Source organism: Pongo abelii, chromosome 13 (genome assembly GCF_028885655.2).
Source record: "Pongo abelii isolate AG06213 chromosome 13, NHGRI_mPonAbe1-v2.0_pri, whole genome shotgun sequence".
Taxonomy (NCBI): Eukaryota; Metazoa; Chordata; class Mammalia; order Primates; family Hominidae; genus Pongo; species Pongo abelii.
The window spans coordinates 121,595,935-121,863,739 of record NC_071998.2 but is presented as its reverse complement, the minus strand read 5'-3'; the positions used below and the strand labels follow the sequence as shown (position 1 = coordinate 121,863,739).

General features: G+C 54.3%; 2 protein-coding genes, 1 long non-coding RNA gene and 1 other non-coding gene across 4 annotated transcripts; 1 reads left to right on the top strand and 3 right to left on the bottom strand.

The window, feature by feature from the left end:
- The first annotated feature begins 34,929 nt into the window (after nucleotides 1–34,929).
- On the top strand, nucleotides 34,930–57,298 carry LOC129048026 (uncharacterized). The gene is made up of 4 exons (XR_008510026.2): nucleotides 34,930–35,070; nucleotides 36,604–36,770; nucleotides 55,493–55,618; nucleotides 56,719–57,298. It is a non-coding gene; the product is annotated as an uncharacterized LOC129048026 (long non-coding RNA).
- Nucleotides 35,467–91,767, bottom strand: ASS1 (argininosuccinate synthase 1; the record flags this gene model as incomplete). The annotated part of the gene is given in 15 exon segments (NM_001133340.1): nucleotides 35,467–35,742; nucleotides 37,112–37,177; nucleotides 41,736–41,892; nucleotides 47,314–47,445; nucleotides 56,325–56,389; nucleotides 56,983–57,067; nucleotides 59,817–59,907; nucleotides 65,264–65,294; nucleotides 65,877–65,947; nucleotides 69,985–70,059; nucleotides 72,584–72,640; nucleotides 78,213–78,401; nucleotides 82,361–82,429; nucleotides 84,402–84,511; nucleotides 91,733–91,767. Coding segments are annotated over 10 exon segments (831 nt in total). The 3' UTR covers nucleotides 35,467–35,742; nucleotides 37,112–37,177; nucleotides 41,736–41,892; nucleotides 47,314–47,445; nucleotides 56,325–56,331.
- LOC112135063 (small nucleolar RNA U13) lies at nucleotides 86,790–86,889 on the bottom strand. The gene has a single exon (XR_002916376.1). It is a non-coding gene; the product is annotated as a small nucleolar RNA U13 (small nucleolar RNA).
- A 10,662-nt stretch (nucleotides 91,768–102,429) lies between the features above and the next one.
- Nucleotides 102,430–266,783, bottom strand: HMCN2 (hemicentin 2). The gene is made up of 98 exons (XM_054520713.2): nucleotides 266,116–266,783; nucleotides 253,084–253,154; nucleotides 252,454–252,612; nucleotides 251,461–251,583; nucleotides 242,750–242,921; nucleotides 241,996–242,102; nucleotides 240,975–241,095; nucleotides 238,480–238,743; nucleotides 234,756–234,900; nucleotides 234,128–234,249; nucleotides 232,737–233,009; nucleotides 231,468–231,609; nucleotides 230,669–230,796; nucleotides 230,035–230,148; nucleotides 227,534–227,683; nucleotides 217,434–217,634; nucleotides 216,704–216,799; nucleotides 216,253–216,380; nucleotides 215,224–215,368; nucleotides 211,483–211,595; nucleotides 211,220–211,379; nucleotides 209,716–209,881; nucleotides 199,104–199,231; nucleotides 195,775–196,029; nucleotides 194,732–194,818; nucleotides 189,434–189,628; nucleotides 188,127–188,257; nucleotides 187,682–187,829; nucleotides 187,150–187,276; nucleotides 185,259–185,413; nucleotides 183,651–183,929; nucleotides 181,858–182,139; nucleotides 181,048–181,156; nucleotides 180,645–180,814; nucleotides 178,981–179,135; nucleotides 178,483–178,579; nucleotides 177,390–177,485; nucleotides 176,297–176,473; nucleotides 174,715–174,872; nucleotides 173,889–174,012; nucleotides 172,000–172,175; nucleotides 171,163–171,259; nucleotides 170,883–171,002; nucleotides 168,429–168,590; nucleotides 167,009–167,290; nucleotides 165,725–165,892; nucleotides 164,449–164,562; nucleotides 163,739–163,825; nucleotides 162,182–162,373; nucleotides 161,134–161,307; nucleotides 160,882–160,995; nucleotides 160,187–160,329; nucleotides 159,047–159,197; nucleotides 157,229–157,447; nucleotides 154,375–154,488; nucleotides 153,806–153,993; nucleotides 153,072–153,168; nucleotides 152,120–152,281; nucleotides 151,856–151,969; nucleotides 150,893–151,095; nucleotides 150,131–150,212; nucleotides 148,100–148,231; nucleotides 145,587–145,730; nucleotides 145,344–145,503; nucleotides 145,133–145,257; nucleotides 144,584–144,767; nucleotides 143,328–143,425; nucleotides 142,632–142,895; nucleotides 142,065–142,255; nucleotides 141,532–141,613; nucleotides 141,304–141,440; nucleotides 140,587–140,728; nucleotides 140,358–140,502; nucleotides 139,013–139,140; nucleotides 137,963–138,119; nucleotides 136,946–137,067; nucleotides 135,629–135,793; nucleotides 133,620–133,727; nucleotides 133,188–133,322; nucleotides 132,640–132,774; nucleotides 131,459–131,649; nucleotides 130,349–130,562; nucleotides 128,825–128,959; nucleotides 127,618–127,808; nucleotides 125,939–126,020; nucleotides 117,529–117,798; nucleotides 113,860–114,009; nucleotides 111,649–111,786; nucleotides 111,432–111,553; nucleotides 110,517–110,754; nucleotides 109,071–109,133; nucleotides 108,827–108,949; nucleotides 107,952–108,086; nucleotides 106,756–106,884; nucleotides 105,927–106,247; nucleotides 105,063–105,182; nucleotides 103,990–104,116; nucleotides 102,430–103,193 (listed from the first exon to the last, which is right to left on the bottom strand). Exons 1-98 carry the CDS (start codon nucleotides 266,702–266,704, stop codon nucleotides 102,848–102,850), a joined length of 15,570 nt encoding a protein of 5,189 aa, XP_054376688.1. The 5' UTR covers nucleotides 266,705–266,783; the 3' UTR covers nucleotides 102,430–102,847.
- Nucleotides 266,784–267,805: the final 1,022 nt, after the last annotated feature.

The window sequence follows — 267,805 nt, the reverse complement described above, 5'->3', positions numbered from 1 at the left end:
TAGTTTGCTGAGAATGATGGCTTCCAGCTTCATCCATGTCCCTGCAAAGGACACGAACTCATTCTTTTTTATGGCTGTGACACAACCACCCATTTTACGGGGAATAAAAACCGAGGCTCAGCAGTGAGGTCACTTGCCAGACACTCAGCAGGTACATATTGGAGGCAGTACTTGAACCCAGGGCCCGTGGCTCTGAAGCCTGCGTTCAGGACCACCTTCCCAGTGGGCAGAGGGTGGGGGTGGTCTGCCTGCAGCAGCTGTGAACAGCCCCTGGCCCTGAGGCCCTCCAGGAGGCAGGGCAGGCAGGCAGGAGGTGTCCTGTGGAGCAGAGGGAGGAGACGGTGGAGGTCCCGGGGCATGTCGAGGAGCAGAGATGGGGGAGAGCACAGTGACCACCATGGGACCCCCAAGCCCAGCTATCTCCAGGAAATGTCACTAAACCCACAGCACTGGTGTGGGTGACTCTGTGTGGTATGGTGGGGGCTGGGGATGGGAACAAAGCTCCCGTTGGAGCTGCCAGTGTGAACCAAGGTGGACCCCAGAGACAGCAGGAGGTGGAGGCCAGGAGGGAAGTCCTCAGGCCCCCAGCACAAGCATCGCATCCCAAGACTGGGAGTGACTGGCCACAGTCAACGGTGGGCAGGCAGGGAGCACCTTCACAGTCCAGCCAGCACCTGCCCTGTCCCTTCTTCCAGTGGGGCCTTGAACTTTCCCTTCCTCAGAGACGTTTCCTGGTCACCTTGACATCTGAGAGCACAGCAGCCTGGAGGGCCTCAGGGGTGGGGACCATTCACGGCAGCTGCAGGCAGGCTGCCCCTGCCTTCTTCCCAGTGGCGGGTGGTGCTGAAGGCAGGATTCAGAGCCATAGGCACTGGGCTCAAGTCCTGTCTCCAATATATAGCTGCTGAGTGACCTCACTGCTGAGCCTTGGTTTTCCTCCCTGTAAAATGGGTGATTGTGAAGCCTCAATGCGGAAGAAGTGCCTGCAGTACTGGTTCTGGCGGTGGCTGCTATGGTTGTCATGATTCTTTTTCTAATCTGGGAGGCCCATCAGGAGCGCACAGCTGCCCTGAAAAGAACTGGCCAGGGTAAGATTATTTCTGGTCTGTAGCCATAGGCATGGGTCAAGTCCAAGGCTGAGGGCCAGAATCCTGAGACCCAGAGAGGGGGAAATCCCCCTAGTAAGTCTCAGGTAGAGCTGGGACTAGAACCCCAGGATTCTGACTCTGGGGCCATGACACAGGTTCCCCAAGGCAGGCACAACAGAACACACCCTCCCTAGAGCCAGAAGTCAGGAGGGTAGAGGGTGAAAGCTCTGCTAAGTTTTTTGTTACTGTTGTTTTGTTTTCGTTTTTGTTTTGAGACAGTTTCACTCTTGTTGCCCAGGCTGGAGTGCAAAGGTGAGATCTCAGCTCTCTGCAGCCTCCACCTCCCAGGTTCAAGTGATTCTCCTGCCTCAGCCTCCCAAGTAGCTGGGATTACAGGTGCACACCACCACACCAGGCTAATTTGTATTTTTAGTAAGACAGAGGGTTTCACCATGTTGGCCAGGCTGGTCTTGAACTTGACCAAGTTTGAAAGGCTGCATAGGAGTTAGCCCAGTGGAAAGTAAGTGGAAAGCATTGAAGAGGAGGCAACAGCCTGTGATCAAGCCAAAGCTGTGAATCAGTTGTGGTGGGAGAACCACTGGCCATTCTGAGTGGAAGGTGCAGGTACACACAGAGCAGGGCAGGGAGGTGGGGGAGAGGGCTGGCCAGCTGGTGGCACCATGGTGTTATACGCTCTAACCAAGCATTTGGACCTGAGCTTTAAGCCAGTGGTTCAAACTGAGCTCCCTGGAATCCTCAGAGCCCCGTTGGCACCTGAAGGAAGGTGAACCGGAGGGAGGGAACGGACGAGATGATGCAGGTTCTGCACCCAGCCCCACCCCGGGTCTCAGGGAAGCTGCACTTTCATTGGTTGTTCATTTAGATTTTCAGTGTAAGATTTCATTTGAATGGTTTTCAGCAAATGCATTTGAAACTGCTCCTGCAAGCTGGGAGAAGTCTTAAGCCAGAAGTGACATGACCAGCATTTTATGATTCATTTGTTCTTCAAAAAACTTGGCAGAGGCCGGGCACGGTGACTGATGCCTGTAATCCCAGCACTTTGGGAGGCTGAAGCGGGTGGATCACCTGACGTCAGGAGTTTGAGACCAGCCTGGCCATGATGGTGAAACTCCGTCTCTACTAAAAATACAAAAATTAGCTGGGCGTAGCGATGGGCACCTGTAATCCCAGCCACTTGGGAGGCTGAGGCAGGAGAATCGCTTGAACCCGGGAGGCAGAGGTTGCAGTGAGCCGAGACCGTGTCACTGCACTCCAGCCTGGGTGACAGAGAGAGACTCCGTCTCAAAAAAAAAAAGAAAGAAAGAAACATGGTCAAGCATCAGCCCAGGACAATGACACTGTCCTTCCTGTACCAGGCATTCCTTGCTGAGAGCATTTGTCCCCTGCCCTGTGCCATTACTGAGCTGTACAAGGAAGCAATCCCTGTAGCAGCTCAGAACTCAAGTCTCAGTCTCAGAGACTCAGGTTCAATTCCTGACTCTCAGCTCACCCATCGTGGTTCCTTGGGCAAGCCTGTATAAACTCAGTTTCTGTACCTGAAAAGTCAAGCTAATAACAACACCCACCTCCCATTGTCAAGGTGAGGATCACACAAGAACTTTGGTGCCCGGCACATGCAATCCACAGCACCTGCCCTCCCTGTAGGCAGCTGCGAGGTCCCTCTCAGGAACAATATGTGCTAGGGATGGGGATACAGAGACAGAGCTGTAGGTCTGCCCGTGGGGACCTGACAGTCCAGGCTGGGGAGCAGGAGTCTACACACCAGGCAGAAAAATAACGAAAAACCAATGAAATGCAGGCAGAAGTGGATGAATCCAGATGGCCAGATCCTGTGTCTTGGCTCAAAGTAGAGGCTCAATAAATGTTTGTCAAAATGAAAAGGATTGCTGGGCACGGTGGTTCCTGCCTGTCAGCACTTTGGGAGGCCAAGGCAGGTGGATCGCTTGAGCTCAAGAGTTTGAGACCAGCCCAGGTAACATGACAAAACCCTGTCTCCACAAAAAAATACAAAAATTAGCCAGGCATGGTGGCACACACCTTTAGTTCTAGCTACTCAGGAGGCTAAGGTGGGAGGATCAAGATTGCTTGAGCCAGTGAGGTTGAGGCTGCAGTAAGCCATGATTGCAAGCCATTGTACTCCAGCCTGGGCAACAGAGCGAGACCCAGTCTCAAAAAAAGAAGAAAGAAAGAAAAAAGAAATGAAAAGAATTGAAGTCAGTGGAAAGAAAGATCGCCCTGGGCTGTGGGAGTCTAGGAAGCCTATGGGGGGGAGCAAGAACCTGAGCTGGCATTTAGGCAGTGGGCAAGATGTTGGTGGCTGAGGGTTGGGGGCAGGTGGGGAGCACCCCAGCTTTATAAAGAGGGGGCCTCCTTATCCTAACTCTGCTACAAACTACTGGAGGCTGCTTTAAAACAACCTCACTGTTTTTCCTCTCGTTCTACCTTTCTGTGTTGTCTGGATGTTTTTGATAATGAGCATGTGTTACTTTAAAAACCAGAAAAAGCAATTAAGTTATTTTCATTGGCAAGATTTTTTTTAAAAAACATTCACACACACAAAGGATGGTTAAAATAAAGTTCACACAGAAAAAAACAGAAGAGGCATCAGGAGCAAAACCGAAGAGGGAGGTAATTATATCAGGAACCCTGGAAGAGGAAGAGTGAGTTATTTTGATGAATGATTCACCCTGACTTACAGCCTCCAAGATGAGGCCAAAAGGGAAGTCAGGAGGGGTGGAAGATGGGGTGAAAAAAGAATGCATGCTTTGCAGGGTGGAGAGGATTTAGGGCCATTGGGGAATAATGATGGCAACTCTGGTTTGCTGAGCACTTACCTAAGCCGAGCACCCTGCTGAAACATTTCCATGCTGTTCTGGGGAGGATGTTATCTCTGCCCACACTGTGCAGATGAGCATCGCATCCGAGGTCTGGAGGCGGGAAGTGGCCACTCAGACCTCTGAACCCACACATGCTAGTGCTAGCTGTGCCCACGGCTCTCCCTCTTCTGCCGCAGGGGCAGGAGGAGGCTGCAGCATCAGCCAGCGGACAGAGCCGTCCTCAAGCGCTGTTGTAGGGGTGCAAGAACTCACCACCCTCGAGACCGCCGGCCTGAACACTGCAAGCTGCTGCCTGAGCCTCCCTAATGGAGTCCTGATACAGCGCAGTGACAGTCGAGCCCAGAGATGGCGGGGTGCATGTGTGACAGAGGGGACAGGCCATGGAGCTTAACCCCTGCCTCTCCAGTGGGGCCAGCGACGAAAGGGGCCTGTGGAGCCTGGGCAGGAGCACTGGTTCGGCCGTCTCATCCTTGTCCCTCTGAGGGAGGGTCCATCACTTTTGCCATCCAGCCTGGGCTGTTGGAACAGGGTAGGAAGAGCGCCTTGCTTCTGCTCTTGAACCCTGACCACCAGCTTCTTCTCCACCTAAAACCAGGAAGGGTCTTTGAAAAAGGTACCTGGCTGCTCCCCTCCCTCCATGTCTCCCTGCGCCCTCAGGATAAAGCCAAGCTCCTTACCACGACCTACTGGGTCCTTCTCACCTGGCCCTGGCCACTTCTCTGGCTCCTCCCTTGGGACTCCACTCACGCTGGCCTCCTTTCTGGTCCTCCAATTCAGCTCTGCCTCAGGACCATTACATATGCCGTTCCTGCCCACTGTGCGCCGGCCCCTGCCTGTGCCCACAACCTAGTCTGGTGAGGTTCTTATCCTTCCGGTCTCAGCTTAACTCATCCTAGTTTCCAAGTCTGGGCCAGGGTGCCCTGTTATGAGCCCCAGCAGCCCTGTCTTGTGCTGACTGGCTCCAAGGACTATCCAGGCACCACCTCATCCTGCGCCAGTCATGACAGGCGCTGCTGGTATCTCATTTTCCCAATGAGGAAACACAGAGACCCTGAGGCTACAGGTCAAAAGGCAGAGCCGGGATTTGAACCCAGGTCTGTCGGAAGCTCCCAGGGCGTAACAACAGGCAGCCTTTGGGAGCTGGAAGAGACCTCAGAAGCCACAGTCCAACCCGCTTATGGGGTGGGTGGGGAAACTGAGGCCCAGAGATGGCCAGTGACTCCCAGGGAGCTGGCAGAGAATCCTGCCCACCTGGCTCCCCAACCCGGCCCCCAGGCCCGAGTTCCTCACCTCCCCGCCCTCCACCCAGAGCTGCCTCTTCTCTCCTTGCAGAGCCTTGCGGTGCAGAGGCACGGGAGGGAGGCAATGGCTGGGCCGGGCACCCTCCCCAGGAGCCGGGTTCTGGCTCGGGGAGCGGAGGGGCCTCCAGCTTCCTTCCCCACCCCGCCCCTAGCCCTGCTGGCAGCTGCTTAGCACAATTAGCCAACAAGTGGCTGTTTTGTGGAGTTACTGCTGATGTGTTTTAAGTGGCTTTCTGAGTGGGAAATGTTCGGGAGGAGAATCAGGCAGACAAAGGGGCGCGAGTGCATTAGGTTTTATCGCTCTGTTTTGCACACGTCTGACATCACTCTTTAAAGCAAGTTCTGTTCGGCCCTGGGAGAATGATAAAGAGACAAGAGGGAGGGAGTGCAGGCAGGCAGACACACGCACTCTCTCCCCTGCTCACTTGCATGAACGCCATCCATCCCGTCCTCCAAGTGGAGGCATAATGGCCGGAGACGTTGGAGCAAACTGTCCGACAGATGGGGCCTGCCCTGCTCCGAAGGGGATGCTCGGCTGCAAATAGAGTCTTCAGGTGAAACAGAATAACTGAAGTAGCCAACTATTGTGCGGTGAGAGGGTAATGCGTCTGCCTCTTGCTAATGGCTGCCCAGTTGCCAGAGAATGAAACCTCTTCTGATCACGCAGGCGATCCAAGGACAAAAGTCAGCGAGGGAGATGGCAGAGAGAGCGGGGAGGAGGGAGCCCCCCAGCTTCATTCCCCACCCCCACCCTCGGGCTGAGGCTTGGACAAAGGGCCCATCCCTGCTTCCAGCTGCTCACTCAGGGCTTCGGCTCTAGGTTTGGTAAAAAGTAATGAGCAGGAAAGTAGCTACCTTTGAGGGGGGCACTGGAGGGGATGCTGGGGGTGGGGAGCAGGGGTCCTGGAAGGAGGGAAGACTGGCGTAGGCAATGATCACGCAGGGTGGATGGCGAGAGATGGTCTGAAGGTACAACGGCTTTCTTTTTGCCTCAATGCAATGCAGTCATCTTCAGGAGCCCCCTTTCTCTCCAGCCCTCGGTTTCTGTTTCCTTAATGGGAGGAGCTTTGCTTTAACCTGTTGCCCATCTGCCTGTCCGTCCAACCACCCTTCCAAATAGTCATTCGTTTGGTAAGTTTTTGTCTTTTTTTTTTTTTTTTTTTTTTGAGACGGAGTCTCACTCTGTTGCCCAGGCTGGAGTGCAGTGGCGCCATCTGGACTGACTGCGGCCTCGCCTCCCAGGTTGAAGCAATTCTCCTGCCTCAGCCTCCGGAGTAGCAAGATAACAGGCATGTGCCACCCCACCCAGCTAAATTTTGTATTTTTAGTAGAGATAGGGTTTCCTCACGTTAGCCAGGCTGGTTTCAAACTCCTGACCTCAAGTGATCTGTCTGCCTCGGCCTCTCAAAGTGCTGAGGTTACAGGTGTGAGCCACCACACCCTGCCATAAGTATTTTATTTATACATTTATTTACTTATTCTGGTGATTCATGAATTGGGCAGCCCCCAGACCAGAATAGGTTCAGAGAGACTCCCAGTATTTTTTGTAAAAAGGTTAAAAATATTTGTTTTCCGGGCACTGAAGTTGACACACACTTTCCTGCTTCTCTTTCTTCATTCATGGTGAGCTCTCCCCCAGGAAACCTCCATTCTTCCATCTTCGCTTAGTGAAATTGTATCCACTTTCAAAGCCCATTTTGCATGCTAGCTCCTGTATGCCACTTGTTCAGATGCACTCATCTTTGTCTGAGTTATATAGGATTTGATTTAATAAGTATCTTTTCAGCATCAGTTATGGGTCAGGTCTTCTGCTAGGGGCTGAGAATACTGAGGTGAACGAGAAGCTCCCAGGTTAGCACGGGGGATAGATAGTGAATGAAAAATCCCAGAAATCATCATTCATTACAGCCATGACACTGCTCTGAGGGGAGCCACACAAGCCTGTAACAGGCCCCAAGCTGGCTGGAAGGTCTGGAGGTCTCCTGGAGGCAGAGACCCTATGGGTGGGGAGACTGTTGGGGGAGGGGGATGAGGGGCCCCAGGACACTGAGCCCTGAAGGAGGCCGAGCCCCAGGTGGGCAGAGAGAGAGGGAAAGGAGGAGTCTGGGTAACAGAACAGGGAGAAGGTTCTGGGACATCCAGGGCAGTGGCTCTCACCTGTAATCCCAGCACTTTTGGAGGCCGAGTGGGCAGATCACTTGAGGTCAGGAGTTTGAGACCAGTTTGGACAACATGATGAAACTCTGTTTTTTTGTTTTGTTTTTTAAGATGGAGTGGAGTCTCACTCTGTTGCCAGGCTGGAGTGCAGTGGCGCGATCTCGGCTCACTGCAGCCTCCGCCTCCTGGGTTCAAGTGATTCTCCTCCCTCAGCTTCCCAAGTAGCTGGGACTACGGCCGCGTGCCTTCACGCCCAGTTAATTTTTGTATTTTTAGTAGAGATGGGGTTTCACCATGTTGGCCAGGATGGTCTCGATCTCTTGACCTCGTGATCTGCCTGCCTTGGCCTCCCAAAGTGTTGGGATTACAGGCGTGAGCCACTGCGTCTGGCCACCCTGTTTCTACTAAAAATATGAAAAAAAATTAGCGGTGTATGGTAGCACACGCCTGTAATCCCAGGTACTCAGGAGGGTGAGGCAGGAGAATCTCTTGAACCCGGGAAGTGGAGGTTGCTGTGAGCCAAGATGGCACCACTGCATTCCAGCCTGGGCAACAGAGCAAGACTCTGTCTCAAAAAAAAAAAGGAAGATTCTGGGGAGGGAGGGGACCCCTGAGGGGCAGGAGGGACCACAGCCAGGGCCAGTGAGGCCACAAGAGGCTGGGCACAGGAGTGAGACCAAGAGAGGCCCCTGTTCTGCAAGTCGTTCTGGCCTAAAGTCCATCCTTGCCCAGAACATGCCCAGCTGCCTGGGCTGAGAATCCAGTCAACAGGGGAGAAAGACGCTCTTTTTTTAAAAAAAAAAATTTGTTTTAACCAAAGGCAAGTCTTTCATTGAACTTCTTGAACCCCTCATCCACCCCCACCCAGCCCCAGTGCTGGCTCTTCCCCGTTGTCCATCCCCGCAGCACCTGCTCAGGGGCTGGAGGACAGGAGGGACGTACACAGTGGGAAGAAGGAGCAAGAGACAGAGACAAACCTCGTGCAGCAGACGGGGCAGACCACCGGGTGAGCGGGGGCACCTGGGAGAGACGCGTGGCTCCCCTTGGGAGAGGAATGGAGAATGCTTTCAACACAGAGAATGCCTTCTCCCCCTCCAGTAAAAGGTATGTCTTTTTGGGGTTTTCTTATTGCAATGGTAATGCACACCTGCTGTAAGAAAAAGCCAAGTGTCTATTAACTGGTTCTCAAAAGGAAAAAAAAGGAAAAGCCAAGTGTCTCGGAAATCAACAGGCCAGAACTTTGGAGCCCTCCTGGCTCCTGTCTTCCTCCCAACCCCAGGTCTCCACCTTTAGAGTAGCTTCCGCCCTGACACTGACGGCCACCTCCACCCTCGGCTCTGACCCGAGCCCCCACCGCAGATCTAACGGGCTCTTCACTCAGCAGCCAGCGGGGCCCTTTATCAATGGCAGGGCAAGGCACTCCTCTGCCCAAACCATTTGGTGTCTTCACTTTGCTCACAGCAAAAGCCAAACCCTCCTCTCAACCCTCAGGGACCTGTGTGATCCGCTCCCACCCTGTCGTCTGCCATCCCCTATCTTCTCCCTCAGGGGGTCTTCAAGGATCTGGTCCCACACTCCACTCACAGGAGCTGCTCTCTGGAAAGCCTCAAGTCGTCTTGTCCTGAGTGTGTGCCCCCCAGGCCATAGTCAAAGACTTGCTTAGAAACCCAGCCTGAGGCCGGGCGTGCTGGCTCATGCCTGTAATCCTAGCACTTTGGTAGGCCAAGGTGGGCAGATTGCCTGAGCTCAGGCATTTGAGACCAGCCTGGCCAGCATAACAAAACCCTGTCTCCACTAAAAATACAAAAATTAGCCAGGCTTGGTGCATGCCTATAGTCCCAGCTATTTGGGAGGCTGAGGCAGGAGAATCGCTTGAACCTGGGAGGTGGAGGTTGCAGTGAGCCAGGATGGTGCCACTGCACTCCAGCCTGGGTGACAGAGCAAGACTCTGTCTCAAAAAAAAAGAGCCAGGTGTGGTGGCTCATGTCTGTAATCCCAGCACTTTAGGAGGCCAAGGTGGGTGGATCACCTGAGGTCAGGAGTTTGAGACCAGCTTGACCAGCATGGAGAAACCCCGTTTCTATTAAAAAATACAAAATTAGCTGAGTGTGGTGGCATATGCCTGTAATCCCAGTTACTGAGGCTGAGGCAGGAGAATTGCTTGTATCCTGGAGGCGGAGGTTACGGTGAGCCAAGATCGCACCATTGCACTCTAGCCTGGGCAACAAGAGCGAAACTCTCTCTCAAAAAAAAAAAAAAAGAAAGAAAGAAAGAAAGAAAGAAAAAAAAGAAACCCAAACCCAGCCCGGGCATCATCCTTTCCTCCAGCCCTGCAGACCCGGCGGCCTCAGTAGCTCCCTGTCCTTATCTCTGCCTCCCAGCTCAGCAGGATGACTGCAGCGTGGATCCCTGCTCTCTGGTCTGTGGCTGGGAAATTGGCCCCAGGCAGAGATCTGGTGATTGTGGGGCTCACCTCATGGGTTTCCCTTCTCTCAGGGATTGTGGTCTTGCACAGTCTGAATCTATGATCTTGCATTGAATATAGTAGCCTCATAGATTCCGTCGAGGGCTAGTTGTATACCCACCACTCCACCGCAGCCTGTAGCAGATGTTTGCTGTTAGCTTTATTTACTTATTTTTATAAAAATTTTTAGTTTGGAATTATTTTATTATTATTTATTCTGTACAGACAGGGTCTCACGCTGTTGACCAAGCTGTCCTTGAACTCCTGGCCTCAAGTGATCCTCCAACCTTGGCTCCTAAAGTGCTGGGATTACAGATGTGAGCCACCGTGCCCAGCCCCAAAATAATTTTAGCTTTATAGAAAAGTTGCAAGGATAGTGCCAAGAGCTCCTGTATACTCATCATTCACTTTCTTCTACAGTTAACATCTTCTATAACCATGGCCCATTTGTCAAAACTAAGAAATTAACATGGGTGCAATATTACTAATTAAACTACAGACTTTGATTTCATCAGTTTTTTCATTAATGTCTTTGGATTGTCTAAAATCTGATCCAGAATCCCACGTGCTAGCAGCTCTATTTCAATAGCCAGAGACTGGGAGCAACCCAAATATCTGTCAACAGAAGTTGTGAAATAAATTGTGGTGCATTCCCATAATGAAATATAACGCAGGCCGGGCGCGGCGGCTCACGCCTGTAATCCCAGCACTTTGGGAGGCCTAGGCGGGCGGGTCATTTGAGGTCAGGAGTTTGAGACCAGACTGGTCAACATGGTGAAACCCTGTCTTTACCAAAAATACAAAAATTAGCCAGGCATGGTGGCTGTGCCTATAATCCCAGATACTCAGGAGGCTGAGGCAGAAGAATCGCTTGAACCTGGGAGGCAGAGGTTGCAGTGAGCTGAGATCGCACCACTGCACTCCAGCCTGGGTGACAGAGCGAGACTCCATCTCAAAAAAAAAAGAAAAAAGAAAAAAGGAGTCTGACACAATTAATGAATGAATTCATAAGTTTTTAGTAAATGATTTTTAATTGGGGTTGAAGAGGTTAGAATTGTCGTTACCATTTGTGGCAGACAGACCCTAAAGTGACCCCCATAATTTTTTTTAAAGGAATGGAGTCTTGCTATGTTGCCCAGGCTGGTCTCGAACTCCTGGGCTCAAGAGATCCTCCCTCCTCAGCCTCCCAAGTAGCTAGGACTATAGGCATGAGCCACCATCCCTGGCTGACTCCCACTAATTTTTAACCTTTGGTATTTATACTCTTTGTAACCCCTCCTTTTGACTGTGGGTGGGACTAGGGATGTGCTTTTGGCTGAGATGATAAAGCTGAAGGAGTTTTGCAATGTAATTTAGATCTCAAGGCAGTTCATTTTGAGTTCATTGAAAGGGTTAGGCTGGACTTAATTAGGTAAAACCTTAAGTCTGGGCCCAGTGGCTCACGCCTGTAATCCCAGCACTTTGGGAGGCCGAGGTGGGTGAATCACTTGAGTCCAGGAGTTTGAGACCAGCCTGGACAACATGGCGAAACCCCATCTCTACCAAAATACAAAAATTAGTCTGGCGTGGTGGTGCATGCCTGTAATCCCAGCTACTTGGGAGGCTGAGGTGGGAGGATCCCTTGAGCCCTGGAGGCTAAGATTGCAGTGAGCTGAGATCACGCCACTGCACTCCAGCCTGGGCGGTGACAGAGAGAGACCCCATCTCAAAAAAGTGAAACAAACAAAAAAAGCTGAAGAGAGACTTGCAGAAGCAAGCTTCTATGGGGTGAACTGCCTTAGAGATGGCCAGGTGGCACCAGGTGGCCACTGGCTGACAGCCAGCCAGAAAACAGGGAGCTCAGTTCTACTTGTGCAAGGAACTGAATTCTGCCAACCAGTGCAAGACCTTGGAAGACAACCTGAGCTCTGAAAGAAGATGCAGCACGGCTGACACCTTGACTGCATTTTAACAGCTGATCCATGTGCGCGCCAAGGTTGAGAGTGCTGGTGTTTAGAACCTCCCGGAGTGAAATGAGAAGGGGTGAGTGTGCGTGTGTCTGTGTGTGTGTGTGTGTGTGTGTGTGTGTGTGTGTTGACTGCAGCCTGATGAGACCCTGAAGACAAGACCCATTCAACTGTGCCCAGACTCCCGAGCCACAGCCACTGTGAGATCAACGTGTGTTGTTTGAAGCAATAGGTAGCTAATGCACCACCATAGCCATAGTGACCGGGAGCAGCATGGAACACTCCTGAGGTGCAGTTCAGATTTGTGCAGTTGACTATATGTAACTTACACCCAGGCTAAAGTGATCCTTCCACTTCAGCCTCCCAAGTAACTGGGACTACAGGTGCATGCCACCACACCTGGATAATTTTTAAATTTTTTGTAGAGACAGGGTCTCACCATGTTGCCCAGGCTAGTCTCAAACTTCCGGGCTCAAGTGATCCTCCCGCCTCAGCCTCCCAAAGTGCTGGGATTACAGGCGTGAGCCACTGTGCCAGCTCATATGTCTTTATTTGAAGAGCCCTCATTCCTCATCTCTAGTCCTGCATCTCATCCTGCTGGTTTCCTTCCCAGGGCTTTTCATCACATGTAATCTTCTTACATTTTTGTTTGCTTGTAACTTTTTGTCTGCTTATTAGTTTGTTTTCTGTCTCATCCTCTAAAGCAGTGTTGTACAACAGAAATGTGAGCCTCATAATTTAAAGTTTTCTAGTAGCCTCATTAAAAAAAAAGAAGAAATATGTGAATTTGTTTAATGCAATATATTCATAGTATGATCATTTCAGCATGTAGTGAATATTTTTAAAATTGAGATATTTTACATTCTTTTGCTTGCACTGTTTTTTGAGACAGGGTCTCGCTCTGTTACCCAGGCTGGAGTGCAGTGGCAGCGTGATCACAGCTCACTGCAGCCTTGACCTCCTGGGCTCACATGATCCTCTCACCTCAGCCTCCCTGGGAGAACAGGCTGGGCTAATTTTTGTATTTTTGTAGAGACGGAGCTTTGCCATGTTGCTCAGGCTGGTCTGAAACTTCTGAGCTTAGGAAATCCTCCTGCCTCGGCCTCCCAAAGTGTTGGGATTACTGGCATGAGCCACTGCGCCTGGCCAGTTTGCACTGTCTTTGAAATCCAGTGTGTATTTAACACTCACAGCGCATCTCAATGGGGACTGGCCACAGTTCATGCGCTCACACGTGGTGGGGCTACTGTTCTGGACAGCATAGCTTGAGACCGTAAGCTGTGGGGTGGCGGGGCGCATGGGGCTGAGGTCTCGCCCATTTTGCTCGCTGCTCTACCCCAGCGCTCTCAGCTCAGTTCTTAGCATGTCTCTGATGCTCAATAAATATGCAGTGAAGGAATGGGAGGTGAATGAAGTTACTTCAAATACTTTTTGGACATCAGCAGTGTATCTTTTTTTTCCTCCCTTCCATTCTACCTTCCTTTTTACCTCCCTCCCTTCCCACCTTCCCTCCTCATCTCAGGTCCTTTCTTTAGGGTAAATATCTTAACACACACACACATGCACACTCACCCCTTCTCATTTCACTCCGGGAGGTTCTAAACATCAGCACTCTCAACCTTAGCGTGCACATGGATCAGCTGTTAAAATGCAGACTGTGGTCAGTAGGTCTGGAGCAAAGGGGCCCAGATTCTGCCTTTCTAGTGAGCTCCCAGGGGCCCCTGTGGGTCTATGGCCCCTGCTTGAAGGCAGGAGGCTGTAGAGCCGCCCGCTCTTCCTGCTGCCTCAGGCTAGGGGTAGGGGGTCACACGAGGACCGAGGAGAATCTGGACGCAGAGCCCTCCTGCCCTTGTTAAACTTCCTCCCTAAATATGGGCTACTGTGCTTTCTGGGGAGAAGTGGGTCCCAGCAGGGGGTGGCTTGGTGCCTCTGGCCTCTGCCCTCGTTGGGATGTTGTGACTCAGGCAGGACACTCTGTTGAAGGTGGAGTTTCTGCCCCACACAGAGTCAAAGGCAGGAAGTCCCACCTTGGAGGCACACTGGGTCCACTGGTCCTGCCCAGAGGCTGTGGGACAGCCAAGCTTGGCCTTCCAGGGACCTATGATACCCCCAATACCACGACTGCCTCACCAGACTAGCCACTGCCACCTTCACCCACAGGAGAAGGCAGAAGCTGAGCAGGGAGAGCTCCCCCTGGGGAAACTGGGGACTTCCTTGAACTTGCTCTGTGACCTTGAGAAGCCCCCCAGCTTCAGTTTCCCCATCCAAATTCTAGGGGCTGGACTCAGTAATCCCAGCTCCTGCCTGAGACAGTCAGCGAGCCCAGCAAGGTCCTGGGGCCGTGCGTGTGCACAGAGGCTGGCTCCGCAGCTGTCCGGGTGGGATTTCTGGCGGCAGGGGTGTCTCCCTCCTGTCCTAACTGGCCCACATGGGGCTGTTTTTCACAGCACCATTGATCCGGCTAAACCAGGGAGATGCATTACATCTCCTCCGGAGGTCAGGGGTTGGGCAGCCCAGCTGGTAAATCGCCCGCTGGCTGTGTTTTAAGGCCCTGCCCTGTGTTTTGGTTCCTTGGACCTTGGGAGAAACTGCTGAAGTTTGATATGGCTCTGGGGGCCCGTGGGGGCAAAGGGCGCCAGCCAAGGGAGGGACAAATAGATCGATGGGAAACTGCCATGACCTCATGACCTCGGAGATGGCTTCAAACTGTGTCTTAACATGCCCTAGTAAATCTGAGGGTGGACCTGCCTCCCCTGGGGACAGTGGAGACAGCGAGGACAGGGCAGGCGGAGGCAGTGAAGGGCATGCCAGGGAAGTGAGAGACCACGGTCTGAGCGGCTGGATTCTTAGCGTTCGCCAGCTGCAGCCAGGCTGGGTTTGAGCTGCTCTCCCTTGTCGTCACGTAGCAGGGGCACCGCACTTTACAGTGTGCACCACACGCGCTCCATATTCTGTCCTTGCGGGTGCAGACTTTGATGGGGGGGAAGACTGGGCTCAGCCTGGGCCCAGGTGGCCCGGTTTGCAGGTGGCAGAGCATTTGAGGGACTGCAAACGGGTCCATCTAGCTGGGGGACAAAATCCAAAGGGAGTCCAGACAGGCGGGGACAGGGCTCCAGAGGTGGCCAGGGACCAGCGTCACACTTTAAAGAGCCTCAGGAGGGCTTCAGCTCCGGCAAGGGAGGGAGGAATAACATGGAAGTGTGTTCCAGAAAGCTCACATGGCTTCAGCGCAGGGCCAGAAGGGAAGCTGGTTTGGTTGCAATGATTCCTCATGGGCCCCCACCATCTTCCTAGGCACTTCCCCGCAGGGCCTGGAGTCACAGATCTGGGTTCGAATCCCATCTCTGCCCCTGACTTGCAAGTGACTTCTCTCTGAGCTCCAGTTTCCCAGCCTGTGTCTCTAGGAGTATTAGAGGTTTGGCTGAGATGCGTTCAGGCACAGTGCCTGGGGCCGAGCTGTCAATGCGGCCGCTGTCACCATCCCACTTCCCCTCAGCCAGGCAGCCTCAGTCTCCCTCCCGATGCCATAGCCCTCCTGGGGTCTGCAGGAAGGAAAGCCTGCACACCTGCCCAGTCCCTGGTGCCCAACCCAGATGGGCTGAGGGCACACAGTATGGAGGCAACCAGCCATTTCTTCCTTTGCCTTTACCCTCTTTCCTGGGGTTGGGGGGGCAAGATCCAGGGGGTGCCTTGCTGTCCTCCCAGCGGCATTAACTCCTTGCTGGTCCCCTTGTGACCCCTGGGGTGAGGCACATCCAGAGGCTGGTGACCGCAGGTTCCAGCCTGGATGTGACTATGACTGGCCCTGCATCAGGGTGTGCCCTTCTCTATGGGTCTCAGTCTCCCAATTTGTGCAATGATTGGCATTTCCCAAATGCAAGAGGCATAACTGGTGGCCCAAAAGATGATTTGGGCGGAAGATTGCACCCGCTGTGATAAATGTATCCTCTTTTTTTTTTTGAGACAGAGTTTCGCTCTTGTTGCCCAGGCTGGAGTGCAATGGCGCGATCTCAGTTCACTGCAACCTCCGCCTCCCAGGTTCAAGCGATTCTCGTGCCTCAGCCTCCTGAGTTGCTGGGATTACACCCACCACCATGCCCGGCTAATATTTTATATCTTTAGTAGAGAAGGGGTTTCACCATGTTGGCCAGGCTGGTCTCAAACACTTGACCTCAGGTGATCCACCCATTCGGCTTCCCAAATTACTGGGATTACAGGTATGAGCCACCGCGCCCGGCCTAAATGTATCCTCCTTTTCATTCTCTTCCATTCCATCCCACAAATTCTCACTGCATCAGAGAGACTTGGGCTGGTGTCACTTGGTTTAGTGCTACTTGAATATTGGCTAGAATCACTTTTTTATGTTTGAACATTTAAAAATTTAAATTGTGGCAAAATATGCATAACATAAAATGTACCATCTTAACCATCTTTCAGTGTACAGTTCAGTCATGTTAATTAACTACCTTTTTATTTTTTGAGAGAGTCTCACTCTGTCACCCAGGCTGGAGAACAGTGGTGAGAACATAGCTCACTGCAGCCTCAACCTCCTGTGCTCAAGCAATCCTCCCACCTAAGCCTCCTGAGTACCTGGTACTGCAGGTGTGTGCCACCACGCCTGGCTCATTTTTAATTTTTTTTTTTAGATGAAGTCTTGCTCTGTTGCCCAGGCTAGAGTGCAATGGCACAATCTCAGCTCATTGCAACCTCTGCCTCTCTGGTTCTAGTGATCCTCCTGCCTCAGCCTCCTAAATAGCTGGGACTACAGGTGCACGCCACCATGTCTGGCTAAGTTTTTGTTTTTTGTTTTTTTTTTTTTACTTTTCGTAGAGACGGGGTTTCGCCACGTTGGCCGGTCTGGTTTTGGACTCCTAACCTCAAGTGATCTGCCTGCCTCCCAAAGTGCTGGGACTACAGGCGTGAGCCACCGCACCCAGCCTAATTTTTAAGTTTTTTGTAGAGGTGATGGCTGGGGTTCCTCCCACGTCTTACATCCAGGATGTCTGCAGCCAGGACAGAGCTGACGTGGGGCTTCTGGACACAGCATTGGCAGATGGGTGGACCCAGCCAAGCTGGGAGGCACAACATTCAAGGCCTGGGCTCTGGCATCAGACGTTCCTGGGTTTGAATCCTGGCTGGGCCTCTCGCGTGGCTTTGGGCAGGTGGTTTAGTCTCTCTGGGCCTCTGTACCTGTCCCTGTAAAATGGGGCTGCTGCTCCTTGCCACAAAAGGTCATTGTGGATGGTAGAGGTAATCTCCATAGAAGCACTTGGAATACATCGTTGTTGCTATTATCCACATTAAGCAGGGCTAAGCAGGGTGGCAGAAACCTGGCCGAGAGGCACCACCTTCCGTGCACCCAGGAAGAGGTGGCTCAGAAATATCAGCCTTTCTGGCCTTTCTTCTTTCTGCTTCTCATTCTCCAGTTGGCCCAGTGATGGCTTAGGGCATCGATCTTTCCTGAAGCTCCTTTTCATTTGGAAAGGTACCGTCCTTGACAAACCGTTCCCACCCTCCCAAAGCTTCCCAGGACCAGAGAAAGGGAACGGGAAGCAGGCCCCAGGAGGTCCGATTACAAGCAGCCCTGCCTTACCTGCCTCCTTCTCCCCTGGGGCAGGGGCTGCACAAAGGGCCATGTCACTGACCACTGCGATCAAGTGACCAGATTGCGGGGGAGGCGACAGGGCGCAGGGGAGCCTGTGTAGTCCTCTTGTCTTCCTCTGGGGTCGAGCTGATTCCCCAGGGCACCCTTTTGTCCTGGGCTCTCTCTGTGTCTGCAGCCCCAGGAGTCAGGGCTGAGGCTGCTGCCTGGCCCCATGTGCCAGCCCCGGCCACTCACTTCCCAGCAATCTGGCCTGGGATGCAGATAAAGCCTCCTTTCAGAGCTCAGAGTAGGGGGCCTCGGGAGGAGTGTGGGGGTCCTTGGGGCTGCCAGACAAAGCCGCCTTGTTGAGAGGGCTCGGAAGGAGTGGGGACCCCAATCCCTGGTGAGCAGCTTCCCCTCAGGGGCTCACCAGGGTGCACAGGGTCAGCTGCTCCCAGGAACGGGGCCCTGAACCTCACTGAGCCCCAGGCCCATGAGGTTAGGGAGGGTGGGGCTGAGGGGCCTGGGATCTCTGACAGCAGGACTCCTGGGTCCTGGAGTTCCCTGACTGCCATTTGACCTGGCTTTTCTCAATCACTTCAGGCACCCACAACTTCCCAGTGCTCTTAGAATCAACCCTATGCCCGTGCCCTGCCCGCCTCTCCAGCCCCTTATTCTTCTCTCTCTCCTGAGCCAACTCTTAACTCCTTTTGGTTCCTTGACCCTCTGGCCTTTGCACATGCTGTTCCTTCTGCCTGGAATGCCCTTCCCTGCACTTTTCACATGGCTGCTGTTGCTCTCCCTCCTGGGAGGACCCCTGACTCCCCTCTCCAGATGCTCCCTCCTGCGGCACACCCAGGAGCTGGTTTGTTTCCTTCATCTTCATATCCCCAGCACCTCGAACAGTGCTGAACACAAAGGGCAAGTGTAATCAACAATTTCTGAATGAATCAGGTGTCCCTGTCCCTCCAAGGTGGAGTCAAGCCCCTTCCCAAGTAACATAGTGAGTGGGAGGAGCGGCCAGGACTGTAGCCCTTGGTACTTCATCCCAGAGCTTTTCTAGGGCCACTTCATCTCACCCACAGCTGTAGCGTGTTGCCCTCTGCCACTCCCATCCAGAGGAAGGGGAAGGGGGCATAGTATTCCTACTTCCATCTCTCCACACACACCCCCCCTACTCCATCCTACCATTGGCGCCCAAGGACGGGGGCTGCCTCCATGGAGGCGAATGAGGCAGGAGCTGGGCCTGCGAGCAGGTTAACACAGACATAAATAAGTGATTGCAGCTGGGCACAGTGGCTCACGCCTCTAATCCCAGCCCTTTGGGAGGCTGAGGCGGGAGGATCACTTGAGCTCAGAGAGTTTGAGACCAGCCTGGGCAACATGGTAAAACTTCATCTCTACCAAAAATAAAACAAATCAGTCATGCGTGGTGGTGCACACAGGTAGTCCCAGCTACTGGGGAGGCTGAGGTGGGAGGATCGCTTGAGCCCAGGAGGCTGAGGCTGCAGTAAGCCTGAGCCATCATCACACCAGCGATGAACAGCTGGGCGGGGGGCGGCATCCACACGGCGGATTCCCCAACCTCAGGCAGGAGTCAGGTCAGCTGGGATCCCAGATGGAAAGGCCTCTTGTTTCACAGCTGCTTCATTACCATCTTAACTGAGCTGCTGGCTGTGTCCCTGCAAGCCCTGTGGGGGTGGGGGTTGTGTCATGATTAGTAACAACTGGTGCCTGCCACCCCTCCAGGGTCAGGGTGTGGGGGAGGGGCTCGAGGATGAAGCCAGTGCATGGGTGATTTGGTTTGGCTCTGTGTCCCCACCCAAATCTCATCTCGAATTGTAATCCCCATGTGTCGAGAGAGGGACCTAGTGGGAGGTGATTGGCTCATGGAGTGGTTTCCCCCATGCTGTTCTTGTGATAGTGAGTTCTCACGAGATCTAATGGTTTGAAAATGTGTGGGAATTCCCCCTTCTCTCCCTCTCTCCTGCCACCATGTAAGACGTGCCTTTCTTCCTCTTTGCCTTCTGCTGTGACTGTAAGTTTCCTGAGGCCTCCCTAGCCATGCAGAACTGTGAGTCAATTAAATCTCTTTTCTTTGTAAATTACCCGGTCTCAGGTACTTCTTTATAACAGTGTGAAAACAGACTAATACAACAGGGTCAGGGCAGAACGGTGATAATCAGTAGCAATAGGACAAAAGTTCTCATTTGTGGAACAGTTACCCGGTGTCTGCCCTGTTTTAAGATCTTTATGTGCATAATATATTCCTCAAGACAATCCCGTAAGATAAGTACTATTATTGGGCCCATTTTACAAATGAGGAAACTGAGACTCAGAGATGGAGTAATTGGCATGCTCCAGTTCTGCCTGAGTTCCAACTGGGGCTTATGACTACTTGGCTCCCCAGAATACGTGGGGCTCTGCAGGGAGCCCTCAGAGGCTGTGGCAACTGTGATCGTCTTTTCCGGGGAGGCTGGTGAATGTGGGCTTATGGGTGGGGGAGGCCCGAGTGGGCAGCATCTGCACAGTTGGTCCTGGCTAAACATGCAGATACTCAACCCGCCCAGATCCTAGGAACCAGCCCGGATCCTGGTCATCAGGCAATCAGCTTCTGTGAATGCCATTGGCCTCCATCTCTCCAGGCCTGTGTCCTTCAAATTTCAGCGAGCATCACAATCACTCAGGCAGCTTGCGAAACAGGTGGATTTCTAGGCCCCAGACTCAGAGAGGTTCCAGATTTAGGAATCTGCCCATTTATCAAGAAACACCCACTTCTAGTGCACACCGCTCCGCCATTTCAAAAGTCACAAAGGAAAACAGCCCAGAGTCCTTTTTGTATCGGCATGCCCAAGCCCATCCAGAACTCTGAGAGGTGAGCTGGAACTACTTGTCTCAAATTCTTTTTTTTTTTTTTTTTGAGACAGAGTCTCGCCCTGTCGCCCAGGCTAGAGTGCAGTGGCGCGATCTCGGCTCACTGCCAGCTCCGCCTCCCGGGTTCACGCCATTCTCCTGCCTCAGCCTCCCGAGTAGCTGGGACTACAGGCGCGAACCACCATGTCCGGCTAATTTTTTGTATTTTTAGTAGAGACGGGTTTCACCGTGTTAGCCAGGATGGTCTGGATCTCCTGACCTCGTGATCCGCCCACCTCGGCCTCCCAAAGTGCTGGGATTACAGGCGTGAGCCACTGCGCCCGGCCCACTTGTCTCAAATTCTACGGCCTGCCCCTCCCAGCCCTCCCATGGGGTCTTACCAGCAGGGTCCCACCCCTCCCCGCCCCTGGAAGCCTCACAGAGGAGAATACCAGAGGGGCTTTCAAAATTGCACAAATTCTAAAAAAGACATTTGAAAAGAAAGGGAACCTACCTTTTTCAGGAGTCATTGAGTTCAAGCCTTTTGTTTTACATTTGGAGAAAGCTGGGTCCAGAAATGTTCCGAGCCCTGCCCAAGGTTCTGGCCTGAGGAGCCCTCTGCAAGCTCATGGCAGAGTCAGTTCAGTCACTTCGCACGACACCAAGCTGCTTGGGGTAACAGGTGTTTGGAATTCCGCCACGAGAGGGTCAGTGCTTACTGCTAACTGCTGGGAGGGCTCTGTAAAGGAGCAGCACATGAAGTCGTTAAAATAAAGGGCTTCTAGCTGGGCATGGTGGTGTACACCTGTAGTCCCAGCTACTTGGGAGGCTGAGGCAGGAGGATCGTTGAGTCCAGGAGTTTGAAGCTGCAGTGAGCTATGATTGCGCCACGTGCTCCAGCCTGAGTGACAGAGTGACAACCTGTCTCAAAATGAAATAAAAAATAAAGGGCTTTGCGCTAGCTGGGCTGATGAGTCCCTGGAGCCTGGCATACAGCAGCTGCTCAGTTAATATTTACTGAAGTTTGTAATAAGCATCATTCACAGCAGTGGGCAGCAGGGCACACAGCCTGCCAGGCTCCGTGGCCTCCGGGACAAAGATACCAGATCTGGAGTCCCACTCTCTAGGGGAGAAGGCTGATTCCCTTTCTCCTCACCCCCGTATGTGGAGACCTCGGTTTTACTGATGCAAGATCAGATAGATGACAAAGTGAGTAAAGCTGGCTGAGTGTGTGACATTAGGGAGTGGTAAGGACTGTAGCCAGTATATCGATGGCATTTGAATTCTGGTTTTTTCAAGAAGCATTGAGCCGACCAATAGAAACCCTGGCATACCTAAGGGCCGAGTTAGGCCCCTGGCCATGGGTTAGTCATAGTCAGTGTTCTGTGTGATGCTGGTTGGGGAGTCTGGAGACTAGCGTTTCATCCTGGCTCTCTCCCAGTTGAGTCCATGGGCTTGGGCAAATCACTGGCCTTGGTATCCCCACATGTGCTTGGAAGGACTGGGTCAGGATCAGCTCTGAGGCTTTGTGCCAGGAAGGTGCCAGGAAGACTGGAATGGACACCAGCATGACACCAGGCTGCTGTGGCTTTAAACATGCTGCCTCGATTTGATAGGTCACTGGATGTGGGCTTAAAAAAAAAAGAAAAAAAACTGCCTCGATAGCCCCATCAGCGGTGGCAGTGACAGCAGTGATCCGCTGAGCGGAGCCTGCTGGCACGTGGGCCACCTGCAGAGCCCTCCACAGCTGGGAAGATTAGTCTCTTCCACTAGACAACACCCATTACCATGTTCCAATAGCCATCACTTCCGCTAGGAGAGCCGCAGATGAGATATCGATTGCGCTGACCCCAGACGAGCCCTTTCCTCAGCCTGAGAGGCGTGCAGATCAGCTCAGCACCCGGCTTACGGCCCGTGGCTCCTGGCTCCAGGCAGCCAAGGCCCTCTGGCCTCCTCCATGCGGCCAGGAGCTTCTGGATCCAGGTGGAGCTGACAGCGGCCCCACCAGGTGGGCTGGTTTGGGCTGGCATCCTGAGGTTCGGAGCAGGCTGAGGCCTGGGCTCTGAGCCTGTATTCCCCATGCTCTTTGATTTCCAGATCGGAGATGGGGAGGAGGTGTTTCAGGGGGGTGGCAGCAAAAGTGTGAAGATGGAAAGGAAGCCGCGCCTGGCTGGGTCTGCATCGAGCTTCAGGAGGAGATGCCTGGCTGGGTTGTGGGGAGTGGAGAGGAGGCTGTCTCGGACTGGGGATGGCCTGATACCAGCACTTGGCACTCGGGAGGACAGTGGAAGCTTTGGGGCCAGGAGGCAACAGGACCTTAACACCCCCTTTGTCCTCCTGTGCTTTAGGCCTCCTTCCCAGGCACCCCCACCTGCTGGCAGCTCCTAGGTCATCTGTGGCTCCCTCTAATCAGGCAAGTTTAGATAAAGGATTATTACACACAAAAAGTAAAATGTTATTATAAATGCATTTCTTTTTGAGACAAGGTCTCACTCTTTCACCCAGGCTGAGGTACAGTGGCACAATCTGGGTTCACTGCAGCTTCGACCTCCTAGGCTCAAGCCATCCTCCTACCTCAGCCTCCTGAGTAGCTGAGACCACAGGCATGCACCACCACACCAGCCTAGTGTGTGTGTTTGTGTGTGTGTGTGTGTGTGTTTTCTGTAGGGATGGGGTTTCGCCATGTCTTCCAGGCCAGTCTCAATCAATCCTCCCACCTAGGCCTCCCAAAGTGCTGGGATTACGGGTGAGCTACCTCACCCGGCCTATAAATGTATTTCTTAAGGAGAATAAACGGGGACAAATGTAAGCCATTTTTTTCAGCTTTCAGAGTTAGTACCTCCTCATTCTTCCACTTGGGTAGGAAACTGGATTTTCTGGGAGTGTTGATAGCTGCTGGAGTTGGATAGGGAGTTCCCTATGAGCAGATGGGGCCTGATCCAAGTGTGTGTGTGTGTGTGTGTGTGTGTGTGTGTGTGTGTGTGTGTGTGTTTTCTGTAGAGACGGGGTTTTGCCATCTCAAGCACAGCACCTGGCCTGGGCCCTCCCTGGCATCGTGTGGAACATGCTGGAAGGCCAGGGAGCTGGGCATTTACCCCAGCTTCCACCACTGCCCACCTCTACTTCTTGTTAAAGAAAGCACTTGGCAGGAAATGGGGCATCCAGACCTCTGCACCCACCTCCCTTGGTGGAGACAACTCCCTTGTGCTTCCGGGGTGCATGTGTCTCAGAGCAAATTTCTTGGGTGCTGGGGAAAGGTGTCAGGCAGAAAAGAAGTGAGCTGCAGGTGTTCTCAAGTGTGCCCAGGACTTTCTTTTCGGGTATGGCAAGATGGCAGACACAGAGACAACTGCCCAGAAGGAATTGATTACTCACAGTTTCTAGAGGAGGGACCCCACACCCCATGGGGAGGCACCAGGGTGGGTCGGTGTTGGCAGGAGCGAGGGCAGAGCCTGGCCCAAAGCCTTCACTGTGGTTCCTGTGGGAAGGAATGGGCAAGGGAGGGTAGGTGCGTTTCAGCAAGTTTGGGATGGCTAGTTTGAGAATTCTGGCAGGCTCTGGGCTGTAGGGGTGGCCTCTAGTTGTCTGGGAAATGGCCCTGGATTGATTTAGGGCAGGGGAAATACTGGCTTGGGGTATGAGAGTTAGAGGAAGGAGATGCTTGGGTACACAGGCTCTGGATTGGTTTGTACATGAAAGGCAGGTTTGCAGGCGTGTTGTTTGCTAACTCTAGGAATTAGCCAGCCCCGGGAGGAGCAGTCTCCCCAGGATGAGCAAGGCCCCAGGATGAGAAAGCATCATAAAATACGGGAAATAACAAACATGATGAGTACAAGAGGGGCTAGAGGGAGGATGCTGTCAGCATGCTAGAAACTTTCTACTACAGCCACTGGTGAACTTCGGGGGCAGAGTGGAGAGGGTGGGTACCAATAGCATCTGAATTCACCTGGACTCTGGCTGTCGGGAACTGCTCCCTCCTCACCTCCCCTCCCCAACCCTGGGTATTTACTGAGACCTGACTGAATACTGGTTCTAGCACAAAACCATGCACGGCATGTATTCCCCTTGACATTCACAAGTAAGGTGAGCCCTAATGTTATCCTGGTTTTATAGCCGAGGACATGGAGGCCAGTCAGATGCTAAGGAAGTCACTCTGAGTCATGGGTTAGGAAGTGACAGAGCCACGATTCGGACCCAGGTCTGTGCTGCCTGACCTGAAAAATGGGTTGTTCGTTCTACCTCCTTTCCTCTCTGTGATGGTTGTGAGGCTCCAACGGCATAAGTAAGGAGGAGAGAGCGCCTTCTGAGCTGTCAACCCCGTGCACACGTCAAGGCAGGTTTTTAATTTTTCTTTATTTTATTTTATTTTCCGAGACAGAGTCTTGCTCTGTCTCCCAGGCTAGAGTGCAGTGGTGGGATCTCAGCTCACTGCAACATCTGCCTCCTGGGTTCAAGCAATTCTCCTGCCTCATCCTCCTGAGTAGCTGGGATTACACGCATGTGCCACCACGCCCGGCTAATTTTTGTGTTTTTAGTAGAGATGGGGTTTCACCATGTTGGCCAGGCTGGTCTCGAACTCCTGACCTCGTGATCTGGCTGCCTCAGCCTCCCAAAGTGCTGGGATTACAGGTGTAAGCCACTGCGCCTGGCTTATTTATTTATTTATTTAGAGGAGTCTCACTCTTGTTGCAAGGCTGGAGTGCAGCAGCACAATCTTGGCTCACTGCAACCTCTGCCTTCTGGGTTCAAGGAATTCTCCTGCCTCAGCCTCCCAAGTAGCTAGGATTACAGGCATGCGCCACAAGCCTGGCTAATTTTTGTATTTTTACAAATATTACAAATTTTAGAGATGGGGTTTCACCATGTTGGCCGGGCTGGTCTCGAACTCTTGACCTCAGGTGAGCCACCTACCTCAGCCTCCCTAAATGCTGGGGTTACAGGTGTGAGCCACCATGCCTGGCCAGGTTTTTTATTTTTTGAGACAGGGTTTCACTCTGTTGCCTAGGCTAAAGTGCAGTGGCACAATCATGGCTCACTGCAGCCTGGACCTCCCAGGCTCGAATGATCCTCCTGCCTCAGCCTCCTGAGTAGCTGGGACCACAGGTGTGTGCCCCCACGGCTGGCTAATTTTTGTAATTTTGGAAGAGACAGAGTTTCACTATGTTGCCCAGGCTGGTCTTGAACTCCTGGGCTCAAGCGATCCACCCGCCTTGGCCTCCCAAAGTACTGGGATTACAGGTTTGAGCCTGGCAAGGTCAGGCAGTATTTATTTATTTATTTAGAGATGGATTCTCTCTCTGTCGCCCAGGCTGGAGCGCAGTGGCATGATCTCAGCTCACTGCAACCTCTGCCTCCCGAGTGCAAGTGATTCTCTTGCCTTAGCCTCCCGAGTAGCGGGATTACAGGTGCCCACCACCACGCCCAGCAAATTTTTGTATTTTTAGTAGAGATGGGGTTTTGCGATGTTGGCCAGGGTGGTCTCAAACTCCTGACCTCAGGTGATCCGCCCACCTCGGCCTCCCAAAGTACTGGAATTACAGGTGTGAGCCACCACGCCCAGCCAATCAGGCAGTTATTTGTCTTGACCAGCTTCCTTAATGCTGTGGAAAGCCCTGTGAAATAGAGACCGAGACCAGGCTCCCGTTCCTGATGGCCCACTGTGGGCCTCCTGGAACCTCCAATAGCCCTGGAAGGAAGGGCCATTACAATCCCATCCTACAGATGGAGAAACTGAGATTCAAGAAGGTAAAGTTCTGGCCCAAGTTCTCACCGCGAAAGAGGAAGGAACCAGGATTTAATATGTGTAACCTAAGTCTGGTCCCTGAGCTGGGGCTCTCCCCTTTCACTCTGCACCCCACGTCACCTTCCTTAAAGGCCAAACTGCCTGTGCAGCATCCTGCCCCTTCCCGCATCCCAGCTGCCTTGCCCACAGTTGCCTTGGAGGATCCCCGGCTCCACTCTGCCCAGATGCCTCCTCTCCTCCCGCTTCTGCTCCAGCCCAGCACTTTGCTAGCCCAAGCTCTTCTCAATGCCTTTCTTTAACATTGGCCATCTTTTTCCCGCTTATATTAAAAAATTATTTATTTATGTTTTTGGCTGGGTATGGTGGCTCACCCCTGTAATCCCAGCACTTTGAGAGGCCAAGATGTGGGGATCGCTTGAGCACAGGAGTTTAAGACCAGCCTGGGCAACATGGCGGGTGGATCACTTGAGGCCGGGAGTTTGAGACCATCTGAGCAATATGGCAAAACCTGTCTCTGCTAAAAATACAAAAATTAGCCGGGCATGGTGGTGTGTGCTTGTAATCCCAGCTACTCAGGTGGCTGAGGCACAAGAATTGCTTGAACCCGGGAGATGGAGGTTGCAGTGAGCCATTTTTCATGTCTCTATGAAAAATACAAAAATTAGCTGGGTGTAATGGTGCATGCCTGCAGTCCCAGCTACTTAGGAGGCCGAGGTGGGGGATGACTTGAGCCCTGGATTTTGAGGTTTCAGTGAGCTGAGATCACAGTGCACTCTAGCCTGAGTAACAGAGCAAGACTCTGTCTCAGAAAAAAAAAAATCAACTTTCATTTCTGTCCACAAAGGACTGAGGTGGTCCAGAATTATACTCCCACTGTAAACAACAGATAATTGTACAAAACAGAAGGAACCACTATTTTCAGACATTCAACAACAGGTAGCACAGGGCTGTGATTCCTGAGAAAAGGGAAACTAACAAGGCAAGCCCTATCATCACCTAGCTTTCTGCTTGGAGGTAATTCCAAAACTGCAAAATAGGGAGGAGACACAGAGTCCAGTGATCATGCCAAGCTGAGAAGACAGATGGGGTTTGGGGAAGCCGACACAGCTGAAATCTGTGGGACTCACAACCAGCACGGAGGGCACTACAGGAGAAAGACCTCCAGCAATCTGTGAAGTGTCCATTTGAGTCTTTGGTGGATGCCAATCTCCTCATGTATAGAGTAAAACCCCATGAGACCAGACAAGAGCAACTTTTTTTTTTCCCCCCGAGATGGAGTCTTGCTCTGTCGCCCAGGCTGGAGTGCAGTGGCACGATCTCGGCTCACTACAACTTCCGCCTCCCAGGTTCAAGCAATACTTCTGCATCAGCCTCCCGAGAAGCTGGAATTATAGCTGTGCACCACCACACCTGGCTAATTTTTGTATTTTTAGTGGAGACAGGGTTACATCATATTGGCCAGCCTAGTCTCAAACTCCTGACCTCGTGATCTGCCTGCCTCGGCCTCCCAAAGTGCTGGGATTACAGGTGTGAGCCACCCTGCCAGGCCAAGAGCAACTTTTGAGGGGAAAAAACTTACTGAGAATCTCATACAGGACTGAGAATTGTTTTGAGTTTCCCCCAGCCAGAGTAGACAGACTTCACTGAATATAAGAATCATTAAGCAGAAAACCTAGAAAGGGCCAGGAGTGGTGGCTCATGCCTGTAATCCCAGCACTTTGGGAGGCCTAGGCAGGTGGATCACTTGAGGTCAGGAAAATTATAAAAAAAACTTTCTGCGAATAAAATTGAAAACCTAGATGAAATGGTTAAATCCCTCAAAAGATACAAATTACCAAAGTTGATCCAAGAGGAAATAGACAACTTAAATAGCCTTACATAAATCAAAGAAACTGAATATTTTATTTTATTTTATTTTATTTTATTTTATTTTTATTTTATTTATTTTATTTGAGACAGAGTCTGCACTGGCAGAATCTCAACTCACTGCAACCTCAGCCTCCCAAGTAGCTGAGATTGCAGGTGTGCACCACCACACTTGGCTAATTTTTGTATTTTTAGTAGAGATGGGATTTCGCCATGTTGGCCAGGCTGGTCTTGAGCACCTGGACTCAAGTGATCTGCCCACCTTGACCTCTCAAAGTGCTGGAATTATAGGCATGAGCCACTGCACCTGGCCAAATTTATTTTTTAAAAGCCTCAGGCTGGGCACAGTGGCTCATGCCTGTAATCCCAGCACTTTGGGAGGCCGAGGTGGGTGGATCACCTGAGGCCAGGAGTTTGAGACCAGCCTGGCCAACATGGTGAAACCCCGTCTCTACTAAAAGTACAAAAAATTAGCCAGGCATGGTGGCAGGTGCCTGTAATCCCAGCTACTTGGGAGGTTGAGGCAGGAGAATCACTTGAACCCGGGAGGTAGAGGTTGCAGTGAGCCAAGATCATGCCATTGCACTCCAGACTGGGAGACAAGAGCAAGACTCTGTCTCAAGAAAAAAAATAAATAAATAAAAATAAAAAAATAAAAGCCTCACACACATAAAAATTTTCAGGCTCAGATGGCTTCACTGGTGAATTCTTTTTTCTTTTTCTTTTTGTTTCCTTGCAGAGATGGGGGTCTTGCTATGTTGCCCAGGATTGTCTTGAACTCCTGGGCTCAAGCAATCCTCCCACCTCAGCCTCCCAAAGTGCTGGGATTACAGACATGAGTCACCATGCCTGGCCTTCCACTGGTGAATTCTATGAAATGTTTATGAAATAATATTACCAATCCTACAAAAAAGCTGTTTTAAAAAACAGAGGAGGTGGAGAGGCATTTCTGAATGTATTTTTTGGGGGGCCACTCTCTCCCTGACACAAAAACCAAAGAACCACAAGAGAACTACAGATCCACATCCCACATGAATATAGACACAAAAAATCTCTGACAAAATTTTAGCAAACTAAATCCAGCAATACCAAATGGTATTTTTCCCGTGAATGTAAAATTGGTTTAACATTCAAAAATCAATTAATGTAATTCATTGTAGTAACAGAATACAGGAGAAAACATCTCAAGGGATGTTGAGAAACATTTGACAAAATTCAACTCCCAATTTTGAGAGAGAGATATATATACATATGCCAAAAAATTAACCACAGTAATGAGTTCACACAAGATCTGGTTGTCTATTTTTAATTTTTTGGAGACAGAATCTTGCTCTTTTGCCCAGGCTGGAGTGCAACGGTGCTATCTCAACTCACTGCAACCTCTGCCTCCTGGGTTCAAGCGATTCTCTTGCCTCAGCCTCCGGAGTAGCTGGAATTACAGATGTGCGCCACCACACCCAGCTAATTTTTGTATTTTTAGTAGAGACGGGGCCTCGCCATGTTGCCAGACTACTCTCTAACTCCTGACCTCAAGCATCTTGGCCTCCCAAAGTGCTGGAATTACAGGTGTGAGCCACCGCGCCTGGGATCTGGTTGTTTAAAAAGGAGCCTGGAACCTCTCTCTCTCTCTCTTGCTCCCTCACTTGCCATGTGATACAACGTTCTGTATCCCCCTTCACCTTCTACAATAATTGGAAACTTCCAGGAGTCATGATTGGAAGCCTCCTGAGGTCTCACCAGGAGCAGATCCCAGCACTATGCTTCCTGTAGAGCCTGCATAAAGCAAAATAAACCTCTTTTCTTTATAAATAGTCTCAGGCATTCCTTTATAGCAATGGTAATGGACTAACTCAGATGACAATTCTCTTCAAATGAATCTGTTGTTTTAATGCAATTCCAATGAAATCTTAGCAGACTTTTTGAAGAAATGAATAATTTGTTTAAAAAATTTATATGGGGCCACGCGCAGTGTCTCACGCCTATAATCCCAGCACTTTGGGAGGTAGTGGAGGCTGAGGTCAGGAGTTCAAGACCAGCCTGCCCAACATGGCAAAACCCCATCTCTACTAAAAGTACAAAAATTAGCCAGGCGTGGTGGGGGGCACCTGTAATCCCAGCTACTCAGGAGGCTGAGGCAGAAGAATCGCTTGAACCCAGAAGGCGGAGGTTGCAGTGAGCTGAGATCGCACCACTGCACTCCAGTCTGGGTGACAAGCGTGAGACTCCGTCTCAAAAAAAAAAAAAATATATATATATATATATATATATATATATATATATATATATGGGCTGGTCAGGTGGTTTACGCCTGTAATCCCAGTACTTTGGGAGTCCGAGGTGAGTGGATCACTTGAGGTCAGGAGTTCAAGACCAGCCTGGCCAACGTGGTGAAACCCCGTCTCTACTAAAAATACAAAAATTAGCTGGATGTGGCGGTGCACACCTGTAATTCCAGCTACTCAGGAGGCTGAGGCAGGAGAATTGGTTGAATCCAAAAGGTGGAGGCTACAGTGAGGCAAGATGGCACCACTGCTGTACTCCAGGCTGGGTGACAGATGGAGACTCTGTCTCAAAGAAAAAAAAGTATATGGAAAAGTAAAGGACTCAGAATAGCCAAAACAATCTTAAAAGAATGAGGTTTAAGGTTTCCTATAAGCTATAATAAGAAAGTCAGAGAATTTTTGGTGTAAGGCTAGACACATATATTAATGAAGCAGAATTGAGAGTCCAGAAGTAGACCCATACCCATCAACTGATTTTTTTTTTTTTTTTTTTTTTTTTTTGAGACGGAGTCTCGCTCTGTTGCCCAGGTTGGAGTGCAGTGGTGCGATCTTGGCTCACTGCAACCTCTGCCTTCCGGGTTCAAGTGATTCTCATGCCTCAGCCTCCCAAGCAGCTAGGATTACAGGCTTGCGCCACCATGGCCGGCTAATTTTTATATTTTCAGTAGAGATGGGGTTTCACCATGTTGGCCAGGCTGGTCTCCAACTCTTGACCTCAGGTGATCCACCTATGTTGGCCTCCCAAAGTGCTGGGATTACAGGCGTGAGCCACCATGCCCGGCCTAATCAATTGATTTTTGACAAAGATGCTGAGGTAATATAATAGGAAAAAGACTTTTTAAGAAATGGTGCTGGAACAGCAAAACATCAGTATTTTCAAAAAATAAACTTTGATCCTGAATCACCAACCTACACAGTAATGAACTCAAAATGGAGCAAGGACCTACTTGTAAATGTTAATAAAATTTTTTCAAAGAAATAAAAGCTGGGCCTGGTGGGGTGGCTCATGCCTATAATCCCAGCACTTTGGGAGGCTGAGGCAGGTGGGTCGTTTGAGGTCAGGAGTTTAATACCAGCCTGGCCAAATGGTGAAACTCCATCTCTACTAAAAAATACAAAAATTAGCCAGCGTGGTGGCGGGCGCCTGTAATCCCAGCTACTCGGGAGGCTGAGGCAGGAGAATCGCTTGAACCCGAGAGGCAGAGTTGGGGTTGAGCGGAGATCATGCCACTGCACTCCAGCCTACAGAGTGAGCTTCTGTCTCAAACAAAACAAAACAAAACAAAACAAAAAAAACAAACAAAAAAAAAGGAAAGAATTAATCACTGCACTAGAAGAAATACTTTTAAAAGTTCTTCAACAGAAGGAAAATGATATATATAGAAACTTTGATCTATTCAATGGAATGAAGGGCATCAGAAAAAGAAATATATGGATAAATATAAGATAAACTTTTTTCTTATTTTTAATCTTTATTTATTATTATTATGATTTTTTGAGGCAGAGTCTCATTCTGTCGCCCAGGCTGGAGTGCAGTGGTGCAATCTCAGCTGTTTATTTTTATTTTTTGAGACAGAGTCTTGAGATGTTGCCCAGGCTAGGTTACAGTGCTGTGATCACACCTCACTGCAGTCTCTACCTCCCAGACTCATGGGATCCTCCCACCTCAGTCTCCTGAGTAGCTGGAACCACAGGCATGTGCTACCACACTTGGCTAATTTTAAAATTTTTTGTAAAGATGGGGGTCTCCCTATGTTGCCCAGGCTGGTCTTGAATCCCTGGGCTTAAGCAATCCTCCTACCTTAGCCTCCCAAAGTGCTAGGATTATAGGCATGGCCCACCATTATTTTTCATCTTTTAAAAATTTTTTTAATTTTTAATTTTTATTTTTAATCTTTTAAAAGTGATATTTGACTGTCTAAAGCAAAAATAATAGCAATGTATTATGGGATTTTGTAGCATATCTATGACAACAAAAGCATAAAGTGAAATGTTCTAGGCTCGTACTGTTACAAAGTTGTTATGTTACACTCGAGGTGGCATACTATTAACTGAAGGTAGGCTGTGGTAAGTTAAAGATGTATAAAATAACTCTCAGAGAGGCCACTAAAAAAGAAATAACTAATAATTAAGTATAGCTAATAACCAATTATTAAAAACATTCCATTAAATTCAACAAAAGGGCTGAGCATGGTGGCTCATGCCTGTAATCCCAGCACTTTGGAAGGCTGAGGCAGGTGAATCATTTGAGCCCAGGAGTTTGAGACCAGCCTGGGCAACATAGTGAGACTCTATCTAAATTCAACAAAAGGCAGAAAAATAATTTAGAATATGGAAAGAACTAAATATATAAATGGGAAAAGGTTAAGTTAGGGAGTATCAATGTAACGAAATATTATGTAATTGCTGAAAATGTTTAAGGAGTTTTAAAAATTTATTTATTTATTTATTTTATGGAGATGAGGTCTCGCTATGTTGGTCAGGCTGGTCTTAAACTCCTGCACTCAAGCAATCCACCCACCTCGGACTCCCAAAGTGCTGGGATTATAGGCATGAACCACTGCGCCCAGGCTTAAGGATTGAGTTTTTAATGTTATAGGAAAGCATTTATGATATGTTAAAATTTTAAAAATAGGGTGCAAAGTATATACATTAAAGCATAAATATATAAAGTTTATACTTTATTATTATTTTTTATTTTTTTATTTTTTGAGACGGAGTCTCACTCTATCACCCAGGCTGGAGTGCAGTGGCGCAGTCTCGGCTCACTGCAAGCTCTGCCTCCTGGGTTTACACCATTCTCCTGCCTCAGCCTCCTGAGTAGCTGGGACTACAGGCGCCCGCCACCACGTCCGGCTAATTTTTTGTATTTTTCGTACAGACGGGGTTTCACCTTGCTGGCCAGGACAGTCTCGATCTCCTGACCTTGTGATCCGCCCGCCTCAGCCTCCCAAAGTGTTGGGATTACAGGCGTGAGCCACCATGCCCGGCTAAAGTTTATACTTTAAAGTGTAAGGTATACATTTAAAACTATAAAATATAAAGCATTTATACTTTAGCCTAAATAACTACAAAAATATTGTAAGCATAGGAAAAAATATAGTGGATTATAGGATGTTTAGCCAAAAAACAAAAAAAGAAAAGAAAAAGACAAAATATGACTGATAATATACCAAATGTGGCTGGGCGTGGTGGCTTATGCCTATAATCCCAGCACTCTGGGAGGCCGAGGCCAGGCTGGTCTCAAACTGGCTAGTCTTGAACTCGTGACCTCGTGATCCACCTGCTTCAGCCTCCCAAAGTTTTGGGATTAAAGGGGCGAGCCACCGTGCCTGGCTAGTTATTTCTTTTCTTAAAGACGCAGCTTATCACTATGGTTAAAGACATAATGGCCAGGTGCAGTGGCTCACGCCTGTAATCCCAGCACTCTGGGAGGCCGGAGGTGGGTGAATCACCTGACATCAGGAGTTCGAGACCAGCCTGACCAACATGGTGAAACCCCGTCTCTACCAAAAATACAAAAATTAGCCAGGCGTGGTGGTGGGCATCTGCAATCCCAGCTACTCAGAAGGCTGAGGCAGGAGAATCTCTTGAACCTGGGAGGCGGAAGTTGCACTGAGCCGAGATTGTGCCACTGCATTCCAGCCTGGGTGACAGAGCAAGACTCCATCTTAACAACAACAACAACAAAGGGTGACAGAGCAAGACTCTGTCACCATCTTAAGAGACTAGTGTATCTTTTAATTGTCATTTCATAGCTCCCCACCGCAGCTGCTCCCCCACTCTTCCCTTCGATGACAACATTTGCAGGCTTCAGGGGGACCAGGGAACAAAGCTGGGGCCTGGCAGCCCCACTACGCTGCCAGCCGGGGAGAACAAGTCACAGTTACAAATAATCACAACAATTGGCGCCTGTACTTGGGGGATCTGCAAATTGAGGAGGCCCCAGCTCCTCATTGTACAGGGGTCTATTTGGCAGTGACCTTGCTCTGGAGACGATCTTAACAACAACAACAAAAAGACAAACGCACAAGATTTGGGGACTCAGCCAGGCCGGGGTTTGGTTCTTGGTTCTGTCACTTGCTAGCTGAGTGGCTTTTGGCAAGTCAATTTATCTGCAGCTTCGTTGCTACCTCTACATAATGGAGATGAAAGTGTCCACTTCCAAGTGTGGTTTTGAAGACTCAGTGAGATAATGTGAATAAAGTGTGTAGCGAAGTGTTTGGCACAAAGCTAATATTGAGTCATTTATTATTACCACGGACATTAATAATCAGAGGAAAATAAGTTTTAAAGGTAAAACTTCTTTTGCGAGAAACCCTCATGGACACAGGCAGCGGAGTGGCGAGGCGATCCCTGAGGTCAGGTTCTGAGTTCAGAACCAGGACAATGCACAGAGCAAGTGGCACTCAAGTCTTCCCAGTGAAGATGCTTTTGGTTGCAAGGAGCAGCAACTCTCTCACTGAGCTGGAGTCCTGAATTCGTTATGATATCAGGTGTCAGGGAAACCAGGCCAAGAGATGCCACCAGCTTTCATGAAGCACCAGTATAGAAATACTGATGCCAATACCATGACCCTCTCTTCCCATCCCTTCCCTCTCCTTTCCTTCTACACCTGCTCTGTGCCCCAGGTCCACAGCATCCCAGCGGTGAGTGCCTGTGTTACATGCCCTCACTTCCGGCCACGTGCCAAAGCCCAATTCCTGGGCGTGCTGATTGGCCAGTTCGAGTCAGGTGTCCATCCACGGTCCAATCAGATATGACCAAGGCGGGGGGGCGGGGGCCACACTACAAATATGGGTGCTTTGGGGCCTGGTTTGTGGACCGTGAGAAGTGCTGCCAAGTTCCGGGCTTGCTCTTTTCTCCTCTCTGCTCAGGCCTCTCCCTCCTGCTTCATGATTTAGGCCGCTTTAGGCCATGCAGCTGTGGTAAGTGTCCTAGGGTCACTCATGGCCGCCCTCTATAGAAGCTCCCTGTGGGCTGTGAGTAAAGGTGAGCTCCAGAGAAAGGGCTGTGCGTTGATGTCCCCAAAGGGCATCCCCTAAATTTTATTTGGTTTCCTGACATTTGCCACAGGACCACAGTTGGTGACAGATTCCCAGGCTGCTGGCTAGGATCTGACCCAGGCGGCACTTCTGGATTCCTAGTTTTTGCTGGAGAGGGGTCGACTGCCAGATTAACAGGCTGTCTGGCAAATGGCGGCCTTCGGCAGCACTTAGGTCCGAAAACACAAAGATTGGCCTAAGAAAACCATAATTAACTACACACACACACACACACACACACACACACGGTAGAAATAAAGAAACAAAAGACTAGTGTATCTTTTAATTGTCATTTTATAGCTCCCCACCGCAGCTGCCCCCCACCCTTCCCTTCAATGACAACGTTTGCAGGCTTCAGGGGGACCAGGGAACAAAGCTGGGGCCTGGCAGCCCCACTACGCTGCCAGCCGGGGAGAACAAGTCACAATTACAAATTATCACAACAATTAGCGCCTGTACTTGGGGGATCTGCAAATTGAGGAGGCCCCAGCTCCTCATTGTACAGGGGTCTATTTGGCAGTGACCTTGCTCTGGAGACGATGATATTCCTTCAGCCTGTAAACCAGATTCAAAACAAAGAAAAATGTAAATTAACAATAACAACACACACTGGGTTCAATTAATTCAGGCAGAACTGGGGTGGCTGGGGCAGCTGTTTGTTAAGATGTGTGTGAAGTTGCCTTTTTTTCTATTCTCTCTCCCGCCCTGGCCCCTCCTGCCCTCCAATCAGGATAATGTAATTAATTTATCTTAGGGGGAAAACATTGTTTGTCATTGTTGAAGACAAAGCGTTTAACTGGCAATAGGAGAAATGAAGAGGCCATTATGTAAGCCCTGTTTGTTCTGGGCCATTTAAAAGGGTTTATAGAGTCATAAAATACAAACAGAGGGCGCAGGAGGCAGGGGAGGTGGAGGTGACAGAGGGGAAGGGAGAGGACCCTGGGCAGATGGGCGGGATTCAACATCTCTCGGGGCATGAGGTGCCTCCAGGGACAAGAGACTGGCTCTGGGAGAAAATGGTGGCTCTGTGCCCAGGGCATGTTTTTAGCAAGAGGAGACAGACTTGCATCTTCTTCTAGATTCCAATCCCCATGAGAAGGGAGCTGGTGATGGAGAACCCACAGCAGGATAGGCCCTCCGGACTCAGCTCCACCACCTCCTACCTGTGTGACCCTTGGAAAGTTACTTAACCACTCAGCCTGTTTCCAGGGAGTTGCAAATTTTGTGTAAGAATTAAATGAGACATCCTAGGAGAGTGCCCCAGAGCAGTTTAGTCTATGTTAGCTGCTGGTGACAAACGACCCTGTTTGCCCTTGAGCACACCAGCCCTGGGCTGAGAGTGCTTGCTGCTGGCACTGCCCCTGGCTCTTCTGCATGCCAGGGTCTAAGCCTGAGCCGCATGCTTGATTTCCACAGGCTCATATTGAACCTTCACTGCATCTGTGAGGCAGGTACAGCTGACACCCTTACTGGTGACTCACAGAGGATCAAAGGTCTGAGTGACTTCAGATGACGTGCACCACCCTCCTGGGCCATGGAGATCCACTTGGCTAGGATGGCTTCCAGCTAGACCTACAGCTCAGGTATGATGACAGAAAACAAAGGCTTCTCTCCACCTCTACGCTGTTTCCTTATTTAACCTGCCCTGCAAAGGAGCTCATAATGGAGTCCCTGTGGCTTAGGGGGAGGGGAGGGCAAGTATCAGAGGCACCGGGTGGGACACAGGAACCTAGGACCCCAATGCCTAGGACCCTCTGTTGCTGTCGGCTATCAAAGCATGCCTCTGAGGATGCTATGGGCAGATGGACAGGAAAGTGAGGTTTGTCTAGGGCAGGGCAGGGCAGGGCAGCAGTCAAGGTCCCATCAAAGCCTACCCTTTACACCTGGGGGCTCTGAAGGCCCATCAGGGCCCTGAGCTTCTCACCTGAGGGAATTGATGTTGATGAACCCGGTGGCATCAGTTGGCTCATAATCACCCTGCACGTTCATGCTGCAGGGAGAGTAGAAGCTTGTCAGCTCAGCCTGGCCCTGGCCTCTGCTTGAAGGGAGGATTGCTGGGGCCAGAAGCAGCCCCACCTCCCAGATGCCAGGGCATTTCCCGTGTGGGTCCAAACCCTCCCTGCACGTCAGCTTTCCATTGAATTTCTGTACAACTCAGGGAACCCTGTTCTGGGCCAGGCACCAACCCAAAGGTTGGAGAGCCCTAGTGGAGCACACAGCAGCCTCTTCCCTGCTAAACAATGTGGCAGGAGGCTAGGAGCAGCCACCCCAGAACTAGCCCTATGAAATCCCACCAACCAGAGCACTCTGTCTGTAAATGGATAACTCGTCCAAGCCAGCTGTGCCCTTGGGACTGTGTGGATGGCATCCAGTGACCTGAAGGCTCAGGAGGCCTTAGGGCGTGAATTGCAATAGCACAAAGGCATTTCGCAAGCTGCAGGGAGGCCTCCAGCATTCACAGCAAGATTGGCCCACCAAGTCACCTTTCCCCTCATGTGTCCAACCAGTTAGACCTTACCTAATCCATCCTGAAACCTGGGCATCCACCGCCAGTGTGTCATGGAAAATGCTGGGTTGACTGCCGCTGTACTCAGCAGAGCAGATTTTACCTCTCTACAGTTTCCACCTCCCAGACTCCACCAGCCTTCTGCTTTGGGGCTCTCCACCCTTAGCTGCTCCTCCCAACCTTCCTAACCATGGCAGTCACTCCAGCCGGCCGACTGGGGTTTGCGTCCTGGCTCCGCCACCTGCCACCAGAGAGCCCAGGCAAGTATTCCTGCACTCGGAGCCTCGGCCTTGCACTTGTGAAATGCGTGACGGTAGTTAGCTCTCAGCATCACATTTGGCCCCACATGAAATAATGTAGCTGGTGCCTGGCACATGGTGAGCACCCACTAGTACTAACACTATTCATTCACTCATTCATTTGTTCAGGCATTTATTAAGCCCTTGCTGCCTGCCAGGTGCCGGGCCAGGTGCCGAGGAAGGAAGAGCAAGAGTGGTGTCCACAGGGAGGGGCCAGACCTAAGCAATCAATCACCCATTGCCTTCATTAATTATGGTTGTGCTAAGCACTTAGGGCACGTGGACTCAGATGCCTCCTACTCTACAAGGCCAGCCTCTGAGCCTCTGAGAGGATGGGGTCCCTTGTCATGTCCTGCTCTGAATCAGTCCCTTGTCTGCAGAATTCCAGCCTTGGGACAAAGCTGACTCAAGGTTCTCAAGGTAGGGGTTGGGGGTGGGGGTCGGTGTTGGGAGGCAGGAGGATCTGCTGCTTTGAGACCCTGAGGCTGGACCTCTGACTGGTTCTTTGTAGACTGTGGACTTTTTACAAGAACAAATGAGGTCTCTGCATCTGCCTGGCCCCAGTGACTTGTTCAGGACCCGGGCCCTGACCTTCACCAGGCCTTAAAGCCGGTGGGTGCGTGGAACTCTCTGCAAAGTCACTCCCATGCTCCTGTACGTCCTTGGTCTCCCTTCGTCTGCACCTCCACGGCCCCTCCAGGGCTCAGGCACTGAAGCCACCAGGAGCTTGCATTCCCTGGAAGAGGAGGAGATGCCAGACTTTTGCTGGCCACCCCTTTCTGTGCAGAGTCAGTGCTTAGGAAGAGCTAGACCAAACTAGACCACCAAGCTCCTCAGATCCCTTTAACAGACCTTGTTTTAGAAACCGAGCCTCAGACCCGCTGGCCCCTATACTCAGCCCAGGGAGCACGTAGGACACAGAATCCCCTTACCTCGGTGTCCATCTGTCCCTTCACCTCCATCTCTCACAAGTCACAACAAACTCTCCCCATCCCGTTCCCCAAGGTGGGAACTTCCCAACTGCCCTGGCAGCCCCTGCAAAGAGGGCCCACATACATCCAGGGACAAACTTGTCCCACGAGGCTGCTGGGAGTTCCAAGAGGGGTTTCTCAGGAACTAAAAAACCTCTTTTTAAAATTGTGGTTTGAAGTGAGGGGGGAGGTGGAAAAAGAGTTTACAATGATTTTTTTTTTTTTTTTTTTTTTACCTCCCCTGACGGTCTACAGAAAACCTCTGTGCTTTTATTTTTGCTCATTCGAGTGGCTCTGACCTGCTCTATAATTACGTTACTTTCTACCTACTGTGCCGCGGCATTTCCAGTTCTGCTACCTCTCACGGCTTCCTCGCTGGTCCCTGTGACGCTGTCACTCAAGGGCTTTCAAGTCAGCGATGTAGAAATCAAAAAGAAAAGGGAAATGGTCGGAGACACAGTGAGAATAAATGCTCCTGCTTTTCTCTCTTTTTTTCCCCTTTCCCTTTTTACTTTATTCATTTAATCTCCCTGAGCGAGACTGTAAGGCTTAATGAAGGGTTGGACAGATTATTAGAGGCTGTTGATTTGGAGGGGGAGGGAAGAAAGAGCCAGAGAGAGAAAGAGAGAAGATAATTTGACATTTACCCCGACTGATCTAAACTGACTCAGTTGTATTTATGGCTTATAAAGTGTTTAGAAAGATTGAAGAAGGGAGAAACTCAACATGGCAAGGAGAAGGGAAAGAAAAAAATAATATTGACTGCCAAACAAGACTCGTACTTTAATTCCCAACCAGCCTCCAGGAGGGAGGGGCTGGCCTTAGCCTGAGCTAAGCTGGGCCTTAGGGAACCCACGTCTAGTGGGGACTGACTGTCCCACAGGGGCCTGCCCCATCTCTAGTTTGGCCAGGTGACCTCTGGAGGTGACACCTCGTCCCTTGGTGCAGGTCACTCTCATCCACTGGGCGGACACAGGAGTGGCCATTCGTTACCTGCCACCTTTGCCCTGGCTCACCAGGACCCTCCTGCCCCTCCAGGGGCTCCTCCTTGGCCACCTTCTGCCTGGTCCGTCAATGAGAAATCTCCTCATGGTTCCACTTGTGTTTCCTTTTTTTTTTTAAGAGACAGTGCCTAGCTTTGTTACTAAGGTTAGAGTGCAGCGGTGCGATCCTGGCTCACTGCAGCCTCCAACTCCTGGCCTCAAGTGATCCTCCTGCCTCAGTCTCCTGAGTAGCTGGGACTACAGGTGCATGCCACCACGCCTGGCTAATATTTTATGTATTTACTTTTTGAGACAGCGTTTTGCTCTGTTGCCCAGGCTGGAGTGCAGTGGCATGATCATGGCTCAGTGCGCCCTTGATCTCCCAGGCTCAAGAGACGCTCCCACCTCAGCCTCCCAAGTAGTTGGGACCACAAGCACATGCCACCATGCTTAGCTAATTCTTTTATTCTTAGTAGAGATGAGGTCTCACTGTGTTGCCCAGGCTGGTCTTGAACTCCTGGCCTCAAGCGATCCTCCTGCCTTGGCCTCCCAAAGAGTTGGGATTACAGGTGTGTGCCATCTTGCCTGACTAGTTCCCTTCTTGTCTCACTCCACACTTTCCCCTAGGCAGTCTCTCTTGGCCCAGGGCTTCAGAGAACATCAAAATGCCTATGATGCTCCAGGATCTTCAGCCTGGGTTCTCCTCAACTCTACACCCAAGTGTCCGACGGCCTTCCAGTTAGTTTTCCCAGCTATCTCAAAAGAAACCCATGCTCATGACACCTAAATCCAAATACAAGATCCTTCCTCAAGAGCATTTCCTCAACCCAGGGACTGCACCCAGCTGCTTATGACCCCAGACACCAGGGTGATTCTGGACCCTCCATCTCCCTCCACATCCAAGTCATTTCAATCCCTCCTCCTAGATATGTGTCACATTCGCCTGCTGCTATCTAGTCCGGGAATCATCAGCATGGTCCAAGCTACTGCATTTCCACAGGTGCCCTTCCACCTCCCACCTACTCAAATCCGTTCTCCAGAGCAGCCAGGAGGACCCTCTAAATGGACAGATCTGATCTTGCCCTTCCCTTTAAGATCTAGCTTCAGCTCCTTCCCCCGGCCTCTTTTGCCCTTCCACCCCTCCCCCCATTCACCTGTTAACTCCTTCTGCTATTGTTTGAATAGCAAAGGAGCTTCTCCACAACCCCAATTATTTTTTATATATATATATGTGTGTGTATATATATATACACATATATATATACACACACATATATATATGTGTGTGTATATATATATACACATATATATATACACACATATATATATGTGTGTGTATATATATACACACACATATATATATATATATTTTTTTTTTTTGAGACAAGGTCTTTCTATGTTGCCCAGGCTGGTCTTGAACTCCTGGGCTCAAGCAATCCTCCCACCTCGGCCTCCTGAGTAGCTGAAATTACAGGCATGCACCACGCCTCCTAGCCAATCCCAGTTATTATACCCAGCCGGACTATCCTGCATTCCTCACAGCCTGCTGCTAATTCTACATTCTGTAACCTTGTCTAATTCTACATTCTGGTGATTGTTTGATCCATGCCTTTCTCCCAGCTAGCCTGTAAGTTCCACGGGAGCATAGTGGTGTCTGTATCCTCTGTGACCATCGCTCTGTGCTCTGCATGATGCCTGACATGTGCTCAGGCACAGGTGTCTTGAGGATCCAGTCAAAAGATAGGCTCCGTGCCCAAGTGGGGGTCAGAATGAGGTGTGGGGCACCTACCTCACCAGCTCCTCGTTGTAGAGAGACAGTGGGGACTCCCGGCCAAGGATGTACACCTGGCCCTTGAGGACGGACACCTGCACTTTCCCTTCCACTCGCTCCTGGGACTTGGTGATGCAGTGGCGGACAAATTCACACTCAGGGCTGTGCCAGAAACCTACGGGGAGGAAAACGGGATACCACTAGGGAGGCCTCCTGCACCGCGAGGATACACGGAGACCTGGAGCACAGGAAGGGTGCCCCATGGTTTACCCCGCCATGCAGACCATGACTGCCTCCCGTGAGTCTGGCACAATGTGCACTTGCCAGTGGCTGAGTTGAGGACCATGCTTTCATAGCCCTGCCCTCTAACCTTGCAAAGGGCCTGTGGGTAAGGAGGTGACCACCTAGGTCATTTCCCTAAGGGTCAGGAGGAGGAAAGTGACCCACTGCTTCACACCATAGGCATTCAGGAAGTGCCACAGGCCAGCAACTGGGACACAGTGGTAAAGGGACCCCATCCCTGGCCCAATGGAGGGTTTAATCTTCCGGGGGAGGCAGAAGACCTCAGACAGGACTCAGAGGCACGTGCTGCTTGGGGCTTGGTGATATGGGTGTCCAGTGCAGGCAGCTGGGTGGTGGTTCAGACCATGGCCATGCATAGCCTTCCTCTCTCTATGCCTCTGTTTCCCTATCTGTTGAGTGGGGATGTCACAGTAATATTTCATGTGGATCCCCTAGCCCTGAGCAGCACCAGCCTTAGAGGCTACTGTGAACTGGAGTCCTGGCCGGAGCCCACCCCTTGGGGTGGGCAGGCCCCTTGGAATCAGTGAGCTGTTTTCTGCACCTGCTACTGTTTTCCTGGGCAGATAGAATATTTCTGCATAGATAAGCAGCACTGCGCTCAGGCTTTGATCTGGGCTAGCTCCCTGAATCCTCATAGACAGCACTCTGAGAGAAACTCTCTTAGCCTCTCCCCTTTCTGGGTGAGGAAGGGAGACTCAGAGAAGTTAAGAAACTTCTCCAGGATCACACAGGCTGGAAGTGGGGAGCCTCCATTTGACTTGTGTTGGCCCAAGTTGTAACAACTCTGCTTCCTATGATAAACCTGGAGCTTTCTCTATGGCTGAAACATCCCTTGGTGTGTAGGTGGGGGCAGGAGGTGCCTGAGAAACATGTTCCCTCCCCTCTCCCCCAGAGCCCTAAAGGCCAGGGAGGGGTAGCGCTCAGACCGCAGTCTGCCCCAGGCCTCTCTCTAGCCTCTGCTGATGGAGGCTGGGACCAAGGGGCAGGCAGGCAGGCCATGGCGGGGGGAGGGACAGGGCAAGGCTAGAGTTTCCTGAAATGGAGCCTGGAAGGTGAGCCCACCTGGGCAGCTGCGGGGCCAGATGGCGCATGATCTCCTGCCCTGATAAAGGGCTGGGTCAGCCCAGGGGCTGCGGCTATTGTGGGAGGCCCAGGCCCCTAGGGGCACCTGCTGAGGCCCTCCGTGGGAAAGGGGACAGGCCTCTGGGATGGGGTCCTGGGGCTTGCAGAGGCGGGAGAGGGCCAAGCATAGAGAGTGGAGGTTGAGTCCTTGCTCTCCAGTGTCCCACCCTTTGAGTCCACATCCCAGCCACACCTGGACAAGTGATGTAACTTCCCTGTGCCTCGGTTTCCTCATTTGCACAGTGAGAAAACATTACTAACCAGAGGTTGTGTGGATGCAGTGAGGGAATGCACAGAGCGCAGAGTGTTTTGCATTTGCAGTTTGAACACCATGCTCTGTGCCAGCCCTCACTGTACACAGGGAGAGAGGCCCAGAGAGGGAAAGAGCCTGTCCAAGGCCACACAGCAAGATTGTGGAAGAGCCCAGGTCTGACGAAGCACTCCTAACTCTGGCCCAGGGCTTTTTCCAACACATCCCGAGACCCTTGTGGAGGGGGCCACTGATGTTCTCCCAGCCCCCCATGCCCTGGTGTCCAGGGCTTGGCCATCTTTCTGACGGAGCTGCGATAATTAGCCCATTAAGTTTCCAGGCCAGAAGACGGGCAGGAGATGGAGCCAGAGATAGGACAGAGATCTCTGTGGGAGCAACTGACCTGGGCTTTATCTCAGAATTTTCTACCTCTGCCCCACGGGGGTCTTCTGCTCAGATTTCTTTTCCCAGCGGACCCAGCCTGGGTTGGGGGACAGCGACCCTGGCATAAGCTGCATTGGGGGAGACCCTGCATCCCCCAGACCTGCAGATCACTGTGGGTGGGGCTTAGGGCTGAGCTGGAGAGGGACCCCTCCCCCCTCCCCCGTGCTGCTAGGCCCAGCCAAACACACGCGATCCTTTCTAACTGGAGCAATTCTGTGTGAGTTGCACATTATACCCATTTTATTGCTGAAGAAATGGAGGTGAGGGGAGAAGAGGTGAGCTATACCCCCTAGAAGAGATGCTCCACTGGGCCCTGCCAGGGTCCTGAAGCTGGGGTCCTGCCAGGCTAACCGTGGTTGCCACTCCTGGAGACAGTCTGCCTGAAGCTCACACAGCCAGACCAGGAAATTTGGGAATGGTGGGAGAGGAGAGGGAGCCAGCCAGCCACATACAGACACACAGATGCAGGGTGGCAGTGGTCACAGAACCTAGGGCCTCTCGGAGTGAGGCTGGGGCAGGAGGGCTTTCCCATGCCTCAATCTCCCTACCTGTGCTGAGACCACAGGGGCTCTGAGGAAGCCAAGCATTACAGCAGAATGGTGGGCTTTCCACCCAGGAGCTACATGGGACTGGGAAGAGACCCTGGCGTGCCCTCAGCCTGGTGCCCTTTATTTGACAGGAGGGGAAACTGAGGCTCAAGGAAGAGACAGCCCTGCTCAAGACCATTAACCCAGCCAGAGGCAAGACTCCAAGTGCCCTGCCTCCATACTGGGAAACCACACCAGGCGCTCGCAGTTATTTCACGCACTGGAATAAGCACTCGTCTGCCAGACATTGTTCCAGGTGCTTCACAAATACTCATGCTTTTAGTCCTCACCCACCAGACAGGTAGAACTGTTATTCCCACTCTTCAGATGGGAAAACTGAGGCCTAGGGAAATTAAGTAACGTGATCAAGCAAAGCCCTGGTCTATACCATGTCTGTATTCCTCATGGGGAAAATCGCATCAAATAGGCCCTCTGAGCTGTGGGGGTCAGCTTGCTGCCCGAGGCCGATCTTGATGTTTATGGGGCCCTGGATGTCAGAGGACCAGGGCAAAGTTAATATTAGTGATAACTACCCAGAAGAAGCCCCTACTCTCCCTCGCCTCCACTCTGAGGTTTTGTTTCCTTTTAAGTCTCCTAATCATTTTACCTCAGTTTGGGATGTAGAGGGCTTGTCGCTGGCTGACAGAACAGGGACTCAACCCAGCCAGTCCAGTGTAGAGGCATCGTGACCGCAGCCAGGAGCCAAACTGTGCCCTACACCCAGGGTTCCCCTGTCTGTGCCGCCGCGCCCCTTGATCACGAGCATCCTGGAATCTGTTGGAGTAACTGGGAACTTGGCCACTACAGCTGGCCTGTCCCCGGCTCAAAGCTGCCCATCACCAGCCAGGAGAGCCTGGGCGAGTGTCTTCACCTGGGGGCCTCCGTTTCTTCACCTCTGCGCAGCTAATATTAGATAATACCCCATCAGGTGCCCAGCTCAGAGCCTAGCAGCAAGACGGCAGGATAAGTGGCAGCCGTGGCTGCAGCCATGGTGGGATCAGCCTTCATGGAGGCCCCGGAGCAGTCCGGCCAGGTGCTCTCTCCTCCGCCACGTCTTAATGACTCTCTCACTTTGTAACTAAAATCCTCCTTTCGGGGTTGCAATCCCACCGGGCTGGAAAGCCCGCAGGAGACAATGGTATTTAAGCACCTGTCTGTACCTGGGAAGGGGGGCAGAAACTCGGCTTCAAAGCTGCCAGGAACAATGGCAGGGAGAAATAACGCCAGCCAATAACCATCGAGCCCTCTTGAAATCCTGAGATGAGTTACAGTAATTAGGAGGCTTAAAAGGAAACAAAATCTGGGAGTGGAGGGGAAGAGGCGAGGGGAGGAGAGCTTAACCCAGGTAGCTATTAGATTAACTAATACTAACTTTGCATAGGTCCCCTGATGTCCAGGCCCCCGAAGATGTGAGGGTCGTCCTCAGGCAGCAGCCTGTCCTCCCACAGCTCAGGGCAGCTGTTTAATGTAATGCCCCAAATCGGGGCTATGTGTATGTTGTGGAGGCGGGTGGGAAGGGCCAGAGAGTCAGTATTTTAGGCTCTTTGGGTCCTACGGTCTCTCTCAAAATGGCTCAACCTACCCTTGCCGCTCCAGGGGAGCCGCGGACAACGCAGAAACAGCCGCCTCATCCGGCGTGAGCCACCGTGCTCGGCAACACTCGACTTTTATATAATTTCTCATGAAATAGCATTAAAATTTTTTCCTCCCAACCATTTAAAAATGTAAAAACTGGCCAGACACAGTGGCTCACGCCTGTAATCCCAGCACTTTGGGAGGCCAAGATGGGCGGCTCACCTGAGATCAGGAGTTCGAGACCAGCCTGGCCAACATGGTGAAACCCCGTCTCTACTAAAAATACAAAAACTAGCCAGGCATGGTGGCGCATGCCTGTAATCCCAGTCACTCGACAGGCTCAGGCAGGAGAAGCGCTTGAATCAGGGAGGCGGAGGTTGCAGTGAGCCAAGATCGTACCATCGCACTCCAGCCTGGGCAACAAGAGCGAAAGTCCGTCCCAAATAAATAAATAAATAAATAAATAAATAAATAAAAAATGTAAAAACTATTTTTAGCTCATGGGCTGAACAAAACAGGTGACAGGCTGGATTTGACCCAGGGACTGTAGTTTGGGGACCTCTGTTACACCGCATGAGGGTTGGATTTTGGAGTCAGGAGGCCTGGATTCCAAGGCATGGAAACCCAGGCTCCTCACCTGCAAAACGGGGATACCCCCCACCAGGTGCTCATGTCACCCACCGGTCCTTCCACACATGGGCTGGGTGTGTGACAGGGCTCAGGCCCTGCGGTCACCCTGGTGGTTTCATGGTCAAGATCTGGCTCCTGCAGTACTAGGGTCTGGGGCTGAGTTCCTGGTCCGGGGAGCCTCTCCCTCAAGTTCATGGAGTAGGTCCAGGTTCTGCCTGGAGACAGCCTGACTTGGGGGTCAAACCCAGCTAGGCCACTTCTGGTTTTATGCTTTCCTTCTGAGCCTCAGTTTCCTCATGTGTACAGGGAGCTGCAGACCTCCTGGGAAAGTTGTGAGGACCATGTGGGGTGATGCATGTCACCGCACAGTGCCCAGTGCCTGGCACGTGCTGGAGTCATGCAAACTGTAGGGGGTGGAAGCTGCTGGACACCTTGGGAAGCCGGTACATCTCCCTGGACACACCCCATGGCAAGGCAGGTTCTAGCATCCCCTTGCTCCCTCATGCCCTGTACCTTCCCTCAACCCCCTTTGGCCTGCACCTTTTGGGGCCTCACATGAGGATGGCAGTGAGTGGCAGGGGAGAAAGGTGCTGATACGGAGGGGAGGGCCAGGCCCAAGAGCCTGATGGTGATTTGGGATCCCTTGTGGGGCGGTTAGAGGGGGCAGCCATATAGTCTTACGCACCAGTATACACCAGCTCAGCAAATTTCAAGCCCAGGCCTTGTTTGATTTTGCGCACTTCCCGGTCCATGGTGAAGGCCTCGATGTCTAAATGAGCATGGTAAAGGATGGTGCCTGCTGGGGTCTCGTAGATACCTAGCCATTTTTCCAGGCAGGGGGAAAAGGAAAAAAAAGAGAGAAACGCATGAAACCCAAACTGTCAGCAAATGACAAAAAAAATAATAATAATAATAATAATGAGTCGTCTGACAGGAGACAAGCCAGTCGGACCCATTCACTCCCAGCTTGCTGCAAAATGCATCTGTCATTATGTTCATGCTGGGGCCACGACAGTCCACTCTGCGGCTTGTGGAGAAAATGTCTAGATGCCCCCTTTGAAGGGGCCCTCAGACGCTAGAAAATGACAGGGTTTCGGAGCAGCAACCCCTCCCTCCCCATGCGTGCCCACCGGCCTGAGGTTGAAAGCCTGTAATTAAAGCGACTACGGTAGAGCCCAGAGCCCCAAATATCCCTTCCTCCTTTCCACCAGGGAGCCAGGGGAGAGGGACGGCTGTGCACATACATGTACACATGTGTACACACATGCCACCTTCAGCCCGTGGGGCCCCTGCGGCCAGGTCTCTCCAGAGGCCACTGGGGTGGCAGAGGGCTTGGGCAATCACCTAGGCTGACCCCACTGTACAGATGGGGAAACTGAGCCCAAGAGGAGCAGGAACTTGCTCTAGGTGGAGCTGGGAACTGAATGTAGGCCCCCGAGTCCCTCACCAGTGCTGTCTGCTGCCCTGTAAGTCACCTGGCCATGGAGGCCCAACCGTGGAAGGTCAGGGGAGAGGGGATTGCTCAAGTCCTCTCTTGTGACCTCAGGCCCAGTCCCTCCATTTGGAAAACAACCTGCTTGGAACAGATGATCTCCGAGTGACACAGAAGTGCCTGGCCTTGGGCTGAGCTGGGTCTGGGGGAAGGTCCTTCCTACTGCATTGGAGGACAGTGGGGCACCAAGAGGCAGGACTGCCCACAGCACACAGCCCAGGCCCCCTCTTGCCCCAGGAGTGCGACCTCTCGAATCAACTTCAGAGCTGGCCTTGGGCAAGCCTGCCCTGCAGCTGCTGTCTGGGTGGAGCAGGGGCCATAGCTCCCCCATCTCCATGGATTCTACCCCGAGAGCTTCCTTTCTTCCACCATACGTTACATCGCTAAAGGGGCAGGTTCTCAGTTATCCTGAGAATTTACTAACATCTTTCTACAGTTGCTGCTTGAAAAAAACCCAGAAAGGATTTGTACACTCATGTTCATAGCAGCATTAATCACAATAGCCAAGAGGCAGAAGCAACCCAGGTGTCCATCGAGGGATGAGTGAAGAAGCAAAATGCGGTCCATCCATACGATGGAATATTATTCAGCCTTAAGGAAGGGGGCCGGGCGCAGTGGCTCACACCTGTAATAATTCTAGCACTTTGGGAGGCCGAGGCAGGTGGATCACCTGAGGTCAGGAGTTCAAGACCAGCCTGGCCAACATGGTGAAACCCCGTCTCTACTAAAAATACAAAAAAATTTAGCCGGGCATGGTGGTACATGCCTGTAGCCCCAGCTACTTGGGAGGCTGAGGCAGGAGGATCGCTGGAGCCTGGGAGGCAGAGGTTGCAGTGAGCTGATTTCACACCACTGCACTCCAGCCTGGGTGACAAAGCAAGACTCTGTCTAAAAAAAAAAGGAAGGAAATCCTGACACATGCCACAGCATCAACATAAGGCCGTGATGCTAAGTGACAAAGGCCAGGCACAAAAACAAACACTGTATGTTCCACTCATGGGAGGTCCCTCGAGTCATCAAAATCATACAGCCAGAAATGGTGGTTGCCAGGGGCCAGGGTAGGGAAAATGGGGAGTGTTTCATGGGGCCAGAGTCTCAGCTTTGCAAAATGAAAATGTTCTGGAGGTGGACGGTAGTGACAGCGGCACAGCCCTGGGAAAGGATCTAATGCCGTTGAGTGGCACACTTATGCATTTTAAAATGGTTCATTTTATGTTACATGTATTTTACCACAATTTTAATTTAAAACAAACAAACCATGAAGGATATTGGTTTTGACTCTGAAGCCCACTGGGGATCTGGGGAGGCTGAGTCTGCTGAGCCCTCGTGCACTAACCAGAAGTTTCCTCCTTGGAGAACTCCTCCAGTCTTTGATCTTTAAGTCTTAGAATCACGGAAATGTCAGAGCTTGCATTAGGATCAATCCGGTACCGTGTTCTCCCAACTGTTAGCTGCCAACCTAACATTCAAACAGCCTGCGGCAGAAGCCCAGCATATAGAAGAGATGGCAGAGGCTGTGCTGGGAGGAACAGAGGCCCCTCTGCAAACTCTGGACTCACCTTAAATCTAGTCCCACACACCAGTTTTACAAATGAGAACCTGAGGCCTGGGGAGGGAGTGCCTTGCCTAATACCACCCAGCCAAATGGAGGGGGAATGGGTCCAGCACCGGGTCTCCCATCTCGGCTCCAGGTGGCCTCGAAGGGCCTTTGGCAAAGTGATCAACTGCTAACCAGAGCGTGAGAGAAAAAGCCCAAGTCCGGGCTGTTGCTGTGGAGGAAAAGCTTGGTTCTCACCACGGCTCCGTGTTCCTGGGCAGAAGGGAACCTCTCTGGGGGCTTGGTTCGCTCATCTGTAAACCCCTGATATACCGGTGTCAGGTGACATGCTTGTGAAAGCCCCTCAGAGCAACCAGGTGCAAATATCAGTATCGTGTGCTGTGAAAGAGCCTGTCCGGCTTCATTGGTGGGGGCTGCAGCTTTCGGCATCTCCACCGTCTGAATCTAGTTGTGACCTCTGATTAGGAAATGGCCTCTCTCCAAGTTTATGCAGTGGTCCAAGCCCTCAAATCCCTCGGGAGTTCCTCAGGCCTCACCTTGACTCTTGTAAACACAGTTCAAATGGGTCCGTCATCATTTTCTGCAGAGCAGCTCAGAGCCACAAACCAGGAAGAGGTAAAAAGGCTGATGGCAGCAGAAACAGAGGAATGACTGAGAAAAGTCATTATAGACAGCCTGGAGAACAGGGACATAGAACTTAGCACAGGCCAGGTATGCGGGGGCTCACACCTGTAATCCCAGAACTTTGGGAGGCCAAGGCGGGAGGATTGCTTGAGCTGAGTTCAAGACCAGCCTGGGCAACATAGTGAGACCCCATCTCTACCAAAAAATTTAAAAAATTAGCTGGGTGTGGTGGCATGTGCCTGTGGTCCCAGCTACTTGGGAGGCCAAGATGGGAGGATCGTTTCAGCCCAGGAGTTCAAGACTAATCCGGGCAATGTAGGGAGACCCCGTCTCTACAAAAAAAAATGGTAAATTAGCTGGGTGTGGTGATGTATGCTGGGTGGGAGGATTGCTGGAGCCCGGGAGGCTGAGGCTGCAGTGAGTAATGATCGTACCACTGCACTACAGCCTCGGTGACAGAGCAAGACCCTGTCTGAAAGAAACAAAATGTGATGACCCCAAACAAACATGACAGCACCAAGAAAGCCACCAGAAAGGGGAATGGTTCAGCAGTGTGTTCAGAAAGACCAGTGTGTGCAGAAACAGGAAATCTCTGTCTCCAAAATGGCAGATATAACGATAATGTTCAAGGAGCAAGTTTTCAATTAGCCTAGAAACCTTATTACCAGAAATAAAGCAGTTTCCCAAGAGCCACCAAGAGCACGACACTGACAAAGTCCTGCTGGTCCTCCCATCCTGGCACATACTAGAACTTGATACATATTGGGTTGGAAACAGGCCTTCTAGTGATTAGTTTGGGTACATTTTGGAAAATTCCAGAAACTTGCAAAGCCCATCCTTACACTGGCCACAGAGTCGTATTAGCGCCATCCTGGGCAGGCCGGTAGCAGCAGCCCTCCTCATTTTCAACTCCTAGACACCTAGGCCTGCCTCCCTGCTTTTCTGTCCTCAGTTTGGCCAACTGTGGGGCAGTCCAAACTATATTTGCAGGGCTGGAGCTGGGCACCAGGAATCCTACAACCATGCTTTACAGAAAGTGCCCAGCTTGGCCTTTACAGAAGGTGCCCAGCTTGGCTTTGCTGTGTGACTTTGGCCGATCTCAGCCCCCTCTCTCAGACCCAGGCAACCCACCTGGAAAGCAAGAAGGCTGCAAGTTCCTGCTGCTCTGACATTGCAACTTCCTTTGGGACCTACCTCAAAGGTAAGTGTTCAGAGCGTCCTCCAGGTGTGCCCTACTTACTGACAGTCTTGTCTCGAGAACACTCGAGGTCACAGCATCTCCTCCCATCAGTCCAGAGAGGGGAGGGCACAGCTGGGGCTCAGGGCTCAAGGAAGAGCTGTGACTTGCCCAAGGTCCTCCAGCTACTGGCCCATCACAGGTGTCCCCAGGAAAATGAGGCCAGTGCCACTGGGAGCAGAGAGTGTCTGGTGGGCAGAGGCCAGGCAGAACCCTCCTCTTCCTGAGCCCCCAGCACCGGCTTCCTGGCTGCTGCCCTCCCAGGCAGCCTCCGGAGGGCTCATAGGCAAGGGGAAAGGCTGCAGCCACGAAACACACCAGTGCAATTAATATTCCTGCTCCTTTTCTTTGAAGGTGTTAAAGTTAATTGTGACGGATCAAAAAGCTTGTTTTTAGGTTGCTGCTGACACGCGCACGCGCGCATTTTAAAGCTCTTCCCTCTCCTCTCCACAGGGGTAGGGGGTAGAGATGATTTCTGTGTGTTTCTTCTGGAAAAAAAAAAAAAAACAGTGACAGAAACCTGATGCTAAAAGACTATGGATTTGGGGCTTTTGACAGTTGGCATACAAACCGCTGCGCAGAGAGAAGGAGGAAATGACAGCTGAGTCTCTGTGTTGCCGTGGAAGAGACAACAGACATCTTTGGAGTGACACGCACAGCAGCTCCAAGTGTCTATTTTCATCTCCCCGTGTTTACAGGAAAAAGACAGAGGTGTCAGCAGTTCTCTGTGGAGCAGCTTCAATCACACCATAATTACTGCCAAGAAGGGTGCAGCGGGGAGTGGGGAGAAGGGCAAGGAGCTGGGGGTGGCCAGGGGTGGCTCGGGGGAGAGTGGACCAAGCAGAAAGAGGTGGGAACCAAACAGCTGCTGTGGCTCAAATTCTTCTCGTCCGTCCCTGAGGCTGCCAGGATAGCCGGAATGAACAATTTTGCAGAATTGAGTGGGATCCGCCAGCTCAGCTGGGGCCTGGGCTGGAGGTGAGGGCACCCGGACTAAAGGCTCTGGTCCTTTGGGGAAGTAGAAGAAGTGATTTGGAAGAGGTGGGGCATGGGGGTTGGCTGGAGCCCAAGGGCTCCCTTCTTAGGTACCAGGGCCAAGGTGAGAGGCAGTTGCCATGGTGATGGGAGGCAGGACAGGGTGGGACTCTAGCCATCCTCTATGCTCCTGGTGCCCGGCAGGCCCCATCCTGGGTGGGCCTCTGGGGCTAAAAACCTCTTTGCTTCACAGGTCTCCCTCCATTCTCCATCTGGAATGTTCCAGATGGTGGGTGGGCACGTTGGGCAAGTGGGTGGCAGCCCTTGTTCCTTCTGGGCCAGAAAGTGGAGGAGTAAGGAGGAAGGGAGACAGGAGGGGAGAGTGGGGAAGGGGAGGAGGATGTGCAAAGAGGGAAGGGCAAGGGAGGAAGAGGGGAAGGAGGAGGGAAGGGAGAGAGGGAGGAGGAAAGGGAGAGAGGGAGGAGGGAAGGGAGAGAGGGAGGAGGGAAGGGAGAGAGGGAGGAAGAAAGGGAGAGAGGAAGGAGGAAAGGGAGAGAGGAAGGAGGAAAGGAAGGCAAGGAGGAGGAGCAAGGCGGGGGCAGGCAGAGGTGAGACGGGCAGGGCTGGGAGGAGAGCAGAGAGGGGAGAGTGGCTGGAGAAGTCTGGGGCCAGAGAGGAGAGAGAGAGAGAGAGAGGCTGAGCACAAGGACGTGCACTGGCTCCTTCCCGGCCTCCCTCGGCTTCCCTCCGGCCTGCCTTACCCCCCTTCTCCTCCCCACTGATTTCATTTACTTCACTTAATTAGCCCCCCTCCAGAGTTAAAAAGATAATGTGATAATGACATGTGAACAGCCACAATACGGAGAAAGCTACTCCAGCCGCAGCTTCCCCAGCCCCCTGTCCCTGACCCTGAGCGCCGCTGACTAGGCCACCCCAGACCCGGGGCACTGGTGCTGCCCAACTCCCTACCCGCCCCCGCCCCCCAGAGAAAAAATCAGCCCTTGACGAATTTCAATTACGAGCTTTGTAAAATCAATACAAATGACATTTTCCCCTTGTACACCGAGATGCGGACAATAGCATCTTTCTGTTCTGCCCTCAATATAATTGACGATTAACAGCTTCTCTCATTACTGTACACTTAATAAAAACCTTGTCATGGGGGAATCCACAGCGCCCTAATTTACCGTCTCTCCTCTTTCCTTCTCACATGAAATATTTGGAGTAGAGAAATAAAAACAAGACACCACCCTAAAATTACCTAGCAACTTTCTCTTCTCTCCCCAACCCAAAGCAAGAAAATAGGCAAGTGAGGACATTCAGAGGGAGATGATACGACCTCCTCATCTGGCCCCTTGACAATTGGAGTTCCAGAGGGAGAAACTTGCCTAAGATCACACAGCAAGTTCTTGCCGTCAGCATCCCGATTTTCTTCCTTGTACAACACTGACGAAATTCTGTGTTATTGGGGACAGCCTCCAACAGTACACACAAAGTACCAGGGCAGAGTGAAGGCTGGGCTCCAGGAACCTTTCCCCAGGTGGGTGGTAAGGAGTCACGGGGGTTAGAACAGACTGTTGATCTCATGGCTCTGACCTATGGGGATGAGGCCCCCATTCTGGGAAAAAGGTCCGGCCTCCCTGGAATGCTCTCAGCTACCATTCCACATTCAGAATAGTGCAGTCCAGGTCTTCATCACTAACCACCTCCTTCAGTTCATTTTTGCTCAACTCTGCTTGACTCGCCCCACCTCGCGGGATGCAATTTCACAGTGACTTCAGGCCAGTCCTTATCTTTCCAATAGGGAAGGCAATACATTTCATCACGTATGCCAATCCTGATCGTTTGGTAGTGCCTGCAAGCAGCCCTGAGATACCTCTGGAGTCAACAGGATAGTGCCAGCATTGACTGGTGATGCCTGCCACAGGCATGGCAAGGGCATAATAAGACAAGTGCAATACTGGAACCCTCCCCACCCCCGCCACACTGACAGCTCCCAGAGGGTGGGGGCTGCTTCTGTCCTCATTCCACATGCCCTGGGGACTGATGGCTATTTATGGAGCACTTCCAGTGTACCAGTTCCTGCCACCATACATGAGTTTGAACCCAGATCTGTCCAACTCCAATCTAAGCTCTTAGCCCTCCACTCCATGCCACTCTGGGCCCAGATGGCAGTCCTGGTCCTGCCACTAAAGTGCCTGGGACTTGAAGCAAGCCCTCTATCCCACCCCTTCCCAGCCCTGGCTTCCCCATCTGTAAATGGGGTGATGGTCTGTGGCTCCTGAAGGTCCCTCCCAGCTCTCCCTGGAGGGTGCACACCACGCTGGCTCCCAAGGGCAGGCTGCGACAAAGGGGCATCTAATCACATGTTAATATAGGTAAGAGACAAAGGTAAGCCAGGATAAAAAGGAGCAGTTAATTAGTAACATTGTTCTCAAGGCCTTCCCAGAGCTTCAATTAGGTTGTTTCTCCTGAATAACAAACAGCAAGCAAGGAGCTAAAACCACAAGAAAGGGGCAAGCCTGCCTCCCTCTTCCGTGCTCCCATGTCTTTCCAGGTAAATGCAAACAGGTCAGAGCCAGAGTGATGCAACTCCCAGCGCTCACCGCATTACACTTGGGGAAACTGAGGCCTAGCGATAGATGACAAGTCCAAGGTTGTTGGGCAAGGCAGGGCAAACCTGGGACCAGAACCAGGCATCCTGCCCTCCGGACCACCACCCTTTTCTTCTGGCCCACATGGGGTGATCGGCTGTCTTTGGATTTTAGAATCTTAGTAAAAATAGCCTGAGAGACATGGGGCTGAGACTATACCATGGCCAGGTGTTATTTGGCTGTGGTATCTTTGCAAATCAACCCTAAGCAAAGAGATCTGAACATTTACCAAAACGGGGAGCCCTGACCCCACCACCAGTATTAAAAATTCAGTTGCCCAATTCAGGGACTCCAACTGCTGAAACCTTGCTCTTTCCCTCTTAGGGCCCCCAAGAAAGAACACAGCATGGCTTTATCGCACACTGGCAGACCCTCAGGGAGCTGAGATCCCCTTGGTGTATGAATGGGGAAACTGAGTCCTGGAGAGGAGGATGTGGTCAAGATGAAATGGTGAGTGACTGACAAAGGGAATCATGGGCTTTGGCTGCTAAGAGAAGACAGAGGCACCTGCTTGGGGACCAACCGCCCTGCTCCTGGGCCCAGCCACAGGCGGATACGAGGCTAGGCAGGCTAGAGGCCAGCCGAGGTGGCAGGTATGTCACACCGAAGCTCAGCCTCAACTGCTTGCATGTTGAAGCACAGCCCCATCCCTGGAAAAAGGGCCCGTGAGCCGTCCCTGATGCTGGGACAGGCCCTTAGGCCCTGGCCGGCTCCCAGCGCCTGTGCAGCCACAGCGCCCACCCCCGGCAGGATTTTGGCCCTGCCTGGCTGGCGGCCTCCATGCGGCCTTAATGACCACGAAATCGGGCCTGCACGGTCTGCCTCCAAACCTGGCCTGCCCGCCCCAGACACAAGACAGCCTGACCTCCAGGCCTGGCCCTGGCCTCCCTGCTCCTCGGAGACTCCCCAGGCCCTCCTGGGCCTCTCCCAGCCCTTGGACAGCTCTTCTCATAACACCCTGAAAGTCAGTGGCAAAGGGCCCACGATCCCCACTTGGCAGGAGGGAAACTGCAGTCTCAGGGGGTGTGGTGAAAGGACGTGCCCAAAGTCGCCCACGTAGAATGGGGGTAGTAGCGTCCAAATGGGACAGGGTCTCAGGGATCTCTGGGTTTGTTGGGCCCCGAGGCAGGCCCTGAGGGGGGCTGAGCAGACTCACCTCGGGACTTCATTCCAATGAAGCGGTTCTCCACGATGTCAATACGGCCCACGCCGTGCTTGCCCCTGTGGGAAGAACCGGTCCGTTAGGCTCAGGCGCTACCGCAAGGCTCAGAGTCACCCACCCAGCTGGGCTGTCCCAGGGTGGGCACAGCTCAGGCCACACATTAGGCAGCATTTCAGGATCTAAGACTCTAGAGGACATCTGAGCCGGGTCACCTATCCAGGTGGCACCTGGTGCCCACTGGACACGTGGGGAAACTGAGGCCCAGAGAGAGCAGGGATTGCCCAGGTGTGAGTTCAAATTGTTCCTTCTGTTACCTGTGTCCTGGGACCCTGCTTAGCACCAGAGCTAACTACTGCTCCCTTTCCTTCTATCCTGGCCTCGCATCCAGCCAAGGGCCTGAGAGCCCCGGCCTAATGACCCCTTGGAGGCAGGAGACCCCCTGGGGTTGTTATCTTCCAAGGCTAAGGACCACAGAGCCTCTCCTGCCAAATGGGTCCCCCTGGTCCGGGAAACTCTGTGGCTATGGGGAAGGGACACGGCCTGTGCTCCGCACCCCTGAGGCTCAGCCACAACCATTAGCTGCAACGGTCCAGGCTCGTGCTCGCCCGAGACAGCGGTTCCCAGGAGGCCGGACAGGGCTGCAGACACTCACGCGACTTCGTTCAGGTACATGAAGAGCTCCAAGGAGGTCTGGCGGGTGGTGCCATCCTTGACGTTGGTCACCTTCACAGGGACCCCTAGGGTGGGAAGAGAGGGCAGTGGGCCTCTGGGCCCCGCTCAGCAGAGGAGCCTGCACCCGCCACCCCACCCTCTCCCTCCTCCCGCAACGCCTTAAATGGATGTGACAGATATGGACTCCAAATGACTCCTTCAAAAGCCCTGTGCAGGTTGAGGCCTGCTGCAGGGAGAGAAGGGGCGAGAAAGCCCCCCAGAATGAAAGAGAAAATGCAATAAAAACGCTCTCCCCCACCCTCCCATTCTCTTTGCCCCTTTTGCATTTAGGGGCTGTGAAATTGGAACCAGGCCCTGAACTAATTGAATTTCACGCTCCACCATTGTCTTACGCCGGGAGCACCTTCTGTCCCACCAGTCACCCGGGGGCCGCCTGGCCGAGGTGTGGCTGGGCTCAAGCACACACATACTCGCTCACGCACACACACACACACACACAGCACCCTGCCACGTCTGTCAGGCGGACCCCGAGCCCCGACCCTGTACCCCAGACCCACACGCAGCCATCTGATTGATGGGGGTGACACGGTACCCGCTCCAGCAGGCGAGGTGTCGGCAGCGTCCCTGAATCCGAGGAGCTGGGTCTGGGGTGGCAGGAGGGCAGGAGGGAAGGGGTTGGGGGGGTGCAGTGGGTGGGTTCGGGGTTGACTTTGAATAGCAAGGGGCACTTTCTCGAGCGGTGTGAAATGAGCAATAAATGTATTGGGGCTAACAAGAGAGCTGAAACAGTGACAAAGAAAAGCTGTTCAAAGTTGGCGGCTAATCCCCCACCCATCTGCCCGGCTCATTACCATGGAGCGAGCCATCGGGTGCCAATCAGGCCTCAATAGCGGCTTTCGAGGCTTTATTAGCCAGGCGCCGCTTGGAGGGGCTTCACTCAAGGCGCTGTCAGCCTCGCCATTCTTAACCCTCATTTCCAGGGGTTTTATAACTTGGTTGTAAATTGCTATTAAATGTAAGTCTGCCCAATAATGAACCTTAAGCCCCTCTCGCCACCCCCCGCTTCTCCCCTCTCCCTTTCTCTCCCTCCCCGGTCCTATTATCGGCCTTCACTGGGGCCTTAGATGGGGCCTGCCCGGGAGAAGAGGTGACATTGTTGGTGCTGCTGCCGGAGAAAGCCTCTTAGCCTTTAAAATAGTTAATAATTAGATTAAAACTTCAAATAAATTAACTAGAGAGTGAATGGGCACTAGCCAGGGGAGGGTTCCTCCGGTCTTTTTTTCTTCTTCCAGACAGTCCCCAAATCATGACAATAGGTCACGTTTCTTCTCCAGCTCAGCCTGTGGAGCTGCCCTGGTCCTCGGGCAGGGCTGCCGGAGTCTGGTGCCCAGGACCCTCCACAGCCTGCCACCCGCTTCCCACCCTCACAGCTCTCCAGGCTCCTGGGAGCCCTGTGCAGGAAGCCAGGAGGTGCTGCTGGGGCCACTCCCACCATCTTCTCAGAGATGATCCTCAAGGGAGGCTCTGTGCCTGCAAACAGGCCTGGGGGCCCAGCTGCCTTTGGGGTCCTCTTTGGCCCTCCAGTAGGTTGGGACAGATGGAGGGGAGCGAGGAAGACAGTCGCTGGCTTGGCCAGGCTCTTGGGAAAGGCCCAGAAGAGGCAGATTATTAAAGCACTTAGCCTCCGACGCCCCATTCCACACACCATGCTGGGCACCTGTGAGCATCATGCCTGTGGTCCATTTTTAGACGAGTGCACCCAAGGCCCAGCGTGGTGAAGCTGGCTGTCAAGGTCACACCAGCAAGGGGGAGAGTGGGGTCTGCAGCTCGGCTTCCCCACCGGCCTGAGGCTTCCCCACCCTATCCTCCTTTCTGTGGTACCCGGGGTAAGAGCCGAGCGCCAGAGCCGGGCCAGGCCTCTCCACGAGCCTCTCTCCCTCTCATCCCAGCTCCAGTGTGGGCAGCCACTTTGTGGACGAATGGGCCAGCCCCCCGCCTGGTCCTTGGGTGCCCTTGTGCCCAGCACCACCTCCTCCAGGAAGCCTCCCTGATCTCTCCAGCATCCTGAAAAGCTACCCCTTCAGGCCCTCTGAGCCCTCCCTCTGAGCCCAGGCAGGTATGCCTCGCTTCTCCATCCTTCCTCCAGGCCAAGAGATGCCCTCTCCCAATCTCAGGCACCCAGGCACTCGGGCCAGGCCAGCAAACGCTTCTTGTTGACAGCAGTGAGGAGAAGGGAGCGATCAGGACAGCCTCCACTGCTGAGGGGAGGAAGAGTGGCTCCAGCTTTGAACGTGGGGTCAGCAGGGTGAGGCCCAGAGCGGCTCAGTGAAGACTGGTGAAGGCTTTCCATGTGGGGTCCCAGGGGTCCCTGAGGCCAGCTCGCCAACACTCACCGTTTACTGAGCACCTTCCGGGGTCAGGGCCCAGGGTTGGATGCTCCTTTGCAGGCCTCATTCTACCCCGGGAAAACAGCAGATACTCTTTCATCCTCAGATACAGGTGAGGAAACTGAGGCCCAGGAAAGTTGAGTGGCTGTTCAGGGACTAGAGCGCTCTCATTCCAGCCCTGGTGCCCATGAACCCGAGTGATGGGTAGCCGAGGGCGTGTTCCTCCCAAGCCTAGAGGCATCCATGGTCCATGGGTCGTACTGTCCAGGGAGGTGGGCTGTGCGTTACCTTGAAGCCCCTGCCTGAACTCCAGCTACCAGGAATGCAGGGCGGGGGTAAAGGGGGCCTAGGTTCCCAGGCAGGGAGGGGAAAGGAGCCAGGGCCCCAAGAGTCAACCCCCTTCGAGTCTCAACAGGTGGGCACATACCTTTTTTGAACTCGATCTCGAGAATGTCAGGGGTGTTGGGGGCTTTGGCTGGGTCCTGGGTCTTCGTGTAGAGACCTGGAGGCGCTTGGTTCTGACAAAAGACAGAAAGAGGTGGGAGGATGACATGCCAGTCCCCGGACACCCTCCAGCCCACCTCCCCCAGGGATCTGCACCCCTCTCCTCTGTCCATTTCCCCACCAGCTGGTGGGGTCCAGCAGATCCCCCGGTCCCCAGCCCTCAGCCTAGCACCAGCCCCGCTTGCCAGGGGCCTGGGAAACAAAGGGCTGGAGAAATCAGACAATTTTTCCCCTCAACTTGATCTCATCTTTTTCTTCGACGCCCCCACAGCTGGAGGTAGAATAGCTGGAGAGGAACAAGTCAGGCAGGAAAAAGTGTGACTTTGGAGGAGTGAGGCAGCGTTCTGAGGGCTTCCCAGGAGCGGCACGCACGCTCTCGCCGGCTCGGGATTGGGGTTTATTCTGCACTGACCGCAAAGCTAATGACTGCCTGTGACCCCAGCAGGTGCTCTGGCAAGCCGAGCCATCCCCGGGGTCCCCAAGGTTAATACTCACAGGGAGAAAAGAGAAGAGCAAAGCAAAAACCCATTTGAAAACACATCAACCTTTATGTATATTTTTTCTTGGGCGTGTTGGAAAATGGGCCTCTCGTCTGATGCAGTGGTGGAGGGGCTGCGTGTTGCCTGCAACTCTCAAAATTCCCTCCCACCTTCGGAGGCCCCAGCTCCCCCAGGCTGTGGCTTGGACACTTGCCACTGTGGGGACTGGGGCCTCTTGGGCCTGACTGCTCAGGTCCCTCCTGTGGGCATCCTGTGCCTGGGGTCCTTGTTCACCTGCTGACATCTAGGAACTACTGTCTCATCTTTGCTTTAAAAACCTTGCAGACGGCTGGGCGCGGTGGCTCACGCCTGTAATCCTAGCACTTTGGGAGGCCGAGATGGGTGGACTGCCTGAGCTCAGGAGTTCGACACCAGCCTGGGCAACACGGTGAAACCCCATCTCTACTAAAATACAAAAGAAATTATCCGGGTATGGCGGTGTGCGCCTGTAGTCCCAGCTACTCAGGAGGCTGAGGCAGGAGAATTGCTTGAACCTGGGAGGCGGAGGTTGCAGTGAGCCAAGATTTCGCCACTGCACTCCAGCCTGGGTGAGAGAGCAAGACTCCGTCCCCCAACCCCACCACCAAAAAAAAAAAACAAACAAAAAAAACACCTTGCACACATTCACATATCACTTCCCATCTGCAGTCTGAGTTCTCAGCAGCCCCATTTGGTAAGAAGGTCAAGTGCTCTTACCCCATCTACAGATGAAGAAATCGAGGCTGAGTGGGAGGGACTGGAGCTGCAACTGTGAGTTCTGTGCAGGCAGAGACCACGTGGGACTCGTTCCCTGGCACTCAGTTCAGGAGCCCCGCGAGGTCCTCGCCAAATACACATTGGATTTTAGAGTGATGGGCAATACCCCCGTGCCAGGATCAAGATCTCAGGCTGTGGGGCCTTGGGGAAGCTTCACTTCCTCCAGCCTCAGTTTCCTCACCTGTAAAATGGGGAAAATGATACCTGCCCTTGGCCATCTTACCATTTAAGTATATATATATTTTTTAATTGGACGTGAAAACACACAAGAAAATGTCAGGGAAGGCCTGGTACAAACTGGAACATGCTCTGCAGGTGGAAAGGGCAGCTGAAATTCACTCTGGGGGTACATGCTCAGCCCAGCCTCCTCCTTCTGCATGGGATGGGGCTACATAAGTGCCTTGGAAGCTCACCTGTGGTCATTTGCCTGTGGCTCTGTGTTAGAGTGACCAAGCGCCCTGATTTCTCCTGGTTTTAACACTGAAAGTCCTTTGTCCCAAGAAACCTCTTAGTCCTGGGCAAACCAGGACAATTGATCGTTCTAAGACAGGGACCGTGGTGGATCCTCCACCCCCACCCCCAAGGTATGATGTGACTCAGGGCCAGCTGTATCCCTGCATCAGTGCCCATTTGTGGGGCAGGAACAAGAACCCAGAACTTTCCCTAAAGACAGACTCCAGGAGGTAGGAGGGGCCCTGAAGGACCCCCAGCCTGATGCCTCTATGGACTACAGGGAAAGCCAAGTCTGAGAAGTGGCTTCTCCAAACCATGCTTTGGAAGCTAAATGTAGGGACTCTTTCCGCCATCTTACGCTGGTTCCCAGCTGCTGTAGTAACCTGGGCTGAGAAACAGGGTGAGGCTTGTGGCCAGAGCCAGCCAGCATCACAGCCACAGGCAGGCATCAGGGCTGGCCCACTGGGCCCTGCCAACTGCAGCATTCCCTGGGCACAGACGGTCCCCAAGGCTCATCCTCAGCAAAAAAGTAAAGTGAACTGGACTGGATTTGGGGTGACTACGCAACTCCATAGCCCCATCTCCAGCTGCCTGGGACTCCCCCCAAGCCTCCAACCAGGGTGCCGGTACGAGGGCCCCACTCCCACCCAAGCCCAGCTCTCTCCCACCTCCACTTGCGCTGGGCCCGACTGTCAACTGTTTTCAATGCGTTGCTTGTCACTTTCTCTCCCGCCACACTTCCTAAGGGAGCCCCAGACCGAAGTGGAGGCTGACAGTGTGTGCATTTGGAAGGAGAGAGGATGGGAAGACTGGAGGACGAGTTTCTGCAGACTGCAGCGGAAGTCAGAGGCAGCTGTCGGGCGGGCACCTGACAGCGCCGATTAAATAAAATAACTAAATAGAAATAAAATGACATTTGCTTTGCATTCCGCGGTGGCTCGAGCGCCTGCCTTCTTTTTACTCTCCTTCCTAAAAGCCCAGTTCAAATGACAAATAGTTTGTTGCCGAGTATCAATGCCATCTATTTATCCCTCCCAGCGGGAGGGCTCACTTCCAATGTCATCTGTGGGGTGGAGGGGGGAGCGGGGGAGGGAAGAGAGTGAAGAAAAAGAGAGAGAGAGAGAATCGGGGTGGGGGGTAGGGGAGAAGGCGAAAGAAAGCATGAAACAGGCCCCGAGAATGAGAAATTGGAAGCAAATGGCCCATGAACTAAACCATGATGTAGAGGCATGATCGATGCCGCAAATGGTTTATTCATCCATCAGCTATGGCGGGCCGGCGACTGAATGAACTCTTTCACTGTGGACCGTATGAAGTTAAAGCAAGTAAATTTCTATCTTTCTTCGCATTAGCTGCCTCATTGCCCTTCAATCAGCCCTCACGGAGGCAGAAAATGGCTCAGCCATCTGCCTTCAAGCCCTCCCTTCCGCAGGTCTCCTGGCTTTTTTTGGAGAGGGGGAGGGGCATGGGTTCCCCAGGCTCTGTCCCCCTGAGCTCATCCCAAGGGGGACAGGGCTGCCAGGTCCAGGGATGCAAGGGTGCGTCCTGACGTTGAGCCCCACCCCCAGCACAAAGCCCTTGGGGAGTCTGCATGGCTGGGGCAAACTCCCTTCCAGAGTGACTGGACTCTGGGTGCCTGGGTGGGACTCTGGGTGCCCCAGGCCTCTCAGCAGGAATGATGATGATGTTTCCCCAGCTCAGCCCAGCCCAGCCCAGCCTTCTTTGAGAGGGGTCCCTGAAAGGACCTTGGACCCTTCCTCCCATGAAGAGGGAGCATGGGACCCCCAGCTCCATGACTGAGGGCTTGCCCTGAGACAGGCCGAGCACTTTAGATGCCCCAGGAGGGAGGTGCTGTGTTTTCCCACTTTGGGCAAGGGGTACTGGAGGCTCAGAGAGGTTGGGTAACTTGCTCGAGGTTGCACAGCAATAAGAAGAAAAGTTGGGATTTAGACTCGGGTGTCCTGTCTCTGGGACCCAAGTGTGGGTGAGGTAGCAGGATCCTTAATCCAGATTCTCTTTAGCACTGACTTCTCCACCCAATGCCCTCATGAGACAGGAGGCCTGGGAGGACGCAGGACCTGCCCACAGTAGCTCAGTAACCTGCTCCAGGCCCCGGATGCCCTCCTACACGGTCCGAGGGGTGATTTCCCTCTGGCCTCGCTCTGCTCTCTCAATCCTGAGGTCCTCTATTCTGGGGGGCCTCCTCTCTGCCCCCATAGGCTGCTTGCAGAGGCCATAGGCTGCTTGGAGAATGGCCGGGAGTGGTTGCCCGGCATGCTTGGGGCCCACGGGCCTGAGAGGATGCCCTGACTGGAAGCCACTCTGCAGGGTCGGCCTCCCTGCCTCCCTTGGAGCTGACTGACTGGCTAATTAGGGTGGCTGGCCTGAGTGTTGTGGGGTCAGCAGAGCATGAACTAGAAAAACCTGTGACCAGCAGGCAGCAGCCACACACAGGGGCCATCAGCCCCCAGGGGGCAAGGGTGGCAGCTCTCCTGAGTGACAGGTTTGGACAGGGAGGGGGCCGTGGGCAGTAGGGGAGCCACAGAGCTGGAGGGCACCAGCCCCAGGGCCTGTTCCCTCGCTTCGAGCAGCCAGTGCCCTGGGGCGTGTTGTGGCTCCAGGCCTCAGTTTCCTCTCCCATAAAGTGAGGATGCTCCCAGCCGTTGTCCTAGGAACTGAGCCAGCACAACCCCCCGGCCCGCTCCCCAGACATGGTGGCTGCCATGTGATATTACAGCCAACACCGACCAGGGGGCGGCACGCAGGCGTGAGAGTGACAGACGCCCGGGCCCTGGGGGATCCTGGGCGGGGCTCTGGCGCTCCCCAATTTCACCAAACCTCCTCGGGCACCCTCCCCTCCAGCTGGCCTTCTTGATTCCCCCAGGCCCAGCTGCACCCCCTCAAAAAGCACACTTTTCCCACCCCCAAACCAGCCTCCCCAGGGTGTGGGGCTGGGCCCGGGAACTAAGACACATTCCCTCAGGGACAAAGAGATTTTTCTCTTCCCATGATAGATTTGGCCCTGCCTCCCCCACCTCCCACAGTGGGCAGGGGTAGACACAAAGAAGCCCCCTACCCCCGGGAGAGAAACCCGAAACTTCAAACAGAGCTGAGGGCCCAGCCTGGCCTGCCCGGGAGGCCTGGGACAGGATCAGGGTGGCCGGTGGTGGCGGGTGTGCAACATGGATCCAGACAAATGGGGCCTGGGGCTCTCAGCCATGCCTCCCCCCGCCCCCCACAACCAAAACTGCAGCAGCACAGCCTGGGAGCTGGTGGGCACAGGCTGGGCCCTCCCCCAAGTGTCTCATCTGCCTAATTACTTCTTTATTGTTTCACAATCACACTCTCTCTCTATGCTGCCCTGAGATATTTCCTTCCCCTGTTCATCCCAGCGGCAATTAGAAGAGGAAGGGCTGGGGGAGGTCTTCAAATGCAGCGAGGAGAGGGCGGGCAGAGGGGGGCCAGTGCGGGGGTCGGGGAACACAGGCAGGGCTTGGCCCCAGCCCCATGGCTGGCCCCCGTGAAATTTCAAATTAGGCTACAAATACATCAGACAGCATCGGCATGGAGCTGCTACCACCAAAGGTGGCCGGCTGGGAGGAGACGGGGTTGGGGGGATTACCTTGGGGTTCTCCAGGATTCCAGCCTCGTAGCTGCGGAGGGGAGAGGAAAGACAGGGTCAGCTGGGGAGGGACGCGGCATGCCCCCATCCCCGAACACACACACCCCATTGTGCCCATGAGCCTGGTCTGCCTTTTACTCTCTGCCAGAGCATCTGCTGCCAACCTGCCTGAAACATTCTGGGTCCACCACAGTCTACCCGTGGAGCTGCAGGTTGTAAGAAAGAGCCAGGGCCTTTACCTCAGTCTTCTGGGGACTGCCCCGGGGCTCTGCACATGGTGGGGGGGCTTCTGCCTCTGCCTTAAACACTCTTCCCCTGTGCCCCATCTGGGCTTCTTCTCCATCCTTGAATGCCACCTCCTCTAAGAAGCCCTCCTTGATACTCCTGATGAGGCTGGGTCCCCATGATCTCTCTCCCCAACAACACTCAGCAGAACTGCAATGAGGGCAGTGCATGAGCTGGGCACTTTGACCTCTGTCCTGCCTGAGGCCTCTCAGCTCCCCGAGGGCAGAGACCACTGGTGTGGGTGTCACCAGCACATCCTGGGGCAGCGCGTGGCCATCCTTTGGAATGAGCCCGGGAGGATCAAGGATGGGTGGAGGGTGGGATTTACCTGATGTGCATGAGGTTCTCGTCCATGCTCCATGGGTTCTTGGGAGTGACCGGGATGGGAATCCCGTGTTGCTGCAGGAAAGAGACAGCACAGGCGGAGGTAAGGCGGCTGGAAGGAGGCGTGAGGTCCGTCCCAGGGGCCCTGCTTTTTCAGAGAGCCCCAAACTCTGGCCCCCATTCAGACAAGACCCCGGCTACCTCCTAGTGTTGGTCACGGTCACCTCCCTGGGGGGACCCTATTGCTGGACATGCCCCAGAGAAACTGCAGGACCGTGTGTCTGCGATGCTGACCTTGGAGGTTCCTTCCAGAAGACTTTGAGTCTACATCTCAAGGACCCCTGAAGCACTGAGCAAGCGCGCAGGTGCCATGCCCAGGTCTCCCGGCACCAGCCAACCAACCCCGCCACCAAACCCTACGAGCTGGGGCTTGCGTGAACCCACTCGCACTGTGGACCAGGGCACCTGGCACCAGAGCCCACGCGGTGCTTCCTGTGGACTCCAGGACAGGTGGGATGCAGGGAGAGCTTTTAGCTCATGGCCCGCACCTTCCGGGGACACCCCTCCCTGGGCCTGGCACAACAGCCGCACACATCACTCTGCAGACCCTCGAAGGGGAACGCCCAGCAGATCCCGTCTCCACGGGACTCGGCTCTGGCTCTGTTTTGCTTCCTAAATGGCCCAGTCTGTTGTTACAGGAGGACACCCACCTCTGCCCAGGAGGCCCAGGCTAGGAGGGCTGCAGGTCACACATGGAAGGCCCACCTGACTCAGCCTTAAGAGGAGGAGGAAGATGAGGCTTGTTGCCCTGGTGACCCACACCACCCTTGATGACGCCCGACTGGAATCCAGTGCGTGCACTCCAGCCTCCTCCTGCACTCGGACACCAGGCACTGCTCTCCTGGCCCCACGCTTACAGGGCACAGGGCGCAGTGAAGGGACCCCATCCAGCCCCTCGGAGCCAGCGAGACTTGATGCTCTGCCTCTGAGCCCCTTCAGCCCCTCAGCCCCACTGGGTCCCCGTGGGAACCACAGGCAGCCCCCACCGGGTCACCCCCCCATCTCTCCCCTGATGGGGTCGACCCCACTCAGGTTCATTCCCAAGATGGTGAGATTCTAGTGGCCTCCTGCAGGGAGCGGCTGTTTCCCCATCGCCACCTTAACATTAAAATGAGGTGAAATGCTCTGGGTTCGGGGTTTTCTAGAAAGCCAGGAGACTCATTTTAAAACAGCCTACAAGGCCAGGTGCAGTGGCTCACTTGAGGTCAGGAGTTCAAGACCAGTCTGGCCAATATGGTAAAACCTTATCTCTACTGAAGATACAAAAATTAGCCTGGCATGGTGGCAGGCGCCTGTAGTCCCAGCTACTTGGGAGACTGAGGTAGGAGCATCACTTGAACTTGGGAGGCGGTGGCTGCAGTGAGCTGAGATAGTGCCACTGCACTCCAGCTTGGGTGACAGAGTGAAACTCTATCTCAAAAAAGAAAAAAAAAAAGAAGAAAGAGAAAAAAATCACTGAGGGCCCCTAAGAGCCTTAGTTTGTGTAGATAATCTCATCAACAGTTACCATATTACACATGAAAACTGAAACTTAAAAAAACAAAACACAGCCCACGATCTACTCCAGAATTTGAGGACTCTTCAGCCCACACACTCGCCCTGTGCCCTTGGCCAGGCATGGGCACCTGGACCTTGTGCAAGGCAAGACTGGACTCTCCAGCAGAGATGTCCTGGTGGCCTGCTGGGCTCCATCCTCGCTCCTCTCTCAGTTCAGCGGCTGGGTGCTAAGAAGAGCAGCCCGCCAGGCTCCGTGGAGCCTCTGTTTTTGGGGGGTGGCGTGGAAAAACCTTTGCCTCCCTTCTCAGCGGACCTCCATCCAGGAGCAAGGAGAGGCGAAAGGGCGGGGAGGAAAGCAACAGGGGCCAATGACAATGACCCTCCCAAGACCAAAGAGATTTGTGTTTCCCAGCCTCTCTTGGTCTCGAGGTGCCCCCCTCACTCTCTCATTGTAATTGAGGAGAGAAAACAAAATGATCTCCAACATGTAGACAACGTGAGACCATCCTGTTTCTAGCTCCCACCTTGTAGTCTGGCTTTAAAAATAATAATAATTATAGCCAGGCTGGGCAGTATAGCAAGACCCTGTCTCTACAAAAAAAATTTTTTTTAAATTAGCCAAAGCTGGGTGCGGTGGCTCACACCTGCAATCCCAATACTTTGGGAGGCCAAGGAGGGTGGATTACTTGAGTTCAGGAGTTCAAGACCAGCCTGGGCAACATGGTGAGACCCTGTCTGTAAAAAAATAAATAAATAAAAATATAAAAAACAAAAATTAGCCAGATGTACTAAGGCACGTTTGTAGTTCCACCTACTCAGGAGGCTGAGGTAGGAGGGTCAGATGAGCCCAGGAGGTTGAGGCTGCAATGAGCTAGGATTGTGCCACTGCACTCCAACCTGGGTGACAGAGTGAGACACTGTCTCTAAAATTTTTTTTTTTTTTAATTATGGTGACAGTGACAAGGATGGGGTGGTTCTGAGTGTTTTTCCGTTGGACGATGGTTTGGGAGAGGATGGCCAGTGAAGCAAATGCATGTTTTTTATGAGTCCTCTGGTGCCTTTTTGCCTTGGCTACTGAAGGGTCTTGAAAGCAGAGATTTTGAAAGCCCCATTGATTTTTGTGTCATCCATCTCAGATCCTGCCTGGCTTGGAATTTTGGAGAAGGCCTCATCGCTGCTCAGCCATTCTGACATTTCCTGGGTGCAGAAACACTGCCTCTGCCGCGTTCTAGAACGTGCTCAGATTCCCCACAGTCATTTCTGATGAAACCCGTCTCCAGGAGAGGGTAGGTGGCCGAGGGAGCCATGCTCATCTTTCCCCGGCAAACTTTTCCGGCTCAAAAGGTTATTTGGGATGGAAGCTGAGCCCAGCACCTTCCCCTCAAAACCTGAGAAGGAAGGACAGCAGTGTGCTCCTGAGACTCATCTATGCTAGAAAAGCCAGAAGCTGCTTTTGTCTGGGGACTTAACGGAAAGAAAGGGCAACGTATGGGTCAGCCCTGCCCCTCTCTATCCAGGACTCGAGGCATGAGGGTAGAGCTGGGTGGGGGCTCCAATTCATTATTCTTAAAGATGAAACACGCTTCATATTCTATATCATCAAGGATACAAGGGGGAGAAACCTCGCCAACCCAGCTCCCTTAATAGCTCTGCTATTTGACAATTTGTTTGGCAACATATGGGCTTGCTCTTGTAAACTCCCCTCTTAATAATAAAACAACAGATGGTAGAGAAGGTCTTCCCTCCCAGCACTCCAGGTCTTAATGGGTTGCTGGCGGCGGGGGCAGGGCTGCGTCCCTGCCGCGTCCCCTACCACGCGGCACCTTGGCTGCAATGAGAGCTCACAGCCAGCCTTGGCGACTGCTATTTAAAAACCTGAGCAATTTTCTGGTGTGTGCACTGAGTTGCTTTTCCCCGGCCTGATTGATTGAGGCTGTTTGTCAAGGGCTGCCATCGAGTCGCTAAAAAGAAAGGTGCCCTGGGGAGCGGCTAAAGATCTTGATGCAAAACTTCTAATATGTTTTATTGCAACTTGTACTTCAAAAAGGGCTGGTGCCATAAAAGGCTTTGTCTGCGACTGTCCCTTGGAGCACCTACCTGTTCCCGGGAAAGCGCTAGGGGCAATTAGTATCCAGGGAACTGGGAGAACAGCTCCTGATCACATCCCCCCCGGCCGGCCGATCACATCCCCCAGCCATCCCCCGAAGTGACACACACCAAGGGACACACACTGTGGAGGTGGCAAGCAAGGCTCTGGTCTCTGCCTCCCAGGGAGCAGGAGAGAGAGTGAGCCCTGTGTCCTCTGGCTCAGGGGACTGGGAAATGGCCTCAGAGCGGCTCCGCCCTGGCAACAGGCTGGCAGATGACCACACCTCTGTGGGGTTGGCCCAGGGGACAGAGGCCACATGTGTAGGCAGCTGGGGTGGAAGTTCAATCCCCCATCACATGGGGTCAGTCCTGGCCTAGGCCACTGGCTCAGACAGCCCCCAGCAGGGACGCGCCCGGGAAGGGGGCTGTAGGGAAAGGTTGGGGGTGGTGAGGAGAATCGGCCATACCTTTGCGTATTCCATCAGGTCATTGCGGCCCTTGAACCGGTTGTAGAATTCGGGCATCCTCCAGGGAGCAATGACCTGGACATAGGACAAGGGGTCAGAGCCGGGAGGGCTGAGCGGCGGGCTTCCCCTGGCCTGTAAGCTGCAGAGCTGGCATCTCTTGGGAGGGGCCCATGGGGGTCTCCAGCATGTCCCCAGAGAGGATGCCGTTGTGGACGGTGAGAGGGAGCCCCATGAAGGAGGGGAAGGACACAGACCCCCTCACTGGGGCCAGCTGGACGGAGCCTGCACTCCATGGCAGAATGGTGGTGTGTTGGGGGTAAAGGGGGTCCCTGTTCCCTGGGCCTCAGTCTCCGTAACTGAGACCTGAGAGTTTGAACTAGACAGGGTTCACGGTCTTTGCCAGCACCTTCAGCCACAGGGACACTGCCATGACCCAGGGAGAGTCCACAGAGCTACCGCTGCTGGCCTGGCCCCACGTGTGGTCGGGGGCCCAGAGAGGCATAGGCTGCCCCCCACCCACTTCTCTGGGTGTGGAAGGAAAGAAGTGGGGGAAGACTCTGAGCCTGGCTGAGGGACCAAGCTCATTCCACTTGAGCCCCTTGGCCTGAGCTGGTAAAAAGAGCCCCCCACTCAGCCCTGGAGCTCACCAGGCCCCTGCCACTGAGCAGGACTCGGGGGCATGTGTGTGGTGAGGGGTGGAGATGCCATTGGATTGCTGGGCCGTGGAGCTGATGGTGGTGCAGGGCGATGGAAGGGGCCTGCCACCTCCTCAGCCCCTCAGAGCAGCCATGGGAAGACCACAGCCCTACTCCTAGCTCCTGGAGCAGCTTGGCCCCTGCCCCAATCCCATCTCAGTGCCTGGGCTTGGCCTCTGCAGACAAAGACCTCGAAACTGGACACCTTGGCCCCCCAAGCTGCTGTGGGAACCGAGGGAGGGCCCCGTCCTGCAGCCTCGCTGGCAGCAAGTCAACAAGCAGCTACTCTCCCAGCCACTCAGCTGCCTGGTGTCTGGGGTCAAAACAGATCATTAGAGCTCATTACGGCTCACCTCCAGGCCATGCATCCCAAGCAGCTACCAGCTGGTTAAAGGAACAGGGAAAGAGATTCCTCTTAGAAAGAACAAAATGGAAACTCCTGTGAGCCCCTTGGGGGCTTAGGAGGGGGCAGCGCTTCCGGAGCTTCAGCCCAAAGCAGCCTCAAAAGAGCTCAGTCCCGGCCTGTGCTGCCCACAGGTGGCCACAAGCCACGGGTGGCCATTCAGAGCACCTGAAATCCGGTCAGCTAGCAAGACATGCCTGCATGCAGCACATTCTGGGTCTTGAAGACTCAACACAGAAAAAAAACCAATGTAAACATTAATAATTCTTTTTTTACATTGATTACAGGAGAAATGATAACATTTTGGATATATGGGTTTCGGTAAAACATGTTATTAAAATCATGTCACTTGTTTCATTTTTCTATTTTTTAATACGGCTACTAAAGCTGGGCGCAGTGGCTCACGCCTGTAATCCCAGCACTTTGGGAGCCCAAGGTGGGCGGATCACGAGGTCAGGAGTTCAAGACCAGCCTGGCCAACATGCTGAAACCCCAGGTGTGGTGGCGCATGCCTATAGTCCCAGCTATTCAGGAGCTGAGTCAGGGAGAATCGCTTGAACTTTGGAGGCAGAGGTTGCAGTGAGATTGCGCCACTGCACTCCAGCCTGGGTGACAGAGCGAGTCTCCAGAAAAGAAAAAATATATATATAAAATACATATTATATATAAATATTTATAAATTATATGTATGGCTACTAGAAAAATTGGGCAGCTTGCAGTGGCAGTGTGCATCAAACTCCCACTGCTTGGCCCTGCCCTGGGCCCTGCACACAGCACTCCTGGAGCTGAGTGGGTGCTCAGTAGACACTGGATGAAGTATGAGCTAGCGAGTGAAGGAATGAGTGTGTCCATTCGTTCCTGCATGGACACAGGCCAGGTCCAAGGTCAAGCTGGAGAGGTGGGGGTGGTAGTAGCAGGCTGGGCAATACCCACAGGTGCCCTCCTGCCTGGGTGACATGCCACGGGCCAGGGCGGTTGATGCCCTAAGATCCTGGTGATTCCCACCCCAGGAAAGGCTCAAGAGATGCTGGGGACCAGGCACAGGCAGCCTGGTGGGGGAGCCAGGCATAGCTGGGGCCTCTGACTGGGGCTCGGAGAGCTCTGAGCATCCCGGACACCAGCAACCACGTCTCAGAGCCATCCCCGCCCGCACCTGGGGATGCCAGAGCCATCCCCAGCCACACCTGGGGTGCCAGAGCCATCCCCGCCCACACCTGGGGTGCCAGGGATGTGGCTGAAGAGTGGCAGGGACTTTCTATCCCATGCCCCAGCACCTGGACAGCCCCTCCGGGAAAAATGAATGGCGGGGAATAAAGTGTGTCCCCTGGAGCTGGCCCCAGCGAAGGGAGCCTCCCCAGCAGGCTGTCCACCCGATGGGCACCCCTGCCACGGAGGAGATTCTGTGCCTGTCCTGTGGAATCTCCCAGAACCCTGAGCCCTCCTCCCCATCAGGTGCTGCAGCTGCTAGTGCTCCCCGCTAAGGGGAGGAGCCACATCCTACCTTTATCTGGGGGGCCAGTGAGTAGCAGCTGAGCTCAAACCGGACCTGATCGTTCCCCTGCAATGCAGAACAGAGGGCTGTCAGGAGCCACAGGATGGGGGTTCTGGAGTCTGGGGGAGGAAGTGAGGACAAGGACAGCCCGTGGCAGAGACAGAGCTGGGCAGAGTGTGTATACATGTGGGGTCATGCAGTGTAGGTCGCGTATGTGTGGGCACGTGGCAGGAGGGAGATGTGCACGTCTGGGGACATGGCAGAGTATAGGAGAGGGCATACATGTCACGTGAGTGGGTGCAGGACACATCTGACCCCTTGGAGCTGGAGGCCCAGCCACTGTCAAGACCTGGGGGGCCAGGCGCTGTTCCTGCAGCCCCAGAGCTCACACTATAGTCTCTTCCTCAAGGCTCCCACGTTGCTGACCCTGCCCTGCCCCAAATCAAGCTCACTTCAGAGCTGGGGCACCAGGGTGCTTGGACTCCCCCATTTGGGAACGCTGTCACCTCTCTGAGCCTCCGTTTCCGCATCTCTTCAATGGCTGGTTTCAGGGAGGAGGTGGAAGTAGGTGACTACTGAGGGCCTTTTGCTCCTCAGCTCTTCTCTGCACAGAGAGGGAAACTGAGGCCCAGAAAGGGAAAGGAACCAGTTCAAGGACACACAGCCGGGGCAGGCCCAGGACCCAAGCTCAGGTCCCCAGCACCACGGCCACCCCCTTGGGCAGGTTGCCTCGCCTGCATCTTCTGTGGGCAAATGGAGACACCTCAACACCCCACTGAGCTGTGAATATTACCCCCGACACAGCTGGGACCACCGTCCACACTGATGCCGAGGAGGAGGCGGCCAGGGTCAGCGCAGGCATCCGCCAGCCCAGCTCTGTCCCCAGAGAGAAAATGGCTGCGCACGTCTCCTGCTTCCCCGTGGGCTCGGCAGCCCAGAGGGAGACTTAAGCGCTGTGGAAATGACAGAGGGACCTTTTGCCTACTGTGAAAACTGCATGGGCGCAGCCAGGCAGCGGTGGGAATTACATGCTATTTTCCAGACTCTCGTCAGGTGGCACAGAATCCAGGGTTCAGCCTCTCTGCAGAGCTGGGAGCTGTGTGTGCGGCACAGGTCTTGGGCTGGCCTCACTCACCCTCCATGCAGCCCCTTTAGTGAGCACCTACTATGTGCTGTCACTCAGAGAGGCCCCAAGGGCCAGGGGGATTTTTAGCCCTGTTTTATGGATGAGGAAAGTGAAGCTCAGAGAGGTGCAGCCACTTGCCCAGGGCCACACAGCAAACACACTCATCCTAATAGTTCACACTCAGGCTGCCGGGCTGAGCTCCATGCATAATTAACTCACTGAATCCTTCGAGCAGCCCCAGGAGGCAGGTTCTATTAGTCCCATCTTACGGATGAGGACACTGAGGTGGGGGTGGCCGACCCCCAGCCAGCCCCGTTCCTGGAGCAACTAAAAGACAGCCTCATTTTAGATGGTAAGGCACGGTCCGACGTTGCATGGCCCAGCTATTTTTCCCCCACAGCTTCATGTTTCCCCAACACAAAGACGGCTTGTGCCTCACCAGCCAGGCACGGCCGGGCTGCTGTCTGCCCATCCAGATGCTGCCATGGGGACACCCATCTGTTCAGGAGCCAGAGACCCTCGAAGAGGCCAAACAAACGCTTCCTTGGTTCAAACTCTGCCCTTGTCTCAGGCAAGAGCCAAGGAGGCCAGTCCAGTCCTTCCCCTTCTGAACCCCAAGACCCCAGCACCAGGGCAGCTCCTGGCAGCTTTCCGGGGAGAAGGGGGATGTAGTGTCTCACACACAAGTGTCCGCATGCTGATATTTGTGCACACGTGTGTAAACATGCATGTAAACACGGGCCCACTGGGACTGGGGGGCCTGGGGTCTCCCATCTGCCCTGGGGCAGCCACACAGATGGTGCCATTTACAAAACCCTCGCTCCCCGGCCAGAGTCTCAGAATCATATTTCCAGGCCCCTCTCCCAAAACTAGGGGGAGAGAGGAGCCCCGCAAGGGCCACCCCAGCTTCGGTGCAGCTCTCTGGGTGGGCAGGGGTGGGGCTGGCAGCAGGGCATGGGAGGGGAGAGTGCGGCTCAATTTCTGCACCAGGTGCTGTCTGGACGGGGTGCTGGGAGGGAGGCTGCCTCCGCCTCTGCCTTCAGGGCTGGGTTCAGGCGGTTCCAGCAAACAGGATGCCCTTCCCCCTCACATCCCAGGCCAATCCGTGCTCCCCCACCCCCCCCACCCCCGACATTTCATTGTCACCTTCCCTGAGCCCAAAGACCCGACATTTCATTGTCACCTTCCCTGAGCCCAAAGACCCGAGGGCCTCCACCTGGCCCGTCCCCCGTGATGGCGCCCGGGGCGGTGCTGGGTGGATACTCATGGGATGGTGGTGCTGGGTGGTTACTCAGGGGGTAAATGCCTGAAGGCTGGACCAGCACCTCCAAGGCCTTGGATCCGCCTCGCTCCCAGCCTTCCTGGTTCCCCACTCACACCCCCAGTTCTCGGAAATTGTCTCCAGAGGCTGTTGGGGGTTTCCTGGGTACTGTCATAAAGGGACACTGAGGCACAGAAGTACGCCTTGCCTGTCAACCCCAGGAAAGAGGTGGCTGTGCCAGGTAGCACCTGCTCCCTGGCATCCCCGGAGTCCGGCCCTCTTGGGTCTTCTGAGTGTGAATGCAGGGACGCCCCCAAGTCCCGAGCGGCCACAGCACTACCCTGGGGGGCGTTCTTCTCAGAACCACGCCCTGCAGGACCAGGGTGGGGAACAGAGGACCCCGGTGGTGCCGCCACCTCCTCCCGCCTTGGTCGGCCCCCAAGGCCTCAAACCCAAGCCTCTGGCGCCCTCTGGTGGCCACATGGAGGAGGGGCGCACACGGCTGCGGGAGGCTGTTGCAGGCTAAATGTGGGCTGGTCCGAGGTGGGGGTCTCTGCATGGACCCGGTAACTACCTGAGCCAGAGCCGACCCACCCACACTCACTCACCCACCCATGCACTCCACCAGACCTGAATGCCGCCCTACTGAACCTTAATGGTACCGTTGGAAGGACCTGAGGGCAGGACCCCTCCCAGAATTCTGATCCCCTGCCCTCGGCTTGTATGCCTTCTGGGACAGGAGGCTCAAGATCCAGCTCATTCCATTAAGGCAGATGGGTCGGGAGCTTTTTTGTTTTGTTTTGTTTTGTTTGAGATAGAGTCTCGCTCTGTCGCCCAGTCCTGATCCTCTGAGTTCTCCTCCTCTGCCACCACCTTTGCACAGATGGCAGAACACACATGATCCTGCCCAACAGCCCAGGACTGCCCAACCCTCCTTGCCTGGTTTCCTACCATCCCATCATCCACAGCTGGAGTGACAGTAAAAACCAAGGCCGCAGTCTGTGAGAAGCTCTCCCCTGTCTCTTCTCCAGCATCTCGCTGGGGGAGTCACTGGCCACCTCCATCCAACCTGAGACCTCCTTCCAGCCACTAATCAGTTGTCCTCAGGATGAAGCCAAACCTCCCAGCATGGCCTCAGCCCAGTCCTGGCCCTATTGCCTCCCCCACAGCACTAGCTCCTGCTCCACAGCCCCGGACAGACTGTCCTTCAGGGCCTCTTGGCCCTAAGCCTTTGCACAGGCTGTTTCCTCTGCCTCTCACACTCTTCTATGCCATTATTCACTCCTCTAGACTCATCCTCAGCCCCTGCCTGCTGCCCCCGCAGTTCCCTGGCACACCCCCATTCCCCATCACATCCCTGGCACACCCCCGGCCCCACTCCCATTCCTCATCACATCCATTTTCTCTTCTCTTGCCAGGAAACGGGCTCTCTGAGGGTACGCAATGAGCCCAAGAAGTTCAGCACTGTGCCAGCACCAGCAAGTGCCCAACTCCCAGCAGATACCCAGTGCAAGCTTGCTGAACCAGTGCTCCAGTGAAGAAATGAACACTTGGACTTTCAAAGACGTGACAGGTGCCATCCTGGTGGGTGGCTGTCTCCGAGGCCACCCTGAAATCAACCGTGTCTCCTCCATCATCATCTTAGCTGTGTGTGTCCCTGCACCACAGTGAGCCAGGACCTGTTCCCACCATCAGCACCCTGACCAGCCCAGGCAGGTGAGGTAGTGAGCTCCCCGTCACTGGGCAGTTTCTGAGCCTTCTGACTGTGGGGTTGGTAAACAGTCAATTCCTGTACCAGGCTTTTGGTGTGCTGTCCACTGACTGAGAGCTCATGACTTGGGTCTTTATAAAAACATCGGCTGACAGTTGCCAACATTGTCAGCAATCTGGTTGCTCAAGGACTGCTTTCCGAAGAGCAGCAGGCAGGGGGCTTCCTGTCTTGCACTCCATGGGGTCCCCACAGTCTGCACCGGGACACACGGCCCAGAGGGAAGGGGTGTGGGACGGGTTGATTTGTGTTTCCACAAAATGATGGGTTCAAGTCCTAACCCCAGGCCCTCTGAATGTGGCCTCATGTGGTCTTGACAGAAATAACCAAGTTAAGGCTGGGCATGGTGGCTCATGCCTGTAATCCCAGTGCTTTGGGAGGCCAAGGCTGGTGGATCATTTGAGGTCAGGAGTTCAAGACCAGCCTGCCCAACATGGTGAAACACCGTCTCTACTAAAAATACAAAAAATTAGCCAGGTGTGGTGGGGTACACACCTGTAATCCCAGCTACTCAGAAGGCTGAGGCAGGAGAATTGCTTCAATCTGGGCGGCAGAGGTTGCAGTGAGCCGAGATCGAGCCACTGCACTCCAGCCTGGGCAACAGAGTGCGACTTTGTCTCAAAAAAAAAAAAAAAGAAGTAACCAAGTTAAGATGAGGTCATTGCAGGGCCCTAATCCAAGACTGGGGTTCCTGTAGCAAGGGGAAGGTAAACAGACAAGCAGAGGGAAGACGATGCAAAGACACAGGAAGAAGACAGCTTGGGAAGATGGAGGACGGGAGGACAGGAGGACAGGAGTGACGCAGCCACACGCTGAGGTCACACCAGAGGCCACCGGGAGCTGGAGAGAGGCCTGAGCCGGAGGCTTCCTGGCGCCTTCAGAGGCTGCGTGGCCCTGCCCACGCCCTCACTATGGACCTCAGGCCTCCAGAACCATGAGGCAGAACAGTTCTGTGTTCTAAGCCACCAGTTTGAGACATTTTGTTACCCTAGCCCTGGGAAACTAAGACAGGGCATGACCCCCATCTTGCAAATGAAGAAACTGAGGTTCAGGAAGCGGGGAAGGGCCCTGGCTAAGGACACATGGCAAGCCAGCAGCAGAGCTTGCCTTTGAACCCTACTCTGCCAACTCAGGGTTTTCAACACTTTCCTGCGTGTCCCCTGGGGGACTCACGCAGACCTTGGCAAGTGCGACCGTGGACAATGTCCCCAGGCCTCAGTGGCAAGTCTGCCAAATGGGGTGACATCGCTCCCACAGCAAAGGGTGGAGGTGAGGACTCAAAATGGGCGTTCAGGTGCCACAGTGCACGGAGCGCAGGGGCGAGCTGTTACCCCTCTCATTGGGGTCTAAACAAAGCCATGTAGCCGCCTTGCACCAAGTCTGCCCAGGAGGCACACCAGGAAACCGCTCGAGGGGTGCTCACCTCCTTCCCACGCCCCTCCGCCTCCATCTCCCTCTGCCCAGCCCTTCCCAGGTGCCTCACCTTTCCCGTGGCGCCGTGGGACACATACTTGGCCCCCTCCTGCTGGGCGATTTCCACTTGTTTGCGGGCAATGCAAGGCCTGGCGAGAGAGGTGCCCAGGAGGTAGCGGTCCTCATACAGTGCGCTGGACTGGATGGCCGGCCAGATGAACTCCTCCACAAACTCCCTGCTGACATCCTCAATGAACACCTACGGGAAGAGGAGCCCAGAAGGAAGAAGTCGGCAAGGACAGGGGCCATCTGGCATACAGAGCCCCAGGGGCCTCAGCTAGCTGAGACCTATAAGGGGCCACCCCCACTGTACCTGGTGCTTCTTCTTCTGCATCTGTAGTAGACATCATTCATCAATCCCAGCACACTGCACTGTTACTCTCCCTCCTGCACTCATGGCAGACATTGCTAATCAATAGCTTTTTTTTTTTTTTTGAGTCGAAGTCTTGCTCTGTTGCCCAGGTTGGAGTGCAGTGGCTCAGTCTCAGCTCACTGCAACCTCCGTCTCCCAGGTTCAAGCGACTCCCCTGCCTCAGCCTCTTGAGTAGCTGGGATTACAGGCACATGCCACCATGCCCCGCTAATTTTTGTATTTTTGGTAGAGACAGGGTTTCACCATGTTGGCCAGGTTGGTCTCGAACCCCTGACCTCAGGTGATCCACCTGCCTCGGCCTCCCAAAGTGCTGGGATTACAGGCATGAGCCACCGCGGCCGGCCTGCTAATCAATCCTGATGCACCATTCTGTGAAACTGGATGTGGCTTCTAAATCAGCCCCAACAAGATGAAACTTAGTTGTCACCTAAGATCTCACAGCAGTAGTTCCCAACCAGAGACAGTTTTGTCCCGTGGGGGTAGGAGTAGGGGAGGCATTTGGAAATATCTGGAGATATTTTTGGTTGCCACAACTACCAGGTGGGGGGTGGAATTCTGGCATCTAGTGGGTAAAGGCTAGGGATGCTGCTAAAATCCTCCCGTGCACAGGACGGCCAGCCACACGGAAACAATGCCAAGACTGAGAAACCCCGATCTAGAGGAATGGTTCTTGAAATGTAGACCCCCAGGGGTTCCCAATGACTTTTCATGGAGACACTGAGTGAAAACTTTTTTTGTTTTTTTGAGACAGGGTCTTTCTCTGTCACCCAGACCGGAGTGCAGTGATGTGATCCTAGCTCACTGCAGCCTCAACCTCCTGGGTTCAAGCAATCCTCCCACCTCAGCCTCTTGAGTAGCTGGGACTACGGGCATGTGCTACCATGCCCGGCTAAGTTTTTTATTTTTTGTAGTGATGGGATCTCACTGTGTTGCCCAGTTTTCTTCATAAACTTCAATGAAACAAGGCATCACATAGCGAGGAAGCCCTGGGAGGCTAAAAAAGAAAAACAAACAAACAAACAAAAAAACAGGTGAATGCAGAAAACCGCTACAAGAGTCCATCTGTTTTCTGTCAAGCCAGACATTACAGAGATTTGCAAAAATGGAAGCCAATAAGATTCTTAACTAAAATTTTTTGTTTGAGAAAATAGTTATTTTTCATAAGTATAATGTTACTTATGTTAACATGAACTGTTCATTTAAAACGTTTCAGCTTTTATTTCTAATGTGATAAATATCAACAGATGTAATCCACAAAAGCTCTCTAAGGCCTTCAGTAATTTTTTTTTTTTTGAGATGGATTCTCACTCTGTCATCTAGACTGGAGTGCAGAGGTGCAATCTTGGCTCACTGCAACCTCTGCCTTCCGGGTTCAAGTGATTCTCCTGCCTCAGCCTCCTGAGTGGCTGGGACTACAGGCATGTGGGGTTTCTCTACTAAAGAAACCAGGCTGGTTGGCCAGGCTGGTCTCAAACTCCTGACCTCAAGAGATCTGCCCACTTCAGCCTCCCAAAGTGCTAGGATTACAAGCGTGAGCCACTGCATCCAGCCAAGGCCTTCAATAATTTTTAAGGTTGAGAAATTCTTGGTACTGCTTTTGCAACTTCCTGTGTCTATAATTATTTTGAAAAAAATCCTTTTAAAAAATGAAATAAAAAGGCAAAGGAAAGAAAGCAATTGGGACTAAGGATATATAAAAAAAAATTAGGATAAATGTGTTTTTGTGTTTGTTTGGTTGGTTGGTTGGTTTTTTTTGAGACAGAGTTTTGCTGTTGTTGCCCAGGATGGAGTGCAATGGCGTGATTTCGGCTCACTGCAACCTCCGCCTCCTGGGTTCAAGCGACTCTCCTGCCTCAGCCTCCCGAGCATCTGGGATTACAGGCGCCCACCATCATGCCCAGCTAATTTTTGTATTTTTAGTAGAGACGGGTTTCACCATGTTGGCCAGGCTGGTCTTGAACTCCTGACCCCAGGTGATCTGCCTGCCTCAACCTCCCAAAGTGCTGGGATTACAGGCGTGAGCCACTGTGCCTGGCCCATCCTAATGTTATATGCAAGAAAATAAACATTAAAAACGCCACGTAAATTAGAGTGTAGAGGGTTCCCAAGACCACAAGGTTTGAGAACTGCTTATCTAGAATAAAGGACAAAAGCTGAAGCTGTGCACAAAGCCTGCTCCTGCGCTGCTGAAAGCGCACTCGAATCTTCAACACTCAGGGCTCTTTCTCCCCTTCCTGGGCTACTGCTCAGACAACCTCTCTGCTCTCCAGCACTCGGGAGACACAGAACCAAGGCCTGTGGCCAGTAGGTGACTTGGGACTGGGGCATCCACTCCCTCACGTGTTCATTTTAACATGCTAATTACCCTGGCAACCTGCAGAAGCACCCCACAGAGGGGATCAGTTCTGACCCTGCAGGTGGGCTGGTGGCCTTGCACATCATCCCTGCTATGTCCCCTGCTCACTCCCCTAAAGGAAGGGGCACAAGTGGCAAGGGCCTCTCCATGGGGAGTGAGCACATGTGAGCAGGGGTCCTGATGACCCTGTTCACCATAAATGCCCCATATGGGACAGGGGTCTGCCTGCCACATGCCTAGACTGACAATCAATGCACCGGACTCAACTGGAGTTTTCTGATTCTGTTGAATGAATGGAAGAATGGGTAGACAGAGAGATGAAAGAGGGAAGGACAGGTAGGGGGATGATGGACAGATGGATGGATGATGGATGACAGATGGATGGATGGATGAATGGATGGATAAACGGTGGATGAAGGATGGATGGATGGATGGGGGATGGATAGATGAATGGCTGGCTGTCTGGATGAATGAATGGATAGACAATGGAGGGATTAATGACAGATGGATATGTGGATGGATGGATGGATAATGAAGGGATGGATGGATGAATGGATAATGGGATGGGTGGATAGATAATGGATGGATGAATGGATGGATGAATAGATGGATGGATGATGGATGGATGCATGGGTAGATGATGGATGGATGAACGGATGATCCATGGAAACATGATGAATGGTGGGTGGATGGATGGATGATGAATGGATGATGGATGAATAAATGGATGATGGATGGATAGATGGATGATGGATGGATGAATGGATGATGGTGAATGGATGGATGGATGGATGATGGATGAATGGATGGATGATGGATGGATGGATGGATGATGGGTGAATGGATGGATGGATGGTGGATGAATGGATGGATGGATAGATGGATAGATGGATGATGGATGGATGGATGAATGGATAATGGATGGGTGGATGAGTGGATGGGTGATGGATGGATGGGTGGATGGACGATGGATGAATGGATGAATGGATGGATGGATGGATGATGGGTGAATGGATGGATGGGTGATGGATGGATGGATGGATGATGGATACATGGATGGATGGCTGAATAGATGGACGGATGGATAGCTAATGGAGGGATGAATGATGGATGGATATGTGGATGAGTGGATAAACAGAGATAAAAGAGGGTGAGTGGGTGCATAGATGGACAGAGAGATAAAAGAGAAGGGAAGGTAGGTGGGTGAGGAAGAGACACTCCACCTGGATGGGAAGGTGGGTGGGTGGAAGAGGGCGTGGGGGAGGCAGAAAAACAAGAGGGTTCACACACCTGAGAGCAGGATGATCTCATACTCTTAGAAGCAAGAAGACACATGGAAGGGATGGGATCCCTGGGGCAGGAGCATGCACCACTGCCCTCCACATCACCGCCCCACTCGCAGCCCAAACCCCTGCCTCCCGCGTGGTACCTTTTTGGCCCCAAGCTTCAGTGCCTTCTTCCTGGCTTCCTCGAAGTCTTCCTTCTGGCCAATGTTGGCCTGAGGAGCAAAAGCAGAGAGGCTCCGTCAGCCCCTGGGGGGAGCCCTGGGTTCGCACCGTCCGCATACAGCAGCCCCTCACCCCCTGCTACAGAGACAGCTTCCATTCCATGGCCAAGTCACAATAAGAAGGCAAAAGGACAAAGCCCAAGGCCTGGAGAGGTGAGATTCTTCCAGGAGGTGAGATTGGGAGCTGGATTGCAGCGTGGTGATGGCCGGTGGCTTCCATGGGTTGGAGCACTGGCTGAGCCTGGCCCTGGCCACACAGGCTGCTGGGAGACAACCATTTGCTGTCATTGCTGGAAGGTCTAGGGTTCTCCTGAAACTCATCTGTCTTTTCCAGAAAACTCTTTCTCAGCCAGTGCAAAGATTAGCTTGTCAGGGCCTTCCTAGCCTCCAGCTCTCCTTCCTAGTCAAAGGCCATGCCTTGGCCATCCTGAGGCAGCTGAGAGGTGGGAGGCAGAGAAGCCCGTGCTCAGGAACTTCCAGCTCCGTCCCTGCGGCCGGTGCCCTGACCTCGGGGTCCGACAGCCCCTGTCTAGACACTACCATGTTTCCTGCTGCCTGGACTCTGGCCTGCTGCCCAGATCCTGGCCTCAGCCCTCACTCCCTTCATTCTGCTCACCAGACCCTGGAATCTTGCCAAAGCCCAGCTGCAGGTGCTTATCTGAATCACATTCAGCTTTTAAATCCCCCAGGTGGTAGCCCAGGGGTCTATACAGCCAGCTCCAGCTCTGATTGCCCCGCTGTGCTGCCTACAGTGAGATGGATACACCCTGGGCTCTTTGCAACCCCTCAAAGCTGTGCTCTCACCCACCAGGTGACTGTGAGCAAAGTATTTCTTCCCCTGGGCCTCACTTTCCCCAACCTGAATGACAAGGGCATTGGGTGCAGTTAGACACGCCAATATGCCGGCAAACAAGCCACTTTTGGCAAGAGCTAAGTTTTGTCTGTCCAGAGACCCAGCCTCACTTCCTCTGGAAACAGAACCTTCTTTCCTGGGTGGACCCCATTCCACAGGGATGGAGAGGAACAAATCCCGCCCACTGTAGGAGTAGGCTCATGGCCCAAGCCTCGCACCCCATGATGCAGCCGTAGTGACTAATGCATGGTGGGTCCCCATGGGTCCTACTGGGGGTAAGCCCTCCTTTTTAGGAAAGGTGGGCTATGAGGGTGACTATGAGCCTTGCCTGCCCTGTGGAGAGGCCAAGAATGAAGCCAAGTAGAGTTGGAGACAGATCTTAGAAGCACCTGGATCCAGCCCTGCCTGAAGCCATCCTACCCCTGGACTTCTCAGTTATGTGAGCCAAGAATGGTCTTTTCCCTTTCCTTTTTGCATAAGTTGGTTTGAGTTAAGTTTCTAAAATTTGCACCTAAGAGTCCTGAATAGCACAGGCACACAGAGAAGGACTCAGAGCTGTGGCCAGATTCAGTTGAAGAGGAGCTAGTTTGAGAGGGGTGACTCCTATGGGCCCTGGATGGGGAAGTGGCTTCACACATAACCCACCACCTGTGACCTATTTCCCATCCCAGAACCAGGTGATCCCCCAGGGTCCTTCCAGCTCAGGATTCCACAATCTTTGCTGAATTACTGCAGGCTGACAGTGTACTCTGGAGATGGGAAAACTGTGTGCCTTCCCAGGGCTGGCAGCAGGTCCCAGCCCACTGCCTCTCTGCAAGCAGGCTGAGCCAGCAGCACTGCCAAGTTCACTTCTGTACCCTCCCCGTGCCCCCATCACCTGGCTCTGGAAGGCATCTCAAGGATGGCCAATTTGCAAATGGAGAAAGTGAGGCAGTACAGTGAGAAGCTATTTTCCTAGTTCCAGTTCAAGACAGGCTTCAAGAGAAGAGGCCAGGCTTGAATGAGTGATGGTGAGCAGACAGGCTGACAACCCGGACAGAGGCTGGCAGGGGGCAGACAGGACAGGCTGTGGGACATGCAGGAAGACAGACACCCAGGTCGCTCCCTCACCAGATAGGCAATGACGTCATAGCCTTGTTCCTTCAGCCACACGAGGATGCATGAGGTGTCCAGGCCGCCACTGTAGGCCAGAACCACGGAGCCTTTGCTGGACATAGCGTCTGGCGGGAGTCGAGGAAGAACCTGAGTAACCCTGAGACAGACAGTGCCCCCCGCCAGCCCCTGCAGACAGCCCAGCCCCGACCTTGGCCTTGGACAGCCTTGTCTCCCGAGCAAGCTGCCACTGGAGGTTGGGAACAGGATGTTCACCTTCAGCGCCTGCCACCCCCGGGGACCCTGACCTCGCACACTCTGCACACAGCCCCACAGACCACACTGGGGCCTGGGAATGCTGACTGCAGTCCTAGGCCGGTCGGGGAGAGGCATCTCTTGGACCTGATCCCCCAGCAGCGAGGGAAGGCGGCTGAGGCTGAGCAGTTTGGCCCAAGGCCAGGATGTGAAAAATGCACGCAGGCAGGAGATGTGGGAGGGGCCTTGGCTCTGAGCCTCTGGCAACTGACACATCCCCCATCAGAACTGCTCCTTGCCAAGCACGAGGCAGGGCCCTGGGAGCCTCAGCTGGATCTCCCTGTGCCCCTGAGCCCCCACTACAACCTCATGAAGTAGGAGTTGTCATTCCTATTGGGGAGGCAGCCAGCAGGGCTCAGAGAGGTCAGTGGCAGGCTCAAGGTCACAGAAGGCACACGAATCCGTGCTTCCCCAGCATGCAGTGCCGCCGCCCACCTGCAGGTGGAGCAGGACGCTGTGGGGCAGGCGCCCAGCCCCAGTCCCTCTCCTACCTGGAACCCCATGGAACCTTCACTGGCTGGAATTTTAGACATCGTGTCTCCAAATGTGAGCACCTCTGAATTCAACTCTGCCAATGCCCAGTTTGGAGGGGCTCAGAGACCAACTTCCCCCAGTGTGCAGGTAGAGAAACTGAGGCCCAGGGAGGGAAGGCGATAGACAGGCAGAGGCCTAAGACCTCTGCAACCAGCGGCGCTTCCCCGGGTGGACAGATGGGCAAGCGGGCTCTCTGCAGCCAGGCCCTCTGCAGCCGGGAAGTGCCTGCGTTCTCCCATCCTGCCCCACCCTCCACCACAATGAAGCCTCCCGAAGGCACCACGGCCTCCTGTCTCCTGATCTTTGCAGCCATGCTTCTTCCCCAAGGGCTCTCCCTGAATCCCAGGCTGCCCTTGGGCTCGCCCTGCACCTCCCCCTCCGCCCCGCACACATGCCTCCTGTGGCCCTGGGCTTGGGTGCCTTTACTGTGTCCAATTTGCTGAACAGGAAACCAGGGTTAGAGAGACGAGGTCACCTGCCCAAGGTCATCCGATCAACAAGTAGCAGGGGCAGATGTGGGCCCAGGCCTCCTGGTTCCAGCCTCTGTGGACACCTGGCCCCAGCATCCCGCATTTCCCGAATGTACAGCGCATGTTTGTTCTGCCTGGGAACGTTTCCACCGGAGTCTCAGCAATGTCACAAGGTCAGAGTCACCCAGGGTCTTTATTAGACACCATTGGGGAAGCGGAGCCCAGAAGGGTCACCCGGCCATCACCATTGCAGTGATGCAGGCATCGCTATCCTGAGCACTCTCCGTGTGCCTAGAAGCTCGGGGAGAGGAAGTGGCTTTCCCAGGCCTCCCGGCCTCTGCTGCAGAGCCTGGCCGTGTAGCCAGGTGGACTTTGGAGCTCCATCACATGAGAATTCAGTCCCGTGCATATTGCACAGTCCCACCCACCAGTCAGCCGGGGCTCACAGGCCTGTGCTGCCGTTTGGACTTAGAAGGGGAAACATTTCATGGGCCATGCAGCTGGGGCAGAGGAGATGGTTCTGGTCGGTGCCCACAACGTCCCTACTTGGCATTCAACCCCCTGCCCCTGAGTTGCTGGTGACTCAGCCAGCCCTAACCCTGGAGCCAGCAGGTGGTATCCATGGCAACTGCAGCCAGGCAATTGGCCATGCAGGATGGAGGGAAGGAGGGAGGAAGGGAGGCAGGGAGGACTTCAGGTGGGCAGTACCTGGGATTGGAGGCATGAGTTCCCAGTGTCTGGAATCTGTCTTCACAGTGCAGTGAACCACTCTGCAAAAGCAGAGCTACTCAGCTGCCTGCAGGTAGCCCGGGCAGTCCCAGAGGCCCTAAACCTTACTTCCCGGCCGCCCAATCTCCCGTGAGCAGCCTCACTGAGCGGAGGAGGCCCAGGAGCCCCAGAGCCACCTGTCCTGCCTCCTGCCTCCTGCCCCCTGCTCCAGAAGGCATTCAGGAAATGTGTGGAAGCCTACCCCTGTTTGTGTGTGACAGCGCAGGTGGTGTGGTTGGGTTGGGGGAAATTCTGTTGTATGTTTTAAAACAGCTCTATTGAGGTCTACTTGACATTATCATAAATTGCATTTTTTAAATATCAGATGGGTAATGTGCCAACATCATAACAAAGTTTGAGGGTGGCACCTCACACACACACGAGAATACCCAATCAGCGCATTCATCAACTACAAAAATAATCGCGTATTTTTTTGTGTCCCATTTAGCAAGTTTCAGCATGCGGATGCGCCTGTGACATCAACACCACAATGGACATGTCCGTCTTAGGCCAAGCCCTTCCTTTTGGGGTTCTCTTCATTTTAGAGGCAGGAAAACTGAGGCTTGGGCTAAGGAACTTGCCCTGCGTCTTGTTTGACTGGTAGGCAGAAGAGCCAGGACTCAAACTCAGATCAGCTCGGCTCCTTAACCCACTGCTCATAGGTACAAGACCACCACCGGAGACTCAAGGAAGGGAAGTCCTGGGCAAGTGTGATCTGATGATGCTGGCCCAAGATTCACCCAGCTCTGAGAGTCACTCCTGCTCCTGCCCCCTCCCAGAGGCAGCTGGAGCCAAGAGGGGCAGCTCTACAGAAACAGGGAGGGGCAGCTCCACAGAAACAGCTAGATCACCTGCATTACCTCAGTGACCCACGATGCCTCCTGCCCATCAGAGCTGTATCTTTTCTTTTTTTTTTTTTTTTTTTTTAGACAGGGTCTCATTCTGTCACCTAGGCTGGAGTGCAGTGATGCAATCTTAGCTCACCACAGCCTCGACCTCCTGGGCTGAAAGGATTCTCCCACCCCAGCTCATTGCCACCACCCCCAAGTAGCTGGGACTACAGGCACATGCCACCACACCTGCCTAATTTTTGTATTTTTTGTAGAGATGGGGTTTCACCACATTGCCCAGGCTGGTCTCGAACTCCTGGACTCAAGTGATCTGCCTGCCTCAGCCTCTCAAAGTGCTGGGATTCCAGGCACGGGCCACCACATCCGGCCATCATGCTGTATTCTAACTGCCCTCTCCCCCACTAGGAGCTCCATGGAAACAGGGACTATCTCCCAGATGCCTGTGGCAGACACTTAGAACAATGCTGCTAGTTCCACTCTCTGGAGGTCAACTCCTCACCGCAAAAAGAGGGCTGGGGTGCCCTGAAGCTGTGGAGTCCTACACATGCTCTCATGGCTGGGTGCAGTGGCTCACGCCTGTAATCCCAGCACTTTGGACGGCCGAGGTGGGTGGATCACTTGAGGTCAGGAGTTCCAGACCAGCCTGGCCAACATGGCGAAACCCCGTCTCTATTAAAAATACAAAAATTAGCTGAGTGTGGTAGCACGCACCAGTAGTCCCAGCTACTCGGGAGGCTGAGGCACGAGAATCACTCGAACCCGGGAGGTAAAGGTTGCAGTGAGCCAAGATCGTGCCACCACACTCCAGCCTGGGTGACAGAGTGAAACTCTGTCTTAAATAAACCAAAAGAAACCAGTGAGCCCCTCCTGCCTGCCAGGTTGTATCTGGGCAGGTGTGGGCTCTGAGGCCCTCAGCCTCTGGGGCTGGGCAGTGTGAAGCAATGCATGGACCTGGTGTGTGTACCTGAGACAGCGTGTGTGTGTGTGTGTGCGCGCACACCTGTGAGCACCTAGGGGTGTGTACCTGAGAGTACACAATGTGTGTGCATGCATGTGTGTGATGTGTTTGGGCTTGCACATGTGTGCCTGTGTGCATGCACATGTGTGCGGGTGTTGGGGCCTGTGTATGCATGCAGAGAAATGAGCTGGGCAGATGGGCTTGGGAAAATGATGCAATCAGACAGCAGCGTTGCTACTGCCCTCCCAGCAGCGGGTGGGGCACCCCCCTCCCTCAGCCTCCGCAGGTCCCTAAGCTGCATTTGCAGCCCAAGGCAAAAACTAAAGGAAACTGAGGGCTTGATGTCGGGGAGGAAGTGACAGGGAGAGAAGGAACCACAGCTGCAATCCAGTGAGTGCTCACTCCATGCACAGCACAGAGGTCAACGCCACCAGACATGGGTTTGAGTGGCTTCAGCTCTCTAGCATAACTGCTCAGCTGCAAAATAGGGGTGCAAACAGCCTGCTCCCCACAAGGCGACTGTAAGGATTGGGTGAGATGCTGGGGGAAGGAGCCCAGAGCTGGGCACCAAGCATGTGCCCACTAAGCTCTGTGCACCGCTGCCATGGCTGACCTCAGCCAAATTCCTGGCTTGCTAAGCCTCAATTTCCCCATCTGTACAACCTAACAGCCCTCTGGGTTCTGACCCTCTCGGACATTGGGCTTTCTTCCTGGGAGCTGCGCCTGGCAGGCAGATCCTGGCTGAATTCACCCTCCCCTAGTCCCAGCTCCACCCCCACCACATTCCCCAGAAAGGGCCACGGCAGGTTTTTCCAGCTCCCTGGCAAATGCCCACTGCCCTCCAGCCCTCCTTCACCGGAAGAGACACCTGGGAGGAGGGAAGGTGGCTTCGCATCAAGGTACCAGAGCCACCTGGCTTTCATTGGGATGGCATTCTCTGTGGCCCCAGCCACAGCCATCTGTCCAGCTTCCAGCAAACAGGCCAGCCTGGGTGCTCACTTGACGCTAAGGAAAACTCGTGCTACTTGAAAACGTCAGAGCTGGAATGACAACAAGAGCAGCTACTATGTTCAGAGTCACAGGTGCGTCATCTCAAGGTGGCGACTACCATTACCACCTATTTACAGAAGAAGAGGCAGAGGCTAAGCGGCTAGCTGAGGTCACAAGCTAGCAGCTTCAAACCCAGCCTGACTGCAAGCCACTTGCTCTTCCCTGCACTAGGCCCTACACTCCCTGGCTCCTAGGAGACCTCAGATCTCCCCTTCACTCTACACACCTTCCAGAAAACCAGCCCCCAAGTGAGTCATGGCCAACCTGCCCACTATTTCTCCGGAGAGCCTGTGTGCTACAGCTCACGCCTACTGCCCCGTGGAAGGTTCCCCTGCAACCTCTCTCGACATTCGAACTCAGCTGAGCTTGTTTTGTCTTTGGTGATGGAAGAAGGGCACATTCATTCATTCATTCATTCAACTCATATCAAAGTGCCTATGGGTGCCTAGTCTACCCCAAATCTGGGAAGGGAGCCACGCCCTGGAAGATCAACTTTGCCCAAAGCTACATCAGAAATCAGAGCCTTAGACTGAATTCCAGCGAAGTTACCTCTTTCCACATGGGTGCCCGGTGCCCACAGGCAAGCCACTGACTTCAGGGGCTGTGTAGTCAGTGCTCAGATGAGGCATCTGGTTGACCTGGCTGGCCTCCCAGCACCCGCGGGCCAAAGATGAGATGGGCCCGGGTTGGGAGGGGGAAGCGCTTGTGCAGCAGGCGGTTTTGGGCCTGGCTCCACCCCAAGGCTCCTGCGGCCCTGGGCCTGCTTCCCAAGCACTCAGGAATGGAGACTGTGCTGAGAGTGGGGCCTCCCCTTCCCTCTCACCACGTGCCTGCCCCCGCACCGGCCAGGCGCTCAGCAGGCAGGAGTCACTATTCATTCACTTGATCCACCCACGCAGAGCAGAACCAGAATGACTTCTCAGCATGGTGCACAGGTGGCCCCGCCAGGACAGGGGCCCCCACCGCCAAACTTCCCGCCCTAGGCCCTGGGCCTAAGGGATCTGGGAGGGAGAGGAAGTTTGGAATGGAGACTCCTCCAGTTCCTGCTCCTAGCTAAGCTTCCCAGTCCGTGTGGCTGCTTCTACCTCCCTCTCATCAGAACCTCACCCCAGGCACAGTTATTGCGCAATTGGACCCAGGCCCAGCACCCAACAGTCTACAGAGCCCTTAGCAGCCTCACACTATCTGCAAATGTTTCCTGAGCCCTCTGCCCCACCCAGCTCTAACAGACTGAAGCTTGGGGGCCAGGCGCCTTGGGTGGCTCGAGCCTGTAATCCTAGCACTTTAGGAGGCCCGAGGGAGGAGGATCGCTTGAGCCCAGGAGCTCGAGGCCAGCCTGGGCAACATGACGAGTCCACATCTCTGATAAATTTGTATAAAGAAAAGAAAATGAAAAGGAAGCTTGAGAATCTGGAGGCTGAGCCAAGGCCTCACCAGCTCTCCCTATCACTGGGTTTGTGCTTGCTGGGAGCGGGAGGATCAAAGCCCAAGTCCCCTAGGTCTTGATCTGCCCCTGGGGAGAGAACAGGTCTGTTCCTGCCCTGAGACCTGCAGCCTGACCCGGCCACTGGGGAGTGGACCCTCCACTTCTTAGAGAAGAATACTGAGGCCAGGCCAGCCCTCCTCAAGAACAGCCCTCCTCAGGAACAGCCCTGGCAGCCTGGGAGAGGAGTTTCCTCTCTTTCACAATGACCCTGCCTCCCTGGAGGGCGCAGCCGCTCAGGGGCCAAAGGCAACAGCTGCCCAGATAGAAAATATTCCTGGCACGGCCCCTCCCACAGAGCCCAGCCCAGGCCAGCAGGAAACCCCGCCGCGAGGCCGCCAGCCCCACTGGGGAGGGCCAGGTGGCTGCCGCCCCCTGCAGGGAAGGGAGCCAGGGCCACCATGCCCATCTGTCCAGGGTAAACTGAGGCTGTGGGGAAAGCGATACGTCAAAGCCCCAGAGGGGCTGGACTCCTGGTTTTACGCAGAGAAATAGAGGTGGAGACAGACGGCGAGTCCGAGAGAGGGAGAGAAAATCGGGAGCCCCCCGACACGCTCCGGACTCCCCAGGTCTCCATGTGGGGGCTTCACGACACAGAGGAAGCCGGATCCGAGAAGGAGTCCAGAATGGACCCGGCTGCGCAGGGAACAAATAACCCGAGCCGCTCTTCGGACCCGGAGACTCGCGCCCCGGCCGCGTCCCCCACGCTCCAGGAACCTGGAATCCGGCGCCAGGCGTTTGAGCATCGGGAGCCCCTTCCTTCCTGCCTCGGTCCCAGTCCCCGGCGAGTGGCGATCGGGGTCCGCCCTCTGCCTCCGCGGGCCCCGGAGCGCGCGTCTCCTCCGCCTCCTCGGCTGGGCCCGGGAAGGGGGTGCTCTCGGCTAGGGAGTGGGCAGCGAGAGGGGCCGAGGGCTCCTTACCGGGCTCGGGCAGCGGTGGCAAGCGGCAGAGCAGGACTGGCAGGGGTGCGCATCCCAGGTTATAAGCACAGGGCCCGGGGGCAGGGCCAGTGACCGGGGACACGTGGGGGGGACGCGCGCCACAGACCCCGCCCCCGGGCCCGGCCCCCGCCTGGAGCCGCTCAGCGTTCACAGCCACCTGCAGATGGGCGGGGCCCGCCTCCCCCGGCCTCGTCCCCACCTCCCCCCGCCTCGTCCCCACCTCCCCCCGCCTCCCACCAGGTCCCCGCCTGGGCCCGGCGCCGGCTCACCCTCCCAGGGGCGCGCCAGTGGGGGCGCAGGCGGCTCGCGGCTCCTGGCCCTGGCCCGCGGGCTGGAGGAGCCAAGGAGGGCGGCAGTGGCTGCTACCCATGTAACTCAGGGGCGGAGGGTGGCCGCAGCTGTCCTTCGAGAGACTTGCCTCCTGGCCCTGGGGAAGCATTCAAACGCTTCGAGGTGGGAGCCGGGATAAAAGTTCCACTGGCGCAGGGAGCTTCGTGCTGACTTCTATCTGGTGCCGGCAGCCTGGGCCTTCTGCAGTCCCCAGAGCCCCTCCCTCCCCACCGTAGCCTCCAGAAGCCGAGTAAGGATGAGAAACCCGAGATAAGCCGGCGCGGGAAGACCCGGCTTTCATCCCTTAGGCCAGGGCTGATTGCTGGCCTGTCTTCTCAGAGCCTGGCACCTGCCCAGACTCTAGAGGGCACCCAGTAAGCAGGGAGTAAAAGACTGTCTGGCTGCGAACCCACTAGACAGGAGGGAAGGTTGAGGTTCAGAGAGGAGAAGTCTCTTGCTTGTAAAAAGCAACTGGGAGTTGTGACCCCAGGCCGGCCTTCAAAAGCTTCTCTACCTCAGGAGTTTCCCAGCTTGGTCTGCCAGCTTCAAAGCCCTGATCACTGCAACCACAGCCCCAGTAAAAGAGAAGTCCTGGGACCCCATCCAAGGCAGTTGCTCCATAGTGAGCACTAACCCTAGAGGGGAGGACTCCCGGTACTCAGCCCGCTCTGAACCTGGGGGAGGTGGGAGCCCCAAGCCTTGCCCAGCCGCTACCCTGGAGTCAGTGCTCCTTTTAATCACCATCCACTCTCAGCCCCTCTGCCAGTCAGCCCCCACCACCTCCTCAAGCCCATGGCAGGCAACAGTAGCTGTGAGTCCTTCTAGAAGGAAAAATGGATGAAACCAATTCATAAACAAAGCCACAGCTCAATTCTTTCTTAAGCCCCTTAGTTCTCTGACACCTAAACCTGGGATGTGGCCCTTGATGGCAAAGGGGCCCCTGTTGAGCCACATGGGGCTGGGTGTACATGGGTGGCTTGAGGCCCCTTCTAGATGGGAGGCGGTATCACAACTGGCCCCCCTCGGCCCTCTCAAAGGACCAGCTGGGGGTCTCGTGGAGTCTCTGGGCCTTCCACACTAGCAGGAGGCAAGTGAGGAACGCCCACACAATGACATCCTTGCAGCAGTTGTGTGGCCTTGGGGCGGTCACTCCCCACTGCAGCCTGTTTTCTCGTTGGTAGGGCTGCCCTGGAAAGAGCAAGTATTCTGTTTTCACCTTCACGACTACCCTGTATGAAGTACCTGTGATTGTTATCTCCACGATATGGGCAGAAACCTGCTGCACAGAGAGATGGTGTGTCTTTCCCAAGGCCACACAGCATGTGAGTGGCAGAGCGGAGCTAGAATCCAGTGTCTGAAGCTCTGGCCCAAACCCTCTGCTTTAGCTCCAGCCTGAGCTGAACTGAGGTCACAGTCCCAGGGTCACAGGCTGCTGGGACCTTTACTCCCTGCCGCAGAAATGGTTCCAGCCTAGGGGACAGACCCTTCCTAACTCACATGCACCAGTGACATGAGGGACAGTGAGGTCACAGTGCTCCTGAGAAGAAAACAGGGGCCCAAACTGCCAGCAGCACCCCGCCCCCCACCCCCACCCCCCTGCCACCAACAGCAGGGTGAGTGGTTGCCCAGAGGCAGAGACCAAGGTGAGAGTGGACTGGCCAGCTTCTGAATGAGCCCTATTCTGCCTGGACCCCTCCATCGGCCAGGGGGACCTTCAACCCTGCCCTGGCCCTTACCCTGCAGAGCAGTGCTGAGGGCCAAAGTGGGGCGTGGCCCAAAGGGATTCCCCCACCTGAGGCTGGGGCACCATGGCCTTTGACTTTCATCTTACCCCCTGCCCACACCTAGGTCAGGGGTCCTCCAGGAGCCTTTGCACCTTCTAGGTAAGTAATCTTGGTGGCATTCCTAAAAACAAAGCAGCACCTAGGCCTGAGCAGGTGGAGAAACAAAGGCACTGGGATCTGAGACACTCATACCTTCTTTTTTTTTTTTTTTTTTTATTTGGAGTCTTGCTCTGTCACCCAGGCTGGAGTATAGTGGCACCATCACTGCAGCCTCCGCCTCCCAGGTTCAAGCGATTCTCCTGCCTCAGCCTCCTGAATAGCTGGGACTACAGGCCAGCTACCACACCAGGCTAATTTTTGTATTTTAAGTAGAGACGGGTTTCACCATGTTGGCCAGGCTGGTCTTGAACTCCTAACCTCAGGTGATCGACCCACCTCCGCCTCCCAAAATGCTGGGATTACAGGTGTGAGCCACCGCACCCAACAACATTCATGTCTTCTAAATATATCAAGTCTGCCCCTTTCTCTCCACCTCCACTTCCTCCACACAGGGCCACCATCTTCTCTTACTCAGACCATTATAATTTCTTACTTAAGTCTCTTTGCTGGTTCCCCCACTTACCCTAGTTGCCCCTCCAACATTTCCTCCCCAACAGCCAGAGAGGATTTTTTGTTTGTTTGTTTTAAGAGATAGAGTTTCTTGGGGTCACAGGTATGGGTACTCCAGGGCCCAGCTCTGAGATGACTATTTTATTGGACACCTTGGATGACTGGCCAGGTGGAGGCCTGTGCCCAGGCAAAGGCCTAAGTCTTCCATTCAGTGGAGAGGAAGACCTGGTAGGTTGAGACATCTTTGATAGGTGGTATAAAAGTCCTCAATTTCTTTTTTTTTTTTTTTTTGTATTTTTCTCTGATATATCTTAGTTATACATATTTTGGGGGTACAGATGATGTTTTGATCCGTGTATACAGTGAGTAATCATCAAATCAGAGTAAGTCTTCAATTTCAGTGGAGGTGCCAAGAGATCCATCTTGGTTCAGATGTCTGAGCAATGTTTTATGGATTTCAGTATACAAGTTTTGCCTATCTTCCATCAAATTTACTTCTAAGAATTTTAATTTTTTGATGCTATCATAAATGATATTTTTATTTTCCAAGTGTTGCTGGCATATAAAATCAATTTTTGTAAATTAGGTTTGTATTCTGCAACCTCGTTAAATTCACTTATTGACTCTAGTAGATTTTTGTAAATACCTTAGGATTTCTAGGTAGACAGCAATGTTGTCTATGAATAGAAACAGTTTTACTTTCCCCTTTATTACCTTTGTACCTTTTTTTCTTGCCTTATTGCCATGGTCAGTAACCCCAGTAGAATGTTGAATAGAATTGGTAAGAGTAGTTATCCTTGCCCTGTTCATGATCTTAGGGCAGAGGATTCATTCAGTCTTTCACTGTTAAGTACAATGTTAGCTGTAGGTTTTTCATAGATTTTTTTTTTTTTTTTGTCAGAAGAAGTTCACTTTTCTTCCTAATTTATTGAAAGATTTTTACATAAATACGTACTAAATTTTGTCAAATGCTATTTCTACACCTATTGAAATGATCATATGATTTTCTCCTTTATTTTATAAATGTGGTGTGTTACATTGATTGGCTTTCAGGTGTTGAACCAACCTTGCATTCCTGGAAAAAATTATATCTCAATTAAATTGATTTTTAAGGAAAAAAAAAAGAAACAGAAGGGGAATCTTTGGGATAAAAGAGCTATAAAAGATAAAATCAAGGCTGGGTGTGGTGGCTCATGCCTGTAATCCCACCACTTTGGGAGGCTGAGACAGGCAGATCACTGAGGCCAGGACTTTGAGACCAGCCTGAGCAACATAGTGAAACCCTGTCTGTAGTCAAAATACAAAAAATTAGCCAGGTGTCATGGCATATACCTGTAATCTCACCTACTCAGGTGGCTGAGGCACAAGAATTGCTTGAACCTGGGAAGCAGAGGTTGCAGTGAGCCAAGACAGAGATTGCAGTGAGCCAAGACTGCACCAGTGCACACTCCAATCTGGGCAAAAAATGTGCTGTGTCTCAAAAATAAAATAAAATAAAATAAAATAAAATTAAATTAAATTAAATAAATCACAATGTTTAGATCTCATTTAGATCCTGATTTCTTTTAAGTGCAAAAGAAATATTTTTATAAGCAATTGGAAGTTTGAACACTGATGAGCTATTCAATAACAGCAAGACAGAGTTATTATTGATTTTTTAGGTGTAATAATAATGATATTGTAGTCACTTTTCTTTTTTGAGACAAGGTCTCCTCTGTCTCCCAGGCTGAAGTGCAGTGGCACGATCTTGGCTCACTGCAGCTCCACCTCCTGGGCTCAAGTGATCCTCCCACCTCAGCATCCTTAGTATCTGGGACTACAGGCACGTGCCACCACCATACCTGGCTAATTTTTGTATTTTTAGTAGAGATGGGTTTCATCATGTTGCCCAGGGTGGTCTTGAACTCTTGGCCTCAAGCAATCTGCCTACCTCGACCTCCCAAAGTGCTGGGATTACAGGCATGATCCACTGCACCCAGCTTGTAGTTATATTTTTATTGAAAGATTTGTAAAGTTTTAGAGCTATGTACTGCAATATTAATGAATAAAGTGGTTTCTGAAACAAGGTTTTGATGGTCCCCATGACTCTTAGGATCAAATCTCAATGGCTGTACTTCCTCCTCTGCCCTTACCCACTATACTGCTGCTACCAGCCTGGCTGTGGTTGTTTCAACGTGTCAAGCCCTTTTTGCCTTGTGTTCTTTCCACACACTGCTCCTTAGTGATGCCTCTCTTATCCTTTCCCTCCCCCACCAGATCAGTTGCTTGTCACAAGCTCTGATACTGGCATAGAGCAGAGGACTGAGGACTCCAGCAAGAAAATGGAAGAATGTGAGCGCTCTGGTTCCTGCTCTCTCTCCCCACTGCTCTTATCTTAGCCTGGATGACTGTGACCTCTCACATGCACCTCTGCAGGAGACACCTCACCTATCCTCCTGCCTGTGCTCGCCATCCCCTCTGCTCCATGCTCCACATTGCAGCCAGGGGGCTTTTCTAAGAGTCAGCTCTGACCTTTTTTTTTTTTTTTTGAGATAAGTCTCGCTGTGTCACCCAGGCTGGAGTGCAGTGGCACAATCTCGGCTCACTGCAATCTCTGCCTCCTGGGTTCAAGCAATTATTTTACCTCAGCCTCCAGAATAGCTGGGATTACAAGCGCCCACCACTGCACCTGGCTAATTTTCGTATTTGTAGTAGAGATGGGTTTTCACCATATTGGCCAAGCTGGTCTCGAACTTAACCTCAGGTGATCCACCCACCTCAGCCTCCCAAAGTGCTGAGATTACAGGCGTGAGCCACCGCGCCTGGCCTCAGCTCTAACTTTTGTGGCCACTTGTCTGAATGGCTACAGGGCAAGCTTAATGGATGTGATCTCATCAAATGCCTCCAGCCACCTAAAGGCATAGATACAGCCTGTGCACAGAGCCCTGGAGTGGGCTTCCTCCTGCCTCCCTCTCTCGCCTCTGCCACCCAAGGTCTCTGTACCTGCTGGGCGTGAAGGGGCCTGGCTGTGTAGAGACTTCAAGGATCTCACCCCGAAACCTCCTCGTGGTTGGCACCAGAAGCCACTTTGCCGCTGCCCAAGCCTGGGCGTTGGCCCTGGGAAAAGAGAGTGTCCTCCAGGCCAGACCCTAGGTTGCCAGTCCTCGCCCACAGGAACACAGAGTCCAGTTGTTGGGTTCGTGGAAAACCTACATCAGGGAGTTCAATGAGCGACCTGCAGGCCTATTTTCCACCCCTGATGGTGCAAACAGACTGGCGGAGGTCAGGTGGCACCAGGGGGCTGGGCGGCTTGGACAGAGCCTTGGCCAATGACAGCTGGCAGCTAGAAAAAGAGAAGTGGCAAACACCCTTCTTGGATGGAAAATACTCTCTGGCTCTGGCTGCAGCTTGCTTGGGAGGGGCCTCCTCTGCTCGTAACCATCCTTGGGGGTGGGGTAAGTAGTTGGAGTGTAGGGGAGGAAGGGACTGGGTCAGAAACTACCTCCAGGGCCTGGTCTGCTTTGGGCTTTCTGTGTGACCTTAGGTAAGTCACTCCTTTCCCCCAGCCTCCGCTCCATAGCCTCGAATGGAAAAGGAGGGAAAAGTGGGGAGGCAGGGGGCTGAATGGACACTCCCTTTTTAGCTCCTCAGATCTTGAATTGCCAAGGGCCCTTGTCTTCAGCTTGCCCCTGGACCTCTCCCTCTTCCCCATTCCTTGGAAAGTGGAGGCAGGGGAGCCTGGTGGTCAGAGCCCAGGACTCTGGAGTCAGATGGGCCTGGGTTGAGTCCTTCTCTTCCCCTCCAGGCTGTGTGAGATGAGATAAGTGGCTTCCTTCTCTGAGCTCTCCTTCTCTCATTTGTGAAATGGGGACACTGTTTCTTGGCTCTGGAGCTCCTGGAAGGACTAAATAAACCCAAGTCGCCGGGCACAGTGGCTCACGCCTGTAATCCCAGCACTTTGGGAGGCCGAGACAGGCGGATCACGAGGTCAGGAGATCGAAACCATCCTGGCTAATGTGGTGAAACCCCATCTCTACTTAAAAAAAAAAAATTAGCCGGGTGTGGTGGCGGATGCCTGTAGTCCCAGCTACTCGGGAGGCTGAGGCAGTAGAATGGCGTGAACATGGGAGGCGGAGCTTACAGTGAGCCGAGATCGCGCCACTGCACTCCAGCCTGGGCGATACAGTGAGACTCCGTCTCAAAAAAAAAAAATTCAAGTCTATAAGACACTGGACAACGACTTAATAAGTAGTAGTTTTACAAACATGGAAGGCCTGGGTGAGACTGGGAGTGGCCGGCAGGAGACAGCAGGGGTGAGAGAGGAGTGGCACCTCCCCTCTGTGGGTCTCCACCTCTGCATCGCCTCCACAAAGTCCCCAGCTCCATAAAAAATTAACAGCCTAGTGAAGAGCGGCGCTCCAGTTCTGACCCGCTGACCCCTGGCGTTGCACAAAGAGGGGCGTTCGGCCCAAGGAAGGCCCTCACAGGTGGACCCTGGACGAATAGGGTACGGGAGGGCCTAGGAAGCCCTCCCCCACTTTTTCCCGCCTCCTCTAATCTCTCCACCCAGCCTGGACTTCTACCATCAGTGATTTCTGTGGTTTAAACCAGAGATCAGCAAACTCTGGTCTGAACTTGTTTTTGTAAAGCCTGCGTGCAAACTAAGAATGGCTTTTACATTTGTAAATGGTTGAAAAACATCAAAAGAAGAATATTTCATGGCACATGAAAATGATAATAAATTTGAAATGTAAGTGTCCACAAATAAAGTTTTATTGGAACACAGCCGTGCCCATCTCTTCATGGGTCCTCTGGGGCTGCTTTTGCGCTGCGATGGCAAAGGTAAGTCATTTTGACAGAGCTTGAATGTCCTGCAAAGCAGAAAGTACTATCTGGCCCCTAACAGAAAAACTTTACAGACTGGTTTGAAGGAAACCTACAGGAAGAAGCGCCCTGGAGAAGGTTCTATTGGGGCTGTTAGGTGGGAATCAAGAGTCCCAGTTTGACCATTAACCAGTCACACCTCAGTCAAGTGACTGGATCATGTTCCCTCCCTATACCCCCCTTTCTGCATTTGTAAAATGGACACAGCGATTTTTTCTCTGTGTACCCAGAACAGCTCTGTTTAGACAGCCTGATTGTCGTTCATCTCTAGAAGGAACTAACTCAGACAACCTTCCTCATTGCCTAGATGAGAGGGAGGGGACAATTAGGGGGAGCTGACCATGTCACACTAAGTAGGAGGAACAGGGAGAGAGGAACTCTTTTCTTCAGAACCATATGCAAAAGACAACCTCTCTCTCCCAGAGGCTGTGTCAGGGACAGCTGGCAACAAAGAGGCCACCCAGGCAGGGGCTGCTGCCAGCCCAGGGAGAAGGGCAGGAACGGGAGGAGAAGGACGAACAGCAGCGTGGGCTTCTGCCAAGCCCCATTTCACCTACACTCCTCCCGAGACCCAGCACACTGGAGATAGGCCAACACGCAGATATGCATTGACTTTCTTAAAAACCATTTTCGTTAGAGATGGGGTCTCGCTCTCTCACCCGGGCTGGAGTGCAGTGGCCAAATCATAGCTCACTGTAGCCCCAAACTCCTGGGCTCAAGGATCTTCCCTCCTCAGATTCCCAGGTAGCTGGAGTCCCTGGTGCACCACTACACCTAGCCATACATTTACTCTTCTCTCTCCCCAGCTCACTCATCAAAGCCAAAGTCCCCATGGTGGCCCAAAGACCCCACAGAATCCACCCCACCCCCTTGAGCTTTCTTCTTCCCTTTCTCCCACCTCATTCATCTCCAGCCTCCCCAGCCTCCTGGCTGGACCCTCCTGCCTGAGGGCCCTGACACTTGCTGTCCCCTCTTCTGGAACACCCTTCCCTCTATTGCGATGGCCGTGTAACTTTCTCTTTCACCTTCTTCAGGTCTCTTCTCAGATGCCACCTGCTTGGTGAGGCCTGCCCTGACCGCCTATTAAAACTACCCCAGGGGCCGGGCACAGCGGCTCACATCTGTAATTCTAGCACTTTGGGAGGCTGAGGCGAGTGAATCACTTGAGGTCAGGAGTTTGAGACCAGCCTGGCCAACATGGTGAAACCCCATCTCTACTGAAAATACAAAAATTAGGCCAGGCGCAGTGGCTCACGCCTGTAATCCCAGCACTTTGGGAGGCTGAGGCGGGTGAATTACCTGAGGTCAGCAGTTTGAGACCAGCCTGATCAACATGGAGAAACCTTGTTTCTACCAAAAAAACAAAATTAGCCAGGCATGGTGGTGCATGCCTGTAATACTGGCTACTCGGGAGGCTGAGGCAGGAGAATGGCGTGAATCCGGGAGGCGGAGCTTAAAGTGAGCCAAGATCATGCCACCGCACTCCAGCCTGGGCGGCAGGGCCAGACTCTGTCTCCAAAAAAAAAAAAAAGGACTACTTAGGAATTGTTGCACTAAACTTCCATTCATCCAACAAAGGCCCTTCCTGTAGATGAATTAGGTAAATTATTAAGGCCAGGGCCTAGAAACGGACCTTGCCTTCAATAATCCATCCCCCAGAAGGGGAGATGCTATCAGGAAAAAGATAGCTCAGAAGAGGACTGCAAGTGAAACCCAGGGGCGAGCTGCAAAGGATACAAGACAACAAGCAAGCCATAAAGAAGCCCGCTGTAGGAGTCTGTGACTGGAAAGCAACAAGAGTTAGCAGTTAAAAATAGGCTGGGGTAAGCTTGGTGCAGTGGCACATGCCTGTAATCCCAGCACTTTGGGAGGCTGAGGTGGGAGGATCCTTTGAGCCCAGGAGTTCCAGACCAGACTGAGCAACATAATGAAACCTCATCTCTACAAAACATTTAAAAAATTAGGCCAGGCCTGGTGGCTCACACCTGTAATCCCAGCACTTTGGGAGGCCGAGGTGGGCAAATCACCTGAGGTCAGGAGTTTGAGACCAGCCTGACCAACGTGGAGAAACCCCATCTCTACTAAAAATACAAAATTAGCTGGGCGTGGTGGCGCATGCCTGTAATCCCAGCTACTTGGGAGGCTGAGGCAGGAGAATCACTTGAACCTAGGAGGCGGAGGTTGCGGTGAGCTGAGATAGCACCATTGCACTCCAGCCTGGGCAACAAGAGCGAAACTCCAACTCAAAAAAAAAAGAATAAAAAATTTAGCCAGGTGTGGTGGCATGTGCCTGTGGTCCCAGCTACTCAGGAGGTTGAGGTGGGAGGATCGCTTGAGCCTGGGAGGCAGAGACTGAGGTGAGCAGAGATCACACCACTGTACTCCAGCCTGGGTGACACAGTGAGATCCCATCTCAAAATAATAATAATATCACACTGGTGTTTTCCTAAGGGAGTAGATAGTAGGTGTTCTTGCCACAAAAATAAGTATATACAAGATGATGGGTATGTTTTAATTTTATTTTTTTCAAGCCCACACAAAATCCAAATGTATATGTTAATTGGTTTGACTATAGTAACCATTTCATTATGTGTATCAAAGCATCATGTTGTATGCCTTACATATATACAAAACATTAATAATTAATATAAAGGCCAGGCATGGTGGCATGTGCCTGTAGTTTCAGCTGCTCTGGAGGCTGAGGCGGGAGGATCACGAGGCCAGGAGGTCGAGGCTGCAGTGAGCCACGATCATGTCATTTCCAACTCTAGCTTGGGTGACAGGACAAGACCCTGCCTCTAAAAAGTAAAAAGTATTTTTTTTTTTGCCACCGGCTGTTGCTGTCTGTGCAACACATTTACTCCTCATTTAATTGCCCCTACAGCCCTATGGGGGAAGGGAGGGCCCTATTGCAGTATTTTATGGATTAGGAAACTGAGGCCAGGAGGTGCCTGAGGCAGCCCTGCTCCTAAGGAGAGGAGGCTGGTAGTGCAAACTGCTGTGCTCCTGGATCAGAACAGAAGGCGTGGTCTCCTTCCCAGCCCAAATCCTTCCCTACAAAGCAAAATAATTAGACAAAGAAACCAAGTTGGTTAAAAAAACAATCCTTTTATATTGCAACAGGGTTCAGAATGACACCGCCAGGCGTGGCCGGGCGACAGCCGCTGCCACCCCCAACGCGGGGTCTGCCCCCTCTCCCGCGCGTCCAGGTGCCCTGTGTCCCTGTCCCGCTCCCACTGAGGGGCGGATCAGACCTGGAGGCTTCCCCTGGCCCTGCCTGCGGGCCTGGCCACCCAGGGGCCGCCCTGGACGCCTCCCTCTGTGAGGTCAGGTCCTCGCTGTCGGGGGTCAAGGCTGTGCGCAGGGTCGTGTTGACCCAAGGTCTCGCTGACGCACGGGGCGGGAGACGATGACGCTCCGCTTGCCACAGCAGGGGGCATAGACCAAGCTTCTCCTCGATCCCTTCCTCGGGGGTCACGCCAGGGCGGCCGCCAATGCCCTCTCCCGTTTAGTAGGGGTAGGGGGACACGGCGATGAGCAGGACGAAGACGCTTTGGTGGCGCGGCGCCGCGGCGCGAACGGTGAGCCGGTAGAGGCCGGCACGGGTGAGCGCTCGACGGGTGTAGACCGCGCCGAGGCCCGCGCGCAGCGGACGCAGCGCGAAGGGGCTGCGGGGGTCGGGCTCCAGCATGCTGAGCTCGGTGCGGTTGGCGGGGACGCCGGCCTCGGAGAAGGCGGCGAGGCGGGCCACGTCGTGGTGGGCGCGCACGCCCAGGGGCAGCGGCAGCAGCCGGTACTGCAGCGTAGAGGGGCCGCCGGTGCCGCAGTCCTGCGAGCAGCGCCGGAAGCACGTCCTGCGGGCGGCACAAATACACAGACAGGGGGACTCGGGGGTGCGGTCGGAGCGTGGCCCATCCGCGTAACTCAGACCTCCCTGCCAGCCCCTGCAGTTCCGCCCACGCGCTGCCCGTCCTTCTCCCGCAGAGCCCCACACGCCTTCTCTGCAGGCGCCCACGCTACCCCGTTTTAGAGATCAACAAACTGAAGCCCAGAGAAGCCAGAGGCGTGCCCTTTCAGGGTGCCTCCAGCGGACTTTCCGGATCCATGCCCCAGGGAAGCCCAGCAGACACAGGGGAGCGATGTGCCCCTGGGTCAAGTCACCCAGTCTGGATTTGCCCTGCGGGGGCGGGATTGGAGGTGGAGACTGTGCTTAGCCTTGCCGCGGGCATCTGCTTCCAACCCCAGCCTAGGTTTCTAGTTGTAAGGCCTGGGGCAGGTCACCCGCCGGGAGAAACCTTTCTAGGGCAGTAGCTGCCACCCCTAAGGTCCCCCATGTCTCCGTGCGTCTTGATGAGTGTCCGTGGCCGCTGTGAGTGGTATGGAGGAGATGGGTTTGGTGCTGGTGTGTCTGAGTTTTTTGTCCTGGGGTTGTGTGTGAGTCTGCATGGTGGTCCTATGTCTGGGTTTGGTGTGTGTGCTCCTGTGTCCCCGTTCTCTCCCACTCTGGCCTCTCCCTGCCCCGAAGGCTCTGTGCGCTCCTGCCTGCATCACTTGTGTGGGGAGTGACGATGACAGGGCCAGCCTGCACCCCGAGTGACTGAAAAATGTGCTTTTCCTGAGGGCACAAGGCCCTGCCAACTCAGCCCTTACCCAGGGCTGGGGCCCTGCCGGTAGGTGGCAGGACAGGGTGTGTCCACACACTGGTAGCTGCCGCGGGTGTTGAAGCACATCTGGCCAGGTCCACATTCGATGCTCTCCTCCTCGCACTCGTTGATGTCTGGATGGGGAAGTTGGTGAAGCGGGGGAGGGAGATGAAAAGATGGAGCAAAGGAGAAGGGGGGAGTGCATGGGGAGAAGTACCTTTGGGGGACCAGTGAGGTGAGCAGCCCTTCTCCCTTTGTCCCCAGCCAGTCTGACCTGTGACCACCCAGCCTAGAGGCCCCCAGCACCTTCTCATCTCCCTGGGGGGGCCAGGGCTTTCCAGGGCGTGTAGGTGGGAACCGTAGGGGCCTCCTAAGCAAGTGCTGGGTAGGAGGGCCTGTGAGAGATGGGGCTTTCCCTGGGTGGCTGTTTTGCCCGAAGACCCAGAGTGCCCACTGCCTATGGGCAGAGCCCCTGATCCTGTCTTCCTCAGTGGAAGCCCCACCCTTCTCAGAGGATGTTCGGTGACCTCCATGGCAGCGTGAGGGACAGAGACAGGCAGGGCAGGCATGGTTCCTGTTCTTTAGGGTGGAGGAAGCAGCATGACTGGCCCCAGCCCCGTTCGTGCACACCAGGGAAACTGTGCCCGGTTTGGGAGTTAAGAGGCACTTACTACACACCAGCAGCAGCAGCTGTGCAGTTCTGTGCTCAACCTCCACAGCTCTCATCCCAGCTATCTGAGGGGGGACTGTGCTAGCCCCATTTAATCAGGAGGCCGGAGGCTTAGAGAGGCGAAGTGAGTTTCCCAGGGACACACAGCAGAGCTAGGACTGGCCTTGCAGAGCTGCTTTCAGAGCCTGCCCGTGTAATCTCAGAGCTCCTGTTCGGAGCACGGGCCCTGGTGTGGCTGTGGGAGCCTGGGGTGTTCACGGAACCCCTCTGAGCCTGTCTCCCTGCCTCACCTCACAGGATAGTTGTGAAGGGGCTGGAGTGAACAGAGTAGGTAAGATGCCACACGTCCCATCCCACACTGCCTGCCCTAGCCCAACAAGTGTTTGGGCGGCAGCCTGAGCCCGGCTCACCCTGGCAGTTCTTCCCGCTGGGGAGCAGGCGGTAGCCAGCGGGGCACAGGCACTGGTAGCTGCCCTCGGTGTTTCGGCAGGCGTGCTGACACAGGTTCCTCACCCGGCACTCGTCAAGGTCTGGCCCGGGCATGGGGGTGGGGCAGGTGGGGGACGGGGGCAGTGAGATGCACTGAGCCACACACACCTGCCCACTGGGCTCTGGAGCTGCCCTACTCCTTCTCCCTGTCCTGCCCCTCCCAGCCCGGGTTCAGGAGTTAGGGGAGTCCCTGGGCTTGGTGAGAGGGAGGAGCCCCACCTTACCTACCCTGTGCTCACCGAGGCATAGAGGGAGCAAGCAGCACCGCCCCACAGACCCCTCCGCCCAGGTGGGAATGCCGAAGCATCAGCCCTGGGGCAGGCCACCTCCTCTTTGTCCCTCTCTGCAGGGTCCAGGGGCCGTCCCCCACCCCCACCCCCTCTACCCAGCAGTCCCTTGTCACATTCTCATGTCTACCTGGAACATTCTCCTTCACCCCTGAAAATCTCCCTCCCTGACTGCTTTCCCTCTGAGTGCTAAGAGGAGTGTTTCTCAAAGGGGGTTCCCAGGACCACTTGCCTAGGATGCCCTCCCTCTGGGCAAAGTGTCCTGAAGTCAAATGGTTTAAAAAATAGTCCACCCCATCTTGGAAGCCCCCTGCCCAGTAGCACAGCCAAGGCTCTGAGACACCCTGCATCGGAGAAGCCACCATCCACCACACCCCCCACCCCACTTGCCTGGAAGGTCTGGGTTTCTGAACTCGGTGGGTGGCACCTGCACACCCACCCTAGGGGCCCAAGAGCCCATAATGCAGTGTCCCGTGGATGGTCAGGGCCTGGCCTTACCCGTGCAGACTCCGTTCTGCCTGATGAAACCAGGAGGGCACCAGGCCCGGCCCACGCTGCTCAGGACCACGGGACCCGGACGGAGAGAGACCCAGGCATGGTAGGAGCCACCGGGGATCGAGGCCCGGGGCCGCAGCCAGGGCAATAGAGGGCCTCGGTGGCTGACGGTGGTCACATTTTGTCCATTCCGCTCCAGTGAGGTGCAGGCCTTGCCGTTGCGAAGGAGGATCTGGCCTGGGGGGCACAGGCAGCGGTAGCTGCCCTGGAGGTTGTGGCACTGGTAGGCGCAGGCCTTGGGCAGCTGTAGGCACTCATTGACATCTGCAGAGGAGTGGGGTCAGGTGTGTGCACAGGGGGCCCGGGTTGCCCTGCAGCCATTGCCTGGCCCTGCCTTCTCTCTCGTTGGCACTCTCTAGAATCCAGCCACTCCCATGCTGCATGCAGGCCACACTGCATCCCCCTCTCCCGGACCAACCCCAGCCTCCTCTCTGATTCCACCTATGGCTCCCAGAGGCCCAGCCTCCCCGGCTCTCAGCATCATCCCAGACTCCAGCTCCCCCTCAGCCCTTCAGTGCCCCAGTTAGATCCATTCCCTCTCCTAAGCCTCTCTGAGATACACCCACTTGCCTCTACAGTCCTCCCGCTCCTGAAATTCCCTGGAAGATGACCCCACAGGGTCAGGCTGAGGGTTTGGTGCACAGGCAGGCACCCAGTGAGTGCAAAGTGTCAGCTGCTGTTTGGTTATTCTCAGAACTCACCAGCACTGGTGCCTTAGACACCCTCAGCCCCTGAGCTGGGGGTGCTGGCCAGAGGGTGGGTGTCCCCGTACCTAGGCAGGGCAGGCTGGGGCCTTGCATCCGGTAACCCCTGGGGCAGCTGCAGCGGTGACCGCCTGGGGTGTTCTCGCAGAGCTGGTTGTAGTGACAGTCGTCCAACCCCTCCAGGCATTCGTCCACATCTGGGAGGCAGAGGCATGGTCAGGGGGCAAGGTCTAGCCCAGAGCCCGTCCCCCAAGGGACGGACCATCCCCCTCCATATCTGGGCCTCCTCCGTGTCCCCTTCTCCAGTTTCAGTGCCACCAGGCTGCATGGCAGCCCTCGCAGCACCTCCCCCAGTTATACCAGGTTGGAGGTCAACAGGGTTCCAGGTCCCAAAGAAAGGAAGGGGCTGAAAGGGTGGGCTTTGCAGGCAGAGTCCTGGGTTCCGCTGAGCTCTCCATATTCTAGCCCTTGGGCAAGGAACTCTCCCTCTCTGAGCCTCAGTTTCCTCATCCATAAAGAGGGTAAAGATGTGACTCCTTCATGGGGTCGTGGTGAGGAGGGGAGCCTGGTATGTGGGAAGAGCTAAGAAAGTGGTGAGAAAGGAGGAAAGGCGGCAGGAAGGGCGGCAGGCAGGAGAGCCCGGTGAGTTGTCGGGCACTCCAAGGGCCCTGGGGGCCACAGAGGTGCGATGGCTGATCCTCTTGGGTCAGGCTCCACCATGCTTCCCTCTCCACCGTACAGTCTCTCAGAGGAGCTGGGTGGACCCACGGTCCTGCAGCCATAGACTGCTAGAACAGGAAGGACCACTGAGGTCACCCATCCAGGGGTGGCACCTAAGTTTTATCTCAACGGTTGACTGAACCTGTTCCATGGTGGCTGCAGGGGCTGCTGGGTGAAGAAGGATTCAGAGGTGGTCTCTAGCTGGGCCTCGATTCATGTAGGGGAACAGAACGGATGGCAGCTGAGGGAGCGTGTGTTTGCCATCCCTGACCTGGCTCCCTGTTTATCAAGCAGACAAGACACTGAGGTCCAGAAAGAAAACACCCGTGTCAAAGAAGGTGCCAGCTGCCAGGAGCCAGGGGAGGACTCAGACCTCCAGAGCCTGGCTCAGGCTTTGTCCCCAGCCTTGCTGTACTCCTTCTGCCAAGAGTCCCGGTCTTCCTGGAAGCCCAGAGCCCAGTGACACACAGCCCTCTATCAGCTGATCCCTGGCAACCTCTGGGTTTCCAGGAGTATGACAGGCCGCATGCTGTGCCCCCGTCACCTTCACAGCCGGCCCCATCAGCAGCCACCCGGAAGCCAGGCCCACAGTCGGGGAGGCAGCGGTAGGACCCGAGCAGGTTCACACAGCGCTGTCCCTCTCGGCAGAGCTGAGCATCCCACGCACACTCGTCCACATCTGGGGGCAGATCAGGGCAGACGGCTGTGTGAACATGATCCCCAGGCCTGCCTCGCCACCTGACCCTGGCCCGGCCTATCCACAGAGGCTTCGTCTGCAGACCCAGGAGTCACTGGCAGGAAGGTCCCTACCCCTTCTGCTAGCTCTTTCCATTGTCCTACTCCCTACCCCAAAACACAGGGCCCACTCCAAGGGACCTGAGCACTTGGGCCTGCAGCTTCCAATGCAAGGCTGCAGACAACGTCCCCTTGGGCACCCGCCTTGGAGCCCAGCGGAGACTTGGTGGCACCAGGCCCTCCTGGTGGAAGTGCAGGGATGCAGACTGGGGGTCACCGTCAGCACCGTCACCCGAGGTCAGATTTGTCATCCAGCAACATTGCTGAGGGGGACAACTCACTTGCCAGTCTCAGCCAATTGGAAATGATGCTGAGTGTTGGGAGAGCTTCCGAGGCCTGTTCCGGTTCAGAATGCCGTGAGCATGTGATAACCACCCATATGTTTCTGGGGCTGCCCATCACCCCCTGATACCTGGGCCTCACTCAGCTGCAGCTCCCATAGCAGGAAGGAGCCTGGTGGGGACATCGCATCGAGACCCCCAGGCTGACATCAAACACCCTCAAGAATTGGCCATCCCTGCAGGTCTGTGTCCCCAGCCAGGGTCCTGGTCCTGGGGACCCTTCTGCACACCTGGGTCAGGTCTGAGGAGCACGTCTCCTCCCTCCTCCCAGCGGCTCCCTCACCTCTGCAGTTCCTGTCATCCCAGGCCAGGGCGAAGCCAGTGGGGCAGGTGCAGGAGAAGCGGCCGGGTGCGTTAAGGCAGGCATGGGAGCAGGGGCTGGGGCCTCCTGAGCACTCGTCCCTGTCTGGGGCAGGACGGGGTCTGGTGGTCTCTGCTCCCAGGCCCTCCTGCCAGCTGGCTGGGAGAAGCCATCCATCCCAGGCTGAGAGGCCTCCCACATCCATGCCAGGGTTGGGGGCGCTCACCCACACAAAACGCTCCCTGGGAGTCCAGCTCAAAGCCTTCGGGGCAGCCAACCTCATTCTCCTCTGCAAGGCAAAGAGGATAGACTCTAAGGACATGAGGGTGTCCTCTCCCAAGGCTGCCCTGGCCGTAGCCCAGGCTCGCAGCTACCCCACTGCCAGCTTAGCCAGGCAGAGCCAAGACGGTGCCAGAGAGTCAGCGAGCCCATTTCCTGCCCAGGCCTGTTGGAGGCGATGACTGCAGGGCACGCCCAGTCCAGGAAATGTGTCTTGAAGGGCTCCCAGTGGGGCTGGGCAGTGAGTCAGGCAGCCCCAGGAAAACCATTAAAACCAAACGCAGGAGGTCAACACGGGCAGAACGGCTCTCCTGAGACCATAGCAGCAACGCAGAGAGACCGTGCGGAGGGGCAGAGGATAGCGTCGGACGGGCAGCAAAAACAAAGGCAGGGGAGGGGTGAGCTGGGTTCTGGAGGCGGGAAGGACACAAGGCAGTCTAAATCAGGGGTGTCCTATCTTTCGGCTTCTGTGGGCCATGCTGGAAGAAGAAGAATTGCCTTGGGTCACACATAAAATACACCAACACTAAGGATAGCTGATGAGCTAAAAAAAAAAAAAATCACAAAAAATCTCATAATGTTTTAAGAAAGTTTATAAATTTGTGTTGGGCCGCATTCAAAGCTGTTCTGGGTGGCATGTGGCCTGTGGGCCACGGGTTGGACAAGCTTGGTCCAAATAATTGCAGGGACAGCCACCCTTGATGAGGCAGCCACTAGGTGCCAGGCTAGGGTTTTAGAGACAACATCTGTACGGCAACACCCTGCAAAGCAGGCGATGTCATGCCCGCCGTGCAGATGGGAACACTGAAGCTCCAAGAGGACCAGGACATTGCCCCCAAGGTCCCACAGCCAGAAAGTGGTGCACCTGGGATTTGAACTGGGGTCTGCCTGACCTCAAAGCGGTGCTCTTACCACTGTCTCTCATTCAATGTTCAAAACACTCTGGGACCTCAAATGATGTGAACGTGTGTATCTTTAGCATTCACTGGGTAAATAGGAAGCATGTTCCTGTGGGTCTCTAGGGTTCCAACAGTGGTTCCTGGCTCCCTGGGTGAGGTCTCGGTGCAGGTGCCCTCGGGAGAAGAGGGTGGGGTGACTCAATTCCTGAACATCAGCCTGGGGTGGTTGGACCTTCACCTTGGGGCCTGGGGAAAGGATCCAGAGGTTGGAACAGGGGTGGCTTAGAGAGCCATGTCCCTGTGAGGAGGGTGGGTGGATGGATGGGAGTGGGGACAGGCCAGGTGAGCAGGTCAGGTGGGCCGTCTCAGTCTGAAGTCTCTGGCCCATGGTCAGTGGATGTTAGGGGTAGGGGTGGATTCCAGCCACATGTATTTGGGCCCCTGGCAGGTTTTAGCTGGGGCAGTGGGGGTGGAACAAAGCAGAGGGGCCTCACCTGCCTGCAGGGCTGTAGTGAGCTGGAAGCGCAGGGCCTCGGCCTCTGGGTCGAAGGCCGAGCTGATAGCTGAGGCCCGCAGGTGCTGTACCAGCTGGGGCTGGGGGCCCCGGGCTGCGTTGTACTGGATGCTGTGGTTGCAGCGCAGGAACGAGGGGAGGCTGCCCTGGAAGAAGCGCTGTGTGGAGCCCACAAACAGCTGGCCAGGCCCTGTTTGCACGTAGTGCTCCTCAAAGTCCTGCAGGATGAAGAGGAGAGGAGGAGGAGGAGGGGTGGGGGAGGGGAGGAGGAGGAGGGGTGGGGGAGGGGAGGAGGAGGAGGGGTGGGGGAGGGGAGGAGGAGGAGGGGTGGGGGAGGGGAGGAGGAGGAGGGGTGGGGGAGAGGGAGAAAGGGGTCAGAGTTGGAAGGGGAGGAGGAAAATGCTGAGATTTCAACTCCCAAGCAGCCTGAGACCCTTACTCCAACTCAGGGGCTTAAGGAGGCTTGGGAGAAGACGGGGTGAGCCTTGGGAAGAGATGGGGTGAGCCTTGGGAAGACATGGGATGAGCCTTGGGAAGACATGGGGTGAGCCTTGGGAAGACATGGGGTGAGCCTTGGGAGGAGATGAGGTGAGCCTCCCAGAGCCTCTTCTAACCAGCTGAGCTGCTCTGGGTGCTCACCTCTCTTCAGGACTCGTGCTTTTGAATAAGAATACTCTGATCTGAAGTCGCAGGGCTCAGAGCATCCCTTCAAGGGCTTAAACTTGAGCCTGTTACAACTGTTCATCCTACCCCAAGTCCAAGGCCAGACTGTGACCCAGCCCCGCAGCGGTGTCAGGAGGGAGAGTGGGCCTGGCTGCTCAGGAGTGGTTGAGAGCTGGGCACCTCCGTCTCTCTCACCCACCCTGTCTGCACACCCCAGGGCTTGACCCCCGACCTGCACTTGAAGATCCGCGTCAGCCAGGCTCTCGGGGACAACGCCATTGACCACCACGTCGAGGAGCAGGAGGCCATCAGGATCCAGGCCCCGGGCCACCTGGGTCATCGTGAGCAGCTCCCCTGCAAACCATCCCCACCCAGCCCAGAGTCACCACGGGAGGTCCTGGGCGCAGGCTTCAGTCCTACCTGGCCCACCTGGGGGAGGCCCTGCTTACCTGTAGCAAACTCCACGTGTGACTCCTGCCGGAACCTGCCCCCGGTCAGGGAGTGGCCATTCAGGGCTTGCCCACTCTCTCTGGCCAGGGCCCAGTAGATGGGGGCAATGGTGACCACGAGCACCCGCATCAGAGGCCCTGGGTGGGGCAGAGTATAGAGGCCAGGTTAGAGCTGATCCTCAGGGCAGCCACTCTCCTGTTCAAGGTCCTGTCATGGCTCCCCACTGCCCCCAGGAGAGCTCAGCCCCTTCCCTTGATGCCCATACTCAGCCTTGTGACTGCCAGGCCAATTATTTAACCAGAATCCGGGACCTGGTGGAGGCAAATAATCTACTTCCTGGAGTAACTGTGGAATTAATAAATTTATACAAGGAAATGCTAGGCAACATAGTGAGACTCCGTCTCTACAAAAAATAAAAATATTAAGGACAGGCCGGGCGCGGTGGCTTATGCCTGTAATCCCAGCACTTTGGGAGGCCGAGGCGGGCAGATCACGAGGTCAGGAGATCGAGACCATCCTGGCTAAGATGGTGAAACCCTGTCTCTACTAAAAATACACACAAAAAAAATTAGCCGGGCGTAGTGGGGGGCGTCTGTAGTCCCAGCTACTGGGGAGGCTGAGGCAGGAGAATGGTGTGAACCCGGGAGGCGGAGCTTGCAGTGAGCCGAAATCACGCCACTGCACTCCAGCCTGGGTGACAGAGCGAGACTCCGTCTCAAAAAAAAAAAAAAAAAAAAAAAAAAAAAAAAATATATATATATATATATATATATATATATATATGGACATTAGCCAAGTGTGGTGGCATATGCCTATAGTCCTAGCTACTGGGGAGGCTAATATAGGAGGATCACTTGAGCCTGGGAGGTTGAGGCTGCAGTGAGCTGTGACTGCACCACTTGCACTCCAGCCTGGGCAACAAAGCGAGAAGCAGTCTCAAAAAGAAAAAAAAAAAGAAGAAATAAATGCATGTACCTTGCTGATATTTAACTCAGTTCAACAAATATCGGTTGAGGGCCCCTGGGTCACCACGGAGCCAGGGACTCCACAGACTGTCATTACATATTTGCTGAGTTGAAGTGAACCAACTTTTCTAACTTGCAGATCCCTTCTGGATGAGCCCGGGTTTGTTCCAAACCATTTGAAAAAAGAACCAAAAAATGGCCCTGGACGTGGATTCTCAGATCTTCTTCATGTGATGCCCCGCCCTCCACGCAGGGCCAGGTGGGACACGGACTGGGCAAGGGGAACGCACCCGCTCCCCACTTGCTCCGACTCAGGAACGGTGCCAGCTTTGCAAGGTTCACAGGAGCCGGCCAGGTCCCTGTGCATGGGCACCACCTTCCCAGCCTCTCTGTGCGTCTGTTTCATGGAACAGAGCCTGGCCCGTGGGCTTGGGGCCAGATGCTTCTCCAGACCTCGCACTCCTGCGGCTAGAATAAGCAGCCATGTCTGGGCAGCATCTCGCTTCATCTGCTGTCTGCTGACAGCCAGCTCAGAGTGACTTCCCCAGCAAAATCCCCTGAACCCACACTGCTCATGCGGGACCATGGCCAAGGGCAGCTTCAGAGGAGCTACTTTTAGTGAAGACCCCATGAACACTGCCCCTCCTGGACCCCCACGAGGGGCCAGGGATTCCTTGGGAAGGGAGAGACAGTGACGTCCACTGTCACAAGCTCTGCAAGTCTCTCAGAGCATTCATCGCTCAGACACCGTACATGAGAGCTCTGTGTGCAGGTGACTCTTCTTAGTCCTCTAGGTCTTCTAGGCAATTCAATTCTCCATGTTTCCTGCTTCCCGTCACCTCCAGCCTGCACCCCTCACTCATGACTGGAGATCCCTCCACTTCCATCAACCCGAGCCTTAACTTAAATGGGGAAAAGCCTCAGGGAGCCATCGGTGGCTTGGGAAACCACAATCTGAGTGCCCGCACCCCCAGAACACTGACCGTTTCGCACACTCTTGGTCTGACTGTAAATGCAGTTCCTTTGTTTTTCGGAGGTTGTAAGGGGGACAAGAAGTTGCCTGCACCTAAGTCCACTTTGGCTTGCACTCAGCTTTGAGAGATGGTCAGACGTGCTCTGGTCATCAGGCCCTCAGCAAGTCTCGGGGCACAGGCTCTGCCCCTCCTAGGTCCAGCATGTTCTGGAGGACCCTCACTGGGCTGGGACAATGACCCAGAGGCAGGTGATGCTCTGCCTTCCACTCACCCACGTTTGCTGGGACATGGAGGATGCTGCTGTGGATGCTGCTGACCCCGGAGTGCGCCTCCTGCATCACGCTGGTGTTGAGTGTGGCCACGCCAAATTTCCGGCCATTGATTACCCCGGTCATGCTGCCCCAGCTCCCCTGGGGCTCCCCTGTAAGGAAGGGAAAGAACGACAGTGCCACTGACTATCCACCCCAGGGCCCACGGCACAAGCAGGCTGTCATTCCCATTTCATGAAGGAGTAAATGAAGGCTCGGAGAGTTCACCTCCACTTGTCCAAGGACACACAGCTAAGGGGTCATGGACTCAACGCCCAGGGGATCTTGGCTCTAAAAGGGAAGGGAGGCTGTTAGGAGGAACCTTGGGCTGGGAGCGGAGCTGGCTTCTAAATCTGGCTCTGCCATTACTTAAAACCTGGCCATGTCAGGCCCCCAAGCCACACCTGAGTTGGCTCACCTGTAAAATGAGGAGGTGGGACCACAAACTCACAGAATACCTGTGGGTCTCTGAAATGCCAGGAGCCCACGATGGCATGGCTGGCACACTGAAGGAGCCAGGGCACCGAACCAGAGCCGGGTGCCGTCACCTGAACAGCCCCATTCCATCAGTGCTGCTGGCTCCGGCTGCCCTGCAGCTGGCCTGGCTGGGTGGGCTGGCTTCCTAGCGGCTGCCCGCCAGGCCGTCTGTGAGCAGATGCTCTTTAGCGCTAATCAAACGGATGATGCAGGCACAGGGGGGTGCTTCCTCTGACTAATGCGCCAGCTGTCTTGTTTAGGCAGATGGCATTCCAGGGGACGAGAGACAGAAGTTAGCCTGCCTCTCCACTCACCAGCTCTCAGGGGAAATTAACAACAAATTGCCCATGATCTGTCAAAAAATAACATAAAACACTCAAGTGCTAGGATCCTAAATGGATGAATCAAGGGGCTGGTTAATTTGGGGTTCTAGGAAGCAGGGCCATTTCCTGCAGCCCATAGCTGGGGTTTGATGAGATTTGAAGCCCATCTGGGATGTTTCTCATCAGTATCCGATGCTCTGGGGCCCATGGGAGGGACAAGAGAAGGGCCGTGAACCTATCCCTGGCCTTTTAATAGGGGGTGAGGAAGAGATTGGGAGCTGCAGATGAGAAGGCTGGAGCGTGACCCGGGCAGCTTTGGAAGGGGACAGGAAACGGAACCCAGGCACAGCAAGCCACCGCCAGCTCTCTCAGACATGGAGTGACGTAGCAGCCTCTTGTCCCCCTACAAGGCCAGGATTGGGACCTGCCAGGCTGATGGGGAAGGAGGAAAAGCAGGTTTTCAGGAGGGAAAACAGGTTTACAGTTAGAAGTTCCCAAGCCCTGAACTCCCTTCACCCACCCATGCCCCTTAAGGAAATCATCCCACAGAAATCTTCAGGGCCACACACAAAGATGCGCAGCACAGTGTGGCTTTGGGGAATGGAAACTAGGAAAATAAACTACGTTGCTCATTTGACAAAGCCGACAGGAATGAAGATAAAAAACGTTCCCATGGAATGATATGAAGCCAATAAAAAAGCTGTGGGCCGATGTGTATCATAATGGGATGTCTTCCAAGATAGAGGAAGTAAAAATGGCAGGTTATAGAGGGTGTAAATTTGACATTTGTAAAAAGAAAAGTGTATCTCCTCTATCCAGAGAAAACAGTGTGGAAGAATGTATCTCCCCAAATAATTGCTTAAGCTACTCTGGGTCACTCAATTATGGGAGAGAATTACCTTTTTCTTCATAGATTTCTATAGTATCTGGCCTTTCTACAGTTAACATATATAAAGGAAGAATATTTGTTTCTATTTAAAAAAAATAAGGAGGCTGGGTTATGGATTGAATGGTACCACCCCACCCAAAATTCATACGTTGAAGTCCTAACCCCCAGGACCTCAGAATGTGACCCTATTTGAAGACAGCGTCTTTATAGAGTAAGTCAAGTTAGAATGAGGTCATTAGGGCAGGCCTAACCCAACATGACTGTGTCCTTGTAAATAGGGAAGTGTAGACACACACAGGGAAGATGAAGGCAGAGGTGGGGGTGACGTTTCCACAAGCCACAGAATGCCGAGGACCACCAGCAAGACCCTGGGAGAGAGGCCCAGACCAGATCCTCCCCACAGTGCTCAGAAGGAACCAGGGCTGCTGACAGTGTGGTCCTGGATTTCCAGCCTCCAGAACTATGAGACAATCAGTGTGGCTTAAGCCTCCAGCTTGTGGTGTTTTGTTTTTTTTTACCAGTAGCCCTGGAGAACAAATACAAAGGCCATGTGCATAGCTCTGTGGTTTGGACTGGGGCCTGCCAACAGGAGAGGGTAAGAAGTGGGACGGGCCGGGCGCGGTGGCTCACGCCTGTAATCCCAGCACTTTGGGAGGTCGAGATGGGCGGATCACGAGGTCAGGAGACAGACACCATCCTGGCTAATGCGGTGAAACCCTGTCTCTACTAAAAATACAAAAAACTAGCCGGGCGTGGTGGCGGGCACCTGTAGTCCCAGCTACTCAGGAGGCTGAGGCAGGAGAATGCTGTGAACCCAGGAAGCAGAGCTTGCAGTGAACCGAGATTGCACCACTGCACTCCAGCCCGGGCAACAAGAGCGAGAGACTCCGTCTCAAAAAAAAAAAAAAAAAAAAAAAAGAAGTGGGACAAAGCCCTGAAATAGAGGGGGGTCTGCTTAGACCCAAGGCTAACTCTGAGACTGCATCTCTGGCTGGGGGGTCAGAGAACCGCTGAACTTTCAGAGCTGCATAGGTTGGTACCCTGCCCGGGCCTGTGGGAGATAATGACAGCAACGGCCAGAAAGGGTCCCACATTTGGTTGACAGTGGGTTTCACGTGGATTTCCAGGGGGCCGAGTGTCAAGTCCCAATTCCAATTAGCTGAGAGGCGCTGCCTGGGAGGGCTCATTGGAGAAAGATTCTGCCAGCGCATGTGGTGATAGATTAGTGATGTCTGCCAGGGACAGGGAGGGAGATGCATCGCCACACATAGGGAGTGTTGCCATGTGGTGATGGATTAGTGATGTCTGCCAGGTACAGGGAAGGGGACGTGTCCCCACACATATAGAGTGTTCCCTCCAGAGGCACAGGCCACAGAAATAATATCTTATGACTTGCCTTTATGCAGGTTTGAATCCATTTACTGTGGTTTCTCAGGATAGATCTTTTCTTAATTTTAAAGTTGGTCTGACCCAAGGGAGAAGGGAGCTGATTGAGGAATCTGAGATGGCAGGGGTCCATCCCACCAGGAAGCCATCTCTTTTCCAACCACCTGCCACAGCCAGGCAATGTGTGATGCCTGGGACATGCACTGACGCACAGACTTTTCACAGCAGCCCCCAAGGGCACCGGGGATGCCCTTGTCTTCCTCTGCCTGCTTCCAGGGGCTGTGCAGTGTCCAGACAGAGGACATGCATTTGTGCCAGTTAAGCGGGAACAACCAGTGTTCCCTGTCCAAGATGAGCGGCAAACAGCACCTCCAAGACTCAGTTTCCCCAACTGTAAACGGGCAGGGTAGGGGTTCATTCTGGGCTTGTGACGAAGCAAAGGGAAGAGGTGGGGAGCTGGCAAGGCAGGGGACAGGTCCCCCATAAGCACCACACAATCCCCATCGGCAAGAGATCCTGCCTCTGTCCAAAAAGGTCCAGACAGGGATGCCCCATACCTCTCACGACCAGGAACGCCCGGGCTGTGGCAGAGCCCAGGAGGTTGTGAGCGACGCAGTCATAGGCGCCTGCATCCCCAGTCTCCACATTTTCCAGCCACAGGCTCCCATCGGGCAGGGTCCGGAGCCGCCGGCTGGCCCACAAGGGTTGACCCGCCCGTAGCCATTCAATGGTGGGTGTGGGTTCTCCAGTGGCCTGGCACCGCAGGGCCACGTCATCCCCAGATCTCACTGTCATGTCCTGGGGCTCCACCTGGAACACCGGAGCACCTGTGGGAGGCCCAGGTGGCTTTTAGGAACATTTAATTATTTTTGCATATTCAAGTGGGATATGTTCATTTAGACACACTGGGAAATCCAGAGAAGCAGAAAGAAGAAAATAAGAACTGCATAGGATCCTTCCACCCAGTCATCGTTCCTGAATATTTCCCTCTAGACACTGCTTCTTTATGAAAATATGATCATATGGCCGTACCTGCTTTTATTTTATTTTATTTTTTGAGATGGAGTCTCGCTCTGTCCCCCAGGCTGGAGTGCAGTGGTGCGATCTCGGCTCACTGCAATCTCTGCCTCCTGGGTTCAAGCGATCCTCCCATCTCAGCCTCCCAAGAGCACCTGCCACCACACCTGGCTGATTTTTGTATTTTTAGTAGAGACGGGGTTTCGTCATGTTGGCCAGGTTGGTCTCGAACTCCTGCCTCAAGTGATCCACCCGCCTCAGTCTCCCAAAGTGCTGGGGTTACAGGCATGAGCCACCACGCCTGGCCATCTGCTTTTATTTTTTCTCTGCAATAGATCATAACTACCTTTCCATGCAGTTACATATCTGTTGTTAGTGGCTAGGTAGTCTTCTATTGCCTGGCTCTATTGGGATTGGCTAAACCACGCCTCTCCTATAGGACAGTTAGGCTGCTTCCAATGAAGGGGAGGGGCCATCTGTCAGAACTGCCTCTAGTTGATGCCAATGAAATGGGCAAACTCGTGCTCTGTCACCTACTGTGGGTGGCTCTCACCAAGTCACTCCCTGACCCTCAGTGTTCCCATCTGAAATATGGGGATGATGCTTCCTGTCCACTTACTATTATAGACCCTCCTGGAAGGCTAATATGGAAAGGATGGGAAAGGCCCAGTGCTGGTGAGGCTGCGGAACAAGTAGAACTCGCACACACTGCGGTGGAAATGCAACGTGGTTCAGCCAAGGTGGGGTGCTGTGTGCCTGTGTGTTCGCTTCCTGCGGATGCTGCAGCAAGCTGCAGAAACATGGGAGAAACTGTGGAGGCCAGGAGGCCCACATTAGCCTCACTGGGCCAAAGTTAAGGTGCCCTGCTTCCTCCAGAGGTTCTGGGGGAGAGCCCATTCCTCACCTCTTCCAGCTTCCGCCCCGCCAGCATTCCTTAGCCTGAGGCTGCAACAATCCATCCTCTGCCTCCATCTCCACTTTACCTTCTCTTCTCTCTTTCGCTCTCCCCTGCCACACCACCCCAGCTCTCTGTCTCTCTCTCTCTTTTTTTTTTTTTTTCTTTTGAGACGGAGTCTCACTCTGTTACCTAGGCTGGAGTACAGTGGTACGATCTCAGCTCACTGCAACCTCTGCCTCCCGGCTTCAAGCGATTCTCCTGCCTCAGCCTCCTGAGTAGCTGGGATTACAGGCGTGTGCCACCACGCCTGGTAATTTTTGTATTTTTGGTAGAGATGGGGTTTTGCCATATTGATCATGCTGGTCTCAAACTCCCGACCTCAGGTGATCCACCCTCCTCGGCCTCCCAAAGTGCTAGGATTATAGTCATGAGCCACCATGTCTGGCCCCGGCTCTTTTTTATAATAATACTTGCAGCTGGGTGTGGTGGTTCATGCCTGTAACCCCAGCACTTTGGGAGGCTGCGGTGGGTGGATTGCTTGAACCTAGGAATTTGAGAAGAGCCTGGCCAACATGGTGAAACCCTATTTCTACTAAAAAATACAAAAATTAGTGTGGTGGTCTGTGCCTGTAGTCCCAGCTACTTGAGAGGCTGACACAGGAGAATTGCTTGAACCTAGGAGGCAGAGGTTACAGTAGCCGAGATTGCGCCACTGCACTCCAGCCTGGGCAACAGAGCGAGATTCCATCTCTAAATAAATAAATAAATAAATAAAACACTTGTGATAGCATTTAGGGGCCACCGAGAAAATCTGCTCACTTTAAGATCCTTAACTTAATTACATTTGCAAAGATTCCTTTTCCAAGTAAGGAAACATTCACAGGCCCTGGGGACTAGGACCTGGACATATCTTTGGGGGCCATTCATCAGATACTACCACAGCCAGTGTGTCCTAAAGTGGAACACACGTGTACTATGAGACCTAGCGCTTCTGCTCCTGGACGAATACCCCAGCACAAGTGTGTGTGTGTGTTCACTGGAGGGCGTGCGTAAGAAGGTCACAGCAGCCCTGTTCTTAACTGCCCGTCACTGGAAACTAACCTACAGTGGAGTACATGAATAAACTGTGGTACATCCATGTAGCAGAAAAACATACAGCAATGAGAACCAATAAACTAATTCCATGTGAACAATATGGACGAATGCCACAAATAATGATGTGCAAAAGAAGAGTCTACGCAAGAGCACATGTGGGGTGATTCCATTTAAATGAAGATCGAGGCCGGGCGCGGTGGCTCACGCCTGTAAGCCCTACACTTTGGGAGGCCTAGGCGGCTGGATCACCTTAAGTCAGGAGTTTGAGACCAGCCGGGCCAACATGGTGAAACCCTGTCTCAACTAAAATTACAAAAATTAGCTGGACGAGGTGGTGGGTGCCTGTAATCCCAGCTATTCGGGAGGCTGAGGCAGGAGAATCTCTTGAACCTGGGAGGTGGAGGTTGCAGTGAGCCGAGATCGCGCCACTGCACTCCAGCCTGGGTGACTCTGAGTGAGACTCTGTCTCCAAAAAAAAAAAAAAAAAAAAAAAAAAAAAGCCTCTAGAACTTTGGGTAAGAACAGTGGAAGCCTTTGGCTCTCCTGCCTAGGGCTGTACCCTTCCCTACCCCACTGTGACCATCGCAGTGGTTTTATCAGGGATGGCTGTGAAAAACAGCAGCTTTTGCCACCCCTGGGGGCTGCCTTGATGTGCAGTAGAGGATGAAAGCACGCCCTGAGAAATATCTTCAGGAAAAGGAGCAAAACTGGTAGGAACCAAAAGGGAAATGGCTGCTGTGCTGGCCTGTGGCATGGCCCTGGCTGAGAAGAGCAGGGGCCCAGCCAGCAACGTAACGGGGAGAACCTGGAAATGAAGGAGCCACAGACAGGCTGGATTGGCTTCCCACGATCGCTGGCCAACGTGGGAAATATGCACCTGTGCAGGGGAGACCTGAGGGGTACAAAGGACAGTCAAACCGAGGCTGACTTGAAAATTGCCTGAACTTCAAATTACTCCACAGCCACGTTTTGCTGAGATTTTGTTTTTTTCACTTGTTTCAAGCATGTTGACAACTGCTCACAGAAGCATCCCTGTCAGCTAGACTGGGCAACACAGCAAGACCCCATCTCTACAAAAAATAAATAAAGTAGCCGAGCATGGTAGTGTGCACTGGCAGTCCCAGCTACTTGGGAGGCTGAGAAGTGGGAGGACTGCGTGAGCCCGGGAGGTCGAGGCTGCAGTGAGTTGTGATTGTGCCACTGCACTCCAGTCTGGGTGACAGAGCAAGACCCCATCAAAAAATAAAAAGGAAATCCTTATCAGATGACTCAAACATCTGTGCTATCTCAGTTGGTGTCTGTTGAGCGTCAGTTCTCATTCAAGTTGAGATTTTTCCTTCTTCCTGGTATGATGTGAGTTTCAGTATGATAAGATTTAGGCTCTTATTTAAATCTTCCATCTTAGCAGACCTGGAACACTGCCAGGGGAAGGAGGTGCCACTCACTTCTGCCAGATGAGAGTGGAAGTCCGGGTTCCCTACGTGGCCTCCATGGACACCCGGGAACAGGGAGGGTGCCTCATTATTGCTGGGGATCGGTGGGAGTTGGCGCTTCAAGTGGGGCTCTGCTGGCACCATCCTGGCTGGGAGGGAGAGGGGCACTGATTATTGTTCCCCACTCAGCCTGTGTAGGCGAGGGGCTTCCCACTCAGTGGGTGACAGTGGTGACAGTTCAGTGTTGGTCAGGCGCAGTGGTTCATGCCTGTAATCCCACCACTTTGGGAGGCTGAGGCAGGTGGATCATTTGAGCCCAGGAGTTTGAGACTGGCTTAGGCAACATAAGGAGACCCCATCTCTACAAAAAATAAATACCTAAAAATAAAAATTAGTTGGGTGTGGTGGCACATGCCTGCAGTCCCAGCTACTTGGGAGGCTGAGGTCGGATAATCACCTGAGCCCAGGCTGCAGTGAGCCATGATCATGTCACTGCACTCCAGCCAACAGAGTCAGACCTTGTCTAAAAAAAAAAAAAAAAGTCCTTGTCAGATTACCTGATATCTGTACTATCTCAGTTGGCATCTGTTGTCTGCTTTCGTTGAGATTTTCCTTGTTCCTGGTATGTAAGTTGAGATTTTCCTTGTTCCTGGTGTGTAAGTGAGTTTCAGTATTGTAAGACTCGGATTTTTATTTAAATCTTCCGTTTTTGGCAGAGCTGGAACACTGCCAAGAAAAAGTGGTGCCACTCACTTCTGCCAGGTCAGAGTGGAAGCTCAGGTTCCCTATGAGGCTTCCATGGTCACCCCAGAACAGGGAGGGGTGCCTCATTACTGCTGGGCATGGGTGGAGGCATGCCCACACTGGGCCTCTGCTGGCACTACCCTGGCTGCTCACCTGGCCAGACGGGGGAGGAGCTTCCCACTCAGTAGACGACAGTGGTGACAATTCTGTCTCTTAATTAGGTGTCACCTGACAGCATCCCGCTCCAGTGTGGGGAGAGCAGTGCCTCGGTACAGGGGTGAGGGTGGAAGCTCGGGGCTCCCAGTTGGTGTGATGATGGGGCTGGGGTGTTTTTCATGGTGTTTGCCTCCCAAGTAGCTGGGACTACATGTGTGCGCCACCACGCCCAGCTATTTTTTTTTTTTTTTTTTTTTTGTATTTTTGGTAGAGATGGGGTTTCACCATATTGCCCAGGGTGATATCAAATTCCTGAGCTCAAGCGATCTGGCTACCTCAGCCTCCCAAAGTGCTGGGATTACAGACACGAGCCACCACACCTGGTTGGGGGTTGTTATTTACAAGTTTTCTTTCTTACTATGCTGTCCCTTTCCTAGTCCTTTGCAAGAGAGGACAGGCTCTTGTTGAGGTGCACATGCCCCCGTGTGTGTGTGTGTATGTGTGTGTGTGTGTGTGTGTGTGTGTATCTGAGCCCACTGGTGGTTCCAGGTTGTTGGCTTCTCAAGTACACAGCCCAGGATATAAAGGACAAAAAGAAACACCAGGGCATTCACCACCATGTTGCTCCTCAGGTCCCAAGATCGGTAGTCTATCCTCCTTCTTTTCTCTACTTTTCAGAGGCTCTTTATGTTTGCTTCTATATAAAGTCCAAGGTGTTTAGCTGTCCCTAGCAAGAGAAATAGGGAGAAGTGCATCTATACCATCTTGTCTGGAACCACAAACCTATTCCATCCATGACAAAAACTCTCAACACACTAGGTACAAAAAGGGAACTTCCTCAGCCAGAGAAAGGGCATCCACAAAAACTCACAGCTAACATCACGCCCCATGGTGAGAGACTGACTGCTTTCCACCTAAACCAGGGAACCAGGCAAGGATGGCTGCTCTCGCTGCTTCAACTGTGTACCAGAGGGTCCAACAAGGCAATAAGGCAAAGCAAAAAACTTCAAGGTACGCAGATTTGAAAGAAAGAAGTCACATTGTCCCTATTCATAGATGATACGATATCAATTCAACTGTATCTCTACATATTAGCAATTACAAATCCAAAAATCAAAGAAAACAACTCCACCCAAAATAGCATCAACAGTAATAAAGACTTAAACTCAATTTAACAAAAATATAAGACCAGTACACTCAAAACTACAAAACATCACTGAAAGAAATTCAAGATCAGCATAAATGGTACTGGAACAATTGGCTATCTGTATGCAAAAAAGGAAGTTAGACCCTTACCCCACACAAAAATTAACTCAAAATGGATCACAGACCTAAATGTGAGAACTAAAACTACAAAAATCATATAAGAAAATGTAGGGTCCAGTGGCTCATGCCTGTAATCCGCACTTTAGGAGGCCGAGGCAGGTGGATTGCTTGAGGCCAGGAGTTCGAGACCAGCCTGGGCAACACGATGAAACCTCGTCTCTACTAAAATTACAAAAATTAGCTGGGTGTGGTGGTGCGTGCCTGTAATCCCAGCTACTTGGGAGGTTGAGGCACAAGGATTGCTTGAACCTTGGAGGTGGAAGTTGCAGTGAGCTGAGATCTTGCCACTGCACTCCAGCCTTGGCACCAGAGTGAGACTCTGTCTCAAAAACATTAAAACAAAACAAAACAAAAAAACAGAAAGAGAAAGAAAAGAAAAGAAATGAGAAAAGAAAAGAAAAAGATGACCTTAGATTAGGCAAAGATTTTTAAAAGGTGTAACCCCAAATACATGATTCAAAAAATACAAAATGGATAAATTTGGACTTCACCAAATTTTAACACTTTTTCTCTTCAAAGTCACCAATAAGAAAATGCAAAGACAAGTCACAGACTGGGAGAAATATTTGCAAATCATGTATCTGATAAAGGGCTATATCCATGCTATGTAAAGAACTCTAGAAACTCACTAGTAAAATAAACAACTCCATTTAAGAATAAGCACAAGCACTGGGTGCAGTGGCTCACTCCTGTAATCCCAGCACTTTGGGAGGCCAAGGCAGGTGGGTCACCTGAGGTCAGAAGTTCAAGACCAGCCTGGCCAACATGGTGAAACCCCGTTTCTACTAAAAATACAAAAATTAGCCGGGTGTGGTGGTGTGCGCCTATAATCCCAGCTACTCAGGAGGCTGAGGCAGGAGAAACGCTTGAACCCGGGAGGCGGAGGTTGCAGTGAGCAGAGATGGCGCCACTGCACTCCAGCCTGAGCAACAGAGCCAGACCCTGTCTCAAAAAACATTAGTAACAATAATTATGGTAAAAAAATACATTACATAAAATTTATCATTGAACCATTTGTAAGTGTGCAGTTCAGTAGTGTTGCGTATTTGACATTGTTGTACAATCTCCAGAACTTTTTTCTCTTGCTAAACTGAAACTCCGGACTCATTAAACACTAACTCCCCCTTCTCCCCTCCCCGCAGCCCCTGGCAGGCTCCATACTACTTTGGGTCTCTATGCTTTTGACCACTCTAGGCCCCTCATATAAACAGAGTCATACAGTGTTTGTTTTTTTGTGACCGGCTTTTTCTACTTCGCATGATGCCCTCAAGGTTCATCTATGTTGTAGCCTGTGTCAGAATTTCATTCCTTTTGTTCTTTTTTTTTTTTTTTTTTTTTTTTTTTGAGATTGAGTCTTGCCTGTCAACCAGGCTGGAGTGCAATGGCACGATCTTGGCTCACTGCAACCTCTGCCTCCTGGGTTCAAGTGATTTTCCTGCCTCAGCTTCCTGAATAACTGGGATTACAGGGGCGCCACCACGCCCAGCTAATTTTTGTATTTTTAGTAGAGACAGGGTTTCACTACGTTGGTCAGGCTGTTCTTGAACTCCAGACCCCAGGTGATCCACCCGTCTTGGCCTCCCAAAGTACTGGGATTACAGATGTGAGTCACCGAGCCCAGCCCTAGAATTTCCTTCCTTTTTAAGGTTAAATAATATCGCATTGTATGAATGGGTGAATTTTATGGTATGCAAATTATAACTCAATAAAGTTTTTTTTTTTTTTTTTTTTTTTTAAAGAGGCAGAATCCAGGACAGTGATTATTGGGGCAGGGGGCAGTGAACGGAGGTGGGCATGCTGGAGGCTGGGAGCCAGCACTGTCCTATTTCTTTGATCTGGCTGAGGGTTAACTGGGTGGGTTCGCATTGTAAAAATTCACTGAGCTCTGCACTTAGGATCCTGGCTCTTCTCCACAGGTGTTCATCTTCAATAAAACATTTTCTACAGAATCCCTATTGAGACAACTTCACAGTGTTATTCTGAGGCTCAAACAGCGCCTGGTAAACTACGAGCTCCCTGGCACATGCGAGAGCTGTCGCAGTGATCTTGACGGCTGGTCCGAGTTTTAAATGCCCAGCTCCCCCTCGGCCCAGGTTGCCAGGTTTTCTCTAGCTCAATCCTGAGTCTCACTCACCCCACATTTGGGAAACATTTGGTAGGATTCAAGTGTGTTCCAAATAAGTATTAATGAAAGAATTCCAAGTTCCGGCCCTGCCTGTCTGCCATCTAGGCTGCACACGCCACCGCCGTCCCCAAGCACGCTTCCCACGTCCCCACTCTGCTGAGGCCGAGACTCACTCTGCAGGACGAGGATCACCACTTTCTTCGCCACGCCCATCTCGTTCTCTGCCAGGCACTGGTACCGTCCCGCATCGTCCCTCTGCAAGTGGGCACAGGAGAGGGCGCATGGTGCTCAGAGAAGAAGATGAGCAGCTCAGACAGCTGGGTAGGGGACTGAGGCCAGCCAGCCAGCAAGGGGCTTAGGCTGTGAACCAGCCAGGGACACCTGATCTCCCGCAGAGCATCAGAAGGGCCTCTGTGACCACTTGTCAGCAGACATGCAAAGAGAATCCAGCCCCTTTTCACACCCAAAAATAGGGGGCTGTGACTAAGGTCCTTGTTGCCTTAGGTGGAACAACTGTGTACGTTGAAATCTTACTGTCCCACGGCACACTATTTGAGACTCCTTGGAAAAAAGGGTTCCATGGTCAAGTAAGTTTGGGAGACATTGAGTTGACAACATGTTATGGTACTTTGGAAATCAATAACTACAGGAAAACAAGAACATTAGACACCTCTGTTGTATTAACAGCATGGCAGTCTGAACTGCAGGACCTCTCAGGGCATTTATTGTGCCAGTGTGCAAAGTGAGTCTTCCAGAAGGGAGAAGGTTTGCAGCGTTTCCCTAACAGGTGGCCCACGGATATGTGATGGAACTCAGGTGGCGCGCTGGCTCACATCACTTGTGAGTGGCAGCACCACCATCAGATGGGCCTGGGGCAGCCTGAGGCCATGTCCACTCCCAGAAGATGGTAGCTGGGGGGCCACACCCAAGGGACTGGGGGGGATAGTATGGCACAAAGTTAAGAGTATAGGTTTGGAGGTCAGACCAACATGGGACTGAATCCCAGCCCCACGCTTACTGCCCTGAGCCCATTACTTAGGACATTTTCATGCCTCTGGAGCCTCAGTTTCCCATTCTGTAAAATGGCAATGATAACTGCTAGGATCTTATAAGGATTAAATGGAATAATGCTTGCTAAGTGCAAGGCCCCGTGCCTGGCCCACAGTTAGTACTTGGGTAACAGGAGCCATTATTACCACTGCTCTTACTGCTACTCTTATTACTAGTCCTATTATCATTACTACCCAGAGAAAGGCTCCCAAATGGGTGAGATCAAGGCCCCCTAAGATGAACTTGAGTCAGTCCTGACTCGGGGATTTCTGCACAATCACCAGAACTTGAGACACAAAATGGAATTTGAGAGGGGCTGCCCCAGGGCCCAAGTCTTTGGAAACAACTCGGAGCCTGAGGCAGGAGACCTGGGGGTGGGGGCCCTGCCTCCTGCACTTATTGGTTGTGGGCCTCTCTGAACTTCAGTGTCTTCGTCTGTAAATAGGGAGCACTATTACCTGCCTACCCTGCCCCCTGAGGTTGTTAATAACAACATTTTGGAGGCATAACCCACAGATCACTCTTAAATAATGGGTATGAGACATCTCACTGATTTCTAATTACAATCCTACGAGGTAGAACTAATTGGCTCCATTGAATGGGTGGATGACCGAGGAACAGAAAAGCCCAGTGGCTGGAGGTCAATACTGGTGGCAGTGGGAGGATGTCTGAGGAACGGGCAGGGAGGTGCTTCGTAGACTGCAGAAGCAGAGGGGGCAACATGAAGAACCCTCTTGAGCAATCAGAAAAAGCACAGAGTTGTCCTCGGTGGCCCCACCCAAGGTGCCAGGCCCCGCCTTGCCTCAGTCCTGCGGATGGTCAGCGAGCCATTCTGCAGCTGGTGCCAGAGGTGGCTGCCCCGCAGTGGAAGGCCATCTTTGATCCAGCGGATGTCCGGCACTGGGTCTCCATGCACCACACAGTCTAGCTGAATGCTGCCTCCTACAGGTTCCACCAGGTAGGAGAAAGCCTCCCCTTGTAGGACAGGAGCCTCTGCATGGGGTGACGTCGAGCAAGTTGTCAGAAAAGAGATTCCCTGCAGGCTCAACCTCTCATAAACCCCAAAGGTCTGCCCAACTCCTGCCTCCAGGGGCCTCCAGAGGCTCCTGCTAGCACAGCATGGTTGTGTTTAGTCAGTGCATCAGGGACAGCAAACAGTGTCCATGTCATGGGTCAAGTCACGAAGACTGGCAAAGACTTTCCAAGAACTGTGCTGAGAAGCATTTGAAGCTGAATGAGAACAGTGCTGTGATTGATTAGTGATGCCTGAGATGGGCACAGGCAGGAAGACAGTGTTACGCGTGTCATATACTCTCTTTCACAGATGGATTACACTAGCAGTGGAGTACCTGCCAGGTACTCTGGAAATCAATAACTATAAAAAAACAAGAACCCTAGACACCTCTGTTGTACAAAGCAACACTATGAGATTCATGCTAATCTCAAAACACTCTTGGATGCTCTGGACTGGCTTATATCCTTCCTGGTTTCCTGAGGTTGGATCTACCAAAAGCTGCAGTTCTCTTTTGGTGCCTGGGGCTGCTCATTCCCCCCATCCAGCCCCACCCATCCTGAAGTTGTGCAAACTAAGACATGGCATCACCGAGGGCTCCTGTGCTACTCCTGGTGGATGAGTAGGTCATAGGGGACAACTGGCTGGCTGGCAAGCTTCTGGCATTTTTCTGCCAGGACGCCCTGGCCTCCATGCTCTCTTCCCACCCTGGCACCATCCAGCTGAAGGTAGTGCTGTAGGGCAATTGGTCAGATTCCAATTCTACCTGCAGCCGGGGTCGTTTTGGGAGCGTCAAAAATACTGATGCCTAGGCCTCACCCCAGAGAGGCTGGTTTACAGAGTTGGAGGTAGAACCTGGACTTCAGAATTTAAAGTCCCCCAGGCGGGGGAACCGCTAATTCAGAGGACAGGAGGCTGGGCTCTTAGGAAACCAATAGATTGGGTCCCAATAGACTGGAGGTCTTGAGAGAGAAGCCACCTGGGGAATGTGCCCTACCCTTCACGTGGACGAAGCTGACCACCTGTGTGCGGCCCACTCTGTTCTCCGCCCAGCAGACATAGGTCCCGCTGTCTTCTCTGGAGACAGTGGCCCGCTGCAGCGTGCTGCCTCCATCCTGCTCGAACACCCCTTCTGTGGTGGAGAAAGAGAAGTCGGGTGCAGGGAACTCCTGCCCTAAACACTTCCCTGGTGCCTGGGTACCTGCAGGAACTTAATAAAAATGCAGAAACAGATGGGAGTCCCGGGTGAAGGCTGATCAAATCAGACCCGTTCCTGGGAGGCACAGGCCACACTGGAGGCTGTGGTTAATGAACCTGCCTTCTACCATTTTCCAGTGCACACTGTGTGTTTGATAAACGGTCAAGGGCAGGTCTTTGGGGGCCTCTCAGCACAGGGCACTTACTGAAACACTGCCATGATTTCTAGAGAGAAGGATTCTTTTTTTTTTTTTTCTTTGAGACAGTGTCACTCTTGTTGCCCAGGCTGGAGTGTAATGACGCAATATCAGCTCATTGCAACCTCCACCTCCCAGGTTCAACTGATTCTCCTACCTTAGCCTCCCAAGTAGCTGGGATTACAGGCATGTGCCACCACGCCCAGCTAATTGTGTACTTTTAGTAGAGATGGGGTTTCACCGTGTTGGCCAGGCTGGTCTCAAACTCCTGACCTCAGGTGATCCGCCTGCCTTGGCCTCCCAAAGTGCTGGGATTACAGGCGTGAGCCACCGCGCCCAGCCGAGAGAAGGATTCTAACAATGGACTTTTCCTTTGGGGTTGGCCATCGCCTCTAGGAGATGAATATGGACAAGCATCACCATCAGTTGGCCAGGCCTGTGCCGAGCACGGCCCCTCCATTGTCATTCTGTCCTCAGGACCCTTGGTTATGTCCATTTGACAGATGGAGAGCGGGGCTCAGAGAGGCCGAACTATTATACTTGCCCAAGGTCCCTCCCCAGGAAGTGGTGGGGCCCAAAAAAGCCTTCACCACAGGTATGCGTGGGTATTCCACACCTGGGGACTCAGAGTTAGGAATGTGTGATGTCATATCCTAATGTAGGAAAGTATCATTTTGCAGTGGAGGGGACTTAGCAATTTATCAATTCAGCAGACATTGAGTACCCAGCAGGTACTCCACAGGCCCTGTGTCTCCCTAGACATCACCTGGGTTTCCGGTAGGAGGACAGAGTCCCCCCGGCCCCCCAGCAAAAGGGGTTTGCTGAGGGTCCCATAATGGGAGCAGCAGCTCTGGACTAGAACACAGGCCTCCCCTTCCTGGCCCTGAGGTCTCTGGGTTGAGTTTTCTCAGGTGGCCTCTTGCCAGCTCTGATATATGGCTTGTCACATATGGCCACAGGTGGGTTTGCCCTGTCCCCTACATAGGACCACGTTGGAAGACCCAGAACCAACAGGGCTGGCTGACAACCTCTTCCTTTCCACTGGGTTGGGTCTCCCCACCTGCCCTCCCTTCTTGACCTCCCAGGGTCCTGGCTCTCTGTCCCACCCATGCCCAGCAGACCCAGACCTGTGACTGGCCGGTCGTTGACAGTCCAGCCAATGCGAGGGGTGGGGCTGCCCCGGGCTGCACAGCGAAGCCACAGCCTATCCCCGAGGCGCAGGCTGCGGTCCCCAGGCAGCGTGGTGAACACAGGCAGTGCCAGGATGGTGAGGTGCACGCGGCGGCGGGCCCGGCCCACAGCGTTCTCAGCAGTACAGGTATAGGTGCCTGCGTCCTGGCCCTGTGAGCAAAGAAAGGGGTTGGCAGGAGAACTGCCCCCACCTTGGCATAGGTCAGGATGCCCCTGACCCTTGAAGGTTCTCATGGAGCATCCAGTCCAGAGAGGGGAAGGGACTTGCCCAAGGTCACACAGTTGGCAAACGGGTCAGCATCACCACCGTGCCCCTGCCCTGCCCTGCAGCGTTCACATGCTCTGCTGCTTCATAACCCCAGCCCTGACTGCATGATCTCAATAGCCAGTGTTTACCAAACACCTACTGTGTGCTGCCCTGTCCTCAGAACTTGACCTGCACTGCAGGCCTTGCTTTTGGTGCCCTGATAGAGGGCCCAACAGGGGCTCCAAGAGGAGGAGTTTTATGGTGCATTTAAGCAGGGCCGGTGCGCTAACCACTGCACCTCCAGGCTCCCTGGGTGGCCGGGTCCGACGTCTCTGACCCCTCTAGGTGTGTCCACTGAACCCATCTGGAGAGGGTCTCATCACAAAATTGCAGAATCTGATGAGTGCTGAGGGGAAGGGGGTTGGGGGTCCCACCCATACCCCTGGCTCGACACTCCCCAAAACCCAGAGGATGGTTAATGCCAACGCATGGGTGACAACAACTGGGTAGACTTTCGGGACACAAAGTCATCGCCGTACCCCTGAGCCCCAGTCCGAGTTCCCTCCCTTCCCCAGGAGCTGGCTGCCGAGGTCCAGGTTCAAATTTGGGTTCTGCCTCTTGGCAATGGTGGACAACTAGGTACACTTTGAGCCTCAGTTCTGGCCGTCTGTACCCGGGATGGTGACACTGATTTCCCCAGGCTCCCAGGGTTAAAGGTTGCACAGTGCTCAGCACAGAGCATGACATACAGGGGTCTCAGCCATTATTCCCTGCTGTGCCCCTCGGGGCAGTGCCTCACCTCCAAGTTCTTCACCAGCAACTCCCCAGAAGGCTGGATGGTGAACTTCCCCTCGGCGCCCGGCACAGGCTGGCCATCTTTGTCCCAGGTGATGTTGGGCTCAGGACTGCCCCTGGCCTTGCAAGGCAAGAAGGCGTGGGAGCCTTCGGTGGTGGACAGGTCTGGGAGGCCATTCTCGATCACTGGTGGGACTGTGGGCAGAGGGAGGCCCACTCAGAACCAGGGCTCAGGGAGGCGGCTGATACCATCCCAGGGCCCTTGGCCTTTGGCCCAACCCTTCAGCCCTCCCTGGCCATCAGCTGCCCCCTCTAACTCCCTAGTCATAGGCCATTGCCCATGCTCAAGACGATTTGGGGACTCCCTGAGTTTGGTGTAGCTGTGACGGTGATTCCATTGCACCTATGCACATGTGTACACACACACACGTGCACACATACATGCACACACACAGATGACTAAAAGCTGCAGGACAGAGGCCTTGGGCAGGGTCCACTTGGACCTTGTACTAGGCCACCTCCAGGAACAAAAGCAGGGCAGCTGTCACAGAGCATCCCTGCGGTGGAGCTATGCTGGGCAGAGTGAGGGTCAATGACTTGGTGTCTGGCTGGTCTGGTGACCAGCGACGCTCCAGGTCCGAGGGGAGAGGAGCAGGCTGGACAAGGAGAAGCGGAGGAAGCCTGGAGCCAGGAGCCCCTCTGAGTTCACAGCCAGAGTCCGACTCCAGCCCTACACAGCTGCGGGCGGGGACAGCCACTGAGATACCACAAAGCAGGCCACAGCGGCCAAGACACGACCGGCCCATACTGAATATTCCCAGCAGACTTTGCAGATTTTTGGCCAGTGATGCCACCTGATCTTTGAAGCCAACGATTGATCAAACTAAGGGAAGGGCACATATAATTGTGTATGTGCCAGAGCAGGGCCAGAGAGGCTACAGCTACTGGAAACCGGAATGAATGAGGGATGCTAGACTTGTGTTCCATAGGGCCAGAGAGAAGGCAGACGGGATGGGAGTTTATGTCTCAATCCAGAACTCAGGGGCACAATGAGACATGTTTTCCCCTTAATTCCTTCTAGAACTATAAGCAGTGTGCCCTGCCAGGCAGGGAAGGGAGAAGCTTGCAGGACCCTCAAAGCCCCTCAGTTGCCAGGGCCCACCTCGGCCCCGTCCTCAGTCCCACCTTGCACCACCAGCCGCGTCTTCCCCATGGCGCTGCCCGCACTGTTCTTAGCGATGCAGAGATAGTTTCCAGCATCCTCTGGGCTGGCATGGGCAATCCGCAGTTGTCCGCCTGGTAGGACCTGGGTACTCACTCCTGAACGAGGAAGAAGAAAATCGGGGGCCTGGGAGCTGGGACTGGGGACCCCCGAGGTGGGCAGATTGGGTTGTGCTGTCTCACAGGCAGCAAATGACTTGCTGGGGTCACAGAATGACCAAGGGACAGAAGGAGCCAAGAAGCCTGACCCCGAGCCCAGCCCAGCTGCCCCCTCCCAACCTCCCAACTCAGCCACCGAGTGCTCGGATGGCATCTCAGGCTGTGGTGACAGGAGAAGGGTTGGGGAGGGGGAGGCCAGAGCAAGGGTGGGGACGTATCTGGGCAGGTCAGGGGCTTTCCAGGACCTCTCAGCAGGTCTGCGGGGTCTCCCAGGGCAGGAAGCAGGACCCCTGCCCCCGCCCAGGCCCACGCTCTTCTTTTCCCTTCCCAGGCTGGCTGCCAGGGGCCCTCACCCGTAGGGACGTTGAGCCCTTCCTTCTGCCAGGTGATGGTCGGCCGGGGGATACCCGAGGCCTCACAGGGCAGCAGCACCTCCTCCTCTACCACTGCCCGAACCACGCTGGGCAGCGGCTTCACCACCGGGGAGGCTACAAAGGACGGGGGTGCAGAGGGCCCTGAGAATGTCCTTAACACAACTCCTCCAACCAGGGGGTCTTGGAGCATCAGAGAGAGAGGCCTCTAAGGAGAAAGGGGGTTCTAGAAACATCGGCCACAGCAACAAGAACACCATGGCTGATTCTTTTCCTGCCAAAGAATCCCATGGGAGACAGGTCAGGGCCTCTGAGACCCGGGGCCTCACCTCCATCCTGAGCCCCACCTGCCTCTGGCTCTCCACCTGCTCCCCTGGCCCTAGGAACTCTGGGGTCTGGACCACGGACCCTTACCTTGCACAGTGAGGAAGACGTGCTTGTGGGCTACGCCGGCAGAGTTGCGGGCTGAGCAGGTGTAGCGACCTGCGTGGATGGGGAGGGCCTGACCGATCTCCAGGGCGCCTGCGGGTGGGAATCAGGGTGAGGGGATCAGGACAGAAGTCCCCAGGGATGGAGTTGGCGGGGCTCCTACACAACCCCACTCTGTCTCTGGTCACTCAATCTGCCTCCTTTGCCCATTTATAGATAGTCTGGGGGATGTGACTATATGGGAACCTGGCATCTAGGTTTGCCTCTGTGCCCTGCCCAAAGCAGAGACATAGGTGAGTTCCTTCCACTCTCCGGACCTCAGTTTCCCCGTGTGCGCAATGAAGAATCAGACAAGATGGTCTCTAGACCCTTTAGGCTGTGAAGTTCCAGGATCTGCCACTCCCCTATCTATAATCCCCCGCTCACAGTTCCACACCCTGCTATTCTCACCTCGCTCTGCTAAAAACTCACCTCCTCTAGGAAGCCTCCCAGGATTACTGCTTCTTCTCCTCCCTTTATCCTCCCGGCCTTAGCCTTGGTTACTCAGTGAACACCATTTTAACCTTCCCAGACTGCAGGCTGCACCTTGGCAGTCAAGTGACGAGGGTTCTAAATTGTGCTCCGTGGACCCCTGGGGGCCTGCTGGGTGGGGGAAGGAAGCAAGGCCCACGGCACTCTGCCCCACCCGCAGCCCCTGTTCCAGCCCCAGATGGAACCAGAACTGTGGTTTGTTTCACTTGTTGGACTTTGCTGTTACCACTTATTACACTATTGGAAAGAAGTTTTTGTTTTGTATGTTGTTTTGAGACAGTCTCACTCTGTTGCCCAGGCTGGAGTACAGTGGTGCAATCATAGCTCACTGCATCCTTGAACTCCTAAGCTCAAGCAATCCTCCCACCTCAGCCTCCCAAGCAGCTGGGACCACAGGCGTGCACCACCACACCCGGCTAATTTTTTAAAATGTGTTTGTAGAGATGGGGTCTTGCTGTGTTGCCCAGGCTGGTCTCAAACTCCTGGCTTCAAACAATCCTCCTGCCTCAGCCTCACGAAGTGCTGGAATTACAGGCGTTGAGTCCCTGTGTCTGGCCTGGAAGGAAGTTCTATTGCTTCAGAAGAGTTTGAAAATCACAGGTTTGGCCAGTGGTTCCTAGACTTTAGTATTTCGCTAACCAACTAACAAATAAATTTGGAGACTCTCCATAAAGCTTCCAACGTTTTATTTTGACAAGCAAAGACATTTAAAAAATCACCATGTTAGGCCGGGCATGTGGCTCACACCTGTAATTCCAGCACTTTGGGAGGCTGAGAAGGGCAGATCACCTGAAGTGAGGTGTTCAAGACCAGCCTGGCCAACATAGTGAAACCCCATCTCTATAAAAATACAAAAATCAGCCAGGCATGATGGCAGGTGCCTGTAATCTCAGCTACCTGGGAAGCTGAGCCAGGAGAATCCCTTGAACCTGGGAGGTGGAGGCTGCAGTGAGTGGAGATAGCGCCATTGCACTCCAGCCTGGGCAACAGAGCCAGACTCCATCTTAAAAAAAAATCACCATGTACTACTATTATCTTAATATCATCAAGAAAAGGAAGTTTCAACACCAAAAGATAACTTCAGAATAAAGGAGGATCTTTCTGATGGGATTAAACCAGGTTTACAAAAACTCCCAGGGAGCTGTTATTTTTCTTACTTTGCCATGAAATAGCACTTGTATGCCAGAGAGCCTTGGGGAACCACTGATGGGTCTCAACACTGCAGAGCAGGGAGGAGAATATGGAGCTCAGAGAGGGCAAGAGGGTCCTCCCAGGTCACATAGCCAGGAGAGGCAGAGCCAGGCCAGATTGCTCCATCCTATTCCATCATGTGACCTTTTACCCCCTCCGCCTGTTCTCCCAGTCTCCCCACAGCTGCGCCTGCTCTCCCAGTCTCCCCACAGCTGCGCCTGCTCTCCCAGTCTCCCCACAGCTGCCTCTCTCTGTGGCTTACCCTCACTTACCCGATGACGAGACACGATAGCCACTCCCCCGAGCTCCTAGCTGGGCGCCTGCCTTGCTCCAGGACACGGTCGGAGCTGGTACACCCGTGCTGTGACACGTGAGGACCACGGGTGCCATCGTGGTCACGGTGAAGTCTGTCTGGTCGTCGGCAATGGTGGGAGGCACTGAAACCCAAGACGAGGCTTGAGGCCCTGCCGGCGGGCACGGGACACTCACGGCCACGGGGCCAGGGGATAAAGCTAGTACACAAGGTGACGTTAGCGACAAAGGGCCAAAGAGGGAGGTGGGGCAACAGAGGGAGAAGTCACATTTGCCCACTCAGCAAATCCTTCTGGGCACGGGGCTATAGTTTTTTTTCTTTAAAAAAAAAAAGTGTATTTTTTCAGAGATGGGGTCTCAATATGTTGCCCAGGCTGGAATGCAGTGGCTAATCACAAGTGTGATCCTACTGCTGATCAACATGAGAGTCTTGATCTGCTCTGTTTCTGACCTGGGCAGGTTCACCCTTCCTTAGGCAGCCTGGTGGTTCCCCGCTCCCGGGAGGTCACCATATTGATGCTGAACTTAGTGCGAACACCCAGTCAGCATAGTGCACTATAGCCCAGGACTCCCTGGGCTCAAGCGATCCTCCCACCTCAGCCTCCTGAGTAGCTGGGACCATAGGCACATGCCACTGCACCCAGTGGGATACAGCTTTCTACAGAGACCCTGGCCTAGTAACTTCACAGGGGGTTACCGTGGGTTTTCCACTTGGAGTAGGGGAGGCCAGAGGAGACCTCCAGGGGAAGTGGCATTTAACCTGCGATCTGAAGGGAAAGCAGGTGTTTGCTGAGTGAGGGGAAGAGTGTTCCCGGCAAAGGGAACAGCGTGTGCAAAGCCCTTGAGGCAAGGAACAAAAAGCTGAGCAGCTTGATTAGACCCTGGAATGAGGCAGGTCTGGCGTGAGCTGAATCTGGCAGGGCCAGACCACACAGGACCTGGTGTGTCCAGCTGAATTGTTGCATTCCATCCTGAGGGCAGCGGGCAGCTGTGGAGGGAGGGATTTTTAACGGGGGTGATGACAAAGTCAGATTTGAGTTTAGAACATTCTGGATTTGGGGGGGGCCTCTCCTGTGAGCTCCCGTGTGCCAGGAACTGTGCCAGAGCTGGGGTTATGTCAGTGTGGCCCAGCAGGATCTGAGAGGGCTTCCTGGAGGAGGTGTCCAGTGCAGCACAGGAAAAAGCCACACAATTCTCTGCAGGCAGGGAGAGCACCCAAGAGCGGGAAGGCGCTGCCCCCACCCCAGGTGTCCCCCTCCACCTCTGCCCTGACTCACCATGGACGGTCACCTGGTAGAGCCTGCGGGCCTCGCCCACCTCATTGCTCACCACGCACTCAAACTGGGCTGAGTCCTGGGGGCCGGGGGCCGTGAGGAGCAGGGCGTTGGAGGGCAGGAGCCTGGGGTGGACAGACAGACGGCCAAGTGGCTGCTGGGCTGACAGAGACCAGCCCTGGCTTTCTGGCTGTGGGGGGTCTCATGCCCATTTCCCCTTCCTGTATCTGACCTCCAGCCCTGACTCTAGAAATGTCTTCTAGAAGTTTCTACCCCAAAGGTCTAGCTAGTGGATTTGTGAGTGATTTTCGTTTTCATCCCTGTTTCTCTGTAACCCTGCACATTTGTTATAATAACAATCTATGATAACTTCTGTAAGAACAACCACTTCAAAGTGACTCAGAGTCTTAGTTACTGATTTCATTTTCACTAAGTCTAGGCTTGTTACATTGGTTTTCCAATTTTTAAAAATTGACACTCTTTTTTTTGAGACAGTCTCGTTCTGTTGCCCAGGCTGGAGTGCAGTGGCACAATCACAGCTCACTGCAGCCTCAACCTCCCAGGCTCAGGGGATCCTCCCATCTCAGCCTCCCAGGTAGCTGGGACCACAGACACCCACCACCATACTCCGCTAATTTTTAAATTTTTTGTAGAGATGGGGTCTCACTATGTTGCCCAGTCTGGTCTTGAACTCCTGGCCTCAAGCACTCCTCCCACCTCAGCCTCCCAAAGTGCTGGGATTACAGGTGTGAGCTACCACACCCAGTTCATGTTTTGTTTTTAGACAAGAGTGACTCTGGTGGATATAAATAAAGCCCAGATGTTTCTGCTTAGCTGTATGTCCCCAGTGCCCTCACCCCTATCTCAGTGTGAAGACTCTCTGATCCCCAAAGTTGAGATACAAGTTCTGGTCCTGACTCCGGTGAGACCTGAGCACACCCCGCCCCATCCCTGCCACATGCCCCCGTGAGACGAGAGTGCCTCCCCGCCCCGTGCATCTCAGGAAGTCCAGCTCGTTACCGGTAGGTGCCGTGCTGCAGGCGGAAGTCCAGCTTCTGTCCGTCCTTCCACCAGACCACCAGGGGCTTAGGGGAGCCGCTGGCCTCGCACGGCAGCGAGGCTGGGGTATGGGCAGTCAGGGTCAGGTTGGAGGGGCTGGGGGCGATGGCTGGAGGCTCTGGGGAGAGCACAGTGGTCAGGAGACAGGTGCAGGCGGCGCAGGGGCTGGGGGCTCTCTGAGGCTGTGCCCAGGGGCAAAGCCACTGCCTACTGTCTTCCACCCATCCCTGAGGGAGCACAGAGGGAGAGAGCAGGAGAAAGCCCCGAGACAGCGCTTCCAACAGGCTCCCAAAACTGGGTGTTTTGGGCTTTCCCCATCCCTGAGCCTGGCACCCCCTCACTGCCTTTCCTTGACTGAGGCCTCCAGGCCTCCACTCCCATCAGCCCCCACCTGAGGCCAGGGCCCGCCAGAGCAACCTCACACAAGCTGATCTGTTGGAGGGGGAGGAGACTGGGGCATCTGATTCTAGTGATTCTGAATTTTATCCTTTCACATTTTTACTTTTTTTGTTTTGTAGACTGAGTCTTACTCTGTCACCCAGGCTGGAGTGCAGTGGCGTGATTATGGCTCACTATAGCCTGAAACTCCTGGGCTCAAGTGATCCTCCCACCTCAGCCTCCCAAGTAGCTGGGACTACAGGCATGTGCCACCATGCTTGGCTAATTTAAACATTTTTTTTTGTAGAGATGGGGTCTCACTATGTTGCCCAGGTTGGTCCCAAACTCCTGGGATCAAATGATCCTCCTGCCTCGGCCTCTCAGACTTGTTTTACCTTTTGTATGTGGTTTCTTATTTAATCGAATCACTGTTCTGTTACGTAATATATGCACTAAAATACTTCTGTGTCCTTTGAGTGTGCATGATCACAACTTTTTACTAATGGGCTTCATGGTCAAAAACATTTGAAGACCATTGGCTCTTGGCTTCTGACAGCTGGGGTGACTCAGAAACTAAGCAGGACTGGACCCCGACAGGGACTGGACACTGAAGGTCTTCCCCAGGCCACCTACCCAAGACCCGTAGGTCACGGCCTTGACGATCGGAGCCAGCAGAGTTGGATGCCAGGCAGAGGTAGTGGCCGGCATCCTGGGCAAGGACTGGCTGGATTCTCAGGGAACCCTCAGGCAGAATTTCGAACCTAGAATGGACGGGGGGTTGCCCTGGAGATGAGCAAGCCAGTGGGGTCTGCAGCAGGGCTGTCTCTAGCAAGACCCTTCCCTCTGCCCCCACTTTCCCAGTGAGAGGATGCTGATATGGTTTGGCTCTGTGTCTCCACCCAAATCTCATCTTGTAGCTCCCATAATTCCCACATGTTGTGGGAGGGACCTGGTGGGAGATGATTGAATTGGGGGGCGGGTCTTTCCCGTGCTTTTCTCGTGATAGTGAATGGGTCTCACAAGATCTGATGGTTTTAAAAACGTAAGTTTCTCTGCACAAGCTCTCTCTTTGCCTGCTGCCATCCACGTAAGATGTAACTTGCTCCTCCTTTCCTTCCACCATGATTGTGAGGCCTCCCCAGCCATGTGGAACTGTAAGTCCAATAAGCCTCTTTCTTTTGTAAATTGTCCAGTCTCAGGTATGTCTTTATCAGCAACGTGAAAATGGACTAATATAGATGCTAACTTTGGAGGTCAGAGTCTTGCATCCATGAGGCCAAGGTCAGGGGGTCAGAGCCATGAGCAGCTCCCCACAGCCCAAGCCAACATTGGAAAGATGGAGAGAAGGGCCGCTTTGGGCATCTCCAACACCCCCCTGGGCCTGACCTCTCCTGAGACGCAGAAGACGCAGCACCCTGCTCTTCCTGAGAGCAGCCCCTAGATCTGAAAAGTGCCCTTTCCAAGGGCCGTGTCTGTACCGTGCAATCCCGCTCCTGGCCACAGTTGATTGGATGGGGGATGGACACATCACTCAGGCTGGGCCAATGGCATTCTGTGCCCTGGGAATTTAGAGTTGGGATTCACAGACAACTTGCTAGTGAGCTGAGGAGCTGTAAACCTGGGGCTGGGGGCCATGGGGTTGTCAGGGGGTGTGTTTCTCCCGTGTTCACCAAGGAAGAAGGTAAGAGACAGAAAGAGATGAAGCCCACACAGACAGAAGCTGAGAGAAGCTTTAAAACCATCAGATCTCGTGAGACCCATTCATGCCCCTCTACTCCGCCCCATCCATCAAGGCTTCTGATCAAGTTAAACAAGGAAAAGACCTTCATGAGTGGTGGGCCTGTCCTTGTGTTCTGAGACACCCCACGTCCTGATGATAAAGTCACTTTTCTGCTCCAATTGCCCAAGTGAGTTTGATTTGCAACCCACAAAGTGGCACCTGAGAGACTCCCCGAGGCCCACCCCTTCCCTCTCCCACCTGGGGCTCCTGGGATCCAGGGGGACCCCGTCCTTCCGCCAGCTCACGAGGGGTACGGGTACGCCTTCAGCCTGGCAAGGCAGCAGGGCTGTCTGGTTCACTGAGACGTTCACTGCAGGTGGTCCTGATCGGATGGTGGGCACCGCTGGGGAGGGGCACAGAGGGAGTGGTGCCGGGAGCTGTGGCTCTAAGGGGGTGGGCAGGGTGGGGTGGGGCGGGCCCTACTCACTGTGGATCTCCACGCGGAAGGCCACACTGGTGCTGCCTGCGGCGTTGCGGGCTGTGCAGCTATAGTCACCGCTGTCAGCCGTGCTCAGGGCCTGCAGCTGGAGGAACCTGCCCCGCTCCGGGAACTGTGTGTGGGCGTCCTCCTGGAGAGCCCCGCCAGGGTGGAGAGACCCTTATCAGTGCCCAGCTGCGCCAGGCCACCCGGCAGCAGACGTGGAAGACTGAGGAACTGGTGAAACCGGACAGTGGCTCTCTCCTTCCAGGCTGACCGCAGGCCCTGACTGTGCCCCACCGAGGACCCTCTAAGGAAATGCACCCCTCTGGGAGGGAATGCATCTCCTGTCCATGGAGTTCCTGTCAGAACACCCACAACCCTGAATCCACAGCCGCAAACTGACCCTATTTGAGGGGTGGGCACAGAGAGCCTTGGTCACCGGCCCAGGCCACACAGCTGCTAAGCATAGCTTGAAGGAGCCAGGGGGAGAATACTGGGTGGGCCTCGGAAGCCCTGAGTGACCTGAGCCTTGCCTCAGTGTCCCCATCCATAAAATGGGAGTGACAATGACAATGCTGGGGGTACGACACCTGGGGAACGGGGTGCAAAGTGCAGCTCAGAGTGGGCCCTTGGCACCCACTCTGGATCTTGGATCCGGCCAGGTCAGGTCTGAGGCCTGAGAGGGACAGAAGGCAGCACCCTGGGGCCCCGCCTGGCGCCCACCTGCAGCACGATGCCATCTCGGTGCCACGTGATCTTGGGCGCTGGCTCTGCCTCCACAGAACACTCTAGGACCAGCTGCCCCGGTGCCAGGCCAACCACAAAGCGGGAACCTCGGGGCCCAACAATGTTTGGAGGGGCTGGGAAGGGGGTGGCACAAGAGGATATGAGAGGGGGACTTACCCCTGCCACAAGCCCGTCCTGCCTCCCGGCCCTGCCCCCACCACCTACCTTGAACCCTGACCCGGAAGCTCTTCTCAATTGCACCTGCAGGGTTTTCAGCCAGACAAGTGTACAGCCCGGCATCCCTAACCTGGGGATGGAGCGGGTTGAGCAGCTGCCCCCGGCCCCTCTCTGCCCGCCTCCCGATCTGGTTTCCTTCTCATGCAACAAGGGACCCAGGATTCAAATTCAGCACTGTGAGGTCTGCCAACCACCTCCCAGCCAACCCACGCCCTCTCCCTCCATCTCATTGTTGCTTTAGGGCTGGTGTGATGCCTGCCTCTTCCCAGAAGTCCCCCTTAACTGCACCAGCCCTCCTCTGGCCTAGATGGGGTCACCTGGTTTTGGCATCAGCCTGGGCCCTGACCCTGCTGGCAGCTCCCAAGGGCACGGCCTAGGTGGGTCACCTCCACACCCTCACACCCCACACAGAGGAGGAGCTTCAGCCCAACCTTGTCAACTGCCCACTGGGTCTGGGGAACCTGCAGTCCCTCCCCTCTCCCCCAACCCCCAGCCTCGCCCTACGGCAGCGGCACTGGTACCTGCACATTCTCCACCCGGAGCACCCGTGTGGCTCTGCTGCTGTTCTCCAGCCTGGTCAGGGCCTGCCCGTCCTTATGCCAGGTGATGTTGGGCTGGGGGGTGCCCTGGGCATCACAGAGGAGCTCCATGGGGGTGCCGGGGGTCAGTGACAGCTCTGTAGGCTGGCCTGAGTCCTCAATGTGAGGGGGCTCTGCAAGCCACCATGGAGGGGAACGCACAATTGACACATATTTCCAGGACAGCACCGCACTTGAAAACGCTGTGCTGAGTCCGGGGGCTCTGCTCCCACATTTTGGTGGCTCTTGTTCTTGCATCTGCCACCAAGGTTTGGTGGAAAGAAACCAGGAGCACAGCCCTGGGAGAATCAAAGCTCGGCAAGCCACTCCCCACAGGCAAGGAAGGTGAGAGAAGCATCCCAGCCGGAACCAAGTTCCCTGAGTTCTGCTCCCAGGTGGCAGTCCCGGGTCTCCAGGGGACTCACCTCCCTCACTGTCCTTCCCATTGCCCCCAGAGTCCCACCCTCTCCCGCGAGCCCAGAGAAGCTGGCCAGAGGCCAGAGGACCCACCCATGACGGTCAGCTGGAAATGCCTCCTGGCTTCCCCCGCCTCGCTCACAGCCACACAGGAGTAGGTCCCCGAGTCACCAGCTCCCACTGCCTCCAGCTGCAGGCTGGGCCCCTGCTCGAGGCTCTGGGACAAGGGTTCCCCATCCTTCATCCATGACACGAGAGGCAGGGGAACGCCCCGGGCCTCGCACGGGAGTTCCACCAGGGAGCCACGAACCACCACCATGTCATTCTGGAACTCCACCGGCTCCAGGACAGGGGGCACTGTGGAGTGCAGAAAGGTAGGCAGGAACCATTTTATTCTAGGACTCTCATCTCCAGTACTCAGCTTAGACATCACCTCCTCCAGGAAGCCGCCCTGGTCCCCCAAGGCCAGGTGAGGTGCCCTCCTCTGTGCTCCCACAGCATCCTCTCCATCCCCCGGTGTCACTAGTTCCCTGGAATTGTGATTGTCTCTTTACAGAGCTGCTTCATGCCTCTCTGCCCCGACCTATCCTGGGCATATCAGAGTGCCCACAGCTACCTGTGAGGCGCGAACGAGCAATCCAGTGAGTCAGAGACTGAGCCGCAGTGTCTGCTCTCCTCAACGCCCCCAGGGCCCATCCTTGGTTCCACCCAGATGGGCAGGGGGGCCAAGGGCCTTGATTCTCACCCACCAAGGCCAGAGACCCCCTTGCCCCACCCCCTGCTCCATACCCTGCACCTGCAAGGTGAAGTTCCTGTCCGCCACGCCAGCTGGGCTTGCGGCCACACAGGTGAAGAAGCCGGCGTCTGCCAATTGCACCTTGGAAATCCTGAATCCCCCGAGAGGAGAGGAAGAAGGAGACAAGAGAAAGGGAGAGAGAGAGAGAGGAAGAGAGAGGGAGAGAGACAGGAGAGGCTGGCTGCGAGGAAAGACTTCCTCCCTTTTCCATCCTTTGTCTCCCAAGAGCTTGCTGGCCAGAGGGGGCGGGGTGACTGAGCCCAGCCTTTGCTTAAACTCTCTCTCTCTCTTTTTTTTTTTTTTTTTTTGAGATGGCGTGATGGTGTCTCACTCTGTCGCCCAGGCTGGAGTGCAGTGGTGCGATCTCGGCTCACTGCAAGCTCCGCCTCCCGGGTTCACGCCATTCTCCTGCCTCAGCCTCCCCAGTAGCTGGGACTACAGGTGCCCGCCACCAGGCCCAGCTAATTTTTTTTATTTTTAGTAGAGACGGGATTTCACTGTGTTAGCCAGGATGGTCTTGATCTCCTGACCTTGTGATCTGCCCGCCTTGGCCTCCCAAAGTGCTGGGATTACAGGCGTGAGCCACCACGCCCGGCCTGCTTAAACTCTTTACCTGGGTTCCCGGTGCCCCCAGGATAAAGCCTCCAGCTGCCTCCACCCCTGCTGCCTGCTCCAACAAATCTCATTCTGAAGCCAGACCTCCTGCCTCCCAAATTCGGGAAGCTCCATGTCCCACATGGACAGCTTGGCTCCCCTTCTTCTACGCAGCCCTCTTTGCCCTCAGAGCTCACTGGAGTCATCTCAGCTCACTGGCTTCACTCTCTGTCCTCCCACTTTCTCTCAGCCCCTTTCACGCCAACCACTCCTCCTGAGCTGCTCTTGCCCAGTCCCCAGTGACAGCCACAGCACCAAAGCCAACAGGCCTCGTCTCCTGTGGCCCAGTTGGTCTCTCCTTCCCTGAAACCTGAGTTCTCCTGCAACTCCTCCTACCCCGACCACCTCCCCTTCCCTGGGTCCCTGAGACCCATCCTAGCATCAGCATCTGGGTCCCTGAGACCCATCCTAGCATCAGCATCTGGGTCCCTGAGACCCATCCTAGCATCAGCATCTGGGGCGCAGTCCACACTCGCTGTGGGGTGGGGAGTGGGTGTTGCAGCCAGTCCTGGCTTCCAGCACCTCCCATTTGCTGACAATCCCCACGTGTCCACTTTGAGTGGAATAGCCAACGCCTGTCTGCCATCTCCCCTACCTGAGGGTGCGGCCAGAGCCGTGGAGGAGGGTGCGCTGGGAGAGCGGGAGGGGCAGGCCATCCTTGAGCCAGCTCATGTGGATGGGCGAGGAGCCCCGCACAGGGCACACCATGGTCACCAGCTCCCCAGGCCTGCTCACCAGGGTCCCCGAGCCGTCTGCTCCCTGCTCAATGGTGGGAGGAACTGAAGGTGGGTAGAAAAAAGAGGGGTAGTGAGGAGGTCTTGGGAGGAAGGTGGGCTCCTCCCAGGGAAATCCCAGAGGTGGAGACCTGGACTTCTGCCGCCAGCAACCACAGCGGTCTCCGCCCTTGTGAGGGATGAGGCCCACTGCATGGGGGGCACAGCCACTCCCTGACTCTCTTCTCACCTCCCGAATCTCCGCTATGCCCTGGGCTGGCATTATTGTCCCCTAGTTTGAGGATGGGCCATGGAGGCCCAGGGAAGTCAGACCCGTGGCCCAGGTCACAGTGTGGGCTTTGCGCACATGTCACCTTATCTCCCGTGCCCAGGCCCACGCATCACCCTCCAGATGCCCCAGGGCTCCTCACCCAGCACATTCACCGTGTGCAGCCTGGCGTCCTCCCCGGCTGGGTTGTGGGCCACGCAGGTGTAGGCACCCGCATCCGAGGCCCTCAGGCCTTTTAGCACCAGGGAGCCGCCGTCCAGGTAGGACCTGCCACAGGGAAGAAGGGCCCAGGGCAGAGGCGTAAGGGGACGTGGGCCCTGCCGCCTCTGGGGAGGGCATGGGCCAAGTCTTACCGGAGGTGGGGGCCCATGTCCTGGCCCAGCGGGCTGCCGTCCTTCAGCCAGGCCACGTCCGGCAGCGGCTGCCCATCGGCCTCACAGTCCAGCCGCACTTCCTGCCCTTCCAAGACATGGTGCTCCTGCACCGCGCCCGAGCTCCGGATCCGGGGGGCCACTGAGGCAGGGGTACAGTGAGGCCCTGGGTGATGGCAGGGGCTGCCATGGGAGTGGGACAGGAGGGTGCAGGCACAGACCTACCCAGCACTGCTACCACGAAGTCCTTGCGGGCCTCAGCCTGGGTGTTCTCAGCCACGCATGTGTAGGTGCCCGCCTGGGCCGGTTGCAGGCGGCTCAGCTGGAGGCGGCCCCCCCGGGAGACCACACCGTGCACAGCACTGCTCTCTGTGGGACAGAGGGGTCCCCTGAATCCCCCAGCCCCTTCTTGTGCTCATGGGAAACTGAGCTCCACAGAGGCAGAGGCTCCTTCTTATATGTCCCCACCTTCCCCAGCCCAGTCTCTGTTCCTTAGAACCCTCCCTCATTTCCTTCCACTTGAGACAGCTCTTCCCAAGGGACCCTCTCCCTTCAGTGTCCAGGATTTGTTTTCGGGCCCAGCTCTCACCTCCCATCCTCTCCCTCCCCGCCCTGCCCTTCTACCCCCATCTATCAAGGTTTCTGCTCAAGTCAAACCAGCCCCTCACTGACCCTACACAGGTCACCCTGGGGCCTCCCCCGGGCCTCTGCTCAGGCTCCTCCCACTCCCGGCCTTCAGGCCTCCCCCTTCATTCTCTCCAGCCACACCCCTGCCCAAAGCCATCCCTAATTGCCCCAGCCCAGGCCGATCTCCTTGCCCAGATCCTCATGGATCCAGCCAGCCTTTCAACACAAAGACACGAGCAACTGCCCCATGTCCAGCGCAGAGTTTGGGAATCAAGATGAGGGCAGCTCAGTCCCTGTCCTCAAGGAGTTCACAATGTACCAGGGGTGGGGGCCATGAAACAAGGGGACCCAGTGCTGACAAGCCCTGTGAGCCCCTGATGGAGCCGGGGAACTTGGGGGACAGGAAGGGTGGGGGAGGGCTTCCGGAGGTGGTGAGCCTCCGCTGAGACGTGAATGTTGAGCAGGAATCAGCCTAGGGCAGCAGAGGTGACCACAGGAGCCTGGGTAGGTATTCCAGGCAGGGAACACATGTGCCAAGAGCTGGACGCAAAGGGGGGCGGGGCCTGCAGCCACCTGACCCGAGAGAGGTGACGACACAGGTCCACACAGAAACACGAACACAGAGGTTCACAGCAGCACTGAGCATCTCAGCCAAAAGATGCAGACACCCCAAATGCCCATCAACTGACCAGTGGATGCACAACACGTGACACAGCCACACAATGGAATATTCGGCCACAGAAGGGAATGAAGAGAAAAATTTAATTTTTAAAAATAATGAAGCACTGGCCGGGCACGGTGGCTCATGCCTATAATCCCAGCACTGTGGGAGGCCGAGGCACGTGGATCACCTGAGGTCAGGAGTTCAAGACCAGCCTGACCAATATGGTGAAACCCTGTCTCTACTAAAAATACAAACATTAGCTGGGCGTGGTGGTGCGCACCTGTAATCCCAGCTACTCGGGAGGCTAAGGCAGGAGAATCGCTTGAACCCGGGAGGCGGAGGTTGCAGTGAGCCGAGATTGTGGCACCGCACCCCAGCCTGGGTAACAGAGTGAGACTCCGTCTCAGAAAAAAAAAAAAAAAGAATGAAGTACTGATCCATGCTACAACATGGGTGAAACTTGAAAACATGCTAAGTGGAAGGAGCCAGACACAAAAGGCCACACACTCTATGATGCCATTGATGTGAAATGCCCAGAACAGGCCAATCCATGGAGACAGAAGGCAGATTTGTGGTTTCCTGGGTCTGGGGGAAGAAGAAATGGGGGGAAAATGGGGAGTGATTGCTAATGGGTATGGGGTGTCCTTTTGGTGATAAAAATGTTCTATATTTGATTGTGGTGATGGTCACACAACTCTGTGACTGTACTACAAATCACTGAATTGGATGTTTTCAGTGGGTGAATGATATAGTGTGTGAATTATATCCCAATAAAGCTGTTACTGAGAGAGGGGCAGGTTCGAGGAGCCAGCACAGCCACGTTTAGCACATGGAGGGGCAGGGAGAGGTGGCTGGCAGTGCCGGCCCCTGCTGTGGATGGATTTCCACCAGACAAGGGACCAGCTCCGAGCTGCACCTTCAGACCTTTCTGCCCCACGTGGAGCCTGCATGAGAGGCACAGTGGGCCCAGGAGACCATGTGGGGCTTCTGCTCTCACGCGGAGGAACAGTGGGCACAGAAGTGGCCAGAATGGGGAGGCCTGGATGGGGGATGGGGGTTGACCAATGGCCCAGCTAGGACAGAACTGAGTCACCACCAAGGAGTAGCTCTGGGGGCCAATGCTGTCAGCCAGTGGGCTTTCCACGGCCCTCAGCACCTGCCCTGCACAATGGAGAGCCCACGTCTGCTGTCTCGTGGGAGCTGACTGAGTGCGTGGATGCAAAGGAGCTTCCAAACCCCCACAGGAGACGCTCTTTATGTTTGGATTCCAAGGGCCAATAAATAACGCTTCACTCAAACACAAATGGGGCGGGGCCAACACGGCACCGCCAGTCTCTGGTTTTGCCAAGATCAACAACAACCAGTAACTTCCTTCCTCCGCTTCCGCTGTCATCTTATTAAAAAAAGGAATGCTTTACACGAAACAGACAAGGACAGATGTGCTCACCCACGGGCATCCTGTCCTTCAGCCAAGTGACTGTGGGTGCAGGGACCCCGGACACATCACAGGTCAGGACCAGGGGGCTCCCAGCCACCTGGCTTACTGTCTCTGTCTTGGGGTTCTCAAATGTTGGGGGCACTGCAGGAAAAAAGCCAGATTGTCAGAATTCTGAGACTCTTCCCCCATTTCCTTCCCCTCAGGCAGATCAGGGAGGCCTAAGAAGCTCTTCCTGGTAATTAGGAGTTCCCATTTTACGTTTTATTCACAAATATAAATAGAATCAGTGCCTGGCTATTTTAAAGCCTACAAAGCAAAGCTCCAGCAGGGTCTACTTAGCCCAAGGATGGTAAATGGGAGGCTCACTCACCCACAGTCCTTAACCTGTGCCAGGGCAGACATCACTAATCGATCCCAACACTCTCTCCTGCTCCACCAGGATGAAGTCACACACCCCAGGCAGCCACCACCAGCGGAACAGAGTCAACCAGGCTCAAGATGAAATGCCTTTGCTCTCAGGGACCAGATATTCCCCAACTTTCCACTGTTCATTAATGTAGCCATCAGAAAGGGCTGGGAGCTTTGAGCAGCAAGCCTGGTGTCAGTCCTTTTCTTGTTACTTTAGTTTTTATTTTTTGTAGATACAGGGTCTCATTATGTTGCCCAGTCTGATCTCAAACTCCTGGGCTCAAGTGATCCCCCTGCCTCAGCCTTTCAAAGTGCTAGGATTACAGGCATGAGCCCCTGCACTCCATCTTAGTCCTTTTCAACGATTGTGTTGCATATGGCTCAGGGTTGCATGTATCCACCACTCACCTGGTTGGGAGGCTACTGGCTTTGGCATCTGTGGCAGATGGCTGGTGTCCCCCAGCCCGTTCTTCCCACTGTGCATAGCAGAGTTTTAGCTGAGCCCACGATCACTCTAGCAGAAACTACATTTCCCAGCATCCCCTGCAGCCAGCTGCCTGAGCGCTCACTAATGGAATACATGCAGAAGGGACAGGTGCAACTTCTGCATGAAATAAATGCTTGCCCACCACTTCTGCTCTTTTCTGCTTCCTGTGGGCCAGGACAGGATGCCGTGTCCCAGTTTCAACCATATGCATAAGAACAACAACCTAAGAAATGGAAGATCAACAGGAGGGAAGGAACCTGGGTCCCTTAACTACCGCATGGAGCTGAGCTACCCACCAGCCTAGACACCCACCTCTGGGCTTTTGAATAAGAGTTAAACTCTCTCATTTACTCAACTATATTTTGGGGTCTCTTTGTGGCACAGCTAAGTCTATATTCTAACTAACATGACATCTGAGCGCCAGAAAATCTGGCCAAGTTTCCTGGACAGCGTAAATAGGCTCCTCCTCACCCCAGCTGGAGCCACATGTCCAATCAAACAGCATCTGTGCTCCATCCTTGGGTGGATGGGACAGGCCCCCCTGGGGATCAAGATGCAGGTGACATGGCCTCCTGTGTGTCTGATCTCATAGGGCTCCTTCATCTTAGTGCCCATGTGCCAGGCCCTGTGCCCAGCACTTTATAGACACTGTCATGGTGGTCCATGGGATCCATGGGACCGGGCAGGTCCACTGTGCCTGGCAGGCAGCTTCTGCTTTTAGACTCATTCACTGAAGGTAAACCTTAGGCTCTGAGGGACAAAGTCACTCTACTAAGCTCTATAACGCAGGTCACTGGCAGAGTTCTATTTGGAGCCTGCTAACCTTAGTCTTTTAAATTCTAGAAATTAGCTGGGTGCAGTGGCTCATGCCTGTAATGTCAGCACTTTGGGTGGCTGAGGCAGGAGGATTGCTTGAGCCCAGGAGTTCGAAACCAGCCTGGGCAACATAATGAGACCCCATCTCTACAAAAAGAAAGAGATGTAGATATAGATATAGATATAGATATGTACACAAATTCTAGTCATCGTGCCCTCAGCACTTGGTGGCACTGCTTCTGCCCAGCTATTGTCTTTGTCCTCCTTGGCAGCCCTGGGTGTTGCTAGGGGCTCCATGGTCACGTTGGCCAGGCTGGTCCCTGGCTTACCCTGGACAGTGAGGGTGAAGGTCCGCACGGCCTCCCCAGCCACGTTGCCGACTTTACAGCTGTATAAACCTTTATCCGACACCTGAGAGAGGAAGAGCACACAGTGGCTGTGTGCTGGAGCTAGAAGTGGGGTGCTAGAGCTCCCCAAAAGCATCTAGCCCCCAAAACTTCCAGAGCAGGGGCCTCCCAAATATGCTGGTCCTGAATGGGGAGCCAAAGGGAATCAGGATGCTCTGGCCTTTTCCAAGAGCCTCAAGAAGCAGAAGGGCCCCTCAACAGTGAATACACAGGCTCTGGGGGCCTCCCTCCCTGGGCGAAGCTGGGAGGAAGAGGTCCCCCTTGCTGTGGGGATGGAGCCTGGCCAAGAATGGATTTCCAGGGGGACAGCAAACATTCATCCAACAAACACTGTGAGCATTTAATCCACACCACGGAAGGAGGGAGGGAGGGCAGGGCAGACCCCCAGGAGTCTCAGACGGTCAGCCGGAGCGGACCAGATAAAAGCATCTAGATGCTGAGGAAACTGAGGCAGGAAGGGCTCATGCCATGACTGCAGGGCTGGGTCTGGAGCGTGACTCCAGAGCCCTGAGCTCCGCCCATGTCTTCTACCCTGGAAGCTGCTAATCAACTCGGTTTGGGGTCCCACAGGCCAAGGAGGCAGCAACTCACATCCTGTCCACCTTCCTCCCCGCAGCTCGCCAGGGCTGGGAGGCGACTTTCCTGCAGCTGCTCATGGCTGCCCGCGCCCCCAAGGTTGCTCACCTGGGCTTCCTGGATCTCCAGCCTCTGCCCACCCCGCAGAGCCTGGGTCCGCTGCGCCAGGACCAGGGGCTGCCCATCCTTGTACCAGGTCACAGTTGGCTCAGGGAGCGCATCTGTCTCACAGCTCAGGACAGCTTTGTCCCCGACCCTCACCAGGACCGCATCCTGGGGGCCGCTGGGAGCCTGCCTGAAGGCAGGGGGAACTGGGGGCAGGAGATAGCAGAGTGAGGTGCTGCAGCTGTCCCTGTGCCCTCCCCACTCAGCCACAGGGAAAATGCCAGGGGAGACCCACCAGGGTCACACAGCAGACCCAGCCCCGGGGGCTGGCACAGACCCAGGGGAGCTGGAGGAAGAGAACCAGGCCAGCACGCCAAGGACCCGCTGAGTGACCAGGGACAGCCTCCTGCCTCTCTGAGCCTCAGCCTCCTAGATGGGGGAGATGCTGACTCCCGCCCCCATCCAGGGTTTTTCCTACAGGGGCAGGCCCCAGCTGGGTTACAGCCCTCTGTCGGGGCCCCTTCAGCCCTCTGTGGCTCCAGTGAACCAATGTAGAAGCCCTCCTTCCCCATGGCTGTGAGCCCACAGGCCTGGCGCAGTGTCTGGCTGGTGTTCGTGCAAGTGATGGACCAGCCCCAGGGCTTAGAAAGAACCTTCCAGTGAGTCCCTGCTCAAGACGCCTTGGACCAGCTTTTCCCCAAGAGGATTCTGAAGACCACGAGCCTTGAAACAGGCTCCATCGTGAAACAGGCTTCCCCAACCACACAAGGCTTGGGGAGGCCCCTTCCCCAGCCAGGCTCCTGGGGCCCATCCCACTGCTCCCCCTCCTCAGAGCTGATCCGTGCGGGCGTCCCAGCCTCCCCCGTGCCTCCTGGCCCTCTCCCGGCTGTGTTCCCCAGGGGGTGTGGGCTGAGGGGTGACTGAAGGAGCAGGGACAGTACGAGTCGGGGACAGACATGGACATACCCAGAACACTGAGCTGCACCAGCTTCTGGTCTCGGCCGGCAGCATTGAGGGCTTCGCACGTGTACATCCCGGAGTCCGACAGCCGTGCTCGCCCCAGCTGCAGCGTGTGGGTGCCTGCCAGGGGGAGCCAGCCCCTCACACCAGCATTCTAGCCCAGCCTCCAGTCCTAAATCCCTGCCCAACTGACAGCCCTGTCCCAGGTCGGGGAAGCAACTCTCTCCCCATGTAACCTTAGAGCTGGGCCGGACACCTCAGTTTACCCACCAGGCAGGAGGAAGACCTCTTCACCCAGGGAGAGGGCCTGGCTGTCCTTGTACCACGTGACCTCGGGGTTTGGGTGAGCGTGGACGTCGCAAGGGAGGGAGACGCTGCTGTTGAGGATGGCAGTGACCTGCTCCAAGTCCAGGCCTGCGATTCGTGGCGGGACTATCCCCACAGCCACCACGGTAGAGAAAGGCATGAGAATCACACCAGTAGGGGAGCACGGAGCCCAGGAGAAACCCTGAGCCTCACCCAGCTCCTGGGGCTTCACCTCGGCACAACTTCAAATAATTCAGAAACCTCCATTTGCCATGACTCTCTTACACAGAAGGACACTGGGTAGGGGATCAGAGAGGGAGAGTCACTGTTCCAAGGCCACACAGCTGGTCAGTGGCAGAGCTATATCAATTCAGGTTTGAGCCCATGACCTTGAGGGCTCAGCACTGTCTTCCTCCATCTCCGAGACCATAGCTGTCCCCCCATCTGGAGACAGAACTCACAGCCACTGCAGTGCGGTGTACGTCATGAGTTGCAGAGGTTTGGAGCGCAGGCTCTGGGGCAGTGAGACCCCCCCACTCCTCTCTGAGGGAGACCTCCCTAAGTCTCCTCCTACAGCTGCAAAGCTGGGCTAACCTAGCTCTGCTGGAAGGAGTCAGCCCAGGGAAAGTGCTTAGCCTCGTGTCAGGTACATAGTAAGTGCTCAGTAATGGTGGTGTTAACGCCTCAAAAGAGCTGTTCCCTGGCCACCTCCAAAGTTGCTTAAAACCACCTGGGGTTGGCCCAGTAGTGATCAGGGTCCCCCAAATGCTCTCTGTCTAGGGATGTGGCTGGGGCCAGGCTGGGATCCCTGAACTCTGATTGCAGGACCCAGAGCCCAGGATACTGGAAGCCCCAAGGCAGTGCTCCCTGGGGAGGGAAAAGGAACCCACAGGGCTGCCTGCTCAGCCCAGCTCACCTTGAACCCTGAGGGTGAAGAGCTTCTCAGCGGAGCCCGCCTGGTTCTCAGCCACACACATGTAGCTGGCGGCATCGGCCACCTCTGCCGTGGAAACCTGTGGGTGCAGGGAGCCATGCCTGGGAGATGCCTGAGACCCCTTGGACACCACCACCGCCAGGAATGACTGCGAGGACTCCCTCCCATCCCATGCCAGGGAAGCAGGCACCAGGTAGCTCAGGGAGACCTGGAACCTCCTCCATCCAGGGCCTTGTGTGGCGCTCAGGAGCGGGCATATGAGGTTGGTGTTGGGTGGTTCTTTGTAGCAAACCAGATGTGACAAGAGCCTCCCCCACCCCTGTGGAGGGCCGTGCTGTGTGTGTTGGGCTCCCGGGGTCCCTGCAGCTCTGTGTCTGCACATGGGGGGACTCAGGGGGCTGCCTGATGTCTGAGTGCTGGGCACGGCTCTGCACGCGCCAGCTGGCGGTCCCGCGGAAGGCTGCTCTGTGCGGTGCTGGGCTCTGGGTCCCACACTCATGTGCATCCTTTGCTAGGTGTCTCCTGAAGCTTTGGATGCCGTGCACAGGCCTGTGCTGGCCCAGCATGACTCCTCACAGGTGATTCTTGGCTGGGCTCCAGCATGGTTCCCAGCAAAGAGCCTCATTTGCAGATAACGACCCCTCCCTGGCTCCCAGACAAGTGGTGCTGGGCCTCAGCAGCCACTGCCCCTAGCCCGTGCAGGGGGCTGCCCTGACCTGCAAGACTTGTCCATCCTCCAGGACCTGCAGCCGTGGGCTCGGGGAGAAAGGCAGCCCATTCTGGAGCCACGAGATTGTGGGCACGGGGTTTCCCAGGGCTGGGCACTGCAGGCTGACGGTGCTGCTGGCGTTGACTGTCACCTCTTCCACCAGCTCCTCTGTGTCACCGAGGATCACAGGTGGGGCTGGGGGTGGGGGAGAAGAGGCTGAGGGGCCGGCGCAGGTCCCTGGGGGTGGGGGTGGCCGTGGAGGCGAGAGTGGCACTCGGTGTCAGGCGCTGGCCGGGATCCTCATGCCCTTCTCTCCAAGCCCTCCCTATCCCTGACACAGCTAAGGAATCGGGGGCACAGAAAGGGTTGTGATTTGCTTGACATCACACAGCCAGGAAGCTTCTGACTTGGAACCTGTGCTCAGTCCTGCATGATTTTTTGAGGCCGAGCTTGTAACTCCAATTTCAACCTCTGAGTACAGCAAGACTGCGTGCACTTTGCCTCGTCCCCTTCTGAGGGAGGCCCTTACAGCGCCTGCAGTCCCAGGAATCCCCACCTGCAGGCCCCGCCACTCACTCAGCACCAGCAGCTCGTAGTGCAGCCAGTCCTCGCCCACCTCGTTGGAGGCCTTGCACGAGTACCTCCCGGCGTCCTCTGCCCGCACCAGGGGGATCTGCAGGACCCGGCCTCCTGCAGGGACATGGGACAGAGGCCTGAGCTCAGGCACGAGAGTCACCCACAAGAGCAAGGACGCTGCCCCCTCCTCTGGAGTGGACCTGGGACATGTGACTGTCCCCTGCCTCATCTGTGAAATGAGGAGAATCAGCCTGTCCTGCCCAGCTCACGGGTGGAGTGGAGTCAAGTCAGGGCACAGCCACCACTCGCTGCGTGCCAGGCCCTGGGCTGCACATTCTCGGTCTGTCCCACAGTGCCTCTGTGGGGCACACGCTGTTGTCACTCCCATCTTACAGATGGCAAACCTGAGCCTTCATGGCAGTGCTGGGCGTGACAGCAGTGGTTGCTGGCTCAGCTCTGCTGTTGTGCTGAGCCCAGCTCCTTGGCAAGGGCAGAGTCCAAGCAGAGACTCAGGAGGCAAGGGAGGCAGCTCCTGGGGCTGTGGTGGTTGGTGGGGGTAGGAGTAGGGGTGGGGACAGGGGAGGCATCGCCTGGGACCCTCTGTGATCAAAAGCCAGCCAGGGGCCAGGCACAGTGGCTCACGCCTACAATCCTACAATCCCAGCACTTTGGGAGGCCAAGGCAGGTGGATCACCTGAGGTCAGTAGTTCAAGACCAACCTGGCCAACATGGCGAAACCCCATCTCTACTAAAAATACAAAAATTCCCTGGGTGTGGTGGCACACACCTGTAATCCTAGCTACTCAGAAGGCTGAGGCAGGAGAATCGCTTAAACCCAGGAGGCAGAGGTTGCAGTGAGCCAAGATTGCCACTGTACTCTAGCCTGGGCAACAGAGTGAGACTCTATCTCAGAAAAAAAAAAAAAAAAATAGAGCCAGCCAAGGCCAGAGCCTGGCATCTATGGGGGCTGGAGTTGGTCTCCAGTGGGGGCCTGGTTAGGGTTACTGCATGCTCAGAATTCTAGATTGGGGCTGGCTGGCCCGGGCTGTGGGTGGCTTGAGCAGGTTAAGAGCCTGCAGAGCCCAGTGGCCAGGATTGGGGCAGCAGTGGCGTTGTAGGGGTCAGTTGATGTTTGAGGTTAGTGTAAGGTCAGGGTAAGAATTCAGGTCAGCTGTGACCATGACGCCTATGTTCTCAGGATTAGAGAACAGAGGTTAGAGATCAGTTGTCAGGGTAAGAGGTGAGTGGTAGGGTTGAAGGTAAGTGGGTAGGACTGGGGGGCAGTTGGTGGCTGTGGTCTGGGTTCAGCTATTGGTTGGGATTAGCTGATGGTTAGAGTCTGATCGGGATCAGCAGGTGACAGAGCCTACTGTGCACCCAGGACTTGGGGTCAGGATCAGTGGTCCGTGACCAGGTTAAGGGGTCTGTCCAGAGGTTTCTAATAGGAACTAACAGTGTTCAGTAAGAGTTGCACTCCTGGATCTGCAGGAGGCCTCCTTCTTTTTTTTTTTTTTTTTCTTTTTTTGAGATAGAGTCTTGATCTGTCACTCAGGCTGGAGTGCAGTGGTATGATCACAGCTCACTGAAGCCTTGACCTCCTGAGCTTAAGGGATTTTCCTTCTTCAGCCTCTTGAGTAGCTGGGACCACAGGTACATGCCACCACGCCCAGCTAATTTTAAAATATTTTGTACAGATGGGGTCTCACGATGTTGCCCAGGCTGGTCTTGAATACCTAGGCTCAAGCGATCCTCCCACCTCGGCCTCCCAAAGTGCTGGGATTACAGGTGTCAGCCACCGCGCCCGGCCACCTCCTTTTCTTGCAAGCACCAAAGTAGAAATCCTGGTCTGATTCTGCTCATTGGAGACCTGTGCAACTGACCACTTCTCCCCAAAACCAGCCCCACCGCTGGCCCATCTCTGGCAGGACACAGTTCGAAGCTCAAACAGAGAGACCACCCAGGCTTCCCTCATGAGCCAGGTGGGCCGGGCATTTCTAAGCCCCACCCCTGGAGCCTTTTAAGTCAAAATCACCTACAAAAAATTATTCTAAAATAAAAGGTTTACTTAAAAAAATTAAATTACCTTAAATAAACAAACACCACTTAAGGTGGTGAAAGAAAAAACAAAACCTGGCTGGGTGTGGTGTCTCACGCCTATAATCCCAGCAGGTTGGGAGGCCGATCCGAGACGGTGGATCAGCTGAGGTTGGGAGTTCGAGACCAGGCTGGCCAACATGGAAAAACCCCATCTCTACTAAAAATACAAAAAGTAGCCAGGCGTGGTGGCGCATGCCTGTAATCCCAGCTACTTGGGAGGCTGAGGCAGGAGAATCAATCACTTGAACCCAGGAGGTGGAGGTTGCAGTGAGCCGAGGTTGCACCATTGCACTCCAGCCTGGGCAACAAGAGCGAAACTCTGTCTCAAAAAATAAAAACAGAAAAAAAGACAAAGAAAAAAAAAAACCAGACACAAAAGACATAAGTTCAGCCACCACAGTGTGCCCTTCAACGCCCAGCTAGAGCTTCGTCAGCATTTGGGGTCATGAGAATTGTTGACGATTAACAAAGAAGCCAGCTGCCTCTGCAGAGAAAGTGGCAGCTTCTGCCGATCATTTAACGACATTACGGATCTTGAAGCCCAGAAGGGCATGCCTCATGATAGGAGGTTCTGCTCTATAAACCAGAGGCAAAAGGCAATCCAGTCTTTGCCTTCACACAGGCAAAGAACTTGTAGCCCCAGTTTACAAATTGCAGCTAAGGTCCAGAGTGGTTGTGTGCTCTGTTTAAGGTCACACAGCAGGCAGCACACAGGAGAGTTCAAAGCGCCCACTTTCTTCACGCAGCCCTGACCCACCTTGTAGCACAGACACCCCATCCCCGGCCGAGAGGGGCTGATCCTCTCTGTACCAGGTGAGGTCTGGGGGTGGGATCGCGTTGGTGTCGCAGTACAGGTAGGCTGGGTTGTTCTCCACGATCTCCCTGTATTCCGTGACTCCGCCCCGGGCCTCCTCCTCCCGGGACAGGATCTCGAAGGCTGCACTGGCATCACCCACCTTCTGGAACATGGGGGGCACTGGGTGGGGGAGACAAACCCCTTAGGAAGCACAGCAGAGGGGTGGGGAATGCACCTCTGCTCACGGAGATTCTTGTCCCAGCCTCTCCCAGGTGCGGAAATCCATTACTTGGGCCACATTCCCTTAGGTCACGGACCTTAAATTCCCTCACTCCCTAAACCGGTGTTTATTGAGCAACTATTATGTGCTGAGCACTAGGATAAGGCTCCTTCCCTAAGCAGCTCATGTCTAATGGGCGCTAAAGACTCCCTGTAACATGGAAATATTTTTCACAGTTGGAAGCCAGATACTAAGCTTTAGCCAATGTTTATTTATCAGAGCATAGAGGCACAAAATCATCAGTTTTAGAAATGGAGGGGAGCCCTCAAGGTCACCTGCTTTGATCACCTGCATTTCACAAAGGATCAAATTGAGGCCCGGAGGAGGCCGTGTCATCCCCAGGTTGTCCCCAGGTAACATACCCAGTCCATGACAGAGCCAGGGCTAGAGGACTGGTGGCCAGAAGCACCAGAGATGAAAAAGGGTATAAGCAGCCCGGAGCAGGTGTTCCTCCTGCCAGGACACTCCACGGGCATTGTATAGCAAAACCTAGTTCTGAACACTTATCCATCGCCCAGCTTGCCTGTCAGCCTCCTGCCTCCCTGCCTCCCCTTTCTAGCCTCCCAGCCTCCTGCTCCCAGCCTCCCCTTCCCACCTCCCAGCCTCCCGTTCCCAGCCTCCCCTTCCCACCTCCCTGCCTCCCCCTCCCAGCCTCTCTTTCCCAGCCTCCCCATCCCAGCCTCCCACTCCCATCTCCCTGCCTCCCAGCCTCCCCTTCCTACCTTCCACCCTCCCCCTCCTGGCCTCCCCCCCCAGCCTCCCTGCCTCCCCCTCCCAGCCTCCCTTTCCTAGCCGTCCCATCTCAGTCTACAAGCCTCCTCATCCCAGCCTCCCAGCCTCCCCTTCCCAGCCTCCTCCCCAGCCTCCTCATCCCAGCCTCTTAGTCTCTCCCTCCCAGTCTCCACAGTTTCCCCCCAGCCTCCCCCATGTAGCCTTCCAGCATCCCCCTCCCGGCCTCCTCTTTCTAGCTTCTCAGCCCCCCTCTCCCAGCCTCCCAGCCTCTCCCTCCCAGCATCTCTGACTCCCAGCTCCCTCCTTTCCTTCCTTCACTTTTTAAAAAGGAAAACGTCAAACACTGACGCAAGCAAGAGAAGAATATAATGAGCCCCAGGCACCCACAAGCAATTTCAACCACTGAGGCAGCCACTCAGCTTACTCTCCACCAGAGATTCTGAAGCAAATCCCCAGGTTTCCCTAACAGGGTGAGAGGCATCTGGCAGAGGGGCTAAGAGTGTGGCGTTCTCGCTCAATCAGACCATTCCAGGCTCCACCACTCAATTCTATGATTTGGGGCCACAGCCCTCATGTCTTTGACTTTGGTCTCTCAAGGCAGAGGGGTTGGGGCAGGATGCCGTTCTGGGCGGCTGAGATGAGCCAGTGGGCGATGCCGCGGGTGGCGTGTGAGCTGCAGGACACATGGTGGGGGCCTGCGGAGGGCCAGCCCCGCAATGTCCTCACACTGGCCGATGCCCCACCCGCGGCCCACTGGTGCCACGCACCCTGGATGAGCACATTGAAGTCCTGGTCGTCCTCGCCAGCCACATTGGTGGCCACACACAGGTACCGCCCCGAGTCTGAGACCTGTGTGGGCTGGATCTGGAGCAGTCGCCCTTCACCCAGGACCTGCAGCCGCGAGCTGGGGGTCACGGGCTGTGAGGAGGACGAGGGGGTCAGGGGAAGGGAGATCAGAAATGAGGGGCCGAGAGCAGCAAGACAAGTGTGCTTACTTCTCAATACATTCTCCAAAAATGCAGCATAAAGTGACAAGAACACCCTGAGACGTTTATAAAACCAAATCCACAGAGCATAAAGATGAGAAGGGCCACACATGGGTGAAAATAGTAGAGTTTAAAGTTTACAAAGAGTTCAACTTTTTATTAAAAATATGGCTGGGCGCGGTGGCCAGGCCTGTAATCCCGGAACTTTGGGAGGCCAAGGTGGGTGGATCACAAGGTCAGGAGTTTGAGATCAGCCTGGCCAACATGAAGGAGCCCCATCTCTACTAAAAATATAAAAAATTAGCTGGGCGTGGTGGCGGGCGCCTATAATCCTAGCTACTCAGGAGGCTGAGGCAGGAGAATCACTTGAACCCAGGAGGCAGAGGCTGCAGTGAGCCAAGATCGTGCCACTGTACTCCAGCCTGGGTGACAGAGCAAGACTCTGTCTCAAAAATAAAAATAAAAAAATAAAATAAAATAAAGGCCGGGTGCGGTGGCTCATGCCTGTAATCCCAACACTTTGGGAGGCCAAGGCGGGCAGATGACCTGAGGTCAGGAGCGCGAGACCAACCTGGCCAACACGGTGAAACCCCATCTCTACCAAAAATTACAAAAATTAGCTGGGCATGGTGGCGGGCACCTGTAATTCCAGCTACTCAAGAGGCTGAGGCAGGGAGAATTGCTTGAACCCAGGAGGCAGAGGTTGCAGTGAGCCAAGATTGCACCACTGTACTCCAGCCTTGACGACAGGGCAAGACTCCATCTCAAAAAAATAAAAATAAAATAAATAAAGGGTGACTGGGGCCCGGACCAGCTCTAGGGCTAGGTGCTTTAAGGGAAGCCTTTTCTGGAAGGTTCCAAGCAGAACCAGCTGGAAGCAGAGGTGAGAGCCAGACGCTGCGCAGGAGGTCCCACACTCACCTGTCCGTCCTTGTACCAGCGGATGGTGGGTGGGGGCACAGCCCAGCTCTCACACTCCAGGGTCAAGGTGCTGTTGACCTTGGTCTTCACCTCCTTCATGTCGACCTCCCCCAAGGGGTCGTCTTTGGAGATGGAAGGGGGGACTGAAAAGCACGAGGGGTCTGAGAGCAGAGCTGGGGAATGGGTGCTGAGACCCTGAGCTTACCCTGGTCCTGGGGGTAGCCCCAGACATGGGGGCCGGCCCAAGAGACACAGGGATCCTGGAAGCCAGCCTGCTCCTGGCTGTCCACTTAAGGGAGAGAGCATTTGTCTGCAAAAGTTATAGGATGGGGCAGGTCTGAGGCAGGGGAATTTCTGGGGTCACCTCAGAGGACTTCCTTGGGGGTCCCAAGTCTCAATCTGCAGAGCCTCTGGTTATACCCCAAAGCAGAAGTGGCATTAGGAAGCTAGGACTGCAGTGGGTCTGGGAGCCCACGTGGCCCAAGCCCTAACTCACTGTTCTCTCCTCATCGTGTCCTCTGGAGCCTGCCCTAGCTGCCCGGTGACGGTCAGAGGACATATGCCACATGGAGACCCCCTGGAGCACCAAGGGTGGCTCAGGTGCCTAGGCCCCTAGGTTCCTGGGCGGTCTTCTGCCCATCCGGCTGTGCCCCGACTCGCTGAGCACTCACTGAGCACCAGGGTCCCCGACTCACTGAGCACTTCCACATGGTAGTTTTTCACAGCCTCCCCGAGCTCATTGGTGACCACGCAGGTGTACTGGCCAGCATCTTCCTTCTGGGCATTCAGGATCTGCAGCCCATGGGTACCTGTGTGGGGGCCAGTGGCCAGGGTCACCCCAAATCTGCAGCCTCATGCCAGGCATGAGGACAGGCTCACAGGTCCTCTCCTCCAACTCTGATGACATGTCACCTGTCCCCTCCCTCCTTCCCCCCAGAGGGCGTCACCTGGGAGCAGCTGGATGTTCCTGGAGGCCTCAAACAGTGCCCCGTCCTTCATCCAGGTGATGTTGGGGGAAGGGAAGGCCAGGGCCTCGCAGATCAGAGAGATGGGGTTGTTGACAGTCACGGTCACCTCCTCGTCTGCACTGTCCTCGGCCCCTCCCAGGATGGTGGGAGCCACTGTGATGGGGGGCCAGGGAGGCACTTGTGAGCAGAGATCCCTGACCCTAGACTAAGGACCAGGAAAGCCTCAGACCCCAGTGCTTGGCCTCGGTACTTCTGTCAGTTACATTACAGAGATGGGAAACTGGGGCTTAGAGAAGCCCATGCCCGGGTGGCCAGGCTTGAACTCAGGCCTGGGTGACCCAGAGCCCAGCTCTCCAAACACTAAGCAATACTACAAGGGAAAGCTGAATAATTTCTGCCTCCATTTCCCCCATAGCTTCTCAACATCCAGCCTCTCTACCAATTAACCAGAGGCTTCTCAATTTTGTTTGAGGGGGGAGTGGGAGTTGGAGGGCTTTGTTCCCCGCTGAGTAGAGTAGCTTTGCTTTCATTGGTCCCAGGATTTCTTCTTTCAACCCCGGCAGGGGACTCTCCTTTTAACTGCCAGCATTTTAGAAACAGATTTTTCTAAGCTGGTCTGTGCCCCTCTCATTTGATAGATGCTCTGTCTCTCCAGGCTAACAGAATAGTAGGTATGTATTGTCCTCAGGAGATGGAGAGATGCCTGGTTGTGAACCCACCACCCTGGGGCCTGGCAATAACTCTTGTCACCTCTCTGAGCCTCAGGGCTTCATCAATGACATGGGGACAAGCACATCTCCCACCTCCTAGTGTCATTGTGAAGATTCAATCAATCAGGCCTGTTGAAATGCCTGGCCCATAATAAATGTTCAGTCAATAGAGTCGCTATATGATTTTTGTTGTCAAACTCGGAGAATTAGAAGAAAAATAGTAGAATGGTTTGTGGGAAGTTGTCTGTAAGGAGCCAGTCACCTTGCTTCTCCCTCCCTCCAGGACCTGCAGTGGCTAGGAGATGCCCAAAACTTACACAGGACACTGAGCTGGAAGTGTTTTGTCTTCTCCCCAACAGCGTTGGCTGCAATGCAGGAGTAGTGGCCAGCACTGGACAGGTTTGCCTGGAGGACCCGCAGGAGGACTCCATCTGGGGAGATGTGGTGAGCATCTCCACCAGCCAGGGGCCGGCCATCTTTGAACCATGTGAGCTTGGGCTGTGGGTGGCCTGTATGCAGCGCAGAGAATGAGACAATTTGGCAGGCTTTGACTAGGGCAGCCCAGGGGTCACAGGCTGCTCCCAGATGGGTCAGGGGATGTGAATTTTCCATCCCGGCCCAGACGCCATGAAGCACAAAAAGAAGCAGCAGCAGCCTGTGCTGCTTCCTCTGTGATTCGGCTGCCTTCTCCTTACTGAGGAATGGGTAGAGATGGCTTCGTATAGACAGGCAAGACAGAAAAACAAGTTATTGCTTCCATCCATTCACTTATCCACCCACCCACACACCACCCACCCATCCATCCATCCAACTATCCATTCATCTACCTACTCACCTATCCTTCCATTCAATCAATTCATCCATTCATCTCTCCATTCATCCACACACCCACCCATCCACCCAACCATCCAACTATCCAACCATCCATTCTTCTACCTACCCAACTATCCCTCCATTCAACCAATCATCCATTCATTTCTCCATTCATCCACCTACCCATCAATCCACCCATTCACCCACCCAACCACCCAACCATCCAACCGTCCACCCATCTACCTACCCACCTATCCTTTTATTCAGCCAATCATCCACAAATCTCTCCATCCATCCATCCATCCATGCACCCATCCACACATCCATCCATCCATCCATCCATCCATCCATCCATCCATCCAACGCTCATTCATTCATCTACCCATTCATTTATCTACCCATCCACCTACCTATCCATCTATCCATTCACCTACCTATCCATCTATCCATCCATCCATCCATCCATCCACCCACCCACCCACCCATCCATCCATCCATCCACCCAACCCTCATTCATTCATCCACCCGTTCATTTATCTACCCATCCACCTACCTATCCATCTATCCATCCACCTACCTATCCCTCTATCCATCCATCCATCCATCCATCCATCCATCCTTCAACCCATAAGCATTAATGGGAGCCTACTCTGCCAGGCACTGGGGAAACCATGGTGACAAGGCAGCAGCTGGGTCTTCAAGAAGCTCAGATGCCACAAGGCCACTATGGTCCAATGTGGGTTAGTGCTAGGACAGGGAAGCACTGGGGCTTGTGGGAGCCCAGTGGAGGTGGCCCACTGGGCCTTAGGGGCCAGCCAAGGACTCCCTGTGGAGGGTCCTGAAAGCTGAGGTCTGTAGTGAGGTGGGGAGAGGGAAGAGTGTTTGGGATGGAAGAACACATGCAAAGATGAGCCGGGACCTGGTGCCGAGTCCAAGACGTAGAGAGACCCCAGTCAGGAGGAGTGGGGCTGGGGCAGGCGGGCAGATCCCCAGGGATCCCCTCCTTTCTAAAGGTGCCTTCCCACCCTTTCTCCCAGCCCACCACATCATGTGGCCCTTACCTGTGACATTGCACATAAGATGGGCAGTCTGTCCCTCAGGGACCTTGATCACCTCCTCCAAGTCCTCATTCTCAATACTGGGAGGAACTGGGAGAAGCAGGGAGACAAATGGCTAGTGACTGGGGGGGGCTGGCCCGCCCAGGCTACACAATCACAGAACAGGAAGCCAAGAGCCCACCGTTTCTTGTGCCTCAGTTTCCCCATCCCATGCCTGTTTCCATAGGGTGGTGAGTTTAAGAAACATTTCCTGCTAGCTGATGGAAGTACCAGTGTCTCAGAAGAAGACTCTGATGAGAGGCAGGTAGTCTTAGTGGTGTCAAAAATATTTGCCCCCTTCCACTTTGGATTGTCCCTGCTGTTTCTGGAAAGTTTCATGGCGGCCTCAGAACAGAGGTTTCTTGTTACCTGGGCTGGAGTGCAGTGGCACAATCACTGCAGCCTCTGCCTCCCGAGTAGCTGAGACTACAGGCGTGTACCACCATGCCCAGTTAATTTTTGTACATTTAATAGAGACAGGGTTTCACCACACTGCCCAGGCTTAAACAAAGGTTTTTGATGAGGCAAAGCATACAAGGCTTAGCTTCTCCCTCCTTCTCTGTGCTGGGCCCCTGCTACAGCATGAGCCATGAGTCTGGGGCCCTGCCTCTGGGAGCTCCCAGGCAGTGCGGAAGAGTTCACAGGGCACCCATGAGAATGGGGTTGTAACGCACCCAGCACCTCCACACTGAAGTTCCTCCGCGCCTCCCCAGCCTCGTTGCTTGCCAGGCATGAGTAAAAGCCCCTGTCTTGCTCCTGTGTCTGAGTCATCTTCAGCATCCAGCCACCTGGGGAGGGAGGGGCGTGGGCCCCAAGCAGGGCTCTGAGCAGCATTCTGTCCCAAGCTGAGCCCCCGGCTTCCCAGCAGGAAGAGGCATTATAATTAGACGTGTACGTGTCTGTCTCCCACTGTGTCCTGTTCCTCAGATCCAGAAACTGAGGCCCAGGAGGGTAAACAAATGGATGGAGCTGCCTGGAGATTAGACACGTACCAGAATAAATCTGAGGACCCTGCTCTAGCAAGAAGTATCTGTCACCCTGGCCACCCCTGGCTCTGGGGATTAGCTGGAGCTGAAGGGAGAACAATGGGTTATGTAGTCCTGGCCCAGCAGACCTCTGCTCTACTCTGACAGACATGGTAAAAGGGCTTCTCCTCCCAAGGATCTCTCAGGGAGAGACAGCCCCTCTCAGAGGAACCCAAGGGTCTCCCAAGACCAGGGTGGGGAGGGCAGATACACAGGACACAGGCCACCACTGCTGTTACTGCACGCAGAGCAGACATTACTAATTGATTGCCACATTCCTTTCCACTGGGCCCAATGCAGTCTCTGAATTCCTATCCACAGAATGCACCCAGCAATTCTTACCAAGTGCTCAGAAGTGATGCCCAAGAGGAAATGTATTCGTCTTCTCATCATGGGCTACATGGAACAACCAATGAGTGACTGAGGCATAGCCTCAGGGGCCTTGAAGTCCTTGCAGGATTTGGATGGGACAGAGACTCCTGGGCGTCAGTTCCTCATTTGTATACCAGCAAGAACCTCACAAACCCATTTTATGAGGAGGATAAATATTCAGAGGAGAAGGTGCTTAGATCAGCACATCCAAAACTTGTTACTGTTCTGTGGGATGTTATATATAAGTGCCAAAGTTTTGTTTTGTTTTTTCTGCAGGACTTATCAGAACCTTTGCTATGCAAATGTTCACTGTGGTTCTCTAGATGAGCAGAGCAGGAAGCCTTTTCCAAATTTATCTAAATCCATGATATTTTCCTGGAGCACCTCACCTGACTAGTGTTTTGGGCTGCATTCTTTGGGGACCAGCAGCTGGAATGATTATTCCAACCAGGCCTGGCAGCTCAGGGTCAGAGGTCATGGGCATGTAATGGATAGAGGCAGAGGCAGAGGGCCCGACCTGATTCCCAGGATCCAACCTTGGCTGGTATCTTACCTGCCAGCAGGTAGGTGTCCTCCCCGGGGCTGACAGGCTCCTCCCCTCGGAACCAGCGGATGGCTGGAGGTGGGATCCCCGTGGCTTCACAGAGCAGAGTTAAGGGGCTGTGCAAGGCAGCAGTGATGTTGGTCAGCGGATCCAAGTCTCCGATGAGCTCTGGGGGCACTGGACACAAAGAAGAAGCCACATTCAGGGTGCAGATCTGGGCTGTGTGCTTCATGCTCCTTCCGCAGCCCCACTGACTGCCCCCCAACTCCACCCAATTGGGGGAGTCTGAGGAGCAGAAGTGACGAGAGCAGAGCTGCTCCCCCTAAAGCGAGGACACCTAGGAGGGAGCCCATGGCGCCACAGGCTGGGCTCTGGAGTCAGGCAGGCTCCTTGGGCCTCAGTCTCCCCAAACCCTCAGCAGGATGCTGGGGGATGTAACAGGAACATGTGAAAGTACGCAGTCCAGTACCTAGGCAGAGCAAGCGCTGAGCCAGTGGGACTGGAATTAGTGCAAAGGTGAAGCCAGATGTGCTTCCTAAATCCACATGTGGAAGCTAAGTGGCAATGCTGCAGTTCTGAAGGAACCTGTTCCTGAAGGAAACCACTCTCTACCCAGGGGGGTGGGGGTGTTGGTGATATCTGGGTGAGGCTCGAGATCCCAGCAACGGTGAGGGGCGCCCTCCCTAAACTGATCCCTGCCCACCTGTCCCACCCTATCTCTTACCACTCCCTGTCTCCACCCTGAATTATCCTTCAGGCAATACAGTAGGAGCTCAGTAAATGATGGAATGCATGAGGCTGCCCCAGCCACCCTCTGCCTGGCACATGCTTCCCCTCACCAAGCAGCTGCCTAACTCCTACTCACCCTTTATGGTCCAGCTTAAAGGGCACCTCCTCCGGGAGGCTGCCCTGACCTGCCCCAACAGTATTCAAGGTTTTCCTGGTCTCTCACAAGCCCCTGAATTCTCCCCATCACATACCAGTCATGCAGGACAGGGACTGCTTACTTCCCCAGTGCCCAGAACAGAGTAGAGGAAGAGTAAACCCAAGAGGGAGAGAGGGAGGGAGGAGAGGTGAACTGGGGGAAATTGGGCCCATATGGGACGAGTCCTGATTTTGAGAGCAGTGTTGGTGGCTCCTTCCCCCCAAGCAGCTCTCATTAGAGCCCTGACTCCAGAAAGAACAGGTGTGACCCCAGGATCAGAGCCTGAGGGCTGTGCCTGGAGATTGAACCGGCCTTGCCCACTCTAATCTGCCCCAGCCCAACCTCCTCCAGCAGCTGCCAGTCCTCACCCAGCATGGAGAGCTCAAACCTCTTCTCTGCCCTCCCAGCCAGGTTCTCGGCCACGCAGCTGTAGCGTCCAGCGTGGGCAGCCTGGGCCCGCTCCACATGCAGGCTCTGACCCTGGTTCTGCAGCTGCAGGCCCAGTTCAGCCCCCACGGGCTGGCCGTCCCGCTCCCATGTCACTGTCGGAGGGGGTTTCCCTGTGGCATTGCACTCCAGAGTGGCCACTCCATCCTGGACCACGGAGACCTGTGTGGGAAGCTCCCGGGGACTGGCAATCTGAGGGGGAACTGTTGGGGTGGGGAGAAAGCCCATCAGAGAAAGCTGCTGGGGCCACCAGGCACCACACACTTGCCCTGGGCCCAATAGGGACACACCCTCTCCCCTTGCCATCGCTGGCTGTGTGACCTCATGACCTCACCTCTCTGGGCCTCCATTTTGCTTCCCAACAATGGGGTCATAACAGCACCCTACTGCTACTACAGCCTGGGAGTCACAGGCAGGCCTGCTATGTGGGGAACAGCTCTTTCAGGAAGTGTGACAGGTTTTCTTCCTCAAAAACCAGAGACTTCCTGGAGCTTCAACAGTTGTTGGGACTGGTTGGGGGTGCGAAATTATTCTATGGGTGGGTTTCTCCTCAAGATGTTGAACAGCACTGTTCCTGGTTTTATTTTCTAGCAGGATTTTTACAAGGCTGGGGGATTTCATTTCATCACTGCAGGACCAGTAGATAGGGCTTTAGGTTTCCATCATATATATAGGAGCTTCACATAATGCTCACGCTTCTTTCGGGTTTCCAGCTGTTTCAGATGTGGCTTTTCTTCTCTGGACCATTGGGGGGCCCTTAGGGATTGTACTGCGGCCCCCACCCCCAATGCTTGGGTTAGTGAGAAGCTGTGTGGGAGGGGCAGTTAAAATGCCAGGTGACATGGCTTGGCTGTGTCCCCACCCAAATCTCATCTCGAATTGTAATCCCCACGTGCAGAGGGAGGGACCTGGTAGGAGGTGATTGGATCATGGGGGCAGTTTCCCCTATGCTCTTCTTGTGATAGCGAGTGAGTGAGTCAGTTCTCATGAGATCTGATTGTTTGATAAGTGTCTGGTGCTTCCCCCTTTGCTCTCTCTCTCCTGCCGACATGTAAGGCGTGCCTTGCTTCCCCTTCATCTTCCACCATGATTTTGAGTTTCCTGAGGCCTCCCCAGCCATGTGGAACTGTGAGTCAGTTAAGCCACTTGTTTATAAATTAGCCAGTCTCAGGTAGTATCTTTAGAGCAGTGTGAGAACGGACTCACACACCAGGAATGTGAGGGAGGAGAAAGCCTGCACCACACACCATCACTTCCCTGTGTTTGCTCCGATTTGGGGGTGGCACCTGCCCAGCCAGCCCATGATCCCAGACCCTTCCAGCCCCCACCCAGCTCACCCACCGTGCACTTCCAGCTGCAGGTCCTGACTGCTGTTCCCCGCCACGTTGCTGCACTCACAGGTGTATGTTCCTTCGTGAGCCAGCTGGGCCTGTCCCAGGTACAGCAGCCTCCCTACAGCCGACATCTGCTGGAGGCCAGCCCCCTCCCCGGGGAGGGGTTGACCTGGGTGCAGAAAAAAGAAACTCCTGGTCCAGGGCATTTGCAAGGACGTGATGTCTTTCCACATGGAAAGTTTGTCCTCCCACCCATTCTTGCCAATTCCTGCTCATACTTCAGGTGTCCATTTAGACACTACCTCTTCCAGGAAGCCTTCCATGAGTGCCACTTCTGGTCCTGGTGCCTCTTCTGAGCTCCTCCCTATCCCCCTAGGCTTCTCTGCATCACAGATCTGCCTACAGGTGCCCCATCTGAATCCCACCCTGGCCTGAGCCCTCCGGAATGGCAGACCCTGCCTCAGTTTCCTTCTGGGATCCCTTTTTTTTTTTGAGACAGAGTCTGTCTCTGTTGCCCAGGCTGGAGTGCAGTGCCACCATCTCGGCTCACTGCAACTTCTGCCTCCTGGGTTCAGGCGATTCTCATGCCTCAGCATCCCGAGTAGCTGGGATTACAGGTGCACACCACCATGCCCTACTAATTTTTGTATTTTTTAGTAGAGACGGGGTTTCACCATGTTAGTTAGGCTAGTCTCTAACTCCTGACCTCAGGTGACCCACTGCCTCGGCCTCCCAAAGTGCTGGGATTATAGGCATGAGCCACCGTGACCAGCCTCCCCCTGGGATCCTTAGTGGCTCCCCAGGGCCTGGCACACAGCAAGGCTCAATAAAGGCTACTGACAGAATGACCATCCATTTAGCTACAGTGGCCTGAGGAGGGTGACCAGGCAACTGGTAGACCTGGCATCAAGAGACCCCTTGTAGGAGGAGGATTTGTCAACCTTGACCTACTGGATTAAACCCTTCCACCTCTGTTTCTAGAGGAGCAGACCTCTGGGCTGGGTTATGACTCAATTCATGTCCCATCAGGGAAGCAGACCCAGGGGCCACCTGGCATTGCTTCCTCCCTCTCTGTCCTGATGCCCTCAGCTTGTCTTGCTACTCCCAGGCTGCTTCCTAGCCCAGACCTCTCCTCTGAGCTCCAGACACCTGTCTCTCACCGTCCACTTGACACCTCACTAGGTATTTAGCAGATGTCTCAAGATTAATTCACCCCAAACGCTAGGTCTTTCCACCATACCTGCCCCTGGGGTCTCCCATCTCGGTAATGGCAGCTCCACTCTCCTCCATCATCCCTGATTCCCTGCCTCCTCTCATTCCCCCATCCAACCAGCATTCCTGCCCCAGGACCCTTGCACTTACCCTTACCTCCGCCTGGGGTGCTTTTCCCTGTGATATTCTCATGTTCAGCCCTTACCTTTTCAAGTCTGCTTGGTCAAGCATTCCTGGCCACCCAACTTAAAAGTGCAAATCCTACAACCCCCCAGGACATCTTCCCCCGCTTCCTAGCTTTATTTTTCTCCATAGCATTTATCACCTAAGGTACTGAGTCTTACTGTGTTTATTATCTGACTGCCCCCACTGTGAGGGTGGGGATCTGTTTTATCCTCTGCTGTATTTCCAGTGCCTAGAACAGGGTCTGGTACAGTCTCTCAATAAATATTGGTTAAATGGGCTGGGTGCAGTGGCTCATGCCTGTAATCCCAGCACTTTGGGAGGACGAGGTGGGCAGATCACCTGAGGTCAGGAGTTCGAGACCAGCCTGGCCAACATAGTGAAACCCTGTCTCTACTAAAAATACAAAAATTAGCCGGGCGTGGTGGCACCTGCCTGTAATCCCAGCTACTCAGGAGGCTGAGGCAGAAGAATCACTCCAACCCAGGAGGCGGAGGTTGCAATGAGCTGAGATGGCACCACTGCACTCCAACCTGGGCAACAGAGCAAGACTCTGTCTCAAAAAAAAAAAAAAAAAAAAAAAAAAAAAAAAAATTGGTGAAGTGAATTCCAAATGTTTTTTGAGCACCTTTTTTGTACTATACACTGAACTTGGAATTCAGTGGTGGTCAAGATGGTGCCTCACAGGGGTCACAGACTAATGGAGGAGCACACACAGAAGGACTAATTTGGGTGACGTGACAAGTGACAGGGACTGCATCAGGGAGGCTCTGTCCCAGCCTGGCAGTCAGAGGGGGCTTCCTGGAAGAAGGGACGTCTGAAGTGAGGCCTGAAGATCAATCCAGCTCTTAACTGGCAGAGCAGGACCAGGGGCTCCTGCAGGCTCAGAGACTGAGTAGAGAGGGGCTGGGGGAAACATCACTTCTGTAACCAGCATCCCCACTCCCTCGAGGCATAAGCCCCCCCATCTCAGCTAGGCTCTGGGGTGGGGGTAACCAGTGGGGTCTGGGCATAGCCTCCGTGTGCCTGGCAATGAGGTGGGGCTGGGCGAGGGCAGCAATCCTACCATCCTTCCTCCAGGAGATCTTGGGGAAGGGGATACCCCGGCATTCGCAGGACAGCCTGGTAGGGTGCCCCTCTCTCACAGTCAGGGTGTGGGATTCCCTCAAGGGGAACACTGGAGCAACTGAGTCAGAGCAGAGAGAGGGTTAGTGGGGGTGGGGCTGAGATGGGGAGGGGATGAGCAAGGGGATGAGCAAGGCGAGGGCAGGCTGGAGGAGGGCTGTGTCCTGGGACGCAATCAAGGCAACAGCCCCCTCCGCCTGCCCAGCCCGGGAGACCCTCACCCCAGACGTTCAGATTGTAGTGTTTCTCTGAGCGGCCGGCCTGGTTCAGTGCCTCACAGGTGTAGCGGCCCGCATCCCACACATCGGCTCTGTCCACCTGGCAGAGAGCAAAGACACTCCATGGGCGGGGACAGCACAGAGATGGATGAGCCCTGGACAGACTGTGTGACTGCAGGAATGTCACGTGACCTTGCTGAGCCACAAGCTCCCCACTTGGAGCACGGGACAGTGACAGCATCTCCCCATCAGCTGCACCGGGAAGTTTCCAGAAGCACGTGCCTGTGGTGGGCCTGAGAAGGGCACCCTCGATGGCAGTCCTGCCAGCCTCCCCACCTTCACAGCCCAGATCTGCTAAGGCAGAGGCATGTGACTGGATCAGACCTGCTCCTGCCTTTCATCTGCTCCCAGCCTCTTTGGAAAGCCCAAGAAAACAGACCCGAAGAGAAGGTGGAGGAATGAGGCTGGTGGGGTGCAGGGGACCTGTCCTCAGGGGTCAGATCCTGACATGGGGCTGCTGGGGCTAGGCTGTGGCTTTGAAGAATGAACGGAAGGAGGGGAAACCAAATGGCAGTGCTCTGAGTCGGGAATGATCATATCACAAGGTGTAGAGGGGTGGGAGGAGGAGCAGACAGGTGAGGAAGGTTCTAACCCAACAGCTGGCGCCACTCAGCTGAGTCAGGGGCCCTGAGGGAGGCCCCGAGGAACCAGTCCTGGGGTTTTGTCCCCCATCCCCTTGGGTGAAGGGGCTTGCAGGTCACTGAGCTGGGGCACCTGCAGGCCCCACCCTGCCCTTGGCCTGAGGTGGAGGCCTGCTTGGCTGGCCGGGGGCCTGCACACCTGTAGCAAGGCTTTGTCTGCGGAGAGGTGGACTCCAGGCCGTGGTTCCAAGGGCCGCCCGTCCTTCCACCAGCTCAGCACGGGAGGGGGCATGGCGTGGCTCTGGCACTCCAGGGCCACTGACTCATTGGCCGCGACGGACACATTCAGCTCTTCTCCGAGGATACTCGGGGGCACTGCGGGAAGGGGCAGGAGAGGGGCTCCCTCAGGCACATGGATGGGGCTGGCAAGGAGAGGCCACACCCTGGGTCAGGCCTAGCTACTCGCAGCAGCCAGGAGTGACCACCCTTCCTCTGCCTTCAGTCCTGCTTCGGAGGAGCCAGTCTGAGTAAAATTGTCACGATATCCACATCCCAGATTTCTGCAGCATGTTTCCACGGAGGGAAATTGGGGAAGGAAACTCAGGGTCTCCCTGTGTTATTTCTTACAGATGTCTGTGAATCTATAATTATCCACAGTTATCTCAAAACTTTCTAAAATTTAAAATTTTTGTTTAAAAAAAATTTTTTTTAAAGCAGGTCTCAGAACCACCTTTTGCCCCTGAAGCAAAAATAACCAGTGCAGCTTTGCAGGAAGGAACGCAGGGTCCAGGGGGAGAACTCCTGGGGTGGAATCCTGCCTTCCACCACTCACTCGCCATGCGAGGCCCTGGGGATGCTACTTACACTCCTGGGCCTCAGTCTCTTCATCTGTAAAGTAGGGATAATGAAAATCCGCACCTGATGGGGCCACCATGAGGTTCAATCCAATGGCACAGGTGGGGCTCTTGGGCATACAATATGTGTTAACCACCATCTTCACTCCAGCAAAGAGAAAGAGCTAGAATCGAATCCTTCCTACCGCCTCCCACCCAAGACTACGTTCATTCGTTTGTTTTCTTTCTTTTTCTTTCTTTCCTTTCTTTCTCTTTTCTTTCTCTTTCTTTCTCTTTCCTTCCTTCCTTCTTTCTTTTCTTTTCTTTCTCTTTCCTTCCTTCCTTCTCTCTTTCTCTCTCTCCTTCCCTTCCTTCTTGCCTTCCTTCCTTCTCTTTCTCTCTCTCTTTTTTTTTTTTTTTGACAGAGTCTGGCTCTATTGCCCAGGCTGGAGTGCAGTGACATGATCTCAGCTCACTACAACCTCCATTTCCCAGGTTCAAGTGATTCTCCTGCTTCAGCCTTTCGAGTAGCTGGGACTACAGGCACGCACCACCATACCCAGCTAATTTTTTGTATTTTTAGTAGAGATGGGGTTTCACCGTGTTGGCCAGGCTGGTCTCGAACTCCTGACCTCAAGTGATCCACCCACCTCAGCCTCCCAAAGTGCTGGGATTACAGGCGTGAGCCACCATGCCCAGCTCCCAGCATTCTTTCTTATACCTCCACAGAGCCCCAGAAAAACCCAGAGGAGGACATTTAAAAATAAGCTACTGTGGTTACAGTAGATTCATGAGCTCAGGAGCTTAGTGAGTCCCCAGGGTGACCTCTGAGGTGAGTGCTAGTCTTCCCACTTTGCAGATGAAGAAATGGTGGCTGAGAGAAGCAAAGCAACCAGCTCAAAGTCACAGAGGCAGGGTTTGAACCCCATGTCGGTGACACTCAAGAGCCGGCTTTCCTAACCACCACTCCACGCTGTTCCTGCTACTTCACACCCCTTCCGCTTCTCCCTGAACACGGGGCAGAGCTCCTGGCTATGCGGGGCCACCTGCCCACCCTCCCACCCGTTGCGGGAGCTCATACTCCAGGGCAGGTCTCTGGATCTCACTGATTCCTACTGGAAGGCAGCTGTTCTCAGGTGGACACTCCTCCATCCACCCAGCCTCTCTCCCTTTGGAAGTGACTGGGAATGCCCCCCACCCCATCTCCTTGGAGTTGCTGCTCTGAACCACGTGGCTTTCCCGGTCTGAGACTCACTGTGGACTTGCAGGACAACATCCCGGCGGTCCTCGCCCACCGCGCTCACAGCCACGCAGGAGTACCTCCCAGAGTCGGAGGCCCGGGCGCTGGCCAAGGTGAGGACCCGGCCCCCAGGGAAGACCTGTGACCCCAGGGGGAAGCCCAAATTAGGCAACCGTCCTGCTGTTGCAGGCCCCAAGGGGCAGAACCCCACCTGCCCAAGCCGGCCCTGCTGCCGAGCACGCCTGGACAGCCTGCCCCAGACCCTCAGAGCCCCTCATAACGCAGGGAAACCCAGGGTTGCATCTGGGCCTCCAGACCTCTGCCAGCTGGCAATGACACTGGACCTCAGGAAGAGTCCTCTAGAGCCCCTCTGTCCGCTTGCCACACATGGCCAGTGAGCCCTTGAAATGTGGCCAGGCCAAATTGAGACGGGCCCCAGGTACAAAATGCACCACAGACTTCAAAGAGTTAATATGAAAAGAAGAATATAAAATATCTCAATAATTATTTTGTATTGATCCCATGATGAAATGAAGCTATTTTGGATATATTGGATTAACTAACGTGTATTATTAACATTGATCTCACCTGTTTCTTTTTACTCAGTTTACTGTGGCTACAAGAACATTTACAATGACGCAGATGGTTCACGTTCATGGAATGTATCGTTACCATTGGGCAGCGTGGCTCCAGCCTCTCTGTTCAGTCCCGCCTCCCTCCAGCCCTCGGCCCTGGGCTATCGCTGCTTCTCCCTCACCCTAAATTCCCAGGGCCTGACCTCTGTTCCCAGCACCTACGGGAGGTGCAGGGAGGTGAGCCGGGGCCACCCAGCCCTACTGACCTGCAGGCCAGGGGTCCCTGCAGGGGACACAGGGTTTCCATCCTTCAGCCACATCAGTGTGGGGCTGGGGGCACCGGTGGCATTGCAGGTCAGCCGGACAGGGGTGTTGACCAACACAGGGCCTGGCAGGCTGGGCGGCAGCGTGATTCGAGGGGGCACTGCAGGGCAGGGGTGACATGGGGCACAGGCTGAGCCCCACTGGGGCAAAGCAGGCAGGGCCCCTGGCTGGGCACCCCCGCGGGAAACACACAGCCACAGCAAAAGCACAAGGACAGCCATCCAGACACGGGCTCTGAGCCACTCCACTGCCCCCGAGGCTGCTACTTCCATCCTTTCAACACCACCACGAGGCTTCTATAGATGGGAAACTGAGGCTCACAGAGGGGAAGTCACCTGCCCAAGGCTGACCAGCCAGGAAGCAGCACTCGCACTCAGGCCTCTGGTCAGCAGAAGGTCATTTATTATGGGGATGGGGAGGGGACCAAGGGTCCCTGGACAGTGCTACTTCCTAACTCAGGGGTGTGAGATGAAATACCATAGTACAGGCAGTCCCCTTTTGGCAGAAAATAGCCAGAAGATTCCATTGTATCTGGGAGGCACCAGGCATGATGCCCAGGGTCCCAGGCCTCTGTCCAGCTACCCACTGCTCTTAGACCCAACCTCTCCCATGAGGCCCAAGAGGTCCAGCCTCCATATGGCCACCAGCACCATCCTGGCCCTCTTCTCAGTGTTGTAAACCCCAGGCCCCGTGGCCTCCTTTCAGTTTCTCAAATTCCCCAGGTCTTCATAACCTCAGGCCTTGGCAGAGACCTCAGTGTAGGTATCCAAGTGTCAAAGATGCCTCCTGGACTCCACAGGCCAAGTCAGTGCCCTGTTATAGGTGCTCAGTTGCACCTCATGTTCACCAGCTGCCATCACAATTGATATCAAGTAGTACTCTGGGGAATGATCTAATTGCCGTGTCCTCCACTAGACTGAAAGCTCCTAGGTCTGTCTTATTTAGGGCTGTGTCTGCCAGTGTCTGCCCCAGAGCATGGACTCAATAAATGTGGTTGGATACAAAATGGATCAATGAAAGAATGGGTAGTTGAATGAGTGAATGGATGGTGAGTGGGTGGATGGGTAGGTAGATGGATGGATGGATAGATGGGTGGATGGATGGGAGGGTGGACTGGTAGACAAATGGACAGGTGGATGGGTGGGCAGACAGGTGGGTAGATAAATGAATGAAAGGATGGTTGGGTGGGTGGGTGGATGGATGGATGGATGGATGGATGAGTTGATGGATGGATGGGTGGGTAGGTGGATGAGTGGATGGGTGGATGGATGGAGGGGTGGATGAGTTGATGGATGGATGGGTAGGTGGATGGATGGGTGGGTGGGTGGGTGGATGGGTGGGTGGGCAGATGGATGGGTGGGTGGGTGGATGGGTGGATGGATGGATGGATGGATGGATGGGGTAACGGATGGATGGGGTGGTAGATGGATGGATGAGTGGACAGGTGGATGGACAGACTAATAGACAAATGAATGAAAAGACAACTTTTTGGACAACGGACCTTGTAGGCCCAGGGAAGCTCACCATTGACCCGTAGGCCATACCGCAGCTCTGTGCTACCTGCCACATTGGATGCCACACAGCGGTAGCTCCCAGCATCAGAAAGCTGGGCTTGCTCAATGCGGAGAACTCTCCCATCCGCTGATACTGTCACTCCCATCCACGAAGAGACAGGTTGGTGGCCCTTGAACCAGGAGACATCTGGGGAAAGGAAGAGAGATGCAAGGGAGAATGGAAGAGAGAAGCAAGGGTGCTGCCAGCCCGTCAGACTCTGCTGGTGTGGTGGACATCCAAGAGAAACTTCCAGGGTGACCACACTATTTTTTCAGGCATTGGAGAAGGTCAGAGTTCTTCATTCAGGAAAGGGAGACGGGGTGGAACCGGGCAATGTTGCCCAAGACAGGACCAAGTGTGCAGAAGAAGCCCCGTGGGCAGAGGCTGAGGTAGCCAGGAGCAGAGTCAAACTCAGCCCTGCCCTCCCCCTACCAGGAGACCCCCTCCCCTAGGGAGAATTAGAGAACATGGACCAGCCCAAAGCAGCAGCCTCAAAGCCAGGCTGGACCACGTGTATCTGCAGCTTCCCTGCATCCTGCCAGGACGTGCCCCCGGAACTTAGCAGGCATCCCCACGAGAAGGGGCAAATATCCCCAGGGCTCACAGGCAACAAGCAAAGCAGGGTGGGCCTAGGTCAGATGGGAGCAGGAGAGGGACCTTCCTCCTGGGCCACCATAAGCCTCACCCAGTCCCCTGTGCAAACAACCAGACCCCGCCCCCAGCTCCCGGCCCTTTCCTCCACTACTGCTCTAGAGGGGAGGGCCCTACAGATCGGATGGTGACTCTGAGGTCCTGATCCTTGCCCCCAACCCCGGACAGCCCTGTGAAGCTTACTGTGAGTAGATGCCCTGCAGGCCTGTTTCACACTGGATCTGGACCCTAGCAGTGCCTTGGCCCGAAGGACATTGTTGAAGAGGAAGAGAGGAACATGAGAGAAATGGGGGGAAAGACCTGCTGATTTCTCCCCATTATGTCCAGTCACAGAGTCCCTGGGTCACTCGCCAGCCTCATTAGACAGTGAATTGGGCTGGAAGTAGCTTTCCGCCAAGAGAAGGGGTCTTACCAGGAGGGGGCACGCCCGAAGCCAGACACTCCAAGGTCACTGAGGCATTTTCCAGCACTGCCTTGTTGACTGGGCCTGGCTCGATGTTGGGGGGCACTAGGGGGAGACAAGGAGAGACCCAGCTTGGTAGGTGCAAGCTCTGGGCAGCTCTAATCCCAGCCATCCCAGCAGTGCTGCTCCCTGCTCCCCATAGAAAATCCTAGACAAAGGGCTCTAAAACAGCTCACGTCCTCAGACTAAGCAACCCCACTCCTGGAAGCAAGCCCAAGAACAAAGGGCAACAGGCTGCCATCCTTACAGCAATCACACAGCACCCAGCCCCCACCATCCTTACAGCAATCACACAGCACCCAGCCCCCACCATCCTTATGGCAATCACACAGCACCCAGCCCCCACCATCCTTACGGCAATCATACAGCATCCAGCCCCCACCATCCTTACGGCAATCATACAGCACCCAGCCCCCACCCCGGGACAGCCGACGCCAGCACAGCCAGGGGAAGGGACAAGGACAAGGATTTCCCTGCAAATAAACCCCCAAAATAAGCAAACGTAAATATGAATGTGGGCAAGGTCTGCTACTAAAAATCCCACCACGGCTCACGCCTGTAATCCCAGCACTTTCAGAGGCCGAGGCGGGCAGATCACGAGGTCAGGAGATTGAAACCATCCTGGCTAACATGGTGAAACCCCGTCTCTACTAAAAATACAAAAAATTAGCCGGGCATGGTGGCGGGCGCCTGTAGCCCCAGCTACTCGGGAGGCTGAGGCAGGAGAATGGCGTGAACCTGGGAGGCGGAGCTCGCGGTGAGCTGAGATCGCGCCACTGCACTCCAGCCTGGGCAACAAAGCGAGACTCCATCTCAAAAAAAAAAAAAAAGAAAAAAAATCCCCCCAAAAGCAGCCAAAAGGGACTACAGAACTGTTGCTAACATTTTCATTTCAGGGCTTTCTACTTCCTCTGAAGTTAAGTGCACAACTATGACTGAAAAACCTCCTCCCCCTCCCTCGCCACACACCCCAGCCCCAAGGGTCCCCAAGGGATCACCCAACATCCTTGGCCTGGGCCCTGCTGGTTACCCACGTCCTCACCCAAAACTTTCAGCGCCACTTCCCTCTTGCTCTCCCCAGCCAGGTTGGTAGCGGCACAAGTGTAGATGCCCTCGTCCCTCAGGTCCACCTTCTCAATCTGGAGGGGAGAGGGTAGAGAGTATGCTACGGGGCTGTCCGAGTGATGACGGGACATGGCGAGTGGCCAGGCTGCTGCTGAGCCCGGGGGCAGGAGCAGTGAGGCATGGGGACACTTTTGGCTCTGGAGGTAGAGTTATGAGCCAAGCACTTGGATTCCAGGGATTCGTCCGATCTCCAGGCATACCATTCCCTGTCCCCCCCACTGACATTTTCTCCCTCTGACAACTGAAGCTCCTAGGACCCGGAAGAGACTGAGGCTCGCCCTTTCAGGCTGAGAGGGCTCTGGGCCCTTCCTATCCCCAGCCTGCTGGGCTTTGCTCAGAGTCTCCAGGAAGCCCCCAGAGCAGCCCTTCCACCTGTGCCCAGCTGGCTCACCATGCCTGGGGCCCCTGCACATACCTGTAGGTTCCCCCCAAAGGCTGCCAGGGCTACACCATCCTTCCACCAACGGAGGCTTGGGGTAGGCACCCCATCCCCTATGCACTGGAGGATCACAGGCTGCAGGAAAGGAGCTGTGATGTTCTCACCCCCAATGATACTGACCGATGGGAACTCTGGGAAGGGAAAGAGTCAGGAAGAGCCCGGGTCAGAACCAGGAGGAGTACAGTGGGCACCCAGCAACCCCCTTGATGCCTGGGGGTGAGAAGGTGCCCTTGAAGGGCTGGCCAAAGGCTAGCATCTAGCTTCTGCCCACCATATCCCCCAGACACATGGCTTAGGGGAAAGAGCTCTAGACTGGGAGCCAGCAGAGTAGTTATTCCCTTTAAAAATTCTCCCATCCATCTGTGCACCCACGCATCTATTCATGCATTTATTCATCTACCTATCCTTCTGTCTATCCATCCTTCCATCCATCCACCCACCCATCCATCATCTACCAATCCATCCAGCTAGCCATCCACCCACTCACCCTTCCATCCATCCACCCACCCATCCATCAATCCACTCATCCATCCACTCACCCTTCCATCCATCCATCCATTCCTCCACCCATCCACCCATCGATCCATCCATCCCTCCACCCATCCACCCATCCATCCATCCATCCATCCATCCATCCATCCATCCATCCACCCGCCCATCCATCTACCCACTCTTCCATCCACCCACCCATTCATCCACTCATCCATCCACCCACCCACCCATGCATCCAACTACCCACTCATTCATCCATCCACCCACCCATCCATTCATCCATCTACCCACCCTTCCATCCATCCATCCACCCATCCATCCATCTACCCATCTATCCATTTACCCATCCATCCACCCTTCTATCCACCCATGCTTCCATCTATCTACCCATTCATCCACCTTTCCATCCATCCATCCATCCACCCTTCTATCTGTCCACCCATTCATCCACCAACCCATTCATCCACCCACCCATCCACCCACCCACCCACTGACCTATCCATGCATCCTCATGTGTGCTGAGCATCTACTCTGTGGCCAGAACTACACTGGGCCCCTGGACACAGCAGGGAAAGGCAGCTACCATGTTGCCCTCTCAAAGCTCACAGAGGTGGACAGTGGAGATGGACAACCAAATAAGCAATGTCAATGTAGTGGGTGGAGGGCTAAGGCATTGAGAGGCTGGGCAGTACAGATGAGAAACATGGTAGAATCAAGGAAGGCTTCCTGGAGGAAGAGTATTTCAGGATATGCCTAAAAGATAAGGAGCTAGGCAGGCAAAGAGGAGGGAGAATGTTCCGGGCAGAAGGAACAGCATACGTAGCCGAAGATAAGAGAAAGAGGGTTGATATATTAAAAGAACTAAGTGAAGTTCAGCATGGTTAGCATGAAGAGAGCAGATGGAGAGAGAGGAAGCTGGGGAGAGGAGTGAGGCCTAGGAGCTGGTCAGGACCGAGGATAAGTGTGATAAGTGGCCCAGCCAGCCTCTCACACCTACGTCTCTGTGGGGAACTGGGAAGTCCAGCCCAGAAACGCCATCCAGAGAAGACCAGCCCCATGCCCTTCCAGGCCTGCCACAGCCCTCTGGTTCCACCCACCCCTGGCATCTCAGGCTGCCCACAGCTCCAGAACCCCAGGCGCCCACTCACCATGCACAGACACCTCCACCTCAGCCCCAGCAGTGCCCGCCTCATTGGTGGCCTGGCAGGCGAAGAGGCCTGAGTGGTCCAGCTCCACATGGTCAATGCGCAGTGTGGTCCCCTGCGAGGCCACCTGCACCCCGGCCAGCTCCTCGGCTGGGCGGCCATTCTGCAGCCACCTAAGGTGAGTAGGGAGGGGGGTGCGTCAACCTGAGACAAGGGAAGGCCAGGCCAGGCAGGACAAGCAGGAAGCCTAGAAGTTTCTCCCACCTGCTCTCACCAGCCGTGGCTCCAGGCCTCTTTCCTACTCCTGGAAACAGGAAGCCTCTCTCCTGTTCACTTCCCCCCACAATCCGCAAAGCACACGCTCTCTGCCTACCCCCAGCCCTGGCCTCCACCACCCCAGACTCACTGGATAGTGGGTACTGGGGAGCCTGAGGCCTGGCAGGGAAGTTCCAGGGGCTGTCCCACGATGGTGGTCACCTGTCCCAAGCCTTCAGCCACCAGGAGCTGTGGGGGCACTGCAGGCAGAACACACTCCTGGGTGTTTGGAGCTGAGCAGCCACTGGCCTCAAACCCTCCCAAGTCCCCAGTGCCTTCAGAGCGAGGCCCAGCCGCACCTCACCCTCAGGTCTCCCTATCAGTGGCCCTTCCTCCAGGAGGCCTTCCAGGGCCATCCAAGGCAGGTAAGGGGACACCCCGGGCTCCCCAAAGGCTTGGGCCTAATTATTTAACATCTGCCTCCCTGGCAGACTGAGGGCTCAGGAGTCCAGTTGGCCTTGTTCCCAGCTTCATTTCCAGTGCCACTTGAGGTCAACACAGCACTAGGACCTGAAATGCTTCAGCAATGGATGGAAGAGCAGGCGAAGGCCCCACCGCCCTGCTGGGACCACACCCACAAGCCGGCCTTAGGAAAGTCTCCGTAAAGGGCTATTCCATTGGCAGAAGGCAGAACGAGGTCCTCCGTCCTGGGTGACCCGGCCCAGGGTCCTGGGCACGGTCAGGGACCCTTGATCCTGAGGCTCCACCCTGCCCACTCCTAGCCCTGCCGGCCCCACAGCCCAGGCCTCAGTGTCCTCATCTGTGTCATGCAATGCGGGGACACTGGTTACTTCTCCCCACCCTCCCTCCAACTCCAGGAGCTCTCTTGGGACAAGCACGCAGCAGGCCTGGGCAGAGGTCCACAGCCCAGGCAGCTCTGAGTGGGGTAGGCCGGGCTCACCCTGAATCTCCACGGAGTACTGCAGCACGGCTTCCCCGGCAGGACTGCTGGCCACACAGCTGTACAGGCCGCTGGATGCCTCCCCCGGTCTCTCCAGCCTCAGCACACTGCCGCCTGTCTCCAGCCGCGACTCATTGCTCTCTGCCACGGGCAGCCCCTCGTGGTGCCAGGAGAGGGTGGGGGGCGGGTGGCCTCTGGCCACGCACTCCAGTGCCACGGGCCTCCCAGCCACAGCCTTCACCACGTATGGTCTTCCACCGGCGCCCTCGATGGTGGGTGGGACTGGAAAAGAGGCAGGGGGCAGCTTGGGGACCACAGCCAGATGCCAGCCTGCTCTCATCTCAGCCCAACAGGCCCGCTGAAGCCCCTCACTAACCCCACTCCATGTGAAACACTTCCTTCCCTCACCTCCACTGGCTGAACCCCCTGCTCAGACCCCAGGGCAGCATTCTCACCCTCCTCAGCCCCTGGGCGCACCACCCCACCCCTGGGTGCTGACTGTTGCCTCTCCGTCCCCGCTGCTACCCTGGCAAGCCCAGCATGAGTGGAACGAGGGCCAGCCTACTTGCATCCCCAGTGCCTATACACGTGGACTCAAATGAGACCCCCAGGGCCGGGACAGAGCTCTGCTCCTGGAAGTCCCCTCCCTCCCTGGTCTCAGGAGGCAGAAGACTGGGGCAGACCTGAGCCCAGATGGCTTGGCTTGGGGGGCTCCTAACTTAGCCAGCGACGGCCAAGGGGACCAGATGTTAACTATACTTGGAGCCCATGGTGGCCACGCCAGAGGGGAAATTTCTCTCTTACCCTCAAGGAGACCCTCAAGTTGCTGAGCTGAGGAAGCCATTACCAGGGGACAAGGGGCAACTGTAGCCTGGGAAATGCTTCTTAAGCTTATTTGGGCGTAAGACCCTTTGAAAATTTAATAAAAACATACACATGCACATTTTCTATTTCATTTCCTGGGGGACCTCAGGTCCCAAAATAAGACTCCCTGAGCTAGTAGCGGGGCCATCTTCAGAGGCTGCTGTGGAGCCCATGCAGCTCAACAGCCCTTTGGGGTCCCTGAGGCTCCAGCACCCAAGCCCTTTGCATCTTTGGAAGCCAGAGCTCCCGAAATGACTCCCCACTGGGGGCCAGGCTGACCCCTATCAGCTTGCACACTGCCCTCTCACACTTCACCGGGGCCCTGCTCAGACCCATCCAGAGCCACTGCAGCCAAGCCCCTCAGGGCTGAGCTGATGCTGAGGTTCACAGCGTGAGGTTTGGAGTCAGATCTGCCCACGTATGGACCGGGTCCCACCACCTCCTAGTGGTGTGAACCTGGGGAAACCTCTCTGCTCCAGAGCTTCACTGTGACCATCTGTAAATGGGGACATGAGAGCTCAAGTCCCTTTGCCAGCTGATCAAATGCGCTGATGCTGCAAAGTGCCCCTCGGGTCTAGCTTCCAGAAGTGATGACTAAGGGCAGTTCATTATTGTGGTAGTCACAGGGGTCTGGGCATGGTTTCGTGAAAAGCCCCACACCACGAGGGGAGACCTGGATTCTACACTTAGCTCCGCCATGGCCTCCTAGACAGGCCTTTCCACTCCTGGCCTCAGTTTCTTTACGGGTATGAAGGAAGTTGCATGAGCTGGGAGGACCCTTCTCCCTAGATAATGTCTTGGTCCCATTATCCTTTCGCCTCTGACCACTCCGAGTGGCCACCTACCCTTCCTCTGGAGACAGGCAGGGGCCACCATGGCTGAGTCCCTCCCACTGCCCACCCTGGCTGCCGTGGCCCCTGGCTGCTCACCATAAACGTCCAGCCTGGTGGCCTTCTCTGCAGCCCCCACAGCATTGCTGGCCTTGCAGGTGTAGACGCCGGCATCTGAGCTCTGGGCCCTCCCCAGCTGCAACTGCCGACCGCCCCTAGTGTAGACCACCTCGGTGCTGGGGGGAAGCAGGGCCCCGTCCTTGAACCAGGTGATGTTTGGGGTGGGCACTCCTCGAGCCTCGCACAGGAGCTGCACTAGGTGGCCCTCCATGACGGCCACCTCGCCTGTCTCGTTGGAGCCCCAGATAGTTGGGGGTGCTGAGAAGGAAAGCAGTGGGGGCTGGTCACAGGCAGCCCCTGAGGCCTCTAGCATCTTCCCCAGGGCAGCAGACTCATGCTTCCATTGCAGGGGCGGGGAAGGCATGGTGGACAAGGAGGGCAGGGGTCTGGGGACAGATGGGAGAGGCCTGCACGGGGACATGCTGGTGTGGAAGGTGCAGGAGGTGGGGGCGGGGCCACAGGCTTGGATTCTGGGCCCCGCTCTGCTCTAACATACTGGAAGACCAGAGGTGAGCCACTTCCCCTCTCTGGGCCTCAGTCTCCTCGTCTGTGAAATGAGGGGCTGGACTAGATGAGGACTTCACACAGGGCTGATCACTCACCACCGATGCTACCCAGGACAATGCTAGGGGCACATGGGCACAGCATGAAATAACCGCATCTCAGAATGGAATGGTTACGCCCCTCCCAAATCTCCTTCTATCCTGGTTACGGCAAGGAAAGGCTGCATTTGGTGCTACTATGCATGTCCCTAACCTTTCTAGCACTTTCTACTCTCCGCGTTTTTAGCACAGAGAGTGCAGATGCAGGCTTGGTGCCCTCTGCGGAGTCCACGCCTCGAGGATTTACAACATTGCTCTATGGGGTGTGTTTGTTTTTTCAGCTTCCTTAGCCAAGCGGCACTGGTTTTCTGCTTACAGTTTCGATATTAAATATCCTTTATAAGAATAAGGGATATTTAAATAAATGTGTTTCAGTGTAAGGAAGTGTGACTCATCTAAAGAAAAGTAAATCATAATTCCAAGTGGTATCAGAAGTAGTAAATTTGGGCCAGGTACATTGGCTCACGCCTGTAATCCCAGCACTTTGGGAGGCCAAGGCAGGAGGATCACTTGAGGTCAGGAGTTCGAGACCAGCCTGGCCAACATGGTGAAACCCCATCTCTACTAAAAATACAAAAATGAACTGGGTGTGGTGGTGGGCGCCTGTAATCCCAGCTACTTGGGAGGCTGAGGCAGGAGAATCACTTGAATCTGGGAGGGGGAGGTTGCAGTGAGCCAAGATGGTGCCACTGCACTCCAGCTTAGGCAACAGAGAGAGAATTCATCTCAAAAAAAAAAAAAAAAAAAAGTAGTAAATTTTTAGAGCTGGGATGGAAACCATGGATTTGGAAAATGCTGGGCCAGATAACCTCTATCCCCTGACCCTGACCCCAACCCCGACCCCAGCCCCCAGCTTTCTTGGACTCAGGGATCACTCACCAGGTCCCCCATTTCAGCCCTCACTCTCCCTCTAAGGCAGCAGGCAGCTGGGTGGGAAGCTTCCTGAGTAACCTGTGGCGGGGTCCCAGAAGGCGTTGGGGCTCACCATGAACTCGGAGCTGGAAGTCTCTGGCTTGCTGACCAGCTGGGCTGAAGGCCACGCACTGGTATCGTCCCTCATCCCCCACGTGACTGCTGGTGATCCTGAGAACCTGGCCATCCTCCTGCACCTGCAGGTGAGGGCCTCCCGGAAGGACAGGCCTGGAGAGACGGGCAAGGGAAAAGCGCCAGTAAGGCCGAGGGGCTGGATGGGGCACGCTGCACACAGGAGTGTGTGGCTTGTAAAAAGTGAGGCTGGGCCATTCATTAGCACCAAGAGGTGGGAGCAACGCAAAGGCCCAGTAAGCGAGGAACAGATCAACAACGTGTGGTCCGTCCATGCCACGGAACATTATTCAGCCACAAAAATGAAGGCAATTCTGACGCTCGCCACAATATGGATGAACCTGGAAAATATGCCGAGTGGAAGAAGCCAGACACAAAAGGCCATATACTCTATGATACCAGTGATGTGAAGTGCCCAGAACAGGCGCGTCCATAGAGGAGGAAAGCAGGCTTGTGGTTGCCGGGGGCTGAGGAGAGGGGGACAGCGACTGGCTGCTGATGGGTCCAGGGTGTCCTTTTGGGGTGATGGAATGTCAGGAACTAAATAGAAGTGAAAGTTACCCCATGCTGCAATGTACTAAATGCCACTACCCTGCACGCCTTTTTTTTTTTCCTTGAGACTGAGTCTTGCTCTGCCACCCAGGCTGGAGTGCAGTAGCATGATGGCTCACTGCAACCTCCACCTCCCGGGTTCAAGTGATTCTCCTGCCTCGGCCTCCCAAGTAGCGGGGACTACAGGCACCCGCCACCATCCCCAGATTTTTTTTTTTTTTTTTTGTATTTTTAGTAGAGACGAGGTTTCACCGTGTTAGCCAGGATGGTCTCAATCTCCTGACCTCGTGATCTGCCCACCTCAGCCTCCCAAAGTGCTGGGATTACAGGCGTGAGCCACTGCACCCAGCCCACTGTACACTTTAAAATGGCTAATTGTATGTTATGTGGAATTTTTTTTTTTTTTTGGACAGAGTCTCGCTCTGTCACCCAGGCTGGAGTACAGTGGCTTGATCTCAGCTCACTGCAACCTCCACCTCCTAGGATCAAGTGATTCTCTTGCCTCAGCCTCCCAAGCAGCTGGGATTACAGGTGCCTGCCACCACGCCTGGCTAATTTTTTTTTTTTTTTGTATTTTTAGTAGAGACGGGGTTTCGCTATGTTGGGCAGGCTGATAGCTCCTGACCTCAGGTGATCTGCCCACCTCGGCCTCCTAAAGTGCTGGGATTACAGGCGTGAGCCACCACGCCCAGCCCGTTATGTGAATTTTACTTAGAGAAAAAGTGAGTTTAAAAAAGGAGGCTGGGCATGGTGGCTCATTCTTGTAATCTCGGCACTTTGGGAGGCCAAGGCAGGAGGACTGCTTGAAGCCAGGTGTTCGAGACCAGCCTGGGCAACAAAGCAAGACCCCATCTGTACAAACATTTTTTAAAAAATTAGCCGTTGTTGGTAGTGCACACCTGTGGTCCCAGCTATTTGGGAGGCTGAAGTGGGATGATCTCTTGAGCCCAAGAAGCCCAGGAGTTTGAGGCTGCAGTGAGCTGAGATCCTTCCACTACAGTCCAACCTGAGCAACTGAGCAAGACCCTGTCTCCAAAAAAAAAAAAAAAAAGGAAAGGCTAAGAGATGATGAGAAGACCTTGCTGAGGTAAGAGTGGGGTCTCCCTGGCTAATCTTCCACTGGGTGGAAGGCACCCCTACAGCCCTCAGTCTGGGCCCTGGGTGGCACATGCCATGCCTCTCAGCTCCCCAAGAAGAGTTCAACCTCCCCCAACCCCCACAACCAGCAGGCCGAGTCTGGTCACCACCCCCACGCCATCCTCGGAGGGGGGGGCACTCACTGCCTGTCCTTGGTCCACTCCACCTGGGGCGTGGGGACCCCTGAGGTCCAACACTGCAGCTCCACATCTGCACCGGCCAATCCCAGCACCTCCTGAGCGGCCCCGGCTCCAAGCATGGAAGGAGGGGCTGGGGGTGAGAAGGGGTGAGGGGTGGGAAACTGTTCAAACCCTGCAAGCCCCACCTACCATGGGGCCCTTGTCTGTGCAGACCCCCCAGCCTGGGCCCCCCTCCTACCTGACCTTCCTGGGAAGCCCCCCAAAACCCTGGCCAGAAGGGCTTGCTCTGGAGCCCTCAGCACCCAGACTGTTCTTTGGTAGCACTTGTGGCAGTAATGGTTTTGCTAATCACCTGTCTGATGTCTGTCCCCCGAGCCTGATAGCTCTGTGAAGATGGGGGTTGGGTCTGTCATGGGCCCCTCTGTGCCCCCTGCTCTCCGCAGGCAAAGTCTACCCTCTCCCCCGGCGTGCCTGCAAGAGTGGGGGCTACAGGGCCAGACACACTTGGGAGTTGCGGGGCTCAGGCCTCACTCACTGAGCACAAGGAGATGGAAGTCCCTCTGGGCGGTCCCAGCCTGGTTCTCTGCCCGGCAGGAGTAGAGCCCAGAATCACCCTCCTGGATCCTGGGGAAGTGGAGGGACTGGCCCCCATCCAGGAGGCGGTGGCCGCCCACCTTAGGAATCTGGGTAGGAGAGGCCAGAGGGAGCCAGTAAGAGAGGATCCAGCCACCACCCCCAGCATCAGTAATGAGGAAACTGAGGCTCAAGAGGTGGCCAGTGGCCGGAACGGTGCCATGCTCTCTGCCACGCAGCCCCCGCCAGGCTCCACTGTCCTCCACTGCCCTGAACCCCAGAGCACCCCGAAAGACACCTGTCACATCTCCCTGCCCCACCTTGGCACACGCAGGAACGCTCATCCAGAAGGCCTGTCCCCAGCCCAAATCCCACCCGTACCCCACCCACCCTAGGGGGACACCCACCAGCTGTCCGTCCTTCAGCCACACGATCTCAGGGACTGGAAAGCCGTTCGCATCACACTCCAGCGTCAGGGACTGCCCGGCCATGCCCGACACATTGGCCTTGCGCCCATCCTCCCGGATGCTGGGGGGCACTTAGGGGCAAGGAGAGCCAAGGAGCTGCTTCCCTGCCCCCTTAGAGCCACAGCCGAAGGGACCTCATCTGGGCCATTCCCTCCCCTTCGTCACTGGGGTTGGAGAAGGTCTGCCTGTCCCCGTCCACCCAGCCACAAAGGGTCCTGTGGACCTGCAGACGGCCACAGCAGCCTTGCCCTGGGACTGACACACCCCCAGTCGTGCCCAGGCCCAGGTGCCACCCTTTCTGACTCTCAGCTTTGTAAGGTGCTGGAGTCCCCTTAGATCCATCCGGTTCTACACCCAACCTGGTGTCACAGTGACCAGGGAGGGTCCCCCTGAGTCAGAATCTCTGAAGGTGAGGCCTGGCCATGCTTTTGTAACAAATGTCTTAAGCAAGTCATTACAGGGTGAGCCAGAGCAGCTGGTCCTGGGGAAGCAGCAGGTGGCATTAGGAGCTGTTAGAACTGCCCAAGTGAGGCCAGTTCATCCTGCTGGCAGAGACCACTCCCCAGCCCACCCACACTGCCTGTGTTAAGGGGGGTCCCCTTCCTCTGCACATAGCACCCTGGATGTGGGGGGTGGGTGCTCTCCCTGCTGAGGACAAGAATGTGAGAAGAGGCCAGGGGTAACAGTTTTAACCCAGAGGTGGGCTCTGGGGCTCTGCACTGCCATCCATGCTCATTTTTAAAAATAATTTTTTAAGTTTATTTTATGTAGAGACAGGGTCTCTCTTTCCCAAACTGGTCTCAATCTCCTGGGCTCAAGGAATCCTCCTGCCTCAGCCTCCCAAAGTGCTAGGATTACAGGTGCAAGCCACCACACCCAGCCAAGGGCTCATTTTAAAATGCCTTCACCTCTAGACCAATCTCAAAGACACTGATGGAATTTCAGGTGCTTCCCCCATACTCTCTCCATGGGGGTCTCTCTAGGGAAGTGGGGTGTCCAGTGCAACCTGCCATTCTCCCAGCCCCCTCAAGCCCTCCCCCTCACTGGCATCTGGTGGCAGGACCTGATTCTCCTGTGTAGGAAGCTCTCAGGCCCTGGGGAACTGGCACTGCCACACCTGGGCACGCCATGCTACTGTCATGCTACTGTGGGCCTACTGGCCGGATGCGGTCCTGGGAGGAAGACAGGCCCGTCCCTCGGTCCCTGCCGCTTTCCTCTCCTGCCCCCAGCTCTGGCTCCCTGCTCACCATAGACCACCAGCTTGGCTCTCCTGGACGCGGACCCCACCTCGTTGGTGGCCTGGCACTCGTAGTCTCCACTGTCCGCAGGTGAGACGGAGGCCAGGAACAGAGACCCCTCTTCCAGCACTGCCATACCTGGCTGGCCATGCAGGGGCTCCAAGGACGGGCCCTTCCGCCATGTGACCTGAGGCTTGGGCGTTCCTGGCAGGGTGCATGGAGTCATCAGTACAAACATCCTGACACCTTCCCCTCCACACCTGCACTGTCCCCCACACGGCTCTTCTGTGCAAAAGGGGCTGACCCTCCAGGGATGACTCCAGGCACCTCCGTCCCCCCGAGGCTGGGAGGAGCATTTCCCTCGGAGCTGTGGGCGCCCCCACACCCGCCACCTACCCACACTGCCCATCCATACGGCCTCCCGGGGTCCCTGAGGGACCAAGGCAGGGGACTGCATGGCTGTTTTCTGGTTCTCTTCACAGCAAGGCCCCAGTCCCCTCATTTAGAATTGCACCCCAAGTGGTAACCCCAGCCCCTGCCCTCCCTGCTTTTCAGCCATCGTCCTCCACTTTCCAGTGACCAGAGGACGCATCTATGATCCAGGTCTCTGTTGCCTCTTGTCTGTGTCCCCCACCCCATGAGGGCCAGGCTCTTTGTTTTTTTCCCTGCTGCCACCGCCAGCCTCTAGCTCAGTGCCTGGAACACAGTAGGCACTAAATCAACGAACGAGCCGAGCCTGCCACGCTCCAGCACCCTGCATTGTGCCCTGGCGTCAGGGCCTGCGGGAGGCCCCAAATCTGCTCAGCCTGCTCCTGCTCCTCCCTCCACAAGCCTGGGCCAGTCACTTTGCCAGCCACAACCCCCAGCCCCACTGTGAGTGCCACACCCCCCAGCCTCCAGCCCCACCGTGAGTGCCACACCCCCCAGCCCCTTGACCTCTAGGACACACCCCATGTTGGTCTGTTAACACAGCCTGGTACATAGTAGGTGTGCCAGAAGCAGCTGCCCACTGGGCTGGAGTGGAGCTGTCACTCACGGTCCCCAAGGACAGAACCTGCCCAGAGGGGGTCCTATGTGAGCTGAAGCTAACAGCCCAGTCCTCCAAGTGACCCCTTTGAGGCACACTGCCCAGAGGTCGCAGCGTGAGCCCCAGGCACGCACTCTGCTGCCGCCATCCTGGCCGTAGCTCTCACCTGCCCCCTGACCTCCACCAGTGCTGACTCACGGGAGCCTGTGGGGTCCCCACACTTGCAGATCGGCACGTCACTCCCACCCGCCTTCTGCTGCTACCACTGGTCATCAGGACTGTTGTAGCTAACACTGATTATCACCAGAAAGGCCCGCCCCTGGCAGCGGGGGCCCAGGGGTAAACACTTAACACTGTGGGCCACTCACTCTTTCATCCTTGGAAGGACCAGTAAGCATGGTGGCGGGGAAGACATGGCACATGGAAGGCACACTGGCATCATCTCTGCAGGAGGGTGCCCTGCCCCCTCCGCCCTACCCTGACTGCCCACCATAAAGTGCCAGAGACCCTCCCTGCTGGCATGAGGGACAGGGAGGGCCCAGGGCCCTGCTCCATGTCCACCCACGCTCTGCGTGTCCTTGGGCAACTTACTGAATCCCTCTGTGCCCGTTTTCCCCTGGAATCCTCTGCCCAGAATGTAGGCCAGAATGTCCCACCGCCAGAGGCTGCTACCCCCACTCCCCACTGTGGGGATACACACCACACACACACAACATGATACACACACCACACAGCACGTACACACCACACACCACACTACACACACAAAACACCATACACACATACCACACACAAACATACACACCAAGCACTACACACACCACATACTATACACACCAAACACCATACACATACCACACGACATACATACCAAACACCACACACACCACACACTATACACACCAAACACCATACACATACCACACGACATACCAAACACCACACACACCACACACTATACACACCACACACCACACACACACCACATACTACACATACCACACACTACACACACCACACACCAACATACACATATACCACACACGCAGCATACATATCAAACACCACATACGCCACACACCACATACACACCATACACTACACACACCACACACTACACACACCACACACCATATACATACCACACACGACATACATACCAAACACCACACACACCACACACCACATACACACCACACACTACACACACCACACACACAACATACACACACAACACACATCACATACACACCACACACCACACACCAACATACACACACACCACAAACACAGCATACATATCAAACACTGCACACACCACACACCACATACACACCATATACTACACACACCACACACTACACACACTACACACACACTACACACCATGCACACACCACAAACATACACACCAAACACTACACACTACATACATACCACACACCACACTACACACACCACCATACACACATCACACACAACATACACACCAAACACCATGCACACACCACACACACACCAAAAACTATACACACCACACACACAACATATACAACATATACACCAAACACTACACACTACACACACCAAACCACACACACAACATACATGCCAAACACCACACACACACAAACACCACATACTACATACACCAAACACCATACACACACCACACACACAACATATATACCAAACAGTACACACACCACACACACCAAACACCACATACCACATACACATCACATGCTACACACCATACACACAAACACCATGCACACGAAACACCATACACACACACACACACACACACACCACACATTCACACTTACACACCACACACTACACATCATACACACACTACATACACATCAAACAACATACACACACCACACACAAACATATACACCAAACACCATACACACACCACACATCACACACTACACACAACAAACACCATACACATACACACAACACACAACAAACACCATACACATACACACAACATACATACCAAACACTATACACACACCACACACACCAAACACCACATAGCACATACATACCACACCACACACTACACACCACACACAACATATACACCAAACACCATACACACACCACACACACACTACACACACCAAACACCACGTACTACATACACACCACATACCACATACCACACATTATACACAAACACCGTGCACACCACACATACGACATACACCAAACACCATATACATAGACTACACACCACACACACACAGAACACATACATGCACACACCAAACACTACACAACATACATGCCAAACACTACACACACACCACACCAACATACGACATGCACACATCACATACACACAGAACACATACATGCACACACATCCCACACATGACACACACACCACATACACACACTACACATTCACACACTCACACACATGCACACCCCCCTCTCATCTTCCTCAGCTTTCCCCTGAGAGCCCCTGTACTTCCCGCCGCCCCGGGGGCCTCCAAGCTGCAGGTCGGGAGGGGTGATGGGTTTCTGCTGTGGAACTTTGTTTAGCACAGACAATCTCAGCCTAAAGTGCTCTAGTGCAGGACGGCCCTGAAGCTCTGTGACAAGGAGATCCCCGGGCACCAGCTGCTGCCCAGAGTCACTCACGTCGCCCCCTCCCCACTGTGCAGAGTCCCACACACCACACACCACACACACTACCAAGTGGGTGTCCAGGCTCTGGGCCTTCGCACCCCACCCCACCCCACCCCACCCCACGAGGAAGAGGCAGATGGTGTCACTGCAGGGCCCAGGGAGTCCCCATGAGGGTGCTGGGCTCAGTCCCATCCCTGTAGCCCTCAGAGTGCTCCAAGCTCAAGGCCACAGGGCTGTGAAACAAGGCCCTCCTCACCGGGAAGGAGGCCGGGGCAGCCCAGGCGGCAGGCCCGGTGGGGGAGAGGCAGTGCTATCAGAGGGGATTTGGGTGAGGCTGACAGGCTCAGGGCTGGTCCCTGACTGACCAGGGCTGCGTGTGGTAGTCAGGGGCTGGGTGGGTCCCACCTTCCACTGTCTCCCACCTCCCAAAAGCACAGAACGGCTGCTTGCTGTTAGCAGAGTCCAACGCAAGGTGGCGCCATAGTCAAGGGCCCGGGACCTGGGTCGGGGAGGGTCCGGGGGCCAGGTGGGCAGGTGGGCAGGTGGGCAGCTCTGCACCTGGGGATCCAGAGGGGCTCCCAGAGCTCCCACCCAGGTCCTCCCCTTGCCTAGGTGGGTGCCATCCCTGCTTCTACCTGCCTCCCCGAGTCCTTTTCTGGGGCCTTCCAGGGCATCCTGCGGCTCACATAGCAACGACCGAGACTAGAGATGCCCCCCAGGCTCCTGCCAGGCTTTGGTGACCTGCCACTTGCTACCAGACACCAGACAGCACCCTCCAGAGAACCTCAGCCCCACAGAGGGGAGGCGGCGCTCCCAGCCATGGAGGAGCCCAATGCCGAAAGAAGCAACTGAGGCAGTGGCAGGGGCTGAGGAGGGATCTTCTGGGTGGGGCCGTGGGGTTCACAAAAAGGCAGAAGCCAGGCATCCAGCACATTTCCTGAGCCCTCCTAAGGTGCCAGCCCCTTGCACGCATGGGGTCCCACTGAGTTCTCACAGCAGCTCCATGCAGAGGGGCTGGTACAACCCCACTGTACAGACAGGGAAAGTGCGGCTCAGAAAGGAGATGGAAACTGCCCTGAGTTACAAAGCCAGGAAGGGCCAGGGCAGGGTTCGGCGCTGAGCAGCTGACCCAAGGTGGCTATCGGCCCCACGCTGTGCTCCTACCCCGAAGACAAGCCCAGAAAAGCTGGTTTGGCCAGAACCACTGAATCCATCCTCTGTGGGAAAGTCAGGGGCATGGGGAGAGGCAGGCTGACCACAAAGCCCCAACCCACAAGGACCCTGGGCTGCCTCAGCCCTGGCGATCACACCCCCAGATGCTGATGGGCACAGGGGGGCAGGGCAGGGGTCACACGTATCCACATTCTGAGTCACACCCTGGCTGTGTGACTTCAGGCAAGTCACTTAACCCCCTTGGGCCTGGATTGCCCCCAATAAAAAGGAGTGAATGCTAACAGCATCCTGCAGGGTTGACAATGGGACAAACTACCTGGCATGCTGCTGACAAGCAGGATGTGCCCCGTGGGCTCCGCCTGCCATGTGCAACCCAGGGCACTGGAATGTGAGTGGGGACTCCTTCCAAGCCAGCCCACCCCACCTCCCCAGTCCCACCCCAGACGCAGCTTCACCTCTGGCAGGGCACGGCAGGCTGGCGTTCTCTCCGGCCACTCGCTCCAGCAGGCCGCTGGTCTCATCAGCCCCCCAGTGTGGTAGCTCTGTAGGGAGGCAACATGGCCACACTCCTACCTCGAGCCCAAAGCCTGGGACCCCTCAACCCCTGCCTCCAAGGAACCCAGGGCCAATGGGGAGGGTGTCCCCTTCTAGAATCCCAGCCCCTAGCCTCCTGGCAAGTCCAGTCAGGGCCAGGGGTACTGGCTCACCGTGCAGGGAGGCCCCATGATGCAGCCACCAGGGCCGAGCCCCACAGGCTGGGGAGGCTGAGCTGTACCCTCAAACACAAGGGGCCATGAGTGGTCCCTCTCAGAAGTGGCTTTCCAAGCCTTTATTTATTTATTAATTTATTTTAAGAGATGAGGTTTCACTATGTTGGCCAGACTGGTCTCGAACTCCTGGGCTCAAGTGATCCACTCACCTCGGCCTCCCAGATTGCTGGGATTACAGGCATGAGCCACTGCACTCAGCCCCAAGCTTGTTTTAAATTCCTAATAGTGAAACTGCTAGCACCACTGATCCAGAACTTTCTATGCGCCAGGTGCTTCACACACTCTCTCACATGGACCCCCCACATACTATTGGACCCACTTTGCAGGTGAGAAAACTGGGGTCAGAGGGTGTAGGTGACTGGCCTATGGTTGTCTGGATGGCCCTGGGTCCAGTGCCACTCCCTGGTTACTGCTCCAGGTGCCTCTGTCCACCCAGGTACTCAGGGGCCTCACAGGTCACCGCCCAAGGGTAAGGAGTACAGGGAACCCCTGCTGGGAGCTCTGAGGACCACCTGGTCCATACTCAAGGGCTGACAAAGGCTCCTGGACACAGGATAGCCCCAAAGCTGTGGGGCCAGAAGGTCCCAGAAAGGGCCAGGGCTCTATCTGTCCCAGGAAGGAAGGGAACGGGCAGGCATAGAGCCTGGAACAGAGATGAGCACCTCCCAAGTCCAGGCTGTGGCTGGGAGAGCTGGGGAGAAGCAGGTTCTGGGGCCAGGGAGACTCACCCAGCACCCTGAGCTCCACCTCCCAGGCATCCACCCCGGCGCTGTTGGAGGCCTCACAGCGGTACCTCCCGGCATCAGAGGTTCTGATGGCCACAAAGTGGACGGAGCCCTCAGGCTCCCGGCCCTGCAACGCCACGCCATCCTTGGACCAGCTCAGCTGGGGCTCTGGGTTGCCCTCAGCCACACAGTTCAGATCCAGGGCTTCTCCCACCAGCACCTTCAGAACCCGAGGGCCTGGCTGCACCTGAGGGGGGACTGAGGGGCCACACGAGGGGTATCAAGGTTGGGGGGCCCAGGCGAGAGGGTCCCAGAACCTAGACCCAAGCCACATCTCAGATGTCACCAACCAGCAAAATTGTCATGGAGCACAATCTAAGGCTGGCAGGAAAAGACATTGGGACACCTCACATGGACTCCCCCAAAGTGAGTGAGCTCCGGTCTTTCACCTGAACACACGCACTCCTGAAAGACTCAACCCTCAGGGCTGAGCTTGTATATCCCTCTGCCCTCGCCAATGTGCCTGACATCATTTAAGAAGCGCCACTCGGGGCTGGGAGCGGTGGCTCACGCCTGTAATCCCAGAACTTTGGGAGGCCGAGGTGGGCAGATCGCCTGAGGTCAGGCGTTTGAGACCAGCCTAGCCAACATGGCGAAACCCATCTCTACTAAAAATACAAAAATTAGCTGGGCGTGGTGGCGCGCACCTGTAATCCCAACTACTCAGAGGCTGAAGCACAAGAATTGCTTGAACCCGGGAGGCGGAGGTTACAGTGAGCTGAGATCGTGCCACTGCACTGCAGCCTGTGTGACAGAGGGAGGCTCTGTCTAAGAAAAGAAAAAAAAAGTGCCACTTGGGATTCATCCAGCTCAGTGCACAGGGGAAACTGAGGCAAGGCAGAGGGGTTGACTCATAATGGCTAAGCAAGGTTCGGAGGCAGCATGCGCAGAGATGGCTCCAATCCCAGTTCAGCTCCTTATAGCCAAGGGACCCTGCTCCAGCCAGAGCCTCAGTTCCCCTCATCACAACTCCTCCCGCCCCGCGGGGTGAAATGAGGTGCGGCAGTAAAGCAGCCAGCACAGAGCCCGGTGGCTGGCACGCTGTGGCTGGAGTCACTCCAGCTGGGCGGCACCACTGCCCCGTCCTTCCCTCCCCCTGGCTGTGGCTTCCTGTTCTTTCACATTTGTGGTTTCAAGTCACTTTCTCATCCTCCATCTCACTCGGTCCTTCCTACACGGCAAGTGATGCCATCCATGTGCGGGGGGGAAACTGAGGCTCAGAAAGGTTATATGACTTGGCGAGAGTCGCCCCCCTCCCTCAGGGTATAGGAGCTGGCACCAACCCTGGGTCTGAGTGTCCAAGGGTCCAGGCTCCTGCAGGGCCAAACTGCGTGGGCACAGAAGACTTCTCAGAGCCCAGGGGCCACCTTGCTCCAGGCACTGCATGGGACACTGGGACAAGTGTCCTGGACCCTCGAGGGAAGCTGAGGTGCACCCACCCCCTACGCAGCTTCTGAGAAGGAGCCTGGATATAAAACCACGCATGGGATCCTGGCCCTTGGGTGGAGACCAATCCCTTAGCCCAGGGCCTGGGTGCCCAGGAGCACAGAGAGCATGGATGCCCCACCCATCTGTCGATCTCTCTCACACACACCCGCTGAAAACAATAACAGCTTCCACTGTTCCGAGCATTCAATGCCCACAATGGGATGGGCTTTATTGTAGCCTCACTTTATAGAGGAAGAAAGCAAAGCTCAGAGAGGCCAAGGGACTGGCCTAAGGTCACACAGCCAGTCAGTAGCAGAGTCAGGATTCAAACCCAGCTCTGTCAACGTTGAGGCCCTGCTCATTACATTGCCTCCGTGTTCCTGTGGCTGTCTCACACCCCCATGCAAACCCATGGGAACCCTGGAGCCCCTTCCCACTCTGGGCCTCAGCTTGTCCATCTGTAAAATGGGGTGTGAGCTTAGATCTGGGGCAGCACACTTTTTCAGGTGGTCAGGATGCTGGGCTGTGAGGCCAGGCAGGCTCCCTCCACTTCTCACCTCTGCCGTCAGAGGTTAAAGCAGCCACAGGCGGCACGTAGATGAACATGCATGGGCGTGTTCCAATAAAACTTGTATTTATAAACACTGAGTTTTTGTTTTTCGTTTTGTTTGAGACGGGGTCTCACACTGTTGCCCAGGCTGGAGTACAGTGGCACGATCAGGGCTCACTGCAGCCTCGACCTCCCGGGCTCAAGCTATCATCCCACCTCGGCCTCCTGAGTAGCTGGGACCATAGGTGCAGACCATTGCGAGTGGGTAATTTTTTATTTTTTGTAGAGATGGGGTCTTGCTATGCTGCCCAGGCTGGTCTCGAACTTCTGGGCCCAAGCCATCCTCCCACCTAGGCCTCCCAAAGTACTGGGATTATAGGCATGAGCCACTGTGTCTAGCCAACACTGAAATTTGAATTTCAGATAAATTTGAAATGTCACAAAATATTATTTGGTTGGTTTTTTATGCTTGTCCAATTATTTTAAAAAGGGAAGCCATTCTTCACTGGCTCATGATCTCTGAAAACAGGAGGGCAGATTGGGCCCTGGGGCCATAGTTGGGCCTGTCTTGGATGCCTCTCAGGGTTCTTTCGAATGACGAGCACTCTCCCTTTTCAGTGTATGACTCCCAGTGGCTGGCTCCCTTTGAATGAGCCCTGGACTCACAGGGGAACACCCACTCCTGGGACCCCCCACCAGGCTGGGAATCAGAGCCACAGTGGGTACATAGGGACCTTGGACAAGAGGAAGGGATACATGGAGAGAGAGTGGCACCTCCTGTTATAGGTGCACAAAGTGCCTCGTTGATGGCAGTGGTGGGAGCAGGGGCTCAGAAGGGCCTCTTGGGGGGCATTCAGATGCTCACAGCAGGAGGGGGCTCTGTGGCACCTCACAGGCCTCCTCCCATTGCCACACCCTGGGCTCCCGTCTGGGCCTCGCGCACCAGGCAGAGATGCTCTCAGACCCACCTTCAGGGGTTCCCCTCTGACCCCCGTCCTCCCAAACCCAGGTCCCCACTGCGCTCTGCCCTGTGTTCTTGGGGGCCTCCGAACAGCATCTCCAGGACCCCTCAAGGGGTATGCGGAGAGGTGGAGAAAAAGGGTGGAGGAGGAGAGACAGGCCTGAGGGAGACAGGAAGTGGGGGTGGCAAGAGGAGGTGGCAGAGGCGCATGGAGGGAGAGGTGACAGAGGCTGACAGACCTGGGCGTGGGCTGCAGGAGGGGCACTGAGAGACCTGAGAGACAGGCAGGGTGATGGGGGACAGGGAGGGACTGGGGCTGACAGCTGGTCCTACCTTGCACCCCAAGGACGTAGTGACGGGAGGTGGACCCGGCAGGGTTACTGGCTGTGCACTCGTAGTGGCCGCTGTCACCCACCTGGACCTGGGCCAGACGCAGGGAACCAGACGGGAGGAGGCCATGCCTGCGGGAATGAGGAGCACTGGTGAGACCCCCACTGACCCCACCCTCATGGAAAGGCTTCAAGACCCGACTTGAACCAGCCACCTCCCCCAGGAAGCCTTCTGGGAATAAGCCAGCACCCACCATCTAGCTCCCACCCCCGCCTCCATCCTCCCTGAACCACCAGGCCAGGGCCAGTCTCACGCCTACTAGTGTAAGAGAAGAAGAGCACTGGACTAGGAGTCCACTGGCTTGCGTTCGAGTCTAAACTCTAAATCCTTCCTAGCTGTGTGACCTCAGGCAAGTTGCTTCACCTCTTGGAGCCTCCATTTCCTCATCTGCAAAATGGGCATGCTAAGACGGCCCGTGTCTGGGCCAGGGCTGGTAAACGGAGTCTATCACAGGCTCAGCCCAGGGCCAGGAACCTGCCCACCGCTTGACACCTGTTGACTGCAGGTGGCAACTCCCCCTCCTCTGCCACACACACCTGCCCTGTGTATGGGATGAAGAAGCTGGCAGCCCTGAGGCCCTCTGGTCTGGCGCCAGGGCTGGCCTGACTCTGACTGCAGTCGCTTGGTGCTCTTACGTCCAGAACTGTGTTGAGGGTCCTCATGGGGAAGCTGCGGAGTCCCCACCCCTGCTGCCGTCGTTGTCCTCCCCAGTCTGGCTCAGCTTGATAAGTCACATCACCCCCATCCCACAGGGATCTAGGACCCCCAGCCAGGCTCCTGCAGCTGGGCTGGACCCCAAGGGCCCCCTGCAGACATGATGTCACTGGCCCATATGTGCTGGCTCCGCACAGTCCCTGCCTCCGTAAAACAGGGAGGGCAGCTGCGGCCACTGACCCTGGCTGGCCTCAAGAGCACGCAGCCAGCATCGGGGTGGGGGACTCCAAGGCCCAGTCGCTGGCCCTGCACTCACCAGCTGGGCTCTAGAACCCAGCAAGCCTGGGATGCTCCAGTCCTGGCTCCCACCTTGCTTTCTGCTGAGCCTCAATTTCCTCCTCTGCAAAACGGGGCTCACAGAGCCCCTTATAGGATCCTTAGGGCTCCTCATAGCCCCACCTTGAAGGCAGCTGTAAGGATCACATGAGACATGGTAAGCAAAGTCCGGGCCATGCAGTCATTGAACAGGGCAATACCATCGGCAATTCTCGGGCTACTAGCTGAGAACTCTGTCTCATCTGTAAAGTAGGGCAATGACACCCCCTTTCCAGCCACCCCCTCCATCCATTTGTCCCGAGCATCCAGCAGCCTCTTGGGACAAGTTCTCTGAGGATGGCTGTGGATGACACAGTGGGTGGTGGTCTCCAGAGCCCGGGCACTGGGCTGGATTGCCTGGGTCTAACCTGCTGGGCCATGTGCTAGCTGTGTGAGGTTGGGCAAGTCACCTCACCTTCCTGTGCCTAAGCCATCTCATTTTGGAAAATAGAGCCATCAGTTGTGCTCAATGCTCACAGGGTTGTCAAAAGAACTGAATGGCCTAATTCATAACACGGCGTCTGGAACAGAAAGGCCCTCAACAAGGGTCAGCTGCTTCCACAGAGAGAAGAGCACATGCATAAATAATACACAAAGTTTTGCATGTTTTAAAACTTGCATCATGAGCTATATCATGATATAAATGGCATCATGAGTATACATATAGGGTTAATTCACTCATTTTTGACTGTTGTGTAATATTCCCTTGTATGACCACACCACAATTTATTAACTTGCTCCCTTTTGAGTGGACATTTAAACATTCAGATCTTTATCTCTTCCTTCTTTCCTTCCTTTCTCCTTCCTTCCTTCCTTCCTTCCTTCCTTCCTTCCTTCCCTCCCTCCTTCCTCCCTTCCTTTCTTCATCTCCTCTCTCTCTCTCACTCACTCACTCACTGCTGTATGTCTCACATGCACCAGAGCAGGTCTCCTGGCCTACAGGCTCACACCCTCTGCTCTCAAAGATCTCACACCTTGCAGGGGAGGGGTTCTCATCAGATTCTCCCAGCTGCATGTGAAACATGCTGATTCTCAGGCCCTACCCAGAGACCCATTCCATGGAGGAGGTAGGAATTGGGGTTTTACTAAAAAGCCCTAGGTAGCTGATACAAGTAGCTGGGGAACCACCTCCGGGGAACCACTGCCTGGGGACATGAAGACGTGCCCCTTCCCCAAGAAGCAGCATGGCAGAGCAGATGGGTGCGGGTCTTTGACGGCAGGTGTCTTGGTGAGAACCACTATTCTGCCTCTTACAGGCTGAGCTTGGGCCAAGGACGCCATCTCCCTGAGTTTCAGTGTCCTTATCTAGGATGAACTGATATCACGCACACAAAGCCTGAGGTGCCCGGGACATAGTATGTGGATAACACCTGCTCATCTTTCAATACCGAGACATCACCTCCTCCAGGTCACCTAACTGCCTTGTGTGACACAAATGTGTCACACACTATTAGTGTGACACAAATCCCCAGCCAGTGTCTGGGACCTCTCCCCAGTCTTCAATCAGCTGCGCAGCCCTGAACAGGTTGCTCAGTCTTCATAGTGCAAAGGAAAACGCGAGAAAACACCACAGAAATATGTATGTGTCCTGGCAATGAGTAAACATTTCCCCTGCATAGCTCTCCTCTGTCTGCCACTCCAGCTTGAATGTTCTCTTCTACAGCTTTTTAAAAAATTAAATAATGTTGACATGTCGACACCCACCAATCAACGGCCAAATCCTGAAACTTATACACTCAATCACATTCCAGGCTGGGATGCGGTTCCCTCCCTAGATTTCATCGCAACACCTAGGCTGGCAAACAGGGACGATGTGGGCCAGTGGGAAGAGGTCTGGGCTAGAAACTGGAGTTCTGGATCCGAGGTTCAACTGTGCTTCAGACATGCTGTGCCGCCCCAGGCAGGGCAGTCAACATCTCTGAACCCCATTTCATATTTGAAAAGGCAGCACCCAGTCTGGGTAACACGAGGAGACCTCGTCTCTACAAAAAATAAAAAACTAGTTGGGCATGGTGGCACATGCCTGTGGTCCCAGCTAGTTGAGAGGCTGAGTTGGGAGGATCACTCAAACCCAGGAGATTGAGAGCTCTGGTTGTGCCACTGTACTCCAGCCTGGGCAACGGGGCAAGACTCTGTGAAGAAAAATAAAGGGGGAGGGAGGGAGGGAGGGAGAGAGAGAGAGAAGAGAGAGAGAGGGAGAGAGAAAGAGAGAGAGGGAGAGAGAGAGACAAAGAAAGAAAGAAGAGAAGGAAGGAAGGAAGGAAGGGAGGGAGGGAGGGAGGGAGGAAGGAAGGAAGGAAGGAAGGAAGGAAGGAAGGAAGGAGAGAGAGCAGCTCCAGACTCTAATCTGAGAAGTTGCCTTCCAGAACTTTAAGGACCATAGAACACCTACTCCCCTCCTCACCAAACCCTTAAAAAGATAGGAAATAGGGGCTTCTGAAAAAAAAAAAAAACTTCCAAAAGTGTTAACAATTCACACCAATAAAAGTGGGTATCTTATCTTTCTTAGGAGCAGCCCAGATCATTTCCTAGAAGGAGGATTCTGCTTGCTACATCACCAAGGAAGAAATGTGGGAATCAATTTTACAGATGGACAAGCTGAGGCCAAAGGACCCAGGACCTGCCCAGCAGAGCCTGTGTCTGCTCTAAATGCCAAACTGGCCACATCCTCACCTGCTCTCAAGCCCTCTGTGGCTGCCCACTGCTCCCTGACAAAACCCAAGCACAGTACTATGGCCTCTGTGGACCTACACAGACCACCCCCAACTCCCCTGCATCCCTGCATGGGGGCACTGGACCACCGTTCCTCCGCAGGGGGCCAGGCCCTTCTCACCAGCCCTCCTTTGCACATGCTGTTCCTTCTACCTGGGACACACCTGCACTTCCCATTCAGCTGGATGATACTTGATTCATCTTCCAATACAGAGACATCACCTCCTCCAGGAAGGCTGACTTGATGCCCCAGGCTGGTAGGTCCATCCTGCAGGCTCCCACAGCTGCCTGAACATCCTGCCATCATAGCCTTCACCACACTGGCTTGTCACCACCTGTCACCTGCCTGCCTGTGGCTCCAAGGGGTCATCCGTCTTATTTCTCTTGGTATCTCCAGGACCTGCTCAGATCTGGCACAGAGAGATGCCTTATCATGACCCTGCGCATGCTCTGCAGAGACTCAGGGAAAAGGTGAAGCTGCAGCTATGGGCCTGGGGTTTCGAGGGCAGCCCACTGCCTGCTCCTTCTGCCCCCTACCACTCTCCCGCCACATTCCCAGAAGCTCAGTGGGAGGTTTGGGGGCTGCAGCCCAGCAGGGAAGGGGAGGCGGCAGCAGAGAGATGGGAGAAAGGGAGGAGGCCACAGTCTCCGAGGAACAGGCTGCTGTTGGGCGCATGGTGTGATGAGCAGGGCAGACTTCATCGCGGCATGCACGGCCAGATGGCTCTGTGCAGCGCCCAGATGAGAGTGGAGAGGTTTGAGGGGAATTTCCTGTTTATGACATCCATCTGGCTTGAGCCCCTGCAGTGAGGCGCACACAGATGTCAGAGTGGTGGGGAGAAGCGAGAGGGGCCCACCAGGCAGAGGGCTGCCCAGAGAGACCAAAGGGCATCTGATAGGGAGTGCCAGGAATAATGCCAGTTCCCAGGCCTCACCTGTCTGCCTCATCCCCGGCACACACCTTTGCTGCACTCAGGGAAGCCTTCCCTGCTGCCCCAGGCAATGCCCTGCCTCCCATTACATAGTTCCCATGCCATTCTGCAGTTTACCACGCCTGTCATTACGCTGTCTGACGGCTCCGTGAGGGGAGGAGCCAGGTGTGCCCAGGTCCCCAGCATGTCCCCAGTTCAGCATGGGCCCTGGCCTGGCCCACAGTGGGTGTTCAATAAATATTTCATGGCAAACTGCAGCTATTGCCTGTCCATGCCACACACTCCCGTCCCCGCCACCATTGACACGGGTCCCTGCTCTCCCTCCCTCCCCCCAGACCTTCCACCATCTCAATACTGCTCTCCTGCCCTCCCCAGACCCCCGCTGTCTCCCACATTGCTGTTCTTGCCACCTCTGTCTATAAAGCATCCAGGAGCAGGGCCGGTGGCTGTGGAATGAACGGCACTCCCCGCAGAGTCACCCAGCCTGCTGCAGGGCTGGTTCTCAGCACAAAGCGCACAGTCAGGCAACACTCAACAGATGCCCACTATGCGCTAGTGGACGCCAGCCCTGTCTGCTGGGTCCAGGACGGGGTCTGAGCCTGGGCAGGCGGCCTGGAGAGAACTCCTCCCGGTAACCACTGCCCCAACTCGCATCTTTTTCCTGTAGCCTGAACAGCATCACAGACCTATGAGGAGGCCACATGAGGGAAGGTCATGCTGGAGAAATTCAGCAGGAGGTGCATGAGACACGCCAAGGGGCCAAGCACAATAAGTAGGTAGGGGGAGACAGAGCAAGCGCCATCGCATGAGCCCGGAGAGCATAAGCCCTGCGATGCTGGTGCTGCTAACGAGGATGGTGCTGACGCCAGCCACAGCTGTCAACTATTGAGCGCTTCCTGTGTGTCACTGTGCCACTAAGCATGCTGTCACTTAGAATCCCAACAGCCAGACCTACCAGGCAGGCAGACCCACTACTACACCCCCTTTTGCAGAGGAGAAGACTAAGCCTCCGGAGGTGTGGTCCTGGTGTCCACGGCCACTCAGCTGGCCAGGGCACAGCAAGGACTGGACCTTCACACTGTGCGACCATGCTCCTTCCTAACCGCCATGGTGATCTAAACGTCCGGCTCTGAAGACGAGTAAATTTAAATGTTCTCCAGAAAGAGAGCCACTGCCCACAGCCTGACCAGACAGACTCCAGAGCCAGCAGACCAGAAACCAACAAGGGCTTTGAGGATCCACCAAGGTACAGTCCCCATACAGGGCCCTGGGCAGTCCAGGCACGCCACTGGCTTGCAGAGAGCAGTGAGCTACTTTCCCTGCCACAAGTCACCAGATCCCAGCTGCAGGCCTCACCTCTCACCTCTAATGAGCCGGCCCAGTGGCCCCCTTCCAGGAGAAGGGTGGGTGGGCAGCCTGTCCTGCAGTGTGCTTGGGAAGGGGCAGAGGAGGGTGGTGGGGGTATCAAAGGAAGAAAACCTGGAAGAATGAGATAGAAGTGCACCATCCTCTCACTGCCCCCACACCGCGCTGGGATTAGGGATTTGGCCCTGTGTGGAATGCTGGCCGGCTGCCTCCGGGAGCCACAGCCAGAGCCAGGAGTGCTCACAGCCGTCCCATCTCCTCATCGGAATCCCAAACAAACATTGTTGCCTGGAAACACTGCCTCGCCCCAGCATCCCTGGGCTGAATCATGGGACCAGAGCCCCGAGATGCTCTCTGGCCACCATCGCCTGTCCAACCCTTTCATTTCTCAAATGGAAAGGCTGAGGCCCAGGGAGGGGAGAGGGGAAGGGTCTTGTTCGAGGTCACCGGGCGAGCTGGGGTGAAGCTGGGATGGGACCCCAGGTCTTCTGCCACCTGACCTCACACACAGCCCAAGCCCATGTCTTCTGTCTCCGAGGCTGCAACACAATCCTGGGCACAGGATACTGCTCAGTCAATACTACTGACTTCAATTTTGAATTTGCAACTTGGATGTCTTTTTCAAAAACAAGTCCCACAGGAAAGAAGCACTCAGTGACCATTCCCACCCTCCGACTTCACCGTTGGCTTTTGGGACCATCCCGCAAGGAACCGACCCAGGAGAGAAAGAGGAACGTTGTGCAAAGCTGCTCCAACAGTCCCATTTATGACCGTGAGAGCTGGCAACATGGCCGTGCCCCACACAGAGCAATGACTTAAGTGATGATGGGAGCCGAGCACCCTGGAATGTTATTTTGCCCTTTTTTTTTTTTTTTTTTAAGACAGTCTTGCTCTGTTGCAAGGATAGAGTGCAGTGGTGCGATCTTGGCTCACTGCAACCTCCACTTCCCAGGTTCAAGCGATTCCCCTGCCTCAGCCTCCCGAGAAGCTGGGACTACAGGCGCGCACCACCACGTCGGGCTATTTTTTTTTTCTTTGTATTTTAGTAGAGACAGGGTTTCACCATGTTGGCCAGGATGATCTTGATCTCCTGACCTCATGATCCGCCTTCCTTGGCTGCCCAAAGTGCTGGGATTACAGGCATGAGCCACCACGACCGGTCTATTTTGCCCTTTAATAGGAAAAGCAAGTGACGTGGGCCAGGATGAATCAAGAAAATGGGTAAAAGAGAAAAGGAATCCGTGATGAGGACAGAATATAAGATGCACGAGGTTTAATTTTAGAACAGCCCCTACAAGGACAAGAGCCGCTCCAAAGGGACTGGGACGCAGCTGGCTCAGAACTTCACGGCTTCTGAGGTTCCTAGGATGCTTCCTCTGTGAGCACTTGCTGACTTGGGGGTGTGGAAGATACCTAGGAGTTCACAGAGCAGTGGCCCACCTGATACGCGTGTCCCTGCGCGTGCGTCTACGTGTGTCTGCGTGTCTGTGCATATTGGGACCCAGCCCCAGGAGCTGCAGGGTCAGGTTCCACGTCCCCACACCCCAGGTGTTTCTGTTTCCTCCTCAGTGCACTGGGCACGGGGCCATCCACCCCAACCACCTGCAGGGCGCTGGCAGGAGAGGGCCGCCCCTGGACAAGGGGAATGGAGGGGGCCTCAGAGGCTCAGCACATCTTGGCTCTCAGCCCTGACCACACCACAGAATTCCCCACGGACAGGAGAAGGGGCTGCCGTGGAGCCCTGTCCTTGGGGCAGCTCAGCAAGGAAGAGGGACAAGGGAGCAGGGGAGTGGGGAGGGGGGTGTGGAGGGCTGCTGGCCCCTCTCATCAAGAGATGGGCACCTATGACTCACCAGACACATCAGCCAGATAAGTGCTCCATTTCCAGAAGGGCAGCTTTGAGGCTGAGCCTGGGGACGTCCTTGGAGAAGGAAGGACAAGGAAGACAAGGGAGAGGGGAAGGGAGGTGAAGGGGAGGAGGAGGAGGGAAAGGGAAGAGGGAGACAGGAGGGGAAGAGGAAGAGGATGTAGGGAAGGGGGGGAGGGGAGGGGGAAGCAGACAGACAGAAAGTCTCACTGTGTGTTTTCCAAGGGGTTTTTTAGATCTGTGTTCTGGTCGAGTTACTGAGGGACGGAGGGGGTGTGGTGTGTCTGTGAGAGGCTGAGCGTGGTTCTGTGTGTGGACACTGCCAGTGTGGGCCAGGGAGGGAACCAGAGGACCCAGAGCCTGTGAACAAAGCTTCAAGTACAATCAAAAGTGAGGCTGTGGCCAGGCGCAGTGGCTCACGCCTGTAATCCCAGCACTTTGGGGACCGAGGCAGGTGGATCACCTGAGGCCAGGAGTTCGAGACCAGCCTGACCAAGATGGTGAAACCCTGTCTCTACTAAAAATACAAAAATTAGCCGGGCATGGTGGCAGGCACCTGTAATTCCAGCTACTTGGGAGCCTGAGGCAGGAGAATCACTTGAACCAGGGAGGCGGAGGTTGTGGTGAGCCGAGATCGCACCATTGCACTCCAGCCTGAGCAACAAGAGCAAAACTCCGTCTCCAAAAAAAAAAAAAAAAAAAAAAAAAAAAGTGAGGCTATTCACAGTCACCAAAATGTGGAAACAGCCCCAGTGCACATCAACTGATGAGTGGACACACAAAAGGTGAGCACCCACAGGATGGGACACTATTCGGCCATTAAAAGGAAGCAAGCACTAATCTGGCTACGACATGGATGAACATTGAGTTAGGTGACAGAACGAAAGGCCCCATGTAATTCATTTATATGAAATGTCCAGAATAGGCTGAAAGCAGATCAGTGGCTGTCAGGGGCTGCAGTGGGGCTGGAGCAGAAATGGCGGGGGGCTGGTGGCTGCCAATGAGTATGAAGTTTTTTTGGGAGGGTGATGAACATGTTCTAAAATTGATTGTGGCTGCACAGTCTGAATATACTAAAAACACTGAACTGTGTCCTTTAAATAAGCGAATGATACAGTATGTGAATTACATCTCAATAAAGCTTTTATATTTAAAAAGCAGGTGACAATTGAGATAACAGGTGTGGTAGGATGAGGATAAATTTGTAAAAGCTGGAGAGGATGTCTCAGTTTGTGAACAGCAACAGCAGGGAAATCATATGAAAGGGAGTGAGTTTTCAGCACATCTGACTTCCTAAGCACTGCACATCCATCATTACCCCACAAGGGTGCTATTTAAATAACGTCCACTTTGCAGATGGAGGAACAGGCCAAGGGGAGCCAGTGGCCACCCGAGGTTGCATGACTAAGAAGGGAGCAGGCAGTTCCGCACCGGGTCTGCGGAACTCCAGGGCCTGAGCACTTAACCCCACCCCTGCCTCCCAGCACATTTTCCTCCTTATTTAGATAAACTCTCAGAATCTCCCAAATCTGGAGATAAAACAACGTAAGCCAGCACGAAGTGAAGAGGACAAGGGAGAGGGAACACAACACAACTCTAGGATTGCAAAAGTGGCTTTCGCAAATTTACAGCTCCCAGCTGACCTATTAACGCACCATGGCGAGGAGGGGTGAACGAACGCAAATGCAGTTCCCGTTTCAGTAACAAGTCATGAATCAACACGCATCCTCCAGCTGAGGGCCACCACCCAGCCGCGGAGCCAGGACCAGGCTTTCTAGTGGAGCTGTGGGCTCCCACGGCCCCTGCCACACCCCCAACCCACAACATAGAGCTGCAGCGACGCCAAGAGGGCATGGGGGGCCCCACCGATGATGCCCAGGGCTGGCTCCCTGGGCCCCCGCCACCTTTAGGAGCGCCCGGCTGCAAGGATTGGCAGGACTCACCAAACAGATGTTCTGAGATGCACTGACACATGGTGGGGGCAGGGGTCACGTTACAGAGCAGGCTGCTCCGAGACCTTCTGGGTCTGGAACATCTCAAAGACCCTGCCAGGGCTGATGTCACCAGACTGAGCCACAGAACCCCCCAGCCAGGGGCAAGGGCCCTAGCATTCCCCACATCCCCTCCTGGGGGGTATGGCGTGGCTTTGAAGGACACCCAAGCCAGCCTCCTCCCTGTCCGCCCACTCCCAGGATCCCGGATCGGGAGCAGCTGAGTCAGACAGCCCAGCCGCCAGACACCTGGTCTGCAGAGCAGGCATGGGGGTGGTGTGTGTCGTGGCGGGGACGTGGTCCCAGCCCTGGCTTTGCTCTTTCCTAGCTGGGTGATGGCGAGCAGCTCACTCCCTGGCTGAGCGTCAGTGTCCTGTCAGATACCAAGGATGGCTATGCAGATTAAATGGGATGCTGCAGGCAATGCCCCGTGCATGTTATTTCAGATGGGGAGTCTCACCCTGGGCTTCCAGGCACCCTCTAGAGGCCCCTTCCAGGCTTCTGGGGGCCCGTGGACAACAGCCTTGTGTGCAGAAGCCCAGGAGCACCCTATGGGAGAGACTGCAGGGTCCAAGACACTCGCTGGGTCACTGGTCACCCGAGGCAGGTTTCCCTCCAGCCCTAAGCTCTGTCCCTTGAGGCCATGGGACTGGGGTTACCTGTTGGTGATGGGCGGTACAGGGCGGGAGTCCTTCATCCAGGTGACCAGTGGGGCTGGGGAGCCCTTGGCCTCGCAGTCCAGGGTCACCTCTTCGCCAGCCTTCGCTGTGACTCTCAGAGGCACGTCTGCATTACGTGACCCGTTCATATGGATTCTGGGTTTGGCTGTGGGGAGAGTAAGCAGGGCCTGTCAGTAGGGCAGAGGGGACTAGGGTCCATGAGCGCCCTGGGCCATGGGGCAGCTCCCCCAGGAGGCAGAGCTGGTACTGCACCCTCGACCTTCAGGAGGTCCAGAAGGTAGATGTGGCTGTCAGAAGGGGGAGAGTGCAGATTGGAGGTGGGACTCAGGTCCCGGGGTTTTCGCTCAGTCCTCCCCTACTCACCTCCCCATCACCATCTTGCTCTGAGGACCCTGACCTAGTCCCTTCTGCCCCAGGATCTGTGCCTTCTCTGGCTTCTCTTCATCCTGCTGTCCCTTCCCCAGGGACATTCTGAAAGGGACTAAACTCCTCCTCTCTCTCTACCTTCTCCCCTTGCTCATTCACTTATTCCCATGATATCAGCCACCAAAGAATGCACAGACCCTCCCTCTGGACCTCTCGAAGCCTGGTGAGGGATTGATGGCAATCTGTGCATGTCACTTCTCTCTCACCTTAAGCTGAAGACCCCTCGATGGCAGAAACTGCATGGTACCCTTCCTTCCTCCTCTCTTCCCGCCCCCGCCTTTCTACCTTGGAGCTCATACAAGGAAGGCACTCGCTACCTGTCTGAGCAGCAACAGTGAAAGAAGCCAGCCAGTTGGGGACATCAAAACCCATCTAGCCCTCCCGTGTTCCCCCGTACATTTGTAGTTCAGAGAGGAAATGCTCCTCCATTAGGAATTTTTTTTGCAATATAAAAATATTGACTGTAAGGGTCTATGAGAGAAAAAGCCTGGCTTATACATTTGCTCACTCCTCCCAGACGTATTTACTGAGTGCCAGCCCTATGGGGAATGCTGGGGACGGCAGCGAAGGAGACAGGTCCCGCCCCATCTTCACAGCCTTTAGGGTCCTTTGGCAATACTGGTACCAAAAAGCTCACTATGTGATTAATTATTGAATCACAGCTGTGAGGGGTGCCAGGAAGGGGATATTCCACAGTTTACAGCAAGGTGACTTGACCAGCCTGGGGAAACAGGGAGAGCTGAGATCTGACAGATGGGAGCAGTCAGCTGGGCCCAGAGGTGGGGGAACAGCATTCCAAGCAGAAAGAACTACATGTGCACAAGCCCTGAGGCAGGTTGGACCATTCCAGAAACAGAAAGGAGACCAGAGGGTCTGGGGCAGAGAGAGGCGGGTGAGAGGGCTGCTGGGGACGTGGGTCCTGTGCGGAGCCACGTGTCTTTGCAGGACTTGCTGATGCAACGTCTTCCCTGCCTCAGGCTCCACAGGGCTGAGGTGGGACTCTCTGTCTCCACATCCACTGAGCCCCCTCTCCTAGGACAGGGTTGGCATCACTCACTGTTGACAGAAAGTCGCATCTCCTGGCTAGAGAAGCCCACGGTGTTGGTGGCCGTGCAGACATAGACCCCTGCGTCCTGGGCAGACGGCTGGGCGATGAGCAGGGTGCCCTCCTTACTCACATTGTAGTGGGGACCTCTGGAGGTCAGGGCATTGGTTTCCTAGGGCAGAGGCACAGGTGACATCAGCGAAGCCCACACCTCCACCCCATGACACACTGGACCTAACTCTCCAGTTACCCTCTCGGTAACAGGCACTGCTTACCTTGGTCCAGGTGATGGTGGGGGTGGGAACTCCTGAAGCGACACAGGGGAGAGACGCCGGAACCCCTTCATTGGTGATATGGTGGGTGGCAGTGGGATGGATTCTAGGTGGCACTGTTATAAATAAACCAATGTCAAAGCCAAGGCTCATTGCAGCATCATTCATAGGCCAAAAGGTGGAAACAGCCCAAATGTCCATCAGCGATGCATGGGCACACAGCATGCAGTGTGTGCACACAACAGAAGAGTATTCATCCTTAAAAAGGAAGCAAATTCAAACTGTATGACATTCTGGAAAAGGCAAAGCAGTTGGAAGCAGTGGCTCACCCCTGTAATCCCAGCACTTTGGGAGGCTGAGGCAGGAGGATCACTTGAGGTCAGGAGTTTGAGACCAACCTGGCCAACATGGTGAAACTCCGCCTCTACTAAAAATACAAAAATTAGCTGGGCATGGTGGTGCATGCCTTGTAATCCCAGCTACTCGGGAAGCTGAGGGAGGAGAATTGCTTGAACCGGAAGGCGGAGGTTGCAGTAAGCAGAGATTGCACAACTGTACTTCAGCCTGGGAGACATAGTGAGACTCTTGTCTCCAAAAAAAAAAGAAGAAGAAGAAGAAGAGACAAAACTAGATCAGTGGTTGCCAGGTTGGGGGAGGAAGGGATGAAGAGGCAGGGCCCAGAGGATTTTTAGGGCAGTGAAGCTACAGGTGATATTGCAGTGATGGGTCCATGTCACTATGCATTTGTCCAAACCCACAAAATAAACCACAACAAGGCTGGGTGCAGTGGCTCACACCTGTAATCCCAGCACTTTGGAGGCCAAGGTGGGTGGATCACCTGAGGTCAGGCGTTCGAGACCACCCTGGCCAACAGGGTGAAACCCCGTCTCTACTAAAAATACAAAAGTTAGACTGGTACAGTGGCGGGCGCCTGCAGTCCCAGCTACCCAGGAGGCTGAGGCAGGAGAATTACCTGAACCCGGGAGGTGGAGGTTGCAGTGAGCTGGGATTGCGCCACTGCACTCCAGCCTGGGGCATAGAGTGAGACTCTGTCTCAAAAAAAATAAAAATAAAAAATAAAAAAACCACTAAGAGGGAACCCACCTAAAAAAAAATAAAAATAAAAAATAAAACAAATAAACACCACCAAGAGGGAACCCCAGTGTAAGCTATGGGATTTGGAGTGATGACGACGTGTCTTCAGTGCTAACAACGGGCCGCCCTGGTGGGGGATGTTGACGGTGAAGAAGGCTGCGCGTGGCGGGAGCCAGGGGTATGTGGGAGATCTCTGTACCTTCCGCTCAATTTTTCTATAAACTTAAACTGCTCTTAAAAGTCCAGTCTGTTTTTTTAAAAGGAATAAAATTCTGACACATGCTACACCATGGATGAACCTTAAAAACATGCTAAGTGAAATCACAGACATAGGAGGACAGATACTGTAAGATTCCACTTCTATGAAGTCCCTAGATAGGAGGCAGAAGGGTGGCTCCCAGGGGGCTGAGGGGAGACGGGAATGGGGAGCTGATGTTTAATGAGGACAGAGTTTCAGTTCAGGATGGTGAGAAAGTCCTGCAGATGGATAGCGGTGATAGTCCCGCAACAATGTGAATGTACTAACACCACTGCACACCTAAACATCGTCGAATGATACACGTTATGTTATGTATATTTGACAATTTTAAAAGCTTTCAGGCCGGGCACGGTGGCTCACGCCTGTAATCCCAGCACTTTGGGAGGCTGAGGTGGGCGGATCACCTGAGGTCAGGAGTTAGAGACCAGCCTGGCCAACATAGTGAAACTCGTCTCCACTAAAAATACAAAAATTAGCCGGGCGTGGTGGCACATGCCTGTAATCCCAGCTACGCAGGAGGCTGAGGCAGGAGAATCACTTGAACCCGGGAGGTGGAGGTGGCAGTGAGCCAAGATCGTGCCACTGCACTCCAGCCTGGGCAACAGAGTGACTGTGTCTCAGAAATAAATAAGTAAATAAAAATTTTTTAAAAAAAAGCTTTCAATGGGAGAATAAAACTGGCACAATCCCTGAGCCACCACTGCCTCTGCCATTGTCAGTTTTTTTGTTTTTCCCATACAGAAGGCAGCATGTGCTTGGGAACCAGCTGCGCTGATTCATTGCTCTGGGGCTCTGGATAAGCCACTTAATCTTTTGGTACCCAGATTCCCTGATCAGCACAAAAGCTAATTTAACCCCAGTTCCCTGGTCGTCCCTTCTGGAATGGATAGATGAGCAGTGTTTGCAGAAAACAGTGAGCTTAAAAACAGGTGTCACACCCACCCTGGGCACCACTCAGATTCGCAGGCTTGAAAACGGGGGTCTTTAAGGGGAGCAAGAGATGGGCAACTAGGCATGGAGAAGCCAGGAGAGGAATCCAGAAGCCAGGGGCTCTGACGCTAGCACTTGGAGCTCCTTTAGGGAGGAAAATGGCCTTCTGGACTCCCAGGTGGGCAAAGCCAGCAGAGGCCCATAAATATTTGCTGAATAGAAATGAACTGAGCCAAGAGAGACTGAGCCTGTTCATGTCAGCCCCGCAGAAGTGGCTGTGAGGGCACAGTGGGAAGTTAGGGGGTGAAACTGAGTGGAATCATATATAGAAACTAGCAGACGCCTGGCATGTGGTACACACCCGACCCTGGATGGCGATTTGGATCTGGAATTATGAGGGGATGGGACCTAGAATTACACCTGAGTGCTCAACCCAGCCCTTCTGAACTTTGCACTCCCCTATATAATGGGGAACGCGCGTTCTTCCCACTAATCCCTCGGGGGCTTTATGAAACAAACAAGAAAAAAGACGATATTAACATACTTGGTTGATCACAAAATATAACCAAATTTAGCTTGAAACGTCTCATCTTACATTAAAAAGCACAGTGGTTGCCAGTTGGGTGAACAAAAGAACCCAGTGCTGTGGGCAGGAGAGCAGTTGGGCAAAACACTAAAAATTCCAAAAATGTAAAATCTCTGTGATGTAAAACTTAATCCACGTTAATGGGTTTATCCTAAGGAAAGAATTGGTCACGTAGGTACGTGGTCACCTACAATGTGTAGGTACGAGGCTGTTCATACCCGGGGTGTGGGGGATGCGGTGGGGGAGGGGGGGTACAGAAAATCAGGTAATTAGATAATCAGGGGACATGATCATCCCCTTATTAAACTGATGCCTCTGAATCTTAATTGACAGAAAGCAGAACAGCCATAACACCTTGTCATGGAAACACTTAGGTGCCAAGACAATGACAGCATGTGATCCTATTTGGTTTTTAAATAGGTTTGTAAACAGGTGGATAGATTAGATGGATGGATAGATAGATAGATAGATAGATAGATAGATAGATAGATAGATAGATGATAGATAATTTTTATATAATTTATAAGAACATATAAAGAATCTGTATGTATCATGTATAAAGAACATATATGCTATGTATACATAGTGTATATATATACTACACATAGGTGTGTGTGATATACATATAGAGAGTGTGTGTGTATAGAGTATGAAAAGATACATGCCAAAATGCAAAATCTGGTTATTCTTAGCTACTGGTATTATGAGAGTATTTTTTTAACTTGTCAAATCCCTAATTTTCCCACAGAGAATATATATGATTTGCGTGATTTTTTAAAGCAAATGCATTCAAGATCAAGTTACCTCTGCACATTCCCCCACCCCATCATGTTCCCTGCCCCATGACCACCACCTCCGGGACCCCAGGACTCACCCTGGACCACCAGCTCCACGTCCCGGTGCTGAGAGCCAGCCGTGTTGGTGGCCACACAGCTGTACCTCCCCGCGTGCTCCTGCAATGCTCGGTCAAGGTGGAGGCTGCCATCTGCTCGGATGGAATGCCGGCTGCCAGGTGGGAGCTGGTGGGGGTGAGGAAGCACCAGCTTAGCCTTGGGCCTCACTCAGAGGCAGCTGAGAGAGAACCCTCGGAAAACTATGCTGCCCATTGGGCCAGTAGGGAGCAGCCAGGCCTGAGAGCCCGGGGGCTCAGAGAAGGCTGAGGAGCTCTGTGAGTCCCCACCAAGTGCCCAGTCAAGCCCTCCAGAGACCCTGCAGGGCTGGGTGGGCCTGACCCCCGCACACCCTGACCCCACCTCTCCCTCGGCCAACTGGACCAGGGTGAGCCTGACCCAAGCTGGGCCCACGAGAGTCTCTCCCGGGAATGCAGAGTTGGGAAGGCACCTCTTTGTAGCCTGCAGGACACAGGCACCCGGTGTGTCTGAGACTAGGCAGAAGAATTGAGGAAAGGGAAGAGGTAATGAAACAGTCAACAGGAGAGGGCAAACAGAAGAACACCAAGAAAATCAAATGGACGTGAACTGGTTGATAAGGCAACCACTGTGTGTTCAGCGCGCACCAGTGTTTGGGGCAGATAGGAAACTGCACAAGTCACATCCCTGCTCTGGAATCGTAAGAACCAGGGAGACCACTGCATTGACACTGGGCCTCCACTAAATCCCTGCTGCCTGGCCCACAGCACTCCTGAGGCACACGATTCCCCTGCAGAGCTCCCAGGGGTCCAAGCAGCCATGAGGCATCTGACAGCCGGCAGGACTTTAGAGGGCAACAAACACCATCAGTGCATTATCAGAGAAGGTTCTGAAATGGGGCCAAAAAGAGGGTGGAAGGAAGAGGACACTCCCAGGAGGGGAAACAGCCAAGCAGAGACCGAGGCGTGGCTGTGACAGCCTCCTTCTTCTCCAGGTGCCACTGCCCACCACACCCAGAGGAGCCCGGCACTCACGGGCTGGCGGTCCTTGAGCCAGTGCCTTTCTGGGAGGGGCCGCCCAGCTAGGACGATGCAGGGCAGGGACACAGGCTGCCCCTCCAGGACCCGGACGGTGGGGGCGCTGCTGGCGATCTGTGGCGGGGCTGTGGGGAGAGGAGCCGGTGTCAGCCACAATAGGTGCCCTGGGTGGTTGTCTGGGGGACGGAGGCTCCTGCTCCCCTCTCCCTCCCCAGGCAACTGGGAGATGCATCAGAATTGGGGATCCTAAAGGGTCACAGGACCCCCAGGACATTGCCCTGGACGCAGGGGCACAGGTGCTACTCTTGGAGAATTTGGCTGTGGATTCGTTTGTTCCAACAGATGGGCCAGGAGAGGCTCCCTAGAGGCGCCCACGGCCTTGCTGTGCCCCCGGAAGAACCTGCCTCCCACCTCTCGCCTCCCACGGCCCTCAGATCCACCAGCGAACCGTGACCGGTGACGATGAGCCGGGCCTCGGCCTGGACCTTCCCAAAGACGTTTCGAGCTTCGCAGACATATGGGGCCTGGTCTTCTGGGGCCACACCTGAGGGGCACAAGACAGGCAGGTGTGACTGCCAAGGCACACCACAGCTGCGGCCCCCATGGGATCCAGCTCCCCAGGTGCAGAGACAGCCCCTTGGCATGGCCTGGCCTTACAGAGATTCAGGAGGGAAGGCTGGGATGGTAGACAGGGAAGGGGTGAGGGACACTGCTGGACCTTGGAAGGTGAGAAAGCCTCAGTTTGCTCATCTGTGGAATGGGGGTAATTGGCCTGTACCTTGTAGTGTGATGGGGAGGGGTTGACAAAGTGCCCGCCCTCGGGCCTGGCGTGTAGTAAACAGTGGGTGGTGGGGTAGGCGCAGTAGTAATTATGGTAATCATAGTAGCTTATATGTGTGTGACAGCATGCGGCAAGAAGTGTGCTAAGCACTTGGTACAGATTATCCACACAACAGCCCCATAAATTGGCTGTTAATCAGCCAGGTGGGTAGCAGATTTCATGGTCGTGATTATGAACAAGGTCAGAGTAGTGGAATGACTTGGCCAGAGCCACCCAGCCGAAGTGTGACTGCGTATCCGCCTCTGTTCTATGGTCAGTGCTGGCGGTCAGGGTCCTGCTCTCGGCCACTTGGCCTGAGGTTTAGGGTGCCTATCCCCCTCCAGCCCCAATCTCTTACTTTCAAAGAACAGCACTCCTGAATCCGGCTGCCGAGACCTACTGCCTCGCCCGGCCTCCAGCCTGAGTCCCAGAGGCTGGCCATCTCCGCGGCGCCAGGTGACCATCGGGGGCGGGCGGCCTGTTGCCCGGCATGCCAGGAGGGCACTTCTCCCCAGCTCCACAGTGACATCCCGGGGCAGCTCCATCAGCTGGGGTGCATCTGCAGGGAGGTGACCAGTCAACCATGCCCGGAGGCTGGACCTGCTCAGCGGCAGGTCCCCGAGGAACTGCCTCCCTCTCCTCCCCCTGTACTATTGCCCTTGTGAACCTAGGGGCCGACTCTTGTCCAGGGCTCCAGGGTCAACCTGAGCTGAGTGGCGTCCACCCCTGGAGAGCTCTTGGGACAAGGCAGAGGAAGTGACTCGTGGGATGGTGCGTGGGGTCTCAGGGGCCTGGCTTTACCCCAGAGGTGCAGGGGAGGGAGGAGCATGTCCACTCCTGGCTGTGACACCCCCCAGGAAGCCCCTTCAAGGGGCTCTAAGGTGTGTTTCTGAGTCTGATTGTGACGCGCTGACATAGGAGCTAAGGGTGAGCCTTCGCTTCTACCCCTGCCTACCCTCCCCTACCCCTCCCCTCCTCCTGGGCCAGAGAGGCTTCCTCTTGGAGGTGTCCTGAGCTCCCCTCTGATGCTTAAGCCCCTGGCCTAAGCCACGCCCACTTCTGTGGAGGGGAGCATGGCCTGGGGGGCCTGGCGGGACTCAGCTGCCATTTCCACAGCCCCTTCTATTGCCGCCACCCCAAACAGCCAGCGACGTGGGGGATTATAGGTCTTCTTCACCCTCTTCTCTAGAGCTTGCCCTCTTGGCTGAACTTTTTTGGAAAGAGCATACAGAATTAAAACTTGCTTGTTATAAATAACGTGACCTTATACATCAGGGTCTGAACTGGGCCACTCAAGAGTGAAAAGGGGCTGCATTAATAGTGACCCCAGGATGACTGGCTAAACAAGGGCTGTCCTGGAAACCAGGAGTTATAACACATTCTAATAATACACAAAGGGCAGAAATTCCCCTAATTCTTGCTCCACACACCCCAAATCCCACGCCCTTCCCTAAGGTAACCACTGTTAATAGCTTGCAGTGTTTCTTCCAAATCTTTTTTTCCTAAGCATCATTTGACTTTTATAATCAGGAGAAGAAAAAGAGAAGTTATTTCCCAAAACAGAAACTCAAGATCCTGTCTCTCCTTCAGCAGGCCAGGAGCAGGTCTGAGCCAAGTGGGTCCAGGTCCTTCCCTCGGCAGCCTCTGGGCACCGTCCTCAGGTCCTTGTCCCAGGCCCCTGCAGCAGGGAGGTCCCTGGCCTTTTTTTTTTTTTTTTTAAACCCTTTGAGTCTGGTACCATGGAAAAGCCTCTATCTCTTTGTTCTTTCCATCTGTCTCCAGAAATACCCTTCATCCATCCAAATCATGACATCAAATTTCCCTCCTGGCCACAGGGATTAGGGAAGTTCCAGGCAGATATAAACACAAGTTGGAAAATTACTGCGAGGAGGAAGACGGTCTTGGACCCAACCTCAGACACCACCCTTTCTCATCGGGGCCTGGCAGCCGCCAAAGCTCAGAATCCCAGAATCCCAGAATCCCAGAAAGCCTTTCCTTGGGCCCGCCCTAGACAAGGTCACTGTTCCTGCAGAGCCCTGGCCCCCAGGGGTGCAGCTTTGCCATACCTCACCTATCCGGAGCAGAACACCACAACAGCCTACCTTCCCCAGCTGCATCCAGCCCAACTGCAGAGCCCAGCTCCAGCCTCCCACTCCAAGGATGCCTCTGATTCCTCTCCTCCCAGACCGCTTTCAATTCCCTGCCCTCCTTAGCCCCAAACAGCCCTGCTTTGTCTCCTGACTCTGGTTTGTTTGTTTTTTTTGTTTGTTTGTTTTGAGACAGAGTCTCACTCTGTCGCCCAGGCTGGAGTGCAGTGGTGCAATCTCGGCTCCCTGTGACCTCTGCTTCCCGGGTTCAACATGGGGAAACCCCGTCTTTACTAAAAAATATATATATAAATTAGCCAGGCATGGTGTTGGGCACCTGTAATCCCAGCTACCCAGGAGGCTGAAGCAGGAGACTCACTTGAATCCAGGAGGGTCAGGTTGGAGGGAGCCGAGATAGCGCCACTGCACTCCAGCCTGAGTGACAGAGCGAGACTCTGTCTCCAAAAAAAAAAAAAACAGAGAGAGAGAGAAAGAGATGGTGGGGTCTCGCTATCATCTAGGCTAGAGCACAGTGGCGCAGTCATAGCTCACTGCAGCCTCGAGGCTCAAGTGTAAAGGGTACCATTTGGCATCCCTAAGTGACAGGCATGAAGACGAGCACTTATTGTAACCATAATTTCACTCATGGCTCAGTGAACTCATAAGTGGATATCATCACAATCCCCATCTCACAGATGAGGAAGCTAAAGTTCGGAGAGATGAAGGAACCTGCCCAAGGTCACAGCTTGAAGCCAGTGGCAGGGCTAAGATCAGAGCCCTGATCTGTCCAATGCTAAAGCCCAGGCTCTCAACCACCCCACCCCTGCATCCCCCTCAGCACCTGGTGGCTGCCCCAGCCAGAGCTGCACTCACCCCCTCCATCTTCTTGCAAGAGAGCCAAATCCCAGACTCACTGCTGTGCCCTGGACCCACACAGACAACTGTGACTCCATGGGTCTGTGCAGCCATCCCTCCCCCTGCTAACCTGGAGCCCCCCAAATAAGGCAGGAGCCCAGGACCCTCAGAGGACAGAGTTGAAGGCCCTCTGGTCTGCCCCTCATTGTACAGGTGAAGGCTGAGGCCCCGAGTCCTGCTGAGGTCAGGGGAGATGCCAGACTCCCAGCCCAGTGCTCTGCCCAGGGCCTCATCTTTGCTTTCTGGCTCCCAGGCCCCTCCTCACACAGACTCCCAGGTGACCCTCTGCCGTGACCCAGGGAGGACAGCAAGCTGGCTCCATGGCCACCGTGGCTCCACAGGAATGACCCTTTTTGCCTTAGCCACGGTCAGTTTTCTGGGGCGGGAGCTAAAGCACCCGGATACAGGCGATGTTGTCAGCAGCAATGGAGACTCCTGGAGGGGCCTCTTGTCAGCTGATGGCTGCAGCTGCCTGTTTGTGGGGATGGGGATCTGAGTGGGGGAGCCTAGAACACCCGGAAACGTGCCTGGTGAAGGGTGCCTGCCACCAGACTGGGATGGGGCGAGGGGACAGGAGAGGCTGCCGCCTGCAGGGGTGCCCCATCCTTTTCTTCCTGCTCTGCCTCCCTCCCCCACCCACACATCTGGGACTTCAGCCACGCCCAGGGCAGCACCCCCACCCCCCATCTTTCTCCAGCCCAGACCTTCCACTGAGCTCCCTACCCCTGTGTCCATCTGCCCCTAGACACTTCCACAACTCCCCAGCCCTCAACACAGTGCCTCCCGGCTCAGCACCACCCACCACCCCAGGGTACAGTCCCTGATGCTGCTTCCTTTGTTGCACTCCTGGCAGTGACGGGGCAGCAGGTCTTCCTCGACCTCATTCCATCCACTTCTCACTGAGTTCAGTCATGGCGGTGGCCCCTGGCTGCTCTCCCTGCCTTTCACACTGCCCCTGAGCCACCCTCGGTGGTGCAGCAGAGGGGACTTCCCAGGGCACAGGCTGGACCATGGCTTTGCCTGCCTAAGCCCTGTCTGCTACAGGCTGAACTGTGTCCCCCACAAACCCATATGTTGAAGCCTGACCCCCAGTGTAACGGAATTGGAGATGGGGCTTCTGAGAGGTGATTGGGGTTGGGTAAGTCATGAGGGTGAGGCCCCTACCATGGGGATTAGTGTCCTTTTAAGAAGAGATGCCAGGGAGTGTCCTTCCTCTCTCTACCCATAGGTCCCAAGGAAAGGCCATGAGAGGACCTGAGAGAAGGCAGAGGCTGCCAGCCAGGAAGAGAACCCTGGCAGAACCAGCTGGGCCAGCAGCCTGATCATCGGCTCCCAGCCTCCAGAGCTGTGAGGAGTGTCTACTGTTTAAGCTCCCTGGTCTGTGGTATTTCATCATGGCAGCCTGAGCTGACCAGGATACTGTCCCTGGCTCCCGAGGACGGCAGGGCAGAGTCCAGGCGATGGAAAGGCTCAGATGCCCTAGCAGCCCAGCGTGGCTGCTGCCTCCAGCCTCAACCCCCCACTCACTTGGCTGACATTTGGAGAGAACCCTAGTACCATCCAGCCCGTGGGTACAAGGATCTGGCCAGCAACAGGCAGGGCCATCCCTCCAAGCTTGGCATATAATTGGTGCATAGGGAGGGAGGGAAGAGAGGGCAAGGAAAGGAAGGGGGGGAGGGGAGGGGGAGGGGAAGGGGAGGGGAGGGGGAGGGGAAGAGGAGGGGAGGGGAAGAGGAGGGGAGGGGAAGAGGAGGGGAGGGGAAGAGGAGGGGAGGGGGAGGGGGAGGGGAGAGGGAGGGGAAGGGGAGGGGAGGGGGAGGGGAAGGGGAGGGGAGGGGGAGGGGAAGGGGAGGGGAGGGGGAGGGGAAGAGGAGGGGAGGGGGAGGGGAGGGGAGGGGGAGAGGAAGAGGAGGGGAGGGGAAGGGGAGGGGAGGGGGAGGGGGAGGGGAGAGGGAGGGGAGGGGGAGGGGGAGAGGAAGAGGAGGGGAGGGGAAGGGGAGGGGAGGGGGAGGGGAAGGGGAGGGGAGGGGGAGGGGAAGGGGAGGGGAGGGGAGGGGAGAGGGGGGGAGGGGAGGGGGAGGGGAGGGGGAGGGGGAGGGGAGGGGAGGGGAGGGGAAGGGGAGGGGAGGGGAAGGGGAAGGGGAGGGGAAGGGGAAGGGGAGGGGAAGGGGAGGGGAGGGGAAGGGGAAGGGGAGGGGAGGGGAAGGGGAGGGAAGAGGGAGGGGAAGGGGAGGGAAGAGGGAGGGGAAGGGGAGGGGAGAGGGAGGGGAAGGGGAGGGGGAGGGGAGGGGGAAGGGAGGGGGAGGGGACGGGGAGGGGAGAGGAGGGGAGAGGGAGGGGAGGGAGGGGAGGGAGGGGAGGGAGGGAGGGAGGAAGGAAGGAAGGATCTTGTCTAGGGCAGGTTCAAAGGGAAGGGGTAACTAACTTCCTGCTTGCAGGTGAGGCTGCTGACCCACTGCAGGAGGCGCTGTCAGAGCTGCTGAGGGTGAGAGCACAGATGCAGCTGGTCAGGCCACGCTCCCCTCCTGGAGATTTTCCAGGGGAAAGGCCCTGGTGAAGTCAGATGACAGAGGTGGTGACTCCCCTGAGCCTGCTGCTCCCCCAGCGAAAGGGACACAGGCCTGAAGGCCCCCACTCTGCCTCTGCCTCACTGGGCATGTGGGAATGAGTCCCATCCTCACTCTGGGCCTCAGTTTACCCATCTGGAAGGCAGTAACTCTATTTTCACCTTGGTCCTGGTACCTTACAGCTCTAGGACTCCTTATCACTGCCTGGAGAGCCCGCACCCCTAGCCTCTGCCTCCCACCCAGGGCTGTGGCTCAGAGCATGGGGGCAGGGCTGGGGGTTGCAGCCAGCTCGAGAAGAGCCCCCTGCGACTCAGTTTGCCAGGAGGAGGGAGGAGTCTCAGGCCGGAAGACTGTGCAGATGGGCAAAGTGGACCCTGGGGAGGGGTCTCCACAGCCCCCTTTCCTGAGGACTCGGGGACCGCTTTTCCCACAGAGGGAATCCTGCGATTGGGCCTAGGGTGGCAGCTCTGCTGGTCAGGGCCACGAGATGCCTTTACTCCTCTTCCTCCATAAAGAAACATGGAAAATTATATTTCATAACTGCACTGGCACAAAGACATGAACGATGCAGGCTGGATTTGTCTTTATCTATTCACTATTGGTCATTTTTTTTTTCTGATTTTAAAAGAAATCAAAATTAGAAAAGCATCCTGGACCCCTACAAGTGCAGGGCCTTCTGCCAGTGCCTGCTGTGCCTGATGGAGAAGTCGCCTCGCCATGGCCCCCTCGCCACAAAGCCCGGCCCATTTCTCCCCAACTCCCTTCCCCCAAGGCTGGCCGGAGAGTCTTCAGTGTCCAAAACAGCACATCTCCTTGTTCCCCAGCTCGGCCCCCAGCAACCAGGAGCTTCCAGGGTGGGACTAAGAAGCAGGGACTGAAATGAGAGGACAGAGGGAGGAGGCATATCCATTTAGTCTGGGCGCACTGGCTCATGCCTGTAATCCCAGCACTTTGGGAGCCCGAGGTGGGCGGATCATCTGAGGTCAGGAGTTCGAGACCAGCCTGGCCAACATGGAGAAACCCTGTCTCTACAAAAAATACAAAAATTAGCTGGGCGTGGTGATGCATGCCTGTAACCCCAGCTACTCAGGAGGCTGAGGCAAGAGGATCATTTGCACCCAGGAGGCAGAGGTTACAGTGAGCCAAGATCGTGCCATTGCACTACAGTCTGGGTGACAGAATAAGACTCCATCTCAAAAAAAAAAAAAAAAAAAAAAAGAGGACACACATTCATTTAGAGAGGAATGAAGTAAAGCACAGACCACAGCTCAGGGCACTGAACTCCGGAGGGGGTGCCACACACAGTCAGGCAACCAGCCATGTGACAAGTCACCCCGCCTCACCGAGCGCTGGTCAGCTCACCCAGCCTGGACACAGGTTTATGGGGGAGGGTGCCCACATGCATTATTTATTCCACGCAAGCCCTGAGTGAAGCACATTCTCAGGAAGCCTCTCGAGGGCCCTATGAGCACAGCTCTGCTACCACCCTCCTCGTTTCACAGACGAGGAAAGTGAGGCTTCAAGAGGCAAATAATGCAGGCAAATACCAGCAGACCTGGGCATGGAGCCTAGGACTCCTGACTGGCAAATGCCAGGCTTGGAAGATAATCCACCAGTGCTTTGCAGGCTGGTCCACAAGTGCAGGTCCTCCTGGCACAGAGGAGTAGGGTGCCTCCCTTCCTATGCCCCAGACACTACCAGGAAGCCAGCTCCCAGCTCAACAGCAGGAAGTGGGCACAGTACACACCCGTTCCCGACCTCTGCCAGCCTGGCCAGGAAGGCTGGACCACAGCTGCCACCCAGATAGGCAGGAAATTCCATTTCCCACCACTGCTGCCAGACCAGCTCACCCCAGACCCACAGGTGCTGGGCCATTGTCCATCCCTTCCCTGACCTAAAGTTAAGGCCAGAGGCCACCAGTGGCCCAGAAACTCTGCCACAGGGACATGGCTCCGAGGTCAACAGCAGACAGGCAAAGGAACAGGTCTAGGTGGGCACTCAGCCTGGATCCCAAAGAAATGTGACTCTGGGCCAGGCACAGTGGCTCATGCCTATAATCCCAGCACTTTGGGAAGCCAAGGCGGGTAGATCACCTGAGGTCAGGAGTTCGAGACCAGCCTAAACAACATAGTGAAACCCCGTCTCCACTAAAATTACAAAAATTAGCTGGGCATGGTGGCGCACGCCTCTAATCCCAGCTACTCAGGAGGCTGAGGTGGGAGAATCACTTGAACCTAGGAGGTAGAGGTTGCAGTGAGCCGAGATTGTGCCACTGCACCGCACTCCAGCCTGGGCAACAGAGTGAGACTCCGTGAAAGAAAGGAAAGAAAGAAAGAAAGGAGGGAGGGAGGGAGGGAAAGAGAGAGAGAGGAAGAGAGAGGGAGAGGGAGGGAGAGGGAGGGAGAGGGAGAGGGAGAGAGAGAGACAGAAAGAAAGAGAGAGAGAAAGAAAGAAAGAGAGAGAGAGAGAAAGAAAGAAAGAAAGAAAGAAAAAGAAAGAAAGAAAGAAAGAAAGAAGGAAAGAAAGAAAGGGTCTGCTTCAAATAAGTCAGATGCTGAGCAAAGGATGACAATGCCCATCACAACACAAGGTGCGCCCTCCCTGGAGCACCTTATCTGCTCACCCAGAACCTCTAATACCAGTGTCAGCAGCTGGATCACAGCTCACGTGCCACAGGCCTTCCTTCTCTCTTGCTCACACAATGTCTCATTTTGGCAATGAGGAGCCCAAGGCTTGGAGAGGGGAAGCAGCGCCAGGCCCACTCTGCTGGTGAGCATCAGACTCAAGGCCAGGGGCTGAAGGTGCAAGACCCTTGGTTCAGATCCCACCTCTGCCACTCACCAGCTGTGTGATCTTGGGCAAGGCATGCAACCTTTCTGTGCCTTGTTTTCCCTATCTGTAAAGGGGAAATGGAGATCTCCAAGGGTTGTTGTGAGGGTTACATGAGCTAGCGACAAAATGTGCTCTGAGCTGGTGCCAGCACCTGGTGAACACCCTAGAAGCGCCGGCTCGTGTTTCCATGGCTGTCCTTATCAGGCTCCTGAGCCCATGGCCCAGCCCAGCCTATCTGAGAACCCAGCCACAGTGGAAAAGTCTGAGCACACGGTCCTGCTCCTGGAAACCTCTCACCAACCCCCTCAGCGCACAGCCCAAACTCCTCCGCAGCTCCCCAGGCGGGGAGTGACTGGTACCAGGTGGCAGCCATCCTGCCGCCCCCTCCCCACCCTCTCTCTGCCTCACTTCTCTTGCCATGGGGAGGGCTGCATGTGCTGTTCCCTTTGCCTGGAACACTGTTCCCCAGCTAGTCATCTTTCTGGGTGCTTCTGGTTTCAGTTTAGACATCACCTCCTCCAAGAAGTCTTCCCGGGATTAGCCCTCTCTGGGCACCCACAGCCCCTGAGGATGCAACTTCCAGCCACTCGATGCCCTGTGCATGCTCATTGCCTGTCCTCTGTTCTCTGCCTGAGCTCATGAGCAACACAAAGGCTGATGCTGTGTCTCACCTGCCCTGTGTCCCCAGCACAGGGCCTGGCACACAAGCACCTGGTGACCCTGTGTTGAAGGAATGAAAGATGGAACAAGTGAACAAAGTCTAAGAGCATCCCAAGCCTGAGAGGATCTCAACCCTGAGACAGCACAACTCCCCCAGGCCAGACCCTCCTGTCTATGTCTACTCCAGTCAGAGCCTGGCCCGCCTTGGGAGCTCCTCGGCTGCCCCAGCCAGCCCTGGCCCAGCCTGGCCCATTCAGCCCAGACCAGCACATTCTCGATTCTCTGCACTTCTCTAGAACTCCAACACCTGCCTCTCTCGCAGTGGCCTCGGCAAACACTCAGAGCCTGATCTGTCCCAGTTCTGTGTGCCAAGGAGCTGTGCCCACAGCTTCCGAGCAAGTCCCAGTGCCAGGAACTCCAATATGGAACGGAGACATCCCAGAAGTCACAGCTGAGGCCATGCACTGGCCACCAAGGAATTTGGACTCCACATCTGCAGCAAGTGGATAATCACCCCTCTCCCCCAATTTACTAAGCAATCACTGTGGGCCCAACCCTGTGCTAACAGGCCTGATTTCACTGAATCCTCACAGCAACCCAACGAGGGGAGTAGTACAGTCAGCCTCACTTTACAGATGGGAAACTGAGAGAAACTGAGGCTCCATGGCATGACCAAGGCACATAGGTGGGGACAGAGACGAGACTGGAATTCAGGTCTCATCCCGAGCTGAACCAAACTGTCTGCAGTGGGCCTCCAAGCTGGTCCCAGAGATCCCCGCCTCCTGGTATTCACACCCATGGTAGCCCCCGCCTCTTGGTGTTCACATCCGTGGGTAGCCCCCGCCTCTTGGTGTTCACATCCGTGGGTAGCCCCTCCCACACACACTGCACCAGGGTTGCTCTGTGGGACCAAGAGAATAGGGCAGAAGCGATGGCTTGCTATTTCCAAGACTGTGGCTTCCCTCTGAGATTCTCTCTCTCTCTCTTTCTCAGGGAGCCTCCTGCCAACAGCCCCATGAGCGAGCCTAGAGTGGATCCCCTAGGCCCAGGCAAACCTTGAGATGACTGCGGCCCTAGCCAAGATATTGATTTCAATCTCAGGATGGACCCTGAGCCAGAATCACCCAGCCAAGCCACTTTCAGATTCTTGATCCTCAGACTGTGAAATAAATACTTATTGTTTAAGCCACACAATTTGGGGGCTATTTGTTACCCAGCAAGAGCTGATGCATGCACTGCCTCACCTGGACTTCCCCTGTCCCCACACGCTCAGGATCCACATGATGCCATCCACACCGGCCACTTGTGTGGGACAGCTTCCCCTCCCTACTCAGAAGCAGGCAGAGGGCTGGGAAAGGGGAATGGGCAGGGGAGGGGGAGACAAGGTGTACACTCACATCCAACCGCCAGCTGGATTTCTGCAGAGGCGTCACCCAACTCATTGACAGCCCGGCAGGTGTAGGTGCCGGCATCCCTCTCCTGAGCCGCTGGGATCCGCAGCTTTCCAGAGCTGGAGCCCTCAGGGGCCAGGATCATTTCAAGACTCCCTGGACCAAAGAGGAAGAAGCATCAGGCCAGTGTCCCTGGTATCATGGAGGCCGGGGTGGGAGGTGGGAGCCTGACCCTTGGCTCCTGCAGCTCCACAAGGTCAGGGTCTGGGGGACGGTGGGTGGAAGCAGGTTTAAGCCCCAAGGTCAGGACCCCTGAGTCCAGTCCTGCAGGGGGCTCAGGCTTTCCCTCTGTTGAACGGGGTTGGGGTTAGGCCAGGCCCTGCATGACAGGATCATCATCCAATAACTCCATGTTTGGACCTCCCCTCTGGTGTCCACTCCTCCACCCCAGGTCCAGGCTGAGATCTGGGTCAGCTCTGGGAGGGCTCTGGGGAGCCCTAAGCCCTCCCTCATTTTTCTTTTTCTTTCTTTCTTTCTTTCTTTTTTTTTTTTTTTTTTTTTTTTTGAGACAGAGTCTTCCTCTGTTGCCTGGCTGGAGTGCTGTGGCATGATCTCGGCTCACTGCAACCTCCACCTCCCGGGTTCAAGCGATTATCCTACTTCAGCCTACCAAGTATCTGGGATTATAGGCACACACCACCACACTCAACTAATTTTTTATATTTTTGGTAGAGACAGGGTTTCACCATGTTGGCCAGGCTGGTCTCGAACCCCTGGCCTCAGGTGATCCGCCCACCTCGGGCTCCCAAAGTGCTGGGGTTACAGGCGTGAGTCACCACGCCTGGCCCCTCCCTCATTTTTCTTGCCTGACTTCCCTCCGCCCCTGAGGCCTGATGGACACACCTGATTCTAACCGCCCTTTTAAATTTAATTTAATTTTTATTTTATTTATTGTAGTTAAATATGCATAATGTAAGATTGACGATCTGAACCATTTTTAGCTGTGCAGCCAGCTCAGTGGCATCCAGTACATTCACACTGTTGTGTGACCGTCACTGGCCTCCACAGAACTGTTTGCATCTCCCCAAACAGAAACTCCATACCTATTCAACACTAACCCCCCATGTTCTCCTCTCCCCAGTCCTTGGCAAACACCACTCCATCTTTTCGTCTCTATGAATTTGACGTCTCTAGGTAACTCATATAAGTGGAATCAGAGAGCATTTGTCTTTTTGTGTCTGGCTGACTTCACCTAGGATAGCATCCACCTAGCAGGACATCCATGTGGCATGTGTCAGAATCTCCTTCCTTCTGAAGATGGAAGAATATTTCATGGTAAGGCCACCTTTTAAAGAGGGGCTCTAGGGCTGGGTTGATGGGGTTCTTGGCCAGAATATGCAGTGAGGAAGGAGTCCAGAAGCCTGTGTCACCCACTTGCTGGTGACCCTAAAAAAAACGCTCAACTCTGAGCTAATATCACCTGCCCTGCCTTTCTCAGAGTCAGGGTGAGGCTCTGACGAGGTCCCAGGCAGCTGCTGCAAGGAATGGGAGGGGACAGTATTGCTGACCTCGGTTGACCCTCGAGAGGGAGCCCAGCGTACTGCTCCCAGAAAGACCTAGTGCGACCCCAGCACCCGTCCGTCAAACTCCAGCCTGGCAGCAGGCACTGTGAAAATGCTCTGTCCATGACCTCAGGGCCTCAGGATAACCCTGTCATTATTACTGTCATTTTCAGATAATCACATTATCATCGGCACTATCACTAAGAATGCCGAGCACAGCACATGTGCCAGGCTTGTTCTAAAACCTTTGCACATATGGCCAGGCACAGTGGCTCACGCCTGCCGTCCCAGCACTTTGGGAAGTCAAAGCGAGTGGGTCATCTGAGGTCAGGAGTTCCAGACCAGCCTGTCCAACATGGTAAAACCCCATCTCTACTAAAAATACAAAAATTAGCCAGGCCTGGTGGTACACGCCTGTAATTCCAGCTACTCCGGAGGCTGAGGCACGAGAATCCCTTAAACCCGGGAGGTGGAGGCTGCAGTGAGCCGAGATTACGCCACTGCACACCAGCCTGGGTGACAAAGTGAGACTGTGTCTCAAAAAAATCAATAAATAAATAAAACAAAAAAATAAAAAATAAAACCATATGTGCATATGAACTCATTTAATCCTCACGCAACCAACCTATCTTTGATTCTCCAGATGAGGAAACTGAGGCTCAGAGATGCCAAGTCACTTGCCCAAGGTCACCCAGGGAAGCCAGAATTCAAATCTGGGCCTGGCTCAGTGCTGCTCTGAATACCTACATCAGCTGTGTCAGCACAGGCTGGGGGTGAGGGTGGGGGAGCTGGAACCAACCAGCTCTGACACTGGCTGAGGGTCGGGGCCAGAGGGGTGCGGAACCTGCCAGCTCTCCCCAGACTCCTCATTCAGGACACTTCCCACCTTCCCCCAACTCCCTGCTTTCTGGAAAGCTGTTCCTTCAGGGCCCCCCACCAACATACCTCGATACCAGATGACTCGGGGCGGGGGGACCCCAGACACCTCACACACCAGCACAGCCTCCTCCCCAACGGCCACCAGCACCACGGCGTTTACAGCAGAGACCGACGGTGGGTCTGCATGGGGAAGAGATGCAGAATTTGGGACCAACCCTCAAAGGTCATAAAGAAAGTCTTCCACAGCTTCAGGGAGCCCTCTCCCTCATCCCAACTCTTGCCACACCGACCTCCTTGCCGCTCCTGGAGAACCCCAGGTTCAATGCCCCCTCCCGGTCCCTCCACCTGCGACCCCGTTCCCATAGTGACCCTAAGGCAAGGGTCACTGCCTCAGAGAGGTCATGACCGAGTCCTGGGCGTGGCAGCCGCTTCTCTCTCGCCCCCAGCACACGTCCCTCCCTCACACCAGGAGGCTCCCAGTTCTTCGCAGCACCTTCAGCATCGGGAAGCATCCCATTGGCCTGTGTGTGCCTTCTCCTTAGAAGATAAGCTCCACCCAGACAGGGACCATGTGTTCACTGCTATGCCCCCAGTGCGTGACAGGTAAATGCTCCATAAATACTGATGGATGGGAGGGAGGGAGGGAGGAGGGAGGGAAGGAGGCCCCTCTCTTGTGATGTGATGCTCGTGGCCCAGGTACCTGTGTAGTAGAGGGTGACCGTCTCCTGGTCAGTGCCAACCTCATTAGTCGCCTGGCAGCTGTAATTCCCAGCATCCTCTGGGGCTACTCCCTGAATAATCAGGGTTCCCTGTGCGTCCACATGGATTCTAGAATCATGCCATAGAAACACATAGGGTCACACCAGGGGTTGCTCCACAGTCATCATTAATAACAAATTCACTAACAATGCCACTAGCGACAACCATTCTATACTGATGGCTTGCTCTAGGCCTGTGCTAAGCACTTTATGTACATTTAATTCACGAGGCTCAGAGAGGTAAGACGACTTGCCCAAGGTCACGCAGCCTGAATGGTGGGGGCGGGATTTGGGCACAGGTCTGCACAGTCTGAATGGTGGGGATGGGACTCGGGCAGGCGGGCACAGGTCGGCACAGCCTGAATGGTGGGGGCGGGATTCGGGCGCAGGTCCACACAGCCTGAATGGTGGGGGCGGGATTCGGGCGCAGGTCCGCACAGCCTGAATGGTGGGGGCGGGATTTGGACGCAGGTCCGCACAGCCTGAATGGTGGGGGCAGGATTCGGGGGCGGGATTTGGGCGCAGGTCCGCACAGCCTGCGCCCCTGAGCACTGAGCCCACATGGTGGCATTCTTATGTTCCCAAAGTGATCTCACTCTCGAGTCTCAAATGATTCCAGGAGCAAGGAAGGCAAATTCTACTCCCCCATTTACAGGTAGGAAGGCCAAGGCCCAGAGAGGTCCCCTGGAAGTCCTGTCCATCTGCTGCGAGTCGCTGAGATTTGTGTCCTGGGCCCCTCACCTGCTGTCCTCTTGTAGGGCTTGGCCCTCACGGTTCCAGGAGATGTGGGGTGTGGGGTACCCAGAGGCTGAGCAGCTGACCTTCACCTCCACACCTTGGGAGAAGTGCTGGGAGCTGGTGTGGATGCTGACCTGTGGGGCCTCTGTCACGCAAAAAGTGGATAGGTGAGGATGAGCCCATCAGAGCAGCCGTGCCATCCCAGGCACCCTGCCCCAGGCTCTTCCCCTCCCACAGTCACAGATGGGCAAGACAGAGAAAGCAAAGACCCCAGAGGGCTTCAATCCCCTGGGGGTGGCTCCTCTGGGAACTGGGTAGACCAGGTGGCCACTGAGCACATCCCCAGGCCACATGGAGGCTGATTTTCCAACAATCCCAGCCCAGAGCCCTGTGCTCCTAGAACGTCCATTCCAGGCTGAGCGCTCTGGGGAGCCTTAGGGAGATGTCAGGCAGCTGCCAGGGCTGGGGACAGCTTCTGTCTCCAGTGACCTTGAGGTTGACCCCAAGGTCTGCCCTACTATTGGCCTCAAGCTTAAGTTCTAATCTGGCCTTTTGGAAACTAAGAACAACAGGCTGGTTGGACTCAAACAGAGCTCACAGGCCCGCGCATCTAGAAACAGCAACCACAGCCCTCCCACACTGGCAGCAGACACAGCTGGTGGACTCCCTCCTTCCTGCAGAGCCTAGACACAGCCTCAGAATCCTGCCCAACACACTCCAGCAGCCACTCAAGAGCCGCTGGCACAAGAGAGAACATTTGTTCAACATGCTTGTTTTTACACTTGGGGAGGAGGCTCTGTCTAGATTCTGGGTTCTTAAAACTCCCAGATGGGTGCTCTTGGTACTGCCTCCTCCACCCCCATCTAGTCAGTGCTGCCCGATCCCTGCCAAATACATCTGACCTCTGAGCTTCCGCAAGGTTCCAGTATTCAGTCCCTGCCCTACATACTGGGCAGGGTGCAGTGGGGAGTGGGGAACAATGGAGGGGCTCGATGGCACGGAAAAAGGACAAGACACAATTGAAATTGGCTTGGCGTACAGCAGTAGAAATTTAAGTTAGATATTAGGAGGAACTTCCCAGCAGTGAGAGCCATTAGACTTTGGCTAGGAGGCTACAGAATTCTCTGTCCCTGAAAGTTCAAAAAACATTGAAAGGGCTGCTATTGCCTGCCAGAGACAATGTCTGAACAGAGGGAAGGACTCACGGCTTCTGGGGTAAACACCAGGTCGCGCGTTGAACTAGGGGAACAGCAGCAGCAGGATGAGCCTCACCTCGCACCAGGAGCCAGACGGATGCCCTTGTGACCCCATTGGCGTTGCTGGCCACACACTGGTACCTCCCGCCGTCTGTGGGGATGATGCCACTGATCTCCAGGGACAGGTCAGCCAGCTGGGCGACTCGGCCCGTCAAGGCCGGCAGGACTCGCCAGTCCCGGACCCAAGTCAGGTTGTAGGGGGCCTCGCCTAGGACCCGGCAGGATAGGACAGCAGTCTCCCCTGGGGACACGGTCACGTTGGGAGCAGAGACCAGCTGCGGCGGGGGGTCTGCAGGGACATGAACACAGAAGGAACCAAGGAGCTGAGGCAAGGGAGGGGGTCATCGTGTAAGCCCTGGTGCTGCCCAGAACCCCACCCTGAGGTGCAGGTCCACCCGAACCAGATCATTCAGGACATGTCAGCCAGCAGCATAGGGTGACCAGCATCTGCTCACCATCAGGCATCACCCCCGTGGGAGGTCACTTCTCCCACCACCATTATACACCTGCCAGGGGCCGCACGGTACACGCCTGCTCTCCAAAATACAGCCAGTGCAACGTGCAACAAGCCAGAGACCCATCTTCATGCCTCCGAGCCAAAGATGCCACGCTGAGGAATAAAGCCTTGGAAGTCTCCAGCCAGAGGAAGAGAGTAATGTGTTCAAAACGATTCTCTGTACCAACAGCAGGGCTATTTATAGCAGCCAAATATGCCCCCAAGGAGGAAAGCGCTAAGCAAACTGCTATCTGGATAGCAAAAAGCCACAAGAAGTGGCAAGATCAGAGACTGCTGAACAAGAACTTCCTAAAAGGAAGTAAATCAAATGGCAGAATGGAGGGATTACAAGTTATTTTGATCTTCTCTTGGGTTGTTTATATTTTTCCAGCTTTCCTACAAAGAGCATGTGTAGTTTCTGGCTGTCTATGTAGAGTGGCTGATCTTTCCACGCTTACGGGTTCCTTTTTTTCTCTACAAAGCAGCTTGCGTTCGTAATTTTTTAAATAAAGCCAATTTCATTTGGAGACAGTCTGTGGTGTATCCAACCTCCCCAGCTCGGTGGCACCATCCCAGCCGGGACTTGGAGGCACAAAGGTTGTCCCGACCACGAGATGGATGGCGGCCCCTGGAAGCCGAGCCCCAAGAAGTCAGAGTTGGGATCAAATCTGGGCAGGGCAGGAAGACCCAAGCCGGGTCCTCAGCCTTCCTCCAGCGGAGACCCACAGGCCGTTCCTGGGTGAGACAGCCCCAAATGAGGGACAGCAGGCAAGTGGCAGCCTGGGCAGCCAGACCCGGGATGATGAACAGTCCCAGCAGCTGGCTGGAGACTTGCCGGGAGGAAATCCTAGGGAGAAGAACCCAAGAAGAGGGTAAGGAAGGGGTACATGGAGGGACCCCAAGGGACTGACCTGTGACAACAATCTGGGCCTTTGCTCGCCCGGTCCCAGCCCTGCTGACAGCTGTGCACTCGTATGTGCCCTCCTCGGCCTTGGAGGCCCGCGGGATCTCCCAGCTGCTGTTTCCCGACTCCCTGCAAATAGGGAACAGTGGGAGACGCACAACCACACTGACCCCCGGTCAGGGTCCCCCCGGTCTCATCTGCCCCTCAGGGACTTCAGTCCCCTGAATCCTGTCCAAAGGGGAGACCCCAATTCCTCTGTGAGATGTGATAAGAAGACGTACACAGCCAAGTACATGGAAATTCCATGACACACTGTATGACTTGGAGTCAGGCCGTTCCTCTCTCTGAGTCCTGGGCTCTCATCCTTCCTGCCCTGATGCATGGGTTGAGTTTTCCAGGAGCTGAGGAAGGCCCCCGGCTCCTTCACCAGCTGATGGCCCAGCAGTGGTGGGAGTTTCAGGGACAAACTCTTCTCCATCCCCGGCTGCACTAGAAGTCCGAGGCTGGGCTGCCCAGGAGGACAATGACAGAGACCAAGGTCTCTCTCCTGCCACCCACTCCCCTGAGATCCCTCCAGGGCCTCAGCAGCCAGGAGCCCTGTGACTGGGGACAATCAGCTGCCGTGGGCTACTCACTGAAAGTGCCTCTCTTCCCCCAGCCTGGCTTCACCTCGCCACAGCTGCAGCCGGAAGGGAAGGGCGCTGTGCACCGAGCAGGAGACCAGCAGGGGCTGGTGCAGGTAGCCATGGATCCTGGGGGCCATGCTGACGAGGGGCGCGCCTGTAGGCGGGGACCAGGACTCAGAATGTCTCCCCACTGCCCCCTTGCCACACCCAGTGACACAGAGACCCGTAGGGATGCACCAGCAGCCAGGAGGCCAGGATTCAACCCCTGGCTCCACTATTTGGTGGTCACCTCTCTAAGCTCAGTTTTCACCTCTGCAAAATGGGGTGATCATGGTACCATCCTCATCGTGTTGTCCTGAAGAGCTGGTGAGAAGTGGTGCATGGAGAACGCACGGCACAATGCATGTGGCATCACCAGCTCCCCTAGGCACAGCTCCTGGGGCTTTTGTGGTTTATTAGACTATTCAATTCAAGGTTGGCCAGCCTGGACCAGGCCCTTCCACTGCACCGTCTCAACTGTATGAAATCTGATGAAATGCTACCAACTAGGATTAGGCTCCCCAAGGGTATGGGTGGGTTTGTGCAATTGCTTCTCTGCCTAGAACATCAGTTTTACCCAAATTTGTTAGAAAGAAGCCTTTTCATTTAAAAATGAGCCCACCAGTCCAGGCGCGGTGGCTCACGCCTGTAATCCCAGCACTTTGGGAGGCAGAGGTGGGCAGATCACCAGGTCAGGAGTTCAAGACCAGCCTGGCCAACATGGTGAAACCCTGTCTCTACTAAAAATACAAAACTTAGCTGGGTGTGGTGGCGTATTCCTGTAATCCCAGCTACTCAGGAGGCTGAGGCAGGAGAATTGCTTGAACTGGGATCTGGGAGGCGGAGGTTGCAGTGAGCCAAGATCACACCACTGCACTCCAGCCTGGGCTACAGAGCAAGACTCCATCTCAAAAAAAAAAAAAAAAAAAAAAAAAAAAAAAAAAAAAAAAGCACAGCTAGAGGATGGGTATAAATGCAAAATTCACACACATTGTTGAGATAAAACCAGAGACTTCAATAAAATCTCATAGCTTGTAATGAGCCCCATGGGACCCCTCCTTGGCCGGAGCCTGGTGTTGGAGTGACACAGTCTCTTCCCTTGGCTATTGGAATTACTTCAATGGAGAAGTCTGAGAAACTGCCCCGCAGGGTCAGCCGTGGCCCATCAGAGCTGGATGCCCCCTGGCAGGGGCTCAACCTTTGTGTCACCGTCTCCCCATCTCCGCCAGCAGAGGAGCCCAGCAGAGATGCTCCGGGAGTGAGACAATGCACTAGACCTCCTTGGAGCCCAGGCTGGGGATGGGAAGGCGGCGGTGACATCATGCTCCAGGCTCCCTGCCACATCTGTCCCGGTGGGGGGGGTGTCCGACCATCCAGCCACGTCCTCGGTTGTGTGCAAAGCAGTCACCACTCACCCACGCACCCTGGGAGGCTCTGCCAAGCCAGTTTGGGCTCCCCACTTCCATGAGCTAAATGGGACCACAGGCCCACCCTCATCTCTCCAAACCCAGAGCCACCTGCTGCAAGGCGAAATCCCAGCCTCCCAGACCTGGAGGGTGGGGAAGGAAGCAAAAATCCAAACCAAATCCCTCCCCCAACTTTAATCTAGAGCTGAGATAGAGAACAAAAGCCAGAGCTAAACTCCAAACTCTTGGATCCATCTGAAAGAACAGGGGAAAGAAAACAGAGGCTGTTATTTCCCCTGCTGAAATTCCTTCCTGAAAGTTCCTCCTCAAGGCTGCAAAGGTCGAGGGAAGAGAGGCCCCGGAACCACAGTAGGGGAGTGGAAGCTGAGAGGCTGGAAAGAAGTCTCCAGCTCTCCTGCCCAGCCCTGCCCTGCCCCACCGAGGTCCTCAAAGTCCTCCACCAACCATGGGCACTGTAGGCACGATGGGCACCTTGGCCAGCCTCAAGAGCTGGTCCTTCTTCCCCTCCCTGCATCCCTATTTGAAGTGGACAGAGGAGGCATTGAGATCCCCCACAAAGAAGTACTAGAATGTTAATGACATCCACCTTTGTAAGCTCCCCTCGGGCCACCTCCAGGGGAGGGAGACAGTGGGCAGGAGAAAGGCAATGAAGCCAGCAAGGAGGCCAGCTGGCCAGTGGCCCTAGACATCACTGTTAGGACCAGGGGCAGACCTGAAAGGCCAAAGATCCACCCTTCTCCCTGGGAGCTTCCAGCCTGAACGATGAGACCTCAGGGACACACAGGAAACCAGCAAAAAGCCACACATATGGGAACCAACAGACCATGGCCAAAGACTGGAGGACAAAGTGACCTGTTCCTGCAATGATGTAACGGTAACAGCAGCTGCCACACTGGAGGGCCCTTGCTCACAAATGGACACATTCTGAGTGCAGCCTCTGAGGACCCAAATGCTGTCTTGTTGTGTGCATTAGCTTGGGCACCCCCAGGGCAGCCCTGTGAGCTGGGTGGGCTCAGTTTCCTTATCCATGAAGTGTGGACACACCTCTAAAAAGCTGTAAGCATCAGTGAGCTAGCACATGGCAAGAGCTTGGCCCAGGACTGCCCCATGGAAAGTGTCCAAATGGTGACTCAGATGATTGTGATTATGACAGTGATTGTGATTATGGAAGAGCAAATGCCCATGTCTGCCCTGCCCACTGCTGTGTCTACAGTGCCTAGCACCATGACTGGTACATAGTAGATACTCAAAATGAATGCTGAATAGATGGATGGATGGATGGGTGGGTGGACAGGTGGGTGGATGAATGGGTGGATAGATGGATAAATAGATGGATAGATAGGTGCATTAATAGCGAATGGGTGGGTAGATGGATGGGTGAGTGGATGGATGAATGGATAGATGGATGGGTGGGTGGATGCATGAACGGGTGAGTGGATGGATGCACGAATGGGTAGATGGATGGGTAAGCAAATGGGTGAGTGGATGGGTGAATGGATAGATGGGTAGGTGGGTGGATGCATGAATGGGTGAGTGGATGGATGCATGAATGGGTAAGTGGATGGATGCATGAATGGGTAGATGGATGGGTGAGTAAATGGGTGGGTGGATGGATGAATAGGTGAGTCAATGGATGCATGATTGGGTGGGTGGATGAGTGGATGAATGAGTGGGTAGATGGATGGGTGAGTGAATGGGTGGGTGGATGGGTGAGTGAATGGGTGGGTGGATGGATGAATAGGTGAGTCAATGGATGCATGAATGGGTAGGTGGATGAGTGGATGAGTGGATGAATGGGTGGGTAGATGGACAGGTGAGTGAATGGGTGGGTGGATGGATGAATAGGCGAGTCAATGGATGCATGAATGGGTGGGTGGATGAATGAGTGGGTAGATGGATGGGTGAGTGAATGGGTGGGTGCGTGAGTGGATGAATGGGTGGGTGCATGAGTGGATGAATGGGTGGGTGGATGGGTGGGTGAGTGAATGGGTCAGTGGATGAATGAATGGGTGTATGGATGGATGAATGGGTAGATGGATGAATGGATAGTTGAGTTGATGACTTTGTTCTAAATCCTTGAGCTGAGAGCCACATCTGAGCATCTTAGTATTTAACATAATGCCTTATAGGGAATAGCTGTCCATAGAAGCTTAATGAACAAACACTTTCTAATCTAATTTAATCTAATTCAGTCAGGGAAGGCTCCAGGAAGAAATGGGACTCTGAATGAGCCAGGGGCCTGGGGGACAAAACAGCCAACCACTCACCAGGGGCCACCCCACTGTAGGACACTCCAGAGACACGAAGGAGGGGGTTTCCCTCATGGTCCTTGCCCTTCACCTTGAGATAGAAGCGCTCCTTGGGGGTGTGGAAGGGCGGCCCGCCCCACAGCTGGTGGGTGGAGCCATTGGAGAGGGACTTCGTGGGCAGAGTCAGGAGGGGCTTCCCTGAGCTTTGTGCCAGCTCCACTGAGTCTAGGCGGCCAGGTGCCTGCAGGCCCGTGGAATTGATCACCAGGGAGATGGGGACTCCTGCAGAGGGAAGGTGAAGAACAAAGTGCTGGTGTCAGTGTCTGCCTCTGTGATCCCCCTCAAGTAGGGGCCCTCGAACCACATCCCAGGGGTCCTGCTTGCCTGGCCCTTCCTACCTGGTCCCTCCTTCCCTACCTACCCTGGTGCTGACCAACGCTGGGGGTGGGATAGGTAGAGGGACCCTGCTACTGTCCGTGGTGCTGAAACACCACAGTCATCCAACCATGGCTTCCCAATGGCTGCATCCCCTCTGACTGCACTGAGTTGGAGTCCCATGGAGTAGAACTGTCCCCCACCCCATTAACTCTGGTGTGGGCCATAATCAGACAGGCTTCAGGGAATGGCCTCAGATAAAGCAAACACCAAGTTTGGGGACTCCAACTTCTGACCAGACTCTCCCCATGTTCAGGTTTTCTTTGGTTTTCTTTACTGTCTTGATGGAAATGTGGTACTTTTCACACTATCCCAGAAGAGGCAGAACTGGACTCCAATTTCATAACGTCTTTTTAAATTTTCTGTCATCCAGGCTGGAGTGCAGTAGTGCAATCACAGCTCACTGCAGCCTCAAACTCTTGGGTTCAGGCAATACTCCCACCTCAGCCTCCTGAGTAGCTGAGACTACAGGTATGCACCACTATACCTGGCTAATTTTTTAAATTTTATAGAGATGGGGTCTTGCTGTGTCGCCCAGGCTGGTCTTGAACTCCTGGCCTCAAGCAATTCTCCTACCTTGGCCTCCCAAATGTTTCTCTTTAAAAAAAACTCTCTTGGCCTGGCACAGTGGCTCATGACTGTAATCCCAGCACTTTGGGAGGCTGAGGCAGGCAGATCACCTGAGGTCAGGAGTTCAAGACCAAACTGGCTAACATGGCAAAACCCTGTCTCTACTAAAAATACAAAAATTAGCCAGGTATGTAGCATGCACCTATAATCCCAGCTGCTCGGGAGGCTGAAGCAAGAGAATTGCTTGAATCCAGGAGGCAGAGGTTACAGTGAGCAGAGATCGCACCACTGCACTCCAGCTCGGGTGACAGAGTGAGACTCCATCTCAAAAAAAAATTATCTTGGATATACATCTTTATCAAGAGCAGAAACCCAACAGGGTCACATATGGCCTCCTGCACCCACTTCCACTGGAGACAGGCCAGTTTTCAGTCCCCGCACCATCACTACACGTAGGATATCTTAGCTCTCCTGGCTTAACAGTAGAATCAAAGTTTCCCTGCTTCTTCCCTTTCTGCTATCAGCAAAACAAACAAACTGAGCAAGCAGCCCCTTTTCACTTTCAAGATGTGACTCCTGGTCCTGGCAGGAAAACCGGCAAGGGCTGACAAGAATAACAAACATTAGAGCAGACAGACTCGAAAGCAAGCACTAAAGGTCTGTCTGGCTTGTACCATTTTTGGTCACTGTTCAGGGTCCAGAGTCAGCCTGACCTGATCCAGGCTCCTCCCAGGAGGAGCTGAGCTGAGCTGGTCCCTGCAAAAGTCTCCAAATGGCCCCATGGCAGGGACTATATTTTCCCAACTTAAATTGAGACCTTTGATCTGGCCACCAGATGGTATTTTCTGGTGTGGAGCTCAGGCAGCCCACACCAGAAGCCTGCCTCGGTGCCCAGGCTTCTCCCAGTGGAACCATAGCGGGCATGCAGGCATCCTCGGACCCTGGTGGGTGGCTTTGAATTGGATGCCTAGGCTTCCACCCTCAATATCCCCCCCAGGCTCCTCCAACCTTCCTCAGTCTTGGGACACCCAAATGTCCCCCAGGACATTCCTTCCTTTGGAGTAAGGCACTGCTCTCCTTTTTGGTAAGCCGTCAACTCGCTGGCATGTGTTCTTTCATTGAACTAGCCTGCTGTTCACTGGAAAACTGAAGAAGTAGGACTCTAGGCAGATATGTTTTGACAAAAAGAAAGAAGAAGGTGTGAACTCAATAATAAAAGGCACAGTGTAAGTGTCCTCCAGGACACTGACTTTGGAGGCAGGGAGGATGTTCTAAAGGTAAATGTCACAATGTCACCTGGGCTGGGGCTAGTGGAAAGAATGCTGGCCTGGAAGCTCAGTTTACATCGCTGTGGTCTGGGAGCACAGTCCCACTTGGCCTCCTGCAGGGTCCCTTTCACAGTCACACACAGCCAAGCATTCCCCCCACACCTCCCCCCTACCTCCCAAAGCCAAGCCCCAGGTCTTCAGAGGCAGCTCAGCACTGTCTGTAGGGTCGGGGTACTGTACCTTGCAAGGGCCACTCGAGGGTGTGGTTGAGGTCCAGCAAGGGCTGAGTGGAGAAGCCGGCTCGGAAGTCAATGTTGCTGACGCCTGTGATCCTCACTGAATGGCGGCCACTGCTATAGACCTAGCACAGGCCCAGGTCTCACATCACCAGAGGATGGGACCCCAGCACTCCAGCTCAGGGCAGGAGGCGACCAACCTGACCCAGCCCTGCATCAGCAGCTGGAATCCTCCTGCTTTTGTAGACACATGGGCAACTTACCTGCTCCCAAGGGGCCCAGCATGATGCTCCCCAAATGAAGGAGCTGAAGCCCCAGCTTACAACCCCAACCTGAGCAGTACTCTTGAGGCTGTGTTGCCCCTCAGCTCGCCTCAGCCCCTGCAGGCCCTGTCTGTCCCCCTGCATGTCTAACTCCCTGCCTTGCCCTCCCCACTGGCATTACAGCTCTTGGCTCAGAGGTGCTCAGAGTTTGAAAGGCAAGAGGTGGTACTGCCACTTTACCTGAAGCACCTAGCACAGTGCCTGCAGAAGGTGCTCAATAAATGTTTGCCTGGTCAGCAGGAGCCCCCACTCTTCCAGGGCAGCAGCCTGCCCATCCCAGGATGCTCTGTTGGGAGCCAAGCTGGCCCGCAGTCCCTGGCTCCCAGCACCTTGTAGATTACAGCAGGGCCCTCCTCTTCCTGCCAGCCCTGCCCCACTGAGCCCTCCCACCAAAGTTGCTGTTGCTTCTTTTACACATTCTTCATAGCTTGGTTATGCACCTCTGAACCCTGAAGTCATTTCTCCAAGTCCTTCTTAAATGTTCCCAAACTAACCCCAAACCACTCTATTTCCTCCTACCGGTACAAGGCAAAACGCCCTTCTCTGTCCTTGACCCGTTACTTCTATTGATATGACCACATCACCACCCACACTCTAGCCATCAGCTTCCCGAGGCCACAGGCTCCCCAGGGCAAGCAGGAGGAAGATGGTTCCAGCCCAGTAAAGCTAGTTGACTCTTCTCCTGCAACCCAGTGCCCCTACCTTGATGGACCACAGCCCCGGATGCTCAGGCTTAAAGGCTACGACCTTGGCCGAGTCAGGGATGTTGAGAAGCACGTTGAGGCCCTCGTCCTCCTGCAGGATCCTCCCTGTGGAAGCCCCAAGGGCTGCTCAGTCCCTAACCCTTTCCTGGGGGTGGCAGGAGCCCCGCATGTCTCCAGGAATCCACAGTGCACCAAACACTAGCCTCAGTCTTCCCGGAACTGACAAGGGGTCTTGGTGGTCCTCAGCCACTGCCTCACTCCACGCTCCACCCTCAGGGATCCCCAGGGGCAGGCTGTGTGCCCGCCCTCTAGACCTGGGTGCTCATGACATCCTCAGAGCACCATTGGGTCAGGTGACCATGTCTGAATCACACTGCCCCGACTCTGTTGACCTTGATGAGCACTCAGCACCTGGAGCCCCAGCTTCCCATCTGTACAATATGCTACTAGTTCTCACCACCATGAGAATCCACTGGGGTACCACGGAAAAGACTTGGGGAGAGCCTCACGATGCAGGGACCGCCATTACTTTAATTCCCATCGTCGGTTGCTATGGCCCTCCTGCTTCCTCGCACACCATGGGCGCCCTCTCTCCACTTCGTGCCCCCCCACCCCACATTTCCCTATTCCTGGAGCCTCATGTCTGAAGCCCTGTCACCAAGAAAGAGCCTTGGTCTCTTTCTTTGTCCCATCCTGGGCTTCCACCTCAGTCTTGGGGCCAAAGAGGAGGCCAGCCCCGGGGTGGTCCATACCCAGCGGATCTTGGACTTCAATCTCAGGCCCTGGCCCACTCAATGAGATGGTGACCTCCTTCAGGCTGGGGTCAAAGGGGAGTCTCCATGTGTGCTCCCCCTCCTTCTCGTGGTCTGTGGACTGCAGGTGCACCTTGGAGGCCTGGATCGCTGACTCCACCCACTTCAGCACCTGGAGGCAAGTATGAGGAGCTGATGCCGGCAGGTGCCCACAATTTCTTCCCCCTCCCATGGATTTTAGGCAGCATACAAACTTTAAAGGTCGCCCAAGGCCACCCCACTCCTCCATGTCCAACACCAGGCCCGATTCACACATTGTGACCCTCCGGGTTCCATAGGCTCCAAGCTGTGAAGCCTGAATTGAGGCATTCGGAGGACTCAGCACAGAGGGAAGGAGCAAGGGTGTGTCCCTCTACTGGGAAGACTCTTCCCCACTTCTCCACCTGTCCTCCTTCCACAGCACCCACACTTCCTCCAGGAAGCCCTCTTGGTGCCTCTTACACACAATGAACCCTGGAGATCTGGAAACTCCCCCAGACCCATGTAGTTCATGACTGATTACCCCAGGGGCCTCCAACTGTGCTCCCACCAGGGTGCCACATTCCCTAAGCAGGACTGAGAGGCACTGCTGCAAAGACTTCACGTCTCTTTCCAAACCACAGAAGTGAGGAATTGCTGGATGGATTTTTGCAATATTGAGAAATCCTAAATCCTTGGTTTCTATAATTGATTATTCATTCTAAAGTCTTACATCTTTTGGACAAGTCCCACTGAGAATCAGATAAAAGGTAAGGACCCTCTGCCTGGGATACCATCCTATCCCTTAGGTACACATTTAGGGTATGACTTTAGGAGGTTCCCAAACTCCCTCAGAGATACTCCCCCTACCACAAACTGAGCACGAACTTATTTAGTTTCTCCAAATCCTGACCATGGCCTTCAAGACCCTATGTTCTATGGTCCTAGGCACCTACGCCAACCCAAGGTCACTGTGCCACTGCCTCCCCCTGCCTGCTACACTTGACCTCACCCCTCCCACAGGCAGCCCCCACCCACACATTCTGTGCTCTTTGCAGGAATGCCCTGCCTCCTCATCGACCATCTCCTTGCTATTCTTCGGCTCGCTGCTTAAAGAGGCCTCTCTAATCCTGAAAAGGCTCTGTTCCCTGATACATACTATTTTGCAGCAATCTGCACTCCAGTCATTCACATTTATTGGATTTGGGCTTCTCATCCTTACCGGCCTGGGAGCTCTGTGGGGGCAGAGACCCTCTGCTGTGCCCATGTGTGTCTCAGCCCTGAGCTCACTGCCAGGCACAGAGTGAGTGCTCAGGAGGCACCTGCTGGCTGTGTGAGTTCAGTAGGACATGCATCTCCTGGGCAGAGCCATCAGGCTGACCTCAAGTCCACCTCTCAGGCACCTCACTCCATACCCCTCCTCTCCCCAGCTCACGTCTCCTCCTTTGCAATAGCCAAGTCACCTAGATTCCAGCAAGGAAAGCAAGAAAGAGGGAGAGGAAGGGAGCCCCTTCAAGTCTGGACCTTCTCTTTCCAGGCCAAGTTATCTCAAAGAGCATCCATCCTGTGCAAACCCTAAAACTGAAAGACAATGAGCTCAACCATAAAATCGGTACCACAACCATGAGAGAAAAGAACATCTCCAAGTGAATTCCGAACCCGGCAGTTCAACTATCCTTTCTCAGTAGGAGGACAACAAGAACTGCAAAAAAAAACTTTAGTGAGTAGATTTAATTTGGAAGAACTATTAGCATTGTGATTTTGAAACCATTTTATATATCTTGTTGGATAAAGCAAATAAGTAAAGATGTTAATATTTTAGGAATCAAAATTTTTTTCTTATAAACAAATGTAAGAGAGAGCTGCAAGTATCAAATCAAATGAGCTAAGTAAAAGATCCACAATGTGAAATTTGAATTGGAAATATCAGTATAAGTTCTCCAGATAGAGACAGATGATAGATTCATAGGTAGGTAGATAGGTAGGTAGGTAGGTAGATAGATAGATAGATAGATAGATAGATAGATAGATAGATAGAGCAATTGATCCAGAAGGAATGATGGCCCAAAGTTTCAATATCAATGATCACCACCAGTATCTAGATCTTGGTTTCTAAATACCATTCCCCACTACGGTTCCTTGGAGAAGTGGCTAATTCCAGGTCTGGGGCAGGCAATTTATAAGGTGAGCCTGGAATGATGGGTTATTCCATAAAACAAAGAAGTTCTCAAAGACAAATAGGGACATATCAAAAGGACATAGGAACCAGCTTGAAGGAGCTCCCACTGACTAAATTTGGGACAACTTGAGCCCAAAAGAGAATAATAACTGTGCTCAATTGAAACACATTGAATAATATAATCCATGTGCACGTAATGGTACTCAAAAAAGAGAAAGAAAATTCAAACAGTAACTCCTCCCCTGCCACCACTGAAGTGACTCCTTAATTGAAGAGAAAGAACTAAGTGTGATTCCGTGCCTTTTCAATAGAAATTGTACTTCAGAGAAACCAAATCATCCATCACTTTTGATGCATAAAAGTTCTTCTTCTTGTAAGAATGCCCACTCATAAATGTGGGAGGAATGATGCAGTTAGGAAATTATCATTTTGCAACCCCTAATGAAAAATCATTTCAGGCAAGAGTCCTCAGTGGATGCTAAAACTGTTAGATGAAAGGTTGATGGGAACTAGATGTCCGCACAGAGCGAGAACATTACCCACTTGAGTCATAAAGGCAAAAACGTGGCCCAACCATGCAGAGAGCTGGCTGTCGCCACCCTCACCCGGTCATCAAACTTATCATCAGTAATAGTAGGATGCTCAGACACTATTTGCCTCCCAGTGTGATACAACAGAAGACACACTCAGCACCAACTAGGAAATATTCCTGCCAAAAAGGTCAGCCTTCATCAAATCAGAACTTTGGACTTATCCAGTTTGAGGGAAACATAGGGGATTTAAAAAAAAAGTGAATGACACCATGAGGAAATAATCAGAAGAATCCAGAACATGGGACAGGGTACAAATCCATGCCTCTTGAACAGCTTAGTGTCATAAAAAAAGAGCTGATGGCTTCAGACCAAAGAGGACGTAATAGACATAACAACCAAAGGAAACGCACAGCCCTTGATGAAATCCTGATTTGACGAAAACTGTGATCAAAGACAGTTTGAAGACAGTTAGGGAAATTTGAACATGGACTGTGTATAGGATGATACTAGGAAACTCATTAATGTTATTAGACGATATTGTGGGTTATGCTGAAGACTATGTTTTTTCAGAAATCCATGCTGAATTATTTATAGATAAGGTGTCATGATTCAGCAAAAAGTATAAAGAGATAGATAAAGCAATTCGAGCAGCAATGTTAACAATTGTTGAATCTAGTTGGTAAGTGTGTTCTTTTTACTTTTCTGCATCTTGGAAATTCTTCATAGTAATTTTTTATTAAAGTAAAGTCATTTAAAAATAACAAGTATGCGACCGGGCACTGTGGCTCACGCCTGTAATCCCAGCACTTTGGGAGGCCGAGGCAGGCGGATCACCTTAGGTCAGAAGTTTGAGACTAGCCTGGCCAACACAGTGAAACTCCATCTCTACTAAAAATACAAAAATTAGCCGGGTGTGGTGGCAGGCGCCCGTAATCCCAGCCACTCGGGAGGCTGAGGCAGGGGAATTGCTTGAACCCAGAAGGCAGAGTTTGCAGTGAGCTGACATCATGCCACTGCATTCCAGCCTGGGTGACAAGAGCGAAACTCCATCACAAACAAACAAACAAACAAACAAAAATCAAGTATGCAAGTATGCTGTGACTTTAATACACACCTGAACAATCACAGTGGTATACTGTTGCTTGCCAACTCCAAGCTACTGGAAATGCTTCCTAGAAAGCTGTCTGAAGAAGAAAGGCAAAGCCACATTCAGCCCCAAGTAGAAAAAGTTCTGTGATTGATTAGCAATGTCTGCCACGAATATGGGTTTTGAAAGTGGTGTCTTGCATGCTACTTATTGGTCATTCTTGCTCTAAATCATAGTCCTTCAGCTCTGCTTACCACGTGATCTTCTACAAAAAGGGAAAGGAATCCAAAGAATTGGAAAATGAGGGTTTTTTGTTTTTTTTTTTTTTCAGACTGAGCTAGAAGATATGTGCCTAGAAGTTTATGGCTAGATTTCAACTATCACATGATAAGAATTCTGTATTCTGAAAATGCATCTGTTTTTATAATTGGAGCTACTTCATTGTTGTGTCTTGCCTAGCTTTCTAAGTAATGTGTCTCTTGAAAACGTCCCACCTGTCTTAGCCAAGGAATGAGGACAAGGTTCTTCGTCTATGTGGGGGTGGACAGAAGGGAGCAGTGGCTGAGGACTCCCAGCTGGAGAGGCCCACAGAAGCCCGCCGAACATGTGAGGCAACTCCTCCAACAGCAAAAAAGCAGGTCCATTACCACCGTCCCCTTCCCCCGGGCCAGGCCTTGTCAGGGGTCAGGAGGGAAGCGTCACTGAGCAAAGCACCAGTCGACAATTACCCAGAGGAGTGACACCCGCTACTGTGTCGTAACTGCTGTTACAAGCTTGTTCTAGGATGTTCTGATGGAGGGAAGATGCTTGGCAATTCAGACTACTGAACCACAGAGAGGGCTGGGACACAAGGCAAAAAGCCAGTGGCCCACAAGATGGCCTGCCCTGTAAGCATATCCCCACTTGGGAGTTGGGGAGCTGACCCTCTTGCCCACAGCAGGGCCAGACCCCCTGTAGGGCCAGGCCTGGGGACATTGCCTTCTAGACCTGTGGTGCCCCCAGGGCTCCAGTGCAGAGAGCCTTCATTAAGCCAGCTCAATGTTTATCTGGCGAAGGCAATGGCTTCCAGATGTTAGAGGGGCTGGGGGACCAGCGAGCCTGCGATGCACTGGGGCTCATCTCTGTCACCGATGGGGAAGGAACGAAAAATCTGGCACTGCTCCCCCAGCCAGATGGCTGCTGCTCGACCCTTCACAGCAGATAAATCATCCCCAAGGATCCTCCCAGAACACTTGACAGCCAGGGCGGCTGAGGAAGCAGGGAGGGAAAGCCAGGGGGCGAATGGGCGCCCGAGGCACAGATGAAAACACTGAGGATGGGGCTGTGGGTCCTGGGCCCTGTGCCAGGAGGCTCACCGTGAAGTGAAAGAGAGAGAACCCTAGTCAGGGGGTTTTGCCCCTTGCCAGCTGGGCACCCTGGGCACTCGCCCTAGCAGAGAATCTTTTCCAGAGAGAGTTCCTAGTCTTCAGGGGGCGTTGATGGAACTGAGGGGCATATCCTGGGCTCCACACTGAAGCACAGGGGGGTGGGATGGCATTTAGCCATCGTGAACTCTTACCAAGGGCTTCCCATGCATGGCTTCCTCTCACCCTGGCTACCATCTCACCAGGTAGGGGCTCTCGTTAACCCAACTGCACACAAGAAGAAAGTGCGGCCCAGAGAGGTTGAGGACTGTGCTGGAGGTCACCCTGCAGGTAAGTGGCAGGGCTGCGAGGTCTGAAGCCAGGGCTCTTGCCCCGGAGTCCAAGCCCTAACCACCTCCCCCTGGGAGGGGTCCAGGATGAGGTCATCTCTGGGCCCTTGCCGATAAATTAATCAGAGCCACCTGGTCAGACGCTCCCCCAGCAGCTCCCCCTCACCCCCCCCATCTTCCGCCCACCCTTACTGTCTGAGAAGGACACCTTTCTCCTAGCAGATGCACAGAACATGGGCAATTCACCCTTTGTGCCCGCTTGTGCTGAACATGGGAAGGCTCCCAGCCTCCAGAATTGGCCGTGCTTGAACGTGTGTTGTGAGTTGTGGGGTGGGGGTGCAGAGGAGAGCAGCGGGCCCAATGATCTCCCGGGGAAAAAAAGATGGGGGGGCTTTCCTGGGCACCGGGGAGCTGCAGGACAGGCAGGTTTCCCCAGTTCGGCTGCCCCCACCCCCACCACTGTCAGGGCTGGTGACAGCACATTGAGCTGTGTGTCTGCCGGGGAACTTGGGGGAGGCTGCGCTGGCACAGCAGGTGCTTGGACTTATCTAAGTCTTAATGAAAAATGCACACCTTTGGGGCAGGTTCAAGGGGCCACGTTGCCTGCCTCTGACATGATCCCGTGTCTGTTTAAGGATTGTAAAAGCTCCAAATTTCCCCTGCCAGGGAGAGATCCTCACCTTCCTCTAGTTACCCTGGAACCCCAAGGGGTGATCCAGGTACTAGTGAGGCCAACTTCACAATTGAAAAAAAGTGAAATGCTCCAAAGCAGTAAGCCCTAGCTGTGACTGATGGCTACCTCCCTATCAGCACTCAGAGCTGCGCCTGGCCAGGGGCAGGAGCTTGGCAAACAAGGGGAAGAGAGTGCATGACGCCTCTCGGGCTGCACTGGATGCACTCTGAAGAGGTAAAAGGATTAATGACACACGCATAGTTTGGAGCCTTTTGCAACTTCTGGGGAGTTCTCCCAGCTGGAGGCCCCTTGGCTAGGGTGAAGGCACCGTTCATCTCTACTGGGAGGGTGACCGCAGGCCTGGCTGCCCAGCCACCTTCCCAGGCTTGCTGAATGTCTGAGAACATCTGGAAGAGGCTATGTCCAAGGCATTAAGCTAAAGAATGATAGAGCTCCATGTCCAGGAAGGAGAGGGTTCCAGGCCCCTACCTAGAGGCAGCCAATTCTGGCCACTGGTGGTCCTACTGAGTCAGACACATGCTGCCCAGCCAGACTCTCACAGCAGAAAGCTGGCACCACAGCCAGGAGTAGTGGACTTGCCCAGGTTCCCAGCCTCAAGGAAGAGGCTTAGGACAGCCCAGCCTCACACCTGGGCGAGTGGCCCCCATTGACCTGCACAGCTGCCCTGTGTCTGATTTGCCCCTGGCAGGAACCCAGTTCCCATGCAATTGGCCAGATAGTTCTCCCCAAAAGCAAGAACCAACCAATCCTTCCACTGTGAAATGCCTCCCACCTTTGCTTGGGTGACTCGGTGCGAGGGTAGGCTGACATGCCAAAAAATGAAGCCTAAAGTGTCACAGAGAACCATAAACGCCATCTGTCAACAGGGAGTTAAGGCACGCTAATCTAAACACACTCCTGGAGATAGCTCTCTGCAGCTCGTAAATATACGCACACAAAACCCTCTCCCAGAGGCAACAAAGCAGGACTGGCTTGAGGCCATGACCAGCCTCAGACACCCTGCCTCTCTCTCCTTCCTCTTACCAGGGACTTGAGCGCGAGGGACCCTGTGCATTCGCCAACTATTTACCCAGCACCTGCTCTGAGCTGGGAAATATAAAGTGCTGGGAAGGCTGTGGCCATCGGGACTCACAGCCCAGCCCCTGGAAACTTCACGGCCTAGTGACATTTAATAATCGCACAGTGATAAAGTTATGACTATGCAAAGTAGCACAGGGAGCTGGGAGGGGCACACAAGGAGACCTAATCTTTTTTTTTTTTTTTTTTCAGACAGAGTTTCGCTCTTGTTGCCCAGGCTGGAGTGCAATGGCGCGATCTTGGCTCACCACAACCTCCGCCTCCCAGGTTCAAGCAATAGGAGACTTAATCTTGAGAGGAAGTCAAGGAGGGTCTCCATGAGGAGGTGCGCTTAAGCCAAGACTAGGAAGGTGAGAAGGAGTCAGGAGAGGAGGAGCTCGAAGAACGGGCCGCACCAGCAAAGGCCCCGGGCGGGGAGGACCGTGGGACACTGCAGAGACAGCAGAGAAGCCAGCAGGGCAGCAAGTTTGGGCAAGGGGATACCAGGGGGACCAGAAAGGCAGAGGAGTCAGATAAGGGGCTGGACATTCTCCAGGGGACAAGCGGGAGGGACCTGGTGGTGAGATGTGCCTGTGCGGGATCCAGTGGTGTGTGGGAGCCACTTGTGTAGGCTCAGGAAAGCTGAGTGTCAGCATCACTTCCCAACTCTGACTTGGAATCAGCCAAGGTGGGAGCATTTACACCACGGAAATTGGTGTGCTTGTCCTTTCCGGAGAGAGCGTTGTTAATCATTTCCCAGTTGGCCCCTGAAAGGACCCTGTGCTCCTGGGAGGGGATGGGAGTGTGGGGTGGAGGGAAAGCAGGGACAGCCCTGAACAAGATGATACCAGGGAGCCCCGAGAGGAGGAAGGACAGAGCCCTGTCCAGGAGCAAGGCTGGGTGGCAGGTGCCTGCAGAGCACTGGGCTCTGAGTGAACCCAGATCCCGGCACTGTGGGCCACACAGCAAGCCAGCCCCTCCCTGCCCAGTGCCCAGCACCACTGCCTGAACCTGAGAGCTCCTGTGTTCCTCCACCCACCCCAGGTTCCCTGACTCTGGAGAGACACTCAGAAGACGCCCCACACCCACATTTCTGCCACAGTCTCTCGGGCCACCTTGTCAGCCTGGACCAACTGCTGAACCCAGGCCATCCCAAGGGGCTGCGTCAAGCCTCAGCCTCTTTACCTGCACAATTTTGCCTGGAAACACGGAAGCACCTGCCTTTGGGACAGGTGGAAGGGTTTGGCGAGATGAGATGATGTGGTGGCGCCTGAGCACAGCGCATCCTGTGCCTGCCACAGGCGTGCACCCAGTGCTGCTCAGCTATATACATGTCCTTGCATCTCTAGGTGATTGATTGTCATTCAACCACCTGGAGCCACAGGGATGGTCAATGTCCTCACCGTGCCCAAGTGATGGGCTCCGGGATGGTGCCCCCTCCCGGTGCTCACCTCTGTCACTTGCTGCTTGTCCAGGTGGAAAACCTGCCCAGAGCTGGTGGCAGCGATCTCCTCATAAGCCAGGTAGCCAGGATGGGTGCGGTCGCCACAGTCCCCCGTCAGCACAAAGACCACCTGGAAGATGAACGTGCAGCCTGCTCCCGACTTCCCTGGCCAGCTGCTTCAGGGGTGAGCAGCAGGACCTTGACCAGGGTGGAGTGACCTGGAGTGGGCCCTCTCCTCTGTCTGTCACATGTATAGAATGACATATGACACATGAATAGAAGGGAAAATAGAAGTGCCCATCTCATGGGGATCAGGAGCTGATGCAGGACAAGTGCTCAGCACAGGGCCAGGAAAACAGTAGGTGCTCCATATTGGGAACTGCTATTAAATCAACAACAAAGAAGAGTGTGGAAGTCGACTCATCTCAGAGTGGCCCCTGGAAGCTGCAGACTTAGAAGAACCTTGAAGAACCCAAGCAAGTTCTAGACGTGGTGGCAGAGAAGCAGTCCCGGCCCTGTGGATCTTGCCCAAGGATGCCAAACAGCTGGCCCTTCTCCCTCCCTGGATCACGTCCCCTCTCCCAGCCCTCACTGCAAAAGCCAGAAGCAAGGGATCCGACAGGTCTTCCAAACCCTGAGACAATGGCAAAGGGGACATGAACGGCAGAGAACAGGAGCAGAGGCAATGCCAGGAGGAAGAAGGGTTGCCTGGACTTTGATGGGGGTGAAAGGAGTAGGTGGTGTGGTCTCCAACAGGAACAAGCTGCACCAGGGAAGTGTGAGCCCTGGCCCGGGACTACAGCAGGAGAGCACACTCACACTTCCTGGGCCAACTTGGTTCCGAGGCTCTGGCCATGCATGGCAGAGGCTGAACCCAAGGCTGTGGAAGAGAATTGCCCAGCTCTGTTCTCCAGGAGGTGGTTCAGGTGGTGAGAGAGACCCCAGCTTCCTCGGGACCCCCGGGGGACCCCACTTGGGCCCCCACAGCCGGCTCACCCACCTGTGATTGTTTGAGTTGCAGGAGCCGCAGCAGCTCTTCCTTCTTGTGATAGTCTTTGGCACGGGCATCCGAGAAGACGTAGATGAAGGAGCCGGGGTTGGCAACCTCCACGGCAGCCTTAATGGCCCCCACACTCATCTCTGGGCAGTCACCACCTCCCTAAAGGGCAGGAGCGTGACAGCAGCTGCCACCTGCCTCCTCCAGATGGGACCCACTCAGGGACACCTCCAAAACCATTGGGCGTGGGGAGTCACTTCCTGCCCACCCAGTCACTTTCTTCCCGGAGACATGATATAACATCCAACCTGCTTTAACTGTAGACAAGCAGCATCATTCATCCATTCATTCATTCATCCATGCAAGAGTGACACAGGCCCACCCCCACGGAATCTGGCATGGAGGGCAGTCACTACACCAATAAGCCCAGCACCGTGACGAGTACTTCAAGTGGGCAAGGATGGAGGGGGCCACGGAAGCAGCTAACAGATGGCCTAATGAAGCCACACATTCGCCCAGGAGGAGGGAGAGGTGGAGGCTGGGCAACAGGGAATCACTCAAAGCTACCTCCCCAAACCCTCTTGGTGGGACACAGACTGGAAAGAGTGGGACAGGGGGTCAGGGGCTGCCCACCTGCACATAGAGTTCTCTCAGCTCCCTCTGAAACACCGTGGGGTCCGCCGTGAGGGTCACTGGGCCAATATCTGTGGAGAAGAGAGAGGGATGCCCAGATGGGCTGGGACTCCTAGACACACAGCCCAGTGGACTGGTTTGGCGGCGACACGAGGATGGATGTTCAGAGGAGCTGAGGCTGGCACATAAGACGGGGAGAGATCAGGGAGCAGCTCCCGGAGCTGCAGGATCAGACCAGGAAACAAGGTCAGACCACTTTGCCCCATGCCCAGCACCAAAGCAGGACCCGAGCTCCAGGGAAGCAGAGGTGAGGCAGAGGGCAAGCCCCAGCTCCTCCCTCCGGACAGCAGCTCCCAACCTTTGGTGACCAAGACTCTCCTAAGAACCCCCACCTCCACCATCCCACCGGCTGCCAGTCAGTGGAGAAGGAATTCTGGGAAGACAAAGAAACAAGAAGCAAACAAGCAATCCATTCTGGGACACACAGCAACTCTCCAACACCAGCTGCTCAACAAGAGAAAACCCTTCCAGAAACCCCATCTATGTATGAGCTCATTTTAAAAAGAACAGCAATAAAAATGACAAAGATTGACTGCACTCAAGGTTGGCAAGGATGTGGAGCAACTGGAACTTTCATTCACTGCTGGTGGGAACACAAAATGGTTTAACCACTTTGGACGAAAATGGAAGTTTCTAAAACGTTACACATGCACCTGCCATGGGGTCCAGCCATTCCACACCTAGGTATGTCCCCAAGAGAAATGAAAACATATGTTCACACAAAGGCTTGTACTCTAAGGTTCATAGCAGCTGTATTCACAATAGTCCAACACTGGACACAAGCCAGATGTCCATCATCTGGTGGAGAGATAAACAAACTGGTAAATTCACAGAACCAGGTTGTCCTCAGCAATAAGACAGGACAACTACCGATACAGGCAACAACAGGGGCACCTCCCAAGCGAGAGAAGCCAGACACAAAACAGCACACACAATATGGTTCCATTTATAGTAAGTTCTGGAACAGTCAAAATTAATCTAAGGTGAAGAAAAACAGAACAGAGGTTGCCTGAGGAGCTTGACTTGGAAGGAACTGTCTGAGACAGAAACATTCTATATTGTGATAGGAATGTGGGTTCCTCAGTGTATCATTTGTCAAAAGTGTGCAGCTAAGATGGGAGCATTTCAATGTATGTAAATTTACCCCATAAGCAAAGCACTAGAACAAATGATCGTCACTGAGTGGGGGTTGGGGGCGGGAGGAGGTACAGATGAGACGAGAATGACAGGGCTGTTTAATACTTGACGATGCTGGGTGATGGGTACATGGAGATTCATTATTCTCTTCTACTTATGTTGTATATATTTGAAATGTTCACTAACAAAGAGTTTTTTGTTTTTTTTTAAATAGCAGTAATGGAGATCCACGCCAACATAAGACAACACTACCAGTGCTGGACAGCAGGGCTGGCGTTCCGGGGAGCCTTGCGGATAAGCGCACAGTGGGGATTGTGCAAGGTCGTGTGGACATCAGGTTTCTTAGGAAAATATTTGAGTCCTCGGTGAACTCTATGTATTTTATTTTATTTATTTATTTATTGAGAAAGAGTCTCGCTCTGTCGCCCAGGCTGCAGTATAGTGGCATGATCTCGGCTCACTGCAACCTCCACCTCCCAGGTTCAAGCGATTCTCTTGCCTCAGCCCCCTGAGTAGCTGGGACCATAGTCATGTGCCACCACGCCCAGCAAATTTTTGTATTTTTAGTAGAGACAGGGTTTCACCATGTTGGCCAGGCTGGTCTTGAACTCCTGACCTCAAGTGATCCACTCACCTCAGCCTCCCAAAGTGCTGGGATTACAGGTGTGAGCCACTGTGCCCAGCCTCAGTGAACTCTAATAACAGACTATTTTTAGTTCAGGAATTCTAAATTCCAGTCGCTCTAAATAAACTTTCATTCTCAGCAACCAGTTGGCGGACCTCAGTCTTTCTTAGAAAGGAAAGCCTGTAGAATTATCCAGCATGCCCCACAATGATCAAGGATGAGCTGACACCAGCTTCCCCCGTGGCCCCGGCCCCTCTGCTCTATGTTTATCCATCTCGTCCCACCCTGTCCTCCCTCGTCTGCCCTGGCCATCCCCACCACGTCCTTTCCTCTGAACTACACAGTAACAAATTCAGCCCAACTGCAGCAGCTCAGTCATCAGCCTTGGAGCTCAGCCAGATCTGATTGGAATCCTTCCTTTATCCTTTTTGGGCTGTGGGGACTGTCAGGCAGAGCTCACTTCACTGCCCCAAGCCTCAGTTTCTTCATCTGTAGAACGAGACATGTAACAACCCCATTTCTCCTGACCAAGAACCATCACTGTGAGAATTCAGTGAAGCCAGATAGCTAAACCCCTGGTACAGAGCTTAGCACACAGCTTGGCATGGAGCAAAGGCTCAGCAAATGGGGAGAGGCACTGCTGACGTGAACGTGCACTTGGCCAGGCTCCAGCGGGTATTCTCACACAGTGCAAAGACAGTCTTGCTTCAATATGAGGTCCTCAAATTCTACTTTGACTAAGAAGAGCAATCATTTTACTCAGTGCTGGTTATTTCATTGTTAGGTAATCACACATGTTCATTGTAAAAAGAAATTAACATGACATGAATGATAATGACAGTTACTAAATACCTTGTAAGTGCCAGGCTATGTCCTGAGATGCTTCCTGTGTATCAGCTCACTGAATTCCTCCTAGCACCTGGTAAGTCCAAGTCTTTTTTTTGAGACGGAGTCTTGCTCTGTCACCCAGGCTGGAGCACAGTGGTGCAATCTCAGCTCACTGCAGCCTCTGCCTCCAGGGTTCAGGTGATTCTCCTGCCCCAGCCTAGTAGCTGGGATTACAGGCGCCTGCCACCACACCCGGCTAATTTTTGTATTTTTAGTAGAGACGGGGTTTTGCCATGTTGGCCAGGCTGGTCTCAAACTCCTGACCTCAGGTGATCCGCCCGCCTCAGCCTCCCAAAGTGCTGCGATTATAGCAGGCATGAGCCACTGCGCCAGGCCTTTTTTTTTTTTTTTGAGACTGAGTCTCACTCCATCACCCAGGCTGGAGTGCAGTGGTGCGATCCTGTAATCCCGGGAACCTCCAGTTCCCGGGCTCAAGTGATTCTTGTGCCTCAGTCTCCCAAGTAGCTGGGATTACAGAGGTGTACCACCATGCCTGGCTAATTTTTTCGTATTTCTAGTAGAGACAGGGTTTCACCATGTTGGCCAGGCTGGTCTCAAACTCTTGGCCTCATGTGATCCACCCGCCTCGGCCTCCCAAAGTGCTGGGGTCCAAGTCTTACCCACATTTTTACAGAAGAGAACATGGAAGCCCAGGGACTGTAACTTGTCCAGTGACACACAGCCAATAAGTGGCAGTGCTGGGATATGAGCCCAGGTCTGGACAACCTCAAGAACAGAGCTCTTCTTAACTCCTGCTCTCAAGGAACTAGACATAGAAATTCCTGACAGGCAAAACAAAGCAAAACAAAAAAGGGAAGGGGCACAACTGCCTGTATTTTTTTTTTTTTTTTTTTTTTTTGAGACAGAGTCTCGCTCTGTCACCCAGGTTGGAGTACAGTGGCACAATCTCTGCTCACTGCAAACTCTGCCTCCCGAGTTCAAGCCATTCTCCTGCCTCAGCCTCCTGAGTAGCTGGGATTACAGGCGCCTGTTACCACGTCTGGCTAATTTTGTATTTTTAGTAGAAACAGAGTTTCACCATGTTGGCCAGGATGGTCTCGATCTTCTGACCTTGTGATCCGCCTGCCTTGGGCTCCTAAAGTGCTGGGACTACAGGTATGAGCCACCGTGCCCGGCCAACTGCCTGTATTTCTACCAACCAGAGATAATAATTTTCATTTTTGTATATAATCTTCAATTTTTATATTCATATATTTAAATGTATAAATACATCTTACAAAAATACATACTATTTTAAGCAGAATTTTTATTGAAGTATAAATAACATACTATTTCTAACCTGATTCTTTTCACTGAACAAGTGTGAGCAAATTTTCAGAAAGTTACTCAGTCAAACATCATTTTTATAGGAAGGATCCCCTGGACCAGAGAGCCCTGGAAAGGATTTTAAGGTTGGCCTCTGTCTCAGTTTCCTATTGCTTCTGTGACAAATTACTAGAAACTTCGTGCCTTAAAACAACACACAGGCCGGGCGCGGTGGCTCACGCCTGTAATCCCAGCACTTTGGGAGGCCAAGGTGGGAGGATCGCAAGGTCAGGAGATTGAGACCATCCTGGCTAACATGGTGAAACCCTGTCTCTACTAAAAAATAAAAAAAAAAAAAAATTAGCCAGGCATGGTGGTGGGCGCCTATAGTCCCAGCTACTCGGGAGGCTGAGGCAGGAGAATGGCGTGAACCCGGGAGGCGGAGCTTGCAGTGAACCGAGATGGCGCCACTGCACCCAGCCTGGGTGACAGAGCGAGACTCCGTCTCAAACACACACACACACACACACACCCACACACACAGAGCTATGGAAGCCAGCAGTCCTAAATCCAAGTGTCAGCAGGGCTGTGTTCCTCCTGGGGGTTTTAGGGGAGGATCAGTTTCCCTGCCTTTTCCAGCTGCTAGAGGCCTTGGATCATGGCTCCTTCCTCCATCTTCAAAGCAGCAGTAGGGTGTCTGTCTCTCTCCTGTGCTGCTGTCGTCACAGCTCCCTCTCTGACTCCAAGCTTCCTGCCTCCCTCTTATGAGGACCCTTGTGATTATAAAGGGCTCACCTGGATAATCCAGGACAATCTCCCTTCTCAAGAGCCATGACTTTGTCACACCTGCAAAGTCCCTTTCACCATGGCAGGTCATACATTTGCAGGCTCTGTGCATTAGGACAGGCACATCTTTGGGAGGATATCATTCCACCCTACCACAGCTTTCACCATTTGGTCTTCAGCAAGAATCAATTTCAGAAAAGTCAATTTGACCACAACCTATGTGCCAAACATAACAATGTCGAGGGCCAGGCGCGGTGGCTCACGCCTGTAATCTCAGCACTCTGGGAGGCCGAGGCAGGCGGATGACTTGAGGTCAGGAGTTTGAGACCAGCCTGGCCAACATGGTGAAACCTCGTCTCTACTAAAAACACAAAAATTAGCTGGGCGTGGTGGCATATGCTTGTAATCCCAGCTACTCAAAAGGCTGAGGCAGGAGAGTTGCTTGAACCCGGGAGGCAGAGGTTGCAGGAAGCCGAGATTGTGACACTGCACTCCAGCCTGGGTGATAGAGCGAGACTCCATCTCAAAAAAACAAAACAATGTTGAGGAGGAAGAGATCTGAAGACCCGCACCTTTTTAAAGATGTGGAAACTGAGGCCCCAAGAGAAGACAGCCCCTCCATGTCAGGGGGGAGGATCTGGGGCAAGAGTAGACTGGAAACATCACGCAGGCAGTGACCCTGTCTCTGTCGTTCACCACGGCAGGCCTCATACCGAGCTCAGTGCCTGGCACACAGTAAGTGCTTAAATCAATATTGAATAAATATTGTCCAAAGGAATGAATGAATAAACTTCTCAGTGAATCCCATACTGCTTGAGCAGCTACAGGTCAGGACCCGAGTTTCACTTATCTTTACATCCTGTGCCCAACATGATGCCAGGCATTCAGTTAACACTCAACAAATACTGCTGAATGCCCGGCCCACCCGAGCCCCAGGCCCTCCACCACAGGACGTTGCTGCCCCTAGCCCAGAGAACAGATCTGAAACAAGGCAGGAAACCAAATGCAGTTTCCTTGGACATATGGAGAGACTGGCCATGCTCAAGCGGCACTGGCCAGATCGGCAAAGGTGTCTGTGATTCCTCTGGAGATAGAGAGCAGGCCCCAGCAAAGACGGAAGGCAAGAGCTTTTTGATGTCCGCCCCAAGTTATGAACAAAGAATTTTCTCAGGAGAGTGCACACGCACACACACACACATGCACTCAGACACGTGCACATACACGCACACACACACACAATCCCCATGCAATCTCTGAACAGACAGTCCCCAAACCTGCCCTGGGAGCTAGCTCCTGCCGACCATTCCCATCATATCCAGGGCAGGGCCAGCTTTCAAGATACCAAGAAGGAGAGGGGATGCGGAGGCTTACTCCCTATCTGTCCTCCTTGCTGCCCACCTGCCACCCTCCAACCTGCAGCTCCAGGCAGCAAAACAGAGATGGATGCCTTCTTGTCATTAATTAAGGCTGGCTCATGGCTTCATTTGTCATTCCTGGGACCTGCTGCATCATTATCAATCACCATCCCGAAGCTTCCCTGGGACAGGGAGCTATTGGCAAGGGCAGCATTTCAAGCTCCATCTTCCAGCAGGACGGAGAGTGAGGCACCGGGACAAACAGGGCAGGACGCTTGGCTTGTCCCCATGGGGGCTCATCCATGAGAGGAGTCAACTGAGTCCCTTTTTATCTCCCTCTTTCACCCTATCCAAGCAGGGCTGGTCCTGGACAAAAATTCCCAACAACCTTAGGTCTTAACACGCTGCCCTTCCTAGCACAAAGCTGATGCTGCTCCTGCTGCTGCTGCTGCAGCTGATGTTGATGACAATGAAAATGATGAAAATATTGACAAAGATGATGTTGATGACGATACTGATATTGATGATACCGACGATGATGGTGGTGGTGGTGGTAATGGTAACAACTGTTTCTATGCATTGAGCACGTCTTATTTTACAAGCTTAAGTTCAGTCCTATTAATGTCTCCCTGTTACAACTGAAGATGCCAACGTACAGAAGCAATGCCCTTGGTGACAGTCAAACCACTAGTAAGTGCTAGTTAATGTCTATACTAGTTTCCTGGAGCTGCTGTAACAAAGTACCACAAACTCGGTGGGTGGCTTAAAAACAGAAATTTCTTCTCTCGCAGTTCTAGAGGCTGGAAGTCCAAAATCCAGGGGTCAGCATTGCCGTGCTCGCTCTGAAAGCTATAAGGAAGAATGTGCCCTGTGTGTTTCTCTTGGCTTCAGGTAATGCCAGCAGCCCTTGGTGCTCCTTGGCTTGTAGACACTTCACTCTGATCTCTGCCTCCATCATCGCGTGGCCTTCTGCCTGGGTGTCTGTCTCTTCTCTTCTTCTTATAAGGACATCATTCATATTGGATTAAGGGCCCACCCTACGGCAGTATGACCTCATCGTGGCTTAGCTAATTACATCTGAGATGACCCTATTTGAAAATCGGGTCGCCGGGTGTGGTGGCTCATGCCTGTAATCCCAGCACTTTGGGAGACCGAGGTGGGAGGATCACGAGGTCAGGAGTTCGAGACCATCAGCCTGACCAACATGGTAAAACCCCGTCTCCACTAAAAATACAAAAATTAGCTGGGCCTGGTGACATGTGCCTGTAATCCCAGCTACTCGGGAGGCTGAGATGGGAGAATCACTTGAACCCAGGAGGCAGAGGTTGCAGGAGCCAAGATAGCGCCACTGCACTCCAGCCTGAGAGCAACAGAATGAGACTCCGTCTCAAAAAAAAAAAAAAAAAGAAAATAGGGTCTCAGGCTGGGTGAGGTGGCTCACGTCTGTAATCTCAGCACTTTGGGAAGCCGAGGCGGGTGGATCACCTGAGGTTGCGAGCTCAAGACCAGCCTGACCAACATGGAGAAACCCCGTCTCTACTAAAATACAAAATTAGCCGGGTGTGGTGGTGCATGCCTGTAATCCCAGCTACTTGGGAGGCTGAATCAGAAGAATCGCTTGAACCCAGGAGGCGGAGGTTGCAGTGAGCCGAGATCGTGCCATTGTACTCCAGACTGGGCAACAAGAGCAAAACTCCGTCTCAAAAAAAAAAAAAAAGAAAAGAAAATAGGGTCTCATTCTGCAGTCCCAGGAAGGACATGAATTTTGGAAGAACACTTTTCAAGCCTGTACAATGTCCTGATCCACAAACGTTTCATTCCAATGCCTGTTCCCTTTGCCACTGACTACACTGCCTCCAAAAACAATGATGATGGTGGTGGTGGTGGTGATGATGATGATGGTGGTAATGGTGATGTTACCATTGTTTTGATGTTTACTAAGCACCAAGGTTTGTTCTAAGCATTTGACGTGCATTTGCTCATAAAAGCCTTACAAGAAACTATGAGGTCTACTATTTATTATCCCCATTTTATAGATGAGAAAATGGAGGCTCAGGGAAGTAAAGTGAGCTGCCCAAGGAATTACAACTAGGAAGCAGTAGAAAGGAGAGTCCAATCTAGGTCAGTCTGACCCCAGTTGCAAGCTGTCAACCATCCATGAGGCTGTAGACACTCAGAACTCATTCCCCAGACTCTTGTCCTGTGCCTGCAGAGGGAGGGAGGTTCACGACTGAGGGTGGGCACTTGCCAAACAGCTGGGCAGATGTGGCGTGCAGTCCCTCCGAGCAGGCCCGCTGGCTGCAGGGATGATTAAACCCGTGACCTTGGCTCCACTCAAGCCCTCTTCCAGCATGTGAGCCCCAGAAGCCTGGCCTGGAACCACCAAGCCACAGGCGGGGTTTTTTCCACTGGGCAAGAGGAGGGTGTGGGGCCAGCCCCATGAACTGTCTCAGACATGTGAGGAGCACGCATGGGTGGAATGGCCCAACCCCTCACCCACGTGGTGCCCCACCTCCTCGCCCAGCTTCATGTGTCCCAGTGGACACGGTCAAGGCTGCAGTCAGGCACTCAGAACCCAGTCTCAGAAATATCTCAGGCCGAGGCCTCTTCCTGGGGCCTGTCTTGCCCCTGCTTCTCTCTCCAAATGGGGCTGGAATTTTGGAGCCAGCCCTGGATCCACATATCCCCCTCCTCCAGCTGCAGTGACCCCAGGCAGGTCCCGCACTCAGCCACCACCATCATCAAACCGCCTCCCCTCCCCAAGACTCAGCTATCCCATCTCTAAAGGGCAGGGGTTGGAGAAAGTGGATATAGATTTCTCTATATAGACATTTAAAACTTCAAAACATCAAGAATTGCAAATACTAAAAGACAAGCAATCAGGAAAAATACTAAGCACACTTAAAAAAACAAAACAAAACAAAACAAAAAAACAGGTAAGGCCAGGCATGGTAGCTCACGCCTGTAATCCCAGCACTTTGGGAGGCCGAGGTGAGTGGATCACTTGAGGTCAGGAGTTTAAGACCAGCCTGGCCAACATGGTGAAACCCTGTCTCTACTAAAAATGCAAAAATTAGCCGGACGTGGTGGCACACGTCTGTAGTCCCAGCTACTCAGGAGGCTGAGGCAGGAGAATCACTTGAACCTGGGACATGGAGTTTGCAGTGAGCAGAGATCACGCCACTGCACTCCAGCCTGGGCAACAGAGTGAGACTCCATCTCAAAAAACAAACAAACAAACAAACAACAACAACAAAAAAAAACAGATAACATCATCAACATAAAGTCCTCATTCCAACTAAAAATAAAAGCACTAAAACTCCCATGAAAAAATTTGCAAAGAAACTGACAGTTTACAAAATAAGAAATTCACACCAAAAACGCTTGAAAGACATATTTAACCTCACTAGCAATTGAAACAAGAAGATATCATTTTCCATTTTTGAATTAGAAAAGAAAGGTTTTCATATTAATTTCCAGTGTTGGGGGTGGCTGTGCTGAACGGGCCCCTGAAACGCTTCTGGTGGAAGTTCAATCTCCTGAAACATTCTGGTAAACAACCTGAAGAGTCATCCCCCCAACTCGGTGTGTTAAAAATGGCCTAGGAATTCCACTTCGAGGAACTTAAGCCTACGTAAAAACCAATCAAAGATGCAGACAAAGATTTTTACAAGAGAGTTTTTTTAGTAACATTTTAATATAGAAAAACTGAAAACAACCTAAATTTTAGCACTAGATCTTGGTTTCTACTACTATTTTCCAAAAAAAAAAAAGGAACCAGGGCTCTTTTGAAATGATTAGCGAATTTCTCACTTTTCTATTCTGGGAACATAGAACTTTTTAATTTAGAAACTGTAAAATTTCCAAAGCACGGATCTTAGTTTGTCTCCAAGCACGAACAGTCCAGAACCACCACGATTTGCCCTGCACCCGCCTCTTGGGGTTTAGGAGAGGGGCTTCCTTTAAGAAAACCCTCCCCATGTGCAGCTCTGGGAGCTGGAACAAACAGCTACAACCCGTTTCTCAAGTTCCTCTTCCACCAAAGGGGATTCTACTTGCTGATTCAAAAGGCACAGCCAGGCCTAAATCACAGCTCCAAACTGCTGCTCAGAAGTCCTCGGTGGCTGTTCACAGCCCATAGAAGGAAAAGGATATCCAAGTCCGCCAAGGCATCAATCAGCCCTGCAGTCATGGCTGTGTCCAATCTTGCCCCTCCCCACGTTCCCGCTCCACTCCTCCCATGCACACCCAGCTCCCACACACACCTGTCCCTCCACATCAGCCCTCCTGTCCACCCCCTGGTCCTTACCCAGCCAGCTCCACATGCCCCAGGGAGTCCTCTGTCCCTGCTGTGTTCCCAGCACCTGGCATCTGCCAGGCAAACGGCCAAAACCCAGTAAACATTCATTGATGTTCTTCAAGCCCTTCTCACAGGCTGCTTCCTCAGGGGGGGTCTTTCCTTAGTCCTTTTCCTTGCTTACTGGCCCATGGCCACGAGCTGGCACCTGAGCCACCACATGTCACTTTCTACTCCCCACCTGGCCTGTCCCAGAGGGCTGCCAGCCCAGTGGAATGAACCCTGCCCCCTTCACACTGTGAGCCTCCCTGGGCTCTACACAGATCAAGGGCTCCATGATGCTGAAGTCTCCCCGACATCTGAACCGGGGGGTGTCACTCGGAAGCTAATTTGGGGAAATAGGATGGAGGACTGGATTTTTGTTTCATAGAGGATGGAGTGAGGGGGCTGAGCCTGGTGAAGGCTGGAGAACTGCACACCAGCTCAGTGCCCAGAGAGGAGAGGGAAGAGCAGGGGTGGGAGGTGGGCTTCCTGAGGCTCGTGGCCACAAATGGGGCGGCGAGGACAGCCTCAGGAACCCTGGTCTGGGCTTCAGGACACGACATCTGGCTCTGAAAGGCTGCTATCCTGCTGGGCCACTGGAGCCACATATTTCAGAGACAAATGTGGGTTATGATTCAGGAATGACGCCACCCTGGCAGGTGGCCTTGGGAAAGTCTCATCAGTGTCCTGAGCCTCAGTTTCTCCAACTGTAAGATAAAGGGGTAGATTCGACGATCTCTAAGCTCCTTCAGTGTGGTGTCTTCGGAAGCCCCAGAACAATTCAGAAAGTGGGTGAGAGAGTTGGGGAGATGGAGGGTGACCTGTGTTCCAGCTCAAGTGCCAGAACATACTTCACAGCCCACCTCCTCACAACCCCCAGCTTGGTTGCCCCCTGACTCCAAGATGGAAGCTGTCCATCTGATGTTCCTAGAAATCTTTGTCTAGAGCCCTGGCTTCTGAGCTTTGAGCTGCAGAACCCTGTGGTGTCCGGAACTCCTGGAAGCAGAGGGGCCTCCAAGCCCCTAGACCACAAACTCAGCCTGAAGATTACGTAGAACTATGTCTTTCCACCGTTTTGTCCATTTTCTAAGAACCTGTAATGGTATTGTGACTAGTAAATGCAAATCCCTCTGAAAGGACTTGCTGGCTCATACAGCCAATGGCCGCTGTCTATTTCCTCAGCACAAGAACACTCTGCAGTACAATTTTGCAAGGAATCTGTGTGTGTGTGTGTGTGTGTGTGTGTGTGTGTGTGTGTGTGTGTGTATGTGTTTTATTTTTGGGGGGGTTTGTTTGTTGCTTTATAAAGCTATCCTTGACAGAGGGGTGAATGATAGAGAGATGTGATAAAGCAAAATATGACTCAGAGGCTCTCAGTGGTGGGCATAGGCAGTTCCATGTACGTTTCTCCCCATTTTACTGTAAGTTTGAAATTTTCCATCAAAAAACGCTGGGGAGGCTGCGTGCAGTGGCTCATGCTTGTAATCCCAGCACTTTGGGAGGCCTAAGTGGGAGGATCACTGAGGCCAGGAGTTTGAGACTAGCCTGGGCAATACAGAGAAACTCCACGTCTACAAAAAATTTAAAAATCAGCCAGGCATGGTGGCGTATGCTTGTAGTCCCAGCTACTTGGGAGGCTGAGGCGGGAGGATCACCTGAGCCCAGGAGTTTGAGGCGGCAGGAAGCTGTGATCACGCCACTGTACTCCAGCCTGGGTGACAGAGCCAGACCTTGCCTCAAAAAAAAAAATAAAAAATAAAAAGAAGTGTGGAAAGCAGCCCTGCTCCTCGCGGCTGGGAACCTGCAGCTCACTCAGCAACCGCTCCCCCTGGGACTCTCTACAGTGGAGCGCCCAGGGACCCTTTCAAGGGCGCTCCTAACACTGAGCTGAAAGGAAGGGGGTTAAAGGGGAAGCAGAGGTGCAGCGTGCAGGGAAGAAGGAGTTAGGGCGGGACTCAGCTGTGAGAACACAGCAGGTGGAGGCCACCGGGCCAGCACACGAGAGGTGCTGCTCTTTCCCCAGGGAAGACAGGCGAGGGGGCAAGACTAGCAAGGGTGAGTCCGCTCCCCGCTGCAGGGTCCGTGGTGGACCCCATTTCGTCTCAAGGCCTGCCTCTGGGAGCTCTTCCGGTCTCCAAGCCTATGCTGGGAGCGAATTCTAAGAATTAGCCAAAGGAAAAACCCTGCAAAGGCTCGTGGGGTCCCAAGTCCTCAAGAGGAATGCCTCATTTCAACATCTCAGCGAGTCTGGGAGGCCGTCCTCACCATTTCACAGGTGGGGCCGGTAAGGCGCGGGAAGGTGAGGTCACTTGCTGAAGTCTCACAACGGCGCGGGAGAGCAGGGAGAGCAGATTTCTTGAGCGAGGGAATGTTCCAGGGGGTGGGAGAGAAGGGACAGCTGCAAGGACTGCCCAGGTGCCCAGGGTACCTGCGGCGTGGATATGCCGAGAAGGCGCGCCCGCCAAGCCGCGGCGCAGCCCACGACGTCCAGGTGCGTTCGGGGCCAACCGAGGGGATCGGGCAGGTGAGAGCACCGCGAAGGGGGCGCCCGGCGGGCGGGGGTGCAGGGGCGCTACCTGGGTCGTGGAAGGGCACCAGCGCGTAGTTGGCGATGGCCTGGCTGCGGCGGCTCAGACTGCGTTCCAGAATGCGCGAGGCGCCATCGATCACCTGCATCAGTTCGTCCCACATGGAGCCGGTGACATCGAAGACGAAGGCCAGGGTGGCGTCCCCCGTGGTGGGGGGCATTACCGTCCCGGGCGCTCCGGCCACCGCCACTGCCGCAGAGACCGCGGTCAGCAGCCGCAGGAGCGGCGCCCCGGGCATCACGCTGAGCGCGGCTCTGGCTGCGGGTGCTGCGGTGGAGGCACAGGTCGGAGCTAGCCGGCCGCCCCGGTGCACACGGCGGCTGCAGGCAGTGCCTTGCTCCGTCGGGCCGCGGCCAGTGCGCGAGGGATAGGGGCGCGCGGCGGGTCCCTCTGCTGGGCGCCCGAGGCGGGTCCTAAAGCCCACACCATTCAGGGTCACGGCCCGCCTCCTCCGCTCCCCACACCGTGACTCAAACTTTCCCAGCCCCACTGTTCGTCCGTCCAGATCCGAGGTTAGGGGAGGACGCGGGGCGGAAGGCAGAAGGGAGCTGGGGCCCCGGCCAGGGCAGCGAGGCATGGGGACACGCAGGATGCAGTGGACACCTGCGCCTCCCGCCGATGGCGCGCAGGGGGTGGGGGAGAGGGAGGGGGAGGCGCAACGGCCCCGTCTCCCTCCAACCCCAACTCCCCCCACCCCGACCTGGCCAATGAGGACCCTGGCTTCTGCAGCTCCCTCTACCCAGTGCTGCGACAAATCCCCGCACCCCCGCCCCGCAATACACACACAAACTGTGCCATGCCTCTTCCTTCTGCTGGGTGGGCTCTGTGCTTCCCGGTTATTGCAAGCACTACTGTTATAATCAACAAGAAGTCTTGTTGTTAACCATGTTCTAAGCATTTTCAGTTACTTGCTTGAAGACTGGCTGCAACCCTAGAATGAAATGCTAACCCTAAGCCCATTACAGAGGAGCAAACTGAGGCTCAGAGAGGTGAAGGCATTTGCTCCAGGTCACTCAATTATCAAACAATGAAGACAAGATCAGAGGCCAGATCTAGAAAGACTCCAAAGGCCCAGGGCTCTGCTGCCTCCCTTGTGTTAAAAGACATTGTCACACGGTCGTCTGGTGACTCCAGAGGATGAGGACTACCCTCCTGCCCATCCACCTCCCCAGCCCCATGGGCTGCATGTGTGGATGCTGCGACCCACGTGAGGTGCTGCCTGGGACTGGGTTCAGCCTCCTGCTCCGCGGCAGATCCAGATGGGCTCAGCATGGCTGCTTATCTCAGGCTGTGCTCTCGGGACCTGTTTCCAGGCCTCTCTCCCAGCTGGCCTATAAGCCCCTTGGGGGCACGGCTAGGCCTTGGTCTACACTGGATGAGCCCCTAGTTCCCAGCCCATATCCAAGCACATGGTGGGGAGTCACTAATGTTGTCTGAATAAATAAACAGCAGCTTTTGTGGATATGCCTGGTTTTGAGTCATGTGCGAGAAGGTAGCTAACCCCCTCAATCCCTCCTCCGAGAACACCATGCTCCCAGAGACATGGCTGAGGACTCTAGGTCTGTGAGTGATGGGGGGCGCTTTCTTGAGCCCCTGTCCCTGCAGAGTCCTCAGCCAGGAAGCCATCCCCGCCCCCAAACTCCTTCCCTCTTCGGTCTCAGCTCAGACCCCACCTCTG

Coding starts and splice junctions, on each gene's coding strand:
- HMCN2 (XM_054520713.2), bottom strand. CDS start 266,704: ATGCCTCGCTGCCCTGGCCGGGGCCCCAGCTCCCTTCTGCCTTCCGCC. Junction 154,489..157,228: donor TGGGGTGTCTGTGCTACAAG/GTGGGTCAGGGC, acceptor ATGTCCCTGCAG/GAGGCCGGGTCCTGCAGATC. Junction 133,323..133,619: donor CGTCTTCCTCACTGTGCAAG/GTAAGGGTCCGT, acceptor CGTCCTTTGTAG/CCTCCCCGGTGGTGAAGCCG.